This window comes from Staurois parvus, unplaced genomic scaffold (genome assembly GCF_062004578.1).
Source record: "Staurois parvus isolate SC_StPar_1 unplaced genomic scaffold, SC_StPar_1.0 ptg000031l, whole genome shotgun sequence".
In the NCBI taxonomy this organism is placed as follows: domain Eukaryota; kingdom Metazoa; phylum Chordata; class Amphibia; order Anura; family Ranidae; genus Staurois; species Staurois parvus.
Genome location: NW_028317827.1, coordinates 13502997 through 13743844, shown reverse-complemented (window position 1 = coordinate 13743844; position 240848 = coordinate 13502997). Strand labels below are relative to the sequence as shown.

General features: G+C 41.3%; 2 protein-coding genes across 4 annotated transcripts; both read right to left on the bottom strand.

Annotated features, from left to right (window-relative positions):
- Positions 1-1438: 1438 nt before the first annotated feature.
- LOC149470817 (sodium channel protein type 2 subunit alpha-like) lies at positions 1439-138324 on the bottom strand. 3 transcript variants are annotated; one of them, XM_089660183.1, is made up of 24 exons: positions 138240-138324; positions 129727-129855; positions 115075-115166; positions 110682-110879; positions 96275-96338; positions 93311-93452; positions 91423-91629; positions 84258-84560; positions 82650-82979; positions 76416-76548; positions 70425-70666; positions 64757-64930; positions 61590-61946; positions 56869-57348; positions 49888-50017; positions 41986-42140; positions 39128-39301; positions 37384-37506; positions 29042-29323; positions 22902-22955; positions 20663-20804; positions 17394-17494; positions 11396-11666; positions 1439-4752 (listed from the first exon to the last, which is right to left on the bottom strand). In XM_089660183.1, exons 1-24 carry the CDS (start codon positions 138317-138319, stop codon positions 3560-3562), a joined length of 5556 nt encoding a protein of 1851 aa, XP_089516309.1. In that variant the 5' UTR covers positions 138320-138324; the 3' UTR covers positions 1439-3559. The 3 variants fall into 3 exon arrangements, 2 of the variants coding, with proteins under 2 accessions (XP_089516309.1, XP_089516316.1); XR_016307948.1 differs by lacking the exons at positions 1439-4752; positions 11396-11666 and having other exon boundaries at positions 20663-20800; XM_089660190.1 differs by lacking the exons at positions 110682-110879; positions 115075-115166; positions 129727-129855; positions 138240-138324 and having other exon boundaries at positions 93311-93448.
- Positions 138325-144419: 6095 nt separating this feature from the next.
- On the bottom strand, positions 144420-226977 carry LOC149470816 (sodium channel protein type 2 subunit alpha-like). The gene is made up of 3 exons (XM_089660521.1): positions 226780-226977; positions 149750-150052; positions 144420-144551 (listed from the first exon to the last, which is right to left on the bottom strand). Exons 2-3 carry the CDS (start codon positions 150014-150016, stop codon positions 144420-144422), a joined length of 399 nt encoding a protein of 132 aa, XP_089516647.1. The 5' UTR covers positions 150017-150052; positions 226780-226977.
- Between the last annotated feature and the right edge of the window lie 13871 nt (positions 226978-240848).

Below are 240848 nucleotides of genomic sequence, written 5' to 3'. Positions count from 1 at the left end.
CTCTTCTAGATTACTAATAATTTTACACACCGGTTAGCACAAGAAAATACATTTTATAGCAGAGGGAGCAATGATGAGCATTGAAGTGAAGCAGCCAAGCCACAGATATTGCCCTTCCAATATTTCACATGTTTAGACCAGCAATCATTGGGTTCTAATGATTACTGAACTTTAAAGCCTGCCTTACAGTAAGGAAATTAGCGCTCATGCACCCTGTAATGGATAAACACACATACTGTATAAAATCTGTGATTGGCTGTTTTTCCTTTTGGGTAACTGTAAACAGGTATTTGTTTCAGAAGCTAGCAATCTGCCAGGCTACATGCACTTTAAAATAAAGCTGTAATAGACAACCTCCTCCCTCACCTTCTTTGTCCTTACAGAGCTCAGATTTACATACAGCATGACTGTATACAGAGATCCATTTAGCCAACCAGTTTTGCTAAATGCAATTTGTCCATACAGGTGTAAAATGTCTCAGCAATTGCACTCCTGAAAACACCCGTATCATCACCATCTCAGGCCTTTTGCACACTGGGCTTCATAAATGCCACTTTTAAAGGGCTTTTTTTCTGCATTTAAGCAACACCCCATGTCAGCCTTTGTATCTTTGCACATATAGGCATTTAGATGCAAAAAAAAAAAACATCCCTTGCATGTTCAGGAGAAGAACATTTTGTTGAAAAAAAAAGCAGAACATGCACAAACGCATGTAAATGTGTCTAAGCACTAGGTACGTTTAGCACTTGGGTGTTCATTAATTTCAATGACTAGAATAAATTAATATTCTGCCCAATGAAATGAATGAATGTCCAAATGCCTGATGTGCCTGAATCTGCCTAAACGGGTTTGCAGAATGTGGCTTTAGGAGCATTTGTAATGCTGCTTTTCTCCTGCTAGAAGAAAAGGAGTCCAGAAGAGTTAGGCAAATGACCAGTGTGCATGAGGCCTTAAAGTGTTGGTTCACCTTTACAGAAAAAATGTAAAGTTGAAATAAGAGCAGACACCCTCCCCTCCTCCTTTTCCCCGCTGTACCTACCTACAGGGTTGCTGAGCTGTCAGCACCCCAACAGTCGGTCCAGTAGTCCTGTAATTTGAAATCCTCACTCTTCTCCCTCTTCTCTGTGCAGTGCTTCCGGGATAGACCAGATAGATTCTAATTGATCAGTGCTGCCACAATTAATTTATCTGGTCTGTCCCCGAAGTAACAGCTCAACAACCCCAGAGGTAAGTACAGCAGGAACGAGGCAGGAGGGGAGGATGTCTAGTGTTAGCTCACTGTTATATTTTTTTCTGTAAAGGTGAACTAACCCTTTAGGTTTAATTTTATATATATATATATATATATATATATATATATATATACACACAGTATATGTTTATTTAGTTCTGTAATATGAATAATATATTGAACTTGAACAAACCAGAACGCATGTAGTTACCACATGTAGTGCCTTTATTTTCAACTTGTGATAATAACCAGATTTAATAGTGAAATAGTGGTTATCAATACACAAACCCGTCTTTTTTTTTTTTTTATATACTTTTATATACAAAAGGCAAAGAAATATATTTATACAGTATATATACTGTTTTATAAAGAGTATGTTGGAATATATTTCCTTGTATTTGGCTATGCATCAGGTAGGATCCAGGCAAGTGTTACAAATGTATACTATCTTCAAGTGTACACCCTGATGTAATATAATGTCCTTATGACTTTAAATTATGGCTTTCTACTATATGAAGATTCCCTGGACATTATACACAGTAGCATCAAGGCAAATATATACACAAAACTATAACAAATTAATCTTTGAGAGCAACCCACTAGAGTTGAGTTGACTCAAAGAGAGTAAACATACAAAGATACATTAACTGAAAATAAATTAATAAATAAAAATACAAAAAATATAACCTTCGGAACAACATGCAATGCATGAGTTGGCTTAAAAATATAGCTGGAGCAAACCTGGCTCCAGAATATATATATATGTAAAAAAAAGAAAGGTTAATGAGTTTAAACTGTATTAAAACATGGCATATTTGCACTTGCAACAAGTCCTCCATGTTTTTGATGGGAAAAGCGCTGCTATCTTGGCCTATTACATCATGCTCAGAGGCGGGCACAGCCTGTTCATTACCCAGCGCTGCCCAGAAATCCTGTACAGACTGACTTCTCCCTCATGCAAGGTTATCAGTGCATGCTTTCAGGCTAGTGTAAATGCAAGCCACTATGTCACCTGCCTGGGAGGTCACACTGTTGAACATCTTGGGAGGTAAAAGGAGTGACAGGGAGGCTATTACATAGCGAAGGCGCAAGACGGAACATTTTAAGATGAGTAACCTTTTGACTCTCCGGAAAGTCAAAATTTACTTAAAACATGCCGCTATATCTCACCTTAAAAGCAGCGCTTTTCCACAGTAATTGGATAAAAGGTATTTGCTTTACATGTTCTTCATAGACATGACATTTTAAATCAGAGGTTTAGTGACAGATCTACTTAAAAAATAAATAAATAAAGTATGCATATTACATTAATATATTACCCAAACGTTTAACCTTGACAATATGTTGGTGAATTATAAAACACGAATAAATATAAAAAAATAATTTTTAAAATATCCAATGAAAATTTCACATGTGATAGTAAAGTTAAAACAAATAAAAATAAATACATTTAAAATAAAAAATATTGTAAATGAATAAAAAGAAACAGTTCACTTTTTTACTCTTCTGGAAAAGCCTCTTTTGTGATATTAATTTTGTGCATTACATAGCATTTTCAAGAACTTAACAAAAACATTAAATATAAAAATCAAAATAGAGAATTTACAAAAAAATTAAAATTGAAAATAATAATATAGAAGCTGTAACCATCTTGTAGAATCTAGAAGCATCTCAAACACTTTGTGACATATTCAGTTTTTTTTTTCTATTTTTTTCCCTTTTCTTTATATAGAAGAGCACTTTACAGACGCATATCACTCGCTGAAGCTGAAAACCAGAACCATTTGTGACGTCAGAGGCACATAAACATTATTGAACAGATTATTAAAACTTCAGGATATCTCCTGATCCCCTACAGTCATCAGAAGATTGCTAAAAAAGTGTTCTGATGATGCTGAGTTGCTCCCAATCTGAACTCTTTCTCAAGTTCATTCCGTCACAAAGCTTTAAAAGTCATTACAGAATTTCTCTATCCTACAGAATGCATCCATTGGTGATTATATGAATAAGTCCCTTATAGAATGACTTAAAAAAAGCAGCAGTCACTGTGATTGTCCAGCAGATTATAGAGACACCGAATGCAAAGTGACCAGCTGTTTAACATACAGATTTTGCATCAGTTCATGAGTAGTTTAATCCGAGTAGAGAAGAACTCTAATAAAAAGCTCACTGACTTACTGAATTCATACAAAAGTTAATTTCTACATAGTTTTATAGGCACTAAACTTACATCATACATATAATAGACATTTTGGCATAGAACTCCAAGCAGAAACCTGTAGATCATATCAGCTGTCTAGATTTCATAAATTCTGCATCCTGTGATCCCTAATTATTTTTTGCATCCCTTTTATCCCTACAAATGTCTTCTTTATGTGATCGGCCTTTTTCATATTTTTCAGGTGTCTTTTCTATACTGTCATAGGAAGGCGGTGAGGTTGTTGAGGTGGACATGTCAGATTTGACTGTAGATGAGTTTTCATTGTATTTATTTAAAGCACTTCTGTTGTTCTTAGCCCGAACACTAGCACGTTTATTCTTCTCTCTTTGGCCTTCTAGAGATGTGTGTGCTAGTTTTTTGGAGTGGTAACGTCTATAGCAACGTTGAATGGCAACGGCCGATAATTCTTCTTGTTTGCGAAGTAAGGTAGTTGTAATTGGCTCATAAGGAACCTTAGATGGATTTGATGCCATAAATCGATCTTCCATTGGTAAACGCAGATTATCCATGTCTTCCCCTTCACCTAAGACTCGTTTGGTGAAAGCAAAGAGGATGTCAAGGCAGTGAATTCTGTCCCCACTTACCATGGGGAGATCCATTGCAATCAGCTGGATGCGATTTGGTTTTGGTACTCTTAAAGGTGGATCCAGGGCATCTGCAAAATCAAAGAGTTTACTGTATTCAATGAACTGCGAAGCAGTTGGGTCAAACCTTTCCCAAACTTCATAGAACATTTCAAAGTCATCTTCTCCTAGTGGTTCTGCACTCTCTTCAGTGGCAACACTAAAATTTTCCAGGATAACAGCAATGTACATGTTGACCACAATGAGAAAGGAAATTATGATGTAACTGACAAAGAAGAAAATGCCTACTGATGGATTACCACAATCACCTTTCACAGAACTTCCAGGATGCTCAACGTTCGGGTCACAGTCTGGTTCTGCACTATTCAGAATCGGTTCTAACAAAAGATCCCATCCCGCTGAGGTCGTAATCATAAACAAGCAAATCATACTGTTACCAAAAGTTTCAAAATTAAGCATGTCATCGATTCCACCTTCTTTCTTGACATAGGCAAAGTTGGACATTCCAAATATAGCGTAAATGAACATCACTAAGAAGAGCAGAAGACCAATATTAAATAAGGCAGGAAGTGACATCATCAAAGCAAATAGCAGTGTGCGAATTCCCTTGGCTCCTTTTATAAGTCGTAGGATTCTCCCAATCCTGGCAAGTCTTATAACTCTAAATAAGGTTGGAGATACAAAATAGTTTTCTATGATGTTTGCCAGAAACATACCTGTAAGAATTGAATGAAAAATAGATTTATTTATTGAGTTATAATCAAAAATATATTTAAAGTTTATTCACTTTCATATTTTAAATATTTACAAATACCTCGTAGATTAAATCAGGCGTGGTGTTTGATGAAAAAAACTAAACTAATTCCTGGTGGGATGAGGGATATTCAGATAATTACAGCTCTCCACTCAGTTAATTAACTTAGTAATGGTGAAAAACGGGAAGTGCAGCTTTAGGTACTATTTTGCACATATGAAAGCATCTGATACTGTGGGGAAGATTTACTAAAACTACTAAAACTAGTGGTGTCTGGTGCAGCTGTGCATAGTAACCAGTGAGCATCTAGGTGTTACTGTCAAAGCTTAATTGAACAAGCTGAAGTTAGAAGCCGATTGGTGACTATCCACAGTTGCACCAAATTCTGTATGCACTAGTTTTAGTAAATCTCCCCCTGTGTGTCACAGCACAGTTTCAGACATCACATGTAGCTCTTGTGTCTCGAATGGAAGTTAAAACGGATTTCCAGCCATTTTTTTAAGTTCCCTTCAAGACAAAGCCCACCCTCTGAACAGTCTGTAATGGCAATAATGAATATATATATATATATATATATATATATATACTGTATATATATATATATTTATTAAATACCTTATTTTTGATGATACAGTCACTTCTGGCCCCCCCTGGTTCTTGCGATTTCATCATTAGGATATTCTCTAGGGCTTCTGGGATATTGGCGTCATCTATCCCAGGAGTCCAAGGGGCACCTAATAGCAAAATCTTACATTATTACAAGACTGGAAGTAATGCGATTGCTAGCACTTTCCCCTATTGCACCTGCCTTCCCTGGGTTGTCCTTTGATTGACAGGTTACCATAATAACAGGGCGGGAACTTCCACTGTTGCCGCCATTGCTATGTTTTGAACCCACTACACAGCACAGTGTCATTACTGCACAGGAGTGAGATCAGAGGTGCATGCTGGGATAGCTAGCAGCACCTACCATATTTGGTGCTCCATAAGACGCACCTGACCATAAGACGCACCTAGATTTTAGAGGCGGAAAACAAGAAAAAAATATTCTGAACCAATGGACTGCAGACATAGTACAGGAAATGACCAGAGACTGCAGACACAGTACTGGAGATGACCAGAGACTGCGGACATAGTACAGGAGATGACCAGAGACTGTGGACACAGTACTGGAGATGACCAGAGACTGCGGACACAGTACTGGAGATGACCAGAGACTGCGGACACAGTACTGGAGATGACCAGAGACTGCAGACATAGTACAGGAGATGACCAGAGACTGCAGGCATAGTACAGGAGATGACCAGAGACTGCAGACATAGTACAGGAGATGACCAGAGACTGCAGACACAGTACAGGAGATGAACCAGAGACTGCGGACACAGTACAGGAGATGACCAGAGACTGTGGACATAGTACAGATGACCAGAGCCTGCAGACAGTGCAGGAGATGACCAGAGACTGCGGACCTTTGGGGAGGGAGTGGGAGTCGGTACCTGAATTTGACAGGTACCCACTCCCACTTCCGCGGAGTTGTCCTTCCCTCTTCTTCCCACGTCGGCTTCTGTGACAGCCAGGTGCCCAATGCGCATGTGCGACAAGCGCTGTGCTTTGTGAATGGCCTGGCGCATTCTGGGACCTGTCATGTGTCCCAGAAGACACTGGACCATTCACAAAGCGCAGCGCTTGTCGCACATGCGCAGTGGCCACCCGGCTGTCACAGAAGCCAGCGCGGGAAGACTACAGCTGGAGCGAGGAACAGGTAAGGTCCTGCAGGAGAGAAGAGCTGAGCGGCCGGCCCGATATTCTGACATGGTGGCGGCAGAAATACTGTGACTGCTTTATATTCGCTCCATAAGACGCACTGACATTTCCCCCCCTTTTTTTTGGGGAAAAAAGTGCGTCTTATGGAGCGAAAAATACGGTAATCCAGGAAATATACACTTGCAGGCTTCAGATGCCCACATCCTTCATGGTGCTTGCCTGCTTCTGAGATCAAGGTAAAATATTACTTATATACAGCTAACAAGCCGGATATCAGATATAGCATTATTCACATATTAATGTGCAAGTTGAAAAAAACACAGGGCAGATTTAAAAAAAAATTAGTATGGGGACTGCAGCTTAAATTAATTGAGTTGGGGACAGTAAGGTCCATGGTACACTGACAATCATGCCAAGAATTCTGATAAATGCTCACCTGTTTCCATGCGTCCCTCCTTCACTGGCAGGATGAGTGAGATGTTACTTCCTTACATGAGAAATGCTGCAGAATATCACTCCCAGCAACATTGTAATGCCTCACTCATTTGGCCAGCAAGGGATCAACATAGTGAACAAAAGAGTATTTCTCCAGCTCGGTATAATGATCCTGACAAATTGCTACTAGTGATGGGCTGAACACCCCCCTGTTCGGTTTGCGGTCGAACATTAGAATCTAACAAAAGTTCAACCGCGAACTTCAAACAGGGACAATCCACTAAATGGTATCTTATGCGATAAGATACCGCACAGCTACTAAACTACCACCTGAGTTATATTATTAAGTCATGCGGTATATTAGTAGTGAAAACATTCTTTAATGTTTCAGCTGTCAGAGGGGTTTCTTGTTGCAGCTTTTTACAAAAATGAGGCCACATGCCCTCAACATGGGGGGGTGCTTTAGGGCAGGGGGTCTCCTCCCCAAAGCATGTTGTCCCCATGTTGATGGGGACAAGGGCCTCTTCCCCACATCACTGGCCTGTGGTTATGGGAATCTGCAATGCGATGCTTATTAGAATCTGGAAGCTCCCTTTAACAAGAGGGCCCCCAGATCTTGCCCCCCCATGTGAATGAGTATGGGGTACTACTCATTCACAGAAAAAAGTGTAGTGTACAAAATGACAGAAGACAGTCTTTGACAAGTCCTTTATTAAAAACAAAAAAAAAATGTCCACCGCCACCTCTGACCCAAAAAAAAGAAAAAACAAAAACCGCTCCGCTCATAACGCTGGCTCCCGACGCCTGACAGTTCTTACATACTGTGATGACGTCACAAGGGACTGGTGTCCCTGCCCCCTTCTGACATCATCATGAACTGTGATTGGTCAAAGCATTACACCTGACCTGTGGTCCACTGTCAGAGCACAGTGTATTGTGTGGCGTGGCGGGTGAACAGCCTGCCAAATGCCCTTACTGTGTGTGTGTTCTGCAAACACACAAACGGACGATGTTCAGGTTGAATTTATGTTCAACTCTAACATCAAGCCCAACTCCAGTTGTCACAAGTGTACCATGGCCATAAAGCAATGTACAGCCCCATTATGTCTGTAACTAGAAAAAGGTTAAAGTTAAAGCCTGTCCTGGAACTAAAACTCCAGCATAAATGTGAAGGACACACCTTTGTTCTCCAGTACTGTCTTGGTAACACTATAGTCGTTGTTCAATGATGCTGTCATAAAAGCATGCTGCTCAGACTTATTATATTATTGAGCCCCAGGGAAGGTGTCATCTTTACATTTCTCTAGTGTGCATGGGTATTTTTAAAGCTAATTTGCAATTATGTTCAGATCATCTTGCCATTCAAGCATTCCTGCCAAACAGTAGAACCATGTCTTGGGCCTCTCTGTAGATTAAATTAGCAATACAGACTGGTCAGGGACCCATCCCAGCTTCTGAATGGACTGTGAGGGAGCAGAGGGTCATTCTTGGGTTTCTCCTCCATGATTGCAGTCTTATTCTGACAGCACTGTGCAAAGCAGTAAAGCCTACACAGGGATTAGCATGAAGCGAATGTCAGTGCAGGTGTCACGCAGGTGCCTATTTTGGTTCTAAAATAATACATTTGAAGTATGGCTAAAGCCAAACCTTTTTTTAGTTAGGGAAGGGGGGTACAACTCCCTTTTGAATTTTGTTTGCCACCTACAACATGTCCCTATTAGGAAGATTTCCCTTAATTTCCCGTGCTGCAGACAAGTCCAAGTGGCAGATGTCACGCTATCAGTTGTCCCAATTGGATGATTTCCCCTTTATTCCTGTCCCTGTTACAACTCAAAACTTTCATTTTTTTCCTAGTTCTAGCTTTTGTGACAACATTCACCAAGAAAAGTAGACAGCGTGAATGTCCTCAGTGGGGATGCAGATAGCAATAAAAACCTGAAAGATTGTAACCTCTCCTCACTCTATTCAGAAGTTTAGACTAAGGCCTCATTCAGACGGGGCGTACTACAGCGTATGCTGACAAATGCTGACAGTGTACCTTCAGGGTCGTGTACACGTACGGATGCCATATTGAGAGCAGCGGATGTGTCTGGATGGAGGATACATTCTTTTTTTGTTTTAGGGCCATCAGCATGTTAGTCTGTTGAGAACTAATGACATCTTAGAACAGAAGCAAATAGCAAGAAAGATGCTTCCCAGACATGCAGCAACATACCTTACAGCACCATCTGCTGTTCTTTCTGTACAGACTGTCCTCCTTCCAATGTCCCAGCAATTTTTACTATCTTATTTATTTGAGATACTTATACAGCGCTGACAATTCATGTAGCGCTTTACATATATATATATATATATATATACATATATATATACACACACACACAAATATGCACTGCTCAAAAAAATTAAAGGAACACTTTTTAATCAGAGTATATCATGGCACATCAATACGTGCCATTGCCAGAAGGTTTGCTGAATCTCCCAGCACAGTCTCAAGAGCATAAAGGAGATTTCAGGAGACAGGCAGTTACTCTAGGAGAGCTGGACAGGGCTGTAGAAGGTCCTTAACACATCAGCAGGACCGATATCTGTTCCTTTGGGTAAGTAGGAACAGGATAAGCACTTCCAGAGCCCTACAAAATGACCTCCAGCAGGTCACTGGTGTGAATATCTCTCACCAAACAATCAGAAACAGACTTCATGAGGGTGGCCTGAGGACCCGATGTCCTCTAGTGGGCCCTGTGCTCACTGCCTGGCACCATAGAGCTCGATTGGCATTTGCCATTGAACACCAGAATTGGCAGGTCCGCCGCTGGCGCCCTGTGCTTTTCACCCTGAGCAAATGTGACAGACGTAAAAGGGTCTGGAGAAGCCATGGAGAACGTTATGCTGCCTGTAACATCATTCAGCATGACCGTTTTGGTGGTGGGTCAGTGAGTGTCAGAGGTGGCATATCCATGGAGGGACACACAGACCTCTACAAGCTAGACAATGGCACCCTGACTGCCATTAGGTATCAGGATGAAATCCTTGGACCCACTGTCAGACTCTACGCTGGTACAGTGGGTGCTGGGTTCCTCCTGGTGCACAACAATGCCCAGCCTCATTTGTTGAGAGTATACAGGAAGTTCATGGAGTATGAAAGAACTGATACCATTGAATGGCCCCCACACTCGCCTGACCTAAATCCAATCGAACACCTCGGAGATATCATGTTTCGGTCAATCTGACGCCACCAGGTGGAACCTCAGACTGTCCAGGAGCTCAGTAATGCCCAGGTCCAGATCTGGGAGGAAATACTCCAGGACCCGGGCAGACTGACCATTTGGAAACTCGGGCACTGCCCGAGGGCCCGGGGTCAATAGGGGGCCCCATGAGATGCTACTGGTACCTTTTTCATGGGCTTTTTTGAGTTTTGGCAAGGACACAGGGGCCCCATGATCCCCTATTGCCCGAGGGCCCCATGAGTTGTCAGTCTGCTCCTGTCCAGGACACCATCCAATGTCTCATTAGGAGCATGCCCTGATGTTGTCAGGCATGCATACAAGCATGTGGGGGCCATACAAGCTACTGAGTACCATTTTGAGTTACTGCAATGAAATTTCAGAAAAATGGAATTAGCCTGCTGCATAATTTTTTCACTTTGCTTTTCAGGGTGTCTTTGAATTCAGTCCTCTGTAGGTTGATAATTTTCATTTCCATCAAACGATGGGGCATCCTTACATTCCTAACACATTACCCAGTCCATATCAGTATAGATATCCAGCATGATATCTTTCCCCATTGAGATTTGATGTGTTTTCAAAGAGTTCCTTTAATTTTTTTGAGCAGTATATATACAGTATATATATATATATATATATATATATATATATAGTACATTCATATCAGCCCCTGTCCTCAAGAAGCTTACAATCTAACTCATATTCCTACATACACATATTGGGGCCAACTTAAACAGGAGCCAATTAACCTACCAGCATGTCTTTGGAGTGTGAGCGGAAACTGGAGTACCCTGAGAAAACCTGTACAAGCATAGGGAGAACATGCAAACTATATGTTTGACAAGGCACATTCACAAGGCTCTGTACAAGAAAAAATATGTTAATTTACATCCATATGACTATAATTTTTAAATCTCCTTAGGCACAATTCACAAAGCTTCACACAAGCCTAAGGCACTCTATTTTCTGCCACGTGACTGTAATTTTCAAATTTCATTGGACTCAACTGGAAATAACTGTCACTTTTTTGAAAACAAGTATCCTTATCTAGGAGATTTAGCTTTGTGAATTTAGTCTTTTAATTTTCAGAGCCCTGTCTAACTTGAAATCCGCAAAACACAGCTAATGTATTCAAAATGTGTACAGTAAACTCTGGATATGAAAAGAAGGTCAACATCTTACCTACAATAGAAAGCACAACAACAACTAAATCAAATATATTCCATCCAATGGTGAAGTAGTATTGTCGTAGGGATATGAACTTTAGAAGGAATTCGGCAGTGAAAAGTATAATAAACACCACATTGATCCAGTACAATCTGGTCTCCATGTCTTTGCTTTGGTCGTCAGTTTCAATCATCATTGTGACCATATTAAGGAAAATGAGACACATAATGAAAATGTCAAAGCTTTGTTTTGTAACTAAGTCAAATACCATTCCTTGGAAAAAATTCTGTGGAGACAAAAAATATTAATAATAGTTATATATAATGATTAGACTGTAACCTAAAGATACAGACTGTTTTATTGAGTCTGGAAATGTTTGTTTATATTGCTATCTGAGGTCTTGTTGGATAGATTTCCTTCCACTTGCCCTGATGACCATTATATCACCATACAGGAAGTATTGGGAAATCTGCAATTAGAACACAAACAGTGCTATCTGTGCAAGTTTTAGGCATCTGAATGTTAGCTTAAAGATGCATCAACATGTATCCTTCCTCTATCTACGTTAGACAGATGAGTGAGGGTACAGCACAATATGCTCAAAGAGGTGTTGGGAACTTTTAGACTTGCATGTGTACACAGGTGAAGGAAAACTTCAAACTTCTGACAAGACAGCCAGCGCTTCCCTCGAAAGCGGCATCCAACCGTACCTCAAATGAAAGAAATACAAAAAGAAGAGCCAGACCAAAACCGGGTGAAAGAGTCCAAGATAATTCTAATTGCTGGTAAAAAAAAAAAAGTCATATAAAACCAACCAATGCATTTCAAGGGCAACGCCACTCCCCCTTCTTCAGGGCTCAACACATGATAATACTTTGACTCCGAGCTGAGCAGCAACTGCTGTCAAGTTGTTGCTCCATGTACAGCATTATGAATAAGAGTTTATGACTAGTTCTAATACACTGTAGATCTGTGAAGTCATTGTTTTCTCTGAGTCCAGCCAAGTTTTATCTTGTGTTGAACCCTGATGAAGGGGGAGTGATGCTGCCTCTGAAACATGTTAGCTGTATTTATATGACTTTTTGTACCAAAAATTAAATGTATCTTCAACTCGTTTGTCTGGCTTTGATTTGGTGCTCAATTCTCTATTTTTACAAGGTGAGTAAGGGTAACAGATACATGGGAGATCCGCTAACCTGATTAACAAGCTGAGCTTCATGCTGAGAGAACTAAGGTTAAACTAAAAGAATTCTGTGCAACTTTCTACTCAATCACAGTGCACTAAATTATATTGGGCTCAGTTATAAGATATACTAGTAAATATGGTTATAAGGTTCCAAATCGATACACAGAATTTTCATTCAACCTAGCCATTTAAGAATATTGCAGAACAATTAAATGTATTTTGTACTTTCTCCAGAACAGAGGCAGGTGTATATATTTGCAATGCGTGCAGCAGATTTCTTTCAATATATTTTTATTGAAAAATGTGCAAGTTGACGTGGCTTTTTTATGGTACCACTACAGAATAGCATAATGTTGACATCACCGGAGATGTGCTTTTTTTTTCATAAATGCATTTCCTAAACAGGAAGTGATCATGTAACAGAAAATGTAGTCTTTGACTGCTATAGAACAAAAGTAAGAAAATCTCAGAAGCAGCCACTAATGGTGGCCCTTGGGTTGCACATGGAAAATTATCAATTCTCTCTAAATAAACAAAGCTGTAATTTAAACAAACATGCATTTAGTCAAGGCCAGGTAAAAAGATAGCCAATGCAACAAGGGAAATCAACCGATAAACTGTTGATTCAGCCTTCGATACAATGCAGAAACTATGCAAATCCCAACCAAAGCTATACCCAGGCTGTTATTTCCCATACCTTACCAACTGGGGTTCCCAAAACATCAGAATACCGAGTTTATAGGAAACATGGTGATTGTCAACTGGATGTGAACTGGTGCATTACTGGATAGTTCTGAGCAGATACAGCAGCTGCTAGATTTCAGATAATCTCTGACCCTGAAGCTCAAGATGACTTTTCAGACAAAGTAAGTACAGCCTAATAAGTAACAATTATGGCCCTGAACAGCTTGTTCTCCCTTTAAACCCAAAACCAATAATGTATTATACTGTAGCCTAAAAGTCATTAGATGTGGTGGCTGCAATAGTTTTCTTTTTTTTAGGCCGTTTTAATCTGGTGATCTGGCCAGTAACACACCTCCAGCGTTAGTGAGACACAACTCTGGATGAATGAGAACAGAAGGCACAGCAGCATTGTCAGTCTGGGGAGGGGGGTAGTGTTAAATGTATTAGCAGATTTAAATACACTAAACAGATTAAAGCCAAATTCCAGCTCGCACTTTATAATCAGTTACAAAAAATGTTTTTTTCCTTTTTGAGTAAAGGTTTTTCATGAATAATTAAAAGCTGATCATTTTAATCACCTCTGCTAGTATTAATTAATTTGTCTCATCCATGTAAACTGATACATTCTGCTGGAGAGCTTGAGATTTTGAAAAACCTGCTGGCTGGATCAGCATAGAAGAACATAGAAGAAAGAAAGCCTAAAAAAGAAAATGAATGCAACTATCACATCTAAGAATTGGTAAGATGAAATATAATAAATGTTTGCTTTTGGGTTTAATACCGCTTTAAAGCTGAACTCTAGGTGGATATACTGTAAAAAAAAACACAAAGTAATGTCACTCTGTAATCGTTATTACATCCTTAAATGTTTTTTAGTTGTTATTTTTTTTTTAAACAAAGCAGTAAAAGTGCCTACATTTGGTAAATTCCTCTTGCATTCCCTGTACAGCAAAGCTCAGATTGGGGAGGCAAAAGCAGCAGAAGCAACCAATCAGTTGTAAAGAGGGAAGAGCAGAGCTATGGTGGCTGAACATGCTTTGATGTTTTTATCCAATTGACATGCAATTTCTATCAAAATGATTCAATTCACAAGCAACTGAAAAGTCACATCATCTGTTCTGATCAATTTAGACTCAATTTCAATGAAATTTGATCAAACTGAGTCAAATAGAATATCGTAGATCACTTTGCATCAATCAGCAGCACCAAGAGACTTTGTTCGTGAATACGGTCATATTTCAACAGATCAGATTATGAGATTACATGGTGTAGACAGGGACATGACTAATAACTTATGATCGCAAATTACGATTTTAGTATAGCTATCAATTGAAATCCAGTTCCCTGCGTGTGGCATATTAATCAAATTGGTTATTGACAAAAATCAATTATTCATATTGAAAAAGATGAATTGGAAAATAAATAAATAATATCAAAGCATGTAGGGCCACCATTAGAGAGAGAGGAGGTTATCATTGTGTAGCTTCTCTTTTCACTATCCAGTCATAGGGTGCGGGTGGAGAGAAGACTAGCAAGTGAAAGTAAAACTGCAGCAGAGAGAAATCAGGTCCCCCCATGGTCAGACAGGGCTATGCTTTGGGGAGGAACAGTATACATCTCAGGACTGGAAGTATGGAAATACAAGCAAGTCCTTTGGCAGGCAAACAGTTTTCATATATGTATTCCATCTTTGTATTTAGCACTTTATGTGGAGTTTAGCTTTAAGGCATATCCCATTTTTGGATATAATAATTTAATTAGAAAAGAAGGACATTTTAATAAATGGTTTGGGAAGAAGGCACAAATGAATTTTGCTTCCTGAATAATATTGTCATCCTAAGTTTAAAACATATAGAGGAACTTTATATGTCATTTTGCAATATGTGCCTCCAATAAAAGTAGTATTAAAAAGTACAGACTTCTTATCAGAATGATGGGAACCCCTCTTTCAACATCAGAGATCATTTTTTTTTCCTGGTTCCGACCTGTTATGTTAAGCAGTGGCCACACACAAGAACACAATATCAAATTTCTTCCCATTTTGATAATTTGTTAGAGGCATATGAGTGCCATAAAAAATAAGGTTTAAGTTGGAAATTTAGCTTTTCTAAACTTTGTTGTTAAGTTACATGACCATTTTAAATAAAAAATAATTCTTATCAAAGAATCAGACAATTGCTTCTGAAAGATGCTTAATATCTAATTATTACTCTTAATTTACTACTAATTATTTAGGTTTATTTACTGAACCTGAACGTGTCAACAGTGAGAAGTCTTTGATGTCTGATGTGATCCATTCCTAATATAGAACTAAACTTTTTTTTCTTTCATTTTAGATAGAGAGGGTTAAAATCCCTGTCAATGTTTTCACCATCTGTGTTCAACTGGGGAGATTTACCTTCATGTTCTGTTCCATAGCCAAAACAGGAAGTGAGAGGAAATCTCTCCAAAGTGAGAAAATCCCTGGGTGTCACCAGGGTCACAGAACTAGTGTACCTGTAGTACTCTAGTATGCTGCTAGAATAGTGTAGTGTATTGTAGGTAAAATCATTGTGTATGACGCATGGCAATTGTGTGAGTATATGATTGAGGTCAGGTTATTGCAGGTCAGCTGGATGTGGCTCTATCACCTTCTCCTGACACTGGAGGACCATAGAACTTTCCAGAAATCCATAAGTAGGAAGGGGTGGAGACCTAATCTGCATGTTTATGGGAGTCCGGCCAATCCCAGGTTTGGAGGTCCTGGTAGAGTGGTGGGCTAGTCCATAAATATCGGAGAGTCAGGCTGACAGAGGAGTCGGGTGGATGATGGAGTGCTGAAGACACTGTTGGTGCCTGGGAGGGGCCTCCTAGGTCTAGGGGGGTGGTCTCTGGGCTGGGTTCGGGCTGGCTCAGGAGGATACATTCAGCAGTGTGGTGTGAATGGGATCCAGACCTGAAGCAGCAGGGAGCAAGGAGGACAGAGTGAGTACAGCAGCACTCTCTGGGATCTACAAGGGGTAAGACTGCCACACATAGCAAGCTTTCTAAGGACAGCGCTGGGCTCAATCCTTTATCCTTGTCCTGGGAAATCTTCTGAGAAGCCAGGAGAGCTGGTATTGTTTGCAGGCCGTGGAGCTGGGAACAGCTCTACAGGGGGGAGTGAAGACACCTTGTGTATAGTTATGAGAAGTTAAGCTGATTTTGAGGGGCTATTAGTTCTTTGCCCAAGAGCTGTTACTGATCTGTAACGACTGACGGCTTTCAAGAAAAGAACAGTCCAGGATCTGCCTTTGTATATAGGAAGGAACTCACCCCCTTTCATTGATCCAAGCCAACTGAGCATCCCATAATCCCTATTTCCCTATCCAAGTTGATTCTTCTTAATAAAACAACAAAACTAAGCCCATGGACTGGATACTGTCTCTTGGATGCAAGTCTGTGTGAGAAATACCTATTGCCTGGCTGTGTAGAGAGAAGCTTGGGGGTACCCACAACACAGCGGCCCTCAAGAGGGTAGCTCTACATCCCCATTGGAAGATTCCCTTCTATCCCTCTTCTAGTGACAGCACAAAATTTAGGATTTTCTTTCACTTTCACTCTTGGTGAGAACAGTGAATGGGACAAAAAGAGAGAGTGAATCTCCCTAATGGGGCACGAACAGCAATAAAATCCTGATGGGTGTTCTAATCCCACTCTGTTCACAGCTATAAAAAAGTTTTGCCTTCGGCTATACTTTACTAAAAGCAATTAATATAATATTTATGCCACACTATACGTCATACCCTATACACATTTTGCTGCTTTGGTGTAACAGAAGTAATTTACAATGATGCTGGAGGTTCTTCTGAACCCAATCGTGTCATATTGATGTATATATTTTCATAGGCCCATATCTGATTCATGAAAAGCCAGAAAATTAATGCTATTGTATGAAATGAGGAATCTCTGGTGTCCCTCCAGACAAAAATGTTACTGCTCCATTTGCAGAAAGAAAATCAAAATTAATCGTCCTCATAAGTACACCGTATTTCCCTTGAAAGCTTGCGGCTCTTTCAAATTCAAACCCAGAACATAAACTTAGCAGGATATTAAACCTGTATCACGGCTGAGCATCATTGAGAGATTTGGGGATTGTAACATCGATGAAGTTAATAAGACTACCTTAGGTCGTGGGATTGACTTTTGAGGCTTTTTGGACCCAAGTTTCTTCATTGCATTGTAATACTTCTTCTGTTCTTCTGTCATGAAGATATCTTGTCCTCCTAAGTGCAATATGCAATGGAAATAAATCATAATGCAGAAAAGCGTACAGACAGAGTAGTTTAAAAATACATTTTTGAAGAAAGTCCAATCTACCTCCCTGAATTATGTGCGGAGTTAAAAAAAAAGGACTTTGGTCGAAATGAAAAGCAGCGAAATGTTTTGAAATGAGGATTTTTTTTAAATCAGCAAAAGCAAGGGATTAAAACTTCTTCCTTTTCTTGTCACGTAACACTGAACATTTTGGGTTTGATTTAATAAAGGAAAAGAGACTGTTCACTTAGAAAACTGAATATTCACTTAGCTTAGTGAATAAGGTAAAACTGTGTTTACTTCAATCATTCAATCGTGCAAAAAAATAATGTTTTTTACATAGATTGAAAAAAGACACAAAATTTAACCAAGAGGTAGATTTAATAAATAGAAAACGTCCATATTCAGAACTATTTACCCACCGGTGACCCAAAGGAAGGCAACCCCCTCTATAAATTAGGTCTGGGTCTAGGGAGATGCTGGGGTGGTCTGTGCCCCCCAGATTTTTGTTGTGCCCCCCCAGGTCTCTGAGAGTGCATCCACTGATCCATGAGCCAATTTGATGGGACAATTGATGTAAGGGGGCATTGATAGGAACATTTGATGTAAGGAAACACTTTCATGAGGATAGTTGATATAAGGGAGCACTCTGATGGGGATATTTGATGAAAAGGGGCACTCTGATTGGAACCCTGATATAAATGGGGACTCTGATAGGGACACCTCATATAATGGAGCACAGGGTCTGTATATTTATTCTTAATCTAATGACAACCCAAACCATACTAATGTTCCCTGTACACTACTGCATTGTCTACATACTACCAGTCAGACATTACTTTCGGGTTGTGACTCATGGTACAGAAGTACACCAGATGAAGGAAATACTGGTTCCCTGCATCTGTGACAGACAGTCAGTGACTCATGCACACTGTTGACATTATGCCCCCTGACTTTTTTTACTGCACCCCTGATCAGATAGGCTAGATCCAGCCCTGCTATAGAACATGGTCCAATTTGTTCCGGCAGGGAAAAAAAAATTCCTTCCTGATCCCCCAAAGGCAACTGGATATTCCCTGGATTGACACGTATAAGTATGTTTTTTATTTGTCTTGTAATTACCCAATACCTGATTGGATATTTACTCACTAAGCTAAGTGAACCTTCTCTACTCCTTTAATAAATGAACCCATTGTATCAGTACCCATTATATTATGATGACAGATAGCTTTTCTGCTATATATCAACTGTGCTAAGTTTAGAAAGGCCTAATGTTTTATTCCTGATTCAGATATTTTCAACTATAATGTGCTGAGAGACAGAAGTAATCACACACAGACTCCTTAAATATTATTTTCATATCTAACCCCAACATAACTAGTGTTTTTTCTTCAAGAGATGTTAATGTTGAATATCCAACCATGAGCAAGGGAAATTAAAATAAAAATAGTTTGCACATAACTGGATGATTGAAGTGAACACAGCTTCAACTCCTTCAGTACACTAGTTGAATATGCTTCATTCCTTTTGGGCCTGTTCATACCAGAATTGCACAGGAACATGATCCTTGTTCCTATACAATTTATGTGTAATTCCTGTGCATTCCCCTGCAGTGCAATTTGGCAACCCATTCATTTGAATGAGTAGCAGAATTGCACTAGAATGCACAAAAAGGGGAGCATGCACTACTGTTGAAAAAAAAGCTGCACCAAATGAACTGCAGTACCATTTGATCTGTTGCCAGCAAATGCACTGCATTTGCGATCTGCATTTGGGGTACCATTAACAATGGTTTGGCTCGTACAACAGATTGCAAAGGTGGTGCATTTTGAACGTAGTGTGAACCAACCCTCAGTAAATTATGCCCGGTGTTTGTTTTTTTTTGTTTTTTTGCAGAAAAATATCTGCAGCTGAAAAGGCTGAATAGCATAAACCAAATGTAGCTGGTGGTAAAAACCATGAAGTCTACTTGTAAAACATTTACTGTGCGAATGTCTCAAGCATTAGCACAGCCATCATGAATAGCCCCCGTATTACATCTAGTATGTGTATTTCCTATAATCTCACACTCCATCTAGTGGCCATAATGTGGAATTTTCCTGAAAAACTGCAAACAGGAAAACACTGCTTATAAATGGCCACTAGATGGAGCTGATGATCATAAGAAACAAACATATTAGACATTACAGGAATTATTTGTGACAGCTGTGCGAATGCTTGAGACCTTCACACAGCGCATTTGTTAACTGCAGATCTTTTTTTTTTATGAGCTTCAATGAGATCTAGTTGCTTAAAATAGGTTCAGTAGAAAATGCATTGAAATGCTTGCATAGCTAGCGTAAAGAGTTCTACAATACACCAATCTGAAGTTTCCCTCAAGTAAAGCTAACATCTTCAGCTCTCCTGTAGCACAGTGTACAGGCTGCGGCTGACGGCTAGATTTTTAAAATAATTTGCTCATCTTTGCTGACAGTAATAGATGTAGTTGTATGACCCCAATGAATAATAAACCAGAGAGTCGCATTGCACAAAAGCTCAAGAGACACAGCTGTAAGGAAAATTACAGACTACTCTGCAGATGATTGGTGAAAACTTCCCACTACACATCTTCACTGTGTACAGCTTTAATAAACTGGCACTGGAGGAGATAATGGCTTAAAGCCCAACTCTACCCTTCTTATATGTCTTCAGGCAGGTCACATAATGTTGCAGGGTCCTTTTCTTTTTTGCCTTTTTTTCTGGACATGGAGGTCCTCATTAATGGAAAGAGCAAAGCTGACAAGATTACATCAGCACCGTTTTCTGCATTAGTATCCTCTAAATGAAGGGCACATGGTGATGCTCCTCAGGGATGGGCCTTTGACACCCTGTGCTTACAGCATGTCCTCGCCATCATGGGCTGAGTGACACTAGGTGTCATTTAACCTGGAAAACTGGGGCATCTTGAATCGGAAAGTGGTACAGTGGGGGACAGCCCTGGACTGAAAAGAATATTGCAGTCTAAGCTGCTTTTAAACACTGCCTGTTAGCCTGGATTTGGGCTTTAACTGACTAACTTGTATCAAGGTATATGCATACATACAGTATAGACAGTACATCTTTCATACCAGTCAACAATAGAAATTGACATGTGATACTTATCTTTTTTTTCTGCTGATTGAAGTTATCTATGATAACACCAATGAAGAGGTTCAAGGTGAAAAAGGACCCAAATATAATAAATATTACAAAGTATATATACATGTAAAGATTGTCTTCATAGTTGGGTTGTTGATCTAGCTATGTAAAAGGAAAAACAACAGATCAGTATTAAACAGTGGTTCCCTGTTCTCAATCTGTCCCTGTTCTCAAATCGCACCAACTGTGCATGTTTTACAACTATTAATACTGTACAATAAGAACCCGACTAAGACTCTGCCTCCATTCTTAAATATGAACTCCTCCAAGAATCATTAATTCATAAATCATTAAGACCTGATAGACAGATGTTGAGTTGTCTTCTAGGTTCCATAATTATTGATTCCTGGAGGACTTCACATTTAAGAATAGAGGAAGAGCCTTAGTCAGGTTTGTATCATATAATATTAATTCCTATCTAAACACACCAAAAATTGTTAAACATTGGATATATTCAGCTGTCTAGGGACCCTGAGGACACATTGTATTATATTCTGTTCATGTTTTACAATGAACATCATACAAGAATTTAGGTGGTAGCCATGCTACCTCTGCAGATATCCACAAAGAATGAAAAGCCCCTTAGGTTATAATGAATGGAAACCCTGATTGATGGAAATATGGCATAATTGCAAGTTTAACCTTTAACCTGTAAAACTGTTGTAGAGAGAGGGGTGATGTATTGGCCATTCCTATCTAAGTGGTGAGGATTGAGGGGTATTGCTTCAGATGGGGTGGGAGCCGCTGACCCTAAAGTCTCCTGGCAGTATCACACCCTCCCCCACCTAATTTATTTATTTTCAAGACTGTATAAGTGTGTTTTTACCTCACCAGCATTTAAATGTATATGTTTTATACCCTTTGGGCCTTTGGAGAGATATCTGGCAAAGACTCAAGATTATGGCATTTAAGCAATACCATGGACAGCAAGGAAAACAAACGAATGGTTCCTTTAACAAAACCAAGCCAAACATTTCACCGGAAGCCTAGATGACTAGTTGAAGCTGTCTTTTTAGACATACTATGAGAAGAACCAGTTCACCAATTAAAACACAATTATGCTTGGAAAGGTTGATGGAAAAAGGGAAGAAAATCAGAAGCAGCAAAGTGGATGGATACAGTCACAGAAATTAAGAACATGCCATCAAGACTTATGCTGGCCATAGACAGTGCAAATTTCTTTCCTGCAACAAAGGGTTGTGACTACTATAGCACTAGCAATATTCGCATGTAAAATCTGACAGGCTTGCTGTACCAATAGATCAACGTGGGTACATTCAGCCTGCCCATACATATTGTGAATCTTAGCATGTCCCAGCTGAACCAGGCCAAGATCTATGGATGGCTTTAAGACCCAAACAGAAGGTGACAGATCATTCTGGAGAAATGGTATGATTATATGGTATTATCATTTCTTACTGTGATAATGGCAAAAGTACTGTATGTCTTTTTAACCACCCAAAAGCTGTAACTCTCCCATTTAAACATAAGTTTATTGGGCAAGGTGCTCTTGGATTAGTACTTTATTTCCTGTTGATTCCTCTGCTTAAAGACAGCCATGAACTGTTGGATGGCATAAGAACAGATATTGGATGCATTGGTATAAAATGACAGAATATACACTGACCTGAAACATGAGTGAGAAACTAATCCACTAGTGGAGAGGTGAATCTAATAGTATATCGGTTAGAGATTACACATAGGGCCATGCACACATTCATATGAATCAGCTGAAGGTAAAATTTCATTTTCTGGCCAAATATATGGCCATTTGCAGGCAAGATAATTGATGTTGATAGAAATGGTTCATTTTAAATTGCTTTAGGTTTATTGGTTTGTTTATTTCTCAAGCTGGATGAATAGTTATTGGAGGATGTCACTATCCAAGTAGGTTTGAAAGTATTGGTCACATTTTATTTTGCCTAAAAACCCCTTTAAAGTGGAACCTTCCCTACTTTTATGAGAGTAAGAGAATTGCAAGATGGTCAGACAAAGGTAAGTGTTGCCTTTTCTACATTCTGCTTTCAGTCTGTTATATAGTTCTGTATAGCTTGGCTACGTACTTCAGTCTAAAGCTATATTAAACTATGATGGTCATGGTATGGAAGCTGCGCAGGTATTTTACCCATTGAATACTGCTGCTGAAGGTCTAAGCACACATCAAAAATGTAGCAGGAATAGCCAAAAATTAATACTCACGCCTCTTGAATCAACAGCTGCATACATGATAGGCATCCATCCCTTAAATGTAGCCTTTAAGAAAACAGATGCAAACAGGTTAAAAAGTATTGTAGATTTAATTAAAACCAGCAAATACTAAAGAATCCATACATACATTAGGTTCTATTTACAATGCTAACTCACTGGTATAAGGATCCTTATTTTTTTTTTTTTTTAATAACAATTGTTTTTAGTTGTGTTCAATGAGCTTTATTGAAATGCTTTATTCCATTTAAAAGATCCAAATAACACTCACATTGTACAGTGTCATCACTGACACTAGTATTATCAGCATATATAGACGATTTGAACTCCGGTCACTGCTAATGCCGACAGCTCACCCGTACCACACGGTGACATCACCTCTGAAAGCCCCTCCCTATGCGTTTTATCATCCAACATCCTCCAGGAGCAAAAGGACCACGTGGTCTGAGTGAGTTGTTGGCGTTAGCAGTGACCGGAGTTCACCTGTTTATATATGCTGAATATACTAGTGTCGGTGATGACACTGTACAATGTGAGTGTGATTTGGATCTTTTAAAAAGAATAAAGCATGTTAATGGTGTTACGCTCTGGAGTTCCCTCTTCCTTTCCTTCCATATGGTTCCATGTATATAAATGAGGATTGTCCAGCTAAGAAGTTGTAGGAATCATTGACATCTCTGCAGATCGTTGCTCCCAGAGCAACCGCACAGTAGCTGGTTTATAATTTGACCGGAGCTCTGGTAAGTTTATCCAATTATCCAATTGAACTCCTTTCCAAGGCCGCTTCACCACCTGTCCCTTGGATCCTGTCCCCTCACGACTGTTGCAGCCTTCTTCCTGCTCTATCCTAAACTCTCTAACCCACATCTTCAACCTCTTACTCTCCATGGGCATCTTTCCCTCCCCACTCAAACATGCACTGGTTACCCCCATTCTCAAAAAACCCTCGCTGGACCCCACCTGTTTGAATAACTTAAGACCCATCTCCCTGCTCCCATTTGCCTCCAAGCTTCTTGAGCACCTTGTTCACAACCGTATGAACTGCTACCTCACCGACAACAACCTTCTTGATCCCCGACAGTCTGGCTTCCGCCCACAACATTCCGCACAAACTGCTCTACTAAAACTCACTAACGACCTACTAACTGCTAAAACCATCGGCCATTACTCCATACTCATACTCCTTGACCTTTCCGCTGCCTTTGACACAGTCAACCACCCGCTCCTCCTCAGTAAACTCCACTCCATCGGCCTCCGTGACACTGCTCTCTCCTGGTTCTCCTCTTACCTTTCTCAGCGCACTTTATGTGTCAGATACAACTCCTCCTCCGCTCCTCTTCCTCTTTCTGTTGGGGTACCCCAAGGTTCTGTTCTTGGGCCCTTCCTTTTCTCTCTCTATACCTCCTTGATCTTTGAAAACTCACTTTTTCAGGGAAGCCTACCCCACCTCCACCTAAGAACTGTACTTGAATCACCTCCACCAGATCATCCCCCACAGCTATCACCTTTTGTATCACAGGGCAGGGCCCTCACATTCCTCCTGTACTGAAATGTATTGTAATTGTACTGTCTCCCTTATATTGTAAAGCGCTGCGCAAACTGTTGGCACTATATAAATCCTGTATAATAATAACAATAATAATAATTAGTGGTGGATAAGCACAACGTGGTAGTGTTTCAGGATACACAAGAATCAAATATATATATGAATTGAAGGACTTTTTTTCTTTTATCATGTGACATTATAGACTATTAAGATATAGATATAATGGTTTGGTGCACATATAATTATTGTTATATATATTTGTTGTCTTTTGCACATATAGTCATTGTTATATATATTTCTTGTATTAATTAGTACATTTATGTTCATGTTGCAAGATAGGATGTGCTCAATAATTGTTAGATATATTAGAATATGGTAATATTGGTTGGATATATACAACACTTAACAGGGTTTTGTCTTTGCACATAGCACTTTGTTTGTTTAGCACTTTGTTTGTTTAGCACTTTTTGCGTTTCAATACAGTCTATATCTATGATATAAGCATATAAATAGGGTGTTGGGGAGCGCTGCTTTAAATAATTTTTGATTGCATTGCTTTGGGTTTCCAGAGAGTAGGCAGATGCTTCCCCCCCTGTGGGTTTGTTGTTTTTTTGGGGTAGTGCCATATACATGTCCTATGGTGCCGTCCATTAGTAGCAATTTTTTTGATAATCAGATGAAAGCTGAACTCCACAGAAAGGTACAATATTCCCTTTCAGTGGGGCTACCCCCATACTGCAGGGGTTAAAGTCTTGTTTAGGTTTAAGGGACTCCAAAAAGTATTTATATTTATTGTAAGTAGATTTAATTTTCTATACTGTATATACATTTTTTCTAAGGTAAACCCTTGCAACTTGGTTTACTAGTAATTATCGCACACCCCATGACAACAATACATTTACAGGTTTCTGTCATTTACAGTACACAGTATGCTAAACTCTCATCAGCTGATACCTGAGAATTAGATTAATTCAAGCAACAGCTAGGTAGTCTGTGGGGTTTAGTTCCTGGAATTGGCCTCTAGTGCATCCTTACCACAATATGTAATATTAAAGAATTCTGGGTAAGTTTTCTAAAGGGTATAGCTGGTATACCAATCATGTTTTATACTCTATGGAAATAAATAGATGAAAAGTATTTTGTAATTAAACATATATCAACTGAGGTATCCATAAATCTACTGGGTATTCCAATAAATTATAATGGAGACCCTTCTTACCTAATGCTGAAGCTTCTAACTGTCCTATTAAACCCATAAATCTGTTTATTTTCTTAAAGGTACTTATTAGGTATTCAAAAAGGATAATGTTTTCCCTGTAAAATCCCTTTCTTAAATAATTCTTTGGAATTCAGAGTAGATGTATGTATATGTATATAAGCCTGGCTCCTTAAGGGATGTTCACTAGTAAAAGCAGATGGGTATGGCTCTTCCCCTTGGAAGGCAGGTTGTACTGAATGAAGGAGGGGTAGACAATTACATACAGTACAAGTTCATTAAAAGTGACATTGTGCTTTTACAAGGTTTATCATATTGTTCCAATGCAGGGGTGTCAAACTCAATTTAATTGCAGGCCAATCAGCATTACGGTTACTCTGAAAGGACTGGTTGTCTTTGTAAAATTAGATGTCCAGAGCACTCCACCCCCCCCCCTTACATCAGATGTCAGGAGCCCCCCACCAGCAGAAGTCAAGAGTCTCCCACCCTCCTCTACATCACAGTGCACCCCCTTACCTTGTGCTGCTGCCAGGAAGAAGCTGGGGTGGGGCTGGGAGGCAGACAGCACAGAGTCTGAAGGAGGACCAGAAAAGGGCTGGAGTCAGCTGCTGGAGTCTGCTAAATACTGAGACCAGGGGTGGCAGAGATGACAGGGTGCTGTGGCTGCACAGAGAGGTGCAGGATCTGTAGGAGGAGTTCTGTCCTCCTCTCTACTGCTCACTGCTGAGATGGGGGGCAGAGATAAGCCTCTCCACGGTTGCACGCAGAAGCACAGGATTAGGCAGAGAAGTTCTGTCCTCCTCTCTGCTGCCGACTACTGAGACAAGGTGTAGAAGAAGACAAAGGGGGTGCCGCAGCTACAGGAGAGGTGCAAGGGCTACATGGAATGGCCTATTGGGCCGGATTCATCCCAAGGGCCTTATGTATAATGTTCTAATGCTGTTGGCCTTTGCCAATTTTGGTTGTAAGGGGTTCTAGTTCAATCAGGCCATTAGGTCATTCAGTCCAGAACTTCTGTGTTTTTTTTTGGGAGGAGGGGGCTGCATTTTAACATTCCCAGAGATATGTTATGTCCCCTATGGAACATTTTGAGAAGAGATGTATGCACTTGTACAACTGCACTAGTTCCTCAATCTTATCCATAAAGGACTGGGTATTCCTTTTGCACATCTGCGAATGAAAAGCCTGGTAACAAAAAAAATGTACTCACTGCACTGGTGGAATGAGCAGCGGAAGGGTCTTCATGAAGTGCCCAGCAAGGAGCATTTCTGACAGTAAACTTCTGGGTTTGGTAATCAAGTGTGACTTTCTTTCAAGTCTAGAAGAGGCAAAGGCTCAAAATGGAGGCATCAAATCTGACTAAGCTAAAACTGGGCTCTTATTTCCAGTGCAGATAGGTATGGTGGAGGTAAAATGGAGAGCATGCCCCTTGCTTGAATTTCTTTACACCCCAAGGCCTGTCGTGTCTCCTAATGAAGGTTTGGAGCAAATATTTTAATACTGTTGTATGTTGTTTAATATTTAGACAACATTCAACAACAGCCATACAAGAAAGTTTTAACATACCAGTAACAGATTATAAAAACCATGTTTGAATTCTCTTCTACACATCAGCATTGTTTTATATATACACAAAATGTTGTACAGCATCTGCTTATGTAGTAATTTATATTACCGAATTAGATAATTCACAGTGAACCATAAGCGAAGAATCGGCCCAACGGACCCAAAGCTATTTAGACTTTGACAAAGCTTTGTACAAAGGTGATATAAAGGGAGACTTTGAGTGATTAACTGTAGCCAGGCCAGTACTATTGGACTCTGCAAATTTCCTTTTAAGAGCAATTAGCCTAAAGGTGTAAAAATAAAATAAATGAACAGTCTGGAGTGTTTATGGGATATACAATCGAAATGCAAATTTTTTTAAGCAACCGAGTAGATTTTAAATTTTCTGTTTTTTAAGTCTACTAGAGACTCAGTCAACTAAATAAAAAAGAATGTGAAAGAAAAAAGAGTCTTCTTTATTTCTGTATTTTCTGAGTGTTTAGCTGGTAAATAAGGGAAAGCAGAAGCTTTACCCACGGCCACCTGCCATGTTACAAACCCTATAGTTTTAATTTACTCTTCAGGCCTCATGCACACTGGGCGTATAGCTCCTGTGTATGAGATTCTGCAGCATTTATTGCTAACAGAAGGCACAGGCGCAAGCCTGAGATTCTGCAGCATTTTTTGCTAACAGAAGGCACAGGTGCAAGCCTTACTGCCAACAGGCACAGGTCCAGCCCTATGGCCAACAGCCTGTAAAACTTGGTGAGAGCCTGAATGCTGCTGCGGCTAGAAGGAGCTGAATGGTACACTGAGTGGCACTAACATTTAGGACAGTATACACCGTGGGACAAATGCAGTGAACACAGATTGCTTGCAGTTTACTGGTCCTTTAGGTATGGTGTCTGAATTAGTTTTCTTTTTTAATTTTTTTATCTAGTGGTTCTCACAGTAACACACTTCCTGTTCTAGGGTGACAACACTCACTCACTCACTGAATGTTTGGAGGAGCAGTGTTTTCACGCTAAGCTGCTTGATCCAGATTTAAACCACAAAACATCTCCCCTTCTGTAGATCACAGAAGAAAAATAGCCAGAGCTGATAACACTTTTTGTTATTTCAGTGCAGCTAAGGAAGTTTACACATGAAGGTATACACTCACTGAAATTCTGGCAGGATCAACAGGTATGTATTTGCTTATAGACAAAAGCAAACAAGGGCGCACTCTCATCGTGCATTACCGTGGTACACCATGTATTTATTGTGTAGACAAATAGATGTATACTCACAAGCCAAAGGAAAATAGAAAGCAGAATATGCAGTCCGCAATGGCAGTCAACACAATGCTGTGCCCTTAATAGGGATAATCTGATGCGTTTTGGGAGATGAACCCCCTTCCTCAGATTATCCCTATTAAGGGCACAGCATTGTGTTGACTGCCATTGCGGACTACATATTCTGCTTTCTATTTTCCTTTGGTTAGTGAGTATACATCTATTTGTCTACACAATAAATACATGGTGTACCACGGTAATGCACGATGAGAGTGCGCCCTTGTTTGCTTTTGTCTATCAGTATCCAGATTTCCCGATCTTTGAAGGGCTGCACCTCCTCGTTTGGCATTCTGAATTCCTTTTAGTCTGCATGAAAATTTGAGCGCTGGTTTCGTTTGTTTGTCTTTGGAATGTATTTGCTCATTTCGACCAGCTAGATGTCACAAAATACTTTCAATGGAATAATTAATTTCCCAAACAGAAAATAAGAAAAATTAATTGTTAGGGTTCACATTCAGTTTTAAAAAAAAAAAAAAAGTATCATGTTACCTACCACTTGAAGTAGAGCAAGATATCCTGCTCCAACATTATCAAAGTTCACTTTAACATTCCTCCAGCGAGCATTTTTAGTGGTGTTACTGAGTTGAGCGCATTCAGTGCTGTTGTCAACTTCTGTTGTAGGGAACATGACACCGGATGTAGTATTAACACAGTAATAAAATTTGCCGGCAAACAGGTTCACTCCCATTATGCTAAATATCAGCCAAAATATAAGGCAGACCAGAAGCACATTCATGATGGAAGGTATGGCACCAATTAAAGCATTCACAACCACCTGAAAGGTCAAGAAATGGTTATAAAAAATTAATGTATAAAACATGACAATAAAGGTTCAGAGAAAAAAGACTTTCCAAAGTAAACTTTCCAAAGCTGCTCTTTATCACAACCGTATACTATATTTTTTAAAATAAGGGTACACTCCTGTACTCAACTGGACAGGGCATTTGGAGGAGAATGCAGGAACTGAAGGATGGCCAATTCATTAGAAAAAACATGCAAATTTTTGTATCTTTTGTAATATTTGCGAAAAAATATTTTCCCATGCAACACTAGAGGAAGGAGCGATGTAGGAGCACTGGTAGGGTAAGTATATGGGGGGCAGGGGATGCCGTTTGCAGAGACAGTCACTTCGTCCTTCAATGGCAAAATGACATTAGTGCATTTACTAGTGTTTTTAGATTTTCGGAAAACATAACCCACCACTCGGAGTGAACGCACACATCATCCATAAAGTGCCACATCCCAAACCACAATATTAAATCCTAAAAGGACTACCCTCCAAAAAATAGAGGACTTTTAAGTTACTAGCAGGATATGGAATAGACAAATCTTACTATGTGACTTGTTGGTTATGTTTTAATATACTTGTCTACTAATTGGTGGGACACATGGTCCACCATCTTAATGGACTTTAATAAATGTAATTTTATATCCAATTTATGCTTTGTTCTTTAGCACAGTGCCCTAAAAGTCCTCTATTTTTAGGAGGGTACTCCTTTTAGGATTTAATACGGTGTTTTTATATTTTTCTGCCATTCAGCTTGGAAATGAGTGGACTGACAAACTTTAGTTAACTATCTAAAATGTTATCTATACAGTGGTCCCCAAACTGTGGCCCTCAGCCTGCCTATATGTAACCAGCAGGGCACTTATTCCTTCCACTGGCACCAATGATTGGGCACTATTCCTTTCATTGGCACCAATGATTGGGCACTATTCCTTTCATTGGCACCAATGATTGGGCACTATTCCTTTCATTGGCATCAATGATGGGGCACTATTTTTTTCACTGGCACCAATGGTGAAGCATTATTCCTCCTCTGACTACAAGTGTTGGGTCATTCCTCTATTCCCAAAAACCACCAACTCTCTGGCATTTTTTACTACCACTTTATCGCAGAACCTGAAACATTGTTTACTCCAACAAAGTATGTCCCCCCTAGAGTCCCACAAAGTATGTACCCCTAGAGTCCCCTGAAGAACAGGGAAATGGCACTTTGCTTAAAAGGTTTGGGGACTCCTGATTTAGAAAATATAATGTTAACAGAATAAACTCTCCAGTGCTCCAGGGATCAAATGTCAAAGGAAATCCAGGGGAACCAGGACCAAAATTGCCTATGGATAGCCTTTCAGAGATGCTGCCCTCCTCAGATAGGGAAATCAACAACTGAAAAAAGAGCAAACAGGAGCCGCAAACCCCTAGTGCATTATCCAAGGTTTATTAAAGGTTAAGAGGATGAAAACATACTCACAAACATGGCATAAATGTAAAGCTTGGTAGAATGGTAGAGATGGCCATAACAGTGGCTGGGTGTCCGACTGCCAGTATGGTCGGCTTGTTGACGCGTTTCGGGGACGAGTCCCTTTCCTCAGAGCTGGTCGTTTAGTTAAAGTGGTTCTAAACCCTTAAGGTTTTTCACCTTAATGCATTCTATGTATTAAGGTGAAAAACCTTCTGTGATGCAGGATCCCCCCAGTCCCCCCTTGTGCTTACCTGAGCCGGATCTGATCCAGTGATGTGCACAAGAACAGCGGCTCCCACCATTGTCTCCCTCCTCCCAGGGCAGATTGATAGCAGCAGGAGCCATTGGCTTCTGCTGCTGTCAATCAAATGCTGTGTTGAGCCAGTTGGGGGGGGCGGAGCCCAGCCTCCCCGTTCTGTGTCAATAGATGCAAACAGGGCACCTCGGGAGTGACCCCGCATGGGTGCCCCCTTGGAAAGCGACTTTCCATGTGGGCACCTACCAAAGAGGAGGAGCCTGTAGCACCGCCAGAGGACCCTAGAATAGGAGGATCTGGGCTGCTCTGTGCAATATTGCACAGAGCAGATAAGAATACCATGTTTGTTATTTTAGTAAAAAATAAAAAAACAAAGGTTTAATGTTGCATTAATGTTGTCCCCTAGTGGGAGGTCTCTTATTTATATTATGAATTGTACATTTTTAAAACGGCAAATGTCATAATAGAAAAATGTGACCAGCCCTTTTGAGAATGATAGTTTCCTGCCTGCCTCTAGTATCAGAACTTTTATGCCTCATTCACACAGGCATACCTATCCATACATCTGTGTGAAGAACCACCTTTGCCCACATGGGTTGCACAGGTATTCTGTGCATCTACTTACATGCAGTTCCATTCATATCTGTTGGGATGAAGCAGCTGCACAGACACAGATACTGGTCCCAGTCTGACTGCCGTGCGGGCTGTGAATAAGCCTTATTAACCAACACAGAACTAGCATGCAACCTGTGACGTTAGAATACACTCATAAGTCCAGATTTGCATACTTGTTCATGATCAGGGGGTTAGCAAGCCCTGAAACCACTGGATTGTTATAACAGCCAGGAAACAAGCGTTTTCAAAAAGTCAGGTTAGGGATGCCAGGATATGCTTCCTTATACATTGAATGTAAAGCATGTAAAGCCTAAGGCCTCATTTACACAGGCATGAAATTATATGTATTTATATGCTTTTATAGGACATTTCTAAAGACATATAAATGAATGCAATGATTTTTAATGGTACAATTCACACTGTTCAGGTGCATTCAGTTTAGCTGTGTTTATAAAAATAGAAACCTCTTCATCTAGGTGCAGATGAGATACTCTGATCATGTCTCAACACACATAAACACATATAAATGCATGTACATGTTCACTACTTCCTGCCCAGGGGGTGGGAAGGATCAGCCATCATGTGACCACTGTCATTGACAGTAACAGAGGTAAAAAAATTGGGAGCCAGGAGACAGGGACAATGCATTGTCACCCAATAACAGGAAGGCCTGAACAGGGATCTTCACCAGGCATTATTTTAAGGAGAGCTGCAGATTTAAAAATGTTGATAATGACTTTTGAAATAGTGAATATAAAACCTAAATCTATTTTTTAATACTGTTTTTTTGTATGTTTGGCAATATTCCTCAATGTATACAATATTCTTAACCCCTTTATGACAGTGATATGCATTAATTCAGTGGTAGGGCAGATGAGCTAGTGGTCCAGCCATCACATATATGAAACTGTTCTGTTCTGGGGCACGCTCCGTTGGCTCCCCATGAACTGTGACTGAGCTGTCACTGACAAAATACAGACTCCTAATGACATCAGCATTGTACAGCCAATCGCAGTGCTGCCCCTCCTGCTGGCCTTGGGCGTAACAGATTCTTTGAAGCTCTGGCTCCCACTTGCGTAAAAGGGTTAAAGAAATATTTTTTTGGTGAATCTGTTCCAGAGTTTCTTACCTGGAGATTCTGCCAGTAGCCAAACTTCCTGTTCCAGGCTGACAACGCTAAGCCACTGCCTCAAAATAATAAGTCAGCCTGCCAAGGGTATGCCTTCAGTTGGCTTGGGATACCTATCAGGTCTGTAGTAAGTGTGCGGAAACCTAAAGAGCAGCCCCATAGCCAACTGAATGAGCACACAGGGCAGACTGACAGCACTGCCACTAATTACAAGGCAGCAGCTTAGCAATGTCTACCTCTCTTAAGTGCGCTCAATGGCAGCATCTCCAGGTAAGTAACTTGTAAATAGCTTAACATAAAATTGATTTGCCTATCCTGTTTCCACTCGCATAATACATATATGCAGTTGCAAAATGGTGGGTTTTAACACGCAGACACAGCACATATGAGTCAATGGGTGGCCGATGTTCCCGTGCTGAGAACGTGCTCACTACATGCTCCCAGTGCAGAGACTGAGCTGTGCAATGCTGCTCTCAGTCCCTTCTAAATAATGGTAGCTGGTGGGACCGACTCCTGATCTTATGACAGCCAACTACAGTGGTCACATGATCACCAATACTTCCCATCTCCCGGCCATGCAGACCCTAGGGCTTGAAGGGGTTAAGAAAACTATGTGCAATGAGGCATGATGCCAAACACACTGAACAAAAAAAAAACATGAATTTTAAATTTGTGTTACTTTATTTTCAAATGTAATTCTTGGGTTCAATGCATGATTAACACATTTTTCTAGTATGCATTAACCCCAGCCGATGTATTTAGAAGATAGATCTCTATTGTAAAAAATGGGAATATCCTCCTGTGCTTAATAAATAAAATCCCTATACTAACAGCTGCTATCACTCTGCCTTAACCATTAAGTCATATAGTACCACACCTTAGAATAGTGAAGCGCTGAAATAAATACCCTATGTACACATATTAAGGTACCATCAAAACCTATAATAATTATAAAATACCATCTAAAAAAGCTTTAGTCTATCAGTGAAATATCATAAATAATAAATATAATAAAAAAGTGACATATATAACTCATAATAATATAAATCCGTGATTAAAAATTAATATGTGACACAATTAATATTCCCTTAATTATTTCATCCTTCAGATTAATCAGTGATATGTAATCAAAATCAGTGATTATGATATTCAATAATACAAAAAAAATATATATATATCCGTGATAAATAGTGACAAACCTATATAATTATAATTAATAAAAACGGTGATTATTAATCAAAATAAGTGATTATTAATTTCTGTGACGAACCATATATCAAAATATTCCATAAAAAAATTAATTATATATTAAATCCACTGCTTCTTGTGATATATACATAAAAAAATGACACTGTGCCTAAAATAAGCAAAAAAAGTCCATGCAATAATGTGAAAAAACACTCAGTGATCTTCACTTCTAGTGCTCAAAAGGAATCCTCCAATGGCAGCAATGCCTGCTCACCTCCCCACCTTGACCCACACAGGGCCACAAGGCTATAGCTCTCCTCAAAGGCAATCCTTTAATCCAGGCAGCTCAGCAAGGGATCACAGGACTTCCACTCCACAGGACCCTGATGAAGTCACGACGCACGTGACGCAACACGTCGGAACGCCAGTCCCAGTTTAGAGATACGTCCCTTCCGGTCATGTGGGGACGCATGTCCGGACGCAGCGCCATATTGGTTTCCCTTCCTGCATGTGAATACACACATGGAATGAGGTGGAAAGCGTTTTGTAACAGGAAACAAATGTGAGTGGAAACAATATGTTGTACTAAGTGTCCAATTAAACAGTATTACACTATGGGAAGTTCTGTTTGTGTCCTATATGACGTTTGAGAGGAGGTGGAGTGGAAGTCCTGTGATCCCTTGCTGAGCTGCCTGGATTAAAGGATTGCCTTTGAGGAGAGCTATAGCCTTGTGGCCCTGTGTGGGTCAAGGTGGGGAGGTGAGCAGGCATTGCTGCCATTGGAGGATTCCTTTTGAGCACTAGAAGTGAAGATCACTGAGTGTTTTTTCACATTATTGCATGGACTTTTTTTTGCTTATTTTAGGCACAGTGTCGTTTTTTTTATGTATATATCACAAGAAGCAGTGGATTTAATATATAATTAATTTTTTTATGGAATATTTTGATATATGGTTCGTCACAGAAATTAATAATCACTTATTTTGATTAATAATCACCGTTTTTATTAATTATAATTATATAGGTTTGTCACTATTTATCACGGATATATATATATATATATTTTGTATTATTGAATATCATAATCACTGATTTTGATTACATATCACTGATTAATCTGAAGGATAAAATAATTAAGGGAATATTAATTTTGTCACATATTAATTTTTAATCACGGATTTATATTATTATGAGTTATATATGTCACTTTTTTATTATTTATGATATTTCACTGATAGACTAAAGCTTTTTTAGATGGTATTTTATAATTATTATAGGTTTTGATGGTACCTTAATATGTGTACATAGGGTATTTATTTCAGTGCTTCACTATTCTAAGCTCTCTATTGTAGCTGTTCCTGGTCTTCAAAAAAAACCTGGTGCCATATTTACCAATTCTAAATCAAGATCAGTCTAGTAAGAACTGGAAGAACTGGACTGTGAGATTCTTGTAGTTTTCCACTACCCAGTTTTTACATTCTAACTGTACCTACAATCATTACCATTGACTTCTTGGTTTTATTTATGTCTAATAGCATCTTCAAGTGGAACTTTATTCTAAAAATAAAAGCTTACAAACAGGCAGTTTTTTTAACCCAGCAGAGACATATAGCTCAGTGTACAATTTTGGCATCTGCTGAGATGAATAAACTCACGTGAGAGTGGGAGTGACATCAACTCAGCCTGGCTAATCAAAAACAGCTAAAGATTGGAAACTGGAAGAAGCTCCACAGAAGATTCAGCAGCCAGTGAAGGACCACATCAGTGTGGTGGAGGTGAGTATAGTTCCTCTTTAAAGGCTTCACACCAGGTGCGTTGAGCTGTGTTGAACAGGCACAAGGCAAGGGGAAAAAATAAAAAATAGTTTTCCATGAGTTCTGTTCACACCATACATGTGTGGTGGTCAGGGCTGCTGATAGGAGGGCACAGCCAGGTGTCCTATACTGGGCCCTGGATTAGAAGGGGCACTCAGGTTTGACTCTGAAGCAGGTCCTACAAAGTGCAGAGCATTGAATTTATAGATTATACATTTCTTCGCATCCCTCCAGTGACAGCCTACCTCGCTATCCGCTTGAGCTGGTCTTTTGTTTATCAAGCTGCAGGTGGAGGGGATCCACATACTTTGATTGCTTGGGAGCACCATCAATCACACTTGCACAGACCCCTTCCTCTCACTGGTCAGCTCATAATGTTTCTATGAGTGGCTGGGACTAGCAGAACAGAGTCACCATGGCCAGAGATGTGAGTGTGACTCTCCAACTAATGGGGAAGGACCTAGGTTTGGGCATATAGTTAAGTCACCTCCTGGTGGTCTCCCCCTGTTTGGCTGTACAATTTCTGATTGGGTGAAGCGCTTTCTCTTGTAAAGCACGTGGCAACGCTGAATTTAATAATGGATTTAACAATGCTTTGGAGGATGCTCTGATTATGGAATGGAATATGTTTGTAGTTATATAGCTGGTTATGTGTGATGGTGTGTATCCAGTTGGCTGCTTCTAGCGAAAATCTTCCCTGCTGTGCCTCCTTCACAGGATATTTCTCTGAGAGACTGTATCCCTGGACTGTGAGAGTTAACAGCTGCCATTGTTGCTGAAATAAGGTTCCCTTCTGTCCTCTCTGCCATTCATATTGCTCATATGACTACTGTAGGCTCCTTTAATCCATCACCATGTGAATGGGCGGTGGAGATCCTGTCATTCCACTCCTCTACCATTCACAGAATGCAATGCATTGTGGGAGAATAGTGTATGAGCAATATGAATAGCAGAGAGAGCAACTTTTATCAGCAGCAGTGACTGCTGTGGATCTACGTAGTGCCAGAAGACAGCTGCTCAGGGCATTTTTCAGTAGCTATGCAAGAGACACAGCAGGGGATACTTTTCAAGAAGCAGGTACCCTAATGGGTTTAATGCTAGCACACACATACACACACCAAAAAAAACTAAACTGCAAATGGAAATGAAGAAGTCAAAACTTTTTACATTTTAGATTAAGAGTAAGGAAGGGCTATAATCCCTGTCAGTTTTTCTTTTCCATCTGGAGATTTCCTTTTACTTCTTGTCCCATAAGTTTCTGTTCCTGTCATCAGAATTAGTGTCCACAATGGAAGATTTTCCCTCTATTCCCTTTCTGGTAATTGTTCTGGTGACAGGGACACTCTGATGACAAATTTTCTTTCATTTTCACATTTGGTGATAACAGTGAACAGGACAAACAGAGAAGAAGATAGGGGGCGAAAACAGCAATAAAGACCAGACAGGAGTTCTAATCTCTCTACACTCTACCCAAAACTAACAAAAACAGATTTGCCTTTAGTTATACTTTCCACTTTAATGCATTATTTATAAATACATTAAAAAGACACTGAAAGTAATTCAGTATGCAGTTTTTACATTTACACTTACCCTCATGCCTTCAAACCGTGACAGGGCCCTCAGGGGTCTCAGTGCCCGCAGTGTTCTAAGTGACTTTATAGCTCCTAATTCTGAGTACCCCAAGGCATTGGCTATAAGGCTCACCAAAGATATCTTAAAAAAAAAAAGACAATTTTGACTAAAGGTTTTCTGAACTACTACAAACCTAATGCATAGTAATATATAATTTATTATCTATAAAGATATAATAAGAAAATGGAGCACTTGTTCTACTTCTTGCAATTTAAACAGTACTACTGTGTCCTAAATACTGCTTTAATTAAAAAAAAAAAACATTTAAAATAAAATTCAGATACAAAATGCAGGCACCTAGAGATGTCTGAACATACAATATCTACAGCAGCCTCTAAAACGCAACCGTCATGGCTGCTTTTGACAGGTAAAGACCTGATAGTGTCAGGTGAGTAATGTCCAGGGGCGGACTGACCATTTGGAAACTCGGGCACTACCCGAGGGCCCGGGGTCAGTAGGGGGCCCCATGAGATGCCCCTGGTACCTTTATCATAGGCTTTTTGAGTTTGGGCAAGGACACAGGGGCCCCATGATCCCCTATTGCCCGGGGGCCCCATGAGTTGTCAGTCCGCCCCTGGTAATGTCAAAACTTATTGCTAGCCTCTGCCCTCTCACATTCCTAATAACCTATCACTATATTGTGCCAATACCAATAGGAGTGTACGGGGGTCATGAAGGGTCAGATGAGCTTCAGTGTGATCAGTTAAAGGGTTAGTTCACCTTTAAAAAAAATAAATGAACATTTTATTGCAGGTAAAAAAAATGTGCATTTATTATTATTTTTCTTGGAAGCCTGTAAATCATTGCAATGTCAGGCTCTTGCAGATTCTCAGTACACTCTGCTCGTACCTCCGATATGGATAGGGAGTTCCTGAAGTCTAGGAAGTTCAATGGACTATTAGTGCCCTCACTAGCACCCTCACAGTTCATTGAGAGCTACAACCCATCAACCGCAATAAAGATGGTTCTTGTAGCCCATTCACTCAGAGAACTCTGTAAATGAATGACACAGCCACATGGGTGGAGTCCCACACAGCCATGTTGTTTTCAAATTGCGATAGCAGGTGCGGGGAGAAGGTCCCCTGCCCACTGTCACATAAAGGGGGCTGCTCGGGAGGTGAAGTGGTGGATGCTCAACATATTACTGTACATGTTACAACCTAAATATGGATGCAACATATTAGGAAAGGTGAATTTATCCGTTAAGTGCCAAAGTCCTGCCTGTCAGTACAGCCTTGGTTTTCGACGTGATGGGAGGGTTTGGGAGGCTGCTCCTATGAATCATTTAAGACTAAGTGTCATCTAAAATATTTAAAAAATCAGCACAAGGGACATTACTATCAATGTGGTATGTCCCTTGTGTTGCTGATTGAAACCAGCTGGTTGCTGCTTTAGTTAAAATCTTCCTCCTCCAATCCCCCCTTCCCCAGCTGCTGTAGTGCAGTGGGGGTTTATTAGAACTGAGGGACCTGTCATGCAGTAAGTGCTCATCAAGAATGCTGAATATATTCACCCTTTACACCTCTCCACCATTCATAGAAGCCATACTACAGCTTCTGTGAATGAAAAGTTATCTATGAATGGAATAAAAGTGGAAGAATCAATCGTGTTTTGTGGTCGTCTCTGGCAAAGGCTGACCATTATACTACAGCATGAAACTATTTTATTGGCACAGTAGTGTGGAACAGACAGGGGTACATACATCCACAATCAGGAAATCCAACCAGCACCAGGCATTCGTGAAATATGTGACAAATCCATAGGCGACCCATTTCAAAAGCATTTCTGCTATAAAGACGTAGGTAAAAACTTTGTCAGCATACTCCAACACAGTCTTCATAGTTTTATGCTTCTCAATATTAATATCCTCAAAAGCCTAAAATTGAGGTTAAAAAAAAGTTAGTTCCACAAGTACAATACACAACTTCACATTTTAAATTTAAACTTAAATATTCAAAGGGGATTGCAAGGAAATATACAATACAAATTCGCCATTTGGTCCATAGTGTAGTTTTGTGTTTAATTTAAAGCACTGAGTTTAATTAAAAACTATTAAATTATTAATGAGAACAGTCTTTACATTGAACTCCCTTAATATGCTGCACAACAGAGATCAGGTTGAGTAGGAGGATATGTACTGAAAGTCAATCAAAAGGAGCCATAACATGCATTTTGGGAGGAAAATAGAATGAAAAGTGTTATCACAAAAAAAAAAAAAATCAAGTGGACAATGACGCTTGTGGTGAATATATCTAAAAAAATGATTGACTGACTGCTAAGGACCTGGGGGACAATTAGAGCTAGGTGACCTATGATGCAATATCATGGATACATGATACCACACCACAGGAATATTGCATTTATTATAACAAGTAATATAATAGGAATATGGAGATGATCTGAACTCTGATTCTTTTACTGAGCAAAGCTCATGTGATAAAAATGCCTTGTCATTTAATCACATATACACCACTCTCAAGAAAGTCAGTGTGACAAAATGCATAGTGATGTCACTATGTATGGAAATACGTGCACACATAAGGTACCACTGTGGTGTGTACTATCCTGATCTTGATGTTTCTATCCTTAGTTCTGGGTCAGCACTTTTAAGGTGTGCATGTTTGATATTTTTGATGTAATATTTTAAGTAAGCAGAGTTATCTCTATGATGTAAATGTGCATGTCTTATACCCGAGGGGCCATTTGGAAGCTATCACTGTAGTAGTCAGCGCTATGTCAGCTTTCAGTTTCTGTGCCAAGCAGCTGCCCCAGCACACAAAGAACACAGAGGTTTGACCACTCAGCACTTCCAGTATTGACTGAATGCCTTATATTTTTTTTCAATTAATGCAAATGTAGTCTGTTTGGACGAGGTGGAGAGGAGGGGCAGTGACATGATAACGGCGATTAACAGCATCTTCAGCAGCTCTTTAATCATCAGATGTGGATACTTACATCAAACCAAGTTGGCCAATTGTAATGTATGCAAAAATATTAGTTCCTGGAACTCAGAGTTAAATGTATTTTTAAAAGTAACTAGTCAATATACTTGAATTGGATTCAGTATCAGCCTCGTGTAATTCCCTTTGAAGTAGAAACTGAGAGTGGGAGAGTCACCAGTAAGAAACAATTAGGTATAATGCAGTGCACATGTGCCAACAAGGAACATGCTGATAGGAGGAAAGAGCAGTGTGACCAGAAAGATGATCTCACCAGTCTACTGCTGCTTCTTAACTGTCCAATCACAGTTTGGGGGAAAGTGACCTAGCTATAGTACAGCACAGAAATTTAGGTCACCAACCTAAATGTAGTCTAGAAGGGCTGTGCATTAAGGCATACAAACCCTTTGGCAGGTAAAACAGTTTCCATATGTATTCCAACTACACTATATTGCCAAAAGTATTGGGACTCCTGCCTTTACACGCATATGAACTTTAATGCCATCCCAGTCTTAGTCTGTAGGGTTCAATATTGAGTTGGCCCACCCTCTGCAGCTATAATAGCTTCAACTCTTCTGGGAAGGCTTTCCATAAGGTTTAGGAATGTGTCTATGGGAATGTTTGACCATTCTTCCAGAAGCACATTTGTGAGGTCAGCCACTGATATCAGACGAGAAGGCCTTGCTTGCAGTCTCCACTCTAATTCATCCCAAAAGTGTTCTATTGGGTTGAGGTCAGGACCTTTCTTTGTACACTGGTGCGCAATCATGTTGGAACAGGAAGGGGCCATCCCCAAACTGTTCCCACAAATTTGGGAGCATGAAATTGTACAAAATGTCTTGGTATGCTGATGCCTTAAGAGTTCCCTTCACTGGAACTAAGGGGCCAAGCCCAACCCCTTAAAAACAAACCCACACCTTAATCCCCCCTCCACCAAACTTTACACTTGGCACAATGCAGTCAGGGAAATACCGTTCTCCTGGCAACTATTACCACTAACAGTTGACCATGAAATAATTAGCAGCAAGGAAATTTCACGGATGGACTTATTGCACAGGTGGCAACCTATCACGGTACTAAGCTTGTATTTACTGAGCTCCTGAGAGCAACATATTCTTTCACAAATGTTTGTAGAAGCAGTCTGCATGCCTAGGTGCTTGATTTTATACACCTGTGGCCATGGAGGTGATTGGAGCACCTGAATCCAATGATTTGGAGGGATGTCCCAATACTTTTGGCAATATAGTGTATGTATTTAGCTGTTTGCCTGCAGTTAGGTTTTAGACACAATTTCAGCATACTATAATTTATCTCAGATCTGTTTGATTAAATAAATCTTTCTATGTGGTGAGTACAGTAATCATTTAGTGTTTTATTTAGCTAGTATATGCATCACTGACAGTGTCCCTGTCACGTTCTCAGTGCCAGCTGTAAGTAAACCAGAATAACCTGGTGGCTCATGGCCCTTTCCCTCATGCCAGACTTTTTCTATGTTTGAATTGGTGTGCTAACTATGCCTAGATGCTTGTAAGGGCTTCCATTAAAAAAACAACAGTACATGAGAGAATTAAATAAGTTTGAATAGGTTGGCGTAGTGAAACACTGAGTGCGTTGTTCTCACCAAGGCCCCGCTGCTAAGAAGAATCATGAGGATTATAAATGATTCAAACCAGCTGTGTTCCACAATAAGGTAGCAGGTTTTCCTGAGGTTCCACCAGTTTTTTCCTCTCCCCTCTTCAATGTTGATCCGGCAGCATGCACATTTCTCCACGCAGCCTGGGGACAGAAGAAAAGGAGCTGGCAAGTAATCAATTAACACTGCTAACAAGGGTTTTTCCTGCCCCTAAGAAGCCCATAACCTGAATAGAGCAGTTGCTGCAGCTTTTACTTTGTAGATTGTTAACATACTTTCAGAGCACAGATGTAAGACCTGTAAACATTTTGAAAACAATGTCTCTAAAAATAATTCCAACGCAGCTGTCTTTGGGGTTACATAAAGCAGCTTTTCACTCAAAAAATGTCAGCAAATAAATCAAAACAGTACATGTGTACCAAATCTCAGTCCAAATTAGGAGCTCACACATAGAGGGTCAGATATAAGCACACCAGATAACATGGACCTCTTAGTTATGACAGTCACATTGGCTCACATCTGTGCAGGTGGTGCTGCTGCAGGACCCGCACAAAAACCAGCAGTTGCAATCACCCACAGAGAAATGCGGGACCCATGGGAGGAAATTGCAACTGTATTGGGAACCTCGGTTCCCGTGCGGGCTGTAATTTCAAAAATAGTGCAGGGACTTCTTAACTGCGTGTCCCAGGGCATGGCAGCCAATTCAAAAGAATGGGCTCTCATGCCTGCGCAAATCAAGGACCACACAGCCTCACAAGTGTGAATCAAGCCCAAGGGTTTGAAATAAAATAGTTATCACTTTGGGCAGTAGTAGTAAATCACATTCATCTGCACACATCCTGTAATGTTAAAGACATTTCACCAATAACCTATAACTTATTTCTACTAGCTAAACCAGCTGTTCTCAACCTTTTCAACACAAAGGAACTCTTGAAATAACTTTCCGGTCTCAGGGAACCCCTGCCAATAATTACTATATCTACAACTCGTCATACATTAGTGTGATGGTCTGTGGGAAGAATACTCCTTACACTGGTGGTCAGTGGGAAGAATTACCCCCTTACAGATAGCTAAAGATATTAATGGTTTCAGTGGGAACTTATCTGAATGGCAGAAATTGTTCATTGCTTAAGGAACCCCAACCTCTAGGGAATCCTAGATGAGAAACCCTGAGCTAAACCATTAACTGGTCAAAAATGGGCAAGCCATTATTCTTCACGGCCAACAGCTGCATGCATATACATAGTCATTTTGAGTCTTATGGCTCCCTGTATGATCAAAATGACAGACCACATTAAAGTGGAACTTTAGTCAGAAAATGAAGTCCTGCTAGATCATGTCAGGCTGGCATCTTCTGCAGGTATAGCTATATAAAACATTATAAAGTGCCTACACTGTTTAAAATCCAGTATTACACTGTCTCACCCTGCACTGCACATGCTCAGTTGCTCTCTATGTTTTGGCACTGTGCCTAATTTGCAGAGGCTGATCTTCTGACAGCCTAAAGATTTTTCTGCTGCTCAGGACTGTGGGCTTCAGCAAAATCGCAGCCTTCGGCAAGAAGAATTAGGAACAATGCTGGAGGCAAGTTACAGCACACAGTAATTTTGGTGACATAATTATTAATGTGGAATGTATGTTCCTTGCTAAAGAATATATAGAAAAATCAAGTATCTAGCTGCTCAACACAGATACAACCAAAAATGGCCCCCTATGGGACTTTAATGCAGTAGACATATCATCACACATGTACTCATAAGGAACTCTTTTTACTCATGCACTTTATTGTACAAAAATGTTGATAAAAGATACATTACATTACATTTAAAAACACACTGCCTCTGATAACTGTTTCAAGGATGTATTCCCTTTAGGTTACAACAATACAACATTCCCAAAATAACTCTGATGGGTTTCGAACATTTCACGTTTAGATCTTCAGGGGTGATGAGTGCAAAAGGGATCTCTGAATAAACATATTTGAGATTAATAATAATTTATATATAGAATCATCAGTAACAGTTAGATAATCTCCATTTTCATACTTACAACAGAATTAAATGGTTAATGTTGATCAGAGCAGTCATAAAAATACTGGCATCCAAGATGGGGCTGCATAGTCCAAAATTCAATGGTGTGTGCTATCTGAGGGGCAAGAGTGGTCAAATATCCATCTCATGGTACTGATGGCAGAGAAGGAAAGCCAAATCACCCTCCATATCCTTCTATCATCATCATAAAAATATGGTACAAATTAGAGACGCTTTTACAAAGGGCAAGAAAATGAATACCCTAATCAATGTATAAAAAGTGATGACCGTATGTGGGGCAAGGCCAATGAACACAATTAACTACTTTATTCCTCGTCCCGTGGCAAAGATATAAGGAATTCCAGTGGGCTGGAGGCTATGCCCAACTACCTCATCTATGATAAAAAACAAATGGGGCTATAAGAATACTGTCACAACCACATACAGCAGTATACAAATCTCCCACTAAGATGACTAACTATGATATCCATAAGTACATATCACCGTTTAAGTAGAGGGGGAGAGGAGCATCCCAACCACTACATAGTTGTTCTACATAAACTGTCTCCACACTTCCACCTAATAATACAAAAATATACCCTAATAATACAAAAATATACACATAGAGGTAAATCAGTAACCAATCTGCCATTTACTAGCATCAAATAACCATCATAGGTGGAGAAGGACAAGCCATCTATGCTTACCAAACTGTCCAATGTAGCATGAGAGACTACTTCCAACAAAGAAAGCCAGCAACAAGCTGCAGTAAAGTATCCAAATATATATCTGTGTGAGAATTATACAATTATCTCATTAGGAAGTGATCAGATCCACCTGTGCCGTCAGTAAGAGATGATGTGGCTATTTGCTGCCAATGGGGCCAAAACCGGTGTCTATATGTGACCATGCCCATCATAAAAACATGGGTACAAGGCCCTAAAGGCCATCCATGCCTCATGCCGGATGCCCGGCCCAAAGGCCACACATGAAGCCAGACACAGTGTTACCTTGAAATCCACCTGAAAATCAAATTGTGCCAGTATAGCTAAAGCAATATATTCAAATATAAATAACCTGCGCTTGGGTAGATAAACTAATCATGTGACGATAATAAATGACATAGAAAAGCAGCACGTACATCAGGCAACAGACATAATAGTAAATAAATAAAAATTACAGCGCTAATCAAAAAAACAAAGTCCAGTAAATCAGAAAAAGTTCCAGTAAAAAAAGTCCCAAATGTATTCCCACGATCCACCATCACCAGGACACCCGAATGGTTAGCCTCTTACCAGAAATTCTGACCGAAACACACTGGTCAATATAAGCAACTCAAATTGGAGATGAATATGTGTAGATCATGGAACCAGCACTCCTCATCCAGACAGATATCAATCCTCCTTTCAAAGATCTGAAAACGGTCCTAAAAGAAGACTCCCATCCAATAAAAGAAAAAGGCCACTCATAGTGTAGTATTTAAGTAATAAAATCACCCTGTTTAATTACAAGTTACTCGTATATTGTTTTGGATGGTTACCAGCATTAGAATCAAGTTTCAAACCAGGAAAATGGCCGCCATCCCTCCAAAAAAACGTGAGGACGTCACACGCCGAAGCTTGATTCTAATGCTGGTAACTATCCAAAACAATGTACGAGTAACTTGTGGTTAAACAGGGTGATTTTATTACTTAAATGCTACACTATGAGTGGCCTTTTTCTTTTATTCCTTATCTAAATATTGGATGGGAGTCTTCTTTTAGGACCGTTTTCAGATCTTTGAAAGCAATATATTAATCACATACATAATTCATAAAAGAGTACGATACCAAAATTAGCATATACTATATAATAGTAACAAAACTATAATCAGTGCACATTCCCTAGGTCAGCACCTTGCTGAAACTTTGATAACTCTAGAATATGAGCAAAAACCTATTGTTTATGAAAAACCTGAGCAAAACCAAACACAACCATATGGACAAGAGTCTAATCCATTTTTTAAGGGAAGAATTGAATCAGTTTTACCAGAGGTGAACCCCTTCAAAAAGGGATGGAAGGATATTGCTTCATTTAAACTTGGAGGGACTGTGGCTTGTAACCTATATAACCATTTCTGTTCTAACTGAAGGATATTTTTATTCCAATCTCCTCCCCGATCAGGGATGTGTATCCGATCCAAAGCAACAAATTTTACTTGAGGTAGCTGTTCCCTATTTGCATACTGTACACGTTTCTAAACGGGGCACCAAAACTCCTGTTTGGTCTTACCAAAATTAAAGGCGCCCTTTCACAAGACATAAGATATACCACTCCTCTAGTCTGACAATTGGCAAAATGTCTGAGTGTATAGTAAGTCCCATTAGGCAATAGGACTACTTTTTTCTTATCCACCAATTAACAATATGAACAGTTACCACAAGCAGGGGCGGACTGGCAACTCATGGGGCCCCCGGGCAATAGGGGATCATGGAGCCCCTGTGTCCTTGCACAAATTCAAAAAAGCCTATGAAAAAGGTACCAGGAGCATCTCATGGGGTCCCCTACTGACCCCGGGCCCTCGGGCAGTGCCCGAGTTTCCAAATGGTTAGTCCGCCCCTGACCACAAGGATAAATCTAATAATCCCGACAATGCTTGTCTCTGAGTTTCTCCTTGTATTCGCTATGAACTAATTTGTCCCATAGTGAACTAGCCCTTCTAAAAGTTACTGAAGGTGTAGTAGCCACAAATTGAACAGTGGCATTGCAAAATTTGTTTTATCTGTAAATGTTAGTTAGAATATCTTAACACTATATGGGTAGGTCCTTTTTCTGTATCTACTTTTTTCTTTTGAAAGAGGAGGTTGTAACGTGACTGTTGGCAGGTACGATTGTAAGCTTTACGCAAACAGGTCTTGCTGTATCCCTTGTCGAGCAGTCGCTGTCTCAAATTCTCTGCTGCCTCCTGGAAGTCTTGTTCTGTGGAGCAATTACGTCTCAACCTAAAATACTGACTAAAAGGTATGGAATCTTTTAGTGGTTGTGGATGAAACTGGATGCATGCAGGATAGTATTCCCTGCAGTTTCCTTTCTGTAGAGTCCGCTGGAGAGGAGGCCACTGCCGTTCTTTTGTATGCGGACATTCAAAAAAGTTACAATTTCCTTACTATGAGACATATTAAATTTGAGATTGTAGCTATTAGTGTTTATTTTTTCAAAACATTCCAAAAGCATTTTTTCAGGACCCTCCCAGACGAAAAATACATCATCAATATACCTATACCACATAGAAATGTGGCATGTCTACAGTGCGAGGCTTTCGCCTGAGAGGAACCAATGTTCCCACTCCCTCAGGTACAAATTGGCGTAGGAAGGGGCGCAAAATGTCCCCATGGCCACGCCCTGTACCTGGAGGTAGTGGGAACCATCAAACGAAAAACAGTTGTGATGGAGAATTAAATCTAACCCAGCCAATACAAATTAATTCATAGGCCAATCCTGAAAGGGTCGTTGAGAAAGAATATGTCATACAGCTGACACACCATGATTATGGGGGATTGAGCTGTAGAGAGCTTCAATATCAATGGTGACCAAAAATGCTCCCTCAGAAATACTAGAATCCTCAATAATCTGTAGGAAATTAATAGTGTCCTTCACAGATGAGGGTAATGAAGACACATGAGGTTGCAGATAAGAGTCTATTACATGACTCAAATTCTCTGTCAGGCCTCCATTCCCCGAAACAATAGGATGTCCTGTAGGATTTTTTTGATCCAAACTGTAGAAAGTGGGAGTTCTGGGGAATTTTTCTCTAATGAACTTCCACAATTCTTTAAGAATTATGTCCCCCTCCAGGGCATGATCGATCAGTTCATAAAATTCAGAAACAACTTTTTCAATCAAAGTTACAGGAATGAGACGATACCACCTGTTAGTTTGTAAAATCCTATAACACATTTCCTTATATTGTGTATTGTCCATAATGACTACGTTTCCTCCCTGTGAGATGGTTTAATTGTATTGTTATTGTTTTCTTGTAAAACACGTAACACAGTTTTTTCTGTTGTAATTTTTTATCCGAATGTAAGAGAATTTTATGATATCTCTCAGCATTTGCTTAAAAAATATCTCAATACTTGGATTGTTATTCAGCAAAGGAAATTTGGAGGAAGGTTTCCTGAATTGGATTAGGGGATCAGTCTGGAAATTTTCCATTTTCCCTAATAATAGATCTACATCTAATTGATCGATAAAATCCACTGATTGACTTTCTACCAACAGGAGAGTCAGATCCTTGAGGACTCTGAACTCCCTACTGGAACATTGGGACCAATCAGCTGGCTCTGATTAGCATGTGTACACCTAAGGAAGAGTTTCCTGGCAAATAATTTAAGATCTTTGACCACTTTGAACTCATCAGCGTTCTGATGTAGAAAAAACTCAACCTGCGAGACAGCAATTTTGTTCAGTTTGAGGTAGCATATATGAAGACAGATTGACAATATGCAATGTAGTGGTTAAGTTCGAATCAGATAATGTGCTATTCCTCGACCTGATCTCCCCCGTCGGAGGCCTCTCCCCCACATTCGACCAAAAAATGTGATTTGTAAACTCCTGAGGTGCTAAATATGTGCTGACTAACTGTGCTTGAAGAATCAGAAAAAGAGAATCTGATAGCTCACACCATTGAGTTTTGGACTATGCAGTCCCATCTTGGATGCCAGTATTTGTATGATCTCTCTAATCAACGTTAACCATTTAATTCAATTGTAAGTATGAAAATGGAGATAATATAACTGGGTTTGATTAATCTATATATAAATTATTACTACTCTCAAATATGTTTATTCAGAGATCCCTTTTGTACTCAAAAAAGTGAAATGATTGAAATGCGTCGGCGTTATTTTGGGAATGTGGTATTGTCGCAACCTAAAGGGAATACATCCTTGGAATAGTTATCAGAGCCAGTGTTTTTTTTAAATGTAATGTATCTTTTAGCAATATTTTTGTACAATAAAGTGCATGAGTAAAAAGAGTTCCTTATGAGTACATGTGTGATTAAATGTCTGGTGCACTAAAGTCCCACAGGGGGTCATTGTTGTTTGCTAAAGAACATTATTTTTCATCAATTTGTTATGGGCAAAGTTCTGTTTTAAATTTTCATCTGAGGTTTATGATGGCTGAAGTGGTGTACAGGACTTTGTTATTTTAAAAAAAAAGTGCTATTATCTTTTAAAGGGCTGGTACCCGGACTGGTCTGTTTTTGTTTTCAGGTGTGCACATCTACCAGAGCTCTTACCTATAAGTCTCTTCAGGCTCATTAAATTATTTTGTATTAGGACTACTACAACAGATGAAACTGAAATAGCAAGGAATAAGGTAGTACAGTGACAAGTCCTATAGCAGGAAAATCTCTTTATAATGGAGTCCCATGAGACATAAAACGCCAGCAGGCAACCCAGCAAAATCCCAACCTATTACCTGTCCTTTTGTAATGTTGCTTTAAACCAAAGTGGAAAATGTAATAATAAGAGGTTATGAATGCACCTCAACTAATGCATCCTCTGTGAGTCTGCCTCTCCCTACTTCTCCCTAATAGGAAAATTTTCCATATTGTTTGCATAAATAGATTTCAAAATGTAAAGATACATTGAAGCTCTTTATTTAAAAAAAAAATCAAAGTTCGTTTAACTGGGAGGGCGCACATGATGTCACGGAGACACCTGTGGCTTCAATTTAACCCTCATTGTATTGCTCAGAATAACACACTAAACCTGGCTTGTCAGTAGCAGAACACATTTGAAATTTTACGATAATCAGTTTACAAAACTCAATAGTATAAAGCAATATTAGAAACACTGGCAATGGGAAGGGAACAAACCATCTGTGAAGCATAGCTCTGGATCAAGTGTCTCCTCATAGTCGTAACCCAAGTAATCATCTTCTCCTTCCATTCCTGGTGGTCTGATGTCTATCGTGCTACCCTCTGAGGAGCTGAAAAGCTTTACCTTCTGCAAAGAAGTCAAACAATGAAATACAATTACGTATAAGGAGTGTTAATTACTAAAGCATCTGCTTTAATAGCATGGTGCCAAGAGCAATGAGTGACCAGAATCAACCAATCACGTATCAGTTTTCAGATAAATGATTAAACTGCTAAAAACTGACATTTGATTGAGTACTGTGGGCCATTTTTCAGACTGATCATATTGTTATTTAGGAAGGTGGTTTCTGGCATTATTTTGCATATGTGTCTAATGTGGGAAAAATAAAAAATGAAAGCTTCCAATAGCAAAGTACAGAAGATTTAGAAGTATTAAACCAAAGCTGAATATGGACAGCTGTTGATTTCAAAGGATTTCTTTTTTACCTAAAGTTTATGGCAATTTAGCAGTTCTGTCATTTGCCAGAAGACGATGGCAAAACTGTCTGCAGTCTAGGTACATTCTAGTCTAAATTCATACGGCAATAGGCAAATAGCATTATTGAATGATTTTGTCAGATACACATATGTGTGCCATGTATTTCACGTCAAGCTCACTTTTTTTCCGCACTGAGTCAATGCAGTTCAACAGCTTTTGCATTCTTTGTTACAGTAACAAGTGCATGCTAAATTTGTCATGTGATTTTCAATACAGTATACCACCATAATCCAGGTAGATATTAACCCACCAATAACAATGCAGCTTTGCCTTTTCACTCACTTAATCTTATTGTGCCCCATACTAGATCTTTCCTTTTCCTTTTTATTTCCTCCACATTAATGCAGGAACCACTAAAGCTACTTTCTCCCAACAGGACTACGACATACCTTCCTACCCAGTTAGGAAACCAATTGGGGATATAGATAGAGGTGCTGGTTGAAAATATCAGTTGCTTTAATCTACCTAAAATGAAAAATCATTTAAAGTACAATTTTGTATATATATATTTAATTGTCTTTGGAAAGATTGCGCTTATTGTGGTGTAAGGGGCTGAGTGGCCAGTCAACTCATTCAAGATTTATCCTTGGGGGAGCACCATTTTACATAGCTCCCAGATATTGGTGGAAAATCCATGGTTTTTATATTCTGAAATGTGCTAGGCATAAATGTGACCAAATATAGACATAGGGGAGCAAGGTTCTGTGGAAATTAAAGAAATGAATCTGTGCCACCAATCCCAACCTTATCTTTCTTTACTACCCCCAATGGTCTGATCAACCATGGGAGTAAAGAGAAGAAGCCATCCTGTGACCAATCTGGTGCTTACATAGCTCCAATTCAATCACATATAAAAGTGCTGGGTGCCTGTGCAGCCAATTGCAAAGTACCAGCAATGTTCTGTCAAGGGAAGGGGATGAGTCACATGCTTTCCTATACCTGGGAGTATGGGATATCTGATGTCACTTATTGGAAGTGAAGGTAAGGTAACTATGAGCACCGTCAAAGGCTGGGATTATAAGTGAACCCATTTCCCTGCTCTGCAAGGATATAGCACAGGTCCATTTTACTTATGACCTGCCTAAAGCAAAAGTGATCTAATTGAATCTGATTTATCACTAGCTTTTTTCAAGTATAAGACAGAGTTGATCTTACTTTAAAACCCTTGAAAATCCTATAATACTTACACAAAAGTTTTTTATGTATTTACAAAAAGTCACAGCTGTATATTTTCATTGACCTGGGGTGGGATACAGCTCTGCTGTTCTCCTTATATTACATACAAGTCCTAACTAGGAAACAGGTTTGCGTCATATACTGTGGCACCAAACATTCTCTAGCAGATGACATGCCTGCAAAGCACAGAAGATGGTTAGAATGTCATAGCCATTCATTTAGTGAAAGTTTACGGGGACAGGTGCAAATCGATAAAATATTATGCAGGTGGAATCCCTCACTAAATGTTTATTAAATCTTAATCAGCGCAGATTATTTAAAAATTGTATGAGCTTGAATGGGGTTTTCACCTTCAGATGATTTTAATATAGCTGGTTTGTCCAAGCTCTCTAGTAAATATTTACAAATGATGACTTTTTCTAGTTTGCATTATCATTATTTTTGGCTATGTCTATATTGTATAATTTAGCAAAAGTGTTTTTTTAAAGTACAACACAAACTGTTCTTTGGAAACAGCACAATTGTATGGCAGAGCTGTACCAGCTGCAGGGTAACAGATTACATACACCTACATTTGCGTTATCGCAAACACAATGTATTTGTACAAGCTGAAGGTGAAAAAACCCTTTAGGCATGGTCAACTTACCAGGCCAAATTGAACTCTTGACTGTAACCAGCCAGGAGCTTCAGGCAACATGGGTGGTCCAGTGATGTGACCTATGCCTCCATTGACATAGTCTCCTCACAGTCTTGATAATGATTGCAGGTTTTTCATTCAGTTAGTACTGTATATGCAGGTTATGGATGGGATGGGGAAAGGGTTATATTAGCAATACTGATATACCATAAGGTATGAACAACGTTTTTTTTCCATATAAGTCAATAATAAAGGCAGAATAATAGGTAGAATTTGACTACTATATATACTATAAATCCTCTTTGCAAATAGGACTGAAACTGCAGTCTTTCATGAATGTATATATACTCTATACACACACGCACATACATATATGTAGTATTCTTTCTATGTCTTTCTATTGATTCATACAGAAATCAATATTCACCAAAGATCTGCGTCAGATGGAATATCAGGCTCTGAAAACCCTGTTACTACTAATCTCACTGTTATAACTGTATGCCCATACCTCTATGGCTTTGCCATCTTCCTCCCTGCATCAGAAATGTGTCCTGAAGACACCTACAAACCTATAGTTCAGATATTTGGCAGGCACTTGGAAGAATTCAATTCAATGCAAGTTTTAAGATCAATTTTGTGTTTTTTTCTAAAATTCAGTACAGCCATAACATACATCGATCACAGTGCATTTGTTTGGAACTACAGAATCCTGACACTGATTCTCACCCATGCTCTTGCAGATCTATTTCTACCACTATATCCCTGTAGACTGTACTGAAAGTGGAGTGGCAGAATGGCTAACTTCTTTCGGAATTATAAGGGGTGCACAAAATTCTATTGTGTCGGGTGTATGCATAGTCAAATTTAAAAAAGAAAACTGTAATGGGCAGAGTTGGGAATCCCAGAGCTGCAGAACTGCAGGTCTCAGATAAGGTATTCCCAGAAATGCAAGTTTTGTAGAAAGGTAGGCACAAGCAATTTGAAGACAAACCAAAGTATTCAGATCTTCCATTAAGTACAAGCAAACCAAGTAAATACCCAATGACATCATGATTAAATGCAGGTAGGATCCATGCATAATGTTTCAAATGCTATGACATAACAACTTAAACACAATTATTTTTCGGTAATTCAGCTGTAAATGTAACTATTTGTAATTCCTATATAATAGAGAAATTTTGAACTGATACATATTTTTGAAAAATGATGCATGTAACCTTTTGCATTTTCACCTTCAGTTAAAATTGTAAACTCTGTTAAGTTAGTCTTCCTGCAGAGCACAGCATGCACATCATTTAAGTAAAGTGGCATCAGTGACCACCAAGTACATGCATTCTGTATATAGCAGCATCAACTTGACAGTTGATGGAACGTATGATCGCTTAAAGCAACATGCTTCTCTTGTACATTTCAGCACCATGGAGAGTGGCAACTGGCTACCCTGTGTTGTGAACTTCTGAGACCTTGCTAAATTCACAGAACAGGGCAGGTTTGCCAGTCTTGCATGATCATGCTATGGTCAAGTTAAACAGTTCATCACTTGGGACAGTTGTGCAAAATTCTCATTGTGTTGCAATGGATGAAAAGGTCCATATCTGAGCTGCATGCAGACTGATATTCATTGGTAGCATAACCATATAGATTACTTGAGGGGACACCTTGCTGTGTCTTGTTAAAAATAAACACCAGAGCTGTATTCTTGACTCCTCCAACTTGTTTTAACCCCTGTGAGAAGTGAGAAGGGGAAGCAATAAAGGTCACAATATGCCGTCTTTCCCATCGTTCTGCAAAGTTGTGCCTAGATTCAAAGGCAAAGGACAAATGAATGCAGTCATCATTTTTATTTTCAAATGAAGGCGCAGAGCTACACATGCTCCTTTTAACTGCTCTACTCATAAACCAAAGTCCATCCACAATAATCTGGAATTCCACAATCACTCAATAAAAGCTGCATGGTACAACTACATTGTTGAGTATTCCTGCAATGTCTTAACTGTGTACAGCTAATGGCTAAACACAGCTAATCATGACTGTGTAGACCAGGGTTTCTAAGCTAGGGTTCTGTGGAACACTGGAATTCCTCCAGAAGTTGCTAGGGATTCCTTGAGCAATGAAGAGTTTCTAAATCCCAGTAACCACTAATATCAATGATCATTTTAGCCTTATGTCAGGGAAGCAGTTTTCCTGCTGGTCAACAATGAAAGAGTATCCTTCTTCCACTGAACAATAATATAAGGGCCATCGATGTATGGAACTACTACACTACCTACCAATATAAGAAGGTACCTTTTCACTGACCACCAATGCAAGTGGCACTAGAATTTTCACCATTGATATTTCTTTTCTTGCCATTAATCTTATTTGTTCAATTTCTTGATTTTTGCTGAACTAATCTTCTTCTTGTGGAGTAGAAGAGTGTAAAAAAAACCTTTAATTTATCAGGGGTTCCCGAAGACAAGAAAATTATTTCAAGGGTTCCTCTGTATTAAAAAGGTTTAGAAAGGCTGGTGTACACCAGCCTTTCTCTAGATGTTCTTAGGGGTTTCTTGAGTAGTAGAATGGTTCTGGCACCAACCACAAAAAACAAAGCCAGCAGTATGGGATCAGTGAAGACACTCTGCTCATCTCTCAGATAAAAAACAATTGACATCAATTACATTTTTAGTAAGGAGATATTTTTCCTACTGAACACCAATGTAAAGGTGCATCACAATTGTCACTGTGTATTTCTTCTGGCCATTACTCTTTTCAATAAAAAAATTAACTAATTAATTTAGAGTGGATGGGGGGGGAGGATAAATAAATATGAAAAGGTTAAGAAAGGCCTGCTGAAGAGATTGATTTGTGCAGCTTTTAAACAGTGTTTATGGTTTCCAAACCTTTTTCATTAGTGGGCATCATTTAAAAAAAAAAAAAGCATGTGTAGGCTTGGCCATACCGTGATAAATATTTGTGAATTTACATTTCAAGGGTTACAATCTTTTCCTATAATTCTGGCTGTCAGCCACAACAGTTTTTATAACATCTAGATATACAACCATGTTTCTGAAAACCTTTCAAAGTAATATTGTGTAATCTCATGGTAATTTTGGAAGGTTTCTATTAGTTTTCATTTAAACAAGACTACCTACTGAATTTGACACTGCAACCAATCCAAACATTTTCTAATTCTGATCAGACAGACAATTACAATTGTAAATTCATCTAAACCACTACAATACCAATCATTACATATTTCCCTGTCATAATTAATTATTTTAGGTTCAAAATCAGGAAACAACTGAAATCATATTGATTTAAGCTTCCCTTGCAATCAGAAGCTTCCAAAATTGTCATAAAATTAAAATATATAAGCATTATAACAAGACATTTTTTTTAAAACTTCCAGGTAGGCACATAAGTGTTTTAATTAGTAACATTGTGAAGAAATCCAGATTATTATTTCAAAGGATTCAATAGAAATGGAAAGAAAACTGTTAGTAATACATGAGGTAAAGTTAAAGAATAAACTGCTACATGATAAAGTACTATTTCAATTGTTACTATTGTTATTATTTTAGTTGCCTGTGGTCTGCAGATTTTAGAAACACATTGTGGCCTTTATTTAACATCAAAGTGGAAAAAGCTGCTGGTCGTCGGAAAAAAAGAAAGATAATTTTTGATCAGTTGCCATGGAGTATTGTTCTTTGTTACTATTAAAAACCCAATAAAAGATAAGGGCAGTACCAGTGAAGTAAAAATGTGAGGAACAGAAGACCATTAATGCCTCATTTACCCCGACAATGTATGTGTTCATATGCAGTTATAGAGCATATATAGTATATGCATGTACATTAAGATGATTTAAAATAGTGTAATTAGCTCTGTTTCTCTGGGGACAGATTAGAAACTCTGAACATATGCAAATACAACTACAGTACATTTAAACAAAAGACAATTTTTATTGCAGTTAAATCAATCAAACATAGGAGACTAGCGTGAATTTTGCCTAAGTTGTGGTTTTAAAAATTAATAATGGCGCAGGTTAAAATGTGGAACAGGCTTCCACGTGAGCTAGTTCTCTGTATATTGCTTTTGGAAAGGCCGGATGTGTTTCTAAATGCACAGAATATAACTGGCTATTAATATCTATAGATAATAACACCGCAAATTGTTAATTTAAGGAATTCAAAGAGCATTTGATTGCCTTAGAAGATCATGAAATAATCTTCTCCATTGGAACATTATTGGCTTTGATTTGTAACAGTTCAACTGTATTTTAATAATTCTTTTTTTCTTCTTTTCCACAAAATGAGAAACTTTAAATAGTACCCTTTAAATCTCAATAATGAGTATGCCGCACACTGGCAAAATGTTATGACACTGTCTTATTTAATTTCATAGATAAAAATTGTAAGACAAGCATTACCTATGGCAACCAGATACATTTCAGACATCATTATTTAGATTCTTGCTAAAAATTAAAGTAATTACAGAATAGTTTTGGGTGACAAATCTACTTTTCTGTTTCTCTCTTAATGCTCTGTCTTATGCTCTCTGTCCTAATTCGTTAGTAACTTTATTTTATTGATGAAGTGGAAATAGATTATTAGTGAAAATGTAAAGCATTATTTGTATTAATTATTACCTCTTTACTCTCTTCAGGGTCAGATTCACTACTGAAATCTTCTGTGTTTGGGTTATCAAAGTCCGACTCTCCGGCTGCAATAGGCACTGCTACAGTGAGGCACTGTTGGTTACTAACAGCCATACAGTCCTTCTCATCACCTCCATACTTCTCCACACTGCTGCCTATCCCACTGGTTGTCCCGCTTGCTTCTCGATAGTAATCTTGTCCTTTGATATTCTGCACAACAATATTGCTGTAAACACCATTATCGCGTTTAATTCTCAACTCTTCCAGCTGTTTTGTGTCATCCGCATCTTTTTTAGCTCTCAAAAACAATTTCTGAAAAAAATCTCCTAGGCATCTCCTAATGTAGGACATACCCCTCTGGATCCTGCCCACTGCAACCTGGAGATTATTCATTTCACCATCATCATCCGTGGCTGAAAGATTGTCAGAGCTGAAAGAGCTTAGGAGTAAGGCCAAGAACAAATTCAGCACCTACAGTTCAAATGAAAACAGAGTCAAATGTAATGTATAGAGAACCACTCGAACGTATTTGGGGATTTTCTAACACTTTCTGTCTCTGTAACAAGGTCACCAGGACAAGGGGAGAGTGTGAATCAACCCAGCAGAGACCCAGAAAGTAATACAAATTTACAGAAGTTCTAATTCTTTATTCTATCCAAAAGTAAAATAAAAGTTTGGGCTATACGTACACTTTAAGTTCTAATAATAGGGCAGCTCTACCTCTCCAGCACAACTGTGTTTGCTGTAATTTACTTATATTTCCTTCCTGTTAGTGCAGCAAAGTCAGTAAGTAAGGCACTATTGTAAAGGATGTGTCTCTTGCTTGAGCATCTGTATAGCCAGAATTTTTTTTAGTTTTGAATAGAAGAGGGAAGGGTTAAAACTTCTGCCAGGTTATTTTTTGTTGCCTGTGTACCATAGGGGAAATTTCTTTTCAAGGGAACTCTCCTCCTAAAGAGTTGGCTCTGGAACAGGTGTCATCATTGGAAGATTTCCCCTACCGCTACTTCTGGGTACAACTCTAAAATTTTGGATTTCATCTCATTTTCTTGCGCAGTGACAATGGTCACCAGTACAAAAAGGTGGATCTCCCCAATGGGGACACATCCCTCAATAAAAGAAAATTTACAGGGGGTCTAGCCTTTTCTCACTCTAAGAAAACCTAACAAAAAAAGGTTTTTCTTGTACACACTTTAAGCTCAGAGCTTACAACTGACATTCAATCCAGGCTGCTGGAGGGGGGTAAAACTGGTTATTTATGCTTACCTCCAGGACTTCTCCAGAGCCTCTTCCATCCTCTGGAACTCACTACCTCAAGCTCTCCAGTTATCTCCTACCCTGTCCACCTTTAGGCGATCTTTTCAGGGAAGCCTATTGTGCCTCCATCTATAAAACTGAACTTTCACTTTTTTTTTACTTTTCTATACTTGTGAGTGTATTTTATCTCTACTTTTTATAATAAGCAAGTCTTACTGCACTTACAAGCGCCTCTTCCTCTTTTATGTTACTTTCCCCATCTACTCATCCCCACACAGCTATTATCTTTTCTTTCATTTGTCTCTACCTTTTAGATTGCAAGCTCTCATGCGTAGGACCCTTCTAACCCTCTTGTCTTGAATTGTTTTGTAACTGTACTATCTCTCTTTGTTTTTTTTTTCAAAATGCTGAACAAGCTGTTGGAACTTTAAAATCCTGTATAATAACAATTACCACAGACTTTAGCCTCACTGCAAGTCATTTTGTGTCTAACATTTTTTTATATAGCAGCTTTGAGAGTATCTTTTATTGGCACTAAGCTTGGGTAGGAGACAGGACGGCCTTACAGCCTGACACTAGTGCTCTGACATTTCTGAAAAGGCAGGAAGAAAACACAAGTAAACAAAGTAATCTCTGAAAGGTAAATTGCAGTGTTACAACAATTTAGGAGTAGATATTTATATTATTACAGAGACCCATCAGTAATTGATTATCTTTAAACTCATATCACATCTATTCCCCATGAACAGAACAATTGTCTATAAAAGACAGCATCAAACAAAAATGCAACATCCTAGCATAAACAACTTCAACATCTGACCAAAGACATAACAGAAACAATAATCCAGATTTTACAAAGTTTGTATTTCCATAGGTAATATATGGAAATTTTACTGAATAAACACTGAGGTTTGAATTGTCTCATTGTTTCTTGTTATTAGCTATTAAACTGCCAAATTTTATTTTTAGTTTTAGATTAGAGTAGAAATGTCTGAAAGCCCCTATCAGGTTATTTTTGCTGCTTTAATCTATCACTTTCTGTTCTGAAGAAATTAACAAAATCTGGCCAAATGGAAATCAAATCTTGACAAAATAAAAGTGCAGCGCTACAAACAATATCCTTATAGCAATTAAATTGAAATGACTGGTAAACAAAGAAATTTTTCAATGACTAGCAAAAAAATAATAATTGTCCAATGCAATAGTGTCAGATGTGGTAATCAGTTCAATTATGGAAAAACTTCCAAAAACGCTGGTGTAATCCAATCAATATCGAGGAGTAGGTAGATTGCCCACTTACCAGAAGCGCAATCTCAATGCGCATATGCAGGTCACATGCAGCCGAGGGTGATCACCCCTACTGTAGACGTGTATTGACACGAAACGCGTCTAGGAGGAGCCTTCGCACGCCTTGACGTCACGCCGCCGGATCAGGAGGTCTGGCGGCCAACCCTTGAATTTCACTGGTCAGTGTTTTTGGATGTTTTTTCACAGCCGCTTTATCTGGCTACAGGCTGCAGGCATGTGTTTTTGTGATCTTAATTTTATACATTGGATTTAATAAATTTTTTTAAATTACTACACTATGAGCGTTTTTACTTCTCATACCTGGCACTGAGCCCCCATACCTCAGCCCCAGCATTTTAGGCTTCTGTGTGTATCCAAGGAGCAGTGTGAACCGACCAGACCAGCATCTCCTTACCACTGAGGGACTACCAGGGTACTACCAAGCAGCGCCTACATGAGACCTCGGCTACATGTGACCTGCATATGCGCATTGAGATTGAGCTTCTGGTAAGTGGGCAATCTACCTACTCCTCGATATTGATTGGATTACACCAGCGTTTTTGGAAGTTTTTCCATAATTGAACTGATTACCACATCTGACACTATTGTATTGGACAATTATTATTTTTTTACTAGTCATTGGACAATTTCTTTGTTTACCAGTCATTTCAATTTAATTGCTACAAGGATATTGTTTGTAGCGCTGCACTTTCATTTTGTCAATTCCAGTTGGAAAGGCTCTGTAGTTCTTTCTTAGTGCATTTGCCGCTTACGGGAGTGCGCTCACTAACCTGCCTACAGGAAATCAAATCTTGGAGAGATGTCACAGGAACAGGTGTTACTATTGGAGAATTTTCCCTCAACCCTTGCTTTGGTGACAACATTTATGGATTTCCTTTCACTTTCGCTCTGGTCACCAGAGCAAAAAGTGGGGGACACAGACAGCATTAAAAATCTGAGAAACCCCAATGCAATCAAACACTAAATAAAACTGTTTTACATACACTTTAATGTAAAGAATTGACAAAAACATGGGGATACATTATAATAAAGTGACATAAAGTGAATTTATAATGAAATTATATAGTAAGATACGTGTAAATACTGTGTATAGCATATTTTTCAGAGCTTTAATTACAAGTAGTAGTCCACCAGGATCTGGCCATATTAGAAATGGGCCTTTTTTTATGATTCAAACAGCATAGAACACAAAAGGAATTAAGGGGACAACAAGGAAAGAATGCATTCTTATCCTTTCCAGATTGTGCTGTGTGCACACAGATACACACAAGTAACTAAAAAATTGGATATTCTGCTTCATGACTAGCGGATCTTATGCTTCATAACTAGCAGAACTACCCCCGCCCCCCCCCCCCCCAGTATTCTCATCCCCACCGTCTAGGGTTGTAGCAGTTCCTTCCCTCGCTGGCCACTGTCACGCACACTGGAGTTAGTCATTTCAGCATAGCCAAAGTGTGCCGGGAAAGCACAATGAGCTGCGCATGAGCGGCTCAGTGTACATTTTGTGAAAAAACTGTGAGCAGGCAGGTACATTTGTATTACTGCAGAAGAGACATAGCATGTCTCTTCTGCAATAAAAAGCTCTCTGCTCACAGTTCTACAAAACTTAGGTTTAGTTCCACTTTAATGGGCCTCTGGATAGCTATAATATCATAGGGTATAATTCAGACTGAATTACATACTGTGGGAAGATGTGCAGTGACATAGAAGTAACTGGATTCTAACCAGAAATATGTGATATACAAGGGGTGAACATTTCCCTAGGCTTAGAAAGCACAAGGGCCCACTCACACTGGTGGAGTAATACGCATTGGTGCGATTCATTTTTAATGGTACTTTAATGTACCATGTCAAATGCTTTGCAATGCATGTTAACACACTACAGGGCGTGCTTCTTTCCTGTGTGATGGCCAGCACATTCAAATGAATTTGCTGCCTTAATGCAATGCGCATCAATACGCAACATAATGCAACCCACCACTGTGACTAGCCCTAAGTGCTAGAAAAGCATTGAAGAAATTTGAATTTGTTTTGCTACAAATAGATATGATTAAATAGAAAACACTTCAGTCAGAGAGACTATTAAGAAATTATAAAAGAAATAAAATTAAAGAGAGAATCTAATAATCATAACTTATATAACTTACCACAAGATTTCCGATCACCATTACTAACATGAACACCAATATGCACAAAGACTGTCCAGCCACCTCCATACAGTCCCACATAGTGTCGATCCATTCTCCGCACAGTACTCGGAACACAATCAGGAAGGAATGGAAGAAGTCATTCATGTGCCAGCGTGGAAGCTCACAGTCCAATGAGATCTTACAGACACACTCCTTGTAGTTTTTGCCAAATAGCTGCATGCCAACCACGGCAAAAATAAACACAATGATGGCCAACACCAGGGTTAGGTTTCCCAGAGCTCCCACAGAGTTACCAATGATCTTGATCAGCTTGTTGAGTGTAGGCCATGATTTTGCCAACTTGAAGACTCTGAGCTAGAACGATAAAGGTACAGTTTACTTTCTACTGGCTTAGGTACTTAAAACAGCAATCTTATTCATTATACTAGATGAATAAAAAATATTGACATTTACAACTGAGAAGGATGGGGTATATAGGAATATCTGTTAAAATGGGTGGCTGTCAACAAAGCAGATAAACATTTTTCATTAGAGAAATTCAGGGAAGCTATCTTGGAAAGTTGCATGTACATAGTGAGACACATAAAAGATGTGAAACCAAAAAAAGGACAAGACAGATTGAGGTGAAACTCAAGACCCAGTCAGTTTAATAACAGAACCAGAGGACACATGATTCTACTGACAACAGAAAACCAGGTTAGGGGCTAAATGTACTTTGTTTTAGGCACAGTGACTACCTGGCTCTTTAGATTTGTCCTGTACTTCACTATAATGCCCTGGTTAACTTAACAACATGGCCAAAATGTAATGTGGTCTATTATTGTCAAATGTACCCAAGCTACACTGTCCAATATCTTTGAGTTCCATAAGCCTGCTGTAGATATTCTCAGAAGGTTAAGTTAAGCAGCAAAAATACGTAAAAATATCAAAGATTCCCTGTGTGTCCTAAATCTTTCACCTATTTTGAATAATGTACAGACCATCATAGTTAACCCCTACCCAAACCCTGAGACTTAACCTAATATTTAAAATGCACCCTTAACCTTAAGCATAAATGAATACTTAATACTTAACCTCACCCAACAATAATTCTAACAGTTAATATAACTCTTAAGGACTCATTTTTATATATAGCTCCTCCCTACTGGTATAAAAATATTCATCCTCCTCATGCTCCATCACTGCCCTATGTGTTCTCTTCTGCAGTCCTGTGCCAGTGTTCCTCCAGGGTGAATGATGCTCAAAGTCACTTCCTGTGAGCCCAGGGCACCAAAGATATGACTCCTTGAGGTGAGTGAGCCATCAAGTTGCCACAGGTTTGCAGAATGCTTCAGAGAACAGCACCACATCATTATCTGAGGGACATTTTTTGCAGTATTCACAAGTCACAACCTGCCCACCGCTGAGAATCATTTATGCCACTTGACAAGACTAAAGTCAGCAGCAAAAAAGGTATGTATAGAGAAGACAATAAAAAAAATTAGGGGGACTTCAGGGAGGAGTGAAGAGACTGGAGTGGGACCAGAAAGCTGGAATTGGGCTTTATTTAGATTTTACTACAGCAGAAACAGTATTGTCAATTCAAAAAGGAAGTAACAAGCTGGATTGATTTCTGGCTGATCAACAGGCATCTTTCTGCACTGGCAGCATTTTTAGGCTCTGTGTACACTAACTTAAAAAGATGTCAGTGCTCTTGGCGGAAAAAAACACTTATCTTGAGCATTTTTTTGTACTAGCATTCAGGAGTGTTTAGAAGCATTTAGGAGAGTTTAACAGTTTTTTTCCTGCCTGAAAAACATTCTCAAAAACGCAATACAGAAGAGGTTTTTTTTTTCAGTCTGTTAACACTGAGTGTCAAAAATGCCTCTAGACCAGGGGTAGGCAAACTTTTTGACTTGAGGGCCGCAATGAGTTCATATATTGGACCCAGGGGCCGGACCAAGAGTAGATGAATGATGTGTATGTGTCATCCATAGTAAGTATAGTAATATTCCCCCATAGTAAGCATAGTAATTAATCCCCCATATAGTAATTCATCCCCCATATAGTAATTCATCCCCCATATAGTAATTCATCCCCCATAGTAATTCATCCCCCATATAGTAATTCATCCCCCATAGTAATTCATCCCCCATAGTAATTCATCCCCCATATAGTAATTCATCCCCCATAGTAATTCATCCCCCATATAGTAATTCATCCCCCATATAGTAATTCATCCCCCATAGTAATTCATCCCCCATATAGTAATTCACCCCCCCTATAGTAATTCATTCCCCATATTAATTCATCCCCCATATAGTAATTCATCCCCCATAGTAATTTATCCCCCATATAGTAATTCATCCCCCCTATAGTAATTCATCCCCCCTATAGTAATTCATTCCCCATATTAATTCATCCACCATATTAAGTCCCCAAGTCCCCCCTGTGTCAATTCACTTACCTTTGCTCCACGCGTTCCTCTCACCGTGTTCCCGCGCCGTTCCGGTGTAGCATGAAAATCTGTCTCCTATGAGGATCTGTCCCCCTCGACGTATCTGCGCATGTGCCAGTTTCAGGCATTAGCAGCCGATCGGCGATCTCCGGCACATGCGCAGATACGTCGAGGGGGACAGATCCTCATAGGAGACAGATTTTCATGCTACACCGGTCTTCAGGGCGGACTGTGAGAGGAGCCTAGCGGGAGCCTAGCTCCGCGGGCCGGATTAAAAGGTCCGCCGGGCCAATACGGCCCGCGGGCCGTAGTTTGTCCATTGCTGATCCTGACAGTATCACGCTCCGCGGGCCGGATTAAAAGGTCCGCCGGGCCGTATACGGCCCGCGGGCCGTAGTTTGCCCATTGTTGCTCTAGACTAAGGACATATACGATAACATTAGTTATTTCTACAGCCAAATGCTAAACTCCTCCAAGAGCAGTGTTTCTTTAAGCCAATGTGCATGAACCCTTAAGGGATAAACATAGTGAAATTTGCATGTAGTGAAGAGATATCCAGCATATACAGTATTATTATTTTTTTGCTCAGGCATACACAACAAAACCTGTAGCTCCATTTCCAAGCTCACATATTATAGTATGCATATGTTATAGTATAGTATAGTATAGTATAGTATAGTATAGTATCATAGTATCGTATTGTATGCATTTTGACAGTTTGATTTACCAGCCTAAAGGATCGTAGAACAGTGAATCCTCCTGTTGTTGAAAGCCCAAGTTCCATTAAACTAAGACTCACAATAAACCCATCAAAGATATTCCAGCCTTCCTGGAAGTAATAGTATGGATGCAGTGCAATGAGCTTAAAAACCATTTCAGCTGTAAAAATTCCTGTAAAAACCTAGAAAGACAAGAAATGCAGTCATGTCCATTATTAAGTGTATCTAATATATTTAGACAGATTATAATATAGATTACCATATAAATATTTTTCTTTACAGAAAACTTCTACTTTTCTTTACAGAACACCCTGAAAGTCAATAATACCCAGGCACTATACTCTAATTTTAACCAGAGCAATAGCTCACCAGTACAGACAGTAATTAAATGTTCCTGCATGGCAAGACCACTTACTGTTATCTCACATATATATTCTTATTATCATAGCCAAATTTACCACCCTAACTCCTCCCACAGTTTTTACACTACATAGACAGTAATATACCGAAACGTGCAGATTGTTCCCAATTGGTGTGCTATTACTTTGTGGAACGTTTCACCAAATGGTTCACAAAATATCGGTGTTTTTGTGGTGAAATTGGTCCCATAGGAATGAATGGCGGAATGTTCAAAACTAGAGTGAGAGCTGACAAAAGCTAGAGTGTGAGCTGAAAAATCAGGACATGATTTCTAAACTGCCATCACTCCCTCATTTTCAAGCCCACCTACACAAATCTTATATCGAAACGTTCAGTTATCCCTGCTGCCACTAAAAATGTTCACGGCTAAGCCATAGTCCTGATAGTTTTCACAATATGACCATTTGTTTGCAACTCACGCCGCCCATTGACATTCATTGAAACTCCACTCTAGCCACCTGAAATTTGAAGAGCAATTTCTAAACTGCGACTGTGCCTATATTTTTAATATTTCAGAGACATACTATGCATCAAATGTAGGTCTGGGTCTTGTGATTCTCACAATATGAAGCTCTTTGCTGTAGGATTTATAGTTTTTAAAACTATAAATAATTAAAAGTTGAAATGCATTTCTCACTCTATCAAGCTTGCCATGTGCACTTTTCAAATTTGATCAATCAATTGGTTAGTGTAATGTTTACTATCTTTACTCACTCCAAACACTCCACACAGTTACTCTGCCCAGTCCAACCTTTTCACAGTTACTCCAGCCACTCCAACCACACAACAGTTACTCAAGCCACTCCACCCAGTTACTCCGCCCACTCCAGTTGAAGACTACTGGTGGAGGCAAGAACACTTCACACAATTTCCCCAGAAATTGTAGCTTTTCTAGTTTTTATTCTGATATTGCACGGTGTTCTTTAAAATGAAGGAAATGTCTTTTTAGTTTCACTTTGAATTTCTGTCTACTAAGGGGTTGATTTACTAAATGCAAATAGACTGTTCACTTTGCAAGGGAAATTTTCCTTAGCTTTGTGAATTAGGTAAAAATTCACTTTGAAAAGAATACCCTGTCACACACAAGGGAAATAAAAAAGCAGTATTTTTGCCTGCACGTAATTGGGTGAGCAATTGGAAGTCAGCAAAGCTTCACCTCAATTCACTAAGTGAAGGGAAATCACCTTTGCAAAGCAAACGCATCTATTTTTCTTTAGTAAATACACCCCTTAGTAGACAGAAATTCAAAGTGAAACTAAAAAGACAAAAATGCAAAGTGACCCTCAAAAGACATTTCCTTCATTTTAGTGAGCACCATGCAATATCAGAATAAAAATGACTGTCTGTACTGGTTACTGTTGATTGAGGTATATGCCTTTATTGTACCACAACATATTTAAAAAGTTAATCACTAACCATAAAATATATAACTGCACCAACCAGCATTCTGTATTACATTGCAAAACTGCACAGCAAAAAACCGTGTGGTGACATCCAGCTGCTATATGGCCTTCTAACAAGATACAATCAATAAAACTCTGCTGTAGGCACAAGTCCAGCTGGAATATGTAAACTAGTGTCTAATTATATTGGAACACAATAACAACCAGTACTAGTATTGCTCCAAAGTTGCTTTATAGGTGATCACCGAATTGAGTTTCAATTTGCATTCAAATTGATATGAATCAAAGCCTTTAGTAAAATGCAAGATCCGTGATAGCAATGTGTTGTAAGCATCAACACTTATATATTCACACTAACTGGCCACTTTATTAGGTACACCTTGCTAGTACTGGGTTGGATCCCCATTTTCCCTTCAGAACTGCCTTAATTCTTCGTGGCATAGATTCAACAAGGTATTGGAAACATTCCTCAGAAATTGTGGTCCATATTGACGTGATAGTTTTACGCAGTAGCTGCAGATTTGTTGGCTGCACATCCATAATACGAATCTCCCGTTCCACCACATCCCAAAGGTGCTCAATTGATTGAGATCTGGTGACTGTGGAGGCTATTGGAGTACACTGAACCTATTGTTGTGTTCAAGAAATCAATTTGAGATGATTTGAGCCTTTTGACAATGCATTATCCTGCTGGAAGTAGCCATCACTAGATGGATACACTGTAGTCAAGGGTTGAACATGGTCAGCAACAATACTGGCCTTGGCGTTTAAACAATGCTCAGTTGGTACAAAGGGGTCCAAAGTGTGCCAGGAAAATATCCCTCACATCATTACACCACCACTACCAACCTGAACTGTTGATACAAAGGCAGGATGGATCAATGCTTTCATGTTGTTTACTCCAAATTTTGACCCTACCATCTGAATGTTGCAGCTGAAATCGAGACTCATCAGACCAGGCAACATTTTTCCAATCTTCTATCATCCAATTTTGGTGAGCCTGTGTGAATTGCAGCCTCTGTTTTCTGTTCTTAGCTGACAGAAGTGTCACCCAGTGTGGTCTTCTGCTGCTGTAGCCCATCTGCTTCAAGGTTCAATGTGTTGTGCATTCAAAGATGGTATTCTGCATACCTTGGTTGTAACGAGTGGTTATTTGTGTTACTGTTGCCATTCTATCATCTCAAACCCGTCTGCCCATTCTCCTCTGACCTCTGACATCAACAAGGCATTTTTGCCCACACAACTGCTGCTCACTGGATATTTTCTCTTTTTCAGACCATTCTCTGCAAACCTCAGAGATGGTTGTGAGTAAAAATCCCAGTAGATCAGCAGTTTTTGAAATACTCAGAAGTTACTGCAACTTATGGAAGAAAAGCAGCAAAAATTATTTCTCTACTTGGATTTCTGGCTGGGAGATTGGCTAAAGTGAAAATAATACAAAGTGGATATTACTAAGTGGTTTATTTTACTGAGCATTTGTGCTTTAAATATAGAATGGTAGTTGGTGCATTTATGTACAATATTTAACAGAAGTGTTTAAAGCTGAACTCCAGGCAGATAAAATAGACACAAACTAATGTAGCTATCGAATTGTTATTAGATCATTACATTTATTTTTTCTAAATACAAGCTGTGTAAGTACCTGAGTTTGCTTTGGTATCAGTCTCTTACAATCCTTGTACAACAGATCCCAGACTGAGGAAAGGAGAAGCAGCCTGTGTAAATCTCAGAACTGGATCAACAGAAACAAAAATGCTTTGGCAGGTAAAACAATGCCCATATACAGTGGGGCAAAAAAGTATTTAGTCAGCCACCAATTGTGCAAGTTCTCCCACTTAAAAAGATGAGAGAGGCCTGTAATTGGCATCATAGGTAGACCTCAACTATGAGAGACAAAATGAGAAAACAAATCCAGACAATCACATTGGCTGATTTGGAAAGAATTTATTTGCAAATTATGGTGGAAATAAGTATTTGGTCACCTACAAACAAGCAAGATTTCTATCTCTCACAGGCCTGTACCTTCTTCTTTAAGAGGCTCCTCTGTCCTGCACTCATTACCTGTATCAATGGCACCTGTTTGAACTTGTTATCAGTATAAAAGACACCTGTCCACAACCTCAAACAGTCACACTCAAAACTCCACTATGGTGAAGACCAAAGAGCTGTCGAAGGACACCAGAAACAAAATTGTATACCTGCACCAGGCTGGGAAGACTGAATCTGCAATAGGCAAGCAGCTTGGTGTGAACAAATCAACTGTGGGAGCAATAATTAGAAAATGGAAGACATACAAGACTACTGATAATCTCCCTCGATCTGGGGCTCCATGCAAGATCTCACCCCGTGGGGTCAAAATGATCACAAAAACGGTGAGCAAAAATCCCAGGACCACACGGGGGGACCTAGTGAATGACCTGCAGAGAGCTGGGACCAAAGTAACAAAGGCTACCATCAGTAACACACTACGCCGCCAGGGACTCAGATCCTGCAGTGCCAGATGTGTCCCCCTGCTTAAGTCAGTACATGTCCGGGCCCCTGTGAAGTTTTCTAGAGAGCATTTGGATGATCCAGAAGAGGATTGGGAGAATGTCATATGGTCAGATGAAACCAAAATAGAACTGTTTGGTAGAAACACAACTCATCGTGTTTGGAGGAGAGAGAATGCTGAGTTGCGTCCAAAGAACACCATACCTACTGTGAAGCATGGGAGTGGCAACATCATGCTTTGGGGCTGTTTCTCCGCAAAGGGACCAGGACGACTGATCCATGTACAGGACAGAATGAATGGGGCCATGTATCGTGAGATTTTAGTGCAAACCTCCTTCCATCAGCAAGGGCATTGAAGATGAAACGTGGCTGGGTCTTCCAACATGACAATGATCCCAAACATACCGCCCGGGCAACGAAGGAGTGGCTTCGTAAGAAGCATTTCAAGGTCCTGGAGTGGCCTAGCCAGTCTCCGGATCTCAACCCCATAGAAAACCTTTGGAGGGAGTTGAAAGTCCGTGTTGCCCAGCGACAGCCCCAAAACATCACTGCTCTAGAGGAGATCTGCATGGAGGAATGGGCCAACATACCAGCAACAGTGTGTGCCAACCTTGTGAAGACTTACAGGAAACGTTTAACCTCTGTCATTGCCAACAAAGGATATATAACAAAGAACTTGCACAATTGGTGGCTGACTAAATACTTTTTTGCCCCACTGTATGTATTTCATCTGTGTATTTAGCGTTTTGCCTGGAGTTCAGCTTTTTTAATACTTTTGGTACAATAAAGTTCAGCTTTTTTAATACTTTTGGTACAATAAAGCATATTTATACACAAAGCGATCTACCAGTAGTAGATTCCTTCTTTATTTGTTGCATATATTGGGGTAAGTAAAATATTACACTGTTAAAGAGCAGCTACACTAAATGTGTATTTTTAGTTCTGTGTAGGCATTATATGATTGAATTGCCCACCAATTTATCATATCTCCTAAGACTGCAATGGTGAGATTTTCTGCCCCATTTAAAGATGTCACCCTTGCAGCTGATTTCTCATTTATTTATATCAGCCATTGAGAAACCTTTAGGGGACATAAAAGCATCATCTGCCTTTATAAGGTCTGTGGCAGTTAGAAAGACAGGGATATTGTGATGTGATTACTTCAAACTGGTATTTCCAAAAAAGAGAAGAAAACCAGAATACTATGAAATCTACTAGTGGGTAAGCAAAGCTGAAATATGACTCTTGAGTGATGGCTGCCTTTAAAACAGAGATATATATATAATGGTAACCCGATAAAATATTTTGTAGTGAAAAATTATTCTGGATACTTTAGAAACATTTAACAAGTTTTTGAACCCACCAGATTTCCAACCGAAAGCACATTTATGAATTCCTTGGTCATGTGGGCATGCTCCATTGCCATAAATATGGTGTTCAGCACAATGCAGATGGTAATAGCGAGGTCCACAAAAGGATCCATCACAATCAACTTTACTATGTCTTTAATTTTCAGCCACGGGCCACAACAGTCCCAAATTAAAAGGCACTTTGCGAATTTGTACCAGCAAGGAGGACACTTCTGTTGTCTCGATTCTTCCAGTTCTAGAGGAGAATTTTGAAAAAGGAAAAATCAACAAATGATATGTTAGCTGAATAAACAGCTTTCTTATAGTGCAACAACATACTGCGACAATGATTCCAGATAATGTGCTTTTTACACTCAGTACTAAAGTGCATTTAAAGTGTATGTATGGACAAAACTCTTCTTTTCAGTATTGGATATAGTAGGCAGGGCTTAAACCCTGTATGTTTATTTTACAATGTCTGTGTCCCATTGGAGAGGTTTGCTTTAACTTTCTGTTCTGGAGACGTAACAGAAAAATAGGGCAGAAAAATATCACACCACAGACAGTCCAGTGTGTTTTTTTCTGCATCAAAAGCGCGTGGAAAGTAGGTTACATGGATTTCAATGGCAAAGTTCACACCAGTGCAGTGCATTTTAGTACAGTCAACAAAAGTAGAACATGCTGCACTGGAATGCTTCAAAACTTATCAAAAAAACACCGGAATGCACTACAGCAAAAAAAAAACAAAAAAAAGAGGGGAAAAACACACTGGAATGCATTACAAATGTATGAAAAACACACCAGAACACATCAAAATGTGCATGCAGAAATGCATCTGGGATGCTTCCCAGCTGCATTTCTGTGGTGTGAGCTGGCCCTTAAGATAGCTGTCAACAAAACAAGTGTTGTGTTTTGATGATACCTGTAAAATGTAGGATGTCCCTTAAATTTGTCTCCAGAATAGAGAGGGTGAATTCACCCAGCTGAGACATGGACAGCAAAGAAGACCTGACAGAAGCTCCCACTATTCAAAACAATAAAGTTACACCTATACATACACTTTTATATAACAGCAATTAATAAATAATACAATCTTTCTGCTTTTTTCATTATTATTGTTTTTATTTTATTTAGATGTTAGTATTCCTTCCCTTTTATCTGAATTTCCTTTTTTTTTATTTAATTGCCTTCCTTTAGGATCATTGCAGCTCTCTTCTTTGCCTCTTTGATATGTGGTCTTCACCCATTTAGAGTTAGGGAGAGAAACCCAAGGGTGTACCCTGCATCTATAAAACGTGAAGCAGAGCAAACTCTACAATTCCTTCTCCTGCTTTCAGCAGATACATTCCCTGCTTTGATTAGTTTTCAGTGATAACAACACTGATGGCCATTTTTTTTTTAATTTTACATCAAGGTTCTACTAAACAGGGTGACAACACTACCATTAATTGACAGCAGGAAAAATAGCATTGTCACCCTGCAGACAAAGGACGTGGACTAGCAGGATCACCAGATATGTAAAAAATGAATGAGTCTGCCAAAATTACCAATGGCAATTCCATTTAATAGCTATGCAGTTTTACATACTGATTTTTACTGTATGTCTGTGGTTACATTTTCTTCTTAAGTGAGTTTTGCTGCATTTTATGAACTTAGTAACATAACATGTCACAGAACATTGACGTTTCCAGGAAAATACACATAGAAATGAATCAGCTGAAGCACATACTGATTAATAACCTTGTTATAACAGTGTAAAAGAAGAGGTTTGTAAGCTTTTGAAGATAATACAGGATATGCCCTATCTCTAGGTATTATAGGGCACAGAATGAGGTTCATATAATCTGGTACAGACTAGTAGACAGATCAACAAGTATGACACTGTACCGAAAAAGGTCTACAAACTAGTGAAACAAACCTTGTAACAGTGAACTATCATTCTGTGCTGTTAAAATGGAAACTGTATTTTTGTTTTTTTAACAATAAAAGTGTTTTTCCCACCTATAACATTTGATGGTTGTTGCCAATTCTTTTGAAATCTGTAAGGACGGTCAAGATGGCTGCTTTCAACCTGGATGGGAAGAGGTAGGAAAAGCTATTGTTTGATAACCTGGCAGGTGCTCATCTGTGATGGACAGATTCACCCACTCCCCCAGGTTTTCTCAAACTTGGTCAGACACCCTTTAGCTTCATAAGTTAACTTGTACAATGGCAACGTTCTGTAGTTGCACTTTAAGTCCACTTTAAACAACTGGGGAGGTACCAGGAGGAATGGGTTGTGGTATTAGAATGAGCATGCATTTACCTATTGGCCATAGCTTAGATGTTTTGTGTTGCTCAAGATTATGTAACAAACGGGTTGATTTACTAAAGGCAACAGACTGTGCCCCTTGCAAAGTGAAGTTGCTCCGGAACTTAATAAATGAAAAGAAGCTCTGCTGATTTCCATCATCCAGTCATGTGCAAACAAAATTACTGCCAAAGAAGGTTAATTTACTAAAGGCAAATAGACTGTGCACTTTGCAATGTACAGTTGCAGTTGCTCCAGAGCTTAGTAAATGAGGTAAAGCTTCACTTTGCAAAGAATACCCAATCATGTGCTAGGATAATAAGAAAAACAGCATTTTTGTTTGCACATGATTGGATGATGGAAATCAGCAGAGCTTCTTTTAATTTATTAATCCCCGGAGCAACTGCTCTTGCTTTTGCAAAGTGCACAGTCGATTTGCTTACAGAAAATCAACCGCTATGTGTCACGACAGTTGTGCCATGGAGTCAATAAAGGACATATATTGAAATGCTTATCAGCATTATCAACATAGTACTTTAAAAAAATAGACCATAGACCAGCACATTTCCAAGGTGCTGAACTTCCATTATCAGGGCTGGTTGTTGTCAAAAGCTCTTTGTTAGAAGAGATTTCTGCTTGGGAATATCTGGAAATGGTTGTCCTGCAGTTATGAAGACAGACACAGAACTGCTGGAAGTTTGGAGAGCGCACACTGTGTCGGTGCTTGTATCCCATTACTTCACTGAACTGGTAGCGAAATACATCCAGGGGCGGACTGACAACTCATGGGGCCCCCGGGCAATAGGGGATCATGGGGCCCCTGTGTCCTTGGCCAAACTCAAAAATGCCTATGAAAAAGGTACCAGGGGCATCTCATGGGGCCCCCTACTGACCATGGGCCCTCGGGCAGTGCCCGAGTTTCCAAATGGTCAGTCCGCCCCTGGAAACATCCAAGCATTGATACTTTGAAAAGTCAAGTATTCTGTTCGGGAGTGACAGCACCCAGCCTTTGCTGGACTTGTAGGACAATACCTCTCCTACATAACAAACACAGGTGAGCAAAAGGAGTTCCCATATAACTAACAAAAGGCAGTGTGTGGGCAGGTTTCTATTGTCGTTTATTGTTAGTCCTGCTTTGTGAACTATTAGCTGGTACTGCAGGAGGTTTTGAAATGAGTCATGTCTTCCCCTGTGTGTGAGTCACTTTCCTTTGAGAGGTGATGTATACAGGGAAGGACCAGCCTCTTGGTGCAGTCCAGGCATAGGAGTAATGCAGCAAGGCCCTTCTGTACTATGTGACCCATCAGATTGGTGGCGTAACCCTTTAATGGGACTCAATCACACACGGACTTCCAGAAAGATGGACTTTAGGTACAAATTCTAGAAATCAGGTATGGACAGCGCCATATGGGAATCACACAGCCAGTTGCACAGCACAGCCAAATCTCGTAAGTTGCACTGAGAGAGGACAATGTTATATTCAAGGTTGTCATATCACCTAAACATGTATTCTACAATTTAAACACAGTTCTTGTTAAAGAAGTTAAAAATAAAAATGAGTGCGCTGTACAATGATAATATCCTAACAGTGACGTCACCATGTTCCGGCCAGCGGAATGATACCGCGGCTGTTTTGAATTTATATATTGCCTACATGCACCTTATCTATGTAAGTGCAATGTTTTATTAAATAAACCTTTACTTTTATCGGGTTGCACTATGAAGTCTCTTCTGTTTTAACACTTCTCTACATTCTATGGAGAGTGGTTTGATGTGAGGAATCTGTCTGGGTGAGCCCGCAGCTGTCTATCCATCTCCTTTGAAATTGATACTACGGGTGTCTGTCTGGAATTGATAGTACAGTTGTCTGTGTGGAATCAAGACACTATCTGCTCATTTGATCTCTTGATTTGAGATCAATTTAGTCTGGTAAAAGGCTGATCTGTTTAGTCTGGAGAGCACTTATGAACACCATAGCACCTTGTTGGAAATTATATTCAGCACGCAGCACTTTACCTTCTTTCACATTGGATTTGGGACTCATTATGTATTTTTGTGTCATGGACATTGATTTATAGCACTTTATATGTTGATTTTTGTACATATGTACACAAGTGAGTTTGAATTTATGGTCATTTTTTATTTATTGTGTTAGGATATTATCAGTGTACAGCGCACTCATTTTTGTTTTTACTTTTGTTGATTTTTTTTCTGGTATTCAGGAAGAGAGTAGCGGCAGTTCACTTTATTTATTCATTTCACTTATACATATACATATATTTATACACTGGTTCACATTATACGTTGGGCGTAGCGCAGGTTTTTTTTCTTTATACACTTGTTAAAGAAGTTGCTTGGACTCACTTACTCGGAGGGTGAAACCAAGTGTTTTACTAGCAAGTGTATTCATAGTGTATCTGATGAACTGGGAAATAGAAATGTCTGCCTTGATTAACTCTTGTGATTATGAATCCAAGAGGGTTTGTGACATTTGTTTCTTGAGGTTATGAAGACAAGTACAGTAAGAAAGAAGAGCAGCCAACTTGGGAGAAAAAGTGGTAGTGGCTAGCGATGGAGGTTCTGTAGGTGGAGTAGCCTGGCACTTGGCACTCCACTGAGAGGTTGGGGTTTCCATATTGAGACCTTCTGTGGGGCAGAACCCTCCTTTGGCTCCCAAGGCCTTGCAGAAATAAGTGCAGTGGCTTCCTTCTGTACCATTGAGCTGGACAAGGTTAACATAGAGTATACTCTGTTGTGAAGAGCTGGAGGAGATAAGTCAGCGTTCTGTGTGACTTTTATCGAAATGATTTTGTAGTCTAGTGCTGGGACATGGTGAGAATAGACCAATGTCAGTGGCTGAGGAGAAGATGCTGTCCTTCTGTATGTGGGGCTTTGGAGTGTGTTATGGCCTCTGACCACCAAGTGTTGCTAACCTACACAAAGGATGTGTTAGGCCTTCTTCACACAGGGCAATTTGATCTGTGTCCTGTGCAGGGCCATGCACATTTGATGGCACCATCTGTCATTTCAAACACCCTGAATCATTTTAGGCCTGGAAGGCTGGAAGCTTCCAGATAAGCACAGCTGTACAAATGACTGAAATGGATGAACAGAAATAGGTAACACAGCTCCCTTTTATGTATTGCATCTCCATATTTAGCTTTTTGTCTGGAGTTCAGCTTTAAAGTAGTTGTAAATGCAGGATATTTTTTACCTTAATGTATTCCCTACATTAATGTAAAAATATCTCATCTCTTGTATCACCCATTAACTCCCCTTATAATTACCTGAGTCCTATTTCAATCCAGCGCTGTGCCCATCTGCAGCAACATTGCCCTCTCCTTCTCTCCTCACGAGACATGGAAGCAGCAGCAGGAGCCAGGATCATGCTGCTGTCAATCAAATCCTGTAGGGAGGGAGTGGGGATCAGGGCCGAGCTGCACTGTATGTGTCAATGTACTCACACAACCCAAGTCAGGAGCTAACCTGCATTTGTGCCACCATAGAAATAGGCTTCCTATGTTGGAGCACTGAGAAGAGGAGAAGACTACAGTACTGCCAGAGGACCCCAGAACAGGAGGATTGGGGCCACTCAGTGCAATACCATTTTGCACAGAACGGGTAAGTATTACGTCTGTTATTAAAAAATGTATATTGTTTACAACCTGTTTAATCTGTGTATATAACATGTAAATGGTTAATGGCAATGTCTTACCTTCCATTGTATTTGTCAAAATTGTAGCAATACTGAGAGCCCTTTGTCTAGCAGATGGGTCCTCCAGCAAGTCCATGGAGATTTTGTATGAACTTGGTCTTCTTCTGTTTACATCCGTCTCTGTGGTGGTGCCCTGGAAGTTAGATTGTAGCATGTTATTTTACTGTCAATACAAATACGCAGTAGGTTGTAGTACGCCAACAATCTTAATTGTATAGTCAACATATCCAAGTAAATGTACATATTCAGAACACCACCGAACAATTCAAAATGTGATCATTCAACAACAGCATTGGGCTTACTTTAACCCTTCCTCAGCTCTGAGGGTCCATTCACAACAGAATGTGGTGTGGGAAAGGTGTGTTTCCGTGAGCATTTCCTGCACTGCATGGAAGACGCTGCCCTTTGCTAGATGTGCGTGGGTGCCATTAATTGTTAATTGCACCTCCAATGCATCTAGCAAATGCAGCACATGAGCAGCCAGCAAACCACAAGGTAGCAAAGTACCATGAGATTTGGTGTCGCGCAATTTTTTAAATTTGTACCTGCCCTACTTTCTGCATGTTCTAGTGCATTTGGAAGCCCATAGAAAAGAATGGGTTGTCAAAAATGAGACGAGAAAAAAAGTGCTTGTTCCAGTGTGAACCAGATCTAACATTTCTAATATTTACAAAGTATCTGCTAAAGTACTGTATATGGTAACTGGAAATTACAGGATTGTATTCATTAAAGCCTATCTAAACCCAAAAACAACTTTTTTATATATTACAGCTTGCCAATCCTTAGATGTGGTGCTTAGGGTAGCGTTAGATAGACTCGTAGAATTATAAAATTTTTTAGTTTCCTTTTGGGATAAAGGTTTTACATAAATAAATAAAAGCTTATCATTGTAAGCACCCCTGTTAGTAGTAAATGGTTTGTCTTTTGCTCGTCAGCTTGGTCTGTTAAAGAAGGTTAAAAAATAACAGACTTTCTAGCCATATCAATAGGTAAAAAAAGCCTAAAAAAAGGAAACAAATACAGCCATCACAAGAACTGATAATACACAAAATAAGAATTGCTCAGTTCTCACTGCAGAGCTGGTGTGGGATAGATGCAGCATCGGATCAATGCTGCATCCACCTAGGTGAGTATAATGGGGAGGGTTTTTGTATAGCCCATACTTCTCTTTTAATGATAGCATATACTGTATTATACTTTTATTAAGCATGAAACACATTGGAAATTGTATTCCTCCAACTGTATTGCTGTATCTTTATGAATATGTCTAAATAAAGAAGTGGTTTCATTGGGGTATAGTCATCTGCCTGTCTTTCATGCATCTTCCAGTAATGAACTAGCACCTGATACTTGTGACAGCGAAGGGTAGACTGACCTGAAGTGGTATTTTTGTATTAGCCATGCCTTGAATATAACTGTTTGGGAAAACACTGAAAAACAGTACTGAACTGAAGCCAAGTTTTATCATCTTTTACTGTTTTAGCTTTACAGTCTGCTGCCTATATGCAGCTGGGTACCATTTTCCAGTTTTAGGGAACAGTTAAAATGGTAAGTTTAGTTCAGCTTTAAAAAGTGTTAACTGAAGTTTTGCTTTAATTTTTGAGTCAAGTCCATCTACACCTGCTAGTCTAAAGCTGGCCATACATATATAGATTTTCGTTCAAGAATTTTCGTTTCAAGAATATTCATTTGATTTTCTAATGTTTGTTTTCCGCAGTGACGGGAAAATTGGAAGGGGCAGGAGAAAAAACTTTTTTCGATCAAATGAATTTTCAGTCAGCGTATGTGGTTATCGTTTAAAAATTAGATTCATTTTAAAATCAAATGTTAAAAGCAATAGACAATTTTTGACCAACATTCGTCCATTCATCGTATGTTCAAAGAATATTCGTACGACTTTTCTTACGAATATTCTCGTCTGAAAATCTACACATGTATGGCCAGCTTAACACTACCCTCTTCCCAGACTGACAATGCTGCTGTCCGAGGGTGTTTCTGCTGCTCCTTCCTCCAGAGTGGAGACACCCTAAGACCGAAAGTGTGCTACTGGCTGGATCACCAGGTGAAAATACAGGCCATATTTTAGGATTGGTAAGCTGCAACATATACTTTTTTTTTGGGGGGGGGGGGGTTTAAACCACTTAAAAGAAGATCTTAGTCTTAAAATATAGTCCATAAACCTTCCAATTAGCTGCAACAAGCTGACCCCACAGAGCTCATAAACAGAAGACTGTGCAATCCAGAGCACTGCAGCATCAGGACATACAACATGGACCTAGAGCACCATGGGTCCTGCTTGTAACAAATGTTAGATATGTTTATTCTGCGTTTATTGCCACAGCCCCATCCTTGCCTACCTAATGTCTGACTGCCCAAGTCATCGGCATTTTGGTCAAATATTGTGTTTCCTGTCCTCTGTGCACCTCTGGCAGATGCCCCCGCTGCCCTCCCCTTGTTAGACCCAATCCTGCAGGATATTATTGCAGTTCTTGTTCAAATATTCACATCAGTCATGCTTTTACGAGGTGATCTCCCACACAACATCGCCATAGAACATCCACCGGAACTCTAATCTTGAAAGATCTTCTCTATTGTAAACCTGCCACAATTACCGGTACATCACTCATAATTGCACTACGATTAAGTGGGAGGGTAATTTGGTGAAGGGGATTGTAAAAGCACCTCTGAATGTCACTTCGCTCCCTGAACTGTACATTCCCCAGTGGTTCTGCTGAAATGACAACACGCCCACGCACACAACCTTAAAATAAGTCACTTATGGGTGGTTTGACGTCCGTGTCACCTGTAAATTTATAATGTTCACTGTATGATTTTTCCCAAACATTAGGAAAACCGAGTGGCTTGCAAAAAAAAAAAAAAAAAAATTGATACGATATGTAGCTATTATATGAGGACATTTTAGAAGGAGAAACAAGTACATTCCATTCTATTGTCAGATCATGCTGTGTATACATTATATATGTCAAAACATTGTGTTTGATAGCAGTAAATAACAGTAAGCATTTCCTTGAAGAACAGATTTCGTGAGACTTGGTATCTTTCTACACTAATTAGTTAACTTGATGTAAAAATATAGACTTGATATAAAATCTATTTGTAGGTTTCAAGGTGTTTCTAAACCCAAAAACAAAAATGTTATCATTTGGAGCTTACCAGTCTTTGGATGTGATGGCTACATTTGTTTTCTATCTTTGGGTTTTTTTTCCTTAAAGAGGTAGTAAACAACAAGAAAAAGAAAAAAAAAAGTCCCCTGCAAGGTAAAAGGCATATAGTGCTAGTATGCATTACATACTAGCACAATATGTAACACTTACCTTAAAGCGGAGCTCCACCCAAAAGGGGAAGTTCCGCTTTAAGCCTTTGTCCACTGCTCCCCATTAAGAATTGGCACCTTTGGGGAGCGGGTACCCGAATTTGACAAATATCCGCTCCCACTTCTGCTGCGATCGTCTAGGCGATCGGAAGCGGAAGTTGTCCTTCCCCCCTCTTTCCCTGTAGTCTTCTGGAACACGTGGCAGGTCCCAGAAGACTACGGGGCCATTCACACAACACAGCGCTTCTCGCGCATGCGCAGTGGGCACCCAGCTGTGAAGCCGCAAGCTGTCACAGCCAGGTGCCCAAACTGAAGATGCCGGCGCCAGGGAGAGAAGATGGTCGATAAAACCAGTGGTGGTGAGGACATCGCTGGACCAAGGGACAGGTAGGTGTCTGTATTTTAAAAGTCAGCAACTACAGTTTTTGTAGCTGCTCACTTTTTTTTTTTCCAAGTGGAACTCTGCTTTAAAATGAAGCCCGCTGTGACCGTTGCAGAGGCTTCCATCTTCAGCCAGTCCTTCTTCTGGTGTCGCAATCTCCAGCCATCTGACAGGCCTGGGCCATGATGACATCACTCCCGTGCATGTGCGCGGGAGTCCCGGGCCACAGCACACGGCTCTGAAGGAAAGGCACAGGTATGCCGTTCCTTCAGAGCGCATGCGCCGGCTTTAGGAAAGAGAGAATATCTCCTAAACGGTGCATGTTTTGGAGATATTAATTTTACCTACAGGTAAGTTTTATTATAAGCTTACCTGTAGGTAAAATAAAAAAAAAATGAGTTTACTACCACTTTAAAGACCATCTCTGTGGAAAGGAAAAATCTTCCCTTGTGGTAGGGCTGCCCTGACACTACTAGGGTTAAATGCTCATTTAGGTCTAGGGCTCAGGAAAAAGCTTATTTACCTGATCCTCTGCTCCTCCAGTACGTTCTCCTCTACTCCCTAAAGCTCTGGCAGTAGATTGTCTATCAGCATCCTCATGCACTGAAGAACTAACTTTCGAGAAATTAGTTTGATAGGTGCTTACTGAGACTGTGATCCTTAACTTAACAATATGTCAGACAAACAAGGGATTTTCAACAGGAAAGACTCAACACAGTCACCAAACCTGCACCAGAGGTGTGCTATGTTATATCATTGGTAGATACTATCATTATTGGAGCGGAGTTCTTTTCTGAGTATCAGATGCAAAACAAAAAAGATTACAGCTACATGACTGAAGTATAACACTCCCAGTCCAGGCCAATTCTAACATTACTCCCCTACATGTAAAAAAAAAATTTTTTTCTTTTGCTGTTTTAAGCAGAGGTCCTAGAGAATAAAATGGTGGGTTTTGCAATTTTTTATAATACTTGGTATTTGCACAGCGTTCTTTCAAAAGCTATTTTTTTTTTAGAAAAAATACTTTAATTAACTTTAATGCACAAAAGCACAATATAATACCCAATTTGTGGTAAAATACAAAAGATGATGTTATGCTGAGTAAATGAATATGTCATGCTTTGAAACTGCGCACACTTGTGGAATGGCACCAGACTATGGTACTTAAAAGTCTCCACAGGTGACGCTGTAAAAGCCTTTACAGGTTACCATTTTAGAGTTATACAGGAGGTCTGGCATTAGAATTATTGCTCTCCCGCTGACGTTTGTGACAATACCTCACATGTTTGGTGTGATCACCATTTACAAATACATGCAGGACATTTGCCATTGTGTGGGACAGGCCATTTTAAAACATTTTATGAATTAATTTGATTTGATTTATTTATTTGATTTGAATTTTTCTATTTTTTAATTTTTACAGTTTATTTTTTTCTATCACAAGAAATGTAAACAGGTCCTCTTTACTGAGACATCTTTATTATTATTATACATGATTTATATAGTGCCAACAGTTTGCGCAGCGCTTTACAAAATGAAGGTAGACATTACAGTTACAATACAATTTGGTACAAGAGGAAACAGAGGGCCCTGGTGTGGTTTGACTTGACAGTTCGGGTCAAACCGCAAGGTGAGTGCATAAGTGTGTTGGAGGTGGCTCTAACACTGGGGGTCACACAATATCACTGAATGAATATATACAGAGAAGAAATTGCACATTAGCACTTGGAGCACTGAGTCTTAAAGGGACGGTTCACCAAGATTTATATTGGGACACTATTATTAGATAAACGCACAGTGGATAGAATTCAGATAACGTATGGTATTATGAGGAAGTGTGCGTTATTGTGTTGTATTTAAAGCCATGCGTTTTGAGCACAGAATATGCACTTATATGGTATGTAATTATTGTCACAGAGCAAGATTTATGCATATTTAATATTTATTTATAATATTGCGTTGCATTTTTTGTATATTAGTATTTGTATGTGGAAACACTGTATATGTTAGCTGCAATATTTTATTTTTATTTATTTATTATACATATTTGGATAGGCATATTGCGCTGTACGTTTTCACATTATAACTTTTTATTGCAGGTTTCTACTTATTTCTGTTCTTTAACTATTACAGTTAGACTTTTTTGTTATCATAGGCTAAAAAGATGCAATAGTTAACATTTTTACAACGGAACTACATATCCCATCCCATAGCTCTGCCTCCATCTCTATCCAGACTACTCCAGAGAGCAGTGCAGAGGATGACAAGTTACAGATCACCCACATGTCTGTTACTGATGACGTATGTGTCTAGCTCATATAAGAGGAAGACAAGGACACTGCATTTCTATAAATCTAAATATGGTATTAGCCTGAAAAAAATTACAGCCACCACATCTAAGGACTGGTAAGCTTCAATACAGTACAATGTTGCACTTGAATGTACATATCCTCTAATCATCCATTTACCCAAAAGATACCAATTCTCTTTAGAAGGAAAAAAACTCCCATAGCATTACCTCAGGATAGAGTCCCGCAGGGGCACCAGACCCGCTAACCAAGGAGACCACTCCATTGCAGTCCACTGTACTGTGCATTTTACCATTCATAGAAAGTAAAGGCAGAATCCTAGGCGATCGACTCGTCAAGCTCGTGTTGCTGTTACGCCGGTCTCCGTGTCTACCCGGCAGAGATACAGAATCCTTTTCATTATCTTCAAATGTGCTGTGTTCATCATCAGCAAAATCATTCTCTGACCCCACATCCCTAGCGGGATCTCTGAAACTGAAAATGCTAACTCTGCTATTACGTCTAGGGGTAAACAGGGGGCCACGAACACTTAACTGTGACTGTAAAACCAAAAACAACAGAATTAGGTTTAGAAGTGATAAGAAAGAAATGCATGATTGTAATCTCAAATATGGTGGTAAACAGTGTCATACAACAAAGTAATGCATAAACATGGACCATTTATAAGCAGTGAATGTGACTTTTACCAAACATTCACTGGTGGTGAATCAATCACTGTCATTTAAAACACATAGACCTGGATGATTCACTTGCAGAGAATGTTTGGTTGAATGTCAGATTTGCTGCTTAATATATTGTAAATAAACCCCTTAAAGTGTCTCTAGAGGCAAAACTTGATTTTATTTTGCTTTGCATAGCATATTGAAGGGTTTGAACTCTTATCAGGTTTTTTTATCCCCTGCTGGGGAGATTCATCCTTTATTGTATCTGGTGATCACTGTTACCAGAACTGAAATTGAGGGAAAATCCAAAATGCTTTGGTTGTCACTAAAAGGGGAATAGAGGGTACATTTTCCAAAGGAGCGCCTGTTCTGGTGGCAAATGTCTAATAGGGGATTTAACTCATATTCAAAGTGAAGGGAAATATCCCCAACCTATCATTTTATGCCATCTGTGTCCTACTTAGGAGATTTCTTTTCCATTCCTGTCTTAGAGACACAACAGGAAATGAGAGGAAACCTCTCCAAAGTGAGATTTTCTTTTACTTTCAGACCCGGTGACAGAAGTCACACCTTGGGAGGTTGATTCTTTCCAGTTCGAACACAGACAGCAGAAGAAACTTGACAGGGGTACTAACCCAAGTGTCAGTAACCTATTTCACAAGAAGTATCCATTTACAAGCATCATAAAACTGGTCTACCAGTGCCATAGACCTTAGATCTGCCCCAACTTCTGCACCATGAGAAAAACAGATGTTTTGCATTGATATTTGTTCTAGTTGGCAGTTCCATTAGGAGAAGGAAGAGGTTAAGTGGATGAGGTTCTTCACGTAAATTATGCTGGCGGGCCAAATTTACATAATTTGGCAGCAGGTACCTGTCAAAAAAAGGTTACCCAACACCACCCCCCCAAAAAAAGTCAACCAAATATGTTAGAGGAAGGGAGAGAGGCAGATTACCAGTACTTTCACTTTTAGGTGATAGTCCACTTTAAGTCAATGTTAGGCACCTGCCTGTGTACAATTGTTTAATTATCACAGTTAACAAAATCCCACAGGCCCAGGTCCTTAGTGCAGCTGCTTCCATTACTGACATATGATGGCCTCCAGCAGACTAATACAAAGCAAATCTGTCACTTACTGTAATATAATATCTTACCTCTCTCGGGGACGATGCCTTCCTATAATACTCTAACTGATGGCCTTCCCTGTTACAGTGATAGTCTTTCCTCTTTGCACTGTCTTCAGATGCAGATATATAATATTTCTCTTCATCTCTTTTCTCCTTATCCTCAGCACACTGCTCTACATTTTCTCTTTGGGTCTTCCAGTTCTTCCTATCTTTGGCACTCTTAGAACTTAGCTTTGATATTGTAGAAGAGGTCTCTGAAGAATCGTCCAGTTCACATTCTTCACTTAGGACCTGGGACTCTCCCATTGTCTCAGCTGCCGCCGCTACAGCCTGCAGTGGTGTACAAGGTGTAATAGTATGGTATAGTAGTAATATTGGTAGTATGGGAGTAAAACATATTTTACATGCGTATTTGCAGTGGGTTTTTATTCACTTACTTTTGAATTTGCTAGAAAATTTCACTAGTCAGCTCCCTAGCACAGCCACATGATTCATTGCATATCATAGCCCCTCCTCTAATTACTTTCTGTGCTGGCCAAGGTCCTTCACCCCTCCCATTACTTCCATTCTACATAACCTTTTATTTAGCTGAATGAAGAGATTACTACAGAGTGACAACTGACTGACAGCTCTGAGTCTACACAGACTGCTAATGTCACATCCAAGATATATGGAAAAGCAAGTTCCAAACCAAAAGGTAAAAGAGTCCAAGATGCCTTTAAATATTCATACTTTGATAAAACTAAACCAGCCAACATGATTCGGGGGCAACAAAACCCCTTTATCAGGGTTTAGAATGAGATAAGGACATGAATGTATACAGAAGACGCTATAACCCAATGGGTCCATATATGATTTGGTATAAACTCTCATTTAGGACTGTATTTGTAATTATGTACTCACTGTCAAAGGAATAGATCCATTTGGTCACAGTTTGTTTCTGAGCCCATTCAAATTCTTATCCCATTTTAAGCCTGGATGGAAGGAGAGCTTTGTTGCCCTGAAACGTGTTAAATGCTTTTGCTTGATTGAAATAAAATACTTAAAAGGCATCTTGGACTATTTCATCTTTTGGTTTGGCGCTCATTACTTGCATAGTTTGAGTTTCTGGGTATCAATTGTCTATTTGTTTGAGAACTGCTTTACCAGAGTCAGTGAGCGTTTTATCAAACTTTCTGTATTTGAACTGTTTGAACATGCAATTAAATCCCATTACCCCTTAAAGCGGAACTTGACCCATAACAACTTGATAAAAAATAATGTTCTTTATCTAGGAACATACATTCAACAATAATAGCTATGCAACTAAAATTAGTTTGTGCTGAAGCCCAAAGCCCCTGAGCAGCAGTAAATCTTTACTCTGTCAGCAGATCGGCCTCTAGTGGTTCTGATTTTAGACACAGTGATAAAAAATAGAGGGCAATGAGCATGTACAGAGCAGGGTAAGACAGTGTATTACTTGATTTTAAACAGCATAGGATCTTATTTTCAATGTGTTATGCAGCTATACCTGCAAAAGGGGCCAGCCTGGAGTGATCTAACAGGACTTAAAGTGTTGCTAAACCCAGGACCCTGCATTCACTATAGCTGGTCTCCCACAGTACACACAACATGGAAATGCAATTATTTTAATAAAAAACTGCTAAATACCTTTTCTCATCAGTTAGAGTAGTTTTATGACTTCCGCAGAGCACTGGTTAAAGCATGTAGGAGGAGTTTTCTTTCTGCTGTAGGAGGATGTGAAATCCCTGACCTCTGTCTGGACAGTGCTGATTGGCCCTGTGCTGATCACATGCACCCTCCCAAGAAAAAAAAAAAAAACCTTTCTAGCAATACAAACCAAACTGAGCATGTGCATGTGACCATGGGTTCAGTCTGTGTCAGATGGTCATTTCAACAAGACGGAAAGGATCAAACAGCCTTTTTACACATCGCAGAGGATTAACCCCTTCGGTTCCACAGTGAGTATAACAAGCATGCTTTACTGCATATATACAGTCTGATTTTACTGTTGTGGGTTTAGTAACACTTTAATTTTCTGACTAAAGTTCCACATTGAATTTATTTTTCTGTAGTCACATCCAAGATGGCGGCACCCAGCAGTGGTCTCAGGGCTTTTAGGTGTTTGCACAAGGGAGGCTTTAACTGAGAAATAACAGACATAAAATATGTAAATTGCCATATATTCTTATGGGAAGGTTTTTTTTAAATATCATAATCTGGTGATAGGTGCTTTAGAATATAACTACAAATTATGTTTACAGTTACAACATGTCCTTTAATCTATGTTTTCATTCTATAAATAAATGCTTTTGCAAGAACATCTACTTGCAAACTGCTTGCCAAAGGATTTGCGTTCCTTTCCATCCAGTTCTGATATTTATTCAGCTCTTGCACGCAGCACAGCATATCTGGCAGGGCAAGATACCTGATATCTGCTACAGTTAACTGACACTTACAGGTCTTGTCCCTCCCCTAATCTGTGACAGTGAATGAGAATCAACAAGATGATAAGATCATCCAACTCTATCCTCCTAGCACAACTAATTGAATCCATGAGCTGCTTCTCTGATTCCAAGTCTGAGCTCTGCTGTACATGAAATGGCAGATACAAGGTCAAAGTTGCCATATGTACTTATGGCTTACATACAGTGCTGCCCATCAGTGCCCAGCAGTGCTGCACATTAGTGCCCAACAGTGCTGCCCATCAGTGCCCAACAGTGCTGCCAGTCTGTCCAGTTAATGCCGATAGTCAGTGCCACCTATCAGTGCCATCAGTCAGTGCTGCCAGTCAGTGCCCTTCAGTGCTACCTATTAGTGCCCTTCAGTGCCGCCTATCAGTGCCCATCATTGCCGCCTATAAGTACCCATCAGTGCCACATATATGTGCAGCATCATCAGTGCCTCCTCATCAATGCCCACTAGTGCTACCTCATCAGTGCAGCCTATCAGTACCCATCAGTACTGCCTCATCAGTGCCAGTGCCCATCAGTGCTGACTATCAGTACAGCCTCATCAGCGCACATCAGTGAAGGAGAAAAATTACCTGTTTGCAAAATTTTATAATAGAAACAAATACATCCTTTTTTTCAAAATTGTTTTGTTTATAGTGCAAAAAAATAAAACAGCCAGTGGTGATTAAATACCCCCAAAAGAAAGCTCTATTTATATGAAAAAAAGATACAAATTTCATATGGGTACAGTGTTGCATGACTGCGCAATTGTCATTGAAATTTTGGCAGCGCTGAAAACTGAAAATTGGCCTGGGCAGGACGGGGGTAAAAGTGCCCGGTAGGCGAGTGGTTAATCATGAAGGAATGGACACAGAGCTGCATTAATATGTGTCTTGTATATCTAGATGGAGTTCAGCATAGCATTTACCTTCACCTGAAATATAATTTTCTATTGGATGTGTTATCTGCAAAATCCTGTGTGGAACCTCGTTTAAATACTTTTGGTAAAGTATTGTCACAGGTGTATTTTAATCACTCTTGATATAAACCAACAGATAAATATGCAGTAGCATGTTCTGTTCTGCTCTATAATTAAATATTAATTCGTAATGTACTTTATAGTGTTTCACAGTCGTACTATGCTCAACCTGTAATGATTTTATTGCCTGAGGATACAGTTACATGCCGCTATTTCATGGTAATGTATTTATACTTACAGTAGGTTTTTTCCAGCTGTGTGTATTTATCTTGTGATTTAATAAATCTTACCCTTTTAATACTTTGTGTTGATAAATTATACATGTCATTGTTCTGAAAAGCTACCTATAAATTGCTGAACGGTCATCTTAACTAAAAATGGCTTTCTATTTGAAGCTTCCGTATCCTCCAACTAGCAGAACTGATGTCAAAACTATCAAAACTACAGGGGTGCTCAACTCTGCACTGAAAAATATACATGTACCTCATTTTTTTTACAGAAACAGACCACAATTCTTCGTAGCAAATACTGTTTATATTCAATTACAAGACATGTTACACCAGTTGACATCAAGTTCTGGCTGTTTATCATGAGGACAGGCAGACATCAAGGTTAAGATTTGTCTATCTTTAGCCAACATAAATATTACCAGTATGCAGGGCTGCTGTTAGAATCCATGGGGTCCCATACAGGCAACCTGACAGGACTCCCCTCTCCCAAAAAAGACACAGTTTACTGTGCTTCAGTTATGAATAAACACAGTGAGTGATCAGTACTGATCACTCAATGTGTTCATTCAGGAAAGAAAGGGGCTGGTAAATGTGATATATTTACTGGTCCCTTCCCCCACTCTCCATCCTAAAGGATCCTACTATGTGCTAGCAGCTGCCAGTGTGAAGGAGAGGAGTGAAGCCAGCAGCACTGGGGGGTGAGGGCACACAGGGGTGCCTGGGTAGCAAGGGGAAACATATGGTGCACAGGGAGGTTGATGGGTGCGGGGGGGGGGGAAGGGGGCCCAGGCAGATGGGGGAATCCATTGTGGGCACGGAGGGGGGGAAGCAATTACTGTAACTGATCCCCTGTGTGGCTCTCTCTCTGCAGCAGCTGAAAGTCAGCGGTAGGGAAGGAGAAGATGTCAGCTTTCAGCTTCTGCAGAGAGAGCCATACAGAGGATCGGTTCCAGTAATTGCCTTTCCTGCCTCTGTGCCCACATCGCATTCCTCAAGCTGCCTGGGCCCCATACATGAGGACTGGCAGTACCCCCTTATCCATGGTCATGACTGTATGTGTATATACACACTATATTGCCAAAAGTATTCAGACACCCCTCCAAATCAATGGATTCGGGTGTTCCAATCACCTCCATGGCCACAGGTGTATAAAATTAAACACCTAAGCACGCAGACTGCTTCTACAAACATTTGTGAAAGAATGGGTCGCTCTCAGGAGCTCAGTGAATTCAAGCATGGTACCGTGATAGGTTTCCACCTGTGCAATAAAGTCCATCTGTGACATTTCCTTGCTACTAAATATTCCAAGGTCAACTATTTATGGTATTATAACAAAGTGGAAGCAATTGGGTACAACAGCAACTCAGCCATGAAGTGGTAGGCCACGAAAAATGACAGAGCGGGGTCAGAGCATGCTTAAGCGCAGTGTGCAGAAGTCACCAACTGTCTGCTGAGTCAATAGCTAAAAACTTCCAAACTTCATGTGGCCTTCAGATTAGCACAACAACAGTGCGTAGAGAGCTTCATGAAATGGGTTTCCATGGCCGAGTAGCTGCATCCAAACCTTACATCACCAAGTGCAATGCAAAGCGTCGGATGCAGTGGTGTAAAGCACGCTGCCACTGGACTCTAGAGCAGTGGAAACATGTTCTCTGGAGTGACAAATTAAGCTTTTCTGTCTTGCAATCTTGGAAAAAAAATGTTTTTCAGGGTTGGGCTTGGCCCCTTAGTTTCAATAAAGTGAACTCTTAAGACATCAGCATACCAAGACATTTTGGACAATTTCATACTCCTAACTTTGTGGGAACAGCTTGGGGATGACCCCTTCCTGTTCCAACATGACTGCACACTAGTGCACAAAGCAAGGTCCATAAAGACATCTATGAGCAAGTTTGGGGTGGATGAACTTGACTGGTCTGCACAGAGTCCTGACCTCAACCCCACAGAACACCTTTGGGATGAATCAGAGCGGAGATTGCGAGCCAGGCCTTCTCATCCGACATCAGTGCCTGACCTCACAAATGCACTTCTGGAAGAATGGTCAAACATTCCCATAGACACACTCCTAAACCTTGTGCACAGCCTTCCCACAAGAGTTGAAGCTGTTATAGCTGTTTTTGGCAATATAGTGTGTGATATATATATATATATATATATATATATATATATATAAATAATTGTTCGTGAGATGAGCAATTTGAGCTTATGAAGCAGCTGAAAGTAGTGTCCTTCAATGGAATCAGAAAAGCATACATTTCATAAAATGGGGTACATTAACTAGGTCCTCAATAAAAAAAATCCTGCCTTAGGGTAATGAAGCCTAATTTAGTAAATTAGATCAATAAAAAAAATCTTGTAGATTCTTCTAACTGCCCCTGCACCCCCCTAAGCATTCAGATTAGCCACATGTATTGAGGTATAGACAGTCAGGCAACGGACAATAAAATAAATTTAAGCTTAAACTGTAAACATTATTCTTTGGTGCTGGACCCTCCTATGCTCTTACCCTTCCTCTTGGCACCACCCAACCAGATGCCTAAATGCATTAAAGTGTTACCAAACCCAGCACCCTGCATATACTATATCTGGTCTCCCACAGGACACACAACATGGAAATGCAATTATTTTAGTAAATATAAACTGCTAAATACCTTTTCTCATCAGCAGTTAGAGCAGTCTTGTGACTCCAGCAGAGCACTGATTAAAACTTGTAGGGGGAGTTTTCTTTCTGCTCTTGGAGGATGCAGAACCCATGACCTCTGTCTGGACAGCACTGATTGGCCCTTTGCTGATCACATGCACTCTCCCAAGAAAAAAAAACACCTCTCTAGCAATACACACCAAACTGAGCATCTGCATGTGACTACAGATTCAGTCTGTATCAGGTGGTCATTTCAACAAGCGGAGGGCCAGAGAAGAAAGGATCAAACAGCCTTTTTACACAATGCAGAGGATTAACCCCTTAGGTTCCACAGTAAGTATAACAAGCATGCTTTACTGTTGTGGGTTTAGTAACAGTAAGTTGCTGCCATGTGATTGGCTGATTAGCAATTTATGTTACCAAGCAATTGAACAGGTGTACCTAATAAAGGTGTCCGTTTATGAACCAGCGGTAATAGATCGCTGCTCAGTTCTCCGGCATTCTCGGAGAACACAGTTCTCCTGTGAATGCAGTTTATGAAGCAGTTCTCCGAACGAAGGGAGAACGGTCTCCAAACTCTGGAAAACGGCTGATTTTACTATAATCTCGCGAGATTACAGTAAAAGATCAGTTTACTAAGCAGAGGTAAATTATCTCTGCTTAGTTTTCGGTCCCTCTGATTCTCCAGCTCTGGGCTGGAGAATCTGGAGGGAGAACACAGATCTCCAGAGAAGGGCTGACATGATCTCCTGAGTGTCATAAACTGTGAATGACCAGAGAATAGCTGAGATCCGTTGAATCGCAGCTATTCTCTGTGTCATAAACGGACACCAAAGTGGCCAGTGAGTGTATAGACAAGAAGAGACTGGGAGAGAAAGACTGATCTTACCTGAGCTTCTTCTTGTTGCTTTTTCAGCTGTTCCATCATCTTCTGAAACTCTGCAGCTTTCTGTTCTGCTTCTTCCAATGTTGCCTGATTTTGTTCCTCATAAGCCATGGCTACCACAGCTAGGATCAGATTGACCAGATAAAAAGACCCCAAAAAGATCACCAGCACAAAAAAGATCATGTAGGTCTTACCAGAAGCTCGAAGGGTCTGTGGGAAAAGCAAGATGATTTATTTCCACATTTAAAAAAAGCAAAAAAGGTACAACAAAATGTTTTCAGTCTGGATGGAGAGGAGAGGAGAAGAGAAAAGAGAGAAGAGAAGAGAGGAGAGGAAAGAGAAGAGAAGAATGAAGTGAGAAGAGAAGAGAGGAGAGGAAAGAGAAGAATGAAGAGAGAAGAGAAGAGAAGAGAGAAGAGAGAAGAGAGAAGAGAAGAGAGGAGAGGAAAGAGAAGAGAAGAATGAAGAGAGAAGAGAAGAGAAGAGAGAAGAGAGGAAGAGAAGAGAAGAGAGGAAGAGAGGAAAGAAGAGAAGAGAAGAGAGGAGAGAAGAAAGGAGAAACAGCCTTGTGAACGACCAATATTTTTTTATCCTTCTATGTTGCATCTTAGTGCTGCTAATCTCTTGCAACTTCTTTACACCCAGTTCATATCTACATGCACTCAAACCGGAAATGGCTGCATGGCAAAGGCAAGTTTCCTAATGATATTTACAGTGGACTGTGTCTGAATATTTGGTGTTCACACCGCTACTTGTAGTCTTCATCAAAAGACAGGATGATAATGCTGAAGCCCAGCTGGGACGAAGGGACAGAATGTTGTAACCCTGTAATAGGAAGTGCCTGAACAAGGATCTTTATGACAGAGTCACCAAGTATTATTTTCATGAAAGCTTAAAAATTGCCTTTGAAATTACTTTAACCACTTAAGTTCTGGAAGATTTTACTCCCTTCTTAACCAGGCCATTTTTTTTCACACAAATTGAGCTTTCGTTCGGTGGTATTTGATCACTACTAGGTTTTTTTATTTTTTTATTATATAAACGAAAAGACTGAAAACAAAAAATATATTTTTCAGTATCTCCTATAAAATATATCCAATAAAAAAATCAAAAAATCATATTTCTTCATAAATTTAGGCCACAATGTATTCTGCTACATGTCTTTGGGAAAAAAAAGAAGAAAACCACAATAAGTGTATAATAATTGGTTTGCATGAATGTTATAGCGTCTACAAATGATGGTCTATATACTGGAATTTTATTGATTTATTTTTTAATACTAGTAAGAACAGTGATCAGCGACTTTTAGCGGGATTGTGCAATCTGACACTCTAGCAATCTGACACTAACTGACACTTTGTGGGAGCTGACCTATTGCCACTGACATCTCCAGTGACACTAATACAGTAATCAGTGATAATAATATACACTGTCACTGAATGACACTGGAGGAGTTAACATTTAGAGGCAATCAAAGGGTTAACTGTGTGCCTATCAATGTGCAAAGTATGTAAAGTGTGCTGCTTTTAGCAATGTGACTGTTTTTACTCCTTGCTTTGCAGAGAGAAAAAACAGCCACCTTTCTGCACTTATAGAGAACTCTGTATTGTTTACCAACACAGGGCTCTCTTCTGTCATTCGCTCAGCAGATCAGCGAGTCCCGGCCATAAATTACTGAGCGACACCCGCTGATCAGCTTGTGCTGCAGTGAATGACAGCACATTCAGGGTGGCAGGCAGGCATTTTCATGCCCCCTACCTGTACATGTACATGATTAATAAGAAAGGTGTCATAATATCAGGGAAAAATGCATGACCAATTTACTTACATTTTTCACAAAGAAAAAAAAACAATTGTTTTTTATAGTCAAAGGGATAGAAAATATACCTACCTTCATATACAGGTTCTCCCAGGAGTCCTGCGTCATCAGTCTAAACAGCGATAAAAATGCCCAGCCAAAAGTGTCAAAGCTTGTATATCCATAATCTGGGTTTCTTCCCACTTTCACACATCTGTACCCTTCCGGGCACTGACTGAGTAAAAGGAAAGCATAGATGAATTACTAATGCAATCATTGTTCTGTGAAAGTACACCTGATATGGCAGAAATATACAGTTTAGGCTTCCATTGCTGGCCTCTGCTTCTAAAAATGCTAGTTGCCTGGCTGTCATGCTGTCATGCTGACACTATGGAGTTGATTTACTAAAACTGGAGAATGCTAAATCTACGGCAGATGTACATGGTAGCCAATCAGCTTCTAACTTCTGCTTGTTAAAATAAGCTTTGACAAAAAAAAAAATGAAAGCTGATTGGTTGTTATGCACATCTGCACTAGATTTTGCACTCTCAAGCTTCAATGGCTCCTGGCATCCCAAAAATCAATGTGCATGTCTCTTCATTATCAGCTGAGGTGTCAAAATTGTATTGTGGAACTGTGGGATTGAAGCCAGGATCACTGACAGTGTACACCAGGTACATATAAAACATTGCTAAGATTGAAAAAAAATACTGCAGTCTGGCAAAAAAAAAAAAAAAAGTAAAAAAAAAATGATGTAATTTATATAAATGCTGCACAAGCCATTTTGTACTAACATTATTAAAAATTATCTTTCCATTTCACTCTGCAGTCAGCTATAATTTTCCTAAATAGCTAAATGTCAAATGTTGCTTCCTTGTATTATGGAAAATCGAAGGCATTCTGTCCACCCTTTCTGTGCAGAAAACATAATTCCTGTATGTCTAAAATTTATCACAACTAAAGGGATGCAGATAATTTTCTATTTCTTACTACAGCATTGAGATTTCTCAGGTAATGACAATCGTAGGGACCCTCGCATTGCAGCAGCCAGTTTATTAACAGTTATGATAAAGTAAAAATCAGTATAATGTAGAACACAGTAAGGCAAGATTCTGAAATGACATTTGAGTTAAAGGCTAAGTTTATTAAAAAAAAAAAATCAGCACAAGGGACAGTGCTAATGACTTACATTCAGTGCAAAGCAGGGGCGGACTGACAACTCATGGGGCCCCCGGGTAATAGGGGATCATGGGACCCCTGTGTCCTTGTCCAAACTCAAAAAAGCCTATGAAAATGGTACCAGGGGCATCTCATGGGGCCCCCTACTGACCCTGGGCCCTCGGGCAGTGCCCGAGTTTCCAAATGGTCAGTCCGCCCCTGGTGCAAAGTGTCCCTTGTGCTGCTGCCTGATGTTTTAGTTGAAATCTGAATCCTTTGATCCCCCCTGCTCCGCTAGCTGTAATCTTCTGGTGATGCAGGGGTTAATACGAGCTCAGGAACTGTCATAGGCACTCATCAAGAGTGTTATGTCCCTCCTTTTCACCTCCCTCCTCTGTTCATACAAGCTGTACTATAGCTTCCATCAATGAAATGAAATCTAGGAATGGAAGAGGCAGACCTTTTATACATTAACCTTGAGGTGATTGTAGCCCTGTTAGTGCACTTGTGACAGAAACAATTGCGTACTGTCCGTGCTATTTTTTTTATTTGCACTAACATACAATTTTCAGGACAAGCTTTCGGGGTATGTCCTCTTCTTCAAGGTCTTGTAGTACTGCTTGGACCTTGAAGAAGGTGACATACCCCGAAAGCTTGTACTGAAAGTTGTATGTTAGTGCAAATAAAAAAAGTATCAGGGACAGGATTCATTAACCTGATCTCCATTAATAGACTGCTTTGTATTGATGGAATGTATAGTCAGCTTCTATGAATGGAGGAGGTGGACAGAAAGGGATGTACAATGGTAGACCTATTGTCTGTCCAGCACTGCACAACAAGGCCTGCCAAGGACATGCTAACAGCACATTCCAAGAACGGTTAGGAATACAATTTTCTGCAAATTAAAAGACATATCAGCTAGAAACTGTTAAAGGAGAAGTATAGTCAAAGCTTTTTTGGCTATACTTCTATGGATCACAGGGGTGCAGCTAGTTCTGCAACCGTTTTCAGCTTTCAGCTGCTGCAGAGAAAGCCATACAGAGGATCGGTTCCAGTAATTGCCCCCCCCCCGCATCAATCACCCTCACTGCCCACATCTGATTCACCCTGCTGCCTGAGTCCCCCTGCTGGCCTGGGCCCCATACAGGAGGACCGGTGGTACCCCTTTATCCACAGCCCTAGGAGCAGGCATTGACCACTGCAGGAGACCAAGTAGACTGACACTGCCAGAAGTGTTGGTGTGTCTGTAGACTTCAAATTTACGTTTTCTCATGGATGGAGCTGCATGTTGGAGGTGAGAGCAGCAGGAAAGGTATGTGTTCTTTCAGGGGTTTTGGACACAATGACATTTACTTTAAAGATATAGGTTTGTGTTAGAAAAAACATTTTGACAATTTATTTGTGCTGCGTGCAAATTTCCAAATCAACAAGCTCAATGACATTGAAACTTTTAATGTATAATTCTTTATAACTCTGTATAATTCTTTAATATTTGAGTGTCGCACAGGTATCCTCATTGAGGAGGGAGGTGCATTGTAGCACAGCACAACGGTGGATTGCAGGAGCACCCTCATTGAGGAGAGAGGTGCATTGAAGCACGGCACATGACGGTGGATTGCAGGAGCACCCTCATTAAGGAGAGAGGTGCATTGTAGCATGATACACAATATTGTGATTTATGTCCATTTTTAGAGTTGTGATTACATATATATATTCATTAAGGAGGGAGGTGTATTGTAGCACAATTCACTTCTATAACTACGCATATTTTAAAGTGGGATTCACATACACACTTATCACTTTAAATATGATCTCACCGTTTTAGGAGGGGCAGCGCAGCCTCCCAATTGATTTACACTGTATAATTCAATTATAAATTTGAGTAATCTTTTTTCTTACCCGGTATCTGTGCTATTGCCACAAAGTACAGGATCCTTCTGACCTTCAATTTTATAAAACAAACCTGTTGGTGGACAGAATACATAATGGACCCATAAACATCCATGAAACAACAAACAGATAAATGTCATTTCTTCCTGTTCAGGACTTCTCCTTACCTCCCAAAATTTCTGCGTTTTTGTTAGAGAGCTGCAGTTATTACCCAAACCCAAACCTTTTATTTTTACATTTATACTGTATATATTAGAGAACGGTTTGAACAATACAGGAAATGAGGAAATCTCTCCACTTCATGTTTATGTGATGACTTTCAGACATAACAGGAATTAAGAGGGGCAGCACAGTGGCTAAGTGGTTAGCACTCCCACCTAGCAGCACTAGGGTTCAAATGCCAACCATTGCCCTACCCTGCATGAAGCCTGTATGTTTACCCTGTGCCTTCATGGGTTTCCTTCCACACTCCATAGACATGCTGGTGGGTTAATAGGTAAAAAAACCCCTGCCTTTAGAACCACTTTAACCTTTGAAATGTTTTGGCTTTAAATTGAGCATAACTTTCAATAAATCAACTTCTGGACTCCATTTTTGGTGCTTTCCTCACTGCACACCAGGATTTTATTATTGTTTTTCTCACATGTGGCCGAGAAGGGGGGGATTAGTAAAATCAGACTGCAGAATTTGACAGGCTGCACAACCCGGCAAACTCATCCAGTCCATTAAGATAAATAGGTTGATCTGCAATCGCTGGCTCGCAGCTGGAATGTAAAATTTCCATTCAGCAATTAAAAAAAAAGTTATAAAAACAAAAAAACAAGTGTCATGAAAAGGGAGGTAGTTTATTGCCCACCTGAAAGAACCATTGGTGGAAATAACCTCACTTCATCCCCAAGTGACAGGTGTCAGACAGAACAGGAAGTGAGGGGAAATCACTTAGACGGAAACACGCAGCCTTTATAAGCTGACAGTAATATGTCCTCAAAAGGACACAAACGGTAAAATAAATCCTAATAATATAAAAAAAAAAACTGTCTTAGTGGCTGAGTAATTAAACCTTCTGACTAATAGTCCTGGGGTCTCAGTTTGAATCCTGGCCACAGCACAATCTCCCTGTGCTTGTGTGGGATGCTCTCTAACTTCCTTTTCTCCTCCTCCCATGCTCGTCTCCAGGACTTCTCCAGAGCTTCCCCATCTGTTGGAACTCTCTACCCCAATTTATCAGACTATTGCCTACTCTGCTCACTTTTAGGCGATCTCTGAAAGCCTATCTCCTCAGGGAAGCCCTCAGCTAATAATGGAATCTTCTACTCCTCCTACCAGTCCTTCCCCCACAGTTACTACCTTTTGTACCACTAGCCCCTCCCTCTTAGATTGTAAGCTTCAAGGAGCAGGGCCCTCCTAACCCTCTTCTATTGAACTGTATTGTTGCTGTATTGGCTCCCGTTGTATATTGTAAAGTGCTGAGCAAACTGTTGACACTGTATAAATCCTGTATAATAATAATAATTGAAATTGGCCCTAGTATGCCCAACTACCCCCGAGGAGGTCTCTAAGGTCTTCACTGAAGCCCGCCTCACCACCTGCCCCCTGGACCCTATCCCCTCACAGCTCCTCCAGTTTCCCCCCCCCCCCTCCATCATTCGCTCCCTCACCCACATCTTCAATCTATCCCTCTCCACCGGCACCTTCCCCTCCCCTCTAAAGCACGCACACATCACCCCCATACTCAAAAAACCCTCCCTTGACCCCACTAACCTTAACAACCTTAGACCCATCTCCTTGTTGCCCTTCACTTCCAAGCTCCTTGAGTTCCTGGTCTACAATCGCCTAAGCGCCCACCTCACTGATAACAACCTCCTTGACCCCCGACAGTCTGGCTTCCGCCCCCTGCACTCCACCGAAACCGCCCTACTTAAAATCACCAATGACCTGCTAACTGTCAAAGCCAATGGCCACTATTCTATCCTCCTGCTCCTCGACCTCTCCGCGGCCCTCGACACTGTTGACCACCCTCTCCTCCTTGCCAAACTGCACTCCCTTGGCATCAAGGACGCTGCTCTCTCCTGGTTCACCTCCTACCTTTCCCAACGCTCCTTCAGCGTCACCTACAACACTGCCACCTCCCCCTCCCCATCTCTGTCGGGGTCCCCCAAGGCTCTGTCCTCGGGCCCCTCCTCTTCTCCATCTATACCTCCTCCCTTGGCAAACTTATTCACTCCCACGGCTTCAATTACCACCTCTATGCCGGCGACACCCAAATTTACCTCACCCCCTCACTCTCTGCCCGCATCGCCCACCTCCTAAATGACATATCAGACTGGATGTCGCTCCATTTCCTCAAACTTAACCTATCCAAAACCGAGCTCCTGGTCTTCCCCCCACCCCGTGCCCCCCCCCATCCTCTCCATCACTACTAACAATGCCACCATCTCTCCCACCCCACACGCCAAAGTCCTGGGTGTCACCCTGGACTCCCACCTCTCCTTCCTACCCCACATCCAACTGCTATCTAGATCTTGCAAGCTCCACCTCCGCAACATCTCCAAGATACGCACATTCCTCACCCCAGACACCACCAAACAACTCGTACACTCCCTCATCATCTCACGCCTGGACTACTGCAACTCCCTTCCCACTGGCCTACCCAAACGAACGCTATCCCCACTCCAGTCGATCCTAAACTCAGCGGCCAGACTCATCCACCTCACCAAGCGCTCCACATCTGCCTCCCCCCTCTGCCAATCCCTTCATTGGCTCCCGATTGCCCAACGCATCAAGTTCAAGCTGCTAACCCTGACCTACAAGGCCATTCACAATGCTGCCCCGAACTACATAACTGACCTGATACCCAGATACTACCCTACCCGTGCCCTCCGCTCCCCACAGGACCTCCTGCTCTCTAGCTCCCTGGTCTCCTCCTCCCACGCCCGATTGCAGGACTTCTCCAGGACTTCCCCCATCCTCTGGAACTCCCTACCCCAATCCATAAGACTGTCACCTACCCTCCTCACCTTCAGGCGCACCCTGAAAACCCTCCTCTTCAGGGAAGCCTACCCCAACCTCAACTAACACCCGACCTCACCTAACAACTAACCTTTTCCACTCCACCCACCACTCCATCCCCCACAGCCATCTCCTCCTGTGCCACCTTCCCCTCCCTCCTAGATTGTAAGCTCGAAAGAGCAGGGCCCTCGAACCCCTCGTGTAGTGTATTGTTACTGTCTTGTCTCATGTTTTGCCCCCTTGCTACTGTACAGCGCTGAGCATACCCTTTGGCGCTATATAAATACTGTATAATAATAATAATGTGCGATAAGGACCTTAGATTGCAAGCTCCTTGAGGGCAGGGACTGATGTAAATGTACAGTATGTAAGGCACTATATAAATTGTTGGCAGTATATAAATGCCAGTAATAAATAACAATAATGCTACTCTAAGTCTGCAGGCAGCAATTAATAATAAAATGCACGCAATAGATATATTTATACTATATGAGATGTTTACAGCCGATTTGTGGTTATACAAATCTATTCAAAAAGGTGACCTGCAGTTTCATCAGAGAAACGTAAGCATAAGATTATCTAAATTGCTTTTACATTTTTCAGTGCGTTTCACCCTTTTTAATCATAACTTTTAAAGTCCAGGTAATAAAAGGAAGCCTTGGCAAAAAAAATCCTGTTGTGTGAAGCAGAGCTATTCAAAAATGGGTGGTGGCTCAGGGCTGGTTAAATCATGAGCTGGCTTTTCCCGGAAAATCCGATCAAGAGAATTCCTCCTGGTAGTTTTTAATCACCCCAGAAGGCCATAACAAAAGTGTCATTGTCTCACAGCTGGATTCCCAAATTCCACAATTTGGCTTTGAATAGCCATAGGGTGTTTATTTAATCTAATATGACTTTGATTTAATAATCTTGTATGGTAATTGAAATCAAGAGCTTGGTGTGTTTACCGCTTTAATGTCTGAAATCCTTTTGCTTTCCATCGCGGTTTTGTCTCGCTGTCTCCTACTGTGTCTCATCTGTTCTGTGTTTAAGGCTATTCAGGGGCTCTGCCCTCATCAGCCAGGGCTGGTGCATCTGTCGGAGTTAGTTTGTGCTGATTCGCATCTCTGTCTGTTCTTGGGTTCTGTCTTTGTGGGGTCAATTCACTAACATTTATCGCATGCGATATTAGTGTCACCAGACCTATTTGCATAAATTATCTCATGCGATAATTTAAGAGGAAATTCATTAATAAAAAAAAAAATTAAATGTGAGATAACTATCAGCAAAGCTTCATTAAAGTCATTTCACTAAAAATAAAATGGTTCCTTATCTTGTGGTACAGACATTCAATATTTTAGGAATGCAAAAAATAAAAATCAGCCGAACTCTGCGCCGGCCAGTAAGTGAGAAGAAAAAAATGTAATAGTGCGATTATGTGAAAGTAAATCATTTGTAACGTTGTACTAGAGGGAGATCATGCTGTAAATGAAGGCACACTAACAACGTTTTCATATTTTCACATTTCTTAGTGTGTCTGCTTTGATCTCACTTTGGTACAGTGTTACACCCTGTGACATAAAACAACACAAAAATATTAAATTAAGTGCTAAATATTACAAAATAGAAACATTTAAGGGCTTTTTATGCTTGTAGTTGGGGGGAGGATAGTAAATATCTGCAGTTCAAGCCACGTTTTTACTGCCCCCAAGGCCCCACTGCCAGCTTTAAAGTGATACTAAAGGTTGTTTTTTTGTTTTGTTTTTATAAACAAATATGTTATACTTACCTGATCTGTGTGGTGGTTTTACACAGAGCAGCCTCATCCTCCTCTTCTCAGGTATCATGCTGGAGCTCATGGCCCCTCCCCCCCAAGCAAGCTGCTTGGGGGCACTGGTGCATACTTGCTCCTGAGCCCCGCTCTATAAATCCATAAGACACATAGAGCATTGGCTCTGCCTCGCTCTCTCCTCATTGGCTGTGATTGCCAGCAGTGGGAGTCAATGGCTCCTGCCGCTGTGTCTCAGCCATTAAGGAGAGGGAGACCCAGGAGACCCGAGACTATTAGACCCCATATCTCTCCTCTGGCCTCCAATGCAGACAATCAGACACAGATCTGCCTTGTCCTAATTGGACCTTTGTAGTAGCACTCTGCCCCTATACATCTGTCTGCAGTTGCCCAGCTAGGCAATCCCAGAAGTCACATATGTAGCACCCTACTAGTTAAGGTTTAGGATGCTAAGTAAATTTAGTATGACTCCTCTGCAGCCAGTGGGGCAGTAGATGACTGTTTTAGTCTCCTCAGTATTTGACAAGCTGCTGATCTGATTATTTCCCCCCTTTTTTCTAGAGAGTTCTAGAATCACAGTGGGATGAAGAGCAGAAGAGACATCTGAATATTTATGGGGGCCCAGCCAAGTCCTGGGGACCTGTGCCCAGTTGGTGGCTGGGGAGCCCATAAATAGTCAGAGGCCTAGAGCAGGAGTTGAGTTGGTCCCAGGTACAGTCCTACAGGAGGAGCGCCCTGCCTAGGGCCTCTGCCCCTCAAGCCAGCCGTCTTCTGGAACACTGTTTGAGGGTCATCAATGTTCCAGCTGTAGCATAGCTGTGGGACCTATGTCAAGTCTGGGATTTTGTTCTGGAGAGCTCGCTGAAGAGTTCCTGGAGGAATCTGGAGGAGGGAGTCCATCTATTCTGTGGTATTGTGAGCTTTTTTTTCCCCCTCACTGAAGAGTGCCCAGTGAATTTTGGAAGGAGGCAAACTATGATCCTGTGGCATTGTGAGTACTTACCTGAATCCAGAGCCCTATTGACTGTGTGTAAGTCTCTGTTCTCTAAAAGAGGCACTAGTCATTACTCATCCAGTGGTGATTTCCTTGGAAGCTCTGTCTTATCTATCTCATTTGTTTTGTGACACAGTGATTGATTAGTAGGAAGAGAAATGCCCCAAATTATTTGGGTGCTCAACCTGTGGCCCTCCAACTGTTGCAGAACTACAAGTTCCATGATGCATTGCAAACTGTTGTCAGTTACAAGCATGACTCCCAAAGGCAAAGGCATGATAAGACTTGTAGTTTTGTAACAGCTGGAGGGCCACAGGTTGTGCACCCATGCTGTAATTGCATTGGGGAAGCTAATCATCTGTGGCTCCTCTGGGGGGTGCAATGCATTATAGTTGGTGTTTTCTTGTCATACAAGTATTTCTAGATCTTCAACAGCTCTGGCTAAGACCCAATGTACTCATATTATTTTGTGACATTTTAATGATGAAACACCTTATACAGTCAGGTCCATAAATATTGGGACATCGACACAATTCTAACATTTTTGGCTCTATACACCACTACAATGGATTTGAAATGAAACGAACTTTAACCACAGACTGTCAGCTTTAATTTGAGGGTATTTACATCCAAATCAGGTGAATGGTGTAGGAATTACAACAGTTTGCATATGTGCCTCCCACTTCTTAAGGGACCAAAAGTAATAAGACAATTGGCTTCTCAGCTGTTCCACGGCCAGGTGTGTGTTATTCCCTCATTATCCCAATTATAATGAGCAGATAAAAGGTCCAGAGTCCATTTCAAGTGTGATATCTGCATTTGGAACCTGTTGCTGTCAACTCTCAAGATGAGATCCAAAGAGCTGTCACTATCAGTGAAGCAAGCCATCATTAGGCTGAAAAAAAACAAAACAAACCCATCAGAGAGATAGCAAAAACATTAGGCGTGGCCAAAACAACTGTTTGGAACATTCTTAAAAAGAAGGAACACACCGGTGAGCTCAGCAATACCAAAAGACCCGGAAGACCACGGAAAACTACTGTGGTGGATGACCGAAGAATTCTTTCCCTGGTGAAGAAAACACCCTTCACAACAGTTGGCCAGATCAAGAACACTCTCCAGGAGGTAGGTGTATGTGTGTCAAAGTCAACAATCAAGAGAAGACTTCACCAGAGTGAATACAGAAGGTTCACCGCAAGATGTAAACCATTGGTGAGCCTCAAAAACAGGAAGGCCAGATTAGAGTTTGCCAAACGACATCTAAAAAAGCCTTCACAGTTCTGGAACAACATCCTATGGACAGATGAGACCGAGATCAACTTGTACCAGAGTGATGGGAAGAGAAGAGTATGGAGAAGGAAAGGAACTGCTCATGATTCTAAGCATACCACCTCATCAGTGAAGCATGGTGGTGGTAGTGTCATGGCGTGGGCATGTATGGCTGCCAATGGAATTGGTTCTCTTGTATTTATTGATGATGTGACTGCTGACAAAAGCAGCAGGATGAATTCTGAAGTGTTTCAGGCAATATTATCTGCTCATATTCAGCCAAATGCTTCAGAACTCATTGGACACCGCCTCACAGTGCAGATGGACAATGACCCAAAGCATACTGCAAAAGCAACCAAAGAGTTTTTTAAGGGAAATAAGTGGAATGTATGCAATGGCCAAGTCAATCACCTGACCTGAATCCGATTGAGCATGCATTTCACTTGCTGAAGACAAAACTGAAGGGAAAATGCCTCAAGAACAAGCAGGAACTGAAGACAGTTGCAGTAGCGGCCTGGAAGAGCATTACCAGGGATGAAACCCAGCGTCTGGTGATGTCTATGCGTTCTAGACCTCAGGCTGTAATTGACTGCAAAGGATTTGCAACCAAGTATTAAAAAGCGAATGTTTGATTTATGATTATTATTCTGTCCCATTACTTTTGGTCCCTTAACAAGTGGGAGGCACATATGCAAACTGTGGTAATTCCTACACCATTCACCTGATTTGGATGTAAATACCCTCAAATTAAAGCTGACAGGATGCAGTTAAAGCACATCTTGTTCATTTCTTTTCAAATCTATTGTGGTGGTGTATAGAGCCAAAAATGTTAGAATTGTGACAATGTCCCAATATTTATGGACCTGACTGTATGTCATCTGATTATCTTTCTTAGGGCCTTTCCAGATACTACAAACACTGACTATTAATAGTTGACGTATATTCCTTGTGTGGACCCAAATTGGAGATTTGAGTACACTTTCTCTATTTAGTCTATATGACTGAATGTATTTTAAGTGGCTTTATAGCTTTGAAATCAGTGATATCACCCCCTTGGTTGGAAGGTTAGTTCAATCTCTACTATCAACTATCTTTTATTACCATCTGGGAAGGCCCTCTGATGCTTTTATAGCTGTATATTATATATACTAGGAAGTCCTCTGTAGGACTGTCCACAACGTGGTCTATTCTTTTGGGATCCCACTGTCAACTTGCTTAGGCAGTGGATGCCTTTATGCCCCTCCCCAACCCCCGCTATGATGCCTGTGGTTTAAGGTATATTCAGAATATGTTGATGATGAATAATGGACAACACAATATGTTATGCTGTTATATTTACAGCAACTATTTTCTTATGTAGTAACTCCTGAAGAAGTGATATTCTCGCAAAATATCACTATGGTCATTGACACCTGATTCATGTCTCCTTATACCCTTACCGGGATACGGTATATTCATATGGATCAATATTTCATGTATCTATGAGATTTGCAGAGAGTGAACCACCCCAACGGGGGGCTTACACTCCTGGCAGATGTTTTTATGTACTGCTGCATAATTGTGTACATTCAAATAAAGAAACAATTTTTATGACTATTGTTGCAGTGTCTGTAAAGTCCAATTTTCTGGCCTCCTTTCCTTGGTCGTATTTATTACTAGCCCTATTAAGATGTGGCACTTGGGATACTTTATTACATATCCCCACAGCCCCTACTCTGTGCTGGGTACTGTCCATTTTTCTAGAACATCAGTACCTGGACTCGCAAATTCTCTTTTGGCTTAAAGGGCATACATTTTCATAGACAAACTTCTAAATCTTGTTGAAAGTCATTTCAGAAGAATGGAGGAGAAAAGAAAGGGGGAGGGGTAAGCAACAAGCCTATATACAGTGGGGCAAAAAAGTATTTAGTCAGCCACCAATTGTGCAAGTTCTCCCATTTAAAAAGATGAGAGAGGCCTGTAATTGGCATCATAGGTAGACCTCAACTATGAGAGACAAGATGAGAAAAAAAATCCAGACAATCACATTGGCTGATTTGGAAAGAATTTATTTGCAAATTATGGTGGAAAATAAGTATTTGGTCAATATCAAAAGTTCATCTCAATACTTTGTTATATATCCTTTGTTGGCAATGACAGAGGTCAAACGTTTCCTGTAAGTCTTCACAAAGTTGGCACACACTGTTGCTGGTATGTTGGCCCATTCCTCCATGCAGATCTCCTCTAGAGCAGTGATGTTTTGGGGCTGTCGCTGGGCAACACGGACTTTCAACTCCCTCCAAAGGTTTTCTATGTGGTTGAGATCTGGAGACTGGCTAGGCCACTCCAGGACCTTGAAATGCTTCTTACGAAGCCACTCCTTCGTTGCCCGGGCGGTATGTTTGGGATCATTGTCATGTTGGAAGACCCAGCCACATTTCATCTTCAATGCCCTTGCTGATGGAAGGAGGTTTGCACTCAAAATCTCACGATACATGGCCCCATTCATTTTGTCCTGGTCCCTTTGCAGAGGAACAGCCCCAAAGCATGATGTTGCCACCCCCATGCTTCACAGTAGGTATGGTGGTCTTTGGATGCAACTCAGCATTCTCTCTCCTCCAAACACGTTGAGTTGTGTTTCTACCAAACAGTTCTATTTTGGTTTCATCTGACCATATGACATTCTCCCAATCCTCTTCTGGATCATCCAAATGCTCTCTAGCAAACTTCAGACGGGCCCGGACATGTACTGGCTTAAGCAGGGGGACACGTCTGGCACTGCAGGATCTGAGTCCCTGGCGGCGTAGTGTGTTACTGATGGTAGCCTTTGTTATGTTGGTCCCAGCTCTCTGCAGGTCATTCCCTAGGTCCCCCCCGTGTGGTCCTGGGATTTTTGCACACCGATCTTGTGATCATTTTGACCCCACGGGGTGAGATCTTGCGTGGAGCCCCAGATCGAGGGAGATTATCAGTGGTCTTGTATGTCTTCCATTTTTTAATTATTGCTCCCACAGTATATTTGTTCACACCAAGTTGTTTGCCTATTGCAGATTCAGTCTTCCCAGTCAAGTGCCATTGATACAGGTAATGAGTGCAGGACAGAGGAGCCTCTTAAAGAAGAAGGTACAGGTCTGTGAGAGCCAGAAATCTTGCTTGTTTGTAGGTGACCAAATACTTATTTTCCACCATAATTTGCAAATAAATTCTTTCCAAATCAGCCAATGTGATTGCCTGGATTTTTTTTCTCATTTTGTCTCTCATAGTTGAGGTCTACCTATGATGCCAATTGCAGGCCTCTCTCATCTTTTTAAGTGGGAGAACTTGCACAATTGGTGGCTGACTAAATACTTTTTTGCCCCACTGTAGGTGTGATGATCAGATGTCCAAAAACTTTTGTCATGTATTGTAGCTATGATACTAGTGTCAAAGTTGCTCATGTCCTCATTTGACTATACAAACCCCATCACAACTAAAGAGGGAGAGAAATTTCTTACACATGATGAATATGTAACTCAATTAATTCCTGAATAGGGATTTTTTGCATTTTGAGTGCTGATACAATTTTTATGATATACTGTACACTCTCAGTCAAAACTGCAGTAGATCATAACATGCTGTATGAGCATACTTCATAAATATGATTTATTAATAATGCAAAACTACAGTGCTTCTTGTGTGCTTTATCACATCAATGTGTTTAAATGGCATTTCATCATAACTACCAATCAAATTGCTCTTTTTTTTAATATGCCACTGAAAGAAACCTTACATGTCAGACAAGACAAAATACATGTGAAATTCAATTCAAACACAAAATATTTCTGTAGATATTCTATATTTGCATTTATTATATTGATGTATCAAATGCAAAAAATAAAGTATTCTAATTATAGTAAAAGGGGGCAGCACAATCTGAATAAAGTGCTCAAAATCTTTGGGGTTTTTTTTAAATTTTATTTTGTATCATTTTTTTTGGGGGGGGGGGGGCTTTGGTGGGATATCAACAGTCTAAACAGACCTTTTATGTTCCACCTTTGAGCATAGCCCTCAGTCTTTATCTCTGCAGCTTCATCTGCACAAAATGAAAGGACAGGAAAAGCTCTATACAGAACTTCCCATTCATTCACAAAATGAAGCATTGTAAACACAGTTTACTATGCTTCAGTTATGAATGAACAGAATCAGTGATCACTCTCCAATCAGACAAGGAAGGGGGCCGGTAAATGACATATTTACTGGCCCCTTCCCCAATCTGCATCCTGACAGCAGCCGGTGGGAGAGGAGAGGGGGGAACCTGGCGCATTGAGCCAGTTTGCAATTGCGACCCTTGTACTTATGCCCCTGTTGTATATGTCAGCCCCTGTGAAAGTATTCAGGTGAACCCATGCTTTGTTCATACAGATGAAAGCAACAGATTCACGTAGCACTTTGCTGAAATTACCCAGTTCTAGAGAAGGCACACATTTGCTAGTCAATTTAAAAATCTGAAAGTGTATGGGTGCTCTTAGGCAAAGGCTAATTTTAATGATATGCCCCCACATCACTTTTTTGGTTCATCCATTTGATCAAATTCTTGTGGCCTATTTATTTTTCTGTGCTTAGTCTCAATCACAAATCAGCTTGAAAGATACAAAGTAGTTAATGTTTGGCCAAGGACAAGCAGATGAAATGCTCTTTACAAATATGTCAGCTTAGGACTGTGATTGTGCATATACACTGAGCTGAGAGCATGCCATTTTTGTTTGTTTGGGTGTTTGTTCCTGTTTTTATGTGTGTTTATTAGAATGCACAACATAGCTCAGTTGCAGCATGTCTGGTGGTCCTGGCATAGAGAGCACTGCTACAACGCGGGCTGATCGATGACCTGTCTCGGGAGGAGACAAGCATGAACTAATGTACGTCATTTAGATCAGTCTACAGATGGACAGCAATGAAACAATTTGCTTCTGAGCAGCATGGGGAGCGCAGCATTGTACAGTGTAATCTAATAATGGCTACCAGTACAGCTTCAGGCTTGAAAGACATCGTAGATTAACATCACTCATCTATCAGGAACCAAAGTGCAATTTATTTGTTACAGGCTTAATGTTGTATCTGCAAGGAAATTACTGGATATACAAATTGGCTCTTTTTATTTTTTAACTCGATGGTCTCCATTTGCTAAAGAGCAAGACTGACCCACTTATGATATAGCAACAACAGTTTGATATAAAATGTGTCAAGATCAGTAAAACTAAGGCAGGATATTACAGGAGATTATGAGCCTGTTCACATTAGCTTCACGCTAAAATGGGTTGGTGCCCATTTTTCCTGTTCTTTTTTAATTTTTTTGAGAGTGTATAATGTTACACTACATTCAAGTCTCTGCACTGCAATGCATTGTGCTGTCTGGTGACTTGCTGTACCTTTCAATGTGGTGGGGAAAAATACATGTCCATTGTATGGGTGTGAACAGGGCATATAAAAAACACAATTGTTTTCCATGTGCCCTTGTGGTGAGTTGCATTGATCAGGTGCTGAAAAACATCAGTCACCGCACATATTCTGAATGGACCCTTATCCTTTAACTTCTTCTGCATCGCCCTATAGCAGAAATACTGCTACACGGCAGCACGGGTGTGCAAAATCACATATATATATGTGATTTTCCAGTTCCAGGTACGGGCCATGCGCCACGTGTGCGCCCTACCCGTACCTACATTCGCAGCCTCGGCTGTCAATCACTGGGTCCTGGCTGGTGATGACTCGTCGGCACCTGGTGATCGCCGAGTGTCTCCGAAGGGGGAGAGACCTGTGTATAAACAACACAAATCTCTACCGTCAGCTCCTGCACACTGCTTTGTATGGCTCTGCATAGCAGATACAAAGCAGTGTGCTTACAGTGGAAAACAGACCCACACAGCATACTGTGAAACAGCACACAGTTAACCCTTTGATCTCCCCACAGGTTAACCCCTTCTTGCTCAGAGTCATTAGTACAGTGTCAGTGCTTTTTATTAGCACTGAGCACTGTATTGGTGTCAATGGATATGTCAGTGACACCAAGTCAGTTCCCCCCAGTGTCAGAATGCCTGCTGCACTAAAAAAAAAAAAAAAATTATTTTTTTTACTGGGCATATAGCAAAAAGTAAAAAACATAGTTTTTTCTCAAACTTGTCAGTCTTTTTTGTTTATAGGACAAAAAATAAAAAAACGGAGAGGTGATCAAATACCTCCAAAAGAAAGCTGTATTTGTGGGGGAGAAATTTATGTAAATTTCATTTGGGTGCAGCGTTGCATGACCGTGCAGTTATCAGTTAAAGTAACACAGCGCCGCATCGCAAAAATAGGCCTGGTCAGGAAGGGGGGTACATTCTCTGGAGGGCAGGTGGTAAAGTGTGAAGCCAAAAAGTGTTTTTTTCAATTTTGAATAGAGTGGGAAATTATGAGCACCCCTGCCAGGTTTCCACCACACTCTGAAACTCCCCTTCATGACTGAGGGTAAAACAAATGTTCATGCCTGAACATAATTTTGCAATTTTGACACGTCTTAGTAAAACTGTACATATCGTCACAACTACTTGGTGAAGCAAGGTGGATTATACCTTGTTTTTTTTTTTTTTCAGGACAAATTGGGCTTTCATTTGGTAAATGGTCCTTCTTTTTGTTATCAAAGGAAAATTGACCCAAAACAAAAAAAAATATTTTTTAAAGTTAGCTGCATATTTTTTGCTATTATCATAATTTACCACCAAAGAACAACCCAAAATAAATTCTCCTGCTCCTGGTGAACACAGCGATACAACATATGTGTACGTTAAATGTTGTTTGTACCTGTAGTAGGACCCGGAAACAAAAGTTTGCATTTTGTTCTTTTTTTTGTCCTACCTAAAACGCGCTGACACTAATACTATTTTAAAAAATGCTTTTTGTATAAAAAAAATCTTACTCAAAATATACTGACCCGAACCCTTACCTTACCCTAACACTGACCCTGGAACTGACTGAGATCAAACTTTGATCTAGCTATTTTTTCTTTATTTTTTAAAAAACATTTTACACACTTTTGTTGGTTTACCCACAAGGAGAGAAATATACAATGTACAGCATTTTTCTCTCCATTCAGAAGAGAAAGAAAACACAAGGATGAGATCACTGTGATAGCCAGTGATAAAGTGACTGGGAATCGGGGGTCCCCGGTCCTGATCGTTAGTATGGGACCCGGACAACTTGGTGAGAGCCTGGTTTCTATGCTGGGAGCACGCTGTGAACCAAAGAAAATAAATCATGTATGACTGGCCCAACCTACTTAAGGAGACTGGCAGATTGTATATTTTTTATTGCTAATATAGGGCTCCTCAGCCTACCTAATGAGTACTTTACATAAAAAGTGTCAAAACTTCAAGCTTCAAACTTACTTTCATCTTTTGCATATTCTTCAAGGCTTATATTAAGAGGTAAATCTGATGGCAGGTGCATGCATTTATTTCGTAGGTGTCCCATGAATAGCTGCAGTCCAATCAGCGCAAACACACTCAGACAAAACACCGTGAGAATCATCACATCCGAAAGCTTCTTAACCGACTGAATCAGGGCACCCACAATGGTCTTCAGGCCTGGAAAGGAAATTCAAATAAGTCTCTATCCTATGGAACACCTAGGAGAGATAGCTCAGTTTTTAGTAGATCAGGTGGTGCTAAATCAACCACTGGTGTCTTTTATCTCTGAAGCTGAACGCACCATTACAATCTGATTGTATAGTTACTTTGTAGAGAAGGTCCTATCCGCTTGATATATTTTGAAAGGATTGTTTAGGTAGGCTTTCAAGCTGCATAGATGTTGATAATAATGAAGGAGAATGTATGTAGATTGTACATAGAGAAACACAGTAGTAGAAGAAAAACAACTCCAAAGGTGGGCACTGGGCAGAGCAAAGCCAAGAATTAACTTTAGGAAATATTGCCATCAGAAAACTAGGGGTTCTAACTATTCCCTACTCTATGAAAACCAACAAAAATAGCTTTATATACATTTTACTATAAAGCAGACCTCTAGCTTCCTACAACATCACATATTACTAGAAATAATTACAAGATACGAGGCTTGGAACTTTTACAAAAGCGTGTGCCTAGGGCAGTTGGGTACAGCTCTGCTGTGAGCCATGGCAGTTCACTGAACAACACAGCTGAATGTCATAATTAGATCCATTCAGCTGGTAGGCTGTTAGTGCTGAGTAGGTTTACATGTAAATTTCTCATGTTTGAATGCAGAGTACCTTCAACTATCAATGCCTCATGTATACTGGGTATTTAGCCCTGGTGTATGACATTGGGGTGCTTTTCAGCAGGTGGGAGACACAGGTATACTGTCCAGCCCCACAGTCGGGAGCCTGTAAAACTTTATGAGAGGCTGAAAGTTGATGCTGATGAACGGCACACTCAGTGGTATTACCATTTAGGGCAGTGTATGCCCAGGGGCAAATGGCCAGAAAGCAAAAAGTCTGCACTCCGTCACCCTAAATATTAGCACCACTTAGTTGGACTGTCCAACAACAGCAACTTGCAGCCCCTCATAGTATTTTACAGGCTGCTGGCAGCAGGGCTGGATGATGCATCTGTGCCTTCCACCTGCTCAAGAGTACCAGAGCCTCATGCACCATGGTGAAATGCTCAGTGTGCATGAAACCCATGTTGTTAGTCATAAGAAGTCATAAGCTAGCCGTGAACACATCACAAATGGGCCAGTTCAGCAGGGACAAGCTGAAATTTGATCAGTGTGTGGCCCTCCCTGTTTGACAGAGAAAAACAAGTTGAAAAACTTTTGTTGATCAGCAGCTGCTGATCAGTGCAGTCTGACTGTTGGGTCTCACTGTCAGAATACAATGTCCTTGTTTGTGTAAATGGAGGAATGTGAACAAAGGAAAACTACCCATCAATGGCCAGCACTAGCCTGTGCACACTGGTGTACAAGCTGTAGGGGAAGTGCCATGCGTTGTATATGTTTTCTATGTGCCGTTGCAGTCAGCCTCCATTGATCTTTGCAGAACAATGGAGCTCAATGTACATGGCATGAGCGAGCCCTTACTTACACCGTATTGCACTGCTTGGAAACCAACACATGAACTGTGCCTGTCACTTATATCTCTGCTCACTCAGATATTTTGGTGACATCATAGTCCTCCTCCAATCTTGTCACATTTCTCTGATTTATCAGAGGAAAGTCAGGATGCTGGTTGTCATTTAAAACCTGTTTACTCACTTACGTACTCATTGAGTCATTTAACAAAAGGTCTTCTAATGACCTTGTCATTAGAGAAGTATAAGAGTTGCCACTGCTCTCTCCCTCCCAACAAAATGCTAGTTTACAGTGTCTGGTATCAATACTTTAAAGTAGAACTATAGGCAAAACTTTTTTTTTTTCATTTTGGATAGAGTATAGTATTTATTTTGTGCCATCTGTATCTCAAAATATCAACCAAGCCACTTTCTTTGGTCCTCCCAAAATCTCCTGCTATCTAGTTCCTGTGTCACCTCCTCTCATGCTCGCCTCCAGGACTTCTCCTGAGCTTCTCCCATCCTATGGAACTCCCTGCCCGAATCTCTCCGACTATCTCCTAATCTATCCACCTTTAGACTATCCCTGAAAACCTTTCTCTTTAAAGATGTCTATCCTATTTCTAACTAATACATTGCATTTCTACTTTCTCCATCAGCTCATCCCCCACAGCTATTACCTTTTGTATCACTTGATCCTTCCTCTTAGATTGTAAGCTCTAATGAGCATGGCCCTTTGATTCCCCTTGTACCAGATTGTATTGTAACTGTACTGTCTGCCCTCATTTTGTGAAGCATTAAGCAAACTGCTGGTACTATATAAATCCTGTATAATAGAATATTAATAATTGGAGAGACTTACCTTCACTTCCTGTGCCATAGCCAAAACAAGAAGTGAAAGTAGGGTAAATCTCCCTAATGGGAGCACGGAAAACAATAAAAACCTATTGGGTGTTCTATTTCCTCTACACTATGTCAAAAACTAAAAACAAAAAAAAACAAAAAAAAAAACACACGTTTTGCCTTTAGTTATACTGTAAGGCATTGACCCTGACCAAAATGAGTGCTTGAAAAGTGTCATTGTTCCTTGTTGCTGTTCTTCCAGATCAGTGAGTCAGGAAACCAATGCAATCCAGTATGACAACCAGGTAACTAGCATTTCAAAAAGAATGGTCAGCATTGGCAATCTTCCTAATTCTCCTTAATGCTGATTTTTGTGGGCTCTAAGCAACATCCAGTTCTTATTTAACCTCTTGCCGTCCGCCTGCTGTTTATAAACGGCAGGGCAGTGGCAGTCCAAGGTCGGGTTGCCGTTCCTAAACGGCACCCGCCTTTTCTAGCTGTGCGCGCTCCCTAGGAGCGCGCACCACCGCGATCCGGTGTCCGCTGTGTCCTCCGGACACAGTGAAACACCGATCGTCGGACGGGACCTCTGTACGAGGTCCCGGTCATGTGATCACTGATTGGCGAATCAGTGATCACATGCAAAGTAGTAAGCAAGATGTCACTTGTGACATCATTGCTTACTACGTGTGAAATCTGTGAATGATCACAGAGGTCACATGGTACAAGGCTATTCACAACAGCCTTGTACCATGTGACAAGCTGTGACCAATCACAGCTCACTCAGTATTTCTCAATGACTGCAAGAATGCAGACAGAGAGAAAGAGAAATGATTGCTTTTACATCCTATATGGGTGTAAAAGCAATCAGTGTAAAAAAAAAAAAAAAAATCTTCATCACCCCCCACAAGTAGTACAGTGTCACCATGGTGACACTGTACTGCTAGGGTGACAGTATGTAAAAATAAAAAATAAAAATAAAAAATAATATAAAAAAAAATAAAATAAAAATGTAAAAAAAAATGTTTAAAAATTATAATGTTTGGTTATAAACTAATTTGGATTTTTTTTTTTATTAAAAAAATAACGGAATAAATTTTGGCCAAGATTTAGGATGAAATATTATTTATTTGCAAAATTTTATAAAAAAAAACACTTTTTTTCAAAATTTTTGGACATTTTCATTTACATAGTAAAAAAAATAAAAATCCCAGCGGTGAATAAATACCACCAAAATAAAGCTTTATCTGTCTCAAAAAAATGGTAAAAAATTCATATGGGTACAGTATTGCATGACCGCGCAATTGTCATTCAAAGTGTGATAGCGCTGAGAGCTGAAAATTGCCCTGGACAGGAAGGGGGTAAAAGTGTCCAGACAGGAAGTGGTTAACAATAAAAAAAACAAAAAAAAAACAAGGTCTGCTATGGAGAAGGAATGTTAACTATTAATAATTACGTTGCACACATAATACAAAGAAAAAAAGAAAACAAATGTATTTAGAGTTACTTTGCTATTCACACATAGTCACAATCAGTGAGTAAGTGGAAATCTAGCCCATCAGAATGCTACTGTAAATGACAGAGTTTGAGATGACCATCAGGTAGTTATTTAAAAAGTTATTTTAAGTTATTTATTTAGTCTAATATTGGATATTAATATATAATTCCATATAAGTGCCAGCAACTGAGTAATACTAATGTGTCTGTGGTATTTCAGGTCTGCTGGGCAGAGGTACCCAACAAAGTCCTTCTTCTTGGGGACTTTGGGAGCAAAATCTCCCCACTTCCCCCCATTTTCAACACAAACTCTGTCAAATATTTGAAGAATGGGAACTCACACACAAGCACAAAGACGGACACTGTACACAGCTGGATGTACAAGGGGGCCTGACACCTAACACCAATGACACCTTACCTGGAATTACAGAAATAGTTTTCAGGGCTCTTAATACTCTGAAAGTTCGCAGAGGTGAAACATTGCCTAGGTTTACAAATTCTGTTACATACCTGTAATATTAATATTGAAAGTTATTGACAGTAAAATTCATGATTTGTCCTATTATCCCCTCTACATGTAATTACATTCATCTTCCTTAGATAATATGCTGCTTTATACTGAAGACTTATCAGCCAAGCAATTTCATGTTGGAGCACAGGCTGAATTTTTCACTTCCTATGGAGAAAATTCTCCGGACGCAGGGTCATGTGATTCTCCAGCACATATGCTCATTAAACATGTATAGAGTGCCTTCTGTTTAGTGGCAGAGACAATGCCTGTACCCTAAGTTCCTTATACAGATAGATGAAGGCAAGCAAGATTTGAGCATCAAAAGATCTTATTTAGGAAGGTTCTTTTCATAAATGTTTTAAACAGACCAATGTGCATGTTCATGGCTATGGATGACTACTAGAGATGAGCGAATTATTAAAAAATTCAATTCGGCTGATTCGCCGAATTTGTGGAATAAATTTGATTCGATGCGAATTTATTCGCTGCGAATTTAACTTATAAAAAGGGTTTCTAGGCTTCAGAGAGCCTTTATATTAGTGCAGAACACTGTACCTTTAATTTAAATGCCCTTGGAGTCTGCTGGGGAAGAGAAATAATACTGTCAGTCAGTATGACATGCAGATGAGTGCCGTCGATCTTAGAATCACCGCACACTTCACTCATTTGGGCAGTCACGGGCCAAAACCAGAGTGTGGAGCCACAGTGTGGCGGTGGAGGCAGCAGCAATGGGAGGCCATACAGCACCCTATGACAAAATGGAACCCACCAGCAGTGTGAGGAGACCTAAAAGTGGCACATGGCAGAGTGTGGCGATGGAGACAGCAGCAATGGGAGGCCGTACAGGGACCCATGACACACTCTGGACCTGGCAGCAGCATGAGGAGGCGGTACAGGGGCCCATGGCAAGAAGAAGAAGAAGAAGAAGAGGATGAGGATGAAGAAGAAGAAGAAGAAGAAGTAGGATGAGGATGAAGAAGAAGAAGTAGGATGAGGATGAAGAAGAGGAAGAAGAAGAAGAAGTAGGATGAGGATGAAGAAGAAGAAGAAGATGAAGAAGTAGGATGAGGATGAAGAAGAAGAAGAAGAAGTAGGATGAGGATGAAGAAGAGGAAGAAGAAGAAGAAGTAGGATGAGGATGAAGAAGAAGAAGAAGATGAAGAAGTAGGATGAGGATGAAGAAGAAGGAGAAGAAGAAGTAGGATAAGGATGAAGAAGAAGAAGAAGTAGGATGAGGATGAAGAAGAAGAAGAAGTAGGATGAGGATGAAGAAGAAGAAGAAGTAGGATGAGGAAGAAGAAGAAGAAGAAGAAGAAGTAGGATGAGGATGAAGAAGAAGAAGAAGAAGTAGGATGAGGATGAAGAAGAAGAAGAAGAAGAAGTAGGATGAGGAAGAATAATAATAAGAAGAAGAAGTAGGATGAGGATGAAGAAGAAGAAGAAGAAGAAGTAGGATGAGGATGAAGAAGAAGAAGAAGGATGAGGATGAAGAAGAAGAAGAAGAAGGATGAGGATAAAGAAGAAGAAGAAGAAGAAGAAGTAGGATGAGGATGAAGAAGAAGAAGAAGAAGAAGTAGGATGAGGATGAAGAAGAAGAAGAAGAAGTAGGATGAAGATGAAGAAGAAGAAGTAGGATGAGGATGAAGAAGAAGAAGAAGAAGAAGTAGGATGAGGATGAAGAAGAAGAAGAAGAAGAAGAAGAAGAAGTAGGATGAGGATGAAGAAGAAGAAGAAGTAGGATGAGGATGAAGAAGAAGAAGAAGAAGGATGAGGATGAAGAAGAAGAAGTAGGATGAGGATGAAGAAGAAGAAGAAGAAGTAGGATGAGGATGAAGAAGAAGAAGAAGAAGAAGAAGAAGAAGAAGTAGGATGAGGATGAAGAAGAAGAAGAAAAAGAAGAAGTAGGATGAGGATGAAGAAGAAGTAGGATGAGGATGAAGAAGAAGAAGAAGAAGTAGGATGAGGATGAAGAAGAAGAAGAAGAAGAAGTAGGATGAGGATGAAGAAGAAGTAGGATGAGGATGAAGAAGAAGAAGAAGAAGTAGGATGAGGATGAAGAAGAAGAAGAAGAAGAAAAAGAAGAAGTAGGATGAGGATGAAGAAGAAGAAGAAGGATGAGGATGAAGAAGAAGAAGAAGAACTAGGATGAGGATGAAGAAGAAGAAGAAGTAGGATGAGGATGAAGAAGAATTCCATTCCAGCAAAAAGTGTATCTGCAGAGAGCTCCGCTATTTCTGACAGTTCTCTGACAGTTCCTTCACATTTACAGCGGTTGAAACATTGTATCTATTTGTTTCCGAATAAAAACATCTGTATCCTAAATGGAAACAAATAGATACAATGTTTCAACTGCTGTAAATGTGAAGGAACTGTCAGAGAACTGTCAGAAATAGCGGAGCTCTCTGCAGGGACACTTTTTGCCGGCTGTAGAAGGGATGAAAATCGGCCGATCGGGGAAAATTCGATTCGTGCATCCGAAGTTTGCTAATATTCGGATTCGGCGCAAATCGAATTTTTCCTAATATTCGAAACGAATTCCACTTCGCCAGGTTCGATTTGCTCATCTCTAATGACTACACACATGGCGCAGCCTCTCGCAGGAAACAATAGCAATCATGCAGGAAAACCCAACTCAATGAGGGAATGGTTTGGCCAGAAGAATGCCTAATAAAGTTGGAGAGTGCATACAAAAGTATAATCAGTCTGCAAAACTGATTCTATATCTCTAAGCCAGCATTTCTAAACTTTTTTTACTCAAGAGGAATCCTTTAAATCATTTTCAGGTCTTGGGGAAACCCTGCAAAAACCAATTTATTGGAGGTCAGGGAAAAGGTCTTCTTACATTGGTGGCCAGTAGGAAGAATTCCCCACCCCCTACAGTAGTAATGACACCCTTTTAGACAGCTAAAAAAGATCATTGGTGTCATACAGCTGGCTCTGCCAAGTGGTGTTGGAATTATGCAGGCACCTTCAAATGGAAAGTCAAGCAGCCACAGCTCAAGGAACCTTTAGCAACCTTTTTGGTGAAACCCTGATTAAGGGCAGCTCTAGGCACCTTTAACTGCTCCTGTTTCAGAGAATGTCCATAGACAACTCTGGCAATATGGTGTCATTGAAAGCGGATATCCTGCTGAATACAACCTTTACAGTTGAAACAAGGGGGCAATAAAAATACAATTCCCCACCCCCTACAGTAGATATGCCACCCTTTTCGACAGCTAAAAAAGATAATTGGTGTCATGCAGCTGGCTCTGCCAAGTGGTGCTGGAATTATGCAGGCACCTTCAAATGGAAAGTCAAGCAGTCACAGCTCAGGGAACCTTTAGCAACCTTTTTTTGGTGAAAGCCTGCTTAGGGGCAGCTCTAGGCAGCTTTAACTCCTCCTGTTCCAGAGAATGTCTATAGACAACTCTGGCAATCTGGTTTCATTGAAAGGGGATATCCTGCTGAATACAACCTTTACAGTTGAAATCAGGGGGCAATAAAAATGCAATGCTATTATTATAAAACACCATGTGTAATAAAGATCACAAATTCCAAAAATTTCTTCAAATATAAAAGAAAAACTTCCACCTTCCACCCGTGCAGAAACCAACATCAAATGCACTCACCAGAACTTGGTGAGTGAGAAGCCTTTAGGTAATTTTAAAGGGATCCTAAACCCTCTTTAGCATCCACTCTATAGAATTCTTCACCATCCGAATAGGCTCCACCATTCAACCAGGAGAAAGAAATCTCAAATAGTGTAATATTGCCAAATAATAATAAAATTTTCAAACAGAGATTAGGGTCACTCACATGTCAGCAACTTGTAAAAGGCAGATTTATTAAATATAAAAGCCTCCAGATGAAACATGAGCGTTTTAACAGCCTTCTTATTCCAGGAATCTCACATCAGCCACAGGATAGAGCAGTGAATCCACACAGACCAACACAGCTCCCAAAGATGGCCGCTGGAATCACCATTCAGCGTGCGCTCCACTCACCGGAATTGACGTCCGACGTACGAGGTATGGACCGGAAATGCATCAACGCATTTCGCCCCTCCCATCGGGCGTTCTCAAGACGGATGGTGAAGAATTCTATAGAGTGGATGCTAAAGAGGGTTTTGGATCCCTTTAAAATTACCTAAAGGCTTCTCACTCACCAAGTTCTGGTGAGTGCATTTGATGTTGGTTTTTGCATGGGTGGAAGGTGGAAGTTTTTCTTTATATTTGAAGAAATTTTGGGAATTTTTGATCTTTATTACACATGGACTTTTGGTGTTTTATAATAATATAATTGAGGACACTCACTATTAATTTATGCACTTTATATAATAATTTTTTATGAGTGGATTTAGAAATCTATTTTTGCGCTGTTTATTTATATTTCTTATTGTTTGTGTTTCTTCACAATTTGCACAGCAGCAGTTTAGATTTTGTAGTTTTTTGGAGCAGGAATACGTTTTTCTTTTTAAAAATGCAATACTGCCCATCTGTTCTCAAATCTGTCCTCTGAAATCTGCACCCTAACTTGGTGACAGTGAAAGGACCATTCCCTTTTCACTGGAAAAAGGGAAAAGACTGGTGCTAGCTCACATGTAGAATCTCTGGTATCGCAACTAGGGTTGCATTGATACCGGTATCAGTATCTGAGCCGATACTGAGCATTTGCATGAGTACTCGCACTCGTGCAAATGCTCCCAATACCAGAAACCAACACCTTTGCGGTACAATTTGAGCCAATACAAAATGAATACTGTCATCCCGGCAGCGAGAGGGTAGAGTGGGACGTTCACAGCGCGATGTCAACACATGGGATGATATGACTTATTATATATTGTACACCTACAATTGTGAGTGCAACTTTACTTGTGTTACACTTATTTAATAAAGGTTGCTGGCTGCACTAGGAGGCTGAGTGCTCTCTTGCGTTTTGTCTGTGATTTGAACAGGAATGCGGTCCTGTCCAAACCACATGTGGTTTCCCTGCAGGTGCGGTGTGATTTGAGCCATTCATTTTGTTTGGTTCAAATTGCATTGCAAATCACCCACATGGAAACTGCACGTGATTTGGACAGGAATGGCACTGCATTCCTGTTCAAATCACATGCGATTCTTTGCAGTGCGATTTGGGCCCATTCATTATGATTTTGGATCTACAGTTGTTCGGCAAGATTGCTGGTTAGACAGTGTGTTATATATTGCCAGTATATAATCCACCCACAAATATGCACAAGAGCATGAAATAATGCTCACAGCAAGCATTTAAAATTACATCAGCTTTACAAATTTTGTTGAGACAAAATATAATACTCTTTTCTTGACTGTACATTTTACTTCTTTTATTATCCCTACAAACATGTGTTTAAGTGACTCTCTCATGGGGTTAAAAAAATTCAATCAGCACTACCCTGTGAATAAAACAGCTTTTTTACTTACCTGTCCGATGGTCCATTTACAGAAATGTCACTCTGAAGCAGAGCTCCTGGCAGCGATTGTATTTGCTCCTCGGGCTGGCTGAGTGTTGGGTCAACCTGCGGGTTGATGTGATCCCTTCTGTTAACAGGTAGCCGCTGCAGAACACAATAGAGATGTAGGAGTTGATGGGAAGAACCACAGTGGCCTCAAGGGGCACCCTATTCCATACACCTGGAAATGTGGGACAGGTTGGTTGTATGGTGTTCTGCTACAAGTTTCAGCAAACGGATGGCCAGACAGGTAAGTAGAAAGATGTTTTATTTACAGGGTAGGGAATTATAACTTTTTTAGTCCACTGAGAGGGTCACGTTTAAAGCTGAACTTCAGGCAGATATAAAAAACACAAATGAACGCAGCTCTGTATTTATTAATACATTTTCAAATGTGTTTTGTAAATGCAAGCAGTGTAGGTATCTGAATGAGACTTGGTTTCTGCCTTTAGCAGTCCACTGTAGAGCAGAATTCAGACTGGGGGAGGGACAAGCAGCACAAGAAGTCAAATTCCTGTGAATGAATGATGTGACAGTGTGGGTGCAGCCCCACACAGCCACACTGCTTTTAAATTGTGACAGTGGGTGCGGGGAGAAGAACCCCTGCCCACTGTCCTGGTGGGGTGGAATATGGTGGTGCAGGCAGGTGCTGTATATTAACACGTTACATGTTACACACTAAATACAGGTGAAACATGTCACTGAAAGTGAACTTTAAACTCCTGGAGTCCAAAGTGTGCAAAGCTACAATAGTTTGTGGCTTCTGACCTGCCCTCTAGGGGGCAAACGCCCAACAAGCTATAAACAGAAAAATCAATTCTGTTTGATGTTCTCCTACTGACGTCATCACGCTCCCAGAACTGTTTATCGCAAGCCAGCTTGGTGATTATGAACTATATTGATTTTATTGAAACATGAGTGTATTTCTAGCTTTGAATAAATGCTTAAAAAAACAAATTTTTAATTCTTACACTATGGCGAAGCCTTTGTGTGTTTATCTTTCATGAGTATATCATATTCATTCAGATATTGTCATTTAGGAAGTGGCTGCGTTTAGGAGTGGTGTGAGTTTATTGACATCCAAGAGGAAATCCTAGAGCGTTGTCTGACCATTGTTATGGTCAATATTAACTGGTAAGTGTCCATCTGATTATCACTCTGGGTGAGGTTGAATGTTATAAACATCGTTTTATACTGGTATTGGAAGAGTGTTTGTAGTACTTACTCTTGCACCTGATGGGACTTTATTTGGACAATTATTTATTAATAATGTGTTCTTTTATCTTTTTCTTTTTGAACATCTGAGATATATATGAGATATATATTATATGCTTCTCTATTACTATTTGTCTTTCATTATTATCACATTTGTGAGTGCAGCACAATATTACTTTGTTATTTAAATGGGAAGGGATATTTTCTAGTGTGTGTGTCTGCTGCTTAGTATTATTTATTTCTTTAGGCATGCTCTGCAAAGTTTTTTTTTATTTTTATTCTGCTATGCTGTGTAGCAGAGCTCTGTTAATTTTAGGATTTGATTGACAATAAAACAATTCTTTGTCAGGTAAACAACTCTGATATATGTATTGAAGTTGTGTATTTTATCTGTTTTCCTAAATTTAACGTTAACAAAAAAAACTAAATTCTATATACTGGTGTCACTAAAAGCCCAATGACCACATACAGAATCAGAACTAGGGTCCCTCTGTTTTTTTGTAGAACAATGTTACTGGTTTCTTTTGACTAGTTTATCCAATGTTAAACAGCTTTTGGTAAACCACAGGTAATGAAAACAGTTTATGATGCAAAAATCCAAAAGCAGAGGCTACCTTCAGTGAAAACTGCAAGTCAAAATGATAATTTGCAAATCTGGACCATGTAATTTCAAGCCTAATCAGCCCCTTCCCACCCCCAAACCTCCCTATTGGTCGGTAAGGCTGTCAGTCATAGTGGACAACCAATGGGAAGTCTTAGCAGATAGGCTGCGATGAGGCAAACTTGACATCTCAGGAAAAGTCAAGATTTGTATAATATAGTATTATTCCTTTTGTCTCTACTAAGAAAAAGTCAGTATGCAGTAGTTGTGCTTTGTCCTCTGACCTTACAGACCCAGGAACAGTTAAGGCTCCTGAAACAAATTAAATTCCAGCCATGGGTGGCCCCTACAAGCACAAAGAGGCTGGTCAAAAGTCAAAATTTAAAAATTGACTGAAATTATCAGTATATAAGGCCCCATGTACACGGAACACTTCTGAACGATAGAAACTGACTGCTGGAAAACATAGGTTAAAAAACATCTGTTTAACCATGTTTGCATAATGCGTTTATGTGCGTTTGCGTTTAGAAGCGTTTTTTAAAGATAAGCACAGGAGAACCTCCCAAATGCCCAGAATGCACTGAAAAGTGGTAAATTATTAACTATTTCAGACTGTTTCAGAAAAATACACAGAGTAGAAGCAGACACAGCAGTATAGGTTGAGATAATTAGGTGTCAGTTGCTCATTAACATTTCTTTTGTTTCCAAGGGTGGGATAGGTCTCTAGTGGAGTGAGTCATTAAGGTCACCTGGCAGGGGGTCTTCATGAGGAATTTGAGGTGTGAATGGTCATTCCAATGTGTGACAAGCTTGGTAAGAACATCCTGTGTTCAGTGTTTTGTCCATCTGAGTACCTTGAAAACACTTTGCATGCATGATGAAAAAAGGCTCTGGACAGCATCGGGAGTTAAAAAAAAAATTCAGACGCAAACGCTTATAAACGCAATTTGCTGTGTTTAGACGCATTTAGCCACATTTACAAGCGTTTTGTGTTTGAAATGCTTATAAAATTGACTGCTTAATGCAAGTTTTCTGTGTTCAAAAAAACGACTGTAAACTCAAATGCCTGTAAACGACTGTAAACGAAGATGTGTACATGGACACATAGGAAAACATTAGGGTGAGTTCAGGGGCTGCTGAAAAAAATGCTGAACAGCTCCTAAACGTGAGTTTATCAGCTGCAGTGTACATGAGCCCTAATAAAGTTGGATATACACAAAATGAAAGTCAGTTAGTTCAGCAGGAACCAGCACACTCTTGGTACGTGGGTTCCATGGTCTGTTCATGGTGATGCCAGAAAACCAGCATTTAATCAGCGCTTGTAGCTAATGGCAGTGTATTTTAATGATGGGGTAGTTCCCTCTGTCAGATTACAATCGTGCAGCAGGGGAGATCCCTGTATCAACATCACTTGTGTGGATGGAGGGATCTGTGAGGGTTTTTTTTTTGTTCATCCTATTCAGGCAGCCATGGGCATCACACTTGCTAAATACAATAGCCGACAGTGGAGACTCATCCATCCATGCTGTTAGCAAGGATGAGGGAATCAATTGATTTCTTAACACTCTCACTATTATCTCATCTGATATCACAACTTGGCAAACAAAAAGTTATTCTTGACAGCTGCCGCCTCTCTAGTGAGTGTAATCCCTTCCTCCCACCTGTTCCCGGAGTTTACAGTAATCACCTCTCCATGCTGATTGCAGCTACAGCGGAACTCGGGAAGACAGTCTGTTCAGTAAATAGGGAGTCACGTTACCATGGCTTCCCATTTTCTGTCATCTGACATCCTCTACACATATGACTTATGCTGCATGGATTAAATAATGTTAGTATTTGTGAATGTCAGTTTGTCAGTGTGAGTTAAACCATTAAATGTAAAAAAAAAAAGGCTCATTTAAAGTAAACCTTTCCCAGGAGAAGATTGGGGACTGCTTTTGCTGATCTCTCTCTCTCTAAATATGCTACCTGCCTGGCTGTTGCATGAATCCTCTGGATTTAATACTTCAAGTTACTGGCCATGAACAAAAACAAAAAAGTTGGAAGCCTTGATCTGCATACTCATTCCAAGGCAGTCCACAGATGATTCATTTATTTTCTGTTCAGCCAACGGGTTATAAAAAAAAAAGAAAAAGACTCGATTCCCCCACCCACACATTTGATGTGGATGGGGGAATCCTCCCCACCATCAGAATACACTGATCAGCGCTGTAGGCTATAGCTGACAGCAGTGATAAAGTGGATACTTTCCAACAGGGCTGTTGGCACAGAAATCAATCTGTAGATCAAGCTCAGTACAACCACCCTGCCCATACATAGACTAACATTCAGCAGGGACTGGCTGAATTTCAATCCATGTATGGCCGTCTTTGCTTAGGCAAGGAGAGAGAATTAGGGAAAAGCCAACTGTAAAAATGGACAATAGTCCTAATAATAAATAATAATTGCATACAATAGTAACATTAACCGCTTTATTGCTGCCCTATAGCAGAAATACTGCTACAGGGCAGCAGTGGTGTGCGAAATCATGTATATATACATGATATTGCATTTCCGGGTAGGGGGCGTGTGCACCCTACCTTCGCCATTCGCTGCCTCGGCTGTCAATCACCGGGTCCTGGCCGGTGATTGCCGAGCATCTCCGAGGGAGTGGGGTGGGGGAGAACTGTTTGTAAACAAAACAGTTCTCTCCCCTGTCAGTTCCTGCACATTGCTTTGTATGGCTGTGCATAGCACAGCCATACAAAGCAGTGTGCTTTCAGTGACGCACAACTACAGCCCAGATAGTAAAACCGCACACAGCACACTGTTAACCCTTTGATCGTCCCAGATGTTAACCTGCCCAGTGCCATTAGTACAGTGTCAATACTTTTTATTGTTACTGGTCACTGTATTGGTATCACTGGGGATGTCAGTGACACCAAGTCAGTTCCCCCGCAGTGTCAGAATGCCTGCTGCAGTCCCGTAGATCACCGCCATCACTAGTATGAAAAAAAAAATTTAATTCCAGTATATATACCGCCATTTGTAAATGCCATAACTTTCACGTAAACCAATTAATTTACACGTATTGGGATTTTACTGGACATGTTTAATAGCAAAAAGTCTAAAAATTGTCAGTCCTTTTATGTTTATAGTGCAAAAAAAAAAAATTAAAAACACACAGGTGATCAAATACCACCGAAAGAAAGCTCTATTAATGGGGAAAAAAAGGACATACATTTAATTTGGGTGCAGCGTCACATGACCACGTAATTGTCAGTTAAAATAATGCAGCGCCGTAACGCAAAAAAATGGCCTGGTCAGGAAAGGAGGTAAATCTTCTGGAGGGCAAGTGGTTAATCAATGAACAAAAAAGGCAGAGGTAGTCTGAGATACTAAGTAAAATGCAACACTGATGTAGTAGGGGTGGTGTAGCCAACTCTAAGACAAGACAGAATGGAGTGGCACAAATACTGCCACGGTGCAACTTTCTCAACCTTGTTTACATGGAAGAACCCTTTTAAATAATTATCAAGGCTCAGGGAACCCCAAATGGTAATTACTATATCTATAGCACACAGTACATTAGTGTGATGTTCAGTGGGAAGAATGCTCCTTAGATTTGTGGTCATTAGCAAAAATCCACCCCTACAGATAGATAAAAAGACCATTGGTGTCAGTGGTTGCTTATTTGAGAGGCAAGGATTGCCCAATGCTCAAGGAACTCCTAGTTGCTGGAGGAACCCTGGTTGAGAAAGGCTGGTGTAGTATATTAACCTCTTCCTGCCCTCTCACCTATGTGCCTTAAAAAAATGTATATGCTGTGATTCAAGTGTGGTAAAATATGTAAACATGTCAAAAAAACTGAATGCGTGCTAATGCAGAACTATTGTCAAAAAAGAGCCCAACCCAACCAGTCAGCCTGATCTTTGCTTTGACTAGAGATCATATAACTAAATTCCCAAGCATTTGGCTAGCTAGGAATTGAAGAACACAGTAAGGTAAATATTTTATTTCTTTGGTTACATTTTTACCATAAGGCTTGGTTCACATACAGTTGCAAGAAAAAGTATGTGAACCCCTTGGGATTCCGTGGAGTTTTGCATGAATTGGGCATAAAATGTGCTCTGAACGTCATCTAAGTCACAACAATAGAAGAACACAGTCTGCTGAACATAATACTACACAAACATTAGATGTTGCCATGGTTTAACTGCACATAACATGTAAACATTCACAGTGCAGGGAGGAAAAAGTATGTGAACCTTTGGACTTAATAACTGGTTGACCCTCCTTTGGCAGCAATAACCTCAACCAAACGTTTCCTGTAGTTGCAGATCAGACCTGCACAACGATCTGGAGTAATTTTGGACCACTCTTCTTCACAAAACTGTTTCAGTGTAGCAATATTCTTGGGATGTCTGGTGTGAATCGCTCTCTTAAGGTCATGCCACAGCATTTCAATCGGGTTGAGGTCAGGACTCTGACTGGGCCACTCCAGAAGGCGTATTCTGTGCTGTTGCAGCCATTGTTTTGTTGAATTACTTGTATGCTTTGGGTCATTGTCCTGTTGCATCACCCATCCTCTGCGGAGTTTCAGGTGGCGGACAGATGGTCGTACGTTTTCCTGCAGAATGTCTTGATAAACTCTGGAATTCATTTTCCCTCAATGACAACAATCCGTCCAGGCCCTGAGACAGCAAAGCAGCCCCAAACCATGATGCTCCCTCCGCCATGTTTTACAGTGGGGATGAGGTTTTGATGTTGGTGTGCTGTGCCTTTTTTTCTCCACACATAGTGTTGTGTGTTCTTCCCAAACAACTCAATCTTGGTTTCATCTGTCCACAGTATATTTTGCCAGTAGTGCTGTGGAACATCCAGGTGCTCTTTTGCAAACTTCAAACGTGCTGCAATATTCTTTTTGGACAGCAATGGCTTCCTCCGTGGTGTCCTCTCATGTACTCCATTCTTGTTTAATGTTTTCCTTATTGTAGATGTGTCAACAAAAATGTTAGCATGTGCCAGAGATTTCTGTAGGTCTTTAGCTGACACTCTGGGATTCTTCTTTACCTCATGCAGCATTCTGCGCTGTGCTCTTGCAGTCATTTGTACAGGACGACCGCGCCTAGGGAGAGTAGCAACAGTGCTAAACTTTCTCCATTTGTAGACAGTCTGTCTTACCGTGGACACATGAACATCAAGGCTTTTGGAGATACTTTTGTAACCCTTTCCAGCTTCATGCAAGTCAACTATTCTTGATCGTAGGTCTTCTGAGAGCTCTTTTCTGCGAGGCATGGTTCACATCAGACAGTGCTTCTTGAAACCAATAAACCCAAAACAGGTGTGTGTTTTTTAAGGGCAGGACAGCTGTCAGCAACACATCCAATATCATCACACTGATTGGAGTCAAGGTTGGCTCACTCCTGGCTCCAATTAGCTCTGGGAGAAGTCATTAAGCTAGGGCTTCACATACTTTTTCCTCCCTGCACTGTGAATGTTTACATGTTATGTGCAATTAAACCATGGCAACATCTTATGTTTGTGTAGTATTATGTTCAGCAGACTGTGTTCTTCTATTGTTGTGACTTAGATGACGTTCAGAGCACATTTTATGCCCAATTCATGCAAAACTCCACGTAATCCCAAGGGGTTCACATACTTTTTCTTGCAACTGTATATGCATCTTGCATTTGATGCTTTCTCCGGTGCTTTTTGCAGTTTGTTTTGCATTTCTCTACAAGCATTTTTACCGTTTTGTTCAGCTCTTTTTTTTTTTTTGTTAAAGTGGACTTTTTTTAGTTGCTGGGCATAATAATGCATTACCATGCATTTCAGCAGCTTCTCCATTGAACTCTATTGTAGCAAAAACACTGCTTTTCACTTTTAAAAAAGTCCCTGACCCTTTCCAAAAATGCAGCAACTCAAAAAAGCATAGATGTGAACATGTTCCATAGGAAACCATGTTAAATGGACTGTAGTGCTTGTAAACCTCAGACATGAAATACTGTATGAACAAAGTGAATCCCTGTATAATGTGTACTTATCTCAATTAAGAGCCCTAAGTGTCATTTCTTTCTGCTGCTTCGTTATTCTTCTATCAACATAAATCACTTCTAGCAAGTTTTCCTGACACCAAGAGAAAAAAAGGTGACAGGGGAGGGACCTCCAGCAGATTAACAGTCTCAGTTCTGTTCCTGTGTGCTGTGTGAAAGGGTGTGTGTCCCTTCCCTCCAATCAGCTCTCAGAGCTCTCCTCGCTGAGATCTGCAGAGTATAATTTCAGCTCTCCTCTCCCTTTTTTCTGAACTCTCAAACAAGCTTTTTAAATGCAGCACTTTGAATGGCTGTAGAGAAGAGAAGACTGCAGCTAGACAGGTAAAACTTATGTAGGAGGATTTGAGTCATCTCTGTGTATCGCTTGAAGCCAGTCACTTCACTGGGTATATGTAAGGGTTTACAACCACTTTAAAGCAGAACTACACTGCATCTGAGCACAACAAACCAAAACCGCTATTTATTTCATTTTTAATACTCAAAGGAAACTCACCCATCCATTTATGTCTCCATGCTTCATTTTGCTGAAAACCCACTTTAAAAAACACCCCATAGTATTTCTGGCCATGGCCTTCTTGAGTAAAGGCAGGAGATTCATGTAGCATTTACTTCCTTGAATCCATCTGCCCTTAGTTCAGCCATGCAGGCGGGTATGCTTAGCTGAGAAAACCCCTCCTCCCCTCCTGAAGACTCCTGGGATGAAAGATATTATTTACCTAGGTCTGGTAACCAGGACATAACTTAAGAAACATAGGAAAAAGTTTATAACAAGTAAATATAGTATACTTTCCTATCTATCTAATAGGACTAGAAGCATAAGGATTAAAAATAGTAATGCTCATTGAAAGAGTGAATTTTCACTTTAAGAGACTGGGAAGGGAAGGTTACTATAATTTATCTTTTACATATACTGTTATGTGCTTGAATGGAGCAGCTATGAAAAATATGCTGGTTGTGAATTTTCGACCAAGGTATCCTTGGAAACAACAAAAACCCAACTGTCTTAAGCACATTAAAATACAGCTAAAGAAAACAAAGAAATAAATGTATTTTTATAACATGCAGAAAAATCACCCTCTATCCTTTTGGCATGGAACCCAAGAATCTACGGGAATATGATTTTTTTTTTATACATCTTTTACAGGAGAGATGTCTGGTTCCAATGTAAATGGCCCACTCAAATTTATGATGTGGTTATGACTAAGACTAAGTTATTAAGTAAATGTTCAATTATGGACCACAAGAAGAATACTTACGCTAGCAAGATGACACTGAAATCCAGCCAATTCCAAGGATCACGCAAAAAAGTAAACTTTTCTAAACAGAAGCCCCTTGCAAGAATTTTAATCAGCGATTCTAAAGTATAAATCCCAGTGAAGGTATATCTGAAAGACACAATTAAAGAGTCCTTGTGGTGTATGAATTATTCATGAACAACAAGAAAACCATTATACTAAAAATAAGAAAAATAAACTGCAACAAATACATCTGAATATAATTACAATATTAGAAACAATAAATGAACCCTGGGTGATTCAGTGGAGCCGTGAACAAAAATCAATCTTAAAGTGACAAATTATAAAATTGATAAGAAATTGATAAATAAAAAGTCCATAAATTAATTCCAAAGTGATAATCTTCTATTTACTTCCCAAAACTAAAATCACCACGTGTTCAAGAAAAAGCGTTCCTCCTTATGGGTATACACTCACCAAATTTCCATGCCTCCCACTCTTATGGTCGGCATATATCACTTTGAAAAACTCCAAATGGGGAGGTAATGTGACAATATCAGCATATCCACAATCATCCTTGCTCCTTTCCCCCAGATGCAATGTCCATGAAAGAATAAAAGGTAAAAACTCCAATGGTGCAGTACAAATAACACCTTTTATTAAATGAATGCAGACAGCCACCCAAAAGATAACTGATAAAAACACGCCTGTAGATAATATGTATGGTAGTGTGATGGATTGCAAGCAGTGCTCTCACCACCGCCAGATCCCAAACAATGGAGCTCTCGTGTCACTTCCGGTTCCGATACCAGACATCATTTCTGGTTGCCACACAGCCTCAACTGATGCGTTTCGTCACTTCCGACTTAGTCACGGGGCCCTATGCCGACCATGAGAGTGGGAGGAATGGAAATTTGGTGAGTGTATACCCAAAAGGGGGAACACTTTTTCTTGAACACGTGATTTCGGTTTTGGGAAGTAAATAGAAGATTATCACGTTGGAATAAATTTATGGACTTTGAATTTATCAGTTTCTTATCAATTTTATAATTTGTCCCTTTGAAAAAGATTTTTGTTCACACGCCACTGAATCACCCAGGGTTCATTTATTGTTTATATGATTTATTTAATTTTAAGGTGGCAGCAGTGTTTAATTTGGATGTATTTCACTTATTTATTCACTTATGTTGTTTTTTGTAATATTTGTATGCATTTAGCGCATAGGTCTTTTTCACATAGAATTACAATTTTGCTCAATCTTCTAGACCGCTTTAAAATATTTGGACTCCTTCAATACATAGAGCAAAGTGCAATGATGATGTGCCAACTATGGTATTCCATACCATTCAAACATATCACACTGCTATAATCTTAGAAGTAAGAAGATAATGCTGCCAAAGGACAGTAATTCTGAATTCAGTCAGGGATTGATTTACTAAAAGGTAAATACTGTAGACTGTGCACTTTGCAAAGTGCAGTTGCACTCCGCATGTACAGTCAACCCAGAGCTTAGTAAATGAGGTAAAGCTCCACTTTGTAAAGAATACCCGATCACATGCAAGAAAATTATTATAAAAAATTTATTTTTTACTTGCACATGATTGGATGATGAAATTCAGCAGAGCTGCTCATTTACTAAGCTCTGAAGAAAATGCACTTTGCAAAGTGCAGTCTGTTTGCCTTTAGTAAATCAACCCCTCAATCTCTTAATCTGGTAATCCCTGCTATAGAGGACAGTCAGGTCCTCACCAATTGCCATTTCAGTTAAAGTGATATTAAAGTCAATTAAAAAAAACAAACATGTTATACTTACCTGTTGTGTGCAGTGGTTTTGCACAGAGCAGCCCGATCCTCCCCTTCTTGGGTCCCTCGTTGGTGCTCCTGGTCCCTCCCTCCTGTCTTTGGCATGCTATGGGGGCACCTTGCTCCTGAGTTGCTGCTCTGCATGTCCGTTCAGACACAGAGCCGTGGATCGGACCTGCCCCCTTTCTCTCCTTATTGGCTCACTGGCTCTGACAGCAGCGGGAGCCAATGGCTTGGTTCACATATACACATTTTACCTGTGATGCTTTCTCCAGTGCTTTTTGCAGTTTGTTTTGCGTTTTTCTACACACGTTTTATAGCATTTTGCTCAGCTTTTTTTTTTTTGTTAAAGTGGAATTTTTTTGTTGCTGGGAACAATAAAAATGCAAAACACAAAATGCAACAAAAACACACTACCATGCATTTCAGCAGCTTCTCCATTGAACTCTATTGTAGCAAAAACACGGCTTTCTGCTTTTAAAAAAGTCCCTGACCTTTTCCAAATGGCAATTGCCAATGGCTTCCACTGCTGTCTCAGCCAATGAGAAGGAAGAGTCACCGGAGAGCCGAGGCTCTCATGGACATTGCTGGATCACGATGGGGCTCAGGTAAGTATTAGAATGCATGAAGGTAAAAAAAAAATGTGAGCCTTTACAACCACTTTAGGCCACTTTCACACGGGCGTTCGTGTGTCCGTTTTTCATGTGACCGTTTATGGATGAAAAACAGACCCCCATGTATTTCTATGGACTTGCGGATGTAAATGGATGAACATCTTTTTTACATCCGTTAATGGCCACATCCGTTAACATCTGTTTTTTTTAACGGAAGAAAACCCTATTTTTATTAAAAAACCCAGAATGGACGAAAAACGGATGTCAACAATATTAATGGATGTAAACAGACCAAAAACAGATGTAAATGGATGAAAATGGATGTAAACAGTTGAAAAGTGGGTGAAAAGCGGATGTAAACGGATGAAAACAGATGTAAACCAATGTAAACAGATGAAAATTGGATGTAAACGGATGAAAAACAAATGAAAAAACAAATGAAGAAACGGATGTAAACTCACCCGTTTTTTCTTTGAAAAAACGTGACTGAACAGAAGAAAAAAAAATAGAATGCCCGTGTGAAAGGACCTTTAAGCAGCTTAGGCAACTTGTGCCCATTCTGCTAGTTGGACAGGGAGGGAACATCTGTACCATGATGAGGGCATCGCTCTTCTTTCTCTCACTGCCAGCAAGCTACCAGTGTTAGGTTGACAGCACTTTCAGAGTCACTCCCAAAGCTGACCTGACCTTGGAGTCCTGCTTCTACATTGGAGCTGAAGAGTGTTTTAAAGTTAAACTCTGGTTCTGATGACAAAAATCAATTCCCTCCAAGTTACCTTGCAAGCATCTACAACTGTCTGCTATGTTTGTGATGGGTTGGGTCTGGCCTGACTATAACCACTTGATCAGTCTCAGTGTTGTAACACAAAATTGGCAGTTTCAGGATAGCCTAGCACATGACTTTCTATCACATCAAGTATAAGGTCTTGTTCACACCATGTCTGAGGAGCTGCGCTGATCTGCATAGAACAACCTAGACTCAACACAAGGTCGCTGTGTTATTACGCAATACACTGTGCTACAATGTGCTGCGGGTGTGTATGTTAAGTTAATAACACCCCGAAATCGGTTCGCAAATGCGGTGCGATGTGCAGAATCAGATTGCATGGGTGCGAATACCCATGTGATCTGATTCTAGTGCGGACCAAAAAAAGGGTCCTGCAGCTTTTTGGTGTGGATGCGGTGCGATTTAGGCCATACATAAAGTATGGCTTAAATCGCACCGCACAGAATTCGTATATGATTTGCACAGGATTGCAGTGCGGTTCCTGAATCACATGCGATATACCGCACCGCACAAGTGTGAACCCAGGCTTAAAGCTTTTGTTGGATCAGCCATGGCAGGAGGGGAGGAGGGGCAGGCTGGATCTTATGACTATAGTTAGAAAGCACTTTGAAACTTGGGGCAAATAGTTTACATGTACTTTGTCTCACAGATGATAGAACGTCTTTAAGCCCTGGTGCACAATGATGTGGTGTGGAATTTGCAGCGCTTTCAGTGCGAATTCCGCACCGCATTAGAATCGCACCCCGTTCATGCAAACTGCTAAGGGTGTGTATGTTAAGTTAACAACACCCCAAAAGAGATCCGCAAAACGCAGTGTGATGTGCAGCATCGGATCATATAGGTGTGAATACCTATGCAATCCAATTCTAGTGCGGACCCAAAAAAGGGTCCTGCACCTTTTTTGGTGCGGGTGCGATGCGATTAGAGCCATATGGCTCCATTTGCACCGCACACAAATCGCATGTGATTTGCACAGGAATGCGGTGCGGTTCCTGTGCGAATCACATGCGATATACCGCACTGCACATATGTGAAGCCGGGCTTAAGTGGTATTAAACCTAAAAGCAAGCATTTATTATATTGCATCTTACCAGTTCTTACATGCGGTGGCTGCATTAGTTCATTAGCTATCTTTTTTATGCCTACTTTATATTTTCACCTGGTGATTCAGCCAGTAAGTCTGTTGTTTTTCAAAAGAACAAGTTGTCCTGCAGATGTAGCAGGTACAAGGTTGAGACAAACCAATTACTACTGACAGGGGTGCTTACAATGATCAACTTTAGTTTACTTATGCAAAACCTTTATCCCCAAAGGAAAAAAACTGTTTGCTATTACCGCTTATAAAGTGTTAGCTGGAGCTCAGCTTCAATTTGTTAGTGTATCTTAATCTGATAGTTCATCTAACACTCCCGCCCCCCCTCGATTAACAATGCAACTGTCCAAAAGTACTCCTGTGCTCCTTCATTCAGAGTGGGGACACTCTGATACAGGAGGTGTGTTACTGGCGAGATCAGCAGGTGAAAAAGCCTAAAAACAGAAAACTAATGCAGACACCACATCTACGAATTGATGACCTGCACTATATTAAATTTTTAGGTTTGGTCTTAATACTGCTTTAAAGAATACAGTGGTGTTTCCTCCCCACCTGCAGCTTGCTGAGTGGACAGTGAGCCTGGGTTTACAGAATCAATAATAAATTATAAAACGACTTCCTGCGCTAAGAATGAGGCTCTATCCCTATAGCTGCTGACACTTAACCTCCTACCAATGTGAGTCCAATACAATAAATAAATAAATAAATAGTGCAGAGCTAAACCATAAATCTAAAATAAATATATATATATAAATAAATACAAAATAAATATATATCATATAAAAGTGCAATCGTGCAAATACAGTATTAATTCAATAAAGTGAGCCTAGGTTTACACTTCTGCGGTGTGGCATATTGCATGTGATTCACACAGGAACCGCACCGCATTCCTGTGTAAATCACATGTAAATTCTATACAGTGTGATATGAGGCATACAATTTTTACGGCTCAAATTGCACCGCATCCACACCAAAAAGGTGCAGGAGCCTTTTTTTGATCCTCACTAGAATCGGATCGTATGGGTATTCACACCCATGCGATCTGATTCTGCACATTGCACCGCATTTTGTGAACCGATTTCGGGGTGTTTTTAACTCAACATGCACACCTGCATTGGTTTACATGAACAGGGTGCGATTCTGATGCAGTGCAGAATTGGCATAGAAACAGGTGCAAATTCTGCACTGCATCAGCTTAAGGAGCAGCAACACGATGATAAGACAACAACTCTGTTCTCTTCTTCCATCAGCATGTTCCCTGTCACCAGCAGAGCATCCTAGTGCTGCCTATCCTCCCTTTCAGTCTGAATGTTGCTGTGCAGGGAGGACAACAGCTGATATCTACAGAGATTCAGATACTGATGATAGTTGCATGTAAACAAAAAAAAATTTAGTTCTTTTTCAAAAAATAAACAACTGCTCTAAATATTTTTTTTTTCTTCGTCTGGAGCTCAGCTTTAATCTTTAACATCCCTGGTCAGCCCAGTCAGAGTGACCCATATTTGTGAAAGGCTTGGGGAGTCCCTCTAGCCCTCAGTCTGCAGTCTGCCTGATTTCTATATATATCACAGCCAGAATTCTTTGGCATTCTGCCCACAGTTGTCATCTTCAGCTGCTGTAATTGCAAGTATAGATTCAATTTTGCTTCCTTACTATAGAAGATGAGTTACAAAGTGCCCAAATAATTTATTGCTTTGGAAAAAGATCATCTATAAAACATATGACCAGCATGGATTTGAATTCCCTATTCGTTTTTCCACAGTAAAGGTGCCCACCTAGTAAAGTCACTATGTTCTCCATCAAAACTGCAATACAGGTGCACCTTGGTTTATGAATTTAATGCATTCTCCAGGACGTTTCGTATTGCAAAAAAATTGTAAACCGAAAAGCGGTTTCCCATAGGAATGCATTGAAAACCAATTAATCCATTCCGGAGGTCAGAAAAAAAGTTCAAAAAAAGTTGCTGTCACTATAGGTCAGTGCAGGTTTTTTAATGTAATTACCAGCTTTTTTTTTCTTCACTCTAGCTCAGAGAATCAGCTGTCACTTTTCCCCCAGTTAAAAGAAAGAAAGTTTCCTTTTAGTTTATCTCCCAAGTTAAAAGAAACAATGTTTCTTTTTAGTTTATTTCCCGAGATAAAAGAAACAAAGTATCCTTTAACTCCAGGGAAAGTGACAGCTAATTCTGCGAGCTAAAGTGAAGGGAAAAAAAATGGCAATTGCATTTAAAAATCGGCACCGACATACTCTTCATATTGCGAAAAAAATTTGTAAACTGAAGTTTTTTTATTTATTATGGTGCCGGTTTTTAAATGTAATTACCGCTTTTTTTTTCTTCACTATAGCTCAGAGATTCAGCTGTCACTTTCCCCCCAGCTAAAACAAACAAAGTTTCCTTTTAGTTTATTTCCCCAAGTTAAAAGAAACAATGTTTTATTTTAGTTTCTTAAAAGAAACAAGGTTTCCTTAAACCCCGGGGAAATTGACAGCTAATTCTGTGAGCTATAGTGAAGGAAAAAAAGCTGTCAATTGCATTTAAAAATCGGCACCGACAAACATTTCGTATTGCGAAAAAAATTCATAACAAATTCATAAACCGGGCATTATTTTCAATGGATTTTCATTTGTAAACCGAAAACTACATTAACCGAAGCGTTCTTAAACTGATGTACACATGTATATTTGAACAATCATCAGGAGACACAAACAAATACGTTGGAAGTTCAAGTTAAACCAGAACTTTTGAGTTTATATAAAAAAGAACAAATTTCAAGGAGTGGAAACTGCTACATTTATCCCATCATTTAACTAAAGCCTGGAAAGCTTTGGCATAGAAAGATTTGTCAGTACATCTGAACCATCCTAGGACAGCCTGCTTCACTGAATCATCATTGTGTTCACTGTCCCCACAGCAAGATTTGTTTCTCTTATGACAGGTTATGCATCAATTATCCAGGATCAGGCATTCCATGCACTGAATGTTCACAGGAATGACTTCTGTGGGCTGGACACCACCACAGTTGGGATCATCATTGATGGACGTACTGGACGTACAGCCATCTTTGAAATGTTTACACCATTCAAATGTCTTACTGCAGTTGAACGTCTCATCACCGTACTTCTGTAGATATCTGTGGGTTTTACGCCTTCGTTCACAAGAAACACACTGTTCCATGCACACACTAACACTGCTGTCTGCCATCTTGATTAACAATCTCTGGACTGACCCATGACATGTGCGCTGCCTATCAGTAATAGGACACATTTGCCACTTACTATTTCATGTAGTACTGCCACCCTAGCATCCCTTTTTATAATAGTAAAATTAAAGTCCCGATTTGACTTGAACGTCCCTAATATATTATAGTAATTTTGTTCTACTTATGGAGACTTGCCCAAGTCCTTAGTTGGCAAGAAACTCCCTTTGAAAACAGACAATCAGAATAATTAAATTTTGGCACATGAGTCATGGCTAGGTAGGTGAAAGCAGGGGACTAAGTGAAGCTTGGCAACCCAAGTATTTCTAGGACACTGTCTGGTGAATTCCAGAACTACCTGCGCCTAATTCAGGCAAGGATTTGTGCCAGTGTTGGTAACGTTACTGACATGTGTGACAAATTCAGGTTGTTCTTACTACCTCCACTTTAAGAATCTATTGCTACAACAGCAACAAATTCTAAAAGAATTACCGCCAGTTCTCCGTTTAGGAAACTGGCAGTAATTAAAGTGATTGTAAATGTTCTTTTTATTTTACCAGGTTTATACTTACCTGCTCTGTGCAATGGTGCTCTGCAGGTGAGAGCTTCACAATAATTAGATCTGACACAGACACCAAAAGGAAGAGCAACTAACAGAGCACACCATGCAGCCACAATTGTGATGCAACATATAAGAACTGGTAGGACATGGATTGGATGCAGTGTGATCCAGACTATGAAGTTGTCTATCCCTTTTCAAATAAGGACAATTTACTGTAGGTGAATGAATACATTGCCATAGGGGAATTGATCAGCCATGGCACTGCAAACTACAGCCACAACATGTGAGCTCATCAATAGAGGGCAAGGCAAACAAATGACACAGGGAATATGACTAAAATGATACCTAGCCATAAAAAAACAACACACCTGAAAGTGTACCATGCCTTTAAACAGTTAAAATGTATATGAGGTCTTCAAGTTAGATCCCAAAAGACATTAGCGGTCATAAAATATACAAAACTCATATAGATACTTACTCTACATTCTTGGCCCATTCCGGGGGATTACTCATGGTCATGAACACACAGTTGGTGAGGATAGTGAACATTATGAGCATGCTGAATAATGTATACCATTGTCAAGGAAGCTAAGCATTAATATGGTTTGTTATAAGAGTCACTAAGGTAAAATAAATATGACAAATGAATTGCTCTGGCACCGTTGTTGTAATGTAATGTCATTTCTTCATTACAGCACAAAAGGCTGCTACCCTACAGAGTTAAATATAAGCTTTGCTTATGCTTTTTTTTCCTTCCATTTCCCGAATACATACAGGTGAAACAAAACCGCCTATTGAAAAAGAGAGAACAGCTTTTGTGGCAGACATTAAATCAAATAGTGACTCACAAAACAGTGAATAGGAGCAGCAATTGAGAGGAAGAAAGAAAACAAAATTTATGGAACCCCAGCAGACTAAATTGCATGACTCTCTCAATGTGATTGCTGCTGTAAAAGGAAAATATGGTGACTTTAAAATGACAACCGCATATGTACCTTATATAGACATAGAAGTCAAATGTGCAAAGTATACATTGAAAAACTTTCAATAAGGATTAAATTCTTACTTTCAATACTTTCAAAAAGGTTTGTACAATAGTGCTAACCTTTACAAAGTAACCAGCATAGCTCCAACCCGTGAATTCTGGGCCACACATGACTCTAATCTACCTTTGATGTTGCTCTCAGCAACATCTTGTTTCTCTGAAAGTTTGAATGATCATTTGTAGCAAGTATCGATTTATGGAGCATCATTGAATTATTTAATTATTATACACCATTGGCAATATCTTGTAAGATTAATTCAGGCCCATCCCTGTTCAGACAGAACCATGTATGGGCAGGCTGAATGTACCCAAGTTGATCGATCGATCAACTTGGGTACAACCAGGCTTTTGGTTTTTACATGTGATTATTGCTAGCAGATATTACAGCGCTAGCAATAATCACTGCTTTCTCCTAGCAAAGATGGCTCTGCCCCCCCACAAGGAGAACACAATAGCTGTGTGAATGGGGGAATTGAGTGATTTTTGCAACCACAGGTTTCAGGACATAAAATCGCACCACCTATGGCTGGCTTAACTTCCATTTGTACCTTTTTTTACAACACTGCCCAGACCAAGTATCTGCAGATCCTGAAAGAGGAGACAGTGGAGAAGGGGTATGTCCCTGTCCCCACAATGTAAAGACAGAAGTGACCTATCAGCAGGACTGATCACTGCGACATGGGGAGGCGTGCTTATGGACAGGGCGGGTGCTAGACTATTTTGTGCCCTAGGCAAAACCAGCTACTTGCACCCCCCCCCCAAATAAAAAATAAAATCTTTTAAAAACAGTGGAAAATATTAAATCAACAAAACATGAAACTTCTAAAGTTCTTTTCATTTGCAAAAATACGTGCCATATGATGCCACCAGCATCAATATTAAAGACAAAATCAGTGTCACGGGTGGACTGTATCTGTGGCTGCCAGTGGAAGGCTGACATTTGCAGTGAGTGGAGGATGATGGATTCACACTCTGACAGATCCCAGGCTGGAATTCCCTAGGCAATGGGGGGAGATAAAACGCTGTGGCAGCAGGCAGCTAAACTGAGGGATACCACACAGTGACAGATCCAACACAACACACCAACACCAACACTGACACAGATCAGCAGGCCCAGCAGGCACTAGAAGAAAAGGCTGTGGGATCGTGATGATGTCACCACTCACTGATACATTGCACATGTGGTGGATGTCCACTCGGCCGGGTCACACTGACACAGACACGAGACTTTAGAGTCAGACATTACCTTCCGCAGCTCCGCCTCTGCTGATGAATGGGAAGAGAAGGGCTGGAACTCCACTGTGATCAGCAGCAGCCAGCCAGCTTGCAGTAAGGGACTGAGTCTGAGAGGAACACTGGAAGGAGCTGCAGCTCAGCTGCTACACTGCTCCAGACACCCAGCATCTTTCTCTGTCCTTTCTTCCTCCCCTCTGCTGCCCCTCCCCTCAGCTGAAGGATCATTCATGATGTGGTGGATTCCCACACAGGGAGAGCTGCGCCCAGATGCCTCTAAGTGGCAGTGCAGCCTAGGCGGCCGCCTAGTTTGCCTAGTGGAAGCATCGACCTTGCTTATGGATATGCAAATAGGGACTTTGAGAGGGATTTTCATTGTATAGTTTTATCAGGATCATGCTAGGCAGAACACCATCCAAGCAGTATTAAATCCAAAATCAAACATTCATTATATTGCAGTTTACCAGTTCTTAGATGTGATAGCTGCATTAGTTTTCTTTTTCTTTCTTTCTTTCCTTTATTTTCACTTGGTGATCCTGTCAAGGGGCACCTCTTGAAAATGTCAGGACAAAGAAATTAGTTGGGGCAGAGCAGGAAGTGATGTCATCCCACACAGTACTCCCACGAGCGACGCTGGTACACCCGGAAGTCAGGTATGAATACGGAGCCACTCACACAGACTGTCTGTGGAGCTGGCATCCCTTAAGAAACAACGCTTTTTTGTACCTTTGTGCAGGGCAAAGCACTTTAAAATGTGAGTAGGTGTCACTTATGTTTTTATGACCACATTTTAAAATAAAAGAGAAATGGTTTTACACTGTAGAGGTTTTATCTTGCTTTCCCTATGAAAACTTGCTACTGTATATGAATGGAGATGCAGTGGTGAAAGGAGTGGAGATGGTCCTGGCTTGAAAGTGGCCTTGAAAAGTGATACCCTGTCACGTACCTGGTTGGGGAGCCTGATGTGGAGAGGAGGCGTCCTCTTATGACTCCCGCTCGGAGCCCCTGATAGTGAGAACAGATGGCGCAGAGCCAGGAGTGGCACGAGTGCCGGGTAGTTCTGGAGCTGGCGGCAGGTAGGTGAAGACCAAGGAGATCCGGATGCAGGCCGGTACAGATGCAGGGACGTACGTGCCGCAGCAGGCAGGTATGGTGGCAATCAGGATGCAGACTGGGACTGGACACAGGAGAGTGGATGCGGCAGCAGGCAGGTATGGCAGTGACCAGGATGCAGGTCAGGTGCAGGACCATGGGTGCAGCAGCAGGTAAGTATGGCAATGACTAGGATGCAGGCCAGGTGCAGGATTGTGGGTGCAGCAGCAGGTAAGTATGGCGGCAATCAGGATACAAGCCAGGTGCAGATACAGGTAAGTAGGTGCAGCAGAGTCAGACAAGCCTGGTCAGGATCAAATTAGCAAATCATGAACAAGGGAGCAGGCAAGCGGATAGTCAGGGATAAGCCGGGGTTGGTGCAGGCGGAGTTCTTTCTTAGTCAGGTCAGATCAAGATACAGGCAACAGAATCAGGTTATGGAGTGCAGAACGTTATAGACCAGAAGGCATTGATTACACTGTATTGCAGGTTTAAATAGTCCACCTTGTGGTGACGTGTACCCTACTGCGCATGCACGCACTTGCATGCTCCTGCGCATGCGCACTCGCACCGCCACGGCCTGAGGGGCTCCGTTGCCATCGCACGGCTGCATGGTGACAGGATCCCTGACATACCCCCTGGGGCAACAGCAACACTTAATGACCTACCTGATTTAGGTGGTCATGGTCATTTGGTGAGTTCTCTGTGGAGGATGAGGATCACGAGTGTTCCTCACTGAAAGATTAACGTTGTTGGAAACTGAGCACTTTCTTTAAAGTATTTTTTTCTTCACATGGACACTTTTTTTATGCATGGACACTTTATTTTTGTATCACGTTTATTGAAGCATGTTAGCGTTAAATATGTGGTGATTTTTATTGCTTAACACCAAGTTTTGAGTGTTAGAATACAGCAGATAGTTTATGTGTCCCTGTGCTATGGTAATACAAATAAAGAAAAAAAACACATTCCAAATTTGAGTAGATTTCATAAAACACATATACAATGACATCAACATATAAATTTTACAACATATAACCCAACAATCTTAACACAAACTGTGACCATTCAAAGTAGAGGTAAAAGCATATCCCTGTGTCCCAGAACATGGGAAGCAGGCTTGTCCTAATACCAATCCAAAGGGTAAATGTAAAGAGAAAAAAGAAAGAGAAATTGCTGCTACTCCTGACCAGCCCAGGTGAATAAACGATAAAGAGGGGCTTATGCCTGCATGTCTCCACCAAACCACAACCAAGGCCTAGACCATATTGTTGGGATCCACCTAGATGCCCAATCGGCACCTGGCTCAGCCTCTCAACAAAAACTGCAAATTTGCTTCAAGTTTCAAAGTTTAAGTTGTATCCTCTTTCTTTAAAAATCTTTGTACATTTACTCCCCATAATTACCCTGGAATTGTTCCTAAGATCCCCATGATCAACCAGTTCCTTTACACCTGTGTCTACAAATCATTCTGCTCTCCCAATATCTCCATTCGTAGTTACCCATTTGGATGGACTGAGAATAGAAACTGCAAATGTAAATGATGACAAGAGATGAGCCTGAGTGAAAGGCAACCACTGGCATCCCTTTAATCCTGGTTCACATCTATAAGGGTTTGCTGCCCACATTTGGGCTGCCATGTCTGCATTTCCCACAGTAAATGGTTCCTGCACCATTCTAAAAACACAGCTTCAAGGAAATTGCATAGAGCATTTGCACCATTTTGTTTCCCTGCAGGTTCCTTACCGGCAAACCCTCTGCATTTTTAGATGCGAGGGGGTGCGATTCCAAATGAATGGCAACCCAGTGCATTTTCAAACAGCAGCGCATTTGACTGTGGGTGGTTGCAGGTGTGGGAATCGCTGCAACCAACCGTATGTATGTGAGCCAGGCCTTCAATGAGCATGTTCCTCCCTGCTAGCCACCGGATGGTACACACTTTAGCTGCGTGGCGCTGTGCTGATCAATTGCTTGATTTCTGTTTCAGAAGCAGTCTGTTAGAATGTAATCAAGTAATTGATGGGCAGACTGCATAGCTAAAAGTTCCTAAACTTATTTGGTCTACCGTCCCCTTTTCAGAAACAACATTACGAAGTGCCCCACTGGAAATCTACCTTCTTTAAGTGAACAAACAGAAAGATGCGGTGGCAAATTTGTGTTTTTTATGTTTCTGTATTTCTACTTTTGTCACACAGGGGAAAGATGAAAGGAGATGTACTTACCCGATCCTCCGCACCTCTCTGCACAAGACCAGTCACTGCAGCTCAAGCAGTCTTGAGACCTAATATCATCAAGCCCAGAGCCCTGCTCTGAACATGAGATTGCCAAAAAACAGTCCACCGCTAGATCATGGGGAAGCGCCATTTGCCAGGGGAGTGAAAATTTGGATACGCATAAGGGTTTCTCCTCTCCCCTTGACAAAATTAGCATTTAACCCTTGCAGTGCGGGTGCATCCCCACTGCAAAAAATAATTTTTTTCTGCCCAGAGTTGGGCTTTAAGACCTGTTGGTGGACTTGACCATTGATCAGTTATAATTTGCATTTTGTCTTTTATTAGGAAAAAAGTAATCACTACGACTTTAACTCTGCGTTACACAACAGATGAAACGTACTAAAGGTTTTTAAAAGTTCTTTCCTCTTCTTTTTGCTTCCACCTCCCCCTTATTTTTATTTAAGGCCCCCCAATTGCACCAGAGACTACTACCACTCCCCCCCCCACCCAGATTGTTCCAGCACCCCCAAGCAAGAGGACATAGTCACCAACTTTGGAAAGTACTGGTCTATATCATTTAGTGGCCAGCTCCCTCCCTGGAACACGAGAATACAAATTAAACCGCACTTATGGGAAAAAAGTTAAAAATATTCCCTCTTTGGAATATGCACGTATAAAGGATTCCTGGGATGTGTTCTTTTACTCTGGCTCAACTGGAACAGCAGTAAAGTGCCTCAAGGTACTACAAAAAACCATGGGACATGTAGTTTTGCAATCAGCAGGAATGTGATGTATCACCGCCTTACTGGCTATAAGAGACGGGAAGAGCTGAAGATACTAAAAAACAGCAGTTGCAGCTACAGGATTGGACTGGGAATATGGACACATTTTCAAAGTAACGAAAAATATTTTAACAATACTAACACATCTATTAATACGTAATGTAATTAATGTGACTTTAGTACTCCTTTAAGGCACAAGTAGGCAGTATAAATAGGTGGTTCCAGTTACAACAACAATTCACTTCTCCAAATGTCAGATGGTCCTAAAGTAACTATTATACAAATTTTCCATTTTATAAAGGATATGAGTGTACCAGTATTTTTATAGCTGCTTGACGCACAGGGTTGAAGGGGGTTAAAATGTACAAGGCAGACGTGGCACTGAAGCGGAAGATTGCCTTCCCTCTATTCAATACTATAAAGGTCTGAAACAGAAAAAAGTGAAACACGCATTTCATTACAAGTGCTGGAGGATTGCATTTTTTTCATTGAACAAGATTGTAGAACGGTTTTTAAATGGACTGTTTCTGGCACAAGGGTAACTTAAGATTGCAACTGTATATGAAAGGCTAGTACAGGCAGTGATTTTGTTATATCACATTATTACTGTATTTAATCCATTTAAATATATATATATATAAAAAAAAAAACTATAGGTATCTAGTAGAAGGTTGTATGGATTTACATTATCTTGCAGTATCACTTTGTACAACATCTTAGTAGATAATGGCATTATTTAACTCACTGATGGTCATAACCAAATGGCATTATTTAACTCACTGATGGTCATAACCAAAGTCATGATATCTAGTACAGGCAGTGATTTTGTTATATCACATTATTACTGTATTTAATCAATTTAAATAAAAAAAAAAAAAACTATAGGTATCTAGTAGAAGGTTGTATGGATTTCCATTATCTTGCAGTATCACTTCGTACAACATCTTAGTAGATAACGGCATTATTTAACTCACTGATGGTCGTAACCAAAGCCATGATAATGAATTTCCTTATATTATGTATTATGGGCAATACAGAATGGGAGGATGCAGAAGCCTTGGCAGAATCACTATTTTGGCTTTTAATAGCATTTATGGGCAGCATTGTAATGATATTACCATGGCTGTATAGTCTTTCTGTTCCTTTCATTAAATAAACATGACACATGTCAGATGGGCTGAATTACATTTTAAATCTTATTCCTATGTATAATGTTTAAAGGTTTATTCTCAAGAGTGCATAGACCTGTAAATCCGTCTGGGGGTGTACTGCTCCAATGCAAGTCTGTGAGTCAGTTAACACACTGAAAAAATGGTTTCCATGAATTATATCTAATCTCAACAGTTAAGAGACAAAGTAATTGCTATAAGCCACTCAGAGCTCCCTCTTGTGGCTAATAAAATATCTATATTTAATGCAACTAGAATAACACAAAATTGTAAAAATATGCTTATATCAAAAATGACTTTAAAGTGTTACTAAACCCACAGCAGTAAAATCAGTCTGTATATGTAGTAAAGCATGCTTGTTATACTTGCTGTGGAACCTAAGGGGTCAATACTCTGCACTGTGTAAAAAGGCTGTTTGATCCTGTCTTCTCTGAGCCTCCCCTTCATCTACTGTCCTCAATCCGTCTGCTGATAGTACAGAGCCCTAGGAGGCACGTTGCACATGCTCAGTTTGATGTGTTTTGATAGTGAGTTTCTTTTGTCTTTTGGAGGGTGCATGTGATCAGCACAGGGACAATCAGCACTGTCCAGACAGAGGGTCAGGGGTCAGTCTCATAGGACAGTCAGAGGAGAATGAAAACTCCTCCTACAAGCTTTAACCAGTGCTCAGCTGGGCACCAATAGAAGTCATAAAACTGCTCTAACTGCTGATGAGAAAATTTATTTAGCAGTTTTTATTTACTCAAATACTTGAATTTCCATGTGCTGTGTACTGTGGGAGACCAGATATAGTGAATGCAGGGTCCTGGGTTTAGTAACACTTTAAAGTAAGCATGTGACAGGTTCTCTTAATAGCTCACTTTCTCCTGATTACGTACCTTCCCTATGCTACCAAGTCATGCTGTTCATCTACCACAGCCCTAAGTAAAGAGCTTTGTATCAGAGCTTAAACATTGCTAATGACCCACCATGCCCCCATGTGACATTTCTCAGGGCTGTCCATTGGCCATTCAGGCGCTGTGCACTGCATTGTGGTTGAAAGTGGAAAAGATCATGTGCTCAGGAAGTACTGAATATTTTATAGGGCTCCAGCAGATAAATGGCGGTGTTGGAGGAAGGGGGAAAGGGCTACCATGAAGGAGCAATCTGCAATCATATTTTCAAATATGTGCCCACTGAAATAACACTGTCCCATTAACTGTAGGACAAAGCAGAGCTATATCCACAACAGTCAAGAACACTGCGCCTGCCACACTATTAACTGGTCTCTCACTACATAGGCTAAAATGCCTGTCTATAGCCTCTCTTTCTTTTATCAGAAAAAATATGTAACCACTCAAAAACCCTAGATGAGGAAAAAACCACCGCTCTATTAAGCTACGTTTACAATCGTTTTTTTTTTTGGGGGGGGGGGGCAGTAAAAATCTGTGGTTGAGCTGCATTTCTACTCAGCACGTCATGGGGCTGTACTTGCTGTAGTCTTGATGCTTTGCTTCATGACTTGCCCATAATTATACCCTCTGACACGTTCAGCAGGCAGTGCTGCAAGTGAATCTGGCCACACCATAATCATGTGCAATGCTGGCGGTTGCAGAGTGGTGGTGCGAACTTTTAGAGGGTAAAAACAAGCCCTTGCTCTTTTGTACTATTCCTAACAGTTAGACTAGAGTGGGTTCAAATTTTGACAAGACGTAGGCTGGCCATACACTATACAATTTTCTTATAATTTTCTGTCAAATTTCTTTTGGAGTTACCTTCAACTATGTACTGCAAGGGCCTGCCTAATTGGATACAACTGAAAGTGTTGTTTAAGTTTGACCGCATATTATATGGTTTTTGGTAAATCTAAAGCACAATTCTCAAGAAAATTGTATAATGTGTGGCTGGCCAAACTTTCTTGTCTCATGTAGACTAACTCTATAAATGGTGTTCCAGCGCCACACCATTGGCTAAGAGAGGCCATGCTATATAAAGAGTAGTTTACTACAGAAAAATTTTCATTTTTAGAAGCCAACAAGTTAAATCACCAACCAACGTAATATATCTTTGTCAGTGACTTTGCTAGCAAGGTCTCTACGGTACCCGTGCTCTCAGCTAAACCCTTCTACACATCTACCACTTAGCACTCTCACTTTATCACCAAGAACTCTCAATCTCCCCATATGCTTTATTATTTAAAGCTGAACTCCAGGCAAACAGCTGAATACACATATTAAATACATATAAATAAGCTGTTTTGCCAACTAAGGCTTTGTATTTCTAGCTATTCAGTCCTGAGGTTTACACAATTCTGCCAAAAGAACAAGAGGAACAGCCCTGTCTGGCATGGCAAGAGATCTGATTTTTCTCTGCTACATTAAAGCGGAGCTTCACCCAAAAGGGAAAGTTCCGCTTTAAGGACTGCTCCCCTGCTCCCCATTAAGGATTGGCACCTTTGGGGGATGGGGGTGGAGCAGGTACCCAAATTTGACAGGTACCCACTCCCACTTCCGGTCCGATTGCCTAGGCACCTAGTCTTTTGGGACATGTGACAGGTTCCAGAAGACTACAGGACCATTCATGAAGCGCAGCCGGTGAAATGGGCTGCGGGGGACACACCACGGGACCAAGGGACAGGTAAGTGGCTGTTTTTTAAAAGTCAGCAGCTACAGTTTTTGTAGCTGCTGACTTTTATTTTTTGACAGATGAGTGGAACTCCACTTTAAGATAAGACTCACAGATCTTGTCCCCTCTCCCAACCTGTGACTGTACACTGAAAGGAGAAGCAGCACACTGATAAGCTCATTGCCCTGCCACTCTGCTATCTCCTTCCTACACCATATCCCTTGTTAGTGCATGTATGTACAGAGCTGAATTGATTTGTGTCTTTTATGCCTGGTTGAGTTCAGCTTTAATGTACAATACAGAGAATCCGGGAAAGACTTTCATAACTGAGGCATGTGAACACAAAACTCTTGATAACTGAGGCAATACTCTGCCTTGGAATATCCCCTATACCCAGTACATCTTCTTGCTTTACTGGTCTTTATTTGACTTTTAATACTAGGCCAGTTTATAAATACATTTTTATGAGACAACTTTAGTTCTTATAATGAGAAAACCAGTGGCCAGCATCTTAACAGCAAAAAAGATATTTTGTTGTCCCTGATACCAAGAGACACAGCATACTGTGCTTAATGGCAAATCCAGCTCTACAGACAGAGAACAGTTGGAATGATGCTTTCTGTACTGCTAAATAATAAAACAGAGTTATTGAGGGTTGACCCTGACATCAGTTAAAGATAAAACCCTGGTGGGGGGACCATCACTATCAAGGTGCCCCCCAACAATCTTTACTTCCTTACATAAACATTTACCGCCTTCATATGGCAAAATAAACCTGCTAGAGTCAGATTAGCTCCTTTAGCAATACTGAAAAATAAGGGGGGTGTTGGACTTAAAGATATGAAGCATTATTACTGAGCCTGTCATTTGACGCACATAGTAGACTTGACAATTTAGGAGATGGGTTGCACTAGAATGCACTTTTTCTCCCTACATGTTAGATGATGCCCCCTGACTTTCCTTTCCAGCTGCCTTGAGGATGCTATGCACACATCTTTTATTAGGGACTACCATTCAAACTTCTCAGATGGCTTGCTCACGCTTTTCAATTTTGATGGGCCCCATGACATTGATATGTGGCAACCCAAACTTTCTCCCAGGCTACTCAGGGTCTTTTTTGAAAGACTAGTGATTACACCCCATTGTTATTGCCAAAAACTTTTTCAAGATCGGTGATTAGAGGTAGATTGGATATACCATTTAAGTCCCCTTTGGATTCCCTCCCTACTTGGATGTACTTTCAGATCAGACACTTTTTGAATCTGCTCCCATCTAGATCATTGTATAGAAGGGAAATACTATACGCCTGTATTCGTGTGCTTTACAGTCTCCTTTCAGCACATACTGCGTTCCTGTGAACTCAAGCATAAAACAGGAATCAGAGTTAGGAGTGCAACTTACAGAGGAGGACTTGAAGCAGATACATACTTCTATTCATAAGGCTTCTTTAAACATTAATGTTCAGGAAAATGGCTATAAACTTAGTACTTGTTGGTACAGGAATCCTGCTTACCTGCATAAGTTCAACCCTTCTATATTGAACCAATGCTTTGGACCCGTGCTTACATCACTCCCATTTCTGTATGCTCTTCAATAAAGTTTTGTTTGAATATACTGGACCATGTACATTATTCCTGTCTGCAACAGGGGCAGTGCTTTTGTCTTTTTACTTCTGGCTTGTTTAATAAAAATTGTTGTGATAAGAAAAAAAAAAAAAAAAAAAACCTGGTGAAGGGGATCTAATTTGTTGACATCTACCCTTACCTAAAACACTAGTTTTGGACACACTAGCTCTTCTTTTACCCATTATTAGCATCAATCTTCTTGTCCCAAACATTACATACTCTTACCTTCTGGTTAGCATAATATGGATCAATATCCTCCAGGGGTTCTGATACCATTCCTGGGGGGATGTCACCATATATAAAGGGCAGCTTTTTACCAGCTTCCAAGTCACTATTTGGTTTCGGACCATCTTCTTTACTTTCTTGTTTGGACTTGGCATTTTTATCCTCTGAAATACGTTTCTCAATGGCTTTTAGAGAATCCCTGGTAAAACGTTGAAAGCTGTCTGGCCCAGGTGGTACAATCCGCTGCTGTGCCATCTTTTCATCCATGCTTATTCACCATTGAGCCTCATGCATAGCAAAACCCTGATCAATAAACACATAGATATTTTGTTATAAAAAAAAACCAAGATACACAACAATGTTACTTTTGTATAAAGTTAATATAAATACTTTATAACGTATTTTGTAATATGATCTTTAAGCATTCACAGACTTGCAATATCGTATTTTGGCAATAAAACTGTAGATACAAATCATAAATATTCTAAAATAGATTCTTGCCATCTCTCTTTGCTCACCAAAGATGCTATATCACTTTATGTCACATCATTGATGGGGGAAGAGGAAAATCGCAGAGGGGTACGGGAAGCGGGGAACATGTGCCAGGTCCATCACCTGTTCTTGTAAGTCCACCAGCACACTGGACAACTATCACTAGAACCAAAGTATGTATAAAAAAAATGTATGTAAAAAATCCAACAGCTGCACTCACTGTGTATTCCCACCACAACACAAACTAAATGAATCTCCTAAAATGTGTTGCGCTGTTGAAAAATCATATATATAACACACCTGAATTAAATAAAGTGCCTATAAAAATAATACAATTAATATATTAAAAAAATAAATTCATACCATTTCAGAAGTGACAGGAGCAATCCAAAAAAGTGCCAAAACAAACATAAATCATGACAATAATAATAAATAAATTAAAACAAATAAAGAATAATATATGGAAAATACAAATACATAAGTAGTGTCAGGGATCCCCTCGATCCCCGCCGCGTTGGTCCCGGCGCAGGCGCAGTATGCCGCCCGGCGCAGGGACTCGAGCACTGGTTCCGGGCCGGCCGCGGCGTTCGAGTTCGCGCATGCGCAGTAGAAGCCGCGGCCGCCCGCTGGGCACCAATGGCAGCGCAGGGCGGGATATTTAAACGACCCTGAGCTGTCATTCAGTGCCTTCTGGTCTTTCCTGCATTCTGAATCCTGTGAACCTGTACCCTGTAAGTTATTGACCCGGATTGAACCTGACCTTGCTGTTTTCGCCTGTTCTGACCCTTGCTTTGCCTGACCTCTCTCCTGAATGCCCCCTATTGGATTTGACCTGCTGTTGCTGACTTGGCGTGTGACCCGACCATTCTATGCCCGCTGCCTTGTACCTTGCCGCCCTCTCTGTTACCAACCCGGCCCGTCTGACCCTGCTCCTCCATCCATCCATCCCGTGCAGTGGGGTCTTCTGACCTCCTCACATCAGACTCTTCCCCGTGGGAGCCCCTTGCGCATACTACTACCACTGACGGACGCACCCGGTAGTCACGACCTGGTCTCAGGGAGCTCCAAGTCCATCCCCACCATCAGGGGCCCTGGTGAACAAGCACCCTGGGACTTAGACTCCGTGCGCTGGGGACGCCTATTCAGTGGAGTGCTAGTAGTACCGCCGGGCGGTCCCTTACAGTACCAGAAGGCCATGACTGAGTCTAGAGGAGGTCCCTCGCCGCTGGAGGAGATCTGCAGGCACCTATCCAATTTGACACAGGCCGTATCGGCCCTGCAGGATAGATGTCAGCAGATTGAAACTCAATTCCAGGCCTGCACTATATCCGTTCCTGCCCCACAGGCCGCGGTCCCCACACCTCCAGCAGCCCCTGTGCTGGTGTCTGGGGCACTCGCACCACTCCCGGCGGCCGACCCCCGAGTACCCTTACCAGAACGTTTCCACGGGGACCGCACACGGTTCAGAGCATTCCGCGAGTCCTGCCTCCTCTATTTTGAGCTACAACCACGAACCTTCGTGACTGAATCCGTGAAGGTGGGGTTCGTCATATCCCTCCTGCAGGGTGAACCCCAAGACTGGGCCCATCGATTACGGGGAAAAAATGACCCTCACCTTGGTTCGGTTGACAGTTTTTTTGATGCTATGGCCATCCTTTATGATGACCCGCAGCGGGCAGCTTCTGCTGAAGCTACTCTGTACACACTCCGGCAAGGCCGCCGAGCGGCGGAGGAGTACGCATCTGGATTTAGGCGGTGGATGGGGGATACTCGCTGGAACGAGTTCGCACTCCTGCATCAGTTCCGTGTTGGCCTATCAGACGGCCTGAAAGACGAGCTCGCCCGGGTGGAGGTACCTGAGACTTTAGAGGACCTAATAGCACTGACCATTAAAATTGACCGTAGACTGCGGGAACGCAGGTTTGAGAGGTCCGGCCAGGGTCATGGAAATCCCTGGGGATCATTTCAGGGTCCCAGTCAAACACCTAGGCCAGTCATCCAAAACCGGCCACCTGGAGACAACCCCGAACCCATGCAGCTCGGCCTGGCACGGCCTAAACTATCCCCAGAGGAACATCTGCGCAGACGATCCCAGAACCTGTGCCTCTATTGTGGAGAAGCTGGTCATATGGCGCGTTCCTGCCCGCAGAAACTGAGTAAGTGCACCTCTTCTTCCTTATCCCTTGGCAATGTTGGTCCATCCCAATACTTAGTGGTGCCCCTTTCCTTTCAGCTTCCAGAAAGGACCGTGGAAGTATCGGCCATAATTGACTCTGGGGCATGCAGCTGCTTCGTGGATATTAATTTTGCTCACCAGCAGGGTATTCCCCTTCAATTGAAACAAAAGGGGTTCAATATTTATTTGGCCGACGGTTCCCGAATAAAATCGGGGGTAGTGAACCAGGAAACCCCCTCCATCACCACTGTCATTGCCGGCCAGCACCAGGAACTCCTCCGCCTGGATGCTATAGCTTCACCCCTCTTCCCAGTCATTCTGGGGCTCCCATGGTTACGGGCCCATAACCCCCAGATTGACTGGGAAACCGGAGTAATCACGTTCCCTTCCCCATACTGTCGGATATACTGCCGCACTTCGGGCCCAGGGACCCCCCAAATCCTCCTGTGCTCTGAGGTGGAAGCTGAATTAAAACAAGTAATCCCTGCGGCCTACCATGGGTTTCTAGATGTGTTCAGCAAACGGGGAGCTGATACTCTACCCCCCCACCGCCCTTATGACTGCCCCATTGACCTGTTACCCGGCTCAGAAATTCCTTTTGGGCGAATCTTCCCCCTTTCAGAGCCCGAATTGGGGGCCCTAAAGGAATATATCGAGGACAGCCTCCAGAAGGGGTTCATCCGCCACTCCACTTCACCGGCGGGGGCGGGAATCTTCTTTGTTGAAAAGAAGGACAAAACCTTAAGGCCATGTATCGATTACAGGGAATTGAACAGGGTCACGATAAAAAACCGTTACCCACTACCGTTAGTACCTGAACTGTTCCAAAGTTTAAAGTCAGCAGTAGTTTTTACCAAGCTGGATCTGAGGGGGGCGTACAACTTGATTCGCATAAGGGAGGGGGACGAGTGGAAGACGGCCTTCCGCACCCGCTTCGGTCATTTTGAATATCTGGTCATGCCGTTCGGGTTGTGTAATGCTCCGGCCACGTTTCAACATTTTGTAAATGATATTTTTAGAGATTTTCTGGATGTCTTTGTGATCGTTTATTTAGACGACATTCTGATTTTTTCCCCGTCTCTGGGGGAACACAGAATACATGTAGCAAAAGTATTGGGGCGGCTGCGGCAGCATGGGTTGTACGCCAAGGCAGAAAAATGTTGTTTTGAACAATCCAGCATTGCCTTCTTGGGCCTGATTATCTCCACCGCGGGGGTCGCGATGGATCCCCAGAAGGTCGCTGCAATACTGGATTGGCCTGAACCCACAGACAGGAAAGGCGTCCAGCGATTCATCGGCTTTGCAAATTTTTACCGGAAGTTCATCAAGAACTTCTCGGGTCTGGTCTCCCCCATTACTCAGCTAACCAAGCTGGGGACCCGATTCAGATGGACACCAGAAGCGCAGGAAGCTTTCGATGCCTTAAAGAAGCTGTTCACTTCGGCACCCATTTTGGGTCACCCAGACGCCGCTCTGCCCTACATCTTGGAGGTAGATGCATCGGAGAATGCGGTAGGCTCCATCCTCTCCCAACGAAAAGGCACCAAGGAACTGCTCCACCCGGTAGCGTTCTTCTCACGGAAACTGACCCCAGCGGAGAGGAACTATGATATCGGTGACCGTGAGCTACTAGCGATCAAAACGGCGTTAGAGGAATGGAGGTACCTGCTGGAAGGTGCGGTGCACCCCATCTTAATATTTACTGACCATAAGAACTTAGAGTATCTGAGAACTGCCAAGCGTCTACGCCCGCGACAGGCGAGATGGGCACTATTCTTTTCAAGATTCAACTTCCATATTACGTACCGGCCGGGATCAAAGAACACTAAGCCGGATGCGTTATCACGGATGTACGAAGACGCCAAGGAGACCCCAGTACCTGACACCATCCTATCCTCGGGTAACTTCTTGGTCCTTCAGTCGGACCTTCGTTCCAGGCTAATGGAGGCGTCCACAAACTTCTCTACCCCAGGCGGAGGGCCACTCCAGAACAAGGGGGGACTCCTATGGAGGGAAGATCGAATTGTGGTGCCGGAAGAAGCTCGAACCCTGGTCTTGGGGCATTGCCACGACCACCCAATGGCGGGGCACTTTGGCCCAGAAAAGACCCTGGAACTTCTCCGACGCTCATTCTGGTGGCCAGACATGGCTAAAGATTGTAAGGGCTATGTCAGGTCCTGTGTCACCTGCCAGAAGAACAAGCCCTCAAGAAACAAGGTTTGGGGTCTGCTGCGACCCTTACCTATTCCTGAACGGCCTTGGCAAAAGATCTCACTAGACTTTATAGTCGAGCTTCCGCCATCCCGAGACCACACGGCAATCCTGGTAGTCGTGGACCGCTTGTCCAAGATGGCCCACTTCATCCCGTTGAAGAAGACCCCCTCGGCGGCCGAGACCGCGCGAGTCTTCATTCGTGAGGTAGTCAGGTTGCATGGGGTCCCCGAAGACATTGTCTCGGACCGAGGGGTCCAGTTCACGTCCAGATTCTGGAGAGCACTGTGCAAAGCCCTGGACATCAAATTATCTCTCTCTTCTGCGTTCCACCCTCAAACTAACGGTCAAACCGAAAGGACCAATCAGACCTTAGAGCAATATTTGAGATGCTATACCTCATTTACTCAAGATGACTGGCTGCCACTTCTTCCTTTAGCGGAATTTGCGTATAACAACGCCCGCCACTCAGCAACAGGGCAGTCCCCGTTCTTCACCAACTATGGCTTTCACCCAGTCTTCCTCCCGGATTTGGTGTCGGAATGCCCAGTACCAGCAACACGAGATGTGGTAACGTTCTTCGCTGCGAACAATGAGAAGCTTCAAGTGGCCATCAGTCGGGCCCAGGAAGACTACAGGAAAGCATTCAACAGGAAACGGAGAGGAGATCTGGTATTGCGGCCTGGGGAGAAGGTTTGGCTGGCGACGTCCAATCTAAAGATGCTTTGCCCATCGAAGAAATTGGGACCCAAATTTATAGGCCCCTTCTGCATTAAACGGATGGTTAACGAAGTAGCCTATGAACTCGCCCTCCCTGACACGCTCAAGATCCACCCGGTCTTTCATGTGTCCCTTCTGAAGCCTGTGGTCCCAGATGCCTTCCCTGACCGGGAATCTAGACCCCCGGAAGCGGTAACGGTCGAAGGAGAAGAAGAATTTGAGGTTGAAACAATCCTGAAGTGTCGAAGGAGGGGAGGCCAGACCCAATTCCTTATCAAATGGAAGGGCTATGGTCCTGAGGACAATTCTTGGGAACCAGCCCATAATGTCCATGCACCCAGACTTGTCCGGAGGTTCTTTCGCGATCACCCGTGGTGGAGAGATCGGATGGGCATCCGGAGGTTGCCCGTAGGGGGGGGGCAATGTCAGGGATCCCCTCGATCCCCGCCGCGTTGGTCCCGGCGCAGGCGCAGTATGCCGCCCGGCGCAGGGACTCGAGCACTGGTTCCGGGCCGGCCGCGGCGTTCGAGTTCGCGCATGCGCAGTAGAAGCCGCGGCCGCCCGCTGGGCACCAATGGCAGCGCAGGGCGGGATATTTAAACGACCCTGAGCTGTCATTCAGTGCCTTCTGGTCTTTCCTGCATTCTGAATCCTGTGAACCTGTACCCTGTAAGTTATTGACCCGGATTGAACCTGACCTTGCTGTTTTCGCCTGTTCTGACCCTTGCTTTGCCTGACCTCTCTCCTGAATGCCCCCTATTGGATTTGACCTGCTGTTGCTGACTTGGCGTGTGACCCGACCATTCTATGCCCGCTGCCTTGTACCTTGCCGCCCTCTCTGTTACCAACCCGGCCCGTCTGACCCTGCTCATCCATCCATCCATCCCGTGCAGTGGGGTCTTCTGACCTCCTCACATCAGACTCTTCCCCGTGGGAGCCCCTTGCGCATACTACTACCACTGACGGACGCACCCGGTAGTCACGACCTGGTCTCAGGGAGCTCCAAGTCCATCCCCACCATCAGGGGCCCTGGTGAACAAGCACCCTGGGACTTAGACTCCGTGCGCTGGGGACGCCTATTCAGTGGAGTGCTAGTAGTACCGCCGGGCGGTCCCTTACAAGTAGAGTATATATAGTATATTTAAAAAATATTTTTTAAAGTACAATCACTGAAAGGCGTAAAAATGCAGTGCTCAGTCCATCCAACAAATGACAAAATAAAGTGATCTGTGTTTCAAATCTTCACCATCATTTGTGCCACCAACATAAATAAAGGCCTCTTGCCAGAACTTTTATACACCATTCGGTGATTGGACGTTAACATATATTTATTTTTTTATATATACTGTATATACACTGCTCAAAAAAATGAAAGGAACACTTTGAAAACACATCAGATCTCAATGGGGAAAAATATCATGCTGGATATCTATACTGATATGGACTGGTAATGTGTTAGAAACGTAAGGATGCCCCATTATTTAATGGAAATGAAAATTATCAACCTAAAGAGGACTGAATTCAAAGACACTCCAAAAATCATAGTGAAAAGATTATGCATCAGGCTACTTCATTTTGCTGAAATTTCATTGCAGCAAATCAAAATGGTACTTAGTAGTTTGTTTGTCCCCCTCCACCCCCCGTGCCTGTATGCATGAATGACAACATCGGAGCATGCTCCTAATGAGACGACGGATGGTGTTCTGGGGTATTTCCTGCCAGATCTGGACCAGGGCATCACTGAGCTCATGGACAGTCTGAGGTGCAACATGGCAGCGTCGGATGGACTGAAACATGATATCCCAGAGGTATTCTATTGGATTTAGGTCAGGCGAGCATGGGAGCCATTCAATGGTATCAATTTCTTCATCCTCCAGGAACTGCCTGCATACTCTTGCCACAGGCCAGGCATTGTTGTGCACCAGGAGTAACCCAGGACCCACAGCACCAGCGTAGGGTTTGACAATGGGTCCAAGGATTTCATCCCGATACCTAATGGCAGTCAGGGTGCCAATGTCTAGCCTGTAGAGGTCTGTGCACCCCTCCATGGATATGCCTCCGCAGACCATAACTGACCCACCACCATGCTGAACAATGTTGCAGGCAGCATAATGTTCTCCATGGCTTCTCCAGACCCTTTCACGTCGGTCACATGTGCTCAGTGTGAACCTGCTCTCATCTGTGAAAAGCATAGGGTGCCAGTGGCGGACCTGCCAATTCTGGCAAATGCCAATCGAGCTTATGGTGCCAGGCAGTGAACACAGGGTCCACTAGAGGACGTCAGGCCCTCAGGCCACCCTCATGAAGTCTGTTTCTGATTGTTTGGTCAGAGACATCTACACCAGTGGCCTGCTGGAGGTCATTTTGTAGGGCTCTGGCAGTGCTTATCCTGTTCCTCCTTGCACAAAAGAGTAGACACCAGTCCTGCTGATGAGTCAAGGACCTTCTATGGCCCTGTCCAGCTCTCCTAGAGTAACTGCTTGTCTCCTGGAATCTCCTGTATTCTCTTGAGACTGTGCTGGGAGACACAGCAAACCTTCTGGCAATGACACATATTGATGTGCCATCCTGGAGGAGTTGGACTGCCTTTGCAACCTCTGTAGGGTCCAGGTATCACCTCACCTAGTGACACTGACCCTAGCCAAATTCAAAACTAGTGAAAAACAGTCAGAAAAGATGAGTAGGGAAACAAATGTCAGTGACCTCCACCTGTAGAACCATTCCTATTTTGGGGGTCGTCTTATTGTTGCCCATCTAGTGCACTAATTTCACTAACACCAAAGCAGATGAACAACCACCTCTGCTACTTGAATGACCAGATAAATATCCCAGGAGTTTAAGTGGCTTGGTGCTATATTCTGATTAAAAAGTGTTCCTTTAATTTTCTTGGGCAGTGTATACACACACACACACACACACACACACACACACACATATATATTTGTATTTTCCATATAATAGTCTTTATTTGTTTTAATTAATTTATTATTATTGTCATTATTTATGTATGTTTTGGCACTTGGATTGCTCCTGTCACTTCTAAAATGGTATGAATTAGTTTTTTTGTTTTATTATTGGTATTATTTATACAGACACTTTATTTAATTCAGCTCACTGTCATACAGGCTTCTGCAGACCACACACAGTGCTCTCTCTAGCAGTACAGCTTAGCTAAACCAGACAATACTACGTCAGGGGTTAGTACGAACACCCACTCAAAGTCTCTTACCACCAGCCACCGGAAAAGTAAAACTAAATTTCACACAATCTAGCAAATCTTGCATGCAATCTGGTAAACTCTAATGATTGTGTGGCAGCACATCTGAGATTTCCCACAAAATCCTGTGAACTGGGTTCCTAATGCAGTCACCTTTTACATTGTCCACACACATCAGGTGCACAGATCCCTGTTTCGAAATGAAATGAGATCTGGCCCGGCCTATGATAATTCCCAGACACTGGTACTAATTTGCATGCAATTAGATTGCCTGTCTTGTTCTCTGTCAGCCAACCACTGCAATACAGAGAACGAGAGGGTACATCCACATGATAAAATTTCACATAAACTACTACTGTAGAGCCCAAGGGTATAGGTACTAATGATATAATACAAATACACACACAACAGTCGCTCAGATTGGTGCAGCAATCCAAAAAAGTCCTGGGCACTCACGGCTTGTCACTGCCTTGAAAACGTGTGTGCTTTGCAAGAACCATGGTTTGGAAGCTGTATGTATTTTAATTGTTTTTAGTCTTTGGAAATCTATGATTTATTAAATAAGAGTGGCATGCCGTGATGCCCAGAAAATTGTTTTTTTTTTTATTTCTGTACTGGATAATTACTTACCAGGAGCACCGAGACCCGCTGCTGTGATTTCACAGAGGTCAAAAGGGTGGATACTCTAGGCAGTCTGCATCCAGGACCAATCACTCGGATGTGATCGCTGCATGAGCGAGTACATGCAAGTGGCCGTAATTAGCTGCAGGAGCTGGTAGCCTCTCTTTGCTTTTAATGGGACTGCCCCTTATGGCTAACCGCGGGAACCCCAGCTGGGGTTCTCACATCTAATCAAAGCATGTGCTAATTTGGGAGGCAGACACATTGTCTAGAATGTCCAGGATATACTAGAGTGTCAACATACACTACTGTGTGGATCCCTGCTGGGCAGGCACACAAATTAAACATTTGGCCTATCCCCAACATTGTATTCTTAAAATGCTTTGCATATTCCAATTTGACTCTGGATACAGTTTTGTAATAAGCTACTTGTGCTCTAAATATCTTTTCTCCCAGCTGTGATGTTGATGTTTTTGACAATAAGAAAAAGTATAATCCAAACCTAAAAAAATGAAAATATGATCCAAATCTACTCTCTTTTTTGGCTGTATCATAACACTGTATGTAATACATTTTTCCCCAAGAAGGCTTCTCACCCACCAACCTATCCCACTCCTCAACTAGAAAGTTATATTTCTTTCTAAATTAATGGCAAGCCCCTTAGCAGCCCTGTTCCCAAAATTGACAACCCCCACACAAGTAGGCTTTGTTGCAGGTTGCAAGTTGACTGGTAGTAACCAACATCAGAAAGACGATAGAAGTTCTGGAAGGTTGCAGATTAAAAGGCATCCTGTCTTCATTGTTCATGGTCCTTTTGACTTTGGACGCAGATAAAACCTTTGGCAATGTAAATTGGGTTTTGCTTCCGAAGGTGATGCAACAAATGAGCATAGAGTGTTTTTTCTAAAAAAAAAATAAAATGGTATATTTCTCACGCTTGGTATGAATGTGGACTTTCAGATCCCTATCTGTGCTATTCAAATTGCAAAAAGGAACTTGTCAATGGTGTTGACTATCCACTCCCTTATTCAATACTGCTATTGTACTCCTGGCCCAATCATTCCTTTTCCAAGATGTGTATAAAGGCTCATGAAAAGATCAGAGCAAAATTAAATCCACCCTCTTCGCAGATGACATACTCCTGTTTCTTACTGACAATGCAGGAACCCAAGCTTATTTACCATGTGGGACTTTTTCATTAACTTTGGATTTTTATTTATTTATTTTCACATATTTTTGCAAATGAAAGTCATTTATATGGATGTATATAATTTTAGCAAAACTTTTTTGATCATACTGAGTTTCTTGCACAAGCACTTTGCACTTGGGTGACAGATGCATAATTTTTGAGACATTTTAGATATGAATTTTTGCACATATATTTTGAAATATTTTATGCATGAATTTTATATAGTTATTTGATGTATTACACTGCATATGTGATACTTGATGTATAGGGGTACCTGTTATAATTTGTGAGGTACAGGGAAGTTTGACTCACAGGTGTATGAGTATTCGAATAGGACGTTCCCACTAGCGCTGCCTTTTTTATTATTATTTAATTAATGCATTGATATTTATCATTGTTAGATAGCTGCTGCTTGGATTGGTTTGGTTGGTATACTGTGACACAGATCATTTTTTCTTTGTAGACAATTTTAGAATTAGATTTAAATTTCAACATAGGCAAGCTAATTTTGTTAGCAGAAAGCCTGTCTGTGGCTGACGAGGAAAGGTCTAAAACATGTAGTTTGCAAATAAACTCAAATTTATTTACATATCTAGGCTTTCTCATTGCAAAACAAGCAACTGTCGTATGTCAATAAAACTGCTCTCCATAGTCACGAAAAATATACAAGTCCACAAATGGAAAAACCTCTTAATCTCACTTTTGGGCAGATGTCATCTCTTAAAAATGATTAGTTTTGCCCCCATGGTGTACCCTATGCAAATTATCCCCCTTCTTCTCAAACACAGATTAGGAAGGGGAAAAACCAAAAGATTGCTTTCACAGGTTGCAAATCCCCACTGTAGACATGGTGGCAAACATACCCAGTATTAGATTATACAATGTAGGCAGCCTGTTCAGGTTGGCTGGGCAATACGTCTTACTTTACCAACCATTTCTAGAACCACAGAAGACTTGCTCATGATCCTTTGATGGGGTAATCCATGCAAAAATAATTTCCCTACAAATATTAAAATAATTATTTTATTTAGAGACACTATGCTAAAGTAGAGAGAAGTTAGAAAAATCCTTAAACGATCTTGATGACTTGTACTAGAAGTTGGGCTGGGATCGAATATGTGCTGGAGAGTGCTCTCGGAGGGGAGAGGATTTATGCTAGAAGGTGGGCTGGGTGGGGTCGAATATGTGCTGGGGGTGCTCTGGGAGGTAAGAGGAACGTGGGGTAAGGGGGGGATTTTAAATCCACTCCCCCTTCTAGCACAAGTCCTCTCCCCTCCCAAAGCACCCACCAGTACATATCCTCTTACCAACGTCCCCCCAAATCACTCCTCCACGCACACATCCTTTTTTGTAGTCAGTGGATGGTGTCAGCAGGGCAGTGGACGGTGTCGGTAGGGCAGTGGACAGTGTCAGTAGAGCAGCAGACAGTGTGGGTAGAGCAGTGGTCTGTATCGGTAGAGTAGTGGACCTTCATCCAAAAACCTGAATCAGCTCTACTGAACCCAACCCCATCAAAACTGCTCACAATGTGGAACTGTGTGTTCTATGATCCTTTCAAACACCTTTTAGTTAAAAAAAAATGCAAAAAAAGTTCAAAGCAATCCACAAGCATCCCACAAATAGAGAATAAGATATCACATACAGGCTACTGAGGGCACACCATATTCATACACCTTGTGTGGCTGAAAGTCCTGGAACATTTCACAAGTGAGCACTGGACAATTGTTTATGCCAGGATGGGACTGCAGTAGGAACTAGACTGAGGTCCTCATTCAGCTGAGCAGCTATGTCCCTGTAAAGTCAAGCATGAGACGTTCCACACTGGAGAGCTTGTGAGTGTCCAAATGCATCAAAGTAAAGAGATGAGGAGGGGAAGGGCCCTTGGCTCTGCACTCACCCAGTGGTTGTAATTGTGGTCTGCACCAAGCTGGCTGGCATGGTTCTCCCCACTCAGAGCACACAGCCACCCAATCAACTCACACAGCACCAGGGACTCGGGGAGAGCACCAGACAGTACCGGCAGAGGAGTGTAACACTTGCATGGGGAACCTCCACCACAGAGACCTGGACAGGTGGCATCCATAGGTTTCACCCCTCTGGCGGATGTCACCTTGGTGCATTCCACACCTCCCGCACACTGATAGCGACGCCACTGATTTAGTTTGCTAAAGCACAATGTATAGTAAAAAAAACTGCCTTTTTTTAATAAAATACTTTTTTTTATTTTCATCCTTTTTTGAATGCAGATATCTCCTCTTCCCTTGTTTAGCCTGCTCCTGTCTACTTGCACTCACGCCAAAGTCAGCTGTACATCATTTATCTGATTCCTAGTAATGACAAAGGTGTACCATGGGTGCTTATAGTATCCATCAAGAAGGCATGTGAAGGTAATAGGAACTACCTGAACAAGGACCTTCTGAGCAGGATTACAACTTATTCAATGAAAACATTACCATGGTAATGCTTATATAAGACTTTAGTGAATGTATTTAGATGTACTTTAAGCATCTGTACCCATACAGTTCCTGAAGCCTGGAACAACTGCAGCCCACATAATTAAGCCAATGTTTTATTGTTCACTTCCATCTTCTCAGTTTGAGAAAGTTTTAGCTTTCTTGACTCCCCCCCTTCAACCCAATGTAAGGACAGCAAATAGAAGATATTATTTATGTTCCATTAAAAAAATTGTTTAATGTAGACTTGTATAATGGAGAAAAGTGGAGCCATTTCCATTGTATATGGCTAATAAATGACTGGGCACACCCTGATATCACTCATAAAAACACAATTAAATAAATACCTCAATAAAGTCATTATAACCCATTACATTTACAAGTAAACTGAACAGATGAAGACTTCCTGTAGTTCTGTAATGCACATGGACTTCCTCGCACAATAGCTTTCGTTTTTGCACTCAAGCAACAAAAAATATTTGCTAATTGATATATTAATGCAATTTCTTAGAACGATTAACCTGATTTCAATTTACTACACTTAACGTGCTGGAACATGTCCAGTAAGCACATCTCTCTAGTTAGCAGAAGAATAGGCAGGAGATGAAACGATCCTTCTAGCTTCTGGAGATGTACAACCAAACAACATATCCAGTGTCTCCCTAAATAAGTTTTCTGTCTATATATTTTTGCGATTACCTCATGTAATGTCATGACTGTTAAATAGTATATATCCAACCTGGCATGATTTATGGTTTCATGTCATTGTTCACCCTAAGAGCCTGTGTCGATGGGCTTTTGTTCGTGTCTGAACTGTTGTCATACAAGTCAAAGTGCATGCAAACACTTGAAGCAGTTTAGAAGGAGGTCAAGTGCATGTCAGAAGGAAATCAACTGCGAGTTTAATGTACCTACCAATGAACTCTGTTGGTTTCAGAAGTATCTCAAACTGATTTCAAATGCAAGTGGAATTCACCAGCTGCATATCACGGTCAGGTTCAGAGGCCGGTAGCTATAGCAGCAGAGAGACTCCCATCGACCAGCTAGATAAGTACAGAAGCAGGTCACCCTTGAGTATGACACAGGCTCTCCCAAGGAGCAGGGTCTAACCACTAACTGGTGTTTATCAGAGCTCCTGATGGTGGAGATGGGTGAGCAAGCCAGTGTCTATTAGCTGTAGGAGGTAGGGATAAGCAGAAGCATAGTCAGCTAACAAGCTAAAGGTCGGTAACAAGTGGTAGCGAAGATAGGCATGGTAGCAGAAGTAACAAGAGAGATATTGGCTGAAGGGAGCATAATAATCTGGTAAAAAGGAACTACATGGCTTAAATCAGGAAGTTCATGGGATGAACAAACAGTTTAAGGTTCACCAAAAAAAAAGACAAGGCAAAACAGTCCAAACAATCAGACTGGGCACTGTCCAGCATCTCAGGTGGATCAGCAAGAAGTGTTACTGCCAGACACAGCAAAGGTCCTGGGTTCATATCCAAGTCCTGACACTGCAATTACTGAACCCACACTCCATGGGTTGGTTGCTCGTTTTGTCTAGGAGAGAGAAAAAATACTTTTACTTACCTGATCCTCTGTTCCCCAACAGACGGCTCTCCCCCACACTCTGGCAGGGGACTTTCCCCGACATCAATATGTCCAGTGCCAGGCAGGGGCGGACTGACAACTCATGGGGCCCCCCGGGCAACAGGGGATCATGGGGCCCCTGTGTCCTTGCCCAAACTCAAAAAAGCCTATGAAAAAGGTACCAGGGGCATCTCATGGGGCCCCCTACTGACCCCGGGCCCTCGGGCAGTGCCCGAGTTTCCAAATGGTCAGTCCACACCTGGTGCCAGGCTATGGACCCTGTTTTGGTCATGTTCCCATCAGGATCCTAGACTGCTAGAGCATGGGGAAGAAGAGGCTGTGCTGACCGGTCTATCTGTGTGAAGGAGCAGAGGATCAGGTAAGTATATCTTTTTTTGTTCCCCTAGACCTAAATGAGCAACTACCCCTTCCAGTGCAGGTGCAACCTTACTGCAAATGATAATTTTTTAGTTGCCTGGAGTTGGGCTTTCATGTTTAAAAAAATGCCTTTTCAGTTCAATAGGCAGCCAGCTTTGAGTTTTTACAACTGAAATCAAATTCAAATCTGGTTTCTTTGTGAGGACAGTGTTGTTGTGAACACCACCAGTGCCTAAAGTTGGGTTCTCTCTTATTAGAACACTGGAATTGATAATATGACTATAGCAGGAAGACTCTTTTGCTCAGCACTGAGAAATAAGTATATAGCTGCAGGTAGGTCTCTGCAAAAGGAAACTTCCCATCTGCTGCTGAAATTAAACAGACATGGTCTGAGTGCTTTTCAGCCACTCAGGAGAAGTCTTGTAATCAATTAATATAAGGCTTCCTCTGACTGGCCAAGGTAGACAGGTGGGTGGATGATGTCATGATTTCCTTTTCGACCAATTAGAGGAAGCATTTACTGCTGCTGAAATACAGTGCTGCTGACTGTATGTAGCTAATGACACAGCAGCTGCATCACTATGTAATGGAAATATTTGGTTTTGGCCAGCTTGGACCAGACAAAGTATTTAAAGTGATATAAAGTCTGGAATTCTACTTTACGTGCTCTGTTGATATGCAATACGGAATGTTGGGTGTCCAGTCATGTGCCATGAATGCCCACTAATCCAAGCTGGAATATGCATGATAAGAAACCAATGGAACCCTAGCAAAATCAATCCCTATGCATACTGCAGCAGTGAAAAGTGGGTCACCTACTGTACATCAAAGATCTGTAGTGAGATTTAACAATGTAAGAAGGAGGATGAAAGAGTGGAATAGGACTAATTATTGGGGGGTACTTTACACTTTAATAAAAATCTCAAACATGAAAGTGCAGAATAGGTTCCACATATATTATTGTAGAACTTCACTCACTTAGCTCTGCAATCTAAATGCCCTGGAACACATCTACTGGTGATGCTGAAACCCCCTCCTAACTGGCTCTTATGCGCAGAAAGCCTTATGTAAAACAAAAACCTAGTGCTAATACATTTCTTACAGCCACCAATCAGATTTAATCCTGGCTTGGACTTCTGAATGTGAATGATGTTACCTACTGCCAGGAATGGTACTGGCCAGTTCCATGCTTTAATGTGCACTTCTTCAGGGACAAAACTGCATCTTTGTATAAACAATATCCACCCCCAAAGTAGTTCCAAGTAAGGCACAAAACCAGCTGGGTAATTTATGGCTAATGATCACTGTAACATGCTTTCATACATTTTTATGAATGCATGAATAGTGAATTTTGCTTTACAAGATAACCTTAAGTTTTATTATTTATAATGGTTTGTCACACAAGGAAGTTGCAACTACTTCAAGTCCTAACAGGAGAAAAAGGTTGCACATGCTTTATTCATATTTTTGGCATTAACTGAACTGTTTGTGAAAGTAACACTATTTAAACAGTTAATAAAAAGCAGAAACTTTTAATTCTATGACCTATTTAGGTGCAGTTTTACACAACATTAAATAATCAAAAAGAAAGAATTTTTAGCTTAGGAACATCTAGTACTGCCAAGAACAAAAAAGGTTAAGATGTAACATGGGGCGGAGCTGATCAGGCTGTATATAACAATAAGGCTTGGTTCACACTAGTGCGATTTGTTATGCAACTTGTGAAGTTGCATGAAAAGTTGAAACCCATTTATTTTTATGGCATCCATTCCAATATATGCGACAAAAGCATCCAAGGTTCCTGCACTACTTTGATGCAACTTTCTTGCGACTTGAGTGGCACAGAGTGTAAAAGCCACACTGGGAGTCACACTATTGGGAACCCAGCCTAAAAAATGAGTTTCTGATATATACCTCTTCTTGTTGTTTCACAACAGCTTTACCTTGTTGACCATGTACAAATTACAAGGACAAATGCTAAAGTGTCCTCTTTAAAGTAAAACTCCATTTTTTTCATAACCTAAAAAAAAATATAGGAAAGGGCAATTAAAAAAAATTGTGAATATTATTTATGACTAATATTTTTCTGTTATCTCTGTGCAGACTCCTAGGCAATCCATTCTGTCACTTGAAACATGGGCATCATTTTCTTGTTGATATGGCAGACAAACAAACGATATCATTTACAGTTGTCTATACAGCATTCGCAGGAACACAACAGACCACCATGACTCTCAAATGCTTTCTTTTGGCAGAACAGATAAATTAACAGCCTATGGAAGCACAAGACAGATATCAAGAGCCATCTACAAACACATTTAATTTATTATCATGTTCTGTACTATCAAGCCTGTAAGGATGGTTAAAACACCATAAATATATTAAAACTATCCCCTCTTCATGATCAGACCTCACAATTAGAGGAGATCATCCTTGTTATATACAAAAATTATTAATGCTACAAAATAACATTTTGTTATTTGTTATTTTTTTAAATAAAAAGATGATGCTTCACTATATAGCATTGTGCTAAGCCTAGGCAGGTTCTAAGGATGTGCAAGGTGAAAAAAAGAGAATATGGCAGGAAAAAACTAGACAAAATGTAGAATAAAGGCATAAAACTATGGGACTGTAAGACTACAAGTGCAAAAAAAAACAAATGATGGCAGAAAAAACATGGAGAGACTAGAGAAAAATGCACAAAAAAATACTTGCAAGCAGGAGGACAAAAACACAGTAAGGCTGCTTTCACACTGATCCATTTTTCTTCCATTTTTGCGTTTAAAAAAAGCAGAAGAAAAACGATTGACCATTAATCCTATGGAACTCTTCACACTGGTCAGTTGCGTTTTTCAAAGTCCTGCTTACTGCATTTTTGTTGCATGTTTGGTCCGGTGAAAAAAATGCACCAAAATGAACCTCCCCATTGAAATGAATGGAAAACATATCAAAAACACATCAAAAATGCAGTTGCGTTTTTTGGTGCATTTTTGAGGCACATGCCCTTTTTTCACAGGTGCAAAGCGCAGTAAAAACACAGCAAAAACTCACATGCGTTTTTAACCGCATTTTTGCAAAGAGCAATGTGAAAATAGCCTAAGGAGAATAAAAGTACAACACCACTAGATTGCAGGAAAAATATATACAAAACTTTTAGATGCCCAGGAGAGTACGGACACAATCCATTAGATGCCAAAGGGCATACAGGTACAAAAGCACTAGATTTCACTTATAGTATTATAATAAGAGATGGGTGAAATGATTCACAAATCAGGCAAATCAATCACTTAAAGCAGAACTTCATCCTCTAAGTCAACATTGATTATTTTTTTCTGAATGCTGCTAGAATTAGTAAATAGATAGGAAAATATATTATATTTACTTGTTTAAAACTTTTTTTTTTTGTTTTACATTTCTCCAGTTGCTTCCTGATTTCCAGGAATAGGCAAGTTATGTAATAAGTCCCAGTAGTTTTCAGGAGGGGAAGAGGGGTTTTCTCTGCTAAGCACACCCTGCTGGTTGCATGCCTGAGCTAAGGGCAGATGGATTCTAGGAAGGAAATGCTACATGAATCTTCTGCCCTTAAGTTGGCCATGGCCAGAAATGCTAGGGGGTGTTTCTCAAAGTGATTAACCAGAAAAATAAAGCATGGAGATTTGAATTGCTTTGAATAATAAAAATGAAGTGAGCGTTTTTGGTTTGTTGTGCTCACAAGCAGTGTAGTTCCGCTTTAAGTAATTTTGTTTTTGTTTTTTTCACTTACATAAATCAGTGCAGACCTGCCAAATCTGCAAGGTCATACAATTTACGTATGAATCACAATTGTTTGGATTCCCAAACTACATTATTGCTATTGCAAATCTCATTCTAAATTAATCTATTTTACTAAAAAAAAAGTTGGTCTGAACAATCTATGACAACATGACTAGAATTACAATCAAATGCATCATCATTGCTAACCACTTCAACTGTCACACCTGTATACCGCTATGGACCAGAGCAATTTTATATTTCTGCTATGGGCCTGTTAATTCAGAAATAAATTTGTCATTGCTTAGGGTAACAAAGTCATATAATGTTTCTTTTTCAGACAACCATGGTTTTCTTTTGGTAATATTTTCTTGTAACAATGATTTTATTTTTGCTGTCCACGGACAATCACAACAAATATTTAAAAAATGAATTTTTCTACTTTGATAATGTTTTTTTTGGATATTTAAATTAATTTATATATATATATATATATATATATATATACACACACAGTATATATACAGTATATATATAGTTTAAATGATACAGTCACCTTTACGGAAAAAATAATAAGTGCCCTCGCTGTCCATTGAGAACAATGCTACAGTGGCAGACGGGACTTGTAGATTCTTTCTTCAAAGACTACTGTGAATGAATGACATTGAATGTGACAGCAGGTGCAGGGGAGAGGATTCCAGAGGATTGGGGGATGACGGATGAAGTGCTGGAGCATGTTACATGGTACATCCTAAATATGGGTGTGTATGTAAAAGAGCACTTAGGTTGGGTTGACATATATGCGGTGCAGTATATCGCATGTGATTTGCACGGGAAACACACCGCATTCCTGTGCAAATCACTTGCAATTTGTGTGCGGTGCAAATGGAGCCATACATTTTGTATGGCTCAAATCGCACCGCACCAAAAAGGTGCAGGACTCCTTTTTGGGTCCACACTAGAATCGGATTGCATGGGTATTCACACCTATGTGATCCTATTCTGCACATTGCACTGCATTTTGCGGACCGATTTTGGGGTGTTAACATACACACCCGCAGAGGTTTGCATGAACGGGGTGTGATTCTGATGCGGTGCAGAATTCGCACAGAAAACGCTGTGAATTCCGCACTGCATCAGTGTGAACCCAGCCTTAGCCTTAAATTTTACATTAAAATTTTGTGGGGGGTATTTTAATGCTACACTTAAAAAAAAAATCAAAGAACAAAATGAGTAAATATAAATAAGTGTTTAAATATTAATGGTTAGAGCTCATTTACACAAGCACACTCATCAGTACACCTGTGCAGAGAGCCATGTTTACCCACCCGAAAGGAGTAGTCCGTGCAGCCAGCCTGTTCAAAACAATGAGGGATATCCATGCACTTCCCTGAGTAGACATCTGTGTGGGACCAATTCATGGCACCCAACTCAGTCTGTCTGTGTTCTGACTGTGCATCAGTCCCGCATGAATGTACAAGCAGGGATGCGTGTGAATATCCATGCAGCTATCCATCTGTCTTTGATTTGAACAGGCTGGCTGCATGCGGCTTCACGGACCACCTGTGCCTCCCAGGTGGGTAAACACAACCCTTTGCATGGGTGTACTGATCAGTGTGCTTCTGTAAATGAGATATAAAAATTAATATTTAAACTTTTTTTTCATTAATTTTGTTCTTAGATTGTGTTTTTTTTTCTGTGTAGCATTAAAAACAATTACCAGTGTTATTGAGGTCTTAGAAAAATAGAAAAAAAATCATTAAGAAAATATTAGCTATGGGGAGAAGGGCAAGAAGGAGTTAATTAGCACTGATTTAGGGTATTTTATAGATTATTAGGGGATTGAATAACACACACACATATATATATATATATATATATATATATATATATACAGTCAGGTCCATAAATATTGGGACATGGACACAATTCTGACATTTTTGGCTCTATACACCACCACAATGGATTTGAAATGAAACGAACAAGATGTGCTTTCACTGCAGACTGTCAGCTTTAATTTGAGGGTATTTACAGCCAAATCAGGTGAACGGTGTAGGAATTACAACAGTTTGCATATGTGCCTCCCACTTGTTAAGGGACAAAAGTAATGGGACAATTGGCTTCTCAGCTGTTCCATGGCCAGGTGTGTGTTATTCCCTCATTATCACAATTACAATGAGCAGATAAAAGGTCCAGAGTTCATTTCAAGTGTGCTATTTGCATTTGGAATCTGTTGCTGTCAACTCTCAAGATGAGATCCAAAGAGCTGTCACTATCGGTGAAGCAAGCCATCATTAGGCTGAAAAAACAAAACAAACCCATCAGAGAGATAGCAAAAACATTAGGCGTGGCCAAAACAACTGTTTGGAACATTCTTAAAAAGAAGGAACGCACCGGTGAGCTCGGCAACACCAAAAGACTCGGAAGACCACGGAAAACAACTGTGCTGGATGACCAAAGAATTCTTTCCCTGGTGAAGAAAACACCCTTCACAACAGTTGGCCAGATCAAGAACACTCTCCAGGAGGTAGATGTATGTGTGTCAAAGTCACCAATCAAGAGAATACTTCACCAGAGTGAATACAGAGGGTTCACCACAAGATGGAAACCATTGGTGAGCCTCAAAAACAGGAAGGCCAGATTAGAGTTTGCCAAACGACATGTAAAAAAGCCTTCACAGTTCTGGAACAACATCCTATGGACAGATGAGACCGAGATCAACTTGTACCAGAGTGATGGGAAGAGAGAGTATGGAGAAGGAAAGGAACTGCTCATGATCCTAAGCATACCACCTCATCAGTGAAGCATGGTGGTGGTAGTGTCATGGCGTGGGCATGTATGGCTGCCAATGGAACTGCTTCTCTTGTATTTATTGATGATGTGACTGCTGACAGAAGCAGCCGGATGAATTGTGAAGTGTTTCGGGAATATTATCTGCTCATATTCAGCCAAATGCTTCACAACTCATTGGACGCTTCACAGTGAAGATGGACAATGACCCAAAGCAGACTGCAAAAGCAACCAAAGAAGTGGAATGTTCTGCAATGGCCAAGTCCATCACCTGACCTGAATCCGATTAAGCATGCATTTCACTTGCTGAAGACAAAACTGAAGGGAAAATGCCCCAAGAACAAGCAGGAACTGAAGACAGTTGCAGTAGAGGCCTGGCAGAGCATCACCAGGGATGAAACCCAGCGTCTGGTGATGTCTATGCGTTCCACACTTCAGGCTGTCATTGACTGCAAAGGATTTGCAACCAAGTATTAAAAAGTGAAAGTTTGATTTATGATTATTATTCTGTCCCATTACTTTTGGTCCCTTAACAAGTGGGAGGCACATATGCGAACTGTTGTAATTCCTACACCATTCACATGATTTGGATGTAAATACCCTCAAATTAAAGTTGACAGTGTGCAGTTAATGTACATCTTGTTCGTTTCATTTCAAATCCATCGTGGTGGTGTATAGAGCCAAAAATGTTAGAATTGTGTCCATGTCCCAATATTTATGGACCTGACTGTATATATATACACATACACACACTATATTGCCAAAAGTATTGGGACGCCTGCCTTTACATGCACATGAAATTTAAAGCGGAGTTCCACTCTCCCTGTCAAAAAATAAAAGTCAGCAACTACAAAAACTGTTTGTCACCTGCAGCCCATTTCACCGGCCGTCCTATGTTCCAGGCGCCGGCATCTTCAGTGTGGGCACCGGGCTGTGCAGCTTGCGGCTTCACAGCCGGGTACCCACTGTGCATGCGCAAGTAGTGCTGCACTTCATGAATGGTCCTGTAGTCTTCTGGGACCTGTCACGTGTCCCAAAAGACTACAGGGAGGGAGGGAGGGAGGACACCTTCCACCAGAAGTGGGAGCGGGTACCTGTCAAATTCGGGTACCCGCCCCCCAAAGGTGTCAATCCTTAATGGGGAGCAGTCCTTAAACCGGAACTTCCCCTTTTGTGTGGAGCTCCACTTTAATGAATTTTCAAAGGGATCAGCAGTCTGGGGGAGAGGAAAGTAACAAAGTTGCAATCAAATATAAACAGAAGGAAACTTGAAAGTGTCAAACTTGTGGAGCAGAGAAGGAGCACAGCTACCCTATTTAGGATCATTGCTTGGAGGATCTTTGGCGTTTCTCCCTTGGGGATCCAGAGGAGTGCCCGGCTTTCCAGTTTTCTGGGTTATCATACAGCAAAGCGTGATTGACCACTCTTAACAGGGTGTCATATCTCTCTGGTAAGCCTTTTATGTAACTGGTTGGTGACACATCAGCTATCCTTATTTTTTCCTGTTCATCACAGCTTTTGGGGACTTTCCTTTATTTTTGGAAACTCTAGATGGACATTTCCTTTAATGATTTATTATTATGATTTTGTCTCACCAATTGTTTTCTGTTAAGCGCTGCACTTTATATGTATACTGTTATATTACCTGGTATCGGGGTGCAGTGTCCAGCTGCTATATATTTGCATTCTCATTTTTATCTTACTTTTATTGCAGATTTATATATTTTGGTTAAAAAAATAGGAATAAAAAGTTCAGCAAATATTAATGTGTTTGTCTAGAGGACCGTTCTCAATGCAACATCAGCATTTACCTGCAAAGGAGAAATAGGCACTCAGTAAAAGGGCATGTGCCCAGTGGGCCAGAGAAGAGCAACACCAAAAGGGTTTAGAAGAATGGTAGTTGATGTAATCCTGTCAAGACAGGAATATGGGAGCGATCATTGATGACCTTTCATTTAAGGTGTACCCAATGGGGTTGTCATCCTCATACTGCATTTACTTCTACTTAAAGTGGAGTTCCAGTGAAACTGAAAAAAAAAAGTCAACAGCTATAAAAACTGTAGTTGCTGACTTCTAAAAAACAGCCACTCACCAGTGCCTCGATCCCACGGTGTCCTCTCTGCAGCCCATTTTACTAGCTGTCCTCTCTCCCCGGCGCTGGCATCTTCAGTGTGGGCACCCGGCTGTGACCGCTTGTGACTTCAGAGCCAGGTGCCCATTGTGCATGTGGGAGTAGCGCTGCACTTTGTAAATGGTCCCATAGTCTTTTGGGACCAGTCACGTGTCCCAGAAGACTATGGGGATGGGGGGGACTACTTCTGCTTCCGATCACCTAGGCGATCACAGAGGAAGTGGGAGCAGGTACCTGTCAATTTCAGGAACCCCCTCACCATAAGTGCCAACCCTTAATGGGGAGTGGGGAACCAGTCCCCTTTTGGGTGGAGCTCTGTTTTAAAGAGTATGAAAAAGAATCCTATTGTCCTAGTATTGCTTCCTGTGTGTGAAATCTCTGGTGTTCCTGCCAGTCCCTCTATTTTCTTAAAAACTGACTATACTAGATATGAGAGCACAGCGGGTCAGTTCTTGAGCTGTGTTGGGAACTCAGTTTGCTCTCCTTCAATGCTCAAACTTGTGCTTAGATGCCCTGACCCACCCCCTCGCCCCGCACAGCTTTTCACTGGGAAAACCAGTGCCCTGCTGTTACTCCTCCCCCAGCTCTTATGCAACTGAGAACAGAGGGAATATGATTACTCAGAAAATGAGTACAAAAAAAGTGTTTATAATTTTTTTATATCTATACACAAATGTGTTGCCTTTCATTTTCATTTTAAACGGATTGGGTTGTTTGTGAGGGTGAGGGTTATAGACCTGCTTCATCTGAGTCACTGATTTTATGAATAGTGGTGATAACCCTAGTGCTTGAATCTTCAAAAACAAGTCAGCAATAGTAACTTCCCTATTTCAAGTAATTTTGTAATTTACAGTTATTAAACAATTGGCCTTCTCTTCTCCCTCTGCAGATGCTATGATTTCCTAAAGCTACTATAAATTTCAAACTTTACTTCCTTGCAATTATAACAAGCTGGAGGTCTTGTCTCCTGTGCTTCTCTCTTCCCATTTCTTTCAGATTCCATCAAATGGATGCCAAGAACACTCATTTTCCTATATGACTGCTCAGGCACAGCAGGTATAATCAAAGCAGACTCTCCCACTTAGCAATCAGTTTGAAAGATGGCTTATACCAATTTCTTGGGAGCAGGTAAAACTCTGCAAATTTGCTGGAATTATTGTCATGTCCAGTATAATTTTCTTTTTTTTTTTTTAAGCATGGAGATTCTCTTCGAAGATTCAAAGGGAGGACATTTATTAAGGCTGAACTCTGGGATATTTAAAAAATATTCTTGCAGTGGGGTCTCCCAGCAGTGGAAAGGCTAAATGCTCGTTAAGTTGAATAGACGAATAAGATGTAATGCATCTTATTTACCTATCTTATTTTTCATTCTCCTGGCAGCCAGTGCTCCTCTTCTCTCTGATGGTCCAGGGGTGGACAGGATCTCATTGTTCTCATGTACAACACAAGATTGCTGGTCCTGCACTGTATGTAATTATATCAGAAAGATTGCAACCAGCAGAGCAGGGAGAAGATGCGGCTTCCATGGACTAGTTGCACAGCGTGAAATCTGCTACAGCGAGGAATAAAGTTAGTTTTAGGCCCCTTTCACACAAGCGGACCAATGGGGTCCGCCTGTCTGTTTTCAGGCGGACCTGATTGGTCCATCCATAGACTTCTATGGACCAGTGGGTGTCAGCGGACAATAGTCCGCTGACACCCACCAGCATCTGATCCTATCCTGTATGCCAAAAACAAATGGATAGGGATCCATTCCACATCTGTTCAGCAGATCAGATCAGATGACAATCGGGGGAAAGTGGACAGGCAGTCCGTTTCCACCTGATTGTCCCATTGAAATCAGCAGGCAGTGTCTGTGTCCACTTTGCAGCAGAAGTGCCGACAGAGACCTGTCGTCAACCTGCTCAGTGGGGAGCAGTGGAGAGATTCCCCGTTGAGCATCTGCCCCGTCTGAAAGGTGCCTTGCACCTTTTCCCTCAACCCCAAGCTTAATGGGCATTTCACCATTGCAGTGTTGGGAGGCACCACTAAGGCAATTTGTAGCCCAGAATGGGGCTTTAAGGGCCCAATCTCACCTATAAGTGTTAGTTCATGCTCACACATATGCAGAGTTTTGCCATTGTTGTTAATTTACATATATGCAGCACATTGACATGTGTTGGCCTATAAAAGGTCATATCTGGTTTTCAACCACTGATGCATGTTATAGGGACTTTGGGTAGGAATGGCAACACATATCAGCACATCATGAAACATGATGCGCACTTGATGATGTCAAAAGCGCACTTCACTACATGACCAATGCATACATGTGTGAATCCAGTCTCAAAGGTCTGCCATGTGTTAAAAAAGACATTTACCTAGAAGTCCTTCATCCTTTCAGAGAAGCTTATTAGCATCATTTTCACAGTAATAGTTCCGGGTGACCAAAACAATGAGTCTGCATTGAAAGACTTGATTCATCTAATTACGTACTACACAGAGATTTAGCTGTATATTTCCCATCTCTGTCATTTTGTAGCTAGTCTCCACCAGAAGTAAAATGGTTAAACTCTTGCCAGTTCCCCCCCCCCATGTAAACAACTTGTGAGCGTCTCAAGAGACCATCCCACTAGACTACATACAAAACAAAATAATTATGTTGGCCTAAACAATTTAATGTATAATAATCCTTTTTTTTTTTTAAATACCATGTGCAGTTCTTTGAAATGTACGCTTTTTATCAGTAATACTTAACTTTTTTGTATCAATATTTTACATGCCTAATTGACATGTATTTTTGATGTATGGAAAATGATCAAACAATTGAATAAAAGGTCTAATTTATCATGTCAGGAGTTATTGATACCAGGGCATACAACAAAAAAATAAGGGATTCAACATATAGTACCTTATACTACAAGTTGCCATAGGTTGAAAAATAGGTTTTTAACTATATCCTTTAACAAACAAACGAAACCAGAGCTCAAATCTTCATGCAGACTAGAAGGAATTTAGAATGCCAAATGGGGAGGTGCAGCCCTTCAAAGATTGAGAAATCTGGATACTGATGAACAAAAGCAAACAAGGGCGCACTTTCATCGTGCATTACCGTGGTACACCACGTATTTATTATGCAATCAAATAGATATATACTCACAAACCAAAGGAGAATAAAAGCAGAATGAGTAGTCCGCAATGGCAGTCAATACAATGCTGTTCCCTAATTGGGGATGACTGACGCGTTTTGGGAGACAAACCCCCTTCTTCAGAGCTAAAGTGTATACCTGCTGGTCCAATACTTATATACCAAAGAATGCTAAAGAGGTCAAAAGACCCTCCCCCCACACACACATAGCGGTCCAATCGCAGAAGAGGCCGATTGGATCCACCTCCAAAAGAAAAAATTCTTTTTTGAATATGAATAATAAATGCATGTGAATAATAGAATCAATGTTAAATAAATAAAAATAAAAATAAATGAATGAATAAGTAAATAAATAAATAAATATGGTATGGTATGTATTTACAATGGCACTCTGATGCATGTATAGTACATTTTTGTATTACACAGAACTGTAATTTGTGTTCATTACCAATTGACTAGTGGTAAAAACATCTGCCATTTTCTGATATCTTATGGCAATTTTAATTGCTAATATCAGTATTATATACTGACCTCTACTGTCACTAATATGTAGAATTGTGACTATGACTTATATCTTTGTACTCATTGATATAAAAAAATTGGAAGTTAAGAGCCAACATACACTATTTCAGCTGTACCAGGGTCGTATTTACAGCATTGACTGTTGCTATTGGCTACTGGCATAGTGTGGTGCCATGGTATCCAACCTGTGGCTCTGTGTTTCTTTCTGTGTGGCCCTTTGAAGACCCCAGTATAAGAGTTTGGGCATTCATTTGCAAAGGGGATGCAACAACAGTGACCTCTAACAGTCTCACATAACATGATCCAAGTCTCTGACTGCCCTCTGCAGCAGGTTTCTACATACTAACAACACCTGTAGCATATCTGCAGTCTCTGATCATATATTGTAGCATGTCTGCAGTCTCTGATCATATATTGTAGCATGTCTGCAGTCTCTGATCATATACTGTAGCATGTCTGTAGTCTCTGATCCTATACTGTAGCATGTCTGCAGTCTCTGATCCTATACTGTAGCATGTCTGTAGTCTCTGATCCTATACTGTAGCATGTCTGCAGTCTCTGATCATATACTGTAGCATGTCTGTAGTCTCTGATCCTATACTGTAGCATGTCTGCAGTCTCTGATCCTATACTGTAGCATGTCTGTAGTCTCTGATCCTATACTGTAGCATGTCTGCAGTCTCTGATCATATACTGTACCATGTCTGGAGTCTCTGATCCTATACTGTAAAATGTCTGCAAGCTCCAATCATATACTGTAGCATGTCTGCAGTCTCTGATCATACACTGTAGCATGTCTGCAGTCTCTGATCATATACTGTAGCATGTCTGCAGTCTCTGATCATATACTGTAGCATGTCTGCAGTCTCTGATCATATACTGTAGCATGTTTGCAGTCTCTAATCATATACTGTAGCATGTCTGCAGTCTCTGATCATATACTGTAGCATGTCTGAAGTCTCTGATCATATACTGTAGCATGTCTGAAGTCTCTGATCATATACTGTAATATGTCTGCTGTCTCTGATCAAAAACTGTGTAGCATGTCTGAAGTCTCTAGTCATATACTGTAGTATGTCTGAGGTCTCTGATCATACACTGTAGCATGTCTGCAGTCTTTAATCATATACTGTAGCATGTCTGCAGTCTCTAACTATATACTGTAGCATGCCTGCAGTCTCTGATCATATACTATAGTATGTCTGCAGTCTCTGATCATATACCGTAGTGTGTCTGTAGTCTCTGATCATATACTATAGTATGTCTGCAGTCTCTGATCATACACTATAGCATGTCTGCAGTCTCTGATCATACACTGTAGCATGTCTGCAGTCTCTAACTATATACTGTAGCATGCCCGCAGTCTCTGATCATATACCGTAGTGTGTCTGTAGTCTCTGATCATATACTATAGTATGTCTGCAGTCTCTGATCATATACCGTAGTGTGTCTGTAGTCTCTGATCATATACTATAGTATGTCTGCAGTCCCTGATCATACACTGTAGCATGCCTGCAGTCTCTGATCATATACTGTAGTGTGTCTGTAGTCTCAGATCATATACTGTAGCATGTCTGCAGTCTCTGATCATATACTGTAGCATGTCTGCAGTCTCTGATCATATACTGTAGCATGTCTGCAGTCTCTGATCATATACTGTAGCATGTCTGCAGTCTCTGATCATATACGATAGTATGTCTGTCTGCATTTTGTGGCCTTATTTTGCAGCAATACAGTTACAGAATATAATATTTAGCCCTTTGGTGTTTTCAGAGACTGTAGTTGAGGTCCCCCATATCTCGGAAGCTGACAACCACAGGTGTAGTGTGTAGTAGCACGTATGACCTTAATTCAGGTACTGTGGGATACAGAATAGCCATCTGGGGCTGAGTTGTGTTAATAACTGTCAGTGGCTTCCTGAATTAACTTAGAAGCATCTTAAACTGATGTCAAATCAATGTCATTGACACAAGCCCTACAGAGTTCCAAATAGCAGTAAACCCCTGACAAAAGGTTATGATGCTTCCTTACAAAAAAAAACCCAGAATAAAAAAAAATAAGTTTTGGCTGTATATCCACCTTTAACACATACTGTACATACTTTCTTACCTAAAGATACAAGTTAAAACTTCTGTCAGGTTTTCAAACCTTTCTGTCTTACTAAACAAACCTCATTGCTGTCGTACCCATTGGGGAGATTCCCCTTTATTCCTATCTTGTCCCTGGTGACACTGCAGGAAGTGAGGTGAAAGTTTCCTAGTGGGGAAACAGTAATAAAAACCTAATCGTGGCTTTTCCTTTCTACTCTGTCTCATATATAAAATAGAAGAGCTTTTCCTCCCCTTCAAATTCTAGTCTTGCTGTGAATGCCAGTGTTTCACTTTCCTGTGGAAGAAAAGCCCAGGGAAAGCCTAGTATAGTGATTTGGAAAGCACCACATCTTTCTGTGCAATTTTGTTTCTAAAATGTGACCATTTTCAAGATAGCAGAATATTTGATGATACGATTTGAGTCAAACATTACCAATTAATGGCATTCGGCTGTGAACTTTAACTAGAACAAAATGTTCAGCTAATTCACTCATGTATTTTAAGCAGGTAACCCTGTTGATAGCGAATTACTGTATTTCTTAAGACTGGAATACATTTTGAAGGTAAGATTTTTTACCTTATAAATTTCCCTTATGGAAGCAGTTACATTTTACCCCATTCTATACACTTTGTCTTTTGAAATGGCAATGTTTTTAGACAGATGTATTTTAGTCTGTATGCATACTATGATTGTTTGCTTTGTTCCTTGATGCTGTTATATAACATAACAGAGTAATATAAGTGCACTACGCCACTTAATTATGTGTAATGAGATGTTAACTCATTCTGCCTTCTGCTACGTGTGTACATTGTTTATACTCGTGTATATTTCGTGACACTTGTATATTTTTTGAGATTACTGTACAGCCGTGGTCTCCAAACTGCGGCCCTTTGCTTGCCTCTATCCAGCCTCGGGGTACTATTCCTCCCACTGATACCAACAAGAAGGCACCATTTCTTCCACTGGCACCAACTATGGGGCATTTTTCCTTCCACTGACACCAATGATGGGACACAATTCCTCTAACTGATATAAACAATTAGACACTATTCCTCCAACTAATACCAATGATGGGGCACTATTCCTCCAACTAATACCAATGATGGGGCACTATTCCTCCAACTAATACCAATGATGGGGCACTATTCCTCCAACTAATACCAATGATGGGGCACTATTCCTCCCACTGACACCAATGATGGGGCACTGTTCCTCCCACTGACACCAATGATGGGGCACTATTCCTCCCACTGATATAAATAATTAGACACTATTTCTCCAACTAATACCAATGATGGGGCACTATTTTTCCAAATAATACCAATGATGGGGCACTATTCCTCCAACTAATACCAATGATGGGACACTATTCCTCCAACTAATACCAATGATGGGACACTATTCCTTCCTCTGACACCAATGATGGGGCACTACTCATCCCACTGACACCAATGATGGGGCACTATTCCTCTCACTGACCCCAATGATTGGGCACTATTCCTCCCATTGACACCAATGATGGGACACTATTCCTCCCACTAATACCAATGATGGTGCACTCTTAGATTGTATGCTCCAAACAGCAGGACCCTCCTAACCCTCTTGTATTGAACTGTACTGTTGCTGTATTGTCTCCCATTATATTGTAAAGCACTGAGCAAACTGTTGGCGTCATATAAATTCTGTATAATAATAATAATAATAATAACAATATTCCCCCCCCTGATACCAACGATGTGGCACTATTCCTTCCATGACACCAAAGATGAGGCACTTTTCCTCCCCCTGACACCAATGATGGGACACTATTCCTCCCACTAATACCAAAGACTGAACACTATTTCTCCTTCCACTGACTACAAGCACTATGTAATTTTTTTACATACTGGGACACTTTCTACTACCACTGAACTCTGGCCTTACTAAAGTCTGAAGGACAGTAAACCGGCCCTTTGTTTATCTTTGCCTTTTCATATCAATGAAAAGAGTTTGGATTTAAAAAAATATAAGTGCACTATACCTGCTGACTATACTGCCTAGTTGTTTGCTTAAAGGTATGCCTGATGTAAGATAACATTATTTTCTTACTTAATATTCAAATGTTGTCTCAGTGCACTAGAGCGCAATAAGGGGAGCGGTCACTAATCATCCAATCTATGCCTTTAAGTGGACAAAGTTTCAGCCACAATATCTGAAAGTTTTTATTAGCAGTACCTATTTAAAGGTATAGTATCATGAGAGGACCAGACCTATCTATACACACACACACACATATAAATTCAGGGCAAAGCAGGATTTAAAGTGATTGTAATGCTTGATTCTTTCCCTTAAAATAACAAACATGTTATACAAACTTGCGTTATGCAAAGGTCCCCTGCTCGCTCTCCTGGCTCCTACACCCCCCCCCCATGGGGGAAATCGTGCTGGCTCGCTCCCAAGACCCACTCTGTTTGTCCATTCACACACAGAGCACCTGCCTGTCCTTCCTGCATGTGATTGACAAGAGCAGGAACCAATGGCTCCCACTGCTGTCCCTAAACCAATGAGGAGGGAGAGAGCCTGAGAGTTGCTGCTTTCATGCACATAACTGGATCTAGGATCTAGATCAGGCAAAAGGGAAGTATAAGGGGGTTGGGTGGAGTGCATATCCCAGAAGGTTTTTTACCTTAATGCATAGAATGCTTTAAGGTAATAAAATCTTCTAGCCTTACAACCACTTAAACCCAGATCAAACAGATTTGTGATGGGTGTGCTCTTTGAATCTTATTTGCTAGTCCAGCCACCAACCAACATTCGCTTTTTAAGAAGTGTGGTAGCTTCTAAGTTCATTAGATGTTCAGTCTGTGTTCCACCATTTCAAAACACCCAATGAAAACCTCCTTCATCCTGCGGTAAAGCCAGGTGCCAATGCCCAGAAGCCCACCATTGTTCCACGCATTACACAAGCTAATGGGATCAAGCTGCACTCCAGTGACAGAAGATCCAGTAAATTTGAGCATGCAGAAAGGACACATGAATCACACACTTCAAACCTCCCATGACCCTAATGCAGGGGTGGGCAACTGTGGCCCTCCAGCTGTTGGTGAACTACAAGTCCCATCATGACTCTGCCTTTGGGAGTCATGCTTGTAACTGTTAGTTTTGCAATGCCTGATGGGACTTGTAGTTCTACAACAGCTGGAGGGCCACAATTACCCACCCCTGCCCTAATGCGTTACACCCCTTCCAGGGCTTAATTGTAAGAAATTGCAGAGTGCAATTAAGCCCAGAAATGGGTGAAAAGCATTAGGGGCAAGGTTTTGGTGTGTTCTGGGGTGTCCTTTCTACATTCTAAATAATCTTGGTCTCAATGTAGTATTGTCATATATAGAGCAATATGAGTGTTTCTATGAATTAGAGCAGGGACCACACTGTACAGAAATGCCTTCATTATAACATGACTTTCCCACGTATTTACTAATGTACGCAAACTACAACCTCTGTTCTTACTAAGGTATTAGAAACTTTTGCTGGAATTTATTGTATTTCATATATCTGTACTATGCAATCATATTGCAAAAACAAAATGAGCATTTTTCATCCAGTCACCAAATCAGAGTGTATTCTCATTCCTATCCACGGAAGCTATGACTTTGACATAAAACAAATTGGAAACACATAAAACATTACCTGCTTACAGATCAGGTGTATCATATCTTTAGAATGTTCACAACCAGCAATTTTATCCTGCAGACTAATATTAGACATGTTCAGATTCTAGTCTTCAAATGACTGCCAAGCTATATTAGGTTCCCTGTTGCAATCTGCTATGACTCCATGTACTGGGAGAAAACAAATCCCTGGAGTCTCATTGCAATACACAGAGAGTAGCCAGGTGCATAAGAATAAAAATTCAGGGCAGTGACAGACACCAGCTCTAGAGGCAAAGCCGTCTGATGTTTCTCAGACAGTCTTCACCCAAGCAAGTCCCCGAGGACAGAAATTTGTGCAGCTGTGTTCTGAACATTAGATAAGCCACTGAACATTTTTTTTCTCTTTCTCTTTCTCTTATTTTCAGTGTAAATGCTATACTGCTGGAAAAAAAAAGCTGTAATGGACCAATCCAAATCTGCAATTTTCCACCTACTCTCCCAGATGGTGGGCTGCCATCTTGTGATAGCCTGTCCACTAAAAGATATTACTCACACAAGCTTTTCCTTGTTCCATTTTCAGTATCATGGAAACTACAGCATGTGTTTAAAGCTTTGCCTGCTTCCAATTTCCAGAGAGCTATCCAACATCAACACAATGCCTATAGGACGTCAAAGAAAACAGAGCCATAGGAGGTGGGACAATATTGGGGAATGTTCCTGGTTTATATCTACATTTGTACACCCTCCAAGTGAAATATAAATTGCTTTTCATTAAAATAAATATTGTACCCTAAATTGATGATTGTTAGCACTCATTTATTAGGTGCTGGAAATGAATGCAGTAAGGGGGGCATTAATACATGCGGTTGAAGGGCAGTAAAACCCACAGTTGAGCTGGGCTTTTACTATCCAACCCCCTCTAGCTGCAGAAGCAGTAGCTGGGGTTGTACACATGCCATGGCTGAGATGATGTGCTACTCTGTCGCTGAAGAAATTATATCCCCTGTTTCTTTCAGGGGGCGTAGGACCTGCCAAGCGTAACCCATTCAAGTGAGGAGGTAGCCTGGCATTTAAGGGGTTAAAACTCTCTAAAGAGCAATATGAATGCAAAGCTTTCTTCAGAGAGCACCGCACATGTAAACAAGCCCTAAAATCTAAGCTGCTTGTAAAAATACAGGGGATCATTGCAAAAGGTCTTCACCCTGTGCCATTATTTGTATTTATTAAAAAAAGTGTTATTCTCCTCAAAATAGTTGAAGAAAGAAGTCATAAAATGTAGTATCTCAATGGCTGGAAAACTGTAACCATAAGGGCTCCTTGCCTTGCTAAGCAGATACCAGTCCATACATACTCAAGCACAAGGCAAAACAAAGGGCCAAACAAATTGAGCTTGGTAATATTGGTCAAAAAACTCTAATATGGTGCTGGCATCCCACAAGTTAGTGTGGAACTTGTTAAAGTTCAAGTTACTAAGTGCATAAATTTAACAAAGCAGTGGTAACCCTTAAATTCAATCAATGATCCAAAACATCCTTTATGGGTTCATGCACACTGGTTTAAAAAAACCTTGCAGGAGTTTAGCATTTTGTCTGTAGAAGCAGCTCAATGTCATCCTATGTGTCCATGCACATTTGGGCATTTAAAAGCATTTTTTAGACTCAGGGTTTACAGGCAAAAAATAAAAACTTCCGTTTTGCATTTTTGAGTGGTTTTCTGGCAGAAAAAATGTTAAACACTCCTAAACACTAGCACAAAAGAGCACTTCTGTTTTTTTTAAGCCAGTGTTCATGGACCCTGCAGTAAAAGATGTAGGTGATCTATATAGATGATTATTAGTAGATGATCTCAATAACATTTAGTTTGCTAAAACACTGTGTATCATAAGCAATTTTTTAAAAAGCTTTTTTTCACATGTTTTGCGTCCTTTGTTACATCCCCGCTTCAGTCGATCCTGAATACGGCTGCCAGACTCATTCACCTTTCCAACCGCTCCGTTTCCGCCACCCCCCTCTGCCAATCCCTCCACTGGCTTCCGATTACGCAACGGATCAAATTCAAAATCCTAACACTGACATACAAAGCTGTCAACCATACTGCCCCGAACTACATCACTGACCTAATATCCAAGCACCACCCAGCACGCACACTCCGCTCCTCACAAGACCTCCTTCTCTCTAGTTCCCTGGTCTCCTCCTCCCATGCCCGCCTCCAGGACTTCTCCAGGGTGTCACCCATCCTCTGGAACTCCCTGCCCCAACCCATCAAATTATCACCTACTCTCCTATCCTTTAGGCACACCCTGAAAACCCATCTCTTCAGGGAAGCCTACCCCACCCACTGCTAACTTTCCGACCTCCTCCACTCTTCCTACCACTCCATCCCCCACAGCTATCTCCTCCTGTGCCACCATCCCCTCCCTCCTAGATTATAAGCTCGAAAGAGCAGGGCCCTCAATCCCCTCATGTTTTGCATTGTATTGGTATTCTTCTGTCACATGTTCTGTTCCCCTCTGTAATGTACAGCGCTGAGCGAACTATTGGCGCTTTATAAATACTGTATAATAATAATAATAATAATGTAAGCATTGCTGATCTCCTGTGTTCTCTTTGAAGTCATGTCCTTTATATGCTCTCATGCAATAGCTATATGGAAACAGTTGACCATGCCCACGTAGTCTCCAACAGAGTTGAATGTGACAGGCTGACAATGAAGGAGACAAGGGCAGAGTGTTGTCACTCCATAACAGATCGTATCTGAACAAGGACCTACATGGCAGGATCAACAGATGTACTTTAAATGAAAGCTGCAGATTTAAGAATATTGGAAATTACTTTTGAAATTACAATAACAACATGCTAATGTTCAGTGTCATTTAGTTTACATAATTAAGAAAATAAATATATTTATTTCAATTATTAGCTAGCCTAAGTATCAAAACTCTGTCTTTATGTTATCTTCCCATTATCCCCTGTACACCAAGACTCAAACTTAGGGATGGAGAGCCAGAAGTGTGAGCCAGTTAATGCATGGCTCACACTAGTGCGGGTGGAGGCTGCTGTGGGATCGACGATTTGTCCTGCTGTTGCAACCATTCGCACACAAAACACGGGAACCATGGGCGGGTGCAATTAATCCTAACGGCATGCCGCCTGGACTAGAAATCGCACCCACACTGGGATCCGAACAGTAGTGAGGTTCCCAGCGCGGGCTGCGATTTCTGGAAAGGTACAGGGTCCTTTTCCCTGTGTTTTGTGAGGCACAACAACCCATTTGAATGAATGGGCTGCCTTGCTGAGGCTCACAAAATGGTACTAGTGTGAATAAAAGGTAAGGCCTTATTGCATTGTAAAGTACTGTGAATTCTACATAGGGAACTTCCTTGCAGGAGGGAGGGGGGCACAGGAATTATTTAGTTCAATTGCTGTTGCTGCTTCTCTGTTGTCCAGGGATTAAGAAAGGGATCATGGAGGAAGCGCAGTTACAGACCTTTTTTTCCTGCATCATCCATTAATTAGATGAATACCAATCCCAGTAATGATCCTATTGGGTCCTCTGCACTCAGTTATCTTGTCAAATCTTTTCTCAGACTGTCAAGGGCTCCATCTTCAAGAGCACTGACTTATGACCTTACAATATAACTTCTAAGCCACAACTAAAGGGTCCTGAATAATGAACTAGACCCTGAGATTCTGGGAACTTCCAGGTAAAGCGGAGTTCTGGCCTACCCCGCAAAAAAAATTAAAAGTCAGCAGCTACAAATACTGTAGCTGCTGACCTTTAATATTAAGGCACTTACCTGTCCAGGGATCCAGCGGTGTGTCCCCCCCCAGCTGATTAATAAATTGGCTATTGGTTGCTGGGGCCACCATCTTGACTAAGAGAAACCAGCAGTGAAGCTCTGTGCTTTGTGACTGGGCCGCAGTTATTGGTTAATTATTTAAATTACTGGAAACTATTACAGTAAATTTCTTTGTAGCCACATAAGTTCTAGTAAATGATCTAATTACAGCTGACTGCAGGTGATGTGGGAAATGTGGTTCTAGTGAAAAACAGTCATCTCACTTGAAGGTACAATTGAATTGTTTAGTTGAATGGAAATGTCAGATACAGCCAATGCGTTTCGGGGAGACTTGTGTCCGCCATTCTCAGAGTTTGAGCAATAATGTGTGATGATATTGGGAAGAAAAGATCTTTGTAGCTTTGACTAAGGCTGTATTAGGGCTGAATGTAGGGGTGAGCCAATTACAGTGAGAGTGGCTAACTTGTTCTAGGCATGGGCACTTGTTCATGGGAGTCTCCTAGAATCTCATAGTCAATTTACTACAATCATCCTCTATTACGGGGTAATGAATTAAAATTCAAGTCCAGTCATTACATTTTTCTTCAAGCAGAGGTCTGAATCTCATATTTGTGCTATGACTCAGATAGAAGATATGTTATCTTTGTATGTCTGTCAAAATATAGACACCCATCACATTGCCCCTTTCATCAGGCATCCCCATCAGAGTGAAGAGGAGGGGGGGACCTGTGCTGGAGACTGGCTATCAATCGGTCCAGGTGCAGACTGCAGTCCACTATTTAGTGCTTTCTGCTCTATTAGATTCAACCAGACAAAAGCTCCAGTCCTAAGGTCGGTACACTCTATGCGTTTTCTTTTTCATTCAACCAGAGGGTTGAAAGAAAAAAAAAATCCCACACCCACACAAATGCTGTGGATGCAGGAATCTTCCCTGCTGTGCTATTATACTCTGACAGTAGAGATTCCCCTGTCAGTATGCGAATGATCGAATGCTGGTTTTCCAGCAGGACCGTTCAACAGAAGCCAGCCAAACGATCAGCTTCTGTTGAACAGAGAGTGCTAAATACAGCTCAAAATTTGGCTGGTTCCAGTATGGATATGTATGGGTAAAGAACAATGTTGGGTATATGGGCACAAAACACTATGCGTACAGTACAGGCACAGGAAAGTGTGGAAATGTACAGCCACAGGGTAGTATAGAGGTGTGGACACAGTACAGTATGGAAGTGTAGGGTCACAGGACAGTAGGTCTGATGTCTCTTACCCTAATCTTACCTAGAACCAATGGGCTCCTTGTCCCCTTGCTGAGCATCAGTGCCCCCCCCCAGAGTACAAGTGCCCCCCCAGAGTACAAGTGCCCCCTTCTCCATCCACACAGCATTAGAGTCCCTCTCTCCCCCAACAAAGCACTAGAATGCCCCTCTCCCTCTGCAGAATCAGGGGTCCCCCCTTGCCCCCCACCCCATTGTAGTTTAACCAAAAAGATGAGACTTTCCTTTCTCCAGGTTTAATGAATTAGCCACCAAATCTTAAACTGGACCCACTATCTACTTTGCTATGACTAGAATTTGTAACAGGTTTGGAAACTGCCATAGCTGAGACAGTCAGAGGGTCAGGGGTTACCTGAAGCCTGAAAGCACCTGGCCTATCAACTGCCTGACTTCGCACTGAGGCAGCAAAAATCCCTGATGCTCCATCTAGACCATCAGACCTCTGCATAAGCTCAACAGGTTGCATTTAAATCCCTGTATTCTAATTTTATACTGTATATATATTCTATATTCTATAGTAAGAAGTGTCCTTTTTTTCCTCTAGAATCATGCACCCTTGTAGCTCAGAGCTTACGTCTGTACAATAAACTCTGGTCGACATAAAGTAGCTAAATAGATATTGAGAAATATTAGATATCCCTGGCAGGCATCCAATAAAATAATGAGTCTTTATTAAGTTATAAGAAGAAATAAAACACCTTATGTGTTTTAGATGAAGACCTAATTGTAGCTATAAAATAAATGGTTGTAATGTAATTGTTATAAGCAACGCTTATAATAATGCAGCTGTATTTACTGCTTTGTGAGAGAAATACATTGGTTGACCCCTTAGCCAAATGATTGACACTGAGCCATTAGGTGTCAGAAAACAAGCAAGGATCAAGTGAAATTAAAACCTTTGTTTTCTACACTTCTGTAGAAACAGACAGCTCTGTGTATACAAAGGAGCATGGGGGAGCTCTTGTCCATAATGGGCATGGTATTGACACAGCCCCAGATGATCCACATTGGCTCACAATTGATATGATCCAAAAATATTTAGACAGTATAAAGGTGAATAAAGCACCTGGACAGGATGGCATACAACCAGGGGTCCTTAAAGAATTGAGCTCTGTCATTTCAAAGCCATTGTTTCTAATTTGTAGGGACTCTTTAATGACTGGCATAGTACCACTGGATTGGCGTAAGGCCAATGTGGTGCCAATATTTAAAAAGGGGTCAAAATTTTTACCAAGTAATTGTAGACCTGTTAGTTTAACTTCTATAGTTGGGAAGATACTGGAGAGTTTAATAAAAGACCACATAGATGAGTTATTGCTGGAAAAAAATATTTTAAGCAACAGACAGCATGGATTCATGAAAGACAGAAGTTGTCAAACAAATCTGATTTCTTTTTTAGAGGGGGTGAGCAAAACCTTGGACAGAGGGGTGGTGGTGGACGTGGTATACTTGGACAGAGGGGTGGTGGTGGACATGGTATACTTGGATTTTGCAAAAGCGTTTGACACAGTTCCCCTCACGCAGCTAATGTGTAAGGTAACGTCTACAAACTTGGAAAAATCTGTATGTAAATGTATAGAAAACTGGCTAAAAGATCGTATTCAGAGAGTAGTGGTTAATGATTCATGCTCTGAATGGTCTGGGCTCATCAGTGGTGTACCCCAGGGTTCATTGTTGGGACCCTTACTTTTGAATATACTTATAAACGATATAGGGTCTGGGATTAAAAATCCCACTTCACTCTTTGCAGACGACACCAAGCTGTGCAGAGGAATAAAGTCCTTACAGGATGTCTCCAATTTACAAGCTGACCTCACTGCACTGTTTAATTGGGCAACTATGTGGCAAATGAGGTTTAATGTTGATAAATGTAAGGTTATGCACTTGGGGGCTAAGAATATGCATGCATCATACTAGGGGGGTACAACTGGGGGAATCAATGGTGGAGAAGGATCTTGGAGTTCTAGTAGATCACAAGCTTAATAATGGCATGCAATGCCAAGCTGCAGTTTCTAAAGCTAGTAAAATCCTCTCTTGTATTAAAAGAGGTATAGACTCCAGAGAGAGATATCATATTACCCCGGTACAAATCATTAGTAATACCTCATCTGGAATTTTCAGTTCAGTTTTGGGCACCAATTCACAAAAAGAACATTGGGGAACTGGAGAAAGTACAGAGAAGGGCAACCAAACTGATAAGAGGCATGGAGGAGCTCAGCTATGAGGAAAGATTAGAGGAACTGAATTCATTCTCTCTTGAGAAGAGGAGATTAAGGGGGGATATGATCAACATGTATAAATACATCAGTGGTTCATATAGTGAACTTGGTGTAGAGCTATTTACCCTGAGGTCATCACAGAGGACAAGGGGGCACTCTTTACGTCTGGAGGAAAAACAAATTTAATCTCCAAACACGGAATGGTTTCTTCACAGTAAGAGCTGTGAAAATGTGGAATAGACTCCCTCAGGAGTTGGTTCTGGCCAGCTCAGTGGATTGCTTCAGAAAAGGCCTGGATTGTTTCTTAGATACACAGAGTATAACTGGATACTAACATTTTTAGGTAAAGTTGATCCAGGAAATATCTGATTGCCTCTCGGGGTATCTGGAAGGAATTTGTTTCCCTGCAGGAGCAAATTAGACTGTGCTTTGCTGGGGGGTTTTTTTTGCCTTCCTCTGGATCAACTGTGAGTGTAGGATTATAACTTTTTTTTTCTCTATGGTTGAACTGGATGGACTTTTGTCTTTTTTCAGCCAGACTAACTATGTAATTATATGTAACTTCCTCCAGGCCAATGAGCATAAGGAAGGGAAAGCTCCCCTGATGGAACATAGACAGCAAGAAAAATCTCTGACCCTTCCCTACTTTACCAACCCCCCCCCCCCCAAAATAATAAAAAAGTACAGTCACCACATCTAAGGACTGGTAAGCTGCAATATATTTTATTTTCTGTTCTTTAGTTTAGATACACTCTGAAGTGGTAGTAAACTTTTTTTAAACAATTGCTGATGGACGGGGTATTTATAACAGACAGACTTCTCGGTCTCTTCTGTCATAAATCCTTTCTCCTGTCTGTCAGCCGTCATGTACATGCACATCTGCAGCTCAGTGAATATTTACAGCCCCGATCTGTGCCACTGTGATGTAACTTCTGTGCGCATGCACGGGAGCAACATCATTGTGGCCTGGCCATTCAAGCGGGCAAAGGTACAGGACCCGAAAGAAACACCGGATAAAGATGGAAGCACCAGGGACCTGCCGGATCGTCCACAGCACAGCACTGGAGAGCTCAGTTTGACTGATAAGTCTGTCATAATGTGCTAATATGCATTGCACACTAGCTGGTTATGGCAGAACCTGCCTGGGGGCCTTTAAAAAAAGAAGGAATGAAAGCTGACTTTACTACCGCTTTAAATGCCATTACTGATGGGCTATAGGTTTGTGTTGATGGGATTGGTATGCCATACAGTACATTCAAGATCTTTCGGAGATTATTCAGAATTAGTTGATGGGTAAAATGTGATCTGCAGTTGACCTCCTTTTGATCTGCGTTTGACCTGCTCCAAACAGGTTTTGTATTCCTATGGACTAGCATTAGCGTGTAAAACCCACCTGACATGAACAAAAGCCTGTTTACACAGGTAATTAATTTGACTCAAGAAATAAAACTTTAATACATTAGGTCATTTGTGTGACAGCAAGGAGCCTAACAGCAGGCATGTTTAGGAGCACACCGCCAGCATTACAAACAGCCAACCAAACTGGTTTTAGGAAGACCATCTAAAAACAAATGGAGCAGGCTAGTTATAAACCTTATAATTTTTTTTTTGCCAGCCATATCCCCACTACAATAATTCATCCTCTCTACTGTCCCTGAGACAGAAAGTGCTTGTGACATTGGGACAGGAAGTGAAAGTGAAATCTCCCCAGTGGGATGCCGATAGTAAACACAATCTGACAGTTTTAAATATACCATTGTCCCTGCCATTCTCTAGCAAAAAAAAGTTTTGGCTAGAGCCTAGACATGTGTGATTCATTTCATTACAAATCTAAATTTTTTGTTATTCGGGAATTCAGATGTTTCTAAATTTCCAAATCACAAAAGTAACTGATTTCAACAAATCTGAAATAAATTATAACAAAACAAATTTGAAATATAATTCAAACTCGAAATGGAAACCTATTGCAATAAATACAGTAAGGTATAAAAGTGAAATAAGACAATGATTCCAACATAGATTTCTTTATAGAATAGAATAAAACAAAAGGATATAAAAGAATAAATCAGAATAGAATAGAACTGAATAGATTACACAATAAAATAAAAAAATTTAATAAAACTGAATAGAATAGAGAAAAGAATAGAATAGAAAATTAAAGATTGCAATAGAGTAGAATAGATTATAAAAAATAGAATAAAACTGAATAGAATAGAAAATAAAAAATAGAATATAGAATAAAAGATTAGAATAGAGTAAAATAGAAAAGATTAGAATAGAAAAAATAGAATATAATAGAATAAAATAGAACGGATATATCCGTCTCCTGAAATTCAAATTGGATTTGTAAATAACGAATATACGAAACAAATTCCAAAAATGAATCATTCTAACATAATGAATAGGATAAAACAAAATTATTAACTTAAACTAATCTGAAAAGAAAAAAAAACAAATGTTTTCATTGTGCACATCTCTACTAGAGATGCACTCTTTTTCACTTTTTGTGTAATGTGTATTTTTAAAGAGAAGAAGTCACTACTGGGTGTCTTTATTTAAATTCTTAATTTTGAAGGATTATGTAATAAAGATTTATATCTTCCCCATTTTTACTTTATATACTTATTACTTACTTACTTATGTTCTAACTAGAGATGAGCGAATCGAACTAGGCGAACCGGAATTCGAGTCGAATTTCAGGAAATATTCGATTCGTGTCGAAACCGAAATTTTGCCTACTTCGGGTGCGCGAATCGAACATTTCCCGATCAGCCGGCAAAAGTGTCCCTGCAGTGAGCTCCGCTATTTCTGACAGTTCTCTGACAGAAGGAACACATGTTTAGCGGTTGAAACATTGTATCTATTAGTTTACATTTAGGATACAGATGTTTCAACCACTGTACATGTGAAGAAGTTGTGAGAGAACTGTCAGAAATAGAGGAACTCTGCACATACACTTTTTGCCGGCTTGGAATTATTCTTCTTTTCATCCTACTTCTTCTTCTTCTTCATCCTCAGAAGAAGAGGATGAGGATGAAGAAGAAGAAGAAGAAGAAGAAGAAGAAGAAGAAGAAGAAGTAGGATGAAAAGAAGAATAATTCCAAGCCGGCAAAAAGTGTATGTGCAGAGTTCCTCTATTTCTGACAGTTCTCTCACAGCTTCTTCACATGTACAGCGGTTGAAACATCTGTATCCTAAATGGAAACTAATAGATACAATTTGTATCTATTAGTTTCCATTTAGGATACAGATATTTCAACCGCTGTACATGTGAAGAAGCTGTGAGAGAACTGTCAGAAATAGAGGAACTCTGCACATACACTTTTTGCCGGCATGGAATTATTCTTCTTTTCATTATACTTCTTCTTCTTCTTCTTCTTCTTCTTCTTCTTCTTCTTCTTCTTCTTCTTCTTCTTCCTCATCTTCTGAGGATGAGGATGAAGAAGAAGAAGAAGAAGAAGTAGGATGAAAAGAAGAATAATTCCAAGCCGGCAAAAAGTGTATGTGCAGAGTTCCTCTATTCTGCAGATACACTTAGAGGAGCTCTGCAGATACACTTAGAGGAGCTCTGCACATACACTTTTTGCCGGCTTGGAATTAATCTTATTTTCATCCTACTTCTTCTTCTTCTTCTTCTTCTTCTTCTTCATCCTCATCCTCATCCTCAGAAGAAGAAGAGGATGAGGATGAAGAAGAAGAAGAAGAAGTAGGATGAAAATAAGAATAATTCCAAACCGGAAAAAAGTGTATGTGCAGAGCTCCTCTAAGTGTATCTGCAGAGCTCCTCTAAGTGTATCTGCAGAATAGAGGAACTCTGCACATACACTTTTTGCCGGAAACCGCTGTATGGAGTGAATGTCCCAGAACTGTCAGAAATAGACTATTTATGACAGTTCTGGGACATTCACTGCATACAGCTGTTTTAACCGCTGTATGGAGGGAATGTCATGGAACTGTCAGAAATAGACTATTAATGACAGTTGTGGGACTGTCCTTCCATACAGCGGTTGAAACATTGTATGTATTTGTTTCCATAAATGGATCCATTTATGGAAACAAATACATACAATGTTTCAACCGCTGTATGGAAGGACAGTCCCACAACTGTCATTAATAGTCTATTTCTGACAGTTCCATGACATTCCCTCCATACAGCGGTTAAAACAGCTGTATGGAGTGAATGTCCCAGATCTATCAGAAATAGACTATTTATGACAGTTCTGGGACATTCACTGCATACAGCTGTTTTAACCGCTGTATGGAGGGAATGTCATGGAACTGTCAGAAATAGACTATTAATGACAGTTGTGGGACTGTCCTTCCATACAGCGGTTGAAACATTGTATGTATTTGTTTCCATAAATGGATCCATTTATGGAAACAAATACATACAATGTTTCAACCGCTGTATGGAAGGACAGTCCCAGAACTGTCATTAATAGTCTATTTCTGACAGTTCCATGACATTCCCTCCATACAGCGGTTAAAACAGCTGTATGGAGTGAATGTCCCAGATCTGTCAGAAATAGACTATTTATGACAGTTCTGGGACATTCACTGCATATAGCTGTTTTAACCGCTGTATGGAGGGAATGTCATGGAACTGTCAGAAATAGACTATTAATGACAGTTGTGGGACTGTCCTTCCATACAGCGGTTGAAACATTGTATGTATTTGTTTCCATAAATGGATCCATTTATGGAAACAAATACATACAATGTTTCAACCGCTGCATGGAAGGACAGTCCCACAACTGTCATTAATAGTCTATTTCTGACAGTTCCATGACATTCCCTCCATACAGCGGTTAAAACAGCTGTATGGAGTGAATGTCCCAGATCTGTCAGAAATAGACTATTTATGACAGTTCTGGGACATTCACTGCATACAGCTGTTTTAACCGCTGTATGGAGGGAATGTCATGGAACTGTCAGAAATAGACTATTAATGACAGTTCTGGGACTGTCCTTCAATGCAGCGGTTGAAACATTGTATGTAAATGTTTCCATAAATGGATCCATTTATGGAAACAAATACATACAATGTTTCAACCGCTGTATGGAAGGACAGTCCCAGAACTGTCATTAATAGTCTATTTCTGACAGTTCCATGACATTCCCTCCATACAGCGGTTAAAACAGCTGTATGGAGTGAATGTCCCAGATCTGTCAGAAATAGACTATTTATGACAGTTCTGGGACATTCACTCCATACAGCTGTTTTAACCGCTGTATGGAGGGAATGTCATGGAACTGTCAGAAATAGACTATTAATGACAGTTCTGGGACTGTCCTTCCATGCAGCGGTTGAAACATTGTATGTATTTGTTTCCATAAATGGATCCATTTATGGAAACAAATACATACAATGTTTCAACCGCTGCATGGAAGGACAGTCCCAGAACTGTCATTAATAGTCTATTTCTGACAGTTCTATGACATTCCCTCCATACAGCGGTTGAAACCGCTGTATGGAGTGAATGTCCCAGAACTGTCAGAAATAGACAGAAACTGTCACAGAACTGTCCTTCTTCTCATCCTTCTCCTTCTTCTCATCCTTCTTCTCATCCTTCTTCTCATCCTTCTCCTTCTTCTCATCCTTCTCCTTCTTCTCATCCTTCTCCTTCTGCTCATCCTTCTTCTCATCCTTCTCCTTCTTCTCATCCTTCTCCTTCTCCTTCTTCTCATCCTTCTCCTTCTCCTTCTTCTCATCCTTCTTCTTCTGCTTCTCCTTCTCCTTCTTCTCATCCTTCTCCTTCTTCTCATCCTTCTCCTTCTTCTCATCCTTCTCCTTCTCCTTCTTCTCATCCTTCTCCTTCTCCTTCTCATCCTTCTCCTTCTTCTCATCCTTCTCCTTCTCCTTCTTCTCATCCTTTTTCTTCTCATCCTTCTCCTTCTTCTCATCCTTCTCCTTCTTCTCATCCTTCTCCTTCTTCTCATCATTCTCCTTCTTCTCATCCTTCTCCTTCTTCTCATCCTTCTTCTTCTCATCCTTCTCCTCCTTCTTCTCATCCTTCTTCTCATCCTTCTTCTTCTCATCCTTCTCCTTCTTCTCATCCTTCTCCTTCTCCTTCTTCTCATCCTTCTCCTTCTTCTCATCCTTCTCCTTCTTCTCATCCTTCTCCTTCTTCTCTTCCTTCTCCTTCTTATCATCCTTCTCCTTCTTCTCATCATTCTCCTTCTTCTCATCCTTCTCCTTCTTCTCATCCTTCTTCTTCTCATCCTTTTCCTTCTTCTCATCCTTCTTCTTCTCATCCTTCTCCTTCTTCTCATCCTTCTTCTTCTCATCCTTCTCTTTCTTCTCATCCTTCTCCTTCTCCTTCTTCTCATCCTTCTCCTTCTCCTTCTTCTCATCCTTCTCCTTCTTCTCATCCTTCTTCTTCTCATCCTTCTCCTTCTCATCCTTCTCCTTCTTCTCATCCTTCTCCTTCTCCTTCTTCTCATCCTTCTCCTTCTCCTTCTTCTCATCCTTCTCCTTCTCCTTCTCCTTCTTCTCATCCTTCTCCTTCTTCTCATCCTTCTCCTTCTTCTCATCCTTCTCCTTCTCCTTCTTCTCATCCTTCTCCTTCTCCTTCTCCTTCCTCATCTCCAAGGGCATTTAAATTAAAGGTACAGTGTTCTGCACTAATTTAAAGGCTCTCTGAAGCCTAGAAACCCTTTAAATAAGTCATCTTCGTAGCGGAGAAATTCGCATCGAATCGAATTTCACACTGGAATTCGCCGAATCAGCCGAATCGAATTTTTCATTTCTTCGCTCATCTCTAGTTCTAACAGTTGCTGCCCTGTCAACTGCCAACCTCATGCTGTTAACAAATGCTATCTCCTGGCCCCTCATTGTGTATAGAAGCAGCATCAAATAGCAGAAGCCTGTAATTTGAATAATTTGAGTATATACGGATACACCCTATTAAAATTACAGGGTTCAGTTATTTGATGGCATTATGCATTCTGAGCTCTTACTCTCAGCTCCCAAGTCATTTTTTGGAAGAAAAAAGTAAGTCAAGTAGGGGGTTACTTAGCTTCCTCGGGTAATCCTGCAGAGTTATAAAAAAATAATAGGCCCAATTGTGAATGTCTATGAAGGTTCTTATTTATCCAGGAAATTAGGAAGACAAAACAACCTCTCAACAACAATTGACCTAACATAGGAGGGGAAAGTTCCGCAAGTCAAGATTCAGGAGTTTTCCTGTGCCTTAGTAAAAGGGCACATTATTTTAAAGACAGTGAGGTGCACATTTTTCTACAGAGGGAACAACTAGTTCACAAGGGGTGTGAAAGAGGCAATTTATGGCAAACTGGAACAACCATCCATTAACAGGGGTGGGGGCCTTGGACACCATCTCTCATCTACATATAATGCTGTTTTAACATTTCTACAATGAAGTTTTCACAACAATTCATATCTTTGGCTTTGAAAATTGAAGAATTACCACTAATGAAGCCTTCCTGACATCAAGGATGGGACTAGAAAAGGGTGGTTTCACAACTTTCTGTTCATCGACAATAACATCTGTCATTCCATGTTGATTGGATTAAAGTGACACTAAAGCTTTGTTTGTTTTTTTAATAACATGCATGTCTATACTTACCTACTCTGTGCAGCGATTTTGCACAGATGAGCCCTGATCCTCTTCCTTTTAGGTCCGCACTGGTGCTTCTGGCTCCTACCCAGTGCTGCCAGGGACAGCCGCTCACCCTAAGACACATAAAGCTGTGGCTCGGCTCCCCCCCACTCAGCCCCATTCTCTCCTCATTGGCTTAATGGCTGTGAATGTCAGCAGCGGGAGCCAATTGGCTCCCGCTGTTATCTCAGCCAATGAGAAGGAAGGTTTTTAGCTTCATGCATAGAATACCTGTAGGGAAAAACCTTAAGCCTTTAGAACCACTTTAAGGTGTCTGTGCTACCTGTGTGGATATAAATGCTGGGGTATTCAGAACGGATTGGATTTAAAATTCATTGGATAAGTTATGAAAACGCAACATTACAGAACAAGTCCAGCTGAATGTGACTAGCTACTACTAGCTATCCAATCATGCATGGATATGTAAACCCAATATTTCATATTCCTGATGTGTGACTGCTGTATCATGTACTTGTATGAAAAAGTATCCTGTTCTCCTTGTATTGCTTCCTTTGTGTGAAATCCCTGGTGTTCCTGCCAGTCCTACTTTCATATGAACTACTGACCACACTAAGCAGGAGATCACAGTGTCATCAGTTCTCTAGCTGTGTTGGGAACTCAGCCTGCTCTCCTCCAATGATCAGACCTGTCCTGACACACACCCCTGCAAAGTCATTCAGTGGGAAGATTCATGTCCTGTTGTTTCTCCTCCCTGAGCTCCTTATGCAGCAGAAAACAGAGGGAATGTGATTGCTTATAAAAAAAAAAAAAAGGGGGGGGAGGGGGGGAAATGTAGTTATAATGTTATTTTTATATCTATTCACAAATGTTTTGCCTTACATTTCTATTTTAAACTGTATGGGCTGTTTTACAAGGTGAAGGTTTACAATAACTTTACATTTAGCTTTCTCAACATCATCACATTTTAAAAAACTACCTTGCTATTAGGTTACACTGGAGTTCTTTAAAGTTAATAAACATTGAACTAGAAAATGTTAACAGCTGAGTCCATTTTTTTATTTTAGTCCTAAATGATTTGATTAGCCACAACACATCAATAACACTTCCAAACGCAATACTGTCTGCAAGTGGAGACTCTTCCTTACAAAGCTATAGACAATAATCACTGATAAAGCTTATCGGTGCATAGGTGAAAACCAGCACAAAACTAGATATTGCAACTTTCTCCTGATGAAAAGGCTAAGTAAACATTCAATGTAATCAACCAGAATAGCACTGGAAAAGTACAGCAATCAACAGATTATTTACCACTGACCAACAATGCTAGTTTGTTGGCCAACTCCACATTTCAGGAATCCAGGCTCCTAACCCTCTCCCCGGCACCTATCTTTTACAAATCCTTTATACATTTAGTGTATAATATATAACTATTGTGAGGGATTAGCCCAGTAGCGGGTTGTGCTTGACCCCCTGGATGAGTCAGAGTACAGCGAAAGAGGCTCAGCACGACAGCAGGATCTTAGTGAATAAAGTTGTGCTTTATTTACAAGTCTGGTGAACACAAGGTGCATAGATTCAAAAACAGCAAAACAAATAAAACCAGAAAATAAAGCCTTGCCACACTGGGCATCTAACTGCACACACAGGTTCCGATCTACCTGTCTGGATACAGCCTATCACTGCTCAGACACAGGGTGGTCACACAGATTTACTCTCGCCGCAGTATTGTTTGGTTGCTCCCCAGTCTGTCCTGCACAGCAAACTGGTTCCAGGTTGGAGCATCCTCTCTAAGCAGTCTGGGAGTTTCATAGAGCCCAGATCCCTTAACTCACTACAGCTGAGCTAATGAAATCATCAGTGAGCTAAACAGGCTCACTACACAGCACAACAGGAGAAACAGTCAGTGTATAACATGAACCTGGGACAAATATACCTCCCATCCTGGACACATATCCCTTAGTTCTTCCTGCCTTCCTTTCACACTATACATGCAGTCTCATGACTGGGTCTGCACCTGAGCATGGTGAGTAAATATGCACTCCACTACACTCCACCCCACTTTAACTTGCTGTCCCTGACAACTTTGCAGACCGTTCAAATTCATCTTGGGGTCTGCAGAAGTTAAGTCTCTGGGATCACTTCAGGGGTTCAGTCTGAGCTCCACCATTTGGGAGAACAGGTGACGTGTCTCTTTCCACAGGCTTGTCAACAGATAGTGGTTGAGAGGAATCCAGAGGGGGCGCATAGATCTGAGCTGGGTAACTATTCAGGAAAGTAATATTGTCAGGATCCATGGTTTCTCCTGAGAATGGTGGAAGAGCAGGAGGCAGCCACCATTGAACCTCTGATGGCAGAGACTGTCAGGGATCCCGGGTCCTCGGCGGTGCGCGCATGCGCAGATGGCCGATCCGTCCCGGCCGGCGATCGCGGCGGCGGCCGCGCATGCGCAGTAGCGATCGCGGCCGCACCAATGGGAGAACAGGGCGCTCTATTTAAAGCATCTCCAGGTTGCCGCAAGGTCTTGTTCCTGTCCTGTAAGTACGCTTCCTAGTTGCCAAACTCTGCCTGTTCTGACTTATGCTGACCCTCTCCTGCTCCGACTCCGGCTCGTCCCTGACCATCCTCCTGCCTGACCCTCTGTACCGCGCTGCCCGCTACCTGCTGATCCTGGCTTGTGACCCCGACCATTCTCCGCTTACTCCCCCTGTACCACGCTGCCCGCACGATACCGACCCGGCTAGTCTGACCTCGCTCACTCCTAGCTGGCACCCATCCATCCCGCTCGGATCGGGATCTGTCATCCGTCCATCCCGCTCGGATCGGAATCTGTCGTCCCCTTTGCAGCAGGCTCATCCCGGGCACATACCCTCAGCAGGACCCCTCTACCACCGCCGGGGGTGCCCAGGGGCGCGACCTGGTTCCAGCCTTGCACCAAGTCCATCCCCACCATCAGGGGCCCTGGTGAAAAGGCAGACTGGGACTTAGACTCCGCGTCCTGGGAAACCCCGTGCTGTGGACCACTAGAGATCCCGTTGGGCGGAGCCTGACAGTACCTTGCGGCCATGACTGAGCCTGGAAGGGGAACGTCCCCTCTGGGTGACATCTGCCGACAGATGGAGACCCTTACACTAGGAATTAGGGGTCTACAGGAGGGTTATACAAGATTGGACAGTCGCATGCAGACCATAGCTACATCTACCGGGGGGTCTGGGGAACCCACTAGGGAGACACCAGGGTTGTTACCCGCGCCTGAACCCCGTGTCCCCACACCAGAACGTTTTTCTGGAGACCGAGGTAGATTCAGGGCCTTTCGTAGCTCCTGTCAGCTATACTTTGACCTCCAGCCTCTGACCTTTTCCTCTGAATCAGTGAAGGTAGGGTTCATCATTGCCCTACTACAGGGTGGACCCCAAGACTGGGCCCACCGGCTCCTAGAGAAGCGAGACCCACTGTTGAGGTCAATGACAGTATTTTTTGAGGCTATGGCCCTCTTGTATGACGACTCGCTGCGCACCGCAACGGCCGAGAGGGCCCTATATACACTCAGGCAGGGTCACCGGACAGTGGAGGACTATGCCGCCGAATTCAGGCGTTGGCGTAGTGACAGCCAATGGAACGAGGCGGCTCTGCACCACCAGTTCCGCATTGGGTTAGCTGAATCACTGAAGGACGAATTGGCCCGAATAGACATACCTAGTACATTGGAGGCCCTAATAGCATTGACTATTCGAATTGACCGCCGGTTGCGGGAGCGCAGGCAGGAAAAGTGCAACCAAGGACGAGGACCAACTGAAACACCCCCTCAGGCTTCAACCCAGTTGCAGCCGGCAAGCCAGAATCAGGATGCTATGGATACACCCAAGACCGGGCCACCGGGAAGGACACGGCTGACACTTACACCTGAGGAACGCCAGAGGCGTCTTACCAACCATCTCTGTCTATACTGTGGGGGAGCAGGCCATGTGGTACGTACCTGTCCAGCCAAGGGGGGTAAGTGTTCCGCTGTTTTTTCTATGGTCAATTCTACCAGTGTGGGCAACACTAGTTATCTAGGGGTACCTGTGTCACTTCAGCTGCCGGGGAGAACGGTGGTGACCACAGCAATTGTGGATTCTGGGGCGTGTAGTTGCTTCATTGATTTGGATTTTGCAGTTCAGCAATGAATCCCCCTACAAGCTAAGGAGGTGGGATTAAATATTTTTCTGGCAGATGGATCCCGTATTAAGTCAGGGGTGGTGGACCATGAAACCCCACCTATCCGTACCACTATATCGACCCATCATAAAGAAATCCTTCGGTTAGACGCCATAGCATCCCCATTATTTCCAATTATTTTGGGGCTCCCGTGGTTACGAGCCCATAATCCCCAGGTGGACTGGAAGACGGGTTCTATCCAGTTCCTCTCCACATACTGCCAGCAGCATTGCCTCCCTAAGACTTCCCTGATTCCGGGGACCTTGTTGTGTCTAGAGACAGATGTGGAACTGGCGCAAGTCATTCCTTCGGCCTACCATAGTTTTTTGGATGTGTTTAGCAAGCGGGGGGCGGACACTCTCCCCCCGCACCGAGGTTATGACTGCCCAATTGATCTCCTCCCAGGGTCGGAGATTCCATTTGGGCGGATATTCCCCTTATCCGAGCGGGAGTTAGGGGTACTGAGGGAAATATCGATGAAAACCTCCATAAGGGGTTTATTAGACCCTCCACGTCGCCAGCTGGGGCGGGCATTTTCTTTGTGGAAAAAAAGGACAAGTCCCTCCGGCCCTGCGTAGATTACCGGGACTTGAATAAAGTCACGGTGAAGAACCGTTACCCGCTACCACTAGTCCCCGAACTTTTTCAGAGGTTGAAGTCAGCATCTGTCTTCACTAAACTAGACTTGAGAGGTGCCTATAATTTAGTCCGTATCAGAGAGGGGGACGAGTGGAAGACAGCATTCCGTACCAGATTTGGACACTTTGAATATTTGGTTATGCCCTTCGGCCTATGTAACGCTCCAGCCACCTTCCAGCATTTCATAAACGATGTGTTCAGGGACTATCTGGATATCTTCGTCATTGTATACCTAGACGATATCCTTATCTTTTCCCCAACCTTGGAGGACCATAGGGGTCATGTGAAGCGCGTGTCAGAACGGCTCCGCCAACACAGCTTGTATGCCAAGGCAGACAAGTGCTGTTTTGAACAGAGTAGTATTTCATTTCTGGGCCTAACCATCTCTCCCACGGGAATAGCCATGGATCCCCAAAAGGTTTCGGCCATCTTAGACTGGCCAGCACCCACCGATAAGAAAGCGGTCCAACGCTTTATTGGCTTCGCGAACTTTTATAGGAAGTTCATTAAGAACTTTGCGGGCCTAGTATCCCCTATCACCCAGCTGACCAGGCAGGGGGTTCGCTTCCAGTGGACGCCTGAGGCACAGAGGGCATTCGAAGCTTTAAAAGAGTTGTTCACGGCAGCTCCTATTTTGAGCCACCCCGATTCATCCTTGCCATATATCTTGGAGGTAGACGCATCCGAGAATGCGGTCGGGGCGATCCTGTCCCAGAGGAAGGGCATCAAAGAGCTTGTGCACCCGGTGGCTTTCTTCTCCAGGAAACTAACTCCTGCTGAAAGGAATTACGATATCGGGGATCGGGAACTCTTGGCGATCAAGGTGGCTCTAGAGGAATGGAGATACCTGTTAGAGGGGGCGGTACACCCGATATTGATTTTCACGGATCACAAGAACCTAGAATATTTGAGAACAGCTAAACGTCTGAGGCCACGTCAGGCCAGGTGGGCACTGTTCTTTTCACGGTTCTTTTTCCATATAACTTATAGGCCAGGGTCTAAGAACACGAAACCTGATGCGCTCTCCCGCATGTTTGGGGACCCCGAAGAGAGTCCCAAGCCAGACACTATCCTGTCCCTAAAGAATTTCCTAGCCCTCCAATCGGAGCTTCATTCTCAATTGCAGACCGCGTCCGTAGGTATGCAAGGCCCACCCGGTGTCCCCTTACTAAATAGGGAGGGACTCCTCTGGAAGGAGGATCAGATTGTGGTCCCTGAGGAAGCCCGTACATTGGTATTAGGATACTGCCATGATCACCCACTGGCCGGGCACTTTGGGGTACGTAAGACCTTGGGGCTGTTGCAGCGTACCTTCTGGTGGCCTAATATGGCCAGAGAGTGCGAAACTTATGTAAAAACCTGTCCCGTTTGTCAGAGGAACAAGCCTACTAGGAATAAGGCTTGGGGTCTCTTGCGTCCATTACCAATACCCGACAGACCATGGACAATGATTTCCATTGACTTTATTGTGGAACTTCCACCCTCACAGGACCACACAGCAATCTTCGTGATTGTAGACCGCCTGTCCAAGATGGCCCATTTTGTACCTCTAAAGGACACACCTATGGCCCTTGAGACAGCACGTGTGTTTATTAAAGAAGTGGTAAGACTCCACGGAATTCCCAGGGATATTGTATCTGACAGAGGGGTCCAGTTTACATCCAGGTTCTGGAAAGCTTTATGTGATACCCTGGGAATTAAGCTGTCATTCTCCTCTGCTTACCACCCACAAACCAATGGCCAGACGGAGCGTACAAACCAGACCCTAGAACAGTACCTCAGGTGCTATACCACCTTCCTCCAAGATGACTGGTTTACTCTCCTGCCACTTGCGGAATTCGCATATAACAATGCGAGTCACTCGGCTACTAGACAGTCCCCGTTTTTCGCAAACTACGGGTTCCACCCTGTATTCCTACCCGATCTGATCCCGGAGGTCGCAGTCCTGGCCACGCAGGTTATGTTGAACTTTTTGTCCACCAATAGCAAGGTATTGCAGGAAGCAATGGCAAAGGCCCAGGGTGACAATAAGAGGGCATTTGATAAGAAGAGAAGGGGGGAATTGAGTTTGCAGCCAGAGGACCAGGTTTGGTTGTCCACCGCAAATTTGAAAATGCCCTGCCCTTCGAAGAAACTGGCTCCCAAATTCTTGGGGCCCTCTCGTGTAAAACGTAAGATCAACGAGGTGGCATACGAGCTTGCACTGCCCGAGTCTATGAAGGTTCATCCGGTCTTCCACGTGTCCCTGTTGAAACCAGCAACTCCAGATCCCTTCCCGGATCGAAGGTCTAAACCACCGGAGGCAGTAGACGTGGATGGGGAGGAGGAATTTGAAGTTGAAGCTATCTTAGATTGTAGGAAGAGGGGAGGCCGAACTCAGTTTCTGGTTAAATGGAAAGGATATGGGGCAGAGGAAAATTCATGGGAGCCGGCCCAAAATGTGCACGCCCCAAGACTTGTGCGGGAATTTTTTCAGAACCGGCCGTTCGGTGGGGGTAGGTTGGGCATCCGGAGGTTGCCCGTAGGGGGGGCAATGTCAGGGATCCCGGGTCCTCGGCGGTGCGCGCATGCGCAGGCGGCCGATCCGTCCCGGCCGGCGATCGCGGCGGCGGCCGCGCATGCGCAGTAGCGATCGCGGCCGCACCAATGGGAGAACAGGGCGCTCTATTTAAAGCTGCCCTGTGCATCTCCAGGTTGCCGCAAGGTCTTGTTCCTGTCCTGTAAGTACGCTTCCTAGTTGCCAAACTCTGCCTGTTCTGACTTATGCTGACCCTCTCCTGCTCTGACCCCGGCTCGTCCCTGACCATCCTCCTGCCTGACCCTCTGTACCGCGCTGCCCGCTACCTGCTGATCCTGGCTTGTGACCCCGACCATTCTCCGCTTACGCCCCCTGTACCACGCTGCCCGCACGATACCGACCCGGCTAGTCTGACCTCGCTCACTCCTAGCTGGCACCCATCCATCCCGCTCGGATCGGGATCTGTCATCCGTCCATCCCGCTCGGATCGGAATCTGTCGTCCCCTTTGCAGCAGGCTCATCCCGGGCACATACCCTCAGCAGGACCCCTCTACCACCGCCGGGGGTGCCCAGGGGCGCGACCTGGTTCCAGCCTTGCACCAAGTCCATCCCCACCATCAGGGGCCCTGGTGAAAAGGCAGACTGGGACTTAGACTCCGCGTCCTGGGAAACCCCGTGCTGTGGACCACTAGAGATCCCGTTGGGCGGAACCTGACAGAGACATTTGTGGCTCACATATTTATTGAGGTTCCTTGAAATCCCCCTTATATGCCTCTCTGTGGGTCTCAATGGGCTTGAGGAGTTTACGATGAAGGTGTCTTGGTTTTCTTTGGTTCTTTCCCTCTGGATATCGTAGAGTGGCATGCTGGAATGGGATGTTGTAGGATGATTTCAGGGACTTCTTTCAACCGTATAAAAATGTCACAAGAGTATCTCCACCTCCATGCCAATAAACACACCAAGTACGTTTCAACAACAATTATAAATTTGAAGAGAGAACTGGAGTCCAATAACATTCCTTCCCAGTACTTTATTTTGTAATAGATAAGAGTTTTGGGACAGCCAAACAAACCAGAGCAGAATCTTAACAAGTTTCAGGTGAAGCTTTGGTCATAGCTACAGCTGCATGGCCACAGCAAAGCCAACATCTTCAGCTTGAAGAAGCTGGAGTTCTCAGAGTTCCAATAGTCACCTTACTGATTCTAATTGAGTGGGTTTCAGTTCCTCAGTGATTAGTTGTAGGAGTGGTAGAATTTGCTAATGGGGTTTCCCATGGTAGTTGTGTCTTTTGGTGAAGCTGTGTGCTATTAGACTTGGCTGGCTGAGTGACTGCCTGCCTGCCAATTATAATGGAGGAGGGCCTCTCATGTAGTTGCAGATCACTACTACCTCATCCTCATCAGGTCTCTCTTAGATACTGAGGGATAGAAACAGAGAAATTTATACCTCTTGGCAGTGTTGACAGCAGTCCATGTTTTTATGGACAGCCCGTAAAAACCGGGACAACTTTTGTCCTGCCTGTAAATGCCCATAATAGAAAAACATGCCAGTGAAAAGTGTCTGTGAAGGCTCAGCTTGGAACTGCGGATGCACAGTCCTGGAGCTGCCCGAGTCCCAAACCATTCAAGTGTGTTCGTGCGGCGCCAGCAGGGGGAGGGTCTGGCATGGCAGAGACTGTTTGCGAGTGGCTGAGCGTAGCTTCGTGTGTGTCAGACATGAGCAGGCAAGGCATGCCAAGCCAAGAAGCCTGCAGAGCTCAGGTGGAATATTCCCCCCCAGACAGAGCCCCACACCTCCTGACCTGACTGCTCCCTTCCAGCCAAGAGCCCCCAGTTTTACATGGAGTGACTGACATGGAAGTAGGGAATTGGGGAACCCTATCGGAGAGGCTGACCCTTCATGTTCCTGGAGACTCCCAGAGACCCCCTGGGAGACCCTCCATCACCAAAGCCACCACCTCCCAGAGGGCCTCCCCTATTACTGCTACCCCCCTCATTCCTGGAGATCCCCAGAGGGGCTCTGTGTCAATTGAGATCCCTGGAGGGGACCACCCTTATCCCTGGGCATTCTATTGAGGACCACCCTTATCCCTTCCTGGGGATACCCTGAGGGTCACCCTTATCCCTCCCTGGGGATATCCTGAGGACCACCCTTATCCCTCCCTGGAGATCTCCTGAGGACCACCCTCATCCCTGGAGATCCCCTGAGGATCACTCTCATCCCTGGAGACCCCAGGGTGCAGTATCAGCACAGCCAAAGCCCCACCAGTTATACAGTGGACAGGCTGTGTTGGGCATTATGCTGGTGAGAAGTAGGTAGTACAATCTGGTGAATGATAGATGTGACTCTCGATTCCCTCTCCATAATGAGGAAGCCTTCCAGCATAGATTTCACTTGAATTTGAAACATGCAAGCACAAGTCACACTGGAGTTGATTCATTAAAATGGAGAGTGCAAAATCTGGTGCAGCTCTGCAGAGAACCAATCAACTTCCAGTTTTTTTGTCAAAGTTAAATGAACAAGCTGAAATTAGAAGCTGTACAAAGGGAATAGCAGGCGCATAATGTTGAAGTCCATGTAATGATGAATAAATGGATAAAGTTCCAGTTAGGGCAAAGGCAATCCAGTAAGCACTAGGGCAGGTTGCGATGGAGTGAAGCAAACTCTGGAGTGGAATAAACAAAGGACAGAGTGGATATAAGATAAAATAGGTGCAGCGCTTAAAATGTAGTCCTGGTAAATGCACAACAACTAGCTCATGCACAAGATCACAGTCCACAATAAATAAAAGAGCTCAGAGATGATTTATAATATTCCCAAAGTCGTCACTTTCTTAGAGTCGGTGAGAGGCTGGACATGTATAAAACGCGCACTCACCGGACGCGCAAAGGTATTGCGCAATGTGTCAATAAATGGAGGTCTTCCAGGGGGTCCCTTTCAGGATGCAAATGGAATCAGCCCAGGATGGATGAAAAGATGGCACACCCCTTCCGAAGACGTACGAGTGTACGAAACGTGTCTTGGAGGAGCCTGTATGCGTTGACGTTACGCCGCCGGATCACGGAGGTCTGGCGGCCCCCATTATTTACCAGCTGGTTAGTGCTCATAGCAGCTTTTTGATGAAGTATCTATTCCTGCCTACTGTTTGTGATATAGCATCTTGGCACATGTCTGGCACATACCAAATACATGTATGAGGATTAGAGATGAGCGAATCGAACCTGGCGAAGTGGAATTCGTTTCGAATATCAGGAAAAATTCGATTCGCATCGAATCCGAACTTTAGCAAACTTCGGGTGCACGAATCGAATTTTTCCCGATCAGCCGGCAAAAGTGTCACTGCAGAGAGCTCCGCTATTTCTGACAGTTCTGACAGTTCATTTACAGCGGTTGAAACATTGTATCTATTTGTTTCCATTTAGGATACAGATGTTTTTATTCGGAAATAAATAGATACAATGTTTCAACCGCTGTAAATGTGAAGGAACTGTCAGAGAACTGTCAGAAATAGCGGAGCTCTCTGCAGATACACTTTTTGCTGTACTTTAATACTTCTTCTTTTCCTTCTTCTTCTTCTTCTTCTTCTTCTTTTCATTCTTCTTTTCATTCTTCTTCTTTTCATTCTTCTTTTCATTCTTCTTCTTCTTCTTTTCATTCTTCTTTTCATTCTTCTTCTTCTTTTCATTCTTCTTTTCATTCTTCTTCTTCTTCTTTTCATTCTTCTTCTTCTTCTTTTCATTCTTTTTCTTATTCTTTTCATTCTTCTTTTCATTCTTCTTCTTCTTCTTTTCATTCTTCTTCTTCTTCTTTTCATTCTTCTTCTTCTTCTTTTCATTCTTCTTCTTCTTTTCATTCTTCTTTTCATTCTTCTTCTTCTTTTCCTTCTTCTTCTTCTTCTTTTCATTCTTCTTTTCATTCTTCTTCTTCTTCTTTTCATTCTTCTTCTTCTTCTTTTCATTCTTCTTTTCATTCTTCTCATTCTTCTTTTCATTCTTCTCATTCTTCTTCTCATTCTTCTTTTCATTCTTCTTTTCATTCTTCTTTTCATTCTTCTTTTCATTCTTCTTCTTCTTCTTTTCATTCTTCTTTTCATTCTTCTTTTCATTCTTCTTCTTCTTCTTTTCATTCTTCTTTTTCTTCTTTTCATTCTTCTTTTCATTCTTCTTTTCATTCTTCTCATTCTTCTTTTCATTCTTCTTTTCATTCTTCTTCTTCTTCTTTTCATTCTTCTTTTCATTCTTCTTCTTCTTCTTTTCATTCTTCTTCTTCTTTTCATTCTTCTTCTTTTCATTCTTCTTCTTCTTCTTCTTTTCATTCTTCTTCTTCTTTTCATTCTTCTTCTTCTTTTCATTCTTCTTCTTCTTCTTCTTTTCATTCTTCTTCTTCTTCTTCTTTTCATTCTTCTTTTCATTCTTCTTCTTTTCATTCTTCTTCTTCTTCTTTTCATTCTTCTTCTTCTTCTTCTTTTCATTCTTCTTTTCATTCTTCTCATTCTTCTTTTCATTCTTCTCATTCTTCTTTTCATTCTTCTTCTCATTCTTCTTTTCATTCTCATTCTTCTTCTTTTCATTCTTCTTTTCATTCTTCTTCTTTTCATTCTTCTTCTTCTTCTTTTCATTCTTCTTTTCATTCTTCTTCTTCTTCTTCTTTTCATTCTTCTTCTTCTTCTTTTCATTCTTCTTTTCATTCTTCTTCTTCTTCTTCTTCGTCGTGCCCTGTGACTGCCCAAATGAGTGAAGTGTGCGGTGATTCTAAGATCGACGGCACTCATCTGCATGTCATACTGACTGACAGTATTATTTCTCTTCCCCAGCAGACTCCAAGGGCATTTAAATTAAAGGTACAGTGTTCTGCACTAATATAAAGGCTCTCTGAAGCCTAGAAACCCTTTTAATAAGTTAAATTCGCATCGAATCAAATTTCTCCCGCAAATTCGGCGAATCAGCCGAATCGAATTTTTGAATAATTCGCTCATCTCTAATGAGGATATCCTATTACTACTTTTAATTTCCTTAATTAAATGTCATTTGAAAGTTACATTATGGGTATTTCCATCTTTTGCTCTGCACTGAGCATTTAATCCCCCAGAGCTCCCCCTGGTGATTATCCCATTGTACTGAAGAGGCTGCATCCGTGTCCTTAAAGTGGACCTCCGGTTTGAATATCCATCCAGATGATTTTCATCCATCCTGGGCTGATTCCATTTGCATCCTGAAAGGGACCCCCTAGCAGACCTCCATTTATTGACACATTGCGCAATACCTTTGCGCGTCCGGTGAGTGCGCATTTTATACATATCCAACCTCTCACCGACTCTAAGAAAGTGACGACTTTGGGAATATTATTAATCATCTCTGAGCTCTTTTATTTATTGTGGACTGTCATCTTGTGCATGAGCTAGCTGTTGTACATTTACCAGGACTACATTTTAAGCACTGCGCCTATTTTATCCTGTATGTCGTTTGAAAGGTTTATGGTTTCCTTTACTGTGCACAGCTGCTTTTATATATTTATATTTTAGCTCTCGCTGAGTTCTCTTACCTTTTTAAAGGACTAAGTGTAAACTGTATGACAATTGTAATAAAAAGGTAAGTATAACAACTCACACTTAAACATGCTCTTAGGAATATGTGTAGTACGTCTGTCACCAGATGTAGGAACTGCTCGGGAGAGGAGGTACCCTGGTCAGTCAGCAGAAGGCGCTGCAACAGCTAAGGCATCGATGGTAAAGCCTGGTTGGATCTCCAATATGTCCGGAGCTAGTGGCATTGGGCATCTGAAGTCATCAGGATGCGACACATTTCTGAGCATGCATAGGAGCAGGAAGGGAGAAGGGAGAACCTCAAGTATGGTGACGGGGGATGATGGACAGGGCAAGGGGTGGGGAGACAAGAGGAAGAAAAGTGACAGGACAGCGGAACAATGTCCATCTGCAGGGAATAGTAAATCCAATGATGGCAGGTCACAGTGAAGAAGTTAAAATTGAACTAACATGATAAAAGATTTTGACAAAGGATCATCATAATGCACAAGAATGTAAACATAGATAAAAATGATAATAAAAACAACAATAAAAACAATCTATAAGGGGGTAAGAGGAGAGCGGGGAGAGGAACAGGGGCTATATGTGTATGGAATAGTCTCCTATAGGCAGGGAGACAAGAATTATATATAATTATACATATATATATATTTGGGACTGAGAAATGGGGAAGGGGGGGGATAACCATGCATTTTTGGTGGCAGTGTGAGTGAATCAACAGATATGCCAGGGTACTAGGTGTAATCTAGACTCCCATCTGTCCTTCAAGCCCCAGATCCAATCGCTGACAAAATCATGTAGACTTCACCTCTGCAACATCTCCAAGATACGACCGTTCCTAACCCCGGAAACCACTAAACAACTTATTCACTCCCTTGTCATATCACGCCTTGACTATTGTAACTCCCTCCTCATTGGCCTACCTCATCACAGGGTATCCCCCCTTCCGTCTATCATGAACGCTGCTGCCAGACTCATCCACCTCACTAACCGTTCCGTATCCACCTCTCCTCCCTGCCAATCCCTCCACTGGCTCCAAGTTGCCCAACGGATAAAATTCAAAACTCTAACAAACCGTACACTCTGCTCCTCGCAAGACCTCTTACTCTCTAGCTCCCTCATCTCCTCCTCCCATGCTCGTCTCCAAGATTTCTCCAGGGCGTCACCCATCCTCTGGAACTCCCTACCCCAATCTATCAGATTATCACCTACTCTACTTGCCTTTCGGTGATCACTGAAAACCTTTCTCTTGAGGGAAGCCTATCCCGCCCTCTGCTAATTCTGAAATCCTCTACTCTTCCAACCACTCCATCCCCCACAGTGACTACCTACTGTACCATTCACCCCGCCCTCCTAAATTGTAAGCTCCAAGGAGCAGGGCCCTCAAATCCCTCTTGTATTGAACTGTATTGTTACTGCATTGTCTCCCACTATAATGTAAAGCGCTGAGCAAACCGTTGGCGCTATATAAATCCTGTATAATAATAATATGTGGAGTAATCTGCGTGGTCAGATAGAAACATAAAAGTGAATTCGATACACGGTAAACATTAATGCAATGGTACATTGATGGATATACAGACAATATTGGCAATAAGATATTTTCACATTCAGTGTAATAAATGGAAATACAAGTATGTATATGCATATAAAGAGGATCAGTACTATCTGCCCATACAAGCATGTGTGACTGTGAAGCCTAGCGTGATCAGAGCAATTGTAATAAGTGTACTAACTATCCATCACAGTGTTTTTAAAGGAACATAACCGCCCTGGGGTATTGGGGTATGAAGTACCCCAATGAAGTGATAGTTCTGCAATCAAATATTATCTCGGGGTGCGATTATATAATGGTGGCTATCTCCAGCTCCTCATTGAGGCTAGCTAGAGACAGGGTGTCGAGAGCATGTATTCAGAATGTTTCCCTGTGGCAGAGCCTATAAAAGCGCTCTGCCTCAGGGAGATCATGGGGCATGATCTCGACAACCCAGACCTGGAGTCCAGCAGTGGATTTATTGTGGGTGTCCAAAAAGTGTCGAGGACACTGTGCTCATCCTTACCCCCTTCAATAGTGCAACCTACATAAAGGAGGCCACAAGGGCACCTGAGGCAATAGATAACACAGGTGGATGAGCAGATATGAAAATCTGTGAATTTATGGTATTTTCCTTTATGGTGGAAGCCCTTTTGGCCATGTTGGACAGTATGTCATGTTTTGCAAAAGGCTTTTCGGCACTGATACATGCCTATGGCAGGTTTGGTATAGTTTTTGGCTACGATCTGGCCTTTTTCATGGCTCTGCTCTAGCTCTAGAAAGGTAAGGTGTATGGGTTTTTTTTCTAATGTAATGTGTAAACCAAAGGGGTTTTTGTTGCAGTAGGTGACAAAGGCATCAATGAGGGATGGAGACCCGTCCTGGATATTAATGATATAATTTATAAATCTGCCAAAGAATGTGAGGTGTGCCACAAATGGGTTGTTTTGCCAGATGTACAGGTATTCCCAATAGCCCATAACCAGGTTGGCATATGAGGGCGCAAAACTGGCGCTCATAGCAGTGCCTTGTAATTGAAGAAAAAAGTCTCCATCAAAATTAAAATTGTTATGCGTCAAACAAAAGGTGGTAGCCTCAAGTATAAAGTCAGCTTGTTTTGGGTTGATGAGGGGATTATCTGATAGGAAATGTTTTAGAGCCATGAGTCCCAGATGGTGTGGGATGGATGTATAGAGTGAGCTGACATCCAGAGAGGCCCAACAGTAGGTGGAATTCCAATTGTAAGGTGTGAGTAGTTGTATGAAGTGGGTCCCTGATGTAGGACTGCAAACCCTGAGCTAGAGGTTGTAGGAAAAAATCTACGTATTATGTAAAATCGCTGGTAATACTGTCTGATAGGAAATGTTTTAGAGCCATGAGTCCCAGATGGTGTGGGATGGATGTATAGAGTGAGCTGACATCCAGAGAGGCCCAACAGTAGGTGGAATTCCAATTGTAAGGTGTGAGTAGTTGTATGAAGTGGGTCCCTGATGTAGGACTGCAAACCCTGAGCTAGAGGTTGTAGGAAAAAATCTACGTATTATGTAAAATCGCTGGTAATACTGTCAATGGAGGCAACTATTGGTCTAACCGGTGGGTTGATAAGGGTTTTGTGTACTTTTGGGAGGTGGTAAAAATAGGGGGTCTTATGGAAAGTTTTGTGTAAAAAAAGAGGCTTCTAGTTTGGTAATGATACCTTGGGAAAGTGCTGAATTAACAAGGGATTTGGCAAGTGGTTGGAACTTCCATAAGGCCCCCTATTTTTACCACCTCTCAAAAGTACACAAAAGCCTTATCAACCTACTGGGTAGACCAATAGTTGCCTCCATTGACAGTGTTACCAGTGGTTTTTCTCAATACGTAGATTTTTTCCTACAACCTCTAGCTCAGGGATTGCAGTCCTACATAAGGGACGGAACCCACCTCATACAACTACTTACAAATGGAATTCCACCTACTCTAGATGTCAACTCACTCTATACATCCATCCCACACCATCTAGGACTCATGGCCCTAAAACATTTCCTATCAGACGATCCCCTCATCAACCCAAAACAAGCTGACTTTATACTTGAGTCTACCAACTTTTGCTTGACACATACAGGAATACCTCAGTTTACGAATTGAATTCGTTCTGTGGCACTTTTCATATAGCGAAAAATTCATAAACCGAAACGCCGTTTCCCATAGGAATGCACTGAAAAGCAATAAAACCGTTACGGAGGTCAGTAAAAAGTAAACGCTACTAAAATACCGCATTGGTTATTTTATCAAGTCATGCAGTATTTTAGTAGTGATAACCATGTGTTAATGTTTCAGCTGTCAGTGGGGTTCCCCACTCACAGATGAATGTAAAAGAATTGCTGGCAATTAAAAATATAAATAAATGGTGTGGGGTCCCCCCTCCCATCCATACCAAGCCCTTTTTGGTCTGGTATGGATTTTGAGGGAAACTCCCATGCCAAAATGAAAATAAAATGGCATGGGCCCCCCCCCCAAAATCCATACCAGACCCTTATCCGAGCATGCAGCCCAGCAGGTCAGGAAAGGGGGGGACGAGCAAGCGGCCCCCCACCTTCTGAACCATACCAGGCCACATGCTCTCAACATGGGGGGTGCTTTGGGGCAGGGGGCTCCCCCCCAAAGCACCTTGTCCCCATGTTGATGGGGACAAGGGCCTCTTCCCCACAACCCTGGCCGTTGGTTGTGGGGGTCTGTGGGCAGGGGGCTTATTGGAATCTGGAAGCCCCCTTTAACAAGGAGGCCCCCAGATCCTGCCCCCCATGTGAATAAGTATGGGGTACATGGTCCCGCTACTCATTCACAAAAACAAAAAAAGTGTAGTGTGAAAAAAGACAGGACACTGTCTTTGACAAGTCCTTTATTAAAAGAAAAAAATAAAGAATGTCCCCCACAGTAGATCCAACGTCAATCACGATGTCTGCAACCGACCTGAAAAAAGAATAAAAAAAGGCTCCACTTCCAATGATGGCCCCCGGCCGTCTGCCTGCTCCGTTGGTTTGACAGTTCTTAAATATGTAAGGGGAGGGGCCACCCGGGGACACCACCTGAGTGACCCCACCCCAGGTGACATCATTGATGTCACCTGGGGTTGGGTCACATGTGTGATGTCCCCGGGTGGCCCCGCCCCTTACATATTTAAGAATTGTCAAACCACTGGAGCAGGAGCAGGAGCAGGAGCGGAGCCTTTTTTAAAATTCTTTTTTCAGGTCAGTGGTGGACATCGTGATTTACGCTGGATCTACTGCGGGGGACATTCTTTTATTTTTTGATTTTAATAAAGGACTTGTCAAAGAACAGGTCCTGTCTTTTTTCACACTACATTTTTAGTTTTTTTTGTGAATGAGTAGCAAAACCATGTACCCCATACTCATTCACATGGGGGGGGTCCGGGATCTGGGGGCCCCCCTCTTTAAAGGGGGCTTCCAGATTCCAATAAACCCCCTGCCCACAGACCCCCACAACCACCGGCCAGGGTTGTTGGGAAGAGGCCCTTGTCCCCATCAACATGGGGACAAGGTGCCCAAAGCACCCACCCATATTGAGGGCACGTGGCCTGGTATGGTTCAGGAGGAAGGAGCACTCGCTCATCCCCCCCCTTTCCTGACCTGCCGGGCTCCATGCTCGGATAAGGGTCTGGTATGGATTTTGGGGGGGACCCCCACACCATTTTTTTTAAATTTTGGCGTGGGAGTTTCCCTCAAAATCCACACCAAACCCAAAAGGCTTGGTATGGATGGGAGGGGGGGCCCCACGCCATTTTTTTTATTTATTATGGTGCCGGTTTTTAAATGTAATTACCGCTTTTTTTTTTCTTCACTATAGCTCAGAGATTCAGCTGTCACTTTCCCCCAAGCTAAAAGAAACAAAGTTTCCTTTTAGTTTATTTCCCCAAGTTAAAAGAAACAAAGTTTCCTTTAACCCCTGGGAAATTGACAGCTAATTCTGTGAGCTATAGTGAAGGGAAAAAAAGCCGTCAATTGCATTTAAAAATTGGCACCGACATATATTTCGTATTGCGAAAAAAATTCATAACAAATTCATAAACCGGGCATTATTTTCAATGGATTTTCATTCGTAAACCGAAAATTATGTTAACTGAGGTGTTTGTAAACCAAGGTACACCTGTAATTTTTTTAATTTTGATGGAGACTTTTTTCTTCAATTACAAGGCATTGCCATGGGCGCCAATTTTGCGCCAACCTGGCTATGGGCTATTGGGAATACCTGTACATCTGGCAAAACAACCCATTTGCAGCACACCTCAATTCTTTGGCAGATATATAGATGATATCAATATCAACTTGGACTGGTCTCCGTCCCTCATTGATGACTTTGTCACATACTACAAGAACCCCTTTGGTTTACACTTTGCATTAGAAAAAAAAACTCAGACCGCCTTGCAGTTCTAGACCTAGAGGTGAGCCATGGTGGGGTTGTCACTACCTCACCTTGATAAATAACATTCCATAAAGCCAATTTTGCCGCCTTTGTCAAAATTGTACTAAACTGACTGCAAGCAACCAAGTGTCACTCAAGAAATAATTTGCAGAAAAAGGATATCTCGATAACCTTGTAGATGAAGCCTACACCTTCTATTTGTCTGACAAACCCAAAAGCAATAGATCTTTAGAGGACATTCATCATGTAGTAAGATTCACCACCAGATTCCATGGGAAACACCAAAAAATGAAAAACATTTTAAGAAAACACTGGAATATCCTTCTACAAGACCCCCACCTGAGGGATATTATTCCTTCCAAACCAATCATCACCTATAGAAAAGCCCCCAATCTAAAGAATAAAGTAGCTCCTAGTAAATTAAAATCTGTTCAGCCGAAAAATGCACCCTCTCTATTCTCCACCCCTATCATAGGCATGTATCAGTGCCGAAAAGCCTGCTGCAAAACATGCCATTTTGTCCACCGTGGCCAAAAGGGCTTCCACCATAAAGGAAAATACAATAAATTCATAGATTTTCATAACTGCTTATCCACCTTTGTTATCTATTGCCGCAGGTGCCCTTCCGGCCTCCTTTATGTAGGTCGCACTACACGTACCTTTTGTTGCAGGTTTGGCGAACATCGTTGCACTACCGAAGGGGGTAAGGATGAGCACAGTGTCCCTCGACACTTTTTGGACACCCACAATAAATCCACTGCTGGACTCCAGGTCTGTATGTAAATCACACCTTGAGATAATATTTCATTGCAGAATCATTACTTCCTTGGGGCACTCCATACCCCAATACCCAAGGGCAGTTATGTTCCTTTAAAAACACTGTGACGGATAGCTAGTACACTTATTACAATTGCTCTGATCACGCTAGGCTTCACAGTCACACATGATTGTATGGGCAGATAGTACTGATCCTCTTTATATACATATACATACTTGTATTTCCAATTATTACGCTGAATGTGAAAAATATCTTATTGCCAATATTGTCTGTATATCCATCAATGTACCATTGCATTAATGTTTACCATATATGGAATTCACTTTTATGTTTCTATGTGACCACGCAGTTTACTCTACATATCTGTTGGTTCTCTCATACTGCCACCAAACATTTCTCATTCCCATATTATTTCATATATATATATATATATATATATATATATATATATATATATATATATATATAATTCTTGAATCTCTGCCTATAGAAGACTATTCCATACACATACATACACATATGGCCCCTCCTCCTCTCCTCCCTCTCCTCTTACCCCCTTATGGATCGTTTTTATTGTTTTGGTTTTTTTTTATCATTTTTATCTATGTTTACATTCTTGTGCATTATGATGATCCTTTGTCAAAATCTTTTATCATGTTATTTAAATTTTAACATCTCCACTGTGACCTGCCATCATTGGATTTACTATTCCCCGCAGATGGACATCGTTTCGCTGTCCTGTCACTTTTCTTCCTTTTGTCTCCCCGCCCCTTGCCCTGTCCATCATCCCCCATCACTCTACTTAAGGCTCTTCCTCTCCCTTCCTGCTTCTATGCTCCACCTATGCCTGATGAAAGAGAGCGCCGGCCCATACACACTGTTGCACATGCTGCAAATACATACATACTGCACATGCTCAGAAATGCGTTACATCCCCATGATGTCAGACGCCCAAAAGCCACTAGCTCCGGACATATTGGAGACTCAACCAGGCTTTATCAACGATGCCGTACCTGTTGCAGCGCCTTCTGCTGGCCAACCAGGGTACTTCCTCTCCAGAGAAGTTCCTACATCTGGCGACAGATGTACTACACATATCCCTAAGAGCCTGTTTAACTGTTCGAAGATTTGAGTTGTTATACTTACCTTTTTATTAAAATTGTCATACAGTTTAAACTTAGCGGCACTGTGTCCTTTGTTTATTGAAATTAGAAGCTGACTGGCTACCATGAAGAGCTGCACCAGATGTTGTACTCTCCAGTTTTAGTAAACCAACCCCTATGTAATATGGCCATACATGCCTGTAAACAAAAGCAGGAGGGAGACTGCAACTTAACACCTGTACTGTAACAATATTATCTTGGGGAGAAAATGGCCAAATGATTCCACAAAGACAATTTTTCAGTGTTAAAGTGCTTAAAAATGTTTTACCTTAATTTATTCCTTGCAGTATGGTAAAAAATGTTTAGGCATTACTGCATTATTGCCCCCTCACCCACCCTTTTAGTTACCTTTTCCCTCATTTGACCAAGCGCTATGCCTGTCTTTAGCTCTTTGCTCTCCTCACTTCCAGGTCTCACTGGCTTTGCAGAGGCTGTCAATCAAATTATCAGTGTCAGTTCACATAGACAGCGATGCACTGGAGTGAGCCCGAATGAGTGCCCTCATAGAAAGCAGCCTTCTATGGGGGGGCACTAGGTGGAGAGGAAAAGCCAGGAGAGCTGGCGGGGACCCAAAAAGAGGAGGTTCAGCCTGCTCTGTGCAGTTGCATTGCACAAAGCCAGCAAGTATAAACCTGTTTGTTATTTAAAAAAATTAAAATAAGTGCTACTCACTGTGACAAGGATTTTAAAGCTTTTTTTCCCCAGCAGATCCTCCTCATCCTTAAGCCCTGTACATAAGGACTGAGTATCGTCCGGTTAAATAGGAACCTGCTGACATTCGTCCTGTGTGTACATCCGCCTGTCTGACAAAAGCTGGCTAAACATTCAGCTTCTGTTGAATGAGCATGCTGGAAAACCAGTATATGATCAGCATCGGCAATGGCTGCGAGCGCTGGTTGGTGTGTTCTGGCTCAGTGGGGAGATCGCTTTATTAAAATTGGATAGTTAGAACAGTGAGCTCTTCAGTTTGCAGTGGCTGAATGAAAAAAAACGGATGGTGTGTACCCAGCATAACCCTACCAGGTAGTTTAACCACTTCCCTACTGGACACTTTTACCCCCTTCCTGCCCAGGCCAATTTTCAGCTTTCAGAGCTGTTGCCCTTTGAATGAAAATTGTGCGGTCATGCAACACTGTACCCATATGACATTTTTATACTTTTTTTTTCACACAAATAGAGCTTTCTTTTGGTGGTATTTAATCACCACTGGGGTTTTTATTTTTTGCTAAACAAAAAAAACTCGTCAATTTTGAAAATAAAAAACTTTTTTCTTAGCTTCTATTATACAATTTTGCAAACAGGTAATTTTTCTCCTTCATTGATGTACACTGATAAGCTGCACTGATGAGGCTGCTCTAATGAGGCAGCACAGATGAGGCGGCACTGATGGGCATTGGTGAGGAGGCACTGATGAGGCTGTACTGATATGCAGCACTGATGGTCACTGAGACGTGGCAATGATGGGCGCTGATAGGTATCACTGATGGGCACTAATAGGCAGCACTGAATGGCACTAATTGGTAGAATGGAAGGGCACTGACAGGGGGCACAGATAGGCAGCACTGATAGGAGGCATTAATTGACAGCACTGCTGGGCACTGACTGGCAGCACTGCTGAGCATGAATTGGCAGCACTGATGGGTACTGACTGGCAGCACTGATGGGCACTGACTGGCAATGATAGGCAACACTGATGGATACTGTTGGGCTGCACTGATAATCAGTGTAGATCTCTCTTTTCACACTTACTAGTTATTGGCTGTAAGTGTTGCCGATAACCAGCAAGTGTGTTTACACCATGACCAGCTATGTCCCTATCTAAGTGATCAGGTGTGTCTGAAACACACAGCGATCACAGAGAGTGCCGGGTGCACGCCGCAGCACAACAATCAGTACTTGACAGGGGTCCAGACTCTACCTTTTTAGAATACAACAAAAATTGTTTTAATTGTTATCTGTGCTCTCACTGCCCACTCTTGCCTCCTGCACTGTTTGATGCCTGTCAAACAGAGAAGATATATACAACAATAAAGAGTTAACGCTGTTGCTTGTTCTGCTGATATTTTGTCTTCCCTGGTTCCTTGTTGCCTCCTTCTCAAACCTGCAAATGTTTTTTTTCCAATAAAATTATTTTAGACCCAGTGATGTTCTAACTGGGTTTCTGTGCTTCTTTGTGCAATGCAGTGCAGGCAGATCATGGCTGGTGGGCGAGGCTGTATATGGCTTCCTGACAACAGTACTGCACCCTGCCTCAGTAACCCTCTCAAGAGCCCTCAGGCTTGATGCAAGTGGTAGACTGGTTCATGGGTGGAGTTATGCAAATATCAGAATGCGTTGATGAATGGAGGTCAGTCTAGAGCAGTTGTCAAACTGTGGCCTGAGTGCCAGATGTGGTCCTCTGCTTGGCTTCATCCAGCCCTTGGGGCAGTACTGGTCCAACTGACACCAATGAAGGGATGCCATTCCTTCCACTGATACCATTGATGGGACACTATTCCTCCCAATGACACCAATGATGGGCCACTATTCCTTACAATAAAACCAACAATGGGGCATTGTGTACTCCATGTGGCCGCTGTACGGACCCTTAAAGCCTGAAAGACAGTAAACTGGCCCTTTGCTTAGAAAGTTTGGAGACCCCTGGTCTATAGGAATGGGTGAGACTAGACAAATACCTGCGTTCAATGCTAGCGTGAACTTAGCCTAAACACTGAAAAGGAAAGAGAGTTAGATGATGCTGGCTGTCCTTGAGCCAAGAAATGAGGGGGGTGCTATCTGATATGCTGCAGCTTCTAGGGCACACTGTGAGGAGCTCACAGTGTGTAGTAAAATCAGACTAAGGCTGGCCATACACTATACAATCTTCTTACAATTTTCTGTCCAATTTCCTTTAGATTTACTTTCTATTTCAATATTTTGATTAAAGAAGTTTTTGTTTTTATAACAACAAGCTCATGATATGCCCACGCAGGGGCAGAGCAGAACAATAACATACATAAGCAGACACAAGTCAGCAGGGTATATTAGCCAAATAATGGAACGTCCACTGACATCAAGGAGGGACGGCAAAAAGCCAAACCAAATAGTAGCAGCAGCAATCCATCATATTACCAGAAAAAACAAAACAAAAAGGAAAAACCCCTACCAAGAAGTATCATCTCAGAACATATGGGAAAGGAAAAAAAAACCCCAAACTGATAGAAAAAAGGAAAAAGAAAATATAAAAACATAGAAAGAAATAAGGAATAAAAAAAGATTCAGAGAGAAAACATGGAAGAAAGGAAGACTAGAAGAGTCACAGATCCTGGACTAGCACAGGCAACGACTATGAGAGGCCATAGCTAGTAGGAGGCAGGGATGGCAGGGAATAACGTATCCAAGGTTCCCAAACCTTAAGGAATCTTGGACAAGAATCTTGAAGAATGCTAGACATATGTTCATTGATCAGCATAGCATTCATCTGGGTCTTCACCCCCTGGAAGGCAACCAAAGGGGTTCTCCAAGCTTGAGCTATAGCAGGTTTGCCGAAATGAATAGGTAGGATGCGAATTTCTGCTGACTTTTGATTTACTTTCAACTATTTAGTGCAAAGGCCTGCCTAACTGGATACAATTGAAAGTGTTGTTTAGGTTTGACTTCATATTATATGGTTTTTGGTAAATCTAAAGCAAGATTATCAAGAAAATTAGATAATGAATGGCCAGCCTAAGCAGGAAAGGATCCTGTGCAACTGGGCAAAACTGAAGGTAAGGCTGGAGTTTGGCTTTAACAGAAGTTCTAACCCTTTCCCACTCTGTACAAACCCTTAAAAATAGTTTTGGCTGGAACAGCACTTTAACTGTTGTCTACATTGGCCCTAGCATGAGTTTTCAGCCTGGAAGAAAACCATGGAAATCTGCTTCTTTAGCTTGCCAAAAATACCCAACAGATAGTCACCATGAGAAGACTATCCAAAGGTTTGACAGCACCAGATAAAGAAAAATTACAAGCAGTCAAAGCAAAAAAAAAATGCTTTAAAACATTCACGGATGAACAAATAAATGTTTTGGTAAGTTATCAGCTCAGACAATATTTAAAATGACGCTAGTACCATGGACAGCAATATTTTCAGACTTGTCCTGCTTATTAATCTCACATAAGAAAACAAACGATCGTCAAACTGACGTCACCTTTTGCCAAACATGGCAACTAATAGCAATACGCCGTACAGCAAAAGTCACAAAAAGGACAAATATCTCATTTTTTATTGCTATAACAATATTATATGTATGAGTGCTGTTAGCAGCTTTTTCCCTGAGTTAACTTTTTTTGTTAGGCTTAGTATTTCTTTAAAGTATTAAATTCTTTTTTCTAGTTTTAGATAGAGTGAGGAAGAGTTAGAACCCCGTGCCAAGTTATTAACCTGTTGCTGCCTGCATAACACATATGGGCAGTGGTTAAAAGGATGGGCTGCAACGCCCACATCCGCACATGTGCGTCACTGGTCAGCCGATGTTTCTGGGCGTAGAGTGCATTCAAATACAACTTTCAATCCCAACTAATGATCAGTAGCCTATGGGACAGTCTTCTGATCATGTGACCACTGTGCCAATCCCAGTGGTCACATGGCCACTGATCCTTCATTCCCCAGAGAGTTCAGAACCTTTTAAAGGGATGCCAGGATGGGCAGGAAGAAATTATTGCTGTCTGTGTCTCCTCTAGAGAGATTCACTCTCTTTGGTTATCAGGATAATTATTAAATCATCAAAGGGTCATTTTACAGAGAAGACTCCATCTGTGATCTTGTTCAGCAGGGAATCTGTCTGCTGATCCCCACTGAGCAGGCAGATGACAGGTCCATGTCCACTCCGCTTATGAAGAGTGGACACAGCCCACTCTCCTCTATGGGGGGTTGGATGTACATAGACCACCTATCTGCTTACACCCAACTGCCATTCGATCCATAGGATGGAAGGGGACCAGATCTCCAGCCGTCTGTCTTTAGTGGATTAGATTGGATTGGATATAGGCGAGTAAACAAACACATGTCCATTTACACCCGCTGTTTCATAGAAAAGAATGGAGGTTCCGATCAGGTCAACCCGAAAAATGGAGAGGCGGATCCAATCGGAATTTTTGTGTGAAAGGAGCCTAAAACACAATTCCTGTTTATTAATTATATTTGTACTACTGGGTACAGCTACAATTTGAGTGAAGATTCTCAACTTCTTTAGCAATTAGGGCTCATGCACATTGGCTCTATCAGGAGCATAGCATAAAGTTTGGTGTATTTGCACACCAGGGAGCCCATAGATGCTGCATACAGCCGACTATAGAAGCCAATGACTGGAAGCACCCATACATGTGTTTATGCAAGCAATGCATAAACATATGTATACATACTGGCATGCAACTCTGGACGCAGAAATTTTTATCCATAGCAAATGCATGTTTATGCAAATGCTTGCATATACACATAATTTGGCATGCAGCCAATGGGGTTGATTTACTAAAGGCAAATAGACTGTACACTTTTCAAAGCGCAGTTGCACTCTGCAAGTGCAGTTGCTCCGGAGCTTAGCAAATGAAGTAGAGTTTCACTTTGCAAAGAATACCCAATCACATGCAGGGAAAGTTTAAAAAAAACAGCATTTTTGCTTGCACATGATTGGATAATGAAAGTCAGCAGAGCTTCTGCTCATTTACTAAGCTCAGGAGCAACTGCACTTTCAGAGTCTATTTGCCCTTAGGCTGCTTTCACACTGAGGAGTTTTTCAAGCATTTTTGCATTAAAAAATGCACCTGAAAAGCTCAAGAAAACTGCTTCCCTGTGTATGTGAATGTATATCTATGTATGTTTTCACACTGAGGCGTTGCAGTGCGGTGTAAAAACTCCTGCTTGCAGCATCTTTGAGGCATGTTTTGGGAGTTAAAAGAAATGCCCCCAAAACGCCTCTTCCTCTTCCCATTGAAATCAATGGAAAACTCCTGAAAAGCGCCTTAAAAACGCCTCAAAAACACCACTGAGAACCGTTTTAGAGCAGTTTTTAAAGCACGTGTCTTTTAAAAAATGCCCAGAAAGCATGACAAAAGCGCGGTAAAAACGCATATGCGTTTTTGCTGTGATTTTCGCTGGATCAGCGTGAAAGTAGCCTTAGAAAATCAACCCCTATGACTTCTATAAGTGAATGTACACCTGTAGGCTCCTGTAGGGGAGGAAATACTCCAGAATAACTATACAGTCAGGTATGGTCATGTGCATGAGCCTTTAAAATCCAAAGGTCAGGGGGAATGACAAAATGTCACCAGTGCTGGAAGCGAGGGAAAATCTTCCTGTTCTGGTGACAACAGTTTAAAGGGAAATAACTCTAGCTTTAACCCTTTTCTACCCTGTCCAAAACTAAATAAAAATATTTGGCTCTACATACACTTTAAATGTAAGTGGCATCTATACAATATATACTTATTCAGTAAAGAAATCCTGCCTTAAGCCCCATACACATGATGAGAGTATCGAACGCATGGTCGTCCTTTTTTTTTTTGCATGCTAGTCCCAATCTCGAAAATGAAGAGGCAACTCAAGTTACAAAAATTCTTGTACGACAGAATAAAAATTCGGAATGGACATAATGTTTTGTATTTCCCAATGAAAAGTGTACTGATTAAACTAAAAACGTATGAACTGATATCATATGAGAACATTTTTCGTCCTTGTCCATTCAAATAATTTTGGATGAAAGCTGTGTACTAACAGATTAGACTAATCAAATACTATCTAATCAGATTATTGTACGAACGCTTTGAAAGCGGTATTTTTCATACAATTTTCTGATCATGTGTACTAGGCTTTACAGCGTACCTAAACCCACCTACAAAATGTAATAGTATTGCAGCTTACCAGTCCCTAGATGTGGTGGCTGCATTCATCCTTTTTCACACTTTTTTTTCCCATCTAGTAATCCTGCAATCAACACACTTCCTGTCCTAGGGTGACAACTGTCCTAAGCAGCCTTGTCACCCTAGGACAGGGTGTGTGTAAGGACTGCATAACACAGTAGTAGGAATACGTAACAGCTACCCTTCTTATTCAAATCAGGGGGAGGTGTTTTGTAGTTCAAAGCTAGCAGGGAACAATGTTAACTGATAACAGCCCAGAGGCAGAGAGCACAGTAAGTTATCAGCTCACAAGATTTCTGGATTTTGCACTTGCTGACGAGTTATAACAAAACATTTCCAATGGTATATTTAACAGACCAAAAGGACGCAAATAAAAGAAATATATTATTGGAGTTTACATACACTTTAATGAACATGCTTATATTTTTTTCTTCTTTTGCAAATTTACATCTATAATATCCAGCAGCGAATATCAAGGGCTGACAATTTCAAATTAAGCGCAAAGCTTGCTATGCCACACCCTCCATCATGAAAACATTAAAAATATAGTAGGGAGACTTCCCTTCTTGATTAGGTTACTTGTAATCACCCAACCTTTACCTTACTTAAGAACACCTCCCAATCTGCATACATTACCATCGCTTTGCATGATTTCCCTGCAATTAACCTTTTTCTGCTGAGATCCCTCAACAAAGAAATGTGCTGAACACAATTAGAACATTAACAGATGGCAACGCCCAACCAAACTGGACTCTAGACAACCCCAGTTTGACTAGAGTGACCTCTTTTGCATTCAATGTTCTGGAAATCAGGACGGAAACAGCACGATACAAAGCCGTAAATCAAAAAAGAAATGCAGCTATATAATTAAATGATTGCCTTTAGATGAAATATTCAGAGCCGATCGTTCCAACTTAACTTGGATGATGGAGTGACAGGGAATATTTCAGATTTTTCTGTAGAAAACACATCATGTGTTGTCTTAAAAGGCCTTTTATAAAGCCGGTAAAGAGGAAGAAAAAAAATCCCTGAGGCCTATAGGATGTGTCTTTTTTTTTTCAGCAAAATAGCAACAGATCTAATAAACAGAGGCTTCCAATAAGAGGTCTGATGTGGATGTGTGATAAGCCTGTTGTATCGGGGAAAGCAGGCTTCTCTTCTCTCTTATGGGTGACAGCAGATGAAGTATTAAATAAGCATCTGATGATTGCTAAAAGCAAAAAATAAAAACATAAAAAGGACGGAAAGAAAAAACAAACAAACAAGCAATGCATTTGGCTAACTTGCAACAGATAGCACGGCGGATTTAGGGGTGAGGAAGCTGTGCAAATCTGATCATTCAAAATGACAATTGCAATGATTTTCAGACCATGTGTTGGAGGAGGTGGCAGCAGCAGAAAAGCCACAGTGATCTTACCTGATGAGGGGGAACTGAGATATTATAGCACAGGGTACAGACAGCCAGGCACTCAGCTCATAGTGTTCTTCCCAAGCCAAGCTGTCAGCTCAGAGGCACCAGGCTTGCTAGAATCTTTTCCTGCTGCTTGAAAAGCAGAACACCCAGGTCTCCTTAATGTTCTCCATCCCTGGTGCTGGTGCTCTCGCTCTCTTTCTCTCTGTGCTCCGTAATGCATGAAACTGCAGAATAAATAAATATATAAAAACACATGCAACACCTTAATATGGCAGCTCCATCTGCTGGTAAAAGTATAATAAGGACACGAGGAGCAGACAGTACGCTCAGCAAAGTCTCGGAGGAATGGGTGTAGGAGATTTCGCTTAAAGGAGAACCTCAGGCGAAACGCATTTGAAGAATGTTTTCTGGCTCCGTACCTGTTGCTCCAGTTCTGCTTCGGAATGCAAAATTTGGTTGAAATGGTTACAACTTTCCGAAAGCTTCTATGGAGATGAAAGCATGGCGATGGTGAAATAATTTTATGTATTGTAACCACTTGACCTCTGGAAAGGTTTTACCCCCTTCATGACCAGGCAATTGCTCAGTCATGCACCACTGCACTCAAATTTATATAATTAGAACTTTCTTTTGGTGGTATTTGTTTTTTTTTAATTTTTAATTATATAACCAAAAAAACCCTAAAAAGTTTGGAGAAAACAAAACGAAACAATATTTTCTACTACAAGAGGTTAACCGTGTGCCTAACAACTGTATGTGTGCTGATTTTACTCACAGACTGGCTGGCTTTTCTCCCTGATCTTAGCTCTGAGGGGTAAGTGAGATCAGGGAGAAGAATGTGCTATGTTCTGTGTTTACTAACACATCTGTGTGCTGAGGTTGGCCACAGCCATCAGCAAGTTCACAGCAAAAATCATTGGCTGTGAGCCTGCTGACAAACCTGTGTCCAACCATGCACAAGGAGCAGGGGGAGCGCTCCTGTAAACCCAGAAGTTCCCCAGCGATGTACAGGTACATTGTGCAGGAGCAACAAAGCTGCTGGCCAGCAATAAAAGTTAAAGTGCTGCTCGGCAGGTGCATGGGCAACCCCTTAAAGGTGCATTCTGATCAAAACCTTGAGTCGGACACAAGGGGATGATTGACTAAAGAGAAATAAACTGTGCACTGTTTTTATATTGGGTGTTCTTTAAAAAATTAAATTTCATCACATTCTCTAAGCTCTGGGGAAAATTCCTTTTACAAAGTGAACAGCCTATCAACCCCAAGGAGTACACCTTGTCTGTCGCTTAAAATGACACTAAACGATATCTTAGTAACACCCTCCTAGTCTGGTGCTAGGATTGGTATGGTTAGGAGAAGTATAGCTGTGTTTGTTTACCACCATTTGTTTGTGTTGAAACACATTGTTCATGTATTTTGTAGGACAATTACATCAGTATTCATTAGTTATATTCTTCAACCAGTAGATGGCAATGTTTATACACTTGTAGCTGCACCTAAGGTTAAACTCTATGACTTTTCTCTGTAATAAAGTTCTTGTTTCCTGTTTGCAGAGGAGCAGCAGATTTACACATGTGGACTGTGCACTGTCTGTTCTGTAGGGCTATATACAGAATCTCTAACAGTTTAATATGAGCAGTGCCTGCTAGTTGCAGTCATATGCACTGCTCTATGCACATTACCTACCCCATAGCCCATCTTGGAAGAAAACGAGAGGGTGGCTACATTCCTACATACAGTGGGACCATGGTGAGTAAATGCAGTCACCCTAAACCACTACAAAAACAATAACAAATAGAGCACTGGATTCAGATTTTCGAAGGGTCACTGAAATTGTTACTGAGGAAGCTGGCACCAGTTCAGCACCAATCCACAAAATAAGAATCAACCTCAGTAAAAAGATACCCAAAGTTGAGAATCCAAATATATACAATCCAATAAGAGTGTCACACAACTGTTGAAGATAATTTATTGATTACATTGATTCATAGCAGAATAGTGCCAACGTGTTTTAGGGATCAAACACACTCCCCCTCATCAGGGCTACAGCACAAGTACAAATATAAAGGAAATAAATCTACAGATAAAAGGTCATAAATATAAAAAAATAATACAGATAAAAAATTATTGAATTTTTTTTATTAGCAGCAAAAAAGGTGTTCCCAACTTTCAGAATACAATAGTTCCACAGGAGCAGGGGTGGACTGACCATTTGGAAACTCAGGCACTGCCGAAGGCCCGGGGTCAGTAGGGGGCCCCATGAGATGCCCCTGGTACCTTTTTCATAGACTTTTTGGAGTTTGGGCAAGGACACAGGGGCTCCATGATCCCCTATTTCCCGGGGGCCCCATGAGTTATCAGTCCGCCCCTGCTCAGGAGGCATGCAGTCAATGTTGATGAGGGAATCAAGCAATTTTCTTTCCATCCACCCATGATGACAATTGATTTATCCATGGCCTGCTTTACATACAACTTTAACCTCAATATGAATGTGCAGCGCTAAATCAAAGTATGCAGTATAAAGATATATCTCATAAATAGTGTATAACAATGAGAAGGTGCAGCATTATAAAAACTGTGCAGCATGGATAAATGACAAGTCATATGCTCAGTATCTTGGCAATGATAATAAGCAATTGCAGATAAAACATGAAAATCAATCAACAAGTATAAATAATGTGAATTAGTGATGTCACCAATTGGTGAGTATGGTGCATAAAAAGTCCCAGGTAAACTGCCCACGTGAGGATCCTGTGTGATCCCGATAAGCATGCGTGGAGAATTAGTCCGAGTGGCAGATAATCCAAAGTAAATGAATTGCGCACTCACCAGAAGTGCGTGTAAACACGCATTTGAGATATAACCTATCTCAACAGGTATAGCTTAGGTCATCCACCTTCCAGGTCAGGTCAGGTCAGGATCCAGTATACTTCCAAGTCACATCTGCATGGAGTACTCAGGGATCCTTGATGCGTATCACCAATAGGGGTCACCCTTAATGCAGCCTCTGCGGATGGCCCTCATGAAGAGGTACCAATGAAGGAGACCACATAGCGTGATACTGTAGGGAACTTTATTCCATCAAAGAAAAGTGCAATTACAAACTTAAAAGAACACTGACCATATAGTGGGAAATCAGGATGGCCACCAGCGGTGGCTAGACGTCCAGTTGCTGTAGCCCCCCTGATGCGTTTTGTGCGATGCACAGTCATAGGGTGCAGGGCTTACAGCAGGAGACGTCTGGCTCTATGTATTTATACTAAGAAATGTCACTCGCGCTTATCGCGCCCGCCATTTTGCCGACTACTGGTGCATGCGCAGTGCGTCGGCGCCATTTTGCCGTGGATCGAGAGGACCAAAGTTACTTCCTCTATCCTTGGCATGTGCACGCGCATCTCAGCGCCATAATGTTGGCAGTATACAGGTGGGGAAAAGTATATACAGATGTAGACCCGCAGGATAATCCCTAAAGTAGGATATCGCATAAACACCCATATTACTGGTAGTAGTCTTCCCTTAGGGACAATAGGGCAACATACCAAATGTGTATGTGAGGACCACCCTCGCTGCACATATACTGTATATGAACCATAGATATGATCATATAGATTATATGTGTAAAAAACAGGGGAAAGTAATATTAGTAATAAAATATATTTCCCATTCTAACATCAGGTGATGGATGTCAATAGGCTCTAAGTATGAAATAGTATAATTATTATATGAGTCAGGTACATATTGAAACGACATATGAAATCATATATAAAGGATAAAACACATAAAAGAAATGCAGATAAAATATCAAAGGTTAAATTGATACAATAATTATAAAAACATGATTATAACATGTTCCAATAAATGATGATATAGATAGGACACAAAATAAGACAGTATACGTATATGAAAAAAAAATATATATATATAAAAATCATATTGCTAATCGCAGTATTAAAAAAATATATATATATTTTTTCCATAAAGATAAGTGGTATAATAAATAACAGATAACTTATTAAATGTGTATAAAATTCATGTAGAATACACTAATCAATAAATGAGTCAATGAATAGGAATACCATAAAACAGTGCCCAATAAGAATAATAATCCAGCTAGTGCCTCCAAAGAAACAGGCAGATAAAATCAAATAGGTATGATTTAACTATTATCTATAAAGCAGTTCGAATCGAAATCAATGTTGAGTCCTTTAGGGTATAGGGAATCTAATTCATATATCCATTTGGACTCCAACTGAGATACTGTTCTCCTTTTATTTGATCCTCTCCAGTGGGTGTTAATGATTCCGATCCCCATGAACATAAGTGAGGATGGGTCTTTAATGTGATGGACTTTATAATGATGAGATAAAGAATATTCCTTATAGCCTTTTTTAATGTTATTGACATGTTCTCTTAGTCTATACCTTAGAAGCCTAGTGGTGCATCCTACATATTGCATCTTACAAGGGCATTGAAGATAGACAACATTCTTACTGGTACATGTAATAAAGTCCTCAATGTTATAAGAGGTCCCTTTTACAGTAGAATTAAAGCAGAGACTTTTCTTTGTAAAGTTACTGCACTGACAGATTATGCATTTTCTGCATGGATGCAAGCCTTTTAAATTCGAAAATAATGTAATATTCTTAGGAGGAGCCATAATATTTGGAGCTATTTTGTTTCTCGGTGAAGAGGCTTTCCTGAATGTTATTTCAGGTTTATCTGGTAATAAAAGGTTTAAAACGGGGTCAGATTTTGAAATTTTCCAGTTATTATTAATAATACAGGTGATAGCTTTATGTTGAATAGAATAACTGGTAACAAAAGTGCAAATCTTTTTCGGTCTTAATATGGCATCATGCTTTAGCATATTGTCTCTATTGGATTTACCTACAGTATGTCATCCATCACTAAATCAAGTGTAGGTGCATCATACCTTTTCTAAAAATTTGTCCTTAATGGCTGATGCCTGTTTTTGATATGTAGTAATTTCAGTGCAATTCCTTCTAATCCTGGAGAATTGACCTTTGGGTATGTTCCGCAGCCATATAGGATGGTGACAGCTGTCTGTTGGAATGAAACTATTCCTGTCCGTCTGTTTGAAATAAGTTTCTGTGACAATCCTTCCATCTAGGTTAATAAGGGTTAAATCCAAGAAATGAATTCTACTTTTACTAAAGTTAAAAGTAAGTTCTAAATTCTGCATATTAAAATTAAGAGTGGTAAAAAAGTTTAAAAGAGCTTGTTCTTCCCCGTTCCATATGAGGAGGATGTCATCTATATATCTTTTGCAGAAAGAAAGTTCATGCCAATCTCTGGCATAGATGACATCCTCCTCCCATCTGGCCATAAAAAGATTTGCCAGACTGGGGGCGAATTTCGCCCCCATAGCAACGTCCTTTGTTTGTAAATAAAATGTATGATTAAACCAAAAATAATTTTTGGTCATGGCAAAATCTAATAATGTTAAAATGAGTTCTTTCTGTGAGGAGGACATATTGTCAAAATCACTTACAAAGAACCTCACTGCTTCCATCCCATCTGAGTGCTTAATGCTGGTGTACAGGGAAGTCACATCAGCCGTCACGAGAAATGTATTTGTATCTGTGGTGATACTGTTAATTTCTTGAAGCACTTGCTTCGTATCTTTTAGGTAGGCAGGAGTCTTAGTCACAAGTGGCTGCAAGAAATGGTCGATATACTCTCCTACTCTCGAACAGAGGGACCCTATGCCACTAATGATAGGCCTTCCTGGAGGGTTAAGGGGATTCTTGTGTATTTTTGGTAAGATGTACATGATCGGAAGTCTCGGTGCTGTCGGACAAAGATAAAGCTTCTCTTTTTTTGTTAGAATGTGGTCCTCATATGCTGATGTGGCAGATAATCCAAAGTAAATGAATTGCGCACTTACCAGAAGTGCGTATAAACACGCATTTGAGATATAACAGAAATGCGTGTTTACACGCACTTCATGGGAGTGTACCAGTTTGCTGAGGGAGGAGGTGTAGATGGAGAAGAGAAGGGGCCCAAGGACAGAGCCTTGGGGGACCCCAACAGAGAGGGGGAGAGAAGGGGAGGTGGTGGCGTTATAGGTAACGCTGAAGGAGCATTGGGATAGATAGGAGGACAGCCAGGAGAGAGCGGAGTCTCTGATGCCGAGGGAGTGTAGTTTATTAAGGAGGAGGGGGTGGTCAACTGTGTCGAAGGCCGCGGAAAGGTCGAGGAGTAAGAGGACTGAGTAGTGTCCATTAGCTTTGGCGGTTAGCATGTCATTAGTGATTTTGAGTAGGGCGGTTTCGGTGGAGTGTAGGGGACGGAAGCCAGACTGTAGTGGATCGAGGAGGTTGTTGTCAGTGAGGTGGGCGCTTAGGCGATTGTAGACCAAGCGCTCGAGAAGCTTGGAAGTAAATGGCAGCAGGGAGATGGGTCTAAGGCTGTTCAGGTCGGTGGGGTCCAGGGAGGGTTTTTTGAGTATGGGAGTGATGTGCGCATGCTTTAGGGGGGAGGGGAATGTGTCAGTGGAGAGGGAGAGATTGAAGATGTGGGTGAGGGAGCGTAGGATGAAGGAGGAGGGTGACCGGAGGAGTTCTGTGGGGACAGGGTCAAGGGGGCAAGTGGTGAGGCGGGCTTCTGAGAAGATCTTATTGATCTCCTCAGTGGTAGCAGTGCTGAAGGAGCGGAGTGTTGGGGAGGATAAGGTATGCGGGATGTTAGGTGTGGTGGGGGGCAGGGCGGTTGCGAGGTCAGAGGAGGGGAGAGTTGATGGGGTTATAGTGGGAGGGAGGCTAGGTGTGGAGGTAGGTTGAGCATTGGCGATGTCCTTACGGATTGCGTCAATCTTGTTTTGGAAGTGATTGGCAATCTCCTGGGCGGTGTGTGAGGTACTGGGTGGGAGTGGGGGAGGAAGAGAGTAGGGAGTTGAAAGTGGAGAAGAGCCGGCGAGGACAGGTGGAGAGGGTGTTGATGAGGGTAACAAAGTAGGCTTGTTTGGCGGCATGGAGGGAGGAGGTGTAGGTGAGGAAGGAGAACTTGTAGAGGGAGAAAGCTCGAGGGGATCTGGTTTTACGCCATAATCGCTCCAGCGCACAACTGCGTCGTTTAAGATTTTTAGTGTGGTCGTTCTGCCAGGGTTGAAGCAGTCGGGGTCTAATGCTACGTGTGGTCAGGGGTGCTAAGGAGTCTAGGGCAGCTGATAGTGAGTCGTTGTACGCAGCAGTGGCCAGGTCAGGGCATGACAGTGGGAGGATACTGTCGTACAGATGGTCAGCTGCAGAGTGGAGAGGGGCCGGGTTCAGGTGGTGATGGTTTGAGGTTCGGGGGGGGGGTGTTAGAGGACGGGGAGATGGAGAACGTAGTGAGGTTGTGGTCAGAGAGAGGGAAAGGGGTGTTCGTGAGGTTGTGGAGGGTGCAGAGATGGAAGAAAACGAGGTCCAGGGTGTTCCCGTCGGTGTGGGTGGAGGACTGTGTGCACTGAGTGAGTGAAAAAGAAGAGGTTAGGTGGAGGAGTTGTGATGTAGCTGGGTTGTTGACATTGATAGGGATATTGAAGTCTCCAAGGATGACGAAGTAGGCTTGTTTGATGGCATGGAGGGAGGAGGTGTAGGTGATGGAAATGCCCATATATGCATACAGCTGGTGGAAAGAGGTTAACGAGGTAAATTCCAGGAACACTTGTAGGCACTAGAACTCCATTCACACACAGCAGATATTCAGGTAGTGCAGATGTACAGTCATTGTTTGCACAGTTTGCAGCTTTCATTCATTCAAAGAGGCTCCGCATTGTAACAGCAGCTTGCTGAGCAATGACACAGTCATGCAGCTGAATTTGACACAATATCAGCAGTAAGGCACTATTCCAGGCAAGGCCTACTTTACAAAGGATGGCTTCTGTTGGTGGAGAGGCTGACTGGATACACACAGCTCTTCTGTGCTCAACAGGGGACTGCCGCAGCTTCTCTATGGAACCAAGATGAGGATAAGAAATCAGCGGTGTCCCTGCACTGACCTTCCTTATAGAGGAACCTCTCCCTGCACTAAGACTCACCCCAACAAGCGGGGTCCTGTCCCTCACCTAGCCAACCGGAGTCAGGCACTCCTATTTAAAAGGACTGCCCCACGTAAGATGGCTGCCGAAGGTCACCAAGGCTGGCATTGTCCAATCAGACAGCTGCTCCAATGAGACACCTACAGAGTCTGCAGAGGGACAATGTTCCACTAAGCATCCGCTCCATCTGTACAGTGGCAGATCACCATCTATTGGATGGAGGATAAATTGCAACTGCCTACAAACTCGCTGATTCTGCTCCACCATCTTGAAAGTCCTCTTCCTTGATTTGAATCCTGTACATGCATATACATTTTTAAATATCGAAGCAGCACTACACCCTCCTGTGAAAAATAGATAAAGAAGGGGGAAAGGTCCTCTACCGAGTGGGACTTTGAAGGCACAGATTTGTAACTAGACTATTAAATCAGCAGTTTAAACATAACGCTCAATTTTATTTTATACAATCTTAAAAAAGACATAACAAGTGTAAATACATAGATTATGGCGGGAAATATCAAAGGATGTGTGACTTAGTATTAATAGTGAAAGCTTGGTCATGCAAGTGTTGCAGCTGACACGTTTCGAGACTAAGCATCGTCTCTTTCTCAGAGGTGCTCAAAGAGGCCTCTTTTGAACCCTACACTAGCGAGGGAATATGGAATGGTTTGTACCCCTGTCATTTTTTTTTTGTTTCTTTTTGTTTTTTTTAAGTCTGTATACCATTAGAGAAATTTCCTTTCACTTTTTGCCCTGAAGAAAAAAAACAATAAGAAGAAGTCTCTGCAAAACAGAAGTACCGTAAATGTCAAATCACTTTGAAGAGAGTTGGCACTGGAATGGACCCATTGGAGGATTTCCCCTCACCTGCTGCTCTGGTGACAGCTGTAAATATTTGGATTTCCCATTGTTTTATCCCACTTGCATGTATGTTTTATGTTGCATTGAACTGCATTGGGTGACTATTGTTCAGATGTATGCTGACATCCAGTGAAGACTATAAGGCACCGCAACTTTACTATGTAATTTTAATTTCTCCCTGTGTCCTCACCTCCTGTTTAGAGCTAGTAAGTTCAGTCAAATCTAGACCCATCCTGTTTCTGTCATTTTCCCTTAGTCAATGTTAGTACTTTGCAGAGACAGGGTAGAGGAAAGTCATTCTTACACTTCAAAAGGCTGGAAAAACAACCTCTAAACTTTAGTTAGCTGAAGCAAAACTGTGTTGGATTCAACTTCTGTGTCTTATTGCAGAGTTAAGCTGCCTGTGGGCGATGCCATGTCAGTAAGTGTGCATACTGTATGGACAGAGTGGGTCTAAAGAGGTATGTCGATGGATAATGTGACACTTGAAACAGAACACCCATCACTTTCTGTCACTAGGACACCAGGAATGAATCTCCTATCTAATCCAGCTATTGAAATCTACCTATCAGCCATACACGATCAAGGTAATTTATTGGTGTGGTTGGACTAAATTTTGGAGAATACAGACTAACCTCTGACATTGCTGAGGCATGAGGCACAAAGTTCCTGATGAAAGTGTAAACAGAATATTTTGTCATTTGGATTCTCTTTGTGTATGGATGATAGGAGCATTTCCATTCCCAACATATTGCCTTCATTATCACTTGTAGGTGCCCCTGGGATGATGAACATTGCAAGTTTGAGGTACTGTCTGTACTGGAGTCTTCACTCATTAACATGACAAGGACTTGCTGTGTTGTATTATACATTATGGCCGATCTGGTAATTTATGAGTTGTTTTGTTCTCCAGGAAACCTGAAGACTCTAAATAAAGTCAGATGCTCAGCTCCGCTCTAATTATTACTGTGTTTATTTCTTTTGACATAAATTACATTACATTTTTGTTCGTACATTTCCTAAATTTGAACTCCAGGCAGATATAAAAACACAAAAAATTGCAGGTATATACACATTATTTCATCATCAAATGTATTTTTTAATACAAGCATTGTAAATACCTGGAGTTATTATAAACCTCTTGCAGGCTGTGTAGAGCAGGGCTGCAGTGTGAGAGGAAGAAGCAGCACAAGGAACCTATCAGTTCATGCACTAACAAGGAGGGTACTGGTAAAAAGAAAAATTAGCAGTCATTAGATGTCCAATTGGATAAGGATTTTGAGCAATTTGTGTTTAGGTGGTAATCTCCTGTCTTTTGATGAGCTAAATCTAAGTACTTTCTCCCCCATTGGTTCCTACTTTATTACATTCAGTGACGCCATACTTGTAACTCTCTATTTGATGTGGTCCCACTCCTCACATCTACAAGCATGGAGTTTCTCTTATGAGATGAGTCCTTACCTAAAGCTCACATGACTATATAAGTCATACCTCATACCAATGTCCTAATCACTACCATATCAGTGTCCTGATCATGCCATATCAGTGTCCTGATCACTGCCATACTTCATACCAATGTCCTGATCACTGCTATACCTCATACCAATGTCCTGACCACTGCCATACCTCATACCAATGTCCTGATCACTGCCATACTTCATACCAATGTCCTGATCACTGCCATACCTCATACCAATGTCCTCATCACTACCATATCGGTGTCCTGATCATGCCATATCAGTGTCCTGATCACTGCCATACTTCATACCAATGTCTTGATCACTGCCATACCTCATACCAATGTCCTGATCACTGCCATACCTCATACCAATGTCCTGATCACTGCCATACCTCATACCAATGTCCTGATCACTGCCATACTTCATACCAATGTCCTGATCACTGCCATACTTCATACCAATGTCCTGATCACTGTCATACTTCATACCAATCTCCTGATCAGTGCAATACCTCATACCAATGTCCTGATTACTGCCATACCTCTTACCAATGTCCCAATCACTGCCATACCTCATACCAATGTCCTGATTACTGCCATACCTCATACCAATGTCCTGATCACTGCCATACTTCATACCAATGTCCCGATCACTGTCATACTTCATACCAATGTCCTGATCACTGTCATACTTCATCCCAATGTCCTGATCAGTGCCATACCTCATACCAATGTCCTGATTACTGCCATACCTCATACCAATGTCCCGATCACTGCCATACCTCTTACCAATGTCCCGATCACTGCTATACCTCTTATCATTGTCCCGATCACTGCCATACCTCATACCAATGTCCCGATCAATGCCATACCTCATACCAATGTCCCAATCACTGTCATACCTCATACCAACGTCCCAATCACTGCCATACCTCATACCAACGTCCCGATCACTGCCATACCTCATACCAACGTCCCGATCACTGCCATACCTCATACCAATAATAATGGAACAGGAGTAATCATTCAACCGTCATATGTTTGTGTCATACTTGTTGAGATATCCCTACACAGGACCTATCCTCAGCTTTTGGGTTGTTCTATTCTTTCATTAACTCTCCTTGTGTTTTTTGTATAATAATCCTGAGTTGAAGAGTACAGCTGAGTTTCACTGGCCTCAGTTATTTGCTTTTATCCTCTTACCTCTATTTGCGACAATAAGTTGATCGTTTCCATTTACTGGAGTGGATCACAACTGTATTGGTTGATACTGTCAATGGTGCACTGTTTTTGCTTTATGGTTTTGTTTTGTCCTTTTTTTATCCAAAACGCAATAAATAGAAAGCAAGAAAAAACAGAAAGAAAGAAAAAGCAGAGTGAAAGACAGATGAGGTGTTCGCTATGCTGCTTCCCTTTTCACTGTCTAATCACAGGCTGGTGTGGGTCCAGCATGACCTGGGCTCAGAAGACGTAGGTTAAATGTTTCTGCCCATCAGACTGAGACTGGACATCTTTTGGCAGAGAAGAAATACTGCAAGGGAGAGCCTTAGATTACAGCTAAATGTCGAAGCAAAAACTGCTTTTTTGTTGTATCTTTGAATAGACTTTTATTTTTAAACTTATTTTTGACCTGAGTTCTGCTTTAAATTGTAGGAGCCTCATTATTAAAGGGCACCTGTCAGACTGGTTATCTGTCACACCTATTCTGCTTCACATATACAGTGGCCCTCCAGTAGTCAGGCTTTCGTTTCCAGTAGATGGGAGCCTTGGCTATGCATGGGAACAGAGTTCCCTGAAATTCATTTTTAAACTTGTGGTTTTTAATTCATATTGACTACAATAGAATTTATGCATGAAGACCTCGTAAAAGAAGAGACAAGAGTCTGGAATTTTTTCACACAGATAAAAGTGAAGTATGAACAGCAATTAAAGAACTCAAATATAGCATAAAATAATTGTTTCCAAAAGATATGAATGTAGCGCTACCCCCTTGATGGCCGCTGAATATGTTTGGCTTCCCGTTCCTTTTTTCCTGAACCCTAGCAAGAGCACAACCTCTGCTGACACCACCGTAAGATCTCAGCCAGATATTTCCCTTTCCTAAGACACACACAATAGCCACACATTTTATTGCTTAGTAAAATCCTGGATAAATATACAAACCAACATTATACAACAATTTACACAAATACACTTTTAGTCACTATGGATGTAGAATCTCTGTACAGTAACATCCCTCACAAGAGATGGGTTGGCTACACGTTACAACATGTCAAAGATTCTTATAATCCTTACCAAACCATAAATACAGCGCTGAGAATGTTACATACAGTCAGGTCCATAAAAATGTAATTCTAACATTTTTGGCTCTATACACCACCACAATGGATTTGAAATGAAACGAACAAGATGTGCTTTAACTGCAGACTGTCAGCTTTAATTTGAGGGTATTTACATCCAAATCAGGTGAATGGTGTAGGAATTACAACAGTTTGCATATGTGCCTCCCACTTATTAAGGGACCAAAAGTAATGGGACAATTGGCTTCTCAGCTGTTCCATGGCCAGGTGTGTGTTATTTCCTCATTATCCCAATTACAATGAGCAGATAAAAGGTCCAGAGTTCATTTCAAGTGTGCTATTTGCATTTGGAATCTGTTGCTGTCAACTCTCAAGATGAGATCCAAAGAGCTGTCACTATCAGTGAAGCAATCCATCATTAGGCTGAAAAAACAAAACAAACCCATCAGAGAGATAGCAAAAACATTAGGCGTGGCCAAAACAACTGTTTGAAACATTCTTAAAAAGAAGGAACGCACTGGTGAGCTCAGCAACACCAAAAGACCCGGAAGACCACGGAAAACAACTGTGGTGTATGACCGAAGAATTCTTTCTCTGGTGAAGAAAACACCCTTCACAACAGTTGGCCAGATCAAGAACACTCTCCAGGAGGTAGGTGCATGTGTGTCAAAGTCAACAATCAAGAGAAGACTTCACCAGAGTGAATACAGAGGGTTCACCACAAGATGTAAACCATTGGTGAGCCTCAAAAACAGGAAGGCCAGATTAGAGTTTGCCAAACGACATCTAAAAAAGCCTTCAAAGTTCTGGAACAACATCCTATGGACAGATGAGACCGAGATCAACTTGTACCAGAGTGATGGGAAGAGAAGAGTATGGAGAAGGAAAGGAACTGCTCATGATCCTAAGCATACCACCTCATCAGTGAAGCATGGTAGTGGTAGTGTCATGGCATGGGCATGTATGGCTGCCAATGGAACTGGTTCTCTTGTATTTATTGATGATGTGACTGCTGACAAAAGCAGCAGGATGAATTCTGAAGTGTTTCGGGCAATATTATCTGCTCATATTCAGCCAAATGCTTCAGAACTCATTGGACGCCGCTTCACAGTGCAGATGGACAATGACCCAAAGCATACTGCAAAAGCAACCAAAGAGTTTTTTAAGGGAAAGAAGTGGAATGTTATGCAATGGCCAAGTCAATCACCTGACCTGAATCCGATTGAGCATGCATTTCACTTGCTGATGACAAAACTGAAGGGAAAATGCCCCAAGAACAAGCAGGAACTGAAGACAGTTGCAGTAGAGGCCTGGCAGAGCATCACCAGGGATGAAACCCAGCGTCTGGTGATGTCTATGCGTTCCAGACTTCAGGCTGTAATTGACTGCAAAGGATTTGCAACCAAGTATT

What these genes read in the sequence shown, in the direction of transcription:
- LOC149470817 (XM_089660183.1), bottom strand. Translation starts at nt 138,319, where the DNA reads ATGCTCATAATGTTCACTATCCTCACCAACTGTGTGTTCATGACCATG. An exon ending in TGGATTTCCTGATTGTGGAT is followed by an intron (nt 37,507 to 39,127) that starts GTATGTACCCCT and finishes TTTTTTTTTAAG; the next exon opens with ATATCTTTGGTGAGCCTTAT. An exon ending in AGTCAATCCCACGACCTAAG is followed by an intron (nt 11,667 to 17,393) that starts GTAGTCTTATTA and finishes TTGTCTCCACAG; the next exon opens with AATTTTTTCCAAGGAATGGT.
- LOC149470816 (XM_089660521.1), bottom strand. Translation starts at nt 150,016, where the DNA reads ATGGATGAAAAGATGGCACAGCAGCGGATTGTACCACCTGGGCCAGAC. An exon ending in CATATTATGCTAACCAGAAG is followed by an intron (nt 144,552 to 149,749) that starts GTAAGAGTATGT and finishes TTTCTGTTTCAG; the next exon opens with ACCTTTATAGTATTGAATAG.